General features: G+C 39.1%; 1 protein-coding gene and 1 long non-coding RNA gene across 2 annotated transcripts; both read right to left on the bottom strand.

Moving 5' to 3' along the window:
• Nucleotides 1–20,854: 20,854 nt before the first annotated feature.
• On the bottom strand, nt 20,855–22,518 carry LOC149229997 (uncharacterized). Its single transcript, XR_016247979.1, has 2 exons — nt 21,553–22,518; nt 20,855–21,385 (listed from the first exon to the last, which is right to left on the bottom strand). It is a non-coding gene; the product is annotated as an uncharacterized LOC149229997 (long non-coding RNA).
• Nucleotides 22,519–69,712: 47,194 nt separating this feature from the next.
• TTN5 (ADP-ribosylation factor family protein) lies at nt 69,713–233,235 on the bottom strand. The gene is made up of 5 exons (XM_089375979.1): nt 233,014–233,235; nt 232,781–232,891; nt 190,748–190,910; nt 104,603–104,683; nt 69,713–70,225 (listed from the first exon to the last, which is right to left on the bottom strand). Exons 1-5 carry the CDS (start codon nt 233,199–233,201, stop codon nt 70,088–70,090), a joined length of 681 nt encoding a protein of 226 aa, XP_089232105.1. The 5' UTR covers nt 233,202–233,235; the 3' UTR covers nt 69,713–70,087.
• Nucleotides 233,236–288,358: the final 55,123 nt, after the last annotated feature.

Here is a 288,358-nt window from a genome sequence, read left to right as displayed (position 1 = left end):
ATAGCCTCCTTTGAGGTTGACTTGATCATCTTAAGGCTGACTTGGTGTGGAGACAACAATATTCATATTTGACTCAATACTTAACCTTTTTACATGATTCAAAAGCCCAAGAAGGGTCTCTTTAAAAGTATAATGACTCTATTGACTCAAAACAAATCGTAGAAGTCCTTAATAGGGACTTTGACCTAAAACATGGTGACCCAAGCATGAAACCCATGCTTTAATAAGTCACAATAATAATAATAACAATTATTTTCTTTATTCTTTTGACAAGTACATTACATGATGACTCAAATACAATGAAAGACCGAACCTAGTTACATTTTCCAACACTCCCACTTAACTAGGGAGGTATTCATTATATACAAGTACAAGGAAGATCTCAACTATATGAACCATGAAGAACTTTAGGCACCACAATTCCATCGACTAGATTCCTTACCAGGGAAATCTATTCATTGGTCTCTCAACAATTTAGGCACCGCAATGCCACGGACTAGATTCCTGACCAGGGCAATCTATCTGAGTGGGACTAAGATGGACTCAAGCTTTCAGCCTCTTTAGGTACCATCAAGCTTACTTGCTAACCATCAACCCAAAAACCCAGGTGCGTGTAAGAGCTCAATGACCAATGCCACCTTTCCAACTAAGGGACCTAGACATCAACACAAAGTGTCGGCTAGATGTCCTCCCAGGCAATGTTTCACTCATAAAGCCTCAACACTCCTTGATCCGACAGATCGAGGATGACCAGTCTCTCCCAATCAAACTGATTGGTAACCAACGTGCTATCAAAACCTTCGAGAGATTCACATGTACAAGCACAACCCCAATCAATAATATACTTTCATATATACATAATCAAATACAAACCTCCAGGGTCTTCCAGACAACTTGATGTTGCTTCTCAACTTTTTATAGTAGGACTATCAACCAAATATTTGACAAAAGATTCCTCAATCATACACTTTTCCTTTCCTACTTCTCATGGCAACATATCCTTTGAAATTCATTCTCCAATCAAAACCAAGCTGTGCCCTTCCTCTCAACTAGGGAACATCTCTTTATTCAGACTCCCTCTTAATCCTAGGGAGATCAATTTCTTTACTTTAATATCGGAGAATCTTTTGTGTCTTCCAACCATTTCATCAAAGTTATCATCATCCACATCATGTTTATCACATCAACGAACATCTTCACCATATTGAAGATTGTGTACCTACACAGTGTAGATAGCAAGTACAACCAAATCTATAGAAGCATGAAGCTAGCCATATCAAAATTACAAAAGCATTTCAACTTTATATATATCAAATACCCAAACTTAATTATAACCAAGAGACACATACTCTTCAACATGTTGCTTGGGACTTTGTCATAAACCCTAGACTACTTCATAACAACTTCCATCTAGGGTTTCAATGTTCCTTTCAAAGGTGTGGCATACCCTATTACAACATATAGCAGACCCTACAAACAATTCAAACAAATATAGATCTACAAGGCATCTAACAACTTTCGGGATTCATATGTCAGACTTTCCACTAGGGATTCATACAAATCCTAGATTTCATAGAAAAGAATCAATCAAAACCAATCATAGCTTAGTCATTAACATGACCATCTTCCACTAGGGTTAGTTGCAAACCCTAGATTTTCAATCAAACATCAATCCCAACTAAAACTCAGATTTCAACAATCTTACACAAATCATATTGTCATCATACATCAAAGATTTTTACTACTACTAAGGTTCAACTCCAAAACCCTAGAATTTCACAAATATTATCATCCTAGAAAGACAAACTTTGAATAGGGCTTAGTTCCAAATCCTAGGATTCATGACCACCGACAAATAGGTCAACTCATACATCTAGGGCGTCATCATCATGCATAGGTATTTCATATCATGTGTTAGTCAAACCCATCTTCACAAATATCAACAAACTCAGGTTTGATCAGACAAACACATATATCAAGGAAACCATTTCTAAGACATTATAAGGATCTTTCTTACACATTCCACCAAATCTTAATGAGTTAGGGTTTCAACATAGGAACATAGCAAACCCAAAATTACAAAAACTTCAAAGGTTCGAGATTTTAGACTTTATCGTTCAACCCTAACAACTTAAGGTTTCATGATCACACTAAAATCCCAAACATGACATCATCAACAAGAACTTCAAATAGCATTTCACAATATCCCTAAGCAGACTAGGGTTTCAAACATTCACATTAGCATACCCTTAGGTTAGGGTTTTTCAGAGAACTTGTCTAAGGTTCTATAAAATCAATTAAGAATAGGAGTGGGGTAGATTTATCAAGCGATGAATCACCCAAAATAAGAATCAATATGATTCACTATAACTAGTCACAACAATGTTAGTAATAAATTGCCAAATTAATAAACATTTATTATAAAGAAATCAATGTTTTAAAGCATACCTTTGTTTCTTGACAAACCTTATCTTGGGTGGCTCTCTTCCATACTCCTCGAGGATATAGTATATGTTTTCCTAATTAAGACAATAGAGGGAGAATGATGATTAGTATTTAATATAATCAAAAACTTAAATGAGTTCATGAAACCAAAAAATGAAAGGAAATGAGATACTTATCATTGGGAGTTGTTAGGGGCTCCCTCCAAAGCTTGCGGGATACCTATAAACTTATAAAACAAAAGAGAAAGTCTTTTCCAAAAGCATGTTAAAACCTATAAATTTTTTATATCAAAAATACAAAACATAATGTCTAGGACTAGAAGTAAAGGACTTAATAGTGTAAGTCCCTTATATCAAATTCTTCAAGTTTGACTTTCTTTAGATCTTCTTCTTCAGCAACATTGGCTTGATCTCCTTCTCTCTTCTGGTTTCTTGGATTGTTAGGATAGTCACTCATGTAGTGACCTTCCATATGACATTGATAACATTCTACTTTGGACATGTTTGCTTTCTTCCTTGGTCCTTTCGATTTATTTCCTTTGTATTGAGCAGTGTAAGCATTTGAGACTCCTTCAGGATTAGCAGCGAATGAGATCCTTAATTCTTATTGACTGCAAGTAGTCCATAGTTCTTCAAAAGCGGGAGCTTCCTTCCAACTGTTAAGTCATACAGCAAATGCACCCCAAGTAGGTGGCAATCCTAATAGGGTAGTGATCACAAATAAGGAGGCCATTATATCTTCTTTAGTCATCTTTGTGGTCCTTAGTTCATTCTTCAAGCTTGCCACTTGACAAATGTTCTTAATAGTGAATAACTTTGACAAGGCTTCATACATTTCCTGAGCATGATTGATGTTGGCTATAAATGAGACAAGGTTGTCCTTTATCCCTTCTACAATTAGAGTCATGGCCACCAATTCTAATTCTATGAATTTTACTTTGACAATATCACTGGAGTCATTTGTAGGCTTCTTTACTTTTCCTTTGACCAAGTCAAGTATTTTGTTCTTTTCAAGGATGAGATCAATCCTCTTCTTCCAAGACCTATAGTTTGAGGCTCCTTCAAGTTTGTTCTCTCCCTTGATTTTGTTAGACATCTTCCTTGAATATAATAGACTCCTTCCCTGAGATAATCCTTTTGAATGGTTCCTTGATCAAGTGCTTGAGATTGCCATTTTCTTCTTTCTTCCACCAAAGCTCTGAAACCATGTTAGAAAATCAGAAAGGCAGAAATATTTTCTTATACTTGATAATTACTTGCGATGTTCTTAACTTCTTATTAGGTTTCTTTTATATCTTCTTTCTTTTAGTTCATCAAGCAATTACCAAAACAATAGCACAGAAACAATGGACACCAGATGTAGGCTCACAGCTAGGGCAAAACCCCTCTCGAGGGGAAAACCCAGTTAGTAATTCTTCCTTCAATAGTTTTATGGAGATATTCCAAGACTTTTGACCTTGACACAAATTATCCTCAACACCAAGTCAACCTTCTTCCTTACTTGCAGATTATCCTTCTTGACCTAGCAGCAATAGAAGTAGTGGCAACACTTTCTTCAACCCAACAACTTCAACCTTGCCTTAGAGACTTCAATATTCACTGAAAGACTTCGATCTTTACTTAGAACCTTTGATCTTGGCCCAATACAGTTTCTTGAGGTGGCAGCATCACACGACAACTGGCTACGGCATCAACACGACAACTGGCTATGACATCAACAAGAGAACTTCAATCTTCTAAACTAGGGCATGAGAGAGAGATATAGTAGCACCAAAGATTCGATTTTCCCTTTCTCCTTCTCCTAAACCAAACTCGCACTTCCTTCTCCTCCTCCTCCTATTTCGCACTTCTTCCAGCTTCAAGAGAGATCAAACTTGCTTGTGAAAGAGAGTGCTTCAAATGGAATTCGAATGGCTTCATTTATAGCACTTTGGTAAGGTCGAATAGCCTCCTTTGAGGCCGACTTGATCATCTTAAGGCCGACTTGGTGTGGAGACAACAAAATTCATATTTGACTCAATACTTAACCTTTTTACATGATCCAAAAGCCCAAGAGGGGTCTCTTTAAAAGTACAATGACTCTATTGACTCATAATAAATCTGAGAAGTCCACAATGGGGACTTTGACCTAAAACATGGTGACCTAAGCATGAAACCCATGCTTTAATAAGTCACAATAATAATAATAATAATTCTTTTCTTTATTCTTTTGAAAAGTACATTACATGATTACTCAAATACATCAAATGAAGACCGAACCTAATTACATTTTCCGACAGGGACCCCACTAAAGTTCATTGTTGATAGCGAGAGCTAGAAGAACTTTAACTTAGTTGAGGTCATTAAGGGATTGAAGCTACTAACAATGCCACATTCCAAACCATACACCATTGGTTGGTTGAGCTATGTATGAGACATTTACATTAGCTAACAATGTCTCATATCCTATGACATTAGGATCTTCAAAGATGAGGTACTACATCATATTTCCCCACTCAACATTTGTGATGTTATTTGAGGACAACCTTATATGTGGAAACATCATATTGTTTATGAGTCTTATCACTTTATTGTTATTTTTACTTTAAGGATCAAATATACAAGTTACTAGAGGCAGTTCCAACTACTACAAATTCATTGAACTCAGCAAAATAATGCCAAAAGGTAATCTCTTATATTGCAAAGTTTGTCCTTTTCATGGTTTGGATAGAAGGCAAAAGGAAGGTCACTCCAACCACCATAGCCTTAGCATGGGGCCTCTCTACACAATAGAAGTAGGTGGACAATATTATAGAGGGATATAGAGATATCTTCACTTTACCTATAGGGGTGCCTATACACTACTAGGTCAAAAACTCAATTGACTTGATACATGGTGTTCCTTTGCCTAATGGCCCAATATATAGATCCCCTCTCTTGGAGAGTGAGGAAATAAAATTTCATATTCATGCTCTCATTCAAAAAGTGTGACATTTGGTTGAACTCCTCGCTTTGCGAGAGCCTAATTGTGTTGATGTAGAAGAAGAATGGGACATGGAGACTCTGTGTTGAATATAGATCCCTAAACAAAATCATTTTCAAGAACAAATACCTGATCCCCTTAATTGACAATATTTTTTATCAACTTAAGGGTGCCAAGTTATGTAAATAGATTGATCTAAATTTAGGCTACCACCAAGTTCCAATTGAACAAACAAATGTATGGAAGACAACCTTCAAATCTAAAGAACACATTTTTGAGTGATTTGCCATTCCTTTTGGCTTGACTAATATTAGCTTGAGCAACATTGATGAGGATGATGGATGATATCCTGTGGCTATTCAAAAAATATATTGTGGTTGATATTTGGATGATATTCTCATCTTGAACAAAACTTGGGTAGAACATTTGCAACACATTCAACAAGTCCTGAGAAACCCGCATTAACACAAATTGTATGTCAATCTAGAGATATGCTCATTTGGCATGTAAAAAATCAATATTTGGGATACATCATCAATGAACATGGGGTGCATGTGGGCCTAGCCAATATCGAAGCCATTTGGGATTGGCCAGCTGCGACACAGTTGCGATGACTAACAAATCTCGATAGCTTCTTGGGCCTTGCTAACTTCTACTGAAGTTTTGTGTTGGAGTTCTCTCATATCACTTGGCCCTTAAGTTTAGTCACCAACCATGGAGCTAAAGCAAATTTTTCTTGGTTCGAGTCACAATAATATTTGAGGATTTAAAACACCACTTATACTCCACACCAGTCTTCACCCTACTAGACTTGTAACAACCATTTGAGATTAAGAGAAATGCCTTAGACTATTCCATCAATGCAATCCTCACTCAAGGACATTGGGCGGCCTCTCACAGTGAAACATTCATTGATATTGTTTGGAGATACCCCACATATGACAAGGATCTATACTCCATCACGCAGGAATGTTGATAGTGGAAGCATTATATTCTGGGTGAGGAGACAATCATCCACTCTTCCTAGGAGCACTTGAGAATCCTAGAATCTTCAAAATTCAACCTGCTTAAGTGAAATCCACCTTCCAATGCAACCACCTCAAAACCTCCATAGTACAATGCCCTTTTCCTCCATGTTTAAGCATTGCCCAGAATAGTTAAATCTCAAAATTCAGACGTTTGCTGGCTGGTTTCTCCTCTACTGCTGCGCATATAAAGGGGCTAGATACCTGCAACCCAGTGACCTCAGAAAACTGCTCCAACTGGTTCAAACTGTTACAGTATCTTTGCGCAGGCTGATAACAGTCTGTTTCAGGACCAGCATGGTTGTTCCAATTATCCGGAGATGACAAGACCAGACAGTCACTAAGGGTATGAAAAATAGCATTGTATAACCAGTGTCATGGACATTCAGTATGGCCTGAAGAAAAATGCAGGAAACCATCATCAAGATTTGACCCCCACGCTAGTTTCATTACTCTCTTGATCTTTATTCATACATTGTGCACCGTCATGACCTTTTTTTATATGCAAGTTACGCATGGAATCTGAAATATAGACTTCAAAATTGATCCTCTCCCTGACAAATACAAAGCTGGAAACGAAACTGGGCTTTTCTGACTTGATATAAACATGGATTCTTATTATTGTAGATTTGTTTTCTCGGGTATACCTGTAATCAGTTTTGCCCTTGTGGAGTTCCAAACTTTGAGTGAAACATAATGTGTTACTGTCATCAGGTGCATAGTCATTTCCAGCATCCAAACACTCCTAAAGGTGGGTCTTCAAACTCAAAGCACTGCTCATATTTGGGCTCATGAAGATCACATGCCTTTTCCACAATATGGTAGTTTGTGCTCTCACATTCCCTAAGGTTAATTTCATCTGTCTTGTTCAACTCCTGTCCAAAAATTGGCCCTTTGAACATTATATCCATTGTTGGATTGTATGAGGGCAAAAGTGTCCTTACACTTACTAACAGAGCTGTTGTTTCCCTCAATCTTCAAGCACCGCTTAGAGCTGCCCACAATCCTCTCATAATTCTCAAGGGAGCCAAGGCTATGACCTGGATTTTCCTTTGCTTCAAGAAGTGTCCCATTATCGTGATGCTCATCAGAAAAAACTCGTTGTCCATCAAAACTTGGGGGATAGATTCGACACCTATTATGTGCAAAGAACAAACTCAGATCAATGTGGTCGTCAGGGCTGTTGTTGCATTGTTCTTTTGGTTTGGTGGTAGCCTTTTCGGTGATGTCAACAGGGTTGTCTTCCTCACATTCTGGGCAGTTTTCTTCACTCATAACAGATGTGACATCGTCCCTTTCTTCTTGATCAGCAAATTCATCAATATGGATTTGGTGATTCAAGTGATAAGCTATGATGGTCTTCTTTTATGCTTGGCACATTTTCCTGGTTTTCTTGAATGGATACCCTGCTATTGTTGCCTCCCAAGAATTCCTCATCAAATTTCCAATTTCTAGGTTCATCGATACTGAATTCTGGGTGTGAATTCCAACCTTTAATAGCAGCAAATTCATTATGATTGGTGGGGCTATAAATACCACATTCATTACCCCTTTAATACGTATGCTGAAATAGTGCTGCTTCACCAGAATTTTCTATGCTGGTAGTAATACTGGCCCCTTCGGATTCTGGACCAAAAACTTCCTCTTGAACTGTTGATACCTCATTTTCATCCAATTATTCATAGAAACCATGGGGTTGCCTTGTCTGCAATTCAGTGATATTTTCCTTTGTAAAGAAATTAGAAAACCCTTCTTCCATGGATGCCTCATTTTCATCATCATCAATGCCATCATCTTCAACAGGGCCTATTGCTGCAAAATATAGCAATCCTAGTGCAAAGTCTCACTAGGCAGATCCAGACTTTACAGCAACAAGAGATTGGCTGCCACTGTCACCTCAGCATCCTTCTTCTAGCTATTTAGTGGTATTCAACCACAAGGGAGGCTTCCCTAAAAGGATCACCTAAAGGAATATTCAATAATAATGGGCTCAAGGTAATACGTTGCATCTAAAGATTGGAATACAGAGCCAAGAAGGTTTATCTAAACGTTACCAAAGTTTAGCCACTCTATTCCTAGACCAATTATAGGGCTGTTATAAGTTAGGGTTTTGCAGATTTTCAATATTAAGGCCAGTGATCTAATATAACAGCCAGAAGAAAAGGTATTTCAATGATAAGTCAACAAAGGAATAAAACCTTCAACTAGATATCAAGGATCTAGGGTTGGCAAAGGAGTTTCTATGGCTAAAACATGCATAAAAGAGCAAAAGGATGATTATGTGATCCCTAGAGATAGGGTTCAACATGCAAAGAATGCTAGATTTTTCTTTTGAATAATTACTTAATGCACTTCCTACTTTAAGAGCAATGATACATCAAGCATTGATTCCTTTTTTAGCAATATTTTACATAAAACCCTAACCCTAACCCTAAATATCTAGAGTTTAAGACAAAAGAAGAAGAAATTTATTGAAGAATAAGGTTTGATCAACACCACTATGACTAGTCCCTTGTTTTAAATGGACAAATGGAGTCTCCTAGGGCAAAACCAATGAGAAAGTTTTGTTGAAATAAGTGGGATGACTAGGGTATCCACTTATTAACCCTAGAAGCTTCCTTGTGAGGGTACATTTTAAATTTAAGAGATGCACACTTGGAATTCTCTTAAAAGATTCCAGGAAAAAAAATTCACATATCATAGAGGACTAAGATTTCAAGATAATTTCACAAATTTATGTCATGGCACATATAGAAACCCCACTATATAAATACAACATGCAAAATATAGAAAATATACGGTAAACTTACAAAAAATTCCACAAGAATCAGTTCAATCAATCCCATGAAACCCTCCTCAAGCAAACTACCATATCCAAGAGCAATTCACACCACAAAAGATCGCATTTTGGCCAAGTAGAAAAGACAAGGACTAATGCACACTCCCAAAGAGAGAAGAGTGCGCTGAGTGAACCATGAAAATAAAATGAAATAGGGCCTTCTCTTTTTATATGAGGTCAAGCATGCCTTATTTCCATAATTTTACAAGCAAAGGCCTAAAACAAGTTTGCTCAAGCATTCATCAAAACTAACGTCACAAGCTGACCTCAATATAGCTCAAAAAACATAACAAAAACGTCAAAAATAGCCCACGTGTGTGCAAAATAATGATCCCTACCATGACATCATCCTCCATAAATGCTCAAGGGGCCTCAAGTAAGTGACAAAATGATCATAAGTGCTAATCGCTTCAAGAAAAACTCAAAATGCATGGGTATGTCTCCATAAAGTGCATCCTCAACAATGACATCATCCAAATTATGCCCTAAGTTAGCCTTCTAGGGTTAAGAGGAGTGATTTGGCATCATGATTCATAATATGCAAGCATTTTGGTTCAAAGGTGATGTGCAAGCCCTCCCAAGTCATCTCAATGATAACCAGACATCATCTAGGCTTTCGAACAAACAATGTCCATAAAACAGTGTCAAGGCCAACTTGGGGGCATCTTGGGTCCATTTGGGCACATCATCAAGTAGTCCAATTCCCAACCTCATTGGCTCAACGTTTCAATATCTATCGGTACATATGGGGTCAAGCACCATGTGGAATGATCCCATAACCCAACACTCGTTTCTAGAGGGGCAACGCTACATCATGAAGGTCAAAACTACTCTCATTGTTGATTTTTGTAGCATCGGATGTGCTCTAGACTTGAAACTTTGTAGGAAGGCTAAGACACATTCATTCTCCAAATCCCCAAAATCATTTCTGAAAATTCCACCTAGAGATGATTTAATTAAAATAATTAACTTTTTTAAATGGTTCCCTAAGTCTAAACTTAGGAAATTTGGTTAATTAAAGGGTATTAATTAAATCAGGTGTGAATCTTCTAGAAGAAGACGAGGATCAACTCCAAGTTAATCTTAGCCATCGATTATGTTTTAATCATGGCCGTTGGAGCTCCAACGAGAGATTATAAGGAGTTCGATGTGGTTGGAGAAAGACACTTGAGCAATTTGATTTTGCTAGAGAATTGATTTCTTGAGTAGCAGTAGTGAGTTATCGAAAGTGATTCAGTAAAATCGAAGCAGTGAGAGTGGGGTAGGGATAGTAGACTGGAGGAAGTTTTCCAGATCCGAGGAGTGCAAGGCAGAGAAGGCATCGAGAGGTTCAGAAAGGCAGCGTAGTGCCACGTAGAGGCAACGCAAAGCGTCAGAGGGAGTCTGAGATTCAACTGGGAAGACGAATTCCAGAGCCAGAAGTCGGGGTGTGAGACCGGAGGGCTAGAGCAGCGAAGTTTCAGACAGCAAGAGATTCTGGGAAGGAGGTGACACAGACCCCAAAGAGGCTGACGCAAATCTACGTAGTTTGACGCAGAGGTTGCGCAAAACTAGCGTGGGGCCAATCATCTAGTGCCTGGATCAAATTCAGATCGCCAGACATGAGATTTTTCTCACTATCTCCTTGTCGGGTTTTCTCTGTATCAGATAGCCAGTTTGGGCATCCAACGATTTGTACTCAAAAACTACTGCATAATAATAAAATCCTTAGTTGTTGCACCGGTTTTCCCAAGTTGGGTTTTTCCGGGGACATTGTCCAAAAACAATTTTGTTGATGTGTGTGTTTATTTCTCTCCAGTACAATATTTAGTTTCCGCAATATTTTTTTGTGTGCAGGCTGCAATGTATGTATTTTCGTATTTGTTGTAGAAAACTACAAGTAACTTGTTCAAGTAATTTAACAAGTAGGAGATATATTATCAGTTTGTTGCAGTAGGAATGGGGTAACCGATTTTTCACACGATCTCAGAGCACAAATAGTGAACATGAGAGCTCAGAGCAGAAAAGAAGAGGGAGTTTGAAATTATTGCAGAGGCAGCAATTTGAAACCCCAGAAGGCAGCGCAATCCTTGGGCCAAAGAGGTCGAAGTTTTTAAGTGAGATCGATTTCTCTGAGTAAGTCAACAAAGAAATTCAATTCTCCAGATCAAAGCTTCCCAAACGCAGAAGGGAGCAACGCGGTTTCCTTGTAGAGCAGATCTTCAGCTGGGACACAAATATTTTGCAGCAATTGTTGGCAGAATAGCGTCAGTGGGAGAGAAGAGCACATACTGAGGGAATTTCTTCCTCAGAGGACTTCTAGCCAAGAAGTCTGAATTTTTTCTAGCAGAGCAGCAGTAGCTGTGTGCGAGATTTCTCACTCCAGAAGGGAGTGCGAATAGTTGGCCAACAGTTGCACAGAGAAGAAGAGGAAGCAGTTAGAATTTTTTCAGGAGAAATAACAACAGGAGGATTGAGAGATCAAGATCAGTTGGACGGAGCTTCCAACCATGTGATCTGGAAGGCTAGGATCTCCTGACTTTTAGATGAGCATGATCTCAAGATGTATGCCAATAGTGTGGTAGTTGTGCCCGCCGATGCAGATCCACTCAAGAAGTACAAGGCTAATATGGAAAAGACTAAGAGGATCATTCTCGATGGAGTTCAAGATCATGTAGTATCTCATATAGTCGGCAAGGACACTGCCCGACAGATGTGGGAAGCCTTAGCCACGCTATATGAAGGATCTTCCGAGCAGTGGAAGATTTACTTGGAGGAGAAGTTGAGATGCACGAGGATGCAGAAAGGGGAGAGAATAAAGCCCTTCCTTAAGAGGCTTCATGAAGTCCGAGATTCGCTGGCTTCAGTAGAGTCAAAGCCCCAACCTACAGAGTTTGTTCGATTAGCGTTGAATAGTGTTTCTGAAGATTGACAAGTGTTTATCCAAAGCATCTTGGGTAGAGAACACCTACCAGATTGGGAACGCGTATGGGCTGATCTGCAGCAGGAGGAGATGAGGCGTGACCTGGTGAAGGCTACAATCAGTGGCAGTAGCAGTAGTGGGAAAAAGGTCGTGAAAAAGAGGAGTACATAGCCCTTGCATCAAAAGGGTAGCAGGAGCAGTGCAGGAGGAAGGATGTTTCAAAGATCAAGTGCTTCAGGTGTGGTGAGATGGGCCACTACAACACTCAATGTCCTCTTAGAAAGAGGGGCAAGGAGGAGAAGCAGGATCAGCAAGTTGCATCCGCTGATATTGACAGGCTGTCCTCCAAGCTGGAGGAAGAATTTGCCATGATTGCTAAGATGCCTCTAGGGATGAGGCGGGGTGATCTAGAGTTGTACCCTCAAAGAGCTACAGGATGGGTAGGATCCTTGAGGAGTCCACCTCTTAGATCAAGACCTTGCTACGAGAACCCATAGTCAGTAGTAGCAAGATGAACTAGTGTCAGGTGGTGCAGTCAGATGTCAAAGTGATAGATGCAGTGGTTAGTAGCAGTTAGATACTGAGCAGCGCAGAGCAGAGTTGGCTACAGTGCAATTGGCACAGAGCAGAAGCTTTAGTGACAAGCTACAGCGCAGAGGCTAGCAGCAATCAAAACTCGGGCAACAGATGGATCATACTAAACACAGTTAGTTCAGTATATTGGATGTTTTTCCGTTGCAGATGTTGCAGTTGCAGCAGCAAATGGAGAGAGGGTTGCAGTACAGATGCAGTAGTTGACAACAGTTCAGCAAGGTCAGCAACAGCACAGATGCAGCTCATATCAGAATTGTGCAGTAGTTGGTGGGCAATAGAGCCAAACATCAGCAGCGCAGCAGGAGGTGTTGCAGAGTCAGAGTGATGCTTCAGTGGGTTGCAGCACTAGAGCACATTCCTCGCTAAGAGGGAGTGTTGATTTTTGTAGCATCAGATGTGCTCTAGCCTTGAAACTTTGCAAAGAGGCTAAGACACATGCATTCTCCAAAACCCAGAAATCGTTTCTGGAAATTCCACCTAGAGATGATTTAATTAAAATAATTAACTTTTTTAAATGGTTCCCTAAGTCTAAACTTAGGAAATCTGGTTAATTAAAGGGTATTAATTAAATCAGGTGTGAATCTTCTAGAAGAAGACGAGGATCAACTCCAAGTTAATCTTAGCCATCGATTATGTTTTAATCCTAGTCGTTGGAGCTCCAACAAGAGATTATAAGAAGGAGTTCGATGTGGTTGGAGAAAGACACTTGAGCAGTTCGATTTTGCTAGAGAATCGATTTCCTGAGTAGCAACTGTGAGTTGCTGGAAGTGATTCAATAAAGTCAAAGCAGTGAGAGAGGGGCAGGGATAGTAGACTGAAGGAAGTTTTCCAGATCCGGGAGCGCAAGGCAGAGAAGGCATTGAGAAGTTTAGAGAGGCAGCACAGTGCCACGCAGAGGCAGCACAGAGCTTCAGAGGGAGTCTGAGATTCAGCTAGGAAGTCGAATTCCAAAGCCAGAAGCTGAGGTGTGAGACCGGAGGGCCAAAGGAGCGAAGATTCAGACAGCAGGAGATTCCGAGAAGGAGGTGACGCAGACCCCAGAGAGGTTGATGCAGATCTAAGTAGTTTGACGCAAAGGTTGCGCAGAACCAACGTGGGGCAAGTTATCCAGTGCCTAGATCAGATTCAGATCACTAGACAGTGTGAGATTTTTCTCACTATCTCCTTGTCAGGTTTTCTCTGTATCGGATAGCCAGTTTGGGAATCCAACAATTTGTACTCAGAAACTATTGCATAATAATAAAACCCTCCGCTATTGCACTGGTTTTCCCAAGTTGGGTTTTTCCTAGGACATTGTCCAAAAACAACTATGTTGATGTGTGTGTTTATTTCTCTCTAGTGCAGTATTTAGTTTCCGCAGTATTTTGTTTTTTGTAGGCTGCAGTGTATGTATTTCAATATTTGCCATAGAAAACTGCAAGTAACTTGTTCAAGTAATTTAACAAGTAGTTGAAATATTATCAATTTGTTGCAGTAGGAATCGGGTAACCGATTTTTCACACTCATAATAGGGTACAATGAACTCTAGAGTGTTGTTGAAGGGGATCAAGCCCATCTCTCAAGGAGTCTCTATTGTTGTGACAACACCATCTAACAAAAACCTCTCGGTAGCAAGTGAGATCAATAATCATTAGGGAAAAAAACCATTAAAGCATCGCAATGAACCATATCTAACGCTAGGGGCTCAAGAATACTTCACACAAAACTCACCTTCAAATGTCTAACTATAGTAGGACTTTCAAATAAATTACCTCACTTATATTAGGGATGATTAGGTCAACAACCCTATTAGGTGTTTCTAGCCACCAAAGGGGAGTGATATGTCCCAGGTTAGCCCATTAATCCATGGTATATGTGATAATGATGGTTATAGAGTGGGAAAGACTTCTAGGTAGGTGCCACAACCATGTGACCAGCTAATGGGGTGCAACATCCTAAGATTATAGATGTAAGGAGGCAGCAACCATTGAGGCATGAGTTACCCCTTTCCTCAACTTGCTTTTTCCACCCCTTTGGTGTGCCTTTTGATGATTTTGTCTTTATTTGGTGCATAGCTTAGGAGCCCAACCTTGCTTTTATATCACAACACCCCTTTAAAACATAACAGTTTCTCGCTCATCAAGGTTGGGACTTTCAAGAATTCCTTCCTTAAGATGAAACATCATATGCTTGAGGAACTGGGTGATGGATAATGAGGGGGGTAAAGTTCATGCTAGGCATTTCCCCACGTGCTAAATAATGTCTCCACCATATTTTGCATTTTACATTTTCTTACAATGTGGTTGTATATGCTTTTAACTTTCTTGTAGTTGCATCAACCTCTCCAGCCAAGTTTTGGGCCTTGACTCAAGGTTGTGGATGAAGGGTGCCAATCCCAATGACCAATAACTACTAGCCCAAACTCCATACAAGGTTGCTTGAAATTGGGAGTGGAAGTGTGAAGCAAGAGCGGGGAGTGACAATTTCAGAAGCTTTCAGGTCTGGAGCGATTTTGGGAGCATTTTTTATATAATATATATTTTGATGCATATATGTCAACAAAAGCATGTAGAATGATGAATTAGTTATAAAAAGCATAAAAACATGGATTAAACCATATAACATCAATCATCTAGTAGTTATAATCTTCATCAACCACAAGTCCACAAGTTACAACATCTCGATTCTCATCATGTTGGGTGTGGAGCCTGATTATCTTCCTAATTCAGAGGTCCTGTTTCAGCCGCGTTTGGATCCCTAGAAGGCAATGCTTGGGTTGTATGAGGGAATTGTATTGTGGTTGGGGTATTGTTTTGTATCTATTCCTATCTTTTGCTAGCACTTGATCAACACTGTTGACTCATACAGTCTTATTTTCATCACATGGCATAATCTTGTAAAGATGCTTTCTTACACAAGTATATGAACTAGTGTACATTTTTTTACAATGGGAGCATGTAAAATTTTTTGTTCCAACACTTTTCCTTCTCACTAGCTTTGTCGCATACTTTTACGAGGGTGTTAAACAGTGGAGTGAAAAAAAAATGCAAAGAAAAGAAAGAAATCTACTAGGGAGTGAATTTTTTTTGCGGGAGCGTGCTATCGAAAATCACTCCCAAATGGGAGTGATTTGGCAGCATGCTCCCTGGGTCACTCCCTAAGCACTTCAATTCAAAGCGCGCTTCGGGAGCAAGTGCAGGGGAGGCGAGGGGGCAACCCCACACAACCCTGGAATGGAGATAGAAAACATGGAGAGATGAGGAGTAGTAAGTATGGTTTACCTTGGACATATTACATCAATCAATGCTTCCCTAGTAGTACCCTTCCTAAACCCTTGGGCCCTATACGAGGTCCCATTGGACTAAAATCAAATATTAACCTATCAGATGAAGTGTGGGAACAAGAATACAATCAAGATGGATTAATCATCTAATTGCTCCATGATCCATATTCGTATGCCCATAACATTAAATGAAAACACATGATTGCAAGAATGGTTAACGCACCTGCCAATAGATGACCCACCTTCTTTCAAGAAGAAATTCCATGTAGAAATTGCAAGAAATTTGCTACTACTAATGAAATTGAACTGAAATCAAGAGACAAAAATTTCTTCTACTATTCTGTAGAAAGGAAAACACACGATAGAAACACATGCAACCATCAAAACACAAGGAACACAATGATTTTACAGGGAAACCCAACTGGGAAAAACCCCTCTACTGCTTTGCATTAATTCATATGAGAATATGGATCAATTACAATGTCTTGCTTCAATCTTGAAGCACACCCTGCACTGCAATTCTGATCTCCTGCTCACTGACCTGCTCTAACCAACACTTAGCCAATTCAAGCCTCATCCTTCATCCTATTTCCTTGCGCAATCCTTGAGGAAATTAGCCCCTATAAAATAGGAGAATTCCCAAACGAACTAACTATATAATACCACAGTGATGCCAAACGTTATTGATTGTATAGTAATGCCAAGTGTCACTATGCAAGTGTCAAATAATAAGAGAGTGCCAAACCATAAGAGTGATATCCATAGCCATACGAAGAACAAAGAGCAAGGACCATAGACATACTAAGAACAAAGAGCGAGGTCCATATCCAAACAAAGCAAGAGATGAATTCCTAAGGACCAGAACTGTGATGTGCGATCGTTTGTTTTGAGATGCCAATATATAGTGCATCCAAACTCAACAAACTGAGCCATCCGAAGTCAACAAACTGAGCCATATGAAGTTACCATAATGTGCCATCGAAAGGCAAAAGTGCCATGCCATCCAAGAGAGAGAAAAGCTATGCTTGTGAGAGAAAGAAAAGAGCCAAGCCATGCGAGAAACAAAACCTGAGCCACCTAAGACCCATCCGAGATTTTTCAGATCAAAGTTCGGATGTCCTTTTGAGGATCACCCCTAATGGGTATTTATAGTTATTGGTGTAGATGAAGGGACAAGACCCTTGTAGGAGGCGGACATGAGGCCGACTTTCAAAGTGATTTTTAAATTTCAAATTTAAAAATGATTTCCCTCCAATAATTTAAGCTGACTTGAAGGTCACAAATAATTTATTTTAAGAATATTTTGAAGTCAAGCGAGGGCTAGGGAATTTCTCCCTAGCTGCCAAAATTAACAACTCCTGTACCTTATGTGGACCTGTCAGTCCAAATCCCATCATTATCCTTTGTTTGGTCATCAATGTCAGCTGACTTCCACCACCAAAGGTTAACATATACAGTTGTAGCACCTCTTTCCTCAAAGTGCATTGGAGAAATGGGACTGCAACAGCACAAGGACACCAGATATTATAGATTTTGGGTATGGACAGCTGCACTTTGAATATCATTCATTATCATCATTTGTTTCAACAGCTTGATCAGATAGCAACACCTGGGCTTGAAATTTCTTTGCTGCGATTAGACTCTGCCCAAAATTTGCAAAAAAGTGTCCAGACTCCATACTGATCATTTTAGCAGAAGTGTCCTCAAACACATGATTTTATTAATCAGAAAATAAAATTTACACAAGGGGTGAGAGACATAGCATATATATAACCTCTCTAGCCTTATCTCAACATGCCATGTGTCCTTGATCAACAACTCAAGGATAATCACTATGACAACACTGTGACAGGCCAATCTATCATCTAGGAAATACAACACTTCTAGAATTCACTTTATTGTTCTAGAACTAATACGTCCTAGAATAACTTTATTAATCTAGAAAAAACTAATTAATTAAATAAACTTTAGGATTATGAGGTCAACACATACTCGGATATAATTTCTGTGTTCACAACTGTTTGGGGCATTGATTCTATCATAGGCCACCATTCAACTTTTGTCTGATCTTCCTGAGCACTAACAGCAACATAAGCGACAATTCATCTCCACACTTTTGACACCCCTAGCATTACCCTCTTCATAGATGGGTAACAGGGATCTTCAAGGTTTTATCAGTTGTGATGATCTTCTCCTAAATCTGGGCATATCTCTTTTTCAAGATGACTTTTATTAATATGCATAACTACCTTCTTTAGGTGGTGTCACCTGAGAAGAATGAGCCAAGGAAGATACCTTAAGAGATGTGCAAAACAATTCTATAAAATGTGCTTTGGATATTCTTCATAGATTATGCACTTCCCCTCAGACTGATTCCAATGAAATCGTCTCCTTAAGATAGTCCCTATCTCAATAAAAGTTTGCCTTGAACCTTGACAAACCTCCATAAATACTGGATGTTTTTTTTCTTTTTCTTTTGAACACTTATTAATCTCCTAGAGTGCTGCTCTAACAGATTTTGTCAGTACGCCCCCTTTGATGGGAGATCAAGTTAAGTTCCAACAATCCTCTAGATGACATATGATATGCATATTCAGCTAGGTCCCTTTTTATTTATCAAACTCCTGATTTATCAGCAAATTGATGGCGATTTAAAGAAATATTACAAATTATATTTATCATCCCAGCAAATCTGTTTGAGGGTCCACAATATAACTTAATAGCAATATGGGGAAAAATATTAGATATTATTGGGAAACGTTAAAAAATACAAAACTAATTATTTTTTCAATTTTTTATTAATCCGAAGCAACAACAACATCAAACAAACACATTGCTACACAAATATGCAAACAACACTAATATATAAGATGTATAAGATGTCAAGTGGTACATCACACATGGATAGTGAAATATGATATCTGTCCCAAGCTAAGTCACCTGACACGGGATTCGGGACACGTAGGATTCGGAATTCGTGGTGTCGGATTCGGGACACGCTGACCCCCCGAATAGGACACGTTAGGACACGTTATATATTATTTTATTAAATATATATATATATATATATATAATATATATTTAAATATATATATATATATATATTAAAAATTAGATATTATCATATTTCTTACACAAATTTTAATTAATGATACAAATTTATTGATTTCAAACATCGATCTTCATATATAGCTATTAGCATGCATAATACATACAAAATTCAAATAAATGTCAGTGGTACTGGTCACATATATGATAAATCTATTAAAAATTTAAATCATGATTCATAATTCATAACTGAAAGACAACTTACAACTACAAGATAGTAAGATAAACACACTGACAACTGTAGTTTTCTCATTAAGTCATCAAATCAAAATGTGTTACATAGGTAGTGTTGGTGCAATGCCAATGGCAAATAGAAATAGAAAATATAAAACAACTACAGGTATACAAGCCTCAAGGCATCAATCAGCATCAGAATCAGCATCACTGTCCCCATCATCATGGTCCCCACTGCTCTCCTCTACATCCTCCTCCTCCCTGTATCCATAGTCGCCTTTGCATCTGCTGGTATGGAGGCTGACCCCTCTAAGTCATCAAATCTAACAGGCTCTAGCACTGGATCATTGAGATCCATGTTGGCCAATGCCAACTCAACAATGGTGTCCAGACCCATATCATCAGGAACAGTGTTACTTGGGAGCGGGAGCGAAAATGGGAGCGGGAGCGACATATTTAGAAGCTCTTGGTTTGGTGCTCTTGATTAAATACGAGTTCCATACCCTAATACATGAAAAAATTCAATGGAAACATTGCAATCCCCCAATCCTAAAATCCTGAAAAACTGATAAGTCTGCTGGATTTTGAATGAAATCTAAAATTCTACTTTCTCCATATGAAATCCAATGAGGCCGGAACCACTCTCAAACATCCTGAGTCATTTCATGGTAATGTTAAAAATTTAAGTAAAAGGATGAAAATGAAGATTAAGGAGAATGTCACTTTTACTTTAAGAATTTAACATTACCATGAATAGCATATCAATACTAGGGCCTAGACTTGATTATGAAGCTGCCAAAATGCTCTACTCCTTGCTGCAACAGCACAAATCACTTACCAAATGAAAATATTAATGAGCAAACACGCCCTTTTCATACCCGCGTTGAGCTTAGCAAGTCCTGGAAACCGGACACGTGTCCTAAAATCGCGACACGCCCCTGAAAATCGCGACGTGTCCGAAACGGACACGACGTGTCCGAAACGGACACGACGTGTCCTGTGATTTGGAAACGAATCCAGACCGAATCGTGTCGGATTCGCCGGATTCAGGATTCGCAGGGGGTTTAGGACGAATCCGGTTTCCTAGGTCCCAAGTCATATGTCCTGACAGGATGATACAAAATCACATAAAAAACAAAAACAAATGTATTTCATGAGATCCATCATGGCAAACTCTCTCAAAGCATAAATAGAAGAAGATGAGAGAAGCTCAAACACACATTTTTGTACACGAAGAAGGCTCAAGAGATCAAGAGAGATCAGTTGGAAATATTCAGAGCATGAGGAAGGAGCCGATGTCGAGAAGCGAGACAAAGCAGGCAGATTCTCAGTTGTCCAGCAGGCAATTTCATCTCAGAAAGTGCAGATCTGTTTTTGCGTATATTGTACAGCCATTAGTTTGACAGCTTGTGGCGTTTCATTATAAGTTTGGAATATTTAAATGAAAAGCTGATTTGGAAGTGTAATTATTGTTGTATTTTGTTTATGCTTCCATTGTTCATTTTTAGCTACACTTGTGAATGTATGATTTTCAGAAATAATTATTTCTGTGATTAATAGTTCAGATTTTATTTATTTAATTAAGAGAAACATAGAACATCAGCCATCTAGGGCTTAAAATTTACAAAGGAAAGGTATCAGAACAATTAATTTACAAATATGGCATCAAAGAGACAAATTGGGCTGAAGTTTGGTGGTTTCAAGTAGTACCCTAAACCCTCAATAGATCAAAGAGGGTGTTGGGTATGTTAAATAAGGACTGCAATTCACATACTTGTCAAGCAATTTATTCTTGATTAGAGCAACCAGAGAAGTGAGACAAGAAAGACACTTGTAAGGTTGTACTGCACTCACAGAATTAAACACCTTTTTGTGAGGCTTAATCCTAATACTGGAGGATGTGTCCCATACATTCCCAACAATGTATGGTGGAAGCCCAGCAGTGTGTATCAAGAAAGCCAAGATCTTCTGCATCTTATCCATGAAACTATTGAGTAGTACAGAGCGCTTTCTAATAGGCTTTTTTAACTCATCTTGTGGGAGGCCAAAACTAGCCAAATGCTTCAATTTCAGATCTAAAATTCCAGGAATGCGATAGTTAACAACCATTAGAGAATATGTAAACGTTATCGAGGCCTCCAATATACCATATTTCTCACACAATCAATTTTGAACTTCAATAAGTTTGCACTTTGGCTCAGAATACCGAGGCATCTTTATAATAAGAACAAAAATAACTCACCTTCGACTCCACCAAGTGCCGCAGAAGATCCACGTTGGGTTTCACCCTCCTCTCAATGTCATATATCAGAACCAAGATGCCTGATTAGAGCCATGGTGAGATTAGCCTTTGATGCAAACAGGCTTTGAAGATTGTGGAGCTTGGAATCAGAATTTTCTCTAGACTGTTGGTAAGCAATCTAGATATTGTGCATAATGCATCCCCATAAAGCCCAGTTTGGTTCTCATGATCTCATTCTCGGGGTTCAACTACCGATCGACTTTAATAGATAGAATAGTTGGGTTTCTGATAATGATCTTCCGTGCCTGATCTTAGGTGAATCCCGAGTCTCTGAAGAGTGAACCATTTGTTGTGTTGTTTGGGTGGATCAGCTGAAGAGGGTTACCCGTCTTCTGATTGTTTTCAATAAATCGGACTGAGAAAAGCCAGATTCGTTGACTAAGCCAGATTCCGAACAGGGATTGTGGTGGGCGTATACCTGTTCTGCTTGTGGGGGTTTGTTGGTGGGTGTATCGGTGGGGAAGAATAATAGCTTTAACAAAGTGAAATATCGAAATGGTTGTGATAGTTCCGCAGAAATGGAAGATGTTATGAGAAGAATGTTTTTTGAGGAAGTATATTGATGAACAAACCATTGTCAAGGGAGATCCATCCAAGCAGTTCAGTGCTTCAGATACTCAGATTCACAGAGGATCAAGCAAGATCATTGTAATAGAATCCAGGTACTCTGCATCTTAAAAGTCGATCGTCGATCGGCAGTTGAAACCCAAGATTGAGATGATGAAAATCCGAGTGGATCTTACAGTTCGAGCAGTGGTTAAAACCCAAGATTGAGATGATGAGAATCCAACTCGACCTTATCGGAAAGGACGTGGGGCTAGCCGTCCAATTACAAAACCTTCAAAACCGTGATAATTAAGGGACTAATCCTCAAAAAGCAATCAATGAATCAAGGGATTTTAATGACGTTGACAAGACCAAGTGGTTTAAGGGACTTCGGAGTCCAGTGCATCATAATTTCGCACTTTTTTCTAAGCCTACTCTCTTGTCATGAATTTTGATAAAGAAGTTGATAGTTTTGACAAGCTTCATTTCCTTGAATAACTTGTTTAAACAATCCACGTTCAAATTTTTACACTGATTATGAATATTCTCATAAGTGGGATAATCCATGATGTAGTGCCATTCTGTTTCAACCTCTCTTTTCCTACAAAAGATGCAGATTCTTTCTTCCCACTCTTCTTTTGGAATTGTCCATCTACCTTTTTCACATCTGAGATGATGAGACCCGGTCCTCAACTGTTTAATAAATAATCTAGTTGTTCTTGTGATTTTGGCACCCAAATATATCTTTTCATCATGAGACCATGTTGAGTTGAACTTGACATATAGAGATTTTTTTCGACCATTCTGTTTTTCCCACATGGTAGTCCTAAATTTTTCAAGCACCCATTTTTTAACTTCCTCTTTAGAGTTAGGACAATCCTGCCACTTAATGCCCCACTTACCCAACCACTTGTCATTTTGTTTCCCCCAAATTTTCTTCCTTCTCGTTAACTCCTCTGCAACAACTATTTTAGGCCAGCGATGCTCATCCATGCCTTCAACCTTTTTTAAGTAACTTAACAAGCAAAAAACCGCCTCAGCCTCCATCGGAAATAAACCAGCCTCAGCTAGCAAGATCTCATAAGGAACCGTTGATTTGACTTTAAAATTATTAGTGATTAGGTGCTTTTGAATTCTTTCTAATTGCCTCCACTTGTGGTCTGACATACTACTCCCCCAAACTTCACATCCATAGAGTACAACCGGTGTAACCAACAACCCAAAAAGAGTTTTCTTGGTCTTCCAATCCCATAATTATATTTTTCTGCCTCTATTCTGTAGAAGGTAAAAGGCTCTCCATCCCCCCTGAATCCTTTTAGCTCTACATGTCTCCCAATTGAGCCTGTTGTGAAAAATAATTCCTAGATACTTGTATTCTTCCACAATTTCCAAGGGTTTCCCCTCAAAAATAAAATTAACCTGTTGTTTTTTCCTCTTCAAGGAGAAGATCATGATCTTGGTTTTGCTAACGTTTACTTGCATCCCAACCTCTTCACAAAAGAGCTCTAAGGCCTTCAAATGCTCTCTCAAACCATGAGTCAATTTTGCAATTAGGATAAGGTCATCAGCATACAAGAGAAGTCTCACCACATAACCTGCTAACTGAATACCCTCCCCATTGTTACTGCTTAACCATTCTTCCATCTTATCAATATATAAGTCAAACAACGTGGGGGAAAGAGGGCACCCTTGCTTGACCCCAATGTCACTACCAAAGCATTCAAAAAAGCCTTCCTTAGTTCTGATTTTAGCTCTAACTTTCTCATAGAGCTTATGCACAACTGCCCTATATTCGCTTGGAATTTTGATCTCTTCCATTCTTCTCCAAAGCTTGTCTCTAGGAACCATGTCGAAAGCTTTCTTGAAATCAACAAAGCAAAAAAATGCCTCCTCACCCTATATGTCACATACTTTTTCTATGAAATGCCTAAGAGTGATGTAATGATCAATGGTAGAATGTCGCGACCTAAAACCAACCTGTCCTTTTGCTCTTTCACCTTCCTTTTTTGCCCAACTGCGAATTCTACGCTCCACCATGCTTCCAAATAGCTTTACAAAAAAAGGATTAACCACAATAGTGCAGTAATTGGAGGGAATATTAATGTCTCCACTTTTGTACAAGGGGATAACAACACTAGTTTTCCATTCAGTTGGAAAACTACTTTGTGTGACGTTGTTGAAGATCTTTTTAATAATCGGAGCCAAGGTTTCAATCCCCTACTTTAAAAATTATGCTTGCAATCCATCAATGTCTTGAGCTTTACCATTTGCTAACTTTTTAATACCACGCTTGACATCTTCTAATGTAATAACTTATAGCTAAAGTGTTGATTATGGGAGGGCTACTTCTCTCTTGTTCTCACTTGTATAGAAGCTTCACATACTCTAACCATTGAGTAGCCAAGATATTATTATCCATTTGCTTTTTCTTTTACTGTAATTCCCTCCAAAATCTTTTGGGATTAAGTTTTCCCAAAGAAATTAATTCATTTCTTCTTGAAGTCACATACTTTTTTTTTTCTTTTTATCATATATTTGTACTTTTTCAAGCCTTCATTGTTTACCTCCTCCTCTTTAAGTGATCTTTTTGTAGCCTTACACTCCTCATCAAACTAGGGATTGGTTGGAAAAGTGTTTGAAATTCTCTTCATTGGCCGAGATCTTTTGCACACCTTTAAGGCCTTGTGGATTAAAGGGATCACCATATTGTTGCCAATGTTCTCTATTATTGCATTGTCCTCTTCACTTTCTAAGTTGACTTTTGCCACTTGAAATTGATGTTCCAAAGCAGCAACAAAGAGCTCTTGATTTTCCTGATTCATAATGACTCTACCATTTGCATGAACTTTCTTCTGTCTATGTTGGTTTTGCTCTACCTACATCCCACTTATGTGCATCCCAACTTAATACAGAGATGCATATGATCTAATTTCAACTCAATAAGACAAGCTCCAATATTGAACTCTGATAAATTAGAAATAAAGCTCTGGGAGAAAATCACATAATACACCAAATTTTGACCACTGTAAGTTTTACACGTAATGTCATCGGATCTAGGCCAAGCTTTCATGCCATTGCAAATGACCATGTCATAGAGGCTACATAAATCTAACAATTCAGCACCAAAGTGTGAAACACTCCCTTTTCCATCTTGAGAAGACCTTTCCCACGTGTGATGCTCACTCTCATTTAGCCAAAGACAACTGTTGTCCTTATTCTCATCACTACCTGACTGCATAGACTGATTGTTCGTTGTCCTTGCATTAAAGTCATTGACTAAAACTATATCTCCCAGAGTCTTGAAGGCATAAATGTCTTTTTTTAGAGCAGCATAAGGGTCTTCACTATCTAAGTTTTCCTTCTTGTAGAACTTCAATTTTTTTGGAGCAAAGTAACAAGCAGTCAACCTGATTGTTGCATTGTTCTCTGCCATATTAAGCCATATAAATTACTTATTTGGGTCCTCTTTTTCCACTTTTACAATTCCACTCCAACTTTCTCTTATTAGAACTATGATCCCTCCATGCCCTTTACTTGTTCAAATCTCTTTATTCCATACTGAAATTTTATTGTATTCCTTGAATTCTGAAACCCTGCAACTTTCATGCTCATGATTTTCCATAAGAAAAATGATGTCTTTCCCTTCTGCTATGGGCCCCAAACCCAGTCCTCTCTGGAACAAACAAAGTTTATTCTCCAAGTTAAATACTCCAAAAGACTTGGAATGTGTAGATCTCCATTGAGATACAAGAATATATTTTAAAATGTATGAGTAAGAATGATGTTACAAATGAGAGTGAGGGGTTGTTTATATATTAGGTAGGTGCCTCTTCATGGAAAGCCATGTCCCATTTAGACATGCCCCTTCAACACTAATTACTAATTAACTAATCATTATTGAAATTATCATCATTTAATATATTTTATTCATAACATTGTCTTCCCCTTCAAAAAGCTTTGTCCTCAAAGTTTGCTTGTGAAAAGGCTTGATCTCTTTTTTGTTGTGAATGTCTTCTCGTTTCAGAATTGTCATCTTCGTTGATACAAGTTTATATGATCCTCTAAGTGATAAACAAAAATGTCGCACTCAATAGGGATCAGACCATCCTAAATTAATCTTCTGTGGAATCTTGCATTGACTGGAAACTTGTGTGAATTGTTATCACATGAGTGGATTGCACTGATATTAGTATTCTTCAAAACATCAGTTTGTTGTTTCTATTCTAAATACGTAGCTTGATTGAGTTGCCTACTCTCGTGATTTAGATGTCGATAAGGAATTCTAGTGATTTGATTTTCTCTTATCTTATTTGTGTTATTTTCTTGATTTATTTGAAGGACCTGGTTTCCTTTAGTTATGGAAGTTGAATGGTTAGTTTATGGATCTTCACTTGAATTTTTGTTGTTGGAACTACGACTTCTGAGTACATCTTTACTTCAACTAGTTTGTCCTCTTCTTGAATTGTGTTATTGACTAGATCGATATTTGTTGTCTTTTCGTCAAATTGAATTTCTACATTGATGCTTCCTTCTTGATAAATTGTTGTACCTTGTTTTCTAATGACTTCTTGTTCTTCTTAAGCTTCTTAATTTGCGTCAATAATTTTTCACTATGGTCTTTAAGCCGAAAAACTTCTTCATTTTTGTCAGTGGTGATCTTGTCAATTTCTCTTTGCATATTTTGTAGTACTTTTTTACCTTCTTGAAAAATTATTTTTGAAATATCTTGTATGTCATTTAATTTTACTGAATTTGGCTTCAGTGTAACATCCTGGAGTGTTATTTTCTTCTTCTTGTAGGAAAATGTTAAAAACTTCATTTTCGTATTTAAGATGAAGGATCATAGAGTTTCCATCCAGGGTGAGTCTAAAATAATGTCACCTTGATTGCTCCATAGGGTTTGAACTAAGAATAGCGATATAAATGTATAATCCCCAATGTTTAACTGTAAATTGGTTTTGTCATATTTTTTGTTGCCAAAACAGTCTAATTTTTCGATTATATTTGACTCTAGGATCACTAATTGATTTGTGATTTTGGGTGTTATATAATTTTTATCTTTGGCAGGTGAGATAGAAATAGTGACATCTTTTCCCACAATAAACCATTTAATTATAAATAGCCCTGAAGCATAATTACGTGAAGTTTCCAGAAATCTTCATTCCTTCAATTCTAAATTAAACTCCATTTGTGTTTATCAAGGTGAACTTAGGGTCTTAAAAGTAACCCCTTTAATCCTTCAAAACTTTTGAATTGAGCTTTTAGGGGTTAATTATTCCTTCTACAGCAACACTCCTTTGGACTTATATTTATTTCCTTTGATTTTATAAAAAACCCAACTTTTTTTCTTCAAATATTTGGATGTCCTTTATATATGAACCCTGGACTTTTTATAATACCAACTCCCTTTATTTTATTTTTACTTCATTTTTTTAATTATATATATATATATATATATATATATATATATATATATATATATATCAACTAACTATATATTATAAACTATATTATTAATGAGCTTAAACTGTTAGGTAGTTGGTCAAGTTTGGAGATAGACACATCGAAACATGTGAAATGGTCAGCATTCAGTGGGGAAGCGAATCGGTGTGAGAAAAAAATGATGTGACTGTTGGTGGAAATAGGCAACGGTTGATCTAGATACAGGAAAGTGACAAAACGACGGTGATAGAGGACATGTCGGTCTGCTTTTGTTTGAACATAGCGAGGACAAGACAACACAATATTATAGTTGCATAGTGATTATTTGGAAGGTGGCAACGACAAATGGGGGAGAAGTGTAGGCTAGCGGATAAACGATATTGGTGGGAGCAAGTAGAGCGGAGGCGGTGGTACATGGTAAGTTGGGCGACAACTTAGCATCGATCGTAGCGGTTCGGCTGGAATGGATGACAACAACTATATTCGACAGTGACTGTAATTTTGGCTGGAAGCTCAAGGAGCGAGCATGGAGATGGACAATTGTGGAACCGGTGCACAGCGTCTCTGTGGCAGGTCGTGGTGGGTCAGCAACCACGGGGTCTTTCCATTGGCGATTGGTGCTATGATGGATGAGTGGTTGTGGTGGCGGCAGGGTGCAAGCTCCTGTCCGTTGGTGGAGAGAAACGAGAGTGGAAGGTTGTGATGGTTCATCGTCGGATGTTGTGACAACGACGACTTGTGGATCGTTTTATCGGCTGGAGTTGTGGTTGGTTGTGTGTGTGTGTGTGTGTTTTAATTTTTCTGGTGGATAACGACTGTAGAGATCATCGTGGTAGTTTTAATTTATATATAACTTTTTTTGTATATGTTTTTTAAATATCAGTGATTTGAAATTTTTACTATTATTATTTTTTTTTAATATGTTTTTTTTCTTTTTTTTTATATTATTATTATATTTTTTTTTTTTAATTTTTTTTTTTTTATGGCCAAAGGCCAACTAGCGAATTCGAGACCCTCCAAAAGCTTGTTGTGAAACGCTTCAACGACAACGAAGTTGACAAATTTCGGTGGCCAAAGACCTGGATCAGAGAACGAGCTTTGTGCAGCGGCAACCAGAGGATCGAACTGCTCTGATACGAAATGGAACGAACAAAGTTCGTTCTTCAAGTTAAATACTCAAGAAGATTTGGAATATGTAGATCTCCATTGAGATATAAGAAAATATATATTAAAACGTATGAGTAAGAATGATGTTACAAATGAGAGTGAGGGGTCTGCTTATATACTAGGAAGGTGCCTCTTCATGGAAAGCCATGTCCCATTTAGACATGTCTCTTCAACACTAATTACTAATTAACTAATCAGTGTTACAATTATCATCATTTAATATATTTTATTCATAACACTCTCCTCCATGGTTAACCTCTACAATTCTAACTTACCATGTTTAGATACTCCCAGGGGGGCCCGAATCCCTATTTTTGATTTGTTAAATGCTCGTTGATTTGAGCTTTCCCATTTTTTAGCCGTGCCCATTTTCCTGCCTCCCTTGTTGATTTCACTTTCTCCCATTCTTTCCTTCGCTCTTCTTGTTGTTCAAATGTCAAGTGATCATCCAAGTAAATATGAGTACCTATTGTTAGGATATTCCGACACATAGGATATAGTTAAGTTCAACTTGGTCTAGTATAGAGTTAGGTTAGAGTTAGGTAAAGTGTGTTTCTTTACCGTTGTACATTTTGTAACTTACAATCCGACGGTCACGATATGTAGTGATCCGACGGTTCACTCTCACCTCGGTATTACCGACACTTGATCTGTGGCTTGACACCCGATTGGTCCATGAGTTCTATTTAAAGCACATGGAGGGTCATTGTTCGGGTAATCCGTGCATGAGAGAAGCTTATGTAAATTTTCATTCTTTGATTAATAAATTGCCTGTAGTACCCACGTTGGGACAGGCCGTGGACTGTTTCCCTCCTTGCACTCTGATGGTTTTAACCACGTCAAAAATACTGGTGTATTGATTTGAGATCTGGTTGTGAGCGGTGTCCTTTTGGTATTCTTTCTGTGGAACTTACCCTGTAAATTCCTACATGGTATCAGAGCTATTTGAGGGCCGCGTCCGTTGGTGATCCAAATCTGAAGCCGGTAGAACTGCATGCGGCTGTCGTTTCCTAGATCTGCTGTTTCTGACTGCTTTCGGGTCGAGAGGACTGCTCTGTTGCGTTCGGAGCATCTGTTCCAGTGAGGAACCCCTTTCGTTTCACGCGAAAAGGTTTCCGGTAGCCCTAGCTGCGTCATTTTTCAGATCGGGAGGTATAAAGTGTTTCTTTTGCAGTTTACTGTTATTTTCTCTCTGCTTATTTCGGTCTCAGTTTATTTAGCCTTTTTTTTAACCGGATCTATACCTTTCATTTCTGCGTATGCTCTTTGCCCTGCGACTCTGTGCGATCTGGGCAAATCAGAAACAGAAAGAAAGGATTTTTCTCATGCGTATGCTCTTTTCCCTGCACCTTAGTGTGATCTCGGAAAATCAGAAACATTGAGAAAAATATTTAGTTTTTCGGCTAAAGCTAACTTTGAGATTTTTTTTAAATTTCTAGTTTTTTGGCTAAAGCTAACTTCGAGCTGCAAGGTTCGTTTTTCTTTGCATATTCGTGTTGGGTTTTGTGTTTTGTGTTTTGTAGGGAAAAAGAGCTTTCTCAAGGCAAGCACGCAAACCAAGGCCCCCCCCCCCTCTCTCTCTCTCTCTCTCTCTCTCTCTCTCAAATTTTTTGTATAGATCAATTGGTTCAAAGCTATTTTAAGAGAGTAGAGGTCTTGGGTTCAAGTCTCCATTTTGTGGGGGCGGATTTTTTCATTCCCGCACATTCGCGCACTTTGCCGGCAACGTCAACAATATTTTTTTCAAAAAGCCATAACTTCTTCATCCGGAAGCCTTTTTCAGAACCGTTTTTTTTTAAACCGCGTATTTTTTCGAGATCTATCCATTGGAACACTTACTTTCAGCATCTTCAGCTTCAGTTTTTTTTAAAATGGAAAGTCCATGCCAAGTCATTCTTGACAGCACTAACTACTTCCAATGGGTAGAATACATGGAAGATTTACTTAGAAGTAAAGGTCTCTTCAGAATAGCCACAAACCAAGAGAAGAAACCAAAAGATGAAGACAAGGCGGCAAAATGGGAAAATAGACAAGATCAAGCACGTGGTTTGATACGGATGTCTATTTCTCCTGATCTTAGATTCCACATTGCAGGACTTGAGACTCCTCATGAAGCATTAGAAAAACTTGCTAAAGTTTTTGGGATTAAAAATGAAATTAGAGCCCATCAACTTGAAAATGAGCTGCTTACTTTGGATCCTAATAATTTTTCTTGCATTGAAGATTTCTTGTCCAAATTCAAGACCCTTAGATATCTCTTGGAAGGTGTTAAAGTTAAGAAAGAAGATGGTAACCTTATTTATTCCATCCTTACTAAGTTGGGACCAGCCTACTCTGTATTTGTTTCCACTTTCCATTCTACAAGGGAAGCTTTCATTTGTCAAGGACAAGACTACAAGGCCCCTTCCTTTGACTCCTTTTGTGATTCCTTAATAAGAGAACAAGAAAAACTCTTACACCTTGGTCTTCTTAATCTTGGAAACTCTTCCACGAAAGCGTTAGCCGCCCAGCAGCAACCAAATTCAAAGAATCCTAAGAAGTCATATCCTCAAAAGAATGGTCCTAAATCATCTCAGCCTCAAAATGAAAGATCATTTCAGCAAAATGATAAGACCAATAAAAACAAATGGAAGAAGACTGATAGACATTGTAACTTTTGTAATCGAGATGGCCACTTAGAATCTAAATGCTTTAAGAAGATGGAAGCCTTGGAAGCCGCAATGAAGAAACATAACATCCATGTGGAGCCTACTTCAACTTCAACTTCCGGAATGGCACTTTCTGCATCTCATTGTCAATCATCTCAGTCTGGTTATGCATTAAATGTATCTTCTTCTTCTTCTCATTCTCATGAGTGGCTCATTGATTCTGGAGCCTCTTGTCACATGGCCAAAAACCAAGCCATGTTTTCTTCTTTAAATGATTGTAACACCAAAAATATATATATTGGTGATGATAGATCTCTTAATGTTGTAGGGACTGGAACTGTTCATCTAGACAATGGTCAGTTTAATGATGTATTATGTGTTCCAACCTTATCCTGCAACCTTCTATCTGTCTATCAGATAACTCATTCAGGTGAAGGTAAAATTGTTGAATTTTCACCTCATGATGTTGTAATCAAGGATCTAAAAGATCCTAAACAGATTCTAGCTACTGGTCTTGCTGATGATTCCAAAAGGTTGTATAAGTTTCACAACTTTGGGTCATCCAATCTTCCCTCAGTATTTGTTGCTCATAATGATGAAGTGAGCAAACTTTGGCATGAGCGATTTGGTCACTTAAACTATCGCTCCCTTCAGCATCTATGTAAAGAAAATATGGTGACAGGTCTTCCTATGGTATCTTGCAGAGATGGTGTTTGTTCCGGATGTGTACTCGGAAAACATCATCGGGACAGTTTTGACAAACGTGCCTCTTGGCACGCCTCAGCCCCTTTACAGCTTGTGCACAGTGATTTATGTGGTCCTCTTCCTGTTGCTTCATTCTCTGGCTGCAAGTACTTCTTAACTTTCATTGATGATTTCTCCAGACGCACTTGGGTATACTTCTTAAAACTCAAGAGCGAAGTATTTAACACTTTTTTGGCCTTCAAAGCCTTTGTTGAAAAACAATCTGGACATCAAATTCTTAAGCTAAGAACTGATAATGGTGGAGAATATGTTAAAAACACATTCATCAACTTTTGCACCGAAAATGGAATTCAAATGCAACATACTGTTCCATACACTCCACAACAAAATGGTGTAGCTGAAAGGAAAAATCGCACCTTAAAGGAAATGGCTAATTGTATGCTGCAATCTAAAGGACTCAGTCTTAGTTTTTGGGCCGAAGCAATTAATTGTGCAAATTATATAATCAATCGCACTCCTACTAAGGTTCTAGAGAATATCACTCCAGAAGAAGCTTGGAGTTCCATTAAACCAGATGTAAGTCACTTTCGTGTGTTTGGAAGTGAAGCATGGGCCCATATTCCAGATGAAAAGCATAAAGCTTTAGAACCTAAGAGTGAGAAATGTACTTTTGTTGGATATTCTGAAGATGTAAAAGGTTATAGACTTATTCCATTTAAGTCCAAAAATGTTATCATTAGAAGAGATGTAAAATTTGATGAAAATAAATGGCCTGCGAGCCTAGTCCGGCGGATGTGCCACCTCTTCCTATCTCTTCTACTTTTGAAAACCTTTCTTCTTCAGATGATGAAAGCGAGGATGATAATCCTCCCCCACCTTCTCAGGATCCTCAACTTCCAAGATGGGTCCGTGCTACTCGGGATGCAGCAGGTGATCTTGCCGGTGATCCTACAGATCAGCGACGTACACGTTCTCAGTTTGAAAGAGCCTCTTCTTTACTGGCTCAAGCTCCAGTAAATCATGATCCTGACACTTTTGCAGAAGCTTCAGGCCATCCACATTGGGAAGCAGCTATGAATGAAGAATATCATTCATTAATGACAAATGATACATGGGATCTTGTTCCTCTACCAAAGGGACGCAAACTTGTTAGATGTAAATGGGTTTACAGAACCAAGTATGGACCAGATGGGAAAGTTGATAAACATAAAGCTCGTCTCGTTGCTAAGGGCTTTTCACAGGTTGAAGGCATTGACTACACTGAAACCTTCTCCCCTGTTGCCAAAATGAACTCTATCCGCCTTGTTCTTTCCCTTTCTGCCTCTTTAAAATGGGAAGTCCATCAGATGGATGTTAAATCTGCCTTCTTGCATGGGGACTTGCAGGAAGAAATCTATATGGAACAACCCATTGGCTTCATACAAACAGACTCCAGCCTTGTTTGTTGACTTAAGAAATCCCTTTATGGCCTCAAGCAAGCTCCTCGGGCTTGGTATGCCAAAATGGATAGCTTTCTTTTAGAATCTGGCTTTTCTAGGTGTCATTCTGACAATACTGTCTACACCAAGAAAGTGGGCAACTCTCTTATCATCCTTGTTCTTTATGTTGATGATCTTATTCTTACTGGTAGTGATCCCAACCTTATAAACCATGTGAAGTCCAGCCTTAAAAAGAAATTTGAAATGACAGACTTAGGACATTTACACTATTTTCTCGGTCTTCAAGTCTTGCAATCCCAAGAGGGTATTTTCCTTTCCCAGTCCAAGTATGCTTGTGATATTCTTCGTCATTTTCACATGGAAGACTGTAAGCCAGCCCCTTCTCCCTTTCAGTCTGGAGTCAAACTTTCAGTCTCTTGTACTTCTCCTGAAGTTGATGCTACCTTATACCGTCAACTTGTCGGAAAACTCTTGTATTTAACCCATACTCGTCCTGATCTTTCCTTTGCTGTTGGCCTTGTTTCTCGTTTTATGCAAAACCCCCGTGAAAGTCATTGGAAAGCAGCTAAAAGAATACTTCGTTATGTTCGAGGTACAGTACAGTTTGGGATTCATTACAGTGCCAAAGCAGCTCCTCTGTTAGTTGGTTTCACTGATTCTGATTGGGCTGGTGACCCTGATGATCGGAAGTCTATTGCCAGTTATGTCTTCACTCTTGGTTCAGGACCTATTACATGGGCTTGTAAGAAACAGGCTGCCATTTCTCTTTCGTCAGCAGAAGCAGAGTATCGTGGTGCCGTGGAAGCTAGTAAGGAAGCCTTGTGGCTTCGTCAGATCCTATCAGAGTTTGGCTTTGAGCAGCAGCATCCAACCACACTTTGGTGTGATAATCAAAGTGCCATTCAGCTATGCAAAGATCCAGTCCAGCATCAGCGCAGCAAACACATTGAACTACACATGCACTTCATCAGAAAGCTCATTCATGACCATGTTCTTGAAGTGCAATATTGTCCAACAGATGATCAGGTTGCAGACATCTTCACAAAGGCTCTCACAGAGGCGAAGTTCACTAAACTTCGATATATGCTTGGAGTTCAGGAAGTTGTCACTAAGGGGGGATAGCCTCTAGTGCCTCCTTCCTTCTCCTATTGTGTCATATTTGTAAATCCTTCAATCCTATCCCAAGTTGTTCTTAAGGGGGGATGTTAGGATATTCCGACACATAGGATATAGTTAAGTTCAACTTGGTCTATTATAGAGTTAGGTTAGAGTTAGGTAAAGTGTGTTTCTTTACCGTTGTACATTTTGTAACTTACAATCCGACGGTCACGATATGTAGTGATCCGACGGTTCACTCTCACCTCGGTATTACTGACACTTGATCCGTGGCTTGACACCCGATTGGTCCATGAGTTCTATTTAAAGCGCATGGAGGGTCATTGTTCGGGTAATCCGTGCATGAGAGAAGCTTATGTAAATTTTCATTCTTTGATTAATAAATTGCCTGTAGTACCCACGTTGGGACAGGCCGTGGACTGTTTCCCTCCTTGCACTCTGATGGTTTTAACCACGTCAAAAATACTGGTGTATTGATTTGAGATCTGGTTGTGAGCGGTGTCCTTTTGGTATTCTTTCTGTGGAACTTACCCTGTAAATTCCTACACCTATAAGCATCCCCCTATTCTTTAGAATAGCCATCTTATCCTCTATACTTCTCAAAATAACTCTCACATGTCTGCGACTTCCATTTTCTGTTTTCCTGCCAATCCTGTTTTCCTATTGAATATAGCCTAACCATTTCAACTCTTCCTTGAGAAAGTCCCTAACTAACATATATGTCCTCTCTTTCTCTCCAAAGTCCTTCAAACCTTTGATAATTACATTTGTAGCCTTGACTTGCCTGTCTTTTTCTTCTCTTACTTGCCTCTTGATTTGCTTCTCCATGATTTCCTTTTGCTCGGTTGATGGTTCCTTTACCACTTGTGCCCAAGATTTAGCCTCTTCCATTTGTTGTCTTAGTTTGCTTTCTCTCAACTCCATGCTTGCCAAACTTGATTGAAACTCTTTTCTTTGTTTTGTGCTACCAATGTTCCCTGCCTCCGAGCCTTTTTTTTCAACTACCTTGGTTTACTCTAGTTCTTGTCTCAAAGTGATCAATTGTTGCTACCCTCTTTCCATATTGTTTTGCAAATTTATTATTTGCTCTTTGAGAACCTTGTTTTCCCTTTCAAGTTTCTAGCTGACTACTAACATTTCTTTTATCTTTGAATCTTCATGTTGTTCCTTTGATTCAATAAGCTCAATTCTTCTTTTCATGTTCATGAGCTCGCTTACGTAAAGCTTCGATGACCACAAAAGCGGAGTTGTTGTGGGGTTGTATGTGTTCTTACTACTTTCTTCTTTGTCTGCTGCTAAGTTTTCACTTCTCCTTGCTTTAGCCTATACTCCTCAAGTATAGGAAATTCACAATCAATAAATAGTTTTTATTATAGTGGTACAATTATAGTGGTTGATATGTGTTCGTTGGTATTATTTTGTTATTTGACAATCTAAATAATTTGTTATTTGGTAGATGTAAGGATGCTATTAGTTATTTGATAATTTTCATTGTAATTTTATAATTATATTAGGTAAATGTGAAAAGGTAAATATCGATTTAGAGATATTAAGTAGTTAATATTTGAAATTTCATTCAATGTAGTGAAACTACTAAAACATGCCAATATATTTGATTTATAACCATAAAATAAAGATTTGAATTAAAATGAAGATTAATTTGCCATTGTTCAATAGGAGACACTTATCAACATAATTAAGGACATTATTTTTAATTTTTTAGAATAAAAATAAAGTTATATTGGGAGCCACATTTTATATGTTGTAGTATCAATGTCCAATAAAAGAGAATAAAATTTTACAGATGTTGATGCTATGTCGAGATATTACGAGATAAATATATCCCATTATTATTATATATATGATTATTCTCACACATATGTTATAAAGATGAGGTATGAGATAATTGAATAATAAAGCTTAATCATCTTGCAACCAATTAACTCTTATTTTATTTTAGTAAAGGCGTACTGCCTATTTGGACACCTTTCTTGACATATTAATCATAATATTCAAGCTTATAGGTTAATCCTAGACAAGTGCTCAATGACTTGAAGTAATCACATATATAACGACATTAGCAAAAGGGATGATGCAATGTTTAACAAAATATCAATGATGAAAAATGTCTCTACAAATGTTTAAACAACATGTTAGCATTGAAGTGACGTGAGATGTGATAACATTAACCTAAGGAATTACATTGAAAAGTCAACTTTTAGAATAACAAATTTTCTCGTACATGTAATGTCTTATAAGCCACTTCTATCTTATAATTGTTAAGCGTGTAAATTATTCATAGCATACATAATTAAAAGGACAATATTACCTTAGATGAGCTTGTTCAAGTGTCGTAATCAATGTTGATAGGTTCACACTAGGTACCATTTGTAAAGGTGGTGAAGTGTTTGAGAGTTTTCATATGAGGTTTTCCGTGAAAAAATTAAAAGGAAAATATTATATGAAAAAGTATCAATCATAAATTAATATTATTCCAAAATAAATAAAAATAAAATGTCAAAAGATATTAAGCATATTAATAGCCATAAATGCATTGAGTTAAGTAATTGCCTTATTCAATATTTACAAAGTTATAGAAAAAACAAGAAAGTAAAATTATACTATATTTTCATTTAAATTTAGATCTAGTGAATAGTAGTGGCTTATTTATTTAGTGGCATGGTGTTATTTCTCCCACCAAGATTTAACTCTCCCCACTGACATGCTCATGCTTGTGTGTGCACATGTTTGTGAAAAACAACATGTGGGGCCAAGTGCAAGTTTTTAGTGACTTTGGTATAATGATACCCCCACATATGACATTTTAGACTAAGGGCTCTTTTGTAGGATGGATAGATGTTTTGTCCTTTAAATATATCTAAAAAATAGTAGTTAACATTTGCTCATGTTGAGTGGGGTCACTTAATGAAAAATAAAATAAGATCTAGATGTATGAAGTTTGGTGTGTAATTTAAGTGGCCTTTAATTAACTCGGAGCACAAACTATATCCTTGATATGCTCAAGTATTTGATCTTTTTGGACCAAAGAGTGTAAACAATAGTTAGAACCGTAGTTGAGTTATTTTTTTGCATTTTGCTCGGATGATATAGCAATGAAAGAAAATGTGTTAGGGTGTAGGTGTGATATCCATTTGTGGAATATTTTACATGGATGCCATAGGTATCGAGGTAGTGTGTTGCCTAATAAATTTGATTATATGACTACAAGCAAACTCAAAAAGACTTGTAACACGACCTCTAATAGGTTTGTTGTCATCTCTAATACTCAACCTTCATCACTTATATGACTAGGTTGCATGTCTTCAAAAAGAAAGAAGAGGAACTTTTATGTTTAAGGGTCCACAATGGAGTAGCCTCAACTACATTGTCTCCTACAATGTTGGAAAGATTGAGGATGTTTTAAAGACCAACTTCTCCAACTTCCCCACAAATGGTGTTTTCTATACAACATACATGATCTATTGGATGGTGTCATGTTGAATTCAAATTCCAAGCAATGGACATTAAACATGAATATTGTCAGCATTCACTTTAACTCACAAATTTTTTTCATTGTAAATGTAGCATCCAAAATTATGAAGAAGAGATGAATGTTGATACTTCTAGACAAACAAAACACTAACTACCTATGTTGTATCTGCTACTCTTGAATACAATTGATAATATGTGCAGAGCCATGTAGCAGCATAGTTGTAAAGTGGATTGATTTTTTTGGAGTCATAATGACTCTGGAAAGTGGTTCATGTAAATAAATTTAGGAACAACCTCTCTTAAGGATACAACCACCCTAAATACACACTTTTCACATAATTAATTATTTAAAATTCACTTAATTAAAATATCGAAAGCTTTAACTTACTATTGTATATAATCTAAATGTATTCTTATAGCAAGGTATCAAATTCACAATAGTCAAATTTATTATTGGTTATTATTGTGTAAGGGGGAAAATATATTTATTCTTCTTAATTAAAGGAAAAACAATTGTAAATTGATTCATATATTCTTTATTTTTAAAATTTGGTAATTGACTCCAGGTGGATGTGGGCTTGCAAATTTTTCTATTTTTGTTTAAATCAATGGATATGATTGAAAGCTAAAGGAAAATGCTTCATCTAATAATAAGATGGACGATTGTGATTTCAACCCTCTATCTCCACTTGGGCGTTACTGGAAATTTAAGAATAAATTATTTTCTTTGAAATTGAAACGACAGTGGTTTCCATGCATTTGTGTCACGTGGTTGATGGTGTGTCCCCATTCACTCTCCTTGGGACTACATGAACATGGACCTTATTGTTGTGAAACAAATGTTAAACATCAATATAACAAACATTATGGTAATTGGAATCTTTTTCTTTGTCATTAGTTGTGATCGATCATTAATTGCATTAATAGAAAAAAATTGGTTATGATTTAGATATAAAATTAATTAATGGTCTAGAAAAACATTATCAAAAAGAAGTTATTAAGAGGAAACTTTAATACAATATAGTTCACGCAAATGCGACTTAGAAATATTACTTTTTAGGAAAGAGTTAAAAAAATATAAGAATTAGAAAATTTGACAAGTTTGACGTAATAGTTTTAAATTTTGTTATAAACAATTTTGCTATTTTGTTATTAAATTATTTTGTTATTGATCTATATGCCTATCTACCTATATCAACCACATTTATTAATGCGATTGTGCTAGTAAATAAGTAACCCATTTTAATGTAATTATATGCAATTTAATTAAACCACACAATTATTATGAATAATAAAAATTATCTATGCACATTTCATATAATAGCACTAATGACATGGCAAAATTATAACGAAAATGGCCACACTTTGACCTTACTATGTTGAAACATTTGTGCACAAATGACAAAGTTACATATTGGAATGTGAGGCATTTACTTTTAAATAAGATTCATTTTGGACAAAGTTTGAAAATGTGGAAACCATGGGCGAGTGACTTCATGGAGCTAGTGTTCCATAAGGTAATAATACCATATGTTGTCGTCCATGTTCGATTTGCGAGTGCATTGCATAATTAGCAGTAATCATAACCACATACACTAAAAAATATGAGAACGCCATCAAAATTATCTAATACTTTTGGTGACCAATAAATCACATAATTTATGAATTATGAAGGTTTGTGTATATCACCTTTTTAAATTTAAAATAATTTTAATTTAGTGCCATTTTAATTTAATGGCATAACTAATATAGTTTTAGAATTGAATAAGATAGTAAACTTCTCCACATAGCACTCACTTGTTTGGAAGTGTTAAATGAATTTTTTTTAGTTAATAGAGCCAAAATTGTTTACATTGATGAATACATCATAACACTATAGAGTGTTTATGATTTTTTGTTAACTTGATGGTCATTTATAAATGATGTTCTTAGAAAGTGTTGATGTAAGCAGTTGACCTTCATCAACCATACAAGTTTACCAAGCTTACCTTGAAAAATGATCCAATTAGACATTCTATGTTGAAGTGCCAAGCTTTTTAGATATGCCTCACTTGCCATATGCAAGGCTAGATGTTTTGTTATGCTCTCTAATATATCCAATATGATCTAAACTAATGTGTAAAATGCACATATTTAAATGGAGATGGGGTGAATGAGGGGAATAAAGTATAACAAATGCAATATGAAATATGAAGCTAATTAAACCCTAAGTAAAAGGAAAAGAAACAAAATCTAGAAATGCAACATGTTGACCACTACGTGTCAACGACCCTTAGTAGTACACCCTTTTTTTCACAAAAGGGATAGTCTCTGATCGATGTGTCTGTGCCGTCCAACTATCATTATCATCAAGATCATCATGTTATAATGTAAACCCATTCTGCATGTATATGATGTAAATAATCTCAGCAGATTCGTGTCATGTACATAATTGCCTAGGTAAACCTACTTTTTCGTTGACGATCTATATTCTGGGAGGTTTTTTGTCTCACCGATCCATTCTCGGATGGTCGACAGAGTTTTCCTTCAATCTTACCCCAAAGCCGAAATGGATTTTGTCACTGCGATCTTAAGCGAATCCTAGTGTTCTAGATCAAGCCTATGTAAAAGTGATTTGGAAATAATCCTAACTATTTGGTGTTATTTTATTACAAATTGTTTGTTCTGCTGGATTATATTTGTGTTGCAGAAATGGGTAGTCTTTAAGGGTCTATTACAAATGAGTTTTCCCCCTTATGATGTAAAAATATGAAAATCATGATGTAAAGTGTCTTAAGGGTTAAAAGAACAATTTATCCTGACATAGGTTAATAAAATAAATTTTATGACAAAAAATCAATTAAAATCCTAAGCTAGAAATTTAATTAATTCTAAGTATTAGGTACTTTTAAATTCTCCAACGCAAAATTCGTCAGTCATTAAAAAAATAAATTTTAAGAGGCCCATGGACTAAGGTAAATTAATTATTTTGATAAATTCAAACCTTTGATACCTGGGGTTAAGTCAAAGTCAAAATTTTGAGGAAATTAACTCAAAAATTTAGTTTTTGAATTAATTAAAATGAATTTAATTGAAAAATTCGAATTTCCTCAAGAATTTAATATTTCGATAGGTGAGATTAAAAGAAGTTTTAATACTTATTTAGAGTTGAGATTGCTTTGACGAGGATCACTCGAATTAGCTGTGGGAGGATTTATCTTTAAATAGGAAGTCAATTGTCAGTGAATCTATCTGACCTTTCATTCGTGTGCTTAGCAAGAAACTCTTGTGTAATTTTTTATTCGGATAATAAAGAAAAACTTTGGAGTTAAGTTTTGTTGGTGTTACTCTTCATGGGAACACTGTAAGATGTGTTGTTTTCATACATAAATTTTTTTTAACCATTGATGATAGCTTCTGAAGAGTGATTTGAGTACAGGGATCTTGCTCAGTCATTGAGGTTTGAATAATAATCTAAATTCTGAATGTAATAGCAGGTATTTCTATTTGTCTGAGTTTTATTATTGTTTTCTCGCTCTATTTTTAATTGCTGGGTCGAGTTTTGCAGGGAAATCTTGATGTTAGATCCTCAGGCGTTAGGGGAAGTTTTCAGTTAAACCAACCAACTCTCGATCCGTGTTTTTTGAAGAGCCCAATAAAATTAATCCCGGGCTTACCATAAGATTTTTGTTGGTGATGCACGAAGGGTTTCGAGTTAGCACCTATTTAAAATTAAAAAATTTAAATTTTTTTAGTATAGTATAATGACAGATCTGGCTTATTAGAGCTTGTAGTTTGTAAATTTTGTAATTATTTTTAGTTTTCTGACTTAGGTTTTTCTGGGTTTTAGTTTTTATCATTGTATATATCATTTGAGTGTTTTCTTGTTGTCGTCCAGCTACAGATCTGAGGAAGAAATCTGAGTAGAGTCTAGATCTAGGCCCTAGAGGATAAGATCTGGATCTCTTGAATTTATCAAAATAATCTTCCAAGGACATTATTCAAACATTTTGCAATCCAAGGGTTTAAATTTTTTAAAATTTGGAAAATTTTCACAAGGGGTTCATAAGCTAAATTTGAAGCATAGAAAATATATTGACGTGGAATTCGATTTTTCGGGTTTATTTTGGGTTTCTTGAGGCTACCATTGGCTACTTGGAATGTTGTTTAGGTTTTTCTTCTTGTTGTAAAGAATTTTCGAAAAATTTTGTGAGAGAAACCTGTTGCAACTCCTTGTCCTTACTGCATTCTCTCCATCGTTGCCTGGGATTTTCCATTTCCATCCTCCCTATCTCTCTTTGAATGCATTTTGGTTTGTTGGATGCTAATGTTCATATTTTTTCATTTAAACCCTGATCTGCAACCTGTCATCCCCGCAACTCCATTCCTCCACCTGCATCCAAGCATCCATCTCCAAGCCTTACGCTCCCCCTTGCTTTCCCTTATCTCTCCATCTCTCAGCTCCCTCAAACGCAACTTTCTGTCGCGTTATTCCTCAAATTTATGACCCCTTTGGTTTTTTTTTTCCCTCACTGTTGCAGCGCTCTGTTTTTCTCTATTGTGTTCTCCCAAGCTCCCTCTTCCACTTAATGCAAACCCTCTCCACTAGCAGATCCCATCACCTCTCCTCTCCACAGTTTCTCTTGTCCCATTGCTCCTCCGTCGAGCTGCTAGTCGTCATCGCTGCCCTATCCATTGAGCTGCAAACCCTCCATTTGCCAAATGCTACCTTTCGGTTTGCACTTTTCCCTCGTTGTCTGTTCACATCCGTCTTCCCTTCTCTGTGTTTCCTCAAGCATGTGGTTTCTCCTCGCTCAAACCTACTCCCTCCCTTCTCCGTCGCTTTCCCTTGCAGCTCGAGCACCATTCACCCTCGTGCATCCTCTTCCTTCCTGTTGCTGTCATTTCCTTTCCGCAGTCTCCATTCCATCGTCGAGCTTCACCTGCACACAATAGCAAACAAACTCAACGCATTCGACTTTTCTTTGTTTTTTTTATTTCATTTACATTGCACGAGCATTAGGTTAGTTTAATTTCTCATTTTTTTTTCTAATATATATATATATGTGTGTGTGTGTGTGTGTGTGTGTGTGTGTTACGGGTCAAGGTTTAGTATATTTTTTCTATTTTCATTTGAAATTTGATTTGGTCTTTTTATTTTTTATTTCCTCATTTCGATTTGTTTTAATTGATTTTCGATTTGGTTTTATTAAATTCGATCTTTGTTTTGACTCTTATTTTGATTTTCTTTTTATTTTTAACTTATGATTTTAAATTTTTATTTTTGAAAAAAACATTAAAATTTTGAAAAATCTAAAAAATTTAAAAATTTAAAAAAAATCTTGAAATCTAAAAAATTAGAAAAAATTAAAAAAATCTAAAATATTTATAAAAAAAATTGTGACTTGAAAACTGAAAATTTGCGCTCTTATATTAAAAAAATTTAATGTGAACTATGGCCCATTTAAAATTTTAATTTATTAAAGTCCTTTTGATTTTATTATTTTTTGTCGCATTAAAGTTTAATTATTTCATTTGCTTCATGAGCTTAGCACATTAGAAATTTACCTAAGGGATAGTTAAAACTCTAATCTAAAGTTCTTTGGTGTCTTTTATGCTAGGTTTAAGATTTTAAATTTTGTGGTAGTAATTTCTCTATTGTCAAGAGCGACTAATGTTTTAAAAATTATATTGGCTATAATAGAGTTAATTCTAGGTCTAGCTCATTAATGAAAATTATTTTAAACCTGGAATCTCGTGCATGATAAGGTTTTGGGCGTTTACATTGATCATTCATGATTGTCATTATTTGTCACATATATAAATTGATTTGGATAACTTGTTTTTTTACTTAATCTATGGTTAATTGAATACTAAGGCATTGGTCTATAATCATTTCTATCCTGTGGTTGTGTCTTGTGTTTAACCTATTCATCTTAGTTGACCAAGATTACTTCTAATTTCATCAAGATTGTCCATCTTAATGTCTCCTAGAGCATGTGTTCCACAGGCTATTCTCATTCATTCACCTTAGGGACTACCTCCTTTGACTTGTCTAAGAGTGAGTAAGGATTAGAGTGACAACCCTTACTTTGAGCGTTGTCGCGGTGCCTAGACACTTTGTGCAACAACATTTTATGGTGTCGTTGCCGAGGATAGATTTTTTCTGTCCTTGGTCGTCACGACATCTTTCTAATCATTTCATCTTTTCCGACATTCATTAACCCATCAAGCGGCACAACATTTTTTGGTGCCATTAGCAGGGATATTTTACTCGGTGTTTCATCGACATTTCCTCATCTTTCTTCTCATTTCTCATCTCTCATTTGAGCCGACAAAGCCAACACTTCTTGGCATTACCACCAAGGACCAATTTATTGGACCTTGGCTTTACAACATTTCATCTCATTTTTCTGACATCATTTCGTCTCTCCATCCTAACTCTCGTCATCTCTCATATAATTCTTTCATCTTCACTTTCTGCGCCTAGACATTCTAGTTGGTTTCCTCTTTGGGTGGCAACTCCACTTATTCATACATGTAATCCCAAACAAGGAGCCCTCCCTAGATATCCATCTGCCTCCATCCACTAACTTTTTCGATTTCACCTTTAGTCTCTTTGTGAGAGATTCATGCTCAAGTGGTGACTCCACTTCTTCCATTTCTTACAAGAATTTCTGCTAGAAGCTCACTTCTTCTAGATGTTTTGATTTTCTTGAGTAGGGATCTCTCTCTGTGATATCCATTTGGCCCATCTTTTTCCCGTCATCATGGAATATGACTTGTTTGCTCCTTGTGATTTTACTAATATTCAAGGAGCTTTGCATGGTTGTCCTTCCTTTTTTGGTGAAGCCATCGATGAATTTCCTCCTTTTCAAGGTAACAATGCTTTTACTGTTGAAGATCACCTTCAAAATGTCAACCTATGTATAAACAAGTGTCTCCCATATTCTAAATATGAAGATGTGAAGATGAAGATTTTTATTCTTACCTTATCTGGAGATGTTTTTGATTGGTATGTTAATTTCTCTAATAACACTTTTGATTCTCTACAATCAATCATTGATGCCTTTGAGGATAAATATGGAGATAAAGACAAAGTCAAAGAGAAAGCTGAAGTAAAGAAAACTATAGAAATTGAAAATGATTTCAAGGAGTTAATTCAAATGGTTAAAGACATACAATTAAATCAGGCTTAAGTGAGCAAGAATGTAGAAGTTAATCAGGCTCAACTTATTAAAGAAATGGAACTTAATCAAGCAACATTAACAAATGATCATGTTCTATGCAAAGCAAGTTATTAGCTTTAGAGGAAAAGATAACAATCATAGAATTCAATCATTCAAATCAAGTAACTGCCATGAAAGCAAGTTATCAAGAAGAAGTAAGTTCGATTTAGAACAAATTGACTACTATGGAAGAAGAAATGACCATCATGAGATTCGATTATAATAATCAGTTAGCTACCATGCAAGCAAATCATAAAAAAGAGATAAACTATATGCAAAACTGTTTCACGGGCATGAAAGCAAAGAATGATAAAATTATAAAGGACATGGAAGCTGGTCAGATATGTCTTCAGAATAGGTTATTGACCATGGAGGAAAACCATGCCAAGGAAATCAGTGCTATGAAGGTTGAACGCTCTAACCAAATGGATGCCATAACAATACAAGTACAAAAATTTCAGCATCAATCAGAGGATGAAAGAAACAAGGAAACGTCAACAGATCATAACCCTCCTTGTCTGTTGCACCAAGCTCCATCTTATTATGAAGAGGTCATTTGTTCCATTGAAAAGTGGCTAATTGAAGGCAACCTAGATAAAATGGAAATTGATAAGAATCAGGTTGATGCTTACATGTTTGATCCACCAGTGATAATAGATTGGGTTCATAAAGAAGCGCAGGTCACAGAAGTCTTAAACATTCTAAATTTTCCATACGAGCGTTTTTCAGATCAAGAAGGAAGTTGTACGTTGACCACATCATCAATATCACAACCTGCCACAAAGAAAAAACGCAAGAGAAAGAGAATGAGAAAGCGGTTTGATCCATCTGATGGCTGCGAGCAGCATGATTTTCGGATAGGAAGAAGTCCTACCGTGTGCAGGATTGGACATGGCACATCTAAAAAACATCCAACAGATTTGCCTGAAAGCAGACAAATGCTCAACATACACTACATTGAACACATATGATGCCATGGGGCATCCTTTGTATTGTATTTCTAACCTTACACCCTTTTTATTTCAATATTTTAAGTAGATGTTTTTCATGTTATTATGATAGTTAATAAACGAAGAGCTTATATCTTTCCTGTGCTTAACATTATATGATGATTTTTGGATCGACACTACTTATGTTATATTGTGTGTTGCATGGATGCAGATTCTGGATTCTCACATCCCTAAAGTGCATCCCCAAGTAGAGTCAGATGTTGACCACTACGTGTCAATGACCCATAGTATTACACCCCCTTTTTTCGCAAAAGGGATAGCACCTGATCGATGTGTTCGTGTCGTCCAGCTATCATCATCAGTGAAATCATCATGTTATAATGTAAACCCATTCTGCATGTATATAATTTAAATAATCTCAGCAGTTTCGTGTCATGTATGTAATTGCCTAGGTAAACTTACTTTTCTAGAGACGATCTACATTCCGGGAGGCTTTTTGTTTCATTGATCCATTTTCAGATGGTCGACAAAGTTTTCCTTCAATCTTACCCCAAAGCTAGAATGGATTTTATCACTGGGATCTTAGGCGAGTCCTAGTGTTCTAGATCGAGTCTATGAAAAACTGATTTGGGAATAATCCTAACTATTTGGTTAGGTTATTTTATTACAAATTGTTTGGTCTACTGAATTATATTTGTGTCACAGAAATGGATAGTTTGTGAGGGTCTATTACAAATGGGTTTTCCCCCTTATGATGTAAAAAATATAAAAATCATGGTGTAAAGTCTCTTGAGGGTTGGAAGAATAATTTATCCCCTCGTAGGTTAATTAATTAAATTTTCTGACCAACAATCAATTAAAATCATAAGCTAGAAGTTTAATTAATTTTAGGTCCTAGGTAATTTTAAATTCTCCAAAAGCAAAATTCGTCGATCCTGAAAAAATTAAATTTTAAGAGACCCATGGACTAAGGTAAATTAATTATTTTGATAAATTTTAAACATTTGATCCCTAGGGTTAAGTCAAAGTCAAAATTTTGAGGAAATTAACTCAAAATTTTAGTTTTTGAATTAATTAAAATACATTTAATTGAAAATTTTGAATTTCTTCAAGAATTTAATATTTCGATGGATGAGATTAAAATAAATTTTAATCATCATCAACGGTTGAGATTGTTTTGACAAGGATCACTCGAACTAGCCGTTGTAAGATTTATCTTTAAATAGGAAGTCATTTGTCAGTGAATCTATTCGACCTTCGAGTCGTGTGCTTAGCAAGAAGCTCTTGTGTAATCTTTTATTCGAATAATAAAGAAAGACTTTGGGGTTAAGTTTTGTTGGTGTTACTCTTCATGGGAATACTGTAAGATGTGTTGTTTTCATGCATAAATTTTTTTTAAGCCATTGATGATAGCTTTTGAAGAGTGATTTGAGAAAAGGTATCTTGCTCAGTCGCTGGGGTTTGAATAATAGTCTAAATTCTGAATGTAATAGCAGGTATCTCTAATTATCCGAGTTTTAGTATTGTTTTATCGCTCTATTTTTAATGGTTGGATTGAGTTTTGCAAACAAATCTTGATGTTAGATCCTCAGGCGTTAGGGGAAGTTTTCAGTTGGACCAGTGAAATCCCAAACTGTGTTTTCTGAAGAGCCCAGTAAAATTAATCATGGGCTTATCATAAAAATTTTGTTGGTGATGCAGGAAGGGTTTCGAGTTAACACCTCCTTAAAAAAATTTTATCTTTTTTTAGTACAGTATAATGACAGATTTGGCTTATTAGAGCCCACAATTTATAAATTTTGTAATTATTTTTGGTTTTTTGACTTGGGGGTTTTTTTGGGTTTTAGTTTTTACAATTGTATATATCGTTTGGGTGTTTTGTTGTTGTTGTGCAGCTAAAGATCTGAGAAAGAAATATGAGTCGAGTCCAGATCTAGGCCCTAGAGGGTAAGATCTAGATCTCTCGAGTTTATCAAAATAATCTTCCAATGACATTATTCAGACATTTTGCAGTCCAAGGGTTTAAATTTTTTAAAATTTGGAAAAATGTCACAAGGGTTTCACTGGCTAAATCTAAAGCATAGAAACTCTATTGACATGGAATTTGATTTTCTGGGTTTATTTTGGGTTTCTTGAAGCTACCATTGGCTGCCTGGAACTGTTGTCTGGATTTTTCTTCTTGTTGTAAAGAATTTTTGAAAATTTTTGTGAGAGAATCCTGCTGCAACTCCTTGTCCTTACTGCATTCTCGCCATCGTTGGCTGGGATTTTCCATTTCCATCCTCCCTATCTCTCTTTGCATGCATTTTGATTTGTTTAATGCTAATGTTCATATTTTTTCATTTAAACCCTGATCTGCAACCTGTCAACCCTGCAACTCCATTCCTCCACCTGCGTCTTTCTCAACCTACGTCCAAGCATCCATCTCCAAGCCTTACGCTCCCCCTTGCTTTCCCTTATCTCTCCATCTCTCAGCTCCCTCAAACGCAACTTTCTACTGTGTTATTCCTCAAATCCATGACCCCTTTGGTTTGTTTTTTCCCTCGCTGATGCAACCCACCGTTTTCTCTGTTGTGTTCTCCTAAGCTCCCTCTTCCACTTAATGCAAACCCTCTCCACCAGCGGATCCCATCACCTATCCTCTCCGCGGTTTCTCCTTTCACATTGCTCCTTCATCGAGCTGCTAGTCGTCGTCGCTGCCCTATCCATTACGCTGCAAACCCTCCATTTGTCAAACACTATCTTTCGGTCTGCTCTTTTCCCTCGTTGTTTGTCCACATCCATCTTCCCTTCTCCACGTTTCCTTAAGCCTACGGTTTCTCCTCGCTCAAACATGCTCCTTCCCTTCCCCGTGGCTTTCCCTTGCATCTCGAGCACCATTCACCCTCGCGCATCCTCTTCCTTCCTGCCGTCGTCATTTCCTTTGCACTGTCATCAAGCTTCCCCTGCACACAACAACAAACAAACTCAACGCATTCGAATTTTATTTGTTTTTTTATTTCATTTACATTGCACATGCATTAGGTTAGTTTAATTTCTTATTCCTTTTTTTTAATATGTATATGCGTTAGGGGTCAGGGTTTAGTAAAAAAAAATTATTTTCATTTGAAATTCAATTTGGTTTTTTTATTTTTTATTTCCTCATTTTGATTTGTTTTAATCGATTTTCGATTTGGTTTTATTAAAGTCGATCTTTGACTTTTATTTATTTCAATTTTTTAACTTATGATTTTAAACTTTTATTTTTGAAAAAAAACGTTAAAAAATATAAAAAAATCTAAAAAATTAAAAAAATTAAAAAATTAAAAAATCTAAAAAATCTAAAAATTTACAAAATCTAAAATATTTATAAAAAAAAAAAAAATGTGACTTGAAAATTGACGATTTACATTAAAAAAAATTAATTTGGCCTATTGCCCATTTAAAATTTTAATTTATTAAAGTCCTTTTGATTTTATTATTTTTGGTCACATTAAAGTTTAATTATTTCATTTGCCACATTAAAATTGCCTCATGAGCTTAGCACATTAGAAATTTACCTAAGGGATAATTAAAACTCTAATCTAAAGTTCCTTGGTGTCTTTTGTGTTAGGTTTAAGATTTTAAATTTTGTGGTAGTAATTTCTCTATTGTCAAGTGCAATTAATGTTTTAAATATTATATTGGCTATACAAGAAAGTTAATTCTAGATCTGGGTCATTAATGAAATTTATTTTAAACTTGGAATCTCTTGCATGATAAGGTTTTGGGAATTTATATTGATCATTCATGATTGTCACTATTCGTCACATATATAAATTGCTTTGGATAACTTGTTTTTTTACTTAATTTATGGTTAATCGAATACTAAGGCACTGGTCTATATTCATTTCTATCATGTAGTTGTGTCTTGTGTTTAACCTATTCATCTCAATTGACCAAGATTACTTCTAATTTCATCAAGGTTGTCTGTCTTCAGGTCTCCTAGATCCTGTGTTCCACAGGGTAGTCTCATTCATTCACCTTAGGGACTACCCCCCTTGACTTGTCTAGGAGAGAGTCTAAACAGAGTGAGTAAGGATTAGAGTGACGACCCTTACTCTAAGCGTTGTCACGGTGCCTAGACACTTTGTGCGACAACACAACCAATAACAAACAGGAATAGTCCACCACTATTATAAGAAATTAACCTAAATCAAGGTGTCCCAACTCCCTCTTGAAGTGAAATGATCCAATTTCTAAGAACACTTATTGTCACAAAATCAATTGGTAACCAAGCTAAAATCAAACATGATTAAATGTACGATATAGCAATATGGAGAATAGTCCACCAACTAAAGCACAAACATAATCAAAGATTCTAAGAAACCGAGAATAATCCCCAAGTTATTAAGAAGCTCTTGTGTCATATCAAACGTTAGCAAGCATAATAAAATAGTACAAATATCCTTAAACTAGAATAGTCCATGAGTTCCAATACTCATGCCCACAAGCACCAAGATAACAACTGAGGGAGAGAATATTCCCAAGACCAAACACAACATTGTAAGAATATGAACACATTAACTAAAAATAATGTCATAATTAACATAGGAAGATAGAAGACAATGTCAAAAAGAGAACCTTTTGCTTAAAGAAAACGGCTCTATTTTTAAGTTTAGTTTGTGACTCTTAGCCTTCCAAATTGCTAACTCTTGAGCTACCCTAGATGACTATTCACTACAAGTTTCATCTTATTCTCACTTAGACTATGACACTGATTTGTAAGAATAAACCTCAAAAAATTAAGAAATTTAATAATTCGCTTGTGTGAGATTATAAAAATAACACTAATCCAAGAGAATCACTCCCATAACTTAGATTTCCACTTTTTCACTCTTTCTTACATACTTCCAACACATTGATTCTCCTACCTACCTTGGTTTTCATTTGGCTAGAAATTGTGATATCTTTGCATTTGTTACTCAACTAGGAATATGGCTTTTCATCCTCTTTTCTACATTCCTATTTGGGCACAATGGAGCTTGTTTAAAATATGGTTCTTCCTTTTATGTTGGCAAAGACTCTTTTCATCCCTACTTGTTCTATTGGTTTGGGAATGCCATCTTGCTCCTTACACTCGAAAAGAAGTTACCTCAATGCTTTGATCTTGTATCATTTCTCCTCCATTCCCTCACACATGTTGGGCAACACACACTCTTGGAAGGGCATTGAGTTCAAAGATGATCATGCTTTTACAACACATCACCTTGTAGTTTTTAAAACCTTAGTATAACACTTGTCATTCGTGTATTGTATAACACTCCGTGTGGAGTTTCCTTATTGGTTACTTGTATGGACCTAATTCCATGTTTTATATTGGTCTCCCTCACCAATTCTATATAAAAAGAGGAGATAGCCTTTTCTATTATTCGTTATCATGTTACACTTTCTTCTACCTTTGTAATTGTCGTGGAGAAGTCTTGTAGGGAACAAAGCTCTGGGTTTGTAATGCAAAACCCTAGGAGAAGGAATGAAGAAGAGAGTCTTGGATGTTCTTAGAGAGATTGATCTTGTGAGATGCTATAGGATGCTAACATTTGTGTTATGCAACAATCCCTAGAGGAGAACATAACACAAGAGAAGTTAATGAATTGTCTCGTGTAGATTGTGGCTCTTGCTGTGACACAATAGGAGTTAACCCTAAGATTTCAACCTTGTTGAAGACATGAAGAAGAGAGTCAGTGCCCTAAGTGATATCGCAACATTGTTCTTGTGTGATGCATTGACCCTACAGTAAGATAATGGAGAGTCTAGCTCAATGAGTCTTGAGCTTGGTATAATACCTTATTTGGAAAAGAGCTTATTTCTTATACTTTTGATGTTCCATGAAGATCTTGGTGCTTGTATTTATGGAAAAATTGAATACCTAGGGTTTGAGAATTCAAACCATATAATGGACATGTAGACTTGGAGGCTAGCACTAGAGTTGTCTTGTTAGGTGAAGTGAAAACTTCTTGACAAACAGAAATATATATATATATATATATATATATATATATTATTATTATTAAAAAAAGAATAGACATATGATGATTGTTTACATTGGGGTTCCTGGCTTGTATATTGCCATGGACACCCTTTGGGGAAAGGGCATGATCTTATGAACGTGCCCTTTTGTCTAATTTAACCTAAAATTAAATAAAAAACCTAAAACTAATTAATTTTTCACATAACATTGCCTTCCTCTCGAAAGAATGCTTTGTCCTCAAAGCATACGTAACGGCGGATGTTGTTAACAAAATGTTTTATTCTCCCAAGAAGCATCTTCTTTGGGTAAGTCCTTCCACTTGATCAGATATTCCAAAATGATCAAAGTCCCACACTTTAAAAGGTCTTGGATTAATCTCTCAATTTTCGTTTTTTGGTGATGTGGATATCGGTATGGCTTGATGTTGACGGGGTCTGACCCTGCCTTGACTTCTATTGTATGCTCAATTTCCTTATTAGGCGGTATCTTCATAGGTAGGTCTTGAAATACTTTCTCTTCCTTCCGAATTAGATCTTGTATCTCCGGGGATTCTTCACTGGTCATATTTGCAGATAACATTTCTAATTGGTGACATTGCACTGCATAAATGGGTGCTCCTTTTCAACTCAGCTTCATCATCTGAGATGATGATACAACTTGATTTTCTAGTGCTTGGAATCAGTGTAGTTTTTACTTCTGACCTCCCCATTTGAATTTTATAACTTGTACTTGATGGTTGGCGGCATAAGTACCTAAAGTTCGTAGCCATTGGATACCTAAGACTACATCTACTCCTCCTAACGGTACCGTGAAGAACGGAGACTCTAGACTGAAGTCTTGAATCTGCAATTTAACCTTATGGCATTTCCCCACCTTTTCAATCTTCTTACCGTTAGCTACCATCACTTTCATGTTTGGCTAGGGAAATGAAAAAATATTGAGTCTCTTTGCCATGGTTGCATCTAAAAAATTGTGTGTGCTACCAGAGTCGATGAGAACCACTACGTTCTTCTTTATGTGTCCTTTTAACTTTAGGGTCTGAGGTTGTGATATACCTGTCATAGCTGATAATGACACTTGCGGAATACTTCCGTCATCTAACTCAGGTGAGAATTCTGGGGCATCTTCTATTTCTTCTATGTCAGAATCTTCACTGTTTGAATCTTTGGTTGCTTCACAATTATATAGGTTCTTTGGTTCTTTTCCTTTAAAACCTCTATGTTTAGGGTCCCACTTTTCACCACAGCGTTCGCATTTACCCTCTTTTATCCTTCGCATTTCCACATTAGATTTTTCATCTTCATGACGATGTGGTGGAACATATCTCGTATTATTTGAGTCCACATTCTGGGGTATTCTTTGTCTTGAATATGTTTTTTCCGCTTTTGACCAAAATATTGGTTCGAATTTCTTTTCGGTTGTTTTTGCTTTTCGTCTTGCTACTTCTATTGATGTAATGTCATGCATCTCAAGTTCTACTTGTAAATGGGTTTTGAGTCCCAAGACGTATGATTGAATTAGATGAGATTCTGATAACCCAGGTACTTGTGTTACTAAAGTCTCCCATTCTTGAGTGTATTCGTCCACACTTCCTTTTTGTCGTAACTTGATGAGTTTTGAAAAGAACTCTTCTTCCTTTACACCTTGGAATCTTTTAAAGAATGCATCCTTAAATTTTCTCAAGCTAATGACGTGTGTTGTCTTTTTCCACCACATATATCAATTATATGCTTCCCCTTCCATTTTCATGGATGCGTGCCTGAGCTTTTCGTCATCGTCATTCATGTCATATATCTCAAAGTATTCTTCTGCTTTATTTATCTATGCAACATTGTTTTTTTCGTTTCCATCGAATTTAGGCATCTCGACTTTTGCCCTTCGCTGGTATGTCGCTAATGGTTGAGTGAAGAAAGGGTGTTGATTGGTAAAGGTATCCCAGAGTTGCTTGTTTGTAAGAGTCACATTACTCACTTCTTGGTGGGGTGTCGCTGATTTTTTTGGGGATTCAGTTTTTTCATGAAAGTCTGTTGACTTTGTTGAATCTGATGAGTTGTGCTCTTGATTCTCTTCATTCTCTCGTAGGAGTTGTGCGGGTGTACAATCCATCTTTTTACACAGAAGTTTCAGCAATTTTAAGGACTCTCTGAAATCTGCTTCTGTTTGGATATGGTTATTTTCCATCTTTATTTCTATTCGATCTGTCGTATCTTGAAGTTTTCTGATATTGTCAACCTGCCCCTTAAGCTTCATATCGAAATCATCTAATCTTGTATTGACCTCGTCGTGATTGTTATTTATCTTATGCTCCGCATCCAACAATTTTTTTTGGAAATCTACCATTGTCATTGTCGACATTGAGCGAGTTTGTGGTGGCGTGTATTTATCTGCCAACTTAATTTTTTTTTTAAATAATTAAATTAAATTAATTAATTTAATTATATAACAAGTTTTTTTTTTAAATATTTAAATAATTAAATTATATAACATATAGTTTTCAACTATATACTATATGTATATATAAATAAATTATATATAATATATAATTATTTAATATAATTTAGGTATATATATTATAAATATATATAACAGAAACTCAATATCGAATTTAAATCAGAATGGAATGGCACGATGGTTTGACCGATCACAAAAAACACCTTCGAGCGGATATCACCACAGCCCACCGCAATGGAACAGGGAGCACGAGTTGCGGCCTATGTCAGCGGAGGGATGGGACATCAGAATGCGGTGTGGCAAGCGGAGAGCAGGGGCAGCGGCACGACAGCGGACAGCAGTAGGCAGCGGACGGAGCCGAGAATACGCACAAGTTGCGGTTGTACGCGCAGTGGATAGGTAGCAACAGTCGGAACAGGTAGTAACCGTAGGCAATACAGTGCAAAACAGGGAATACAGCGGAGGTCTTGTTGGCAGTGGGGATGCGACTAGTAGAATAGGGCGACAGAAGTGGGAAAACACGATATAAGGAATCAAAACAGAAGGAAATGGGAGCGTGTGGGATGGTTGAGCAACGAAATGTTGATGTGGAGCGGAGACAACGTGGTGATGACAACGGAAATGATGGAGGGTGTTCAATTGCAACCGAACAAGTATGAATACGTTTGTACGATCAGCGACAGCAGCGTAGTGGTGCCTCTGATACCAATGAAGTGAAAACTTCTTGACAAACAGAAATATATATATATATATATATCTCTATATATATATATATATATATATATATTATTAATAAATGAATAGACAGATGATGATTGTTTACATTGGGGTTCCTGGCTTGTATATTGCCATGGACACCCTTTGGGGAAACGGCATGATCTTATGATCGTGCCCTTTTGTCTAATTTAACCTAAAATTAAATAAAAAACCTAAAACTAATTAATTTTCACATAACATTGCCTTCCTCTCGAAAGAATGCTTTGTCCTCAAAGGATACGTAACGACGGATGTTGTTAACAAAATGCTTTATTCTCCCAAGAAGCGTCTTCTTTGGGTAAGTCCTTCCACTTGATCAGATATTCCAAAATGATCAAAGTCCCACACTTTAAAAGGTCTTGGATTAATCTCTCAATTTTCATTTTTTGGTGATGTGGATATCGGTATGGCTTGATGTTGACGGGGTCTGACCCTGCCTTGACTTCTATTGTATGCTCAATTTCCTTATTAGGCGGTATCTTCATAGGTAGGTCTTGAAATACTTTTTCTTCCTTCCGAATTAGATCTTGTATCTCCGGTGACTCTTCACTGATCATATTTGCAGATAACATTTCTAATTGGTGACATTGTACTGCATAAGCGGGTGCTCCTTTTCGACTGAGCTTCATCATCTGAGATGATGATACAACTTGATTTTCTAGTGCTTGGAATCCGTGTACTTTGTACTTCTGACCTCCCCATTTGAATTTTATAAATTGTACTTGATGGTTGGTGGCATAAGTACCTAAAGTTCATAGCCATTGGATATCTAAGACTACATCTACTCCTCCTAACGGTACCGTGAAGAACGGAGACTCTAGACTGAAGTCATGAATCTGCAATTTAACCTTATGGCATTTCCCCACCTTTTCAATCTTCTTACCGTTAGCTACCATCACTTTCATGTTTGGAAAGGGAAATGAAAAAATATTGAGTCTCTTTGCCATGGTTGCATCTAAAAAATTGTGTGTGCTACCAGAGTCGATGAGAACCACTACGTTGTTTTTCTTTATGTGTCCTTTTAACTTTAGGGTCTGAGGTTGTGATATACCTGTCATAGCTGATAATGACACTTGCTGAATACTTCCGTCATCTAACTCTGGTGAGAATTCTGGGGCATCTTCTATTTCTTTTATGTCAGAATCTTCACTGTTTGAATCTTTGGTTGCTTCACAATTATATAGGTTCTTTGGTTCTTTTCCTTTAAAACATCTATGTTTGGGGTCCCACTTTTCACCACAGCGTTTGTATTTACCCTCTTTTATCCTTTGCATTTCCAAAAGATTTTTCATCTTCACGACGATGTGGTGGAACATATCTCGTATTATTTGAGTCCACATTCTGGGGTATTCTTCGTCTTGAATATGTTTTTTCTGCTTTTGACCAAAATATTGGTTCGAATTTCTTTTCGGATGTTTTTGCTTTTCGTCTTGCTACTTCTATTGATGTAATGTCATGCATCTCAAGTTCTACTTGTAAATGGGTTTTGAGTCCCGAGACGTATGATTGAATTAGATGAGATTCCGATAACCCAGGTACTTGTGTTACTAAAGTCTCTCATTCTTGAGTGTATTCGTCCACACTTCCTTTTTGTCGTCACTTGATGAGTTTTGAAAAGAACTCTTCTTCCTTTACACCTTGGAATCTTTTAAAGAATGCATCCTTAAATTTTCTCAAGCTAATGACGTGTGTTGTCTTTTTCCACCACATATACCAATTATATGCTTCCCCTTCCATTTTCATGGATGCGTGCCTGAGCTTTTCGTCATTGTCATTGATGTCATATATCTCAAAGTATTCTTTTGCTTTATTTATCTATGCAACATTGTTTTTTTCGTTTCCATTGTTGAAATTTGGTACCGGAGGACAGGTGGTTCCCTAAGGCTTTGATCTTTGGCTTAGGGAAAAGTGTCCAAAAGAATTTAATTTTTCTCCTAAAGTGACTTTATAATTTTTATAAAATCAAATCTAATTTGAAAGTGACTTTAAGTGATAAAGTTACTAAAGTCTAATTTTAAAGTGACTTTAATAAAGTCAATGTAAAATTAGAAAAGAAAAGTGACTTTGGAAATAAATGACTAAGTGGGTCTTTATTAAAGCGGGATGAATTAAAAAATAGAAAGTGAGATTTAAATGAGCATTTAATCTCAGCCCTAGATCTCAATCTATTTCAGCCATTGGATTTAGGGGTAGGGTTAGATTAAAGGAGGAAAAGGTCATTAATTCTTTCATGCGCAGATTGAGAGAAGGAGAGCAAGAGAGCCAGGGAGATTTCTGGATAGTGAGGAGAAGGAGGCTACAAGTCCGTACAGTAGAGTTTCAGCAACGGAGTGTCAGCAGGGCGGAGTTTCAGCAAGGCTGAGTTTCAGCAAGTCTGTACAGCGGAGTTTCAACAGGGCGGAGTTTCAGCAAGGCTGAGTTTCAGTAAGTCTGTACAGTGGAGTTTCAGCAGGGGCGGAGTTTCAGCAAGGCTGAGTTTCAGCAAGTCTATACAGCAGAGTTTCAGCAAGGTTGAGTTTTAGCAAGTCTGTACAGCGGAGTTTCAGCAGGGCTGAGTTTCAGCAAGGCGGAGTTTCAGCAAGGCTGAGATAAGTTGTAAAAGTTTGCTTGTTGATTTTGCTGAATATTTCTCTTACTGTAAAAAGAATTTTCCAGAAATAAAAGAAGCTTTCGAACTGGTTTTCCCCAAGAGTTGTAGGGGGTTTTTCCAGGGTCACCTTGACCAAAAATCACTGTGTTTAAATGTGTTGAATCGTTATTTTTATGTGCTAATTTTTATATTTCTGCATTTTCCAGCGTTCTGTAAAATTTCCAGAATTTGTGTTTTCAGCAAAATTTATTTTCCAGTTGTTGAATGTATGGATATGGGAAAGGGCATTTAACTATTTTGAAGAAATAAGGTGAAACTGAAAACCGGGGTGGGGATGAGAAATTTCTACATGGTATCAGAGCTTGAGTGCTGAAGTGCAGTTTGGGACAGCAAGGAGGAAAATTACAGCCTGCTGATTTTTCACTCAGAAAATTCCAACAAGCTGATTTTTCACAAACAGCAGTTTTATCTTTACTACAGCAGTGCTATTTTTCAGTTTTAGGACAACAGGATGTCATTCGGATTGAGGGTGGAGGATAGGTTGGATGGGCATAGCAATTACAGCGTTTGGAAGGAGAGAATGCAGAGTATCTTTGAGGAGGCAGAAGTATGGGACATCATGGTGCATACCACACAGAACCCTATTGTTGTGCCTACTGATGCTACTCAGTTGGTTGCTTATAATAGAAAGAAGGGTAAGTGACTGATTCTAGACGGAGTCAAATACCATTGCATTCCTCATGCGAGAGGAAAGAGAAATGCCCATGAGATGTGGACAGCATTGTCCAATCTCTACCAGAGTACCAATGAGAACCGGAAAATGGTCCTGAAGGAGAAGCTGAAGACTATTAAGATGGGTAATGATAGTGCAGCTGGATATCTCACAAAGATTACTAATGTGAGAGATGAGTTGGCAGCAATTGGAGAGGACATTCCATCCACTGAGTTGGTGCGGATTGCAGTGAATGGCCTCCCCCGTTCATGGATGAACTTTGCTGATGGAGTTTGTGCACGTGAGACCCTTCCCACATGGGAGAGGTTTTGGGACGATTGCATTCAGACAGAGATCAGGAAAGGTCAGCTTGGGGCAGCCAAGCCAGTTGAGCAGGATGAGGATGTAGCATTGTCGGCAGGAGGCAAGAAAGGCAAAGGGAAAAAACAGGCTTCCACAAGCAATGGTGGGGGCAAAGGCAAAGGTAAAGGTAAACAGGGTAACACACAGAATGACTATTCCAAGGTGAAGTGTTGGAATTGTCAAAATATGGGACACTATGCAGTTGTGTGTCCGGAGAAGAAGAAGAAGAAGAGGAAGAACCAAAGCGTGGCAGCTTCAGCAGAGGTTGAGGACTTTGCAGTTCGTTTTGACCGGGAGTTTGGGTTCACTGCGTGTGAGTTCTCTAGTGCAGGATCACCTGCCACAGGTTCAGAGGGAGCATGCTTTTCCCTCGATTAGCGGAGCATTTTCGGGTATATGGTATGTGGACAGTGGGGCTTCACGTCACATGACAAGAGCCCATGAGTACTTCTCAGAGCTTTCAGAGAGTGGCACTGATATAGAGGTAGTACTCGGTGATGACAGAGTTGTTAGAGCAGTGGGTGTGGGGACTTTGACATTTCAGAGGGAGTCCAAACCTCCCTTGAAGGTGTCAGATGTTCTTTATGTGCCAGGGATGAGGAAGAACCTCATATCCATCTCAGCCTTGGAGGACAGAGGATATGAGATATTGTTCAGGGGAGGACAGGTGTTGATGTATCCCAGGGGCACTCCAGCTGATTAAGCTAGAGTGATAGGTGTATGCCATGCAAAGGTGTACAAGTTTGCATTCCAGTCCCTTTTGGCATTGAGCAATAGTATCGACAACAGAGCTAGCAGTTCTGAGCTGTGTGAGATTTGGCACCGCAGGATGGGACATATGTATCATGGAGCCTTGAGGACCTTGCGGGAGATCACTACAGGTGTGCCAGATTTCAGTATTGATCACTTTGATACTTGTAGAGGATGTGCGATGGGCAAGTTTGCCAAATCCCCTTTTCCCAGCAGTGACAGCAGAGCGACTGGGATTCTTGATTTGATTCATTCTGATGTGAGCGATCGGATGTCTCATGTTTCCTTAAGTGGATATGAGTACTATGTTTTATTCATTGATGATCACTCCAAGAGGACCTGGATTTATTTCTTGAAGACCAAGAGTGAGGTCTTCAAGCAGTTTCAGGAGTTTAGAGCTCTTGTGGAGACACAGATAGGTCGGAAGATCAAGTCCCTGAGGTCGGACAATGGGGGAGAGTACACCCTTGGAGAGTTTGTTGACTATTGTGCGGAGGCAGGCATTAGGAGGGAGTTCACTGTTCCTTACAACCCCCCGCAGAACGGGGTTGCGGAGAGGAAGAACAGATCCATCGTAGGGGCTGCCAAAGCCATGTTACATGATCAGGGGTTGCCATTGTTCTTGTGGGCAGAAGCCCGCAACACAGCTGTTTATTTGCAGAAAAGGAGTCTGCATCGTGCCTTGGGGCACATGACTCCGGAGGAGGCTTTTTCTGGGAAGAAGCCTGATATTGGTCATCTTCATATCTTTGGGTGCATTACATACTCCTACATACCCAAGGAGAAGAGGACCAAACTAGAGCCCACCGCACAGAAGGGTATCTTTGTAGGCTACAGTGAGACCTCAAAGGCATTTAGGATTTACATTCCTGCATAGAGGAAAGTTGTTATTAGGCGGGATGTGAAGTTTGAGGAGGACAGGGCCTTTAGGAGATCACGGGATTTAGAGTATCTAGATCAGCGAGACCCTCAGCAGCAGTTGAGTCAGTCGCAAGGATCCAATGGGCAGGGATCAGGAGGATCCGGAGGTACATCTATGACGATGCCAGGTTCGTCAGTGAGCAGTGGCTCGACGAGCCAGAGGGGTGGAGCTCCAGGCAGTATGTAGAGCAGTTCACAGAGCAGTTCACTAGGGAGTCCACTGATGGACAATTCACACGGTACCTCAGCTTCTACAGGTTCAGGTGCAGGCAGGAGGACAGCAGACAGGCAGTCAGGAGTTCAGGCTACTGATGGTGATGAGGAGGAGGAGTTTCATTCTCCTATGGGAGAAGCATGCTCAGGGAAGAGGAAGCCCAAGTGGCTTCAGGACACCTTGAGAGATGCCACATTTGTTGCTGAGCCTAAAAGGCCGGTCAGAGAGAGCAGACCACCTGAGAAGTTTTGTAGCTATATGGCAATGGCTACCAGCATCCTTGACTCTGAGCCTTCTAGCTATGAGGAGGCAGTGAGCCAGCAGGTCTGGAGAGAGGCCATGCAGGAGGAGTATTCTTCTATCATGAATAATGATGTTTGGGAGGTGGTGCCGAGGCCTGAGGAAAAATCTGTGGTTACTTCCAGATGGCTTTACAAGGTAAAGCATGCTACAGATGGCAGCATTGAGAAATTCAAAACGAGGTTTGTGGCTAGAGGGTTCTCCCAGGTAGAGGGAGTTGATTATGAGGAGACCTTTGCTCCCGTGGCTCGATATACTTCGATCCGCTCCATTATATCGATAGCAGCAGAGATGGGTTGGAAGATCCACCAGATGGATGTGAAGACTGCATTTCTCAATGGCTTCGTACAGGAGGAGGTGTACATTGAGCAGCCACAGGGCTTTGAGGTGCATGGGAAAGAGTCCCATGTGTGCAGACTGAAGAAGGCCCTTTATGGCCTGAAGCAAGCTCCCAGAGCTTGGTACTCCAGGATAGATACATACTTGCAGGGGATGGGTTTCACAAAGAGTGAGGCAAATTCTGAACCTTTACTATATTGTGATAGGTGAGGAGCCTCTCATTCTGGTGCTGTATGTGGATGACTTGGTCATTACAGGTGCAGAGAGACTCATAGAGCACTACAAGAGAGATCTTGCGGCGAAGTTTGAGATGAAGGACATCGGCTTGATGCATTACTTTTTGGGTTTGGAGGTGTGGCAGGAGGAGGGGCATTTCTTCCTGGGGCAGGGAAAGTATATTGTGGACATCCTTGGCAGATTCCACATGGAGGATTGTAAACCCATGTCGACACCGATTGTCACCAACTGGAAGAAGCTTCATGCTTCGGATTCCGAGTTGGTGGATCCCACATTGTACAGGCAACTGATTGGTTCCTTGATGTATTTGGTCAACACTGGACCAGATATTTGTTTTGCAGTCAACACGATGAGTCAGTTTATGTGTGAGCCTAGGAAGGTTCACTAGGTGGCTGCAAAACACATTTTGTGGTACTTGCAGGGGACAGTGGATTATGGTCTGGACTACAGGCAAGGGGATGGAGTGAGATTGGCAGGTTATATTGATTCTGATTGGGCAGGTTGTGCTTCTGATAGGAAGAGCACTTCAGGGTGCTGTTTTGGGTTGGGTTCGGTAGTAGTGTCATGGTTCAGCCGGAAGCAGCAGTCAGTAGCATTGAGTTCAGCGGAAGCAGAGTATATGGCAGCCAGTCTAGCTAGTTGTGAGGCCATCTGGCTTCGCAAGATGTTGTTTGGTTTATTTGGTAAGCCGTTGAGACCTTCAGTGATTTACTGTGATAATCAGAGTTGCATTAAACTCATGGAGAATCAGTATTTCATGACAGGTCAAAGCATATCGGGATCAAATATCATTTCATCAGAGACTATGTTCAGAAGGGAGCTGTGAAGCTTGAGTATATTCCCACTGATGAGCAGGTTGCAAATATTCTGACCAAAGCCTTACCACGGGGCAAGCATGACTACTTCAGAGACAAGATGGGTGTGGTGAGGAACACCTTCCTCGGTAAGAGGGAGTGTTGAAATTTGGTACCGGAGGACAGGTGGTTCCCTAAGGCTTTGAACTTTGGCCTAGGGAAAAGTGTCCAAAAGAATTTAATTTTTCTCCTAAAGTGACTTTATAATTTTTATAAAGTAAAATCTAATTTAAAAGTGACTTTAAGTGATAAAGTTACTAAAGTCTAATTTTAAAGTGACTTTAATTAAGTCAATGTAAAATTAGAAAGGAAAAGTGACTTTGGAAATAAATAACTAAGTGGGTCTTTATTAAAGTGGGGTGAATTAGAAAATAGAAAGTGAGATTTAAATTAGCATTTAATCTCAGCTCTAGATCTCAATCTATTTCAGCCATTGGATTTAGGGGTTCCCCAAAAGTCACTTAGGGTTAGATTAAAGGAGGAAAAAGTCATTAATTCTTTCATGAGCAGATTGAGAGAAGGAGAACAAGAGAGCCAGGGAGATTTTTGGACAATGAGGAGAAGGAGGCTGCAAGTCCGCACAGCAGAGTATCAACAGTGAAGTTTCAGCAGGGCGGAGTTTCAGCAAGGCTGAGTTTCAGCAAGTCTGTACAGCAGAGTTTCAGCAGGGCGGAGTTTCAGCAAGGCTGAGTTTCAGCAAGTCTGTACAGCGGAGTTTCAACAAGGCTGAGTTTTAGCAAGTCTGTACAGCGGAGTTTCAGCAGGGCGGAGTTTCAGCAAGGCGGAGTTTCAGCAAGGCTGAGTTTCAACAAGGCTGAGATAAGTTGTAAAAGTTTGCTTGCTGATTTTTGTTGAATATTTCTCTTACTGTAAAACGCATTTTCCAGAAATAAAAGAAGCTTTCGAACTGGTTCTCTCCAAGAGTTGTAGGGGGTTTTCCCAGGGTCACCTTGACCAAAAATCACTGTGTTTAAATGTGTTGAATGGTTGTTTGTATGTGCTGATTTTTGTATTTCTGCATTTTCCAGCATTCTGTAAAATTTCCAGAATTTGTGTTTTCAGCAAAATTTATTTTCTAGTTGTTGAATGTATGGATATGGGAAAGGACATTTAACTATTTTGGAGAAATAAGGTGAAACTGAAAACCGGGGTGGGAAATGAGAAATTTTTACATCCATCGAATTTAGGCATCTCGACTTTTGCCCTTCGCTGGTATGTCGCTAATGGTTGAGCGAAGAAGGGGTGTTGATTGGTAAAGGTATCCCAGAGTTGCTTGTTTGTAAGAATCGCATTACTCACTTCTTGGTGGGGTGTCGCTGATTTTTTTGGGGATTCAGCTTTTTCATGAGAGTCTGTTGACTTTGTTGAATCTGATGAGTTGTGCTCTTGATTCTCTTCATTCTCTCGTAGGAGCTGTGCGGGTGTACAATCCATCTTTTTACACAGAGGTTTCAGCAATTTTAAGGACTCTCTGAAATCTGCTTCTGTTTGGATACGGTTATTTTCCATCTTTATTCCTATTTGATTTGTCGTATCTTGAAGTTTTTTGATATTGTCAGCCTGCCCCTTAAGCTTGATATCGAAATCATCTAATCTTTTATTGACCTCGTCGTGATTGTTATTTATCTTATGCTCCGCGTCCAACAATTTTTTTTGGAAATCCGCCATTGTCATTGTCGACATTGAGCGAGTTTGTGGCGGCGTGTATTTATCTGCCAGCATAATTTTTTTTTAAATAATTATATTAAATTAATTAATTTAATTATATAATAAGTTTTTTTTAAATATTTAAATAATTAAATTATATAACATATAGTTTTCAACTATATACTATATGTATATATAAATAAATTATATATAATATATAATTATTTAATATAATTTAGGTATATATATTATAAATATATATAACAAAAACTCAATATCGAATTTAAATCAGAATGGAACGGCACGACGTTTGACCGATCATAAAAAACACCTTCGAGCGGATATCACCACATCCCACCGCAATGGAACAGGAAGCACGAGTTGCGGCCTATGTCAGCGGAGGGATGGGACAGCAGTACGCGGTGTGGCAAGCGAAGAGCAGGGGCAGCGGCATGACAGCGGACGAAGCCGAGAATACGCACAGGTTGCGGCTGTACGTGCAGTGGATAGGTAGCAACAGTCGAAACAGGTAGTAACCGCAGGTAATACAGCGAAGGTCTTGTTGGCAGTGGGGATGCGACTAGTGGAATAGGGCGACAAAAGGGGGAAAACACGATATAAGGAATCAAAACAGAAGGAAATGGGAGCGCGTGGGATGGTTGAGCAACGAAATGTTGATGTGGAGCGGAGACAATGTGGTGGTGACAACAGAAATGATGGAGGGTGTTTAATTGCAACGGAGCAAGCATGGATACGTTTGTACGATCAACAACAACAGCGTAGTGGTGGCTCTGATACCAATGAAGTGAAAACTTCTTGACAAACAGAAATATATATATATATATATATATATATTAATAACTGAATAGACAGATGATGATTGTTTACATTGGGGTTCCTGGCTTGTATATTGCCATGGACACCCTTTGGGGAAAGGGCATGATCTTATGATCGTGCCCTTTCGTCTAATTTAACCTAAAATTAAATAAAAAACCTAAAACCAATTAATTTTTCACATAACATTGCCTTCCTCTCGAAAGAATGCTTTGTCCTCAAAGCATACGTAACGACGGTTGTTGTTAACAAAATGCTTTATTCTCCCAAGAAGCGTCTTCTTTGGGTAAGTCCTTCCACTTGATCAGATATTCCAAAATGATCAAAGTCCCACACTTTAAAAGGTCTTGGATTAATCTCTCAATTTTCATTTTTTGGTGATGTGGATATCGGTATGGCTTGATGTTGACAGGGTCTGACCCTGCCTTGACTTCTATTGTATGCTCAATTTCCTTATTAGGCGGCATCTTCATAGGTAGGTCTTGAAATACTTTTCTTCCTTCCGAATTAGATCTTGTATCTCTGGTGACTCTTCACTGATCATATTTGCAGATAACATTTCTAATTGGTGACATTGTACTGCATAAGCGGGTGCTCCTTTTCGACTCAACTTCATCATCTGAGATGATGATACAACTTGATTTTCTAGTGCTTGGAATCCGTGTAGTTTGTACTTCTGACCTCCCCATTTGAATTTTATAAATTGTACTTGATGGTTGGCGGCATAAGTACCTAAAGTTCGTAGCCATTGGATATCTAAGACTACATCTACTCCTCCTAACGGTACCGTGAAGAACGGAGACTCTAGACTGAAGTCTTGAATCTGCAATTTAACCTTATGGCATTTCCCCACCTTTTCAATCTTCTTACCGTTAGCTACCATCACTTTCATGTTTGGTAAGGGAAATGAAAAAATATTGAGTCTCTTTGCCATGGTTGCATCTAAAAAATTGTGTGTGCTACCAGAGTCGATAAGAACCACTACGATGTTCTTCTTTATGTGTCCTTTTAACTTTAGGGTCTGAGGTTGTGATATACCTGTCATAGCTGATAATGACACTTGCGGAATACTTCCGTCATCTAACTCTGGTGAGAATTCTGGGGCATCTTCTATTTCTTCTATGTCAGAATCTTCACTGTTTGAATCTTTGGTTGCTTCACAATTATATAGGTTCTTTGGTTCTTTTCCTTTAAAACATCTATGTTTGGGGTCCCACTTTTCACCACAGCATTTGCATTTAGCCTCTTTTATCCTTTGCATTTCCAAATTAGATTTTTCATCTTCACGACGATGTGGTGAAACATATCTCGTATTATTTGAGTCCACATTCTGGGGTATTCTTCGTCTTGAATATGTTTTTTCCGCTTTTGACCAAAATATTGGTTCGAATTTCTTTTCGGCTGTTTTTGCTTTTTGTCTTGCTACTTCTATTGATGTAATGTCATGCATCTCAAGTTCTACTTGTAAATGGATTTTGAGTCCCGAGACGTATGATTGAATTAGATGAGATTCCGATAACCCAGGTACTTGTGTTACTAAAGTCTCCCATTCTTGAGTGTATTCGTCCACACTTCCTTTTTGTCGTAACTTGATGAGTTTTGAAAAAAACTCTTCTTCCTTTACACCTTGGAATCTTTTAAAGAATGCATCCTTAAATTTTCTCCAGCTAATGACGTGTGTTGTCTTTTTCCACCACATATACCAATTATATGCTTCCCCTTCCATTTTCATGGATGCGTGCCGGAGCTTTTCGTCATCGTCATTGATGTCATATATCTCAAAGTATTCTTCTGCTTTATTTATCTATGCAACATTGTTTTTTTCGTTTCCATCGAATTTAGGCATCTCGACTTTTGCCCTTCGTTGGTATGTCGCTAATGGTTGAGCGAAGAAAGGGTGTTGATTGGTAAAGGTATCCAAGAGTTGCTTGTTTGTAAGAGTCATATTACTCACTTCTTGGTGGGGTGTCGCTGATTTTTTTGCGGATTCAGCTTTTTCATGAGTCTGTTGACTTTGTTGAATCTGATGAGTTGTGCTCTTGATTCTCTTCATTCTCTCGTAGGAGTTGTGCGGGTGTACAATCCATCTTTTTACACAGAAGTTTCAGCAATTTTAAGGACTCTCTGAAATCTGCTTCTGTTTGGATACGGTTATTTTCCATCTTTATTTCTATTCGATCTGTCGTATCTTGAAGTTTTTTGATATTGTCAGCCTGCCCCTTAAGCTTGATATGGAAATCATCTAATCTTGTATTGACCTCGTCGTGATTGTTATTTATCTTATGCTCCGCGTCCAACAATTTTTTTTGAAAATCTGCCATTGTCATTGTCGACATTGAGCGAGTTTGTGGCGGCGTGTATTTATCTGCCAGCTTAATTTTTTTTTAAATAATTAAATTAAATTAATTAATTTAATTATATAACAAGTTTTTTTTAAATATTTAAATAATTAAATTATATAACATATAGTTTTCAACTATATACTATATGTATATATAAATAAATTATATATAATATATAATTATTTAATATAATTTAGGTATATATATTATAAATATATATAACATAAACTCAATATCGAATTTAAATAAGAATGGAACGGCACGACGGTTTGACCGATCACAAAAAACACCTTCGAGCGGATATCACCACAACCCACCGCAATGGAACAGGAAGCACGAGTTGTGGCCTATGTCAGCAGAGGGACGAGACATGAGGACGCGGTGTGGCAAGCGGAGAGCAGTTGCAGCGGCGTGACAGCGGACAGCAGTAGGCAGCGGACGGAGCCGAGAATACGCACAAGTTGCGGCTATACGTGCAATGGATAGGTAGCAACGGTCGAAACAGGTAGTAACCGCAAAACAGTTGTAATACAGCGGAGGTCTTGTTGGCAGTGGGGATGTGACTAGTGGAATAGGGTGACAGAAGTGGGAAAACACGATATAAGGAATCAAAACAGAAGGAAATGGGAGCACGTGGGATGGTTGAGCAACGAAATGTTGATGTGGAGCGGAGACAACGTGGTGGTGACAACGGAAATGATGGAGGGTGTTTAATTGCAACGGAACAAGTATGGATACATTTGTACGACCAGCAACAGCAGTGTAGTGGTGGCTCTGATACCATGAAGTGAAAACTTCTTGACAAACAGAAAGATATATATATATCCCTTTGGGGAAAGGGCATGATCTTATGATCGTGCCCTTTCGTCTAATTTAACCTAAAATTAAATAAAAAACCTAAAACTAATTAATTTTTCACATAACATTAGGCATATACTTGTGTCATACAAGTTGGCTAGGGTTCGTAAACCCTACGGAAAACAAAAGTTCTAGTGTGGAAAGCTTGAATAAAGGGTAGACTTCTTGGTGTTGATGCTAGCTTGTTGTTGAGCCTTTGGTTGACTAGATAGTTTGGTGGGATACCTTGCTATGCCTATTACTAGTTCATGTTTTTTATTGATGTTGAATGCCCTGGCTAGGGTTTGGAGGCATTGGAGAGCCCTAGCTTGTGATAAGCTTGAAGAACTCTCTTGTACCAGAGTGAAAAGTTGTTGGTATGTACCTCCAATTTCATTTATTGTGTATATGAAGAAAAATTCTTTGTCCAAACTTAGTTGCTGATCTGAGTTTCAACTTATAATCTCATGGTGAAAAAATAGTTTCTAGGGTTGTTTGGTTTGCGGATTTATCATGAACAGCCTGCTGATTTTGTTAATTGATTTGACAAACTTATAGAAGCTAAAGACACAGATTTACTACTGCAAACAAATGTTGTAACAAGTGTTTTCAAATTTGTTATATGCTTGAAAAAGTGTGGCCTAAGGGCTAAAACATAGCTGCACTGAAGTAAACTTGTTTGGGATTTATTTTCTTGGGCTGCCTGGTGAATTGGGTTGGACATAAATGAAAATATGCTTATATAATTTATATTTCAGATTCAACCATAAGGCTGAATGTTCACAAAAAATACATCCAGACAACCTCAAGGTTGAGATGAAACTTTGTGAATTCACAACAGTAGTTGGATTTGCAAAATTTCTACAGCAGGACATCAAAACAGATCATAAATATTAATAAAACAGATTGTTTCCTTTTCAGGTAATCCGTTTCAAATCCACTTAAATACTTTTTTAGCTATCTCAGTTCATCTAAGCCAGGGGTAGAATTGCACAGACAAGAATTGACAGAATTCAGATGTGCAAACATCAATTATAGCAAACTGAATACGATAACAAGGAGGCTGTCAATTCAATCCAGCCTTCTGGCGATAAAGATAGTTATGAAATTGACAAAATACCAAACAGAACTTGGATAATGGCAAGCACAGTGTAAGCATTTTCCACAGAAGATAGGCCCTCTCATGATAGTGTCATATCAAAACAATTAATAGCTAAGCTTGCCATTGAACAGTCTGACAGACCACCAAGATAAAGACAATAAGAAATTCAAATTAGCACCAGGTCCATTTGCATAATTCTCGTCCAGGATACAGTCCCAATCTTCTACCCACCATCAAGAAATCCACTTTAATGAAATTAAAGGAAACCCCAACTAAGAACCCTTATGCCTCCAAAGAAGCAGGAAATCATATAAATATGTACAGTATTTTGCAATTTGAACCTAATCCACAAATAATGACTGACATCTTAAGAATCAAGCAAGAACAGAAAAGAAGGTATTCTTCTTTTCACTGACTTAAACAAGAAAGATGGATTGCAGTACAAATTAAATATTTACATATATCATCTTATCTTCAGGGATCCAAAAATTATTTGAATTATAACTCCATAAAAATACAATACATTACTCAAGGAGATATATGCGTGAAGCTATGTCACCAACAAGCCAATCAAAACCTGCTAGCAATCCTTCACCAGTGTAAGCACTGCACCCTACTATTTGCCAGTGTCTGCTGTTGTCCATAGCCTCCAGATTTAGAACCTGAATTGATATAAAATTAACTTTTAGGCAAAAAAAAATTATTGATCACAGCAGCATATACATACATATATCAACCCCATTATGACATCATATGTCATGTTCATTCCCAATTTCATTGGATTTACATCACCGATTTTGCACATTATCAGTAACTGCTGTGCTTTGATTGCTCAGGCACAAGCTTGGGATTCCATCTGTTTCTGAATTCACTGTGTAACCTTTGCCAGGTGGGTAGCATGAGCCTAAAAAGGTGTGGTGGAGATAGGATCAAGGACGATTTTTCAATAAGACAAATAAAATGTACATTACCATGTAATATTAAATTTCTCAGCACAGAATGCACATAAAAAGAGTAATTTCCATTCAATCTCTGAATAGAAATGGCAATTTTTTCATTGGACAAAAAAGGGGGCATGTTGAGATGTAATATTTACTTGGTCAAATATTGGATGCTTATTTGTCGACACCATTAGTAAATGAGATGTGATCTCAGGGGTTGTCTTATTTTACCACCTTTTCTTCTGTGTCCAAAATTCAAGCTTAAGGAGGGATGATAGTTTTATGCTGAGCTAATTTTGTCTTCATGACATGGCACTTTAAGGGGAGCCTTGTGGTCCCACTAGGTTATGATTATAAACCCTTAGTGAACCACCTATGGTCACACAGGAAGTGATTGGGAGTCCCTAGTGGTCTCACAGCCTGGGTTAGGAGCTGTCTTGACTCTATGTTATCCAAACGCCTATAAGAGGTATCTAAACCTCATTTATAAAATTCCAAGACATCAATAGATCATTGTCTGCATTGATCTCGAAGTGTGTTGCAATAATTCAAAGAGAAGTCGACTTCCCTCTATTTATATGAGGGCAACCAAGTAGATTTTCTCTTGATTTAGACTAAAACCCCTAAAAATAATATTGTCATTACAATTTGGATGGGTCACACACTGCTCCCAAACATAGCTAATTCAATGAATTAAAAAAATAAACAAACCAGAATTTGCCCACACAGGTGAGTCGAAATCCCTCCAAGGGTGACAACATCCTATAGAATGTGTGTTTCTCTGTCAAAGGTGCAATGGATGGTCCCAAGGGAGCCATCTCATCTCAAAGGTCACATCTCCTCATCAAATGGAATCCAATTAAGCAATGGCTCCCTCATCAAGTCATTCTCAAACAAGCCCACATCATCAATGTATCCCTCATGAAGGGCACATCATGTAGCTAGCATATGATATCATCATGCAGAGCAATTTGCCATCCCCTCCAGAGGGGTCACAAGTCATCATCATCATCAAACCTCCTCAAAAAGAGGGCAACATCCATCAAGTATGTGCAATGCCAGCCTTGGGGCATCTGTCAACTCTAGGGTACCTCAACTCTCTAAGATACACATTGCCTCTGTGTCATGTCCCTTCCAAAATTATTTTGGAGCAGTATTAATTTCTCCATTTTTGGGCCAATTTTGGAAGTGATTGGGACCCATTCGATTTTATTAGGAGGCTAGACTTAGGAGAAGTTATTTCAATGTGGTTAAGTATAAGTGGGGGCCACCCATAGTAGGGGAATACGCATTCCCTAGTTCGATTTGCATGGAGGGGAAATCGATGGTTAGGTGAGGGACCCACGATGGAGGGAAAAGTGCTCCACAAAATCTATATAAGGCAGCTCTCCTCATTTGGACATCTTATCTTTTGACATATTGAACTCAATCTTAGTTGCTCAAGCTGCTTAGCCGGGTTACTGTGTTGTTTAGCACATGAGTGTCTCCGAATGGAGATCTCAACCCTTGCTTCAGTGGACTTCGAGTGCCAGCCCTAGGAGGGAGTTCTTCTTCATCTCAGTTTGTAGCAGCAATAGGGAGACGAGTTCCAACAGTTGTAAGTCGAGTACTAGTAGCAGGGGTGAGTTACAGCGTGAGGTACTCTGAGAAGTTGGGGATATAGGAGCATCCTTTCATCATTTTCAGGAGTATAGAGGGCAGCTATATACAAGAGGGTCATCCTACACGCAGCTCTAATTTCGTCACACACAGGACTGCGTCATCTCCTCATGACTGCGCAGTCATCAGAGTGAGACTCTTTGGGGCAACACCATTCGAGGGAGTTTGGAGCTAGGGTGTTGGGAGATCATTTGGAGGGCCATTTGAGGAGGATTTCTGGAGTTGTGAGAGCATAGATTGATAGGATCAGTCGCAACAACGAATTTGAAATTGGAGGAGGGCCAAGCTGTGAAGGGTCAATTTTTTAAGGTTGGAACCAAGGGAAACCCTTTCTGGGTTTTTCCGGGTTTTGTGCAAGGATCACACTCCTAATTTTATAAAATTTTCTGAGCAGATCTGAGGGGTCCAATGTTACTTGGGAGCAGGAGCAAAAGTGGGGAGCGGGAGCGAAAACGGGAGCGGGAGCGACATTTTCAGAAGCTCCCGGTTTGGGAGCAAATCCCGGAGCAATTTTTAGAAAAAAAAAAAATATATATATATATATATATATATTATTTTTTAATTTTTGATACATATATGTCAACAAAAACATGTAGAATGATGAATTAGATATAAAAAACATAAAAAAACATAAATTGATCATTGAACCATATCACATCAATCATCTAGAAGTTATAATCTTCATCAACCATGTCCACAAGTTAGTAAAATACATATTACAACTGCAACATGTTGAGTCTCGTGAATCATGATTCATCAAATTCAATCTTAAAGTTTCAACTTCAAGCTTTCAAACTTGAAAATTCAATATATAACATTTATCATCATTGATCACCAAAGTTGTACTTGTAAGCTAAGTTTAAACTTTAACCATTACAAGAAATAATATCTTAGATATTTCTAAGTCCTAACTTCTAACTGTTAACATGAAATGAAATGTTATAAAATGAAACATGAATAATGAAATGAAATGAAACAACTTTAGTCTTTCACGAAGCATCATATTCATAATTCACAATCATTACCAATGAGTTATAATTGCCAACTTCAAACTTCAAATTTTCATTGTCACAGTCATATATTGTTTACAAAAAATATCATTATGATATGAAAGAGTCAAGAGTCAAGAGTCAAGGACTCAAGACTCAACAGTTATGAAAACTAATAGAAACTAGAAAAGACAACTACAACTGTAAATCTACATGTGGCCCTTGCCACGAGAGTCTCCAGGAGTATAAGCAGGTCGTGGTGGTCTTCTAGGAGTCTCCCGCACAAACCGACGACCAGAACTAGAAGGCACATGCCCTCCACGTGAGGGTGTAGATGGAGGTGGCGACAGCAAAGGAACAAGACTCGGACCTCGAGCACTGCTACTGGATGGTGGAGGTGGAGGGGCATGGCTGCTGCAGCGGCAGCTGCTTCATCTTCATCCCTTATAAGTTCCTCTTCCAGTTCTTCAAGATGCACTATACCATCCTCCAAATTGTCATCCTCTGGGTGATTGTCCCAAATTTTATATGTGGGATCCTCATAAGCCCAATCACAGTAATGAGTCAACAACCTCAAGTTGTAGTGCACATAAACCAAGCTTTCTGCTCGGTTTTCATTGAGTTTGTTTCTTTTCACATTATGTATGAAGCTGTAGGTGCTCCAACACCTCTCTGCAAAAGAAGTATGTACAACCTGTGATAAAACTTTTTTGCCAATTTTGGCAAAAGTCCATGGCCGCCATATGTTTCCCACCATGTGAGAGCATCAAATCTGTCTCTGTCTTCCATTGCATGGAAGGTACCAAACAAACCAATGCCACTGAGGTATTTGTCTATTTCAAGGCACACAGCTGCACATTCCTCCCCGTCAGGTATCAACTTTTCTAATGCTTGCAAATATCCACTAGTTACCTCTGCATCTAAATGGGGTTTGGTCCTAATCCCACCCCCTAGTGCAGCTTGGCCCAACCAATATGTAGAGTAGTATTTTGGCATAAGGATATACGCCAAGCAATGTAGTGGAAGATTAAGTCTATTCCACCGTTCACACAAACAATCGTGAATCAGTTTGTACAAGTCGGGATCTTTGTTATGAACAATATCTTTTATTTGCCCCAACATGGTATCCATCTGCTCATACACCTCGCCAATCACTGGTTTATCTGTATCTGCAAACCGAATCATGTGATAAATGGGCTTGGTGAAATCCAATACTTGCCTCACACTTGTCCAAAACTGACCATCAAGAGCGGCCTCCACCAATTCAAAACCTCGCCTGTCAGCTGCATTTCTAGCCCTTTCCTTTAATACTTGCCAATGTGGACTTGATACCATGCTAGCCAATGACTCTTTTACCTTCAAAAGGCGCCTGAAGGTGAGGTAATAGCTACCAAATCTGGTCTTCGCAATCTTCAACAACTCCAATCTCGAGTGATTGCGGAAAAGGCCATGGGTATTGCTATGGTTTGTAATAAATTTTATCATTTGTTTGCCTTTCTTGTACAAATCACCAATCCATTTGTATTGTGCATTTTTGTTCTTGACAACATCATGCATCAGAAGGTTCAATGTGTGAACCAAACATCCAGACCAAAATATGTTGGGGTATTTATCCTCAATAATTGCTCCTGCTGCCTTACAATTAGGAGCATTATCAGTGATGACTTGGATGACATTGTATGGCCCAATACGGTCAATTGTTTCAAGTAATGCTTCTACAATGTTGATGGTGGTCCTGAACTTGTCTGAGTAATCATGTGCAGTTAGAAAGATGGCACCACTAACAGACACAGCAAGAACACTTATCAATGGCTTGCCTTTTACATTTGTCCATCCATCAGATACAATAGACACCCCATGGTCAGTCCAAGAACTTGTCATTCTATTCAAAGAATGTGATATTTTTGCTTTTTCATGATGAAATCCAACGGTTGTTGCCTTGTCATACCCAGGGCTCTTGTATCCTTTAGGGGCATCATTTATGGCAGAAACCATTTCATGCCAATAAGGTGAGCGAAGAACATTGAATGGTATCCCACATGCATAGAGAAACTTGTAAACCTTTGAATCCACATCATTCCTACACCCCTCATCAAGGAAATCTGATATGGTTCTATGCCTTAAAGCTAATGACCCTGTGCCTCCATATCCAATGCCCTGGGAGGATGCTGAAGGAGTTCTTTGTGCTTGTGATTGTGAGGTTGGTTCAAAGAAACCCCTTGATTTTTTTGATTTGTATTGGGCTTCCTCCTCTTCCCTTATGTATTTGGCTCTATCCGTTGTTGACACCGCTGGACAAGTTTTGATTCCTATTTGTTTGTCTCCATCCCATGGCCTTTTCCTGCAGAGGTGTTTTCTGGCACGAGTGTATGAACTTGTGTAATCATTGTTGCAATGGGGGCAATGAAATTTAGTGGTTCCACCCCCTCTCCCTGCTTCAGGCCTGTTAACATAGTTTCACAATGGGGTTTGGTCTTGTTTAGTTTTTTGAGAGTCATGTTCACCCTCCTCCAGCTCCTCCTCACCGGGGTTTTCATCAAATCCACTTTCTCCAGCTTCTTCATTTTGGCCCCTCCGTTTCCTACTCTCCAGCACCATAATAACCATAAAAGGGACCAAGAAGAGGAAAATGCCAAGAAATATAGCCAAGTCCGTGATGTTTGATATTTGTAGGCTTTTGAATCTGCAAATTAATTTGATTTATTTAGAATTTTAGATTAATTAATTTAATTTAGATTCATGATTTTTAACTAAATAAAGTTAATAAACTAAATTAAACTAACTAAATTACTACCTAACTAAATTAAACTAACTAAACTAACTAAATTACTAAGTTACTAACCTCTTTGCAGGCTTGCTCCTTGCTCCTCGGCGCGTGCTCCTCGCTTCTCCTCGCTCCTTTGCTCTTGCTCTCCAACTTCTACTCAACTCATTCAAGTGATAATAAAAAATTTTTTGCCCCATTGTGTTTTTAAAACATAATTTTTTTAAAAAAATTGATTTTTTTCGCGTCCGCGATTTTTTTCCGCCCGGATCGCTCCCGGTGTTGGTCGAATCGCTCCCGGAGCGAAAATTTAACGCTCGGGAGCGATCACCCCCTGATTGCTCCCGAGCTGTAATTTTCGCTCCGGGAGCGACGCTCCCGATATCGCTCCCGATTTTGGCAGGGAGCGCAAATTTTTTTATCGGGATCGCGGATTGGGAGCAGGTTCGAAGGGGGGGGAGCGCTCCCCTGCAACTCTGGAGGGGTCAAATAGGGGTCCCAACTCAACCAGCAGCTAGAGGAGATAAGGGAAATTTGGGCCAAAATTTCCAGGTCAACATTTAGCCAATTCCTTCGTGGGTTATTTTGGGTTTCTTGCATAGAGGTTGGGATTCATTTCCCATAATTTTTTAGCAATAGGGAAGGCTCTAACAGCAAATCATTTCAGGGAGCAACACCTTTCTAGGTAGTGACAATGCAGCTCTTGCGCCAGATTACCAGCAGATTTGAGGATGGTGTTCCATTATTCATTTTGGGCTTTTGCTAGCTTGCCTAAAGCAAGCCCAGGTGCACACATTCCAGCACCTTGTTGTACACCTCTTCCCATTTAGTAAAATGAGTAGACAGCACAGTTTGGTTGCCAATTTTTTGGTCTGATGGTCTAATTTAATTTTATGGTGTTATTTTTATTGTCCGCTTTGCATAGCACTATTTTCCCTAGTTTGGAACATTACACTCTGGAGGAAGAGTGTCATCAACTATGTTGATGGCATCCAAGCTCAATGCTTCTCAATAAGTGGCCAGTGTTCTAGGCCAAAGTGCCCAATGGAGTCATCAAGGGGGGTTGGATTTCCTCTTTGAAGTGTTGGAGAAGCATCACACAATCCCTCAAGGGATGGAAGTTGTACTTGAGAGAAAGATCCAGCAAAACTCATAGAATAAAGTGAGTTCAACATCATAGGTCCACAAACCATAAGAGTATCAATATGGGCCAAATAAGGCATCAATGTAATTTACACAAGCATTATCTTCAAATGTCTTTCTAGCTTATGACTTGTAAACAACTTACCTTGCTTAGATATGGTAGGATCATTACAAGGCTATGTTACCCTTCTTTCTGTTGATTTTCTAGGGAAAACAAGCTAGAACAATTTTCTTCAACAAATAATTACTTCCAATGATTAATATGCATTAATAATATCCATATAGCATTCAATATCATTAAATAGTTATACAAAAGAAAATTTCAACCATTAAACATAAAAGAGCAGTAAAGATACGCATGAGACAAGAGATACAATTAATTTAGACCTGAGGCCAAGGCAAAACCCACAAGGGAAAAACCCAGAAATCTTTCCTTATGGGGGAGAGAGAGAGACAGTTTAAAGTTCATCAATACATCCAAAAACAAGACATCAAGATAACATCCAACCAGAAACAAGAGCTGCCAAGCCTCTCGAACTCTGTTTCTTCTTCTTCCTTTGTTGGAACAGAGATAATCAAGACCCAAGTCGATGTGTCTAATGCGGAGGAGAGGTCTCCTTTATATAGTCTTTGAAGGGGGTCAAATGGGTTCCTCCAAGGGGCCCAACTGACTTGAACAATAGGAGGTTGACTTGAGCAATTTAGGAGGAATAAAATTAATTCAAATTTTCTATTTCTTCACATGATGAAAATACCAACCATGGCTACCATATTTTCAACACTCCCTCTTAGCCAGGGAGGTACTTTTCATTCTCTCTCAAGATCAATCTCCCTGACCAAACCATAGGTCTCCCAGTAAACACCTAAGGGAGAGATTAGAGGCAATGTAGAAAAAGTTGAAGTTGGGATTAAATCGGCAAGGGTCCATAAATTGAAGAAGTCGTTAAAGTAGGGAGGTTCTTGAAAAAGTCGGCAGAAAGTCAGCCAAATTAAAAAATACAAAGATATTCATTTAAAATATATATATATATATATATATATATATATATATATATCGTTAAAGACACTACCTCACTCGCGATTTTTTGGAAAAAACTCCCGATTTTATTCAGAATTTTTTGATAAAATCAAGATTTTTTCAAAAAAGAAATTTAAAAGCCGTTAAAGAAACTACCTCACTCGTGATTTTTTGGACAAACTCAATTTATCCCGACTTTTTCAGTAAAATCCCGATTTTTTCATTTTCCAAAAAGTGGCCAAAAAATCCGCTGATAAAATCAGCTAGCTCAAAAAATTGGACTTCATCGATTTTATCGCGGCATTTTCCACACTGATTAGAGGTACAAGTCTCTCCCTCTATCAAGACCAATATCCCCAACCAATCCATAAGTCTCTTAGCAACTACCCAAGGAGAGATTAGAAGTCTCATCATAAGGAAAGATAAATAGCATCCAACACATTCCATAAGCCGAAAACCCAATGGCATCTAGGTTAGTGCCCAATTGACAAATGGGATCAATCAATGAGGCCCAACCAATCATATGCATAAGGTACATCTCCCTGGCCACAAACAAGGTCTTGTTGGAAAATCAATGTGTTTGTAGATTAGAATTGATTCTCCTTAGTTGATAATTACTTGTGATATTTGTTGTTTTTTTTTTATTATTTAGTTTTTCTTCTTCATCAAGCAATTACCAAAACATGAAGATCACAAAGAACATCAAATATAGGTTTCAAGCCAAGGCAAAATCCCACAATTGGAGAAAACCCGAACAATCATCTTCTTATAGAATCAGATCAAAATGAGATATCCAACCCAAGACCAAAGACTTTCTCCAAGTCAGCCCTCCTCCCAAGTCAAAGTCAAATATAGTCAAGCTTCTTCAAACTTCGATCCAGCTGCAAAATTCAAACCTTGGCCCTGTTATCAACTTCAGAGAACTTTCGGTCCTGTCACAGATTGCAAAATGTCTCAGATTTTCGGCTCTATCACAGAATCGCAGAGATCTTGCATGTGTGAAAGATATGCTTCAGAATATGGTCTTCCTTCTTTTGTTTGACTTCTATCTTTTCTCGACTTTGGTCTTGTCATTTTTCTCTTTCTCAATCACAGAACTTGCACTTGGTTATTAGATCTTCTCTTGCTTGGAGGTCGAAGTTACTTCTTTATATAGCTATCTAGGATGGTGAAAAGATGCCACAGAGGCCAAATTTACAAAGATAGGGTCGACTTGGAGGTTTGACTAACAAATTTTACAAGAATAAAATTCCTTTCTTTCTTTACAAATGTCAAATTTGACATGACTCTTTTACAAATTTCTTTGACTCTTTGACTTCTAAAGCATGAAGAACATGCTTAATCAACAAAAGAAAATAATGATAAACAAATTAATAATAATTTTCCATTATGAAGACAGACACTAGTTACTTTTCCAACGCTCCCTCTTAACTAGGGAGGTATTCATAAGGACTCAACAGGTCTATCTCAAGTAGAAATATTTTCATAAGAAGGGATCCAAATTGATAAGCATTAATGATGATAGTATCATCATAGCCAACATTGTCACATTATGAAGGCCTTGACAAGTACACTCTATCTCTCCACTAGATCAAGCACAATGCTGGGAAGCATTTCATGAGACACCACACCACCTCATTAAGGTACATACTCCACCTAGGATACCTGGTGTATGTCCTCCACTAGACCATTCTTTATCCAAGTCTCTGTAATTGACTTAGGATTTCCATCCTAATCCATCACAGTACATGACTCAAGAATGTTTCACCAAGACGCTTATCCAATCCACCATTCTCCTTATCCATGTCCATGTACTTGACTTAGGATATCAATGCTGATCCGTCACAGTACTTGACACAAGGAGAGCCATGGTTATTCAATCCATCATTCTCCTAATCTGTGATGCATGCACTAGACTTGCGATGATTAGTCCTGGCCTAATACATGACACAAGGAGAACGAGTGTTCAACCTTACTCCCTCTCAACCTGAGAGGAGAAATCCATGCTCACTTCCTCTCAAAACAAGGAGAGTTCATCAACAAGCCTCAGCTTGTGTCAGAAGTACTAATACTTCCCTTACATCAGCTACCTACAATTGTTGTAGCTTCCTCAATCATCCCTCCTATCACTAAGTTTGCTCATCTTGCAACTTCTTGAATTAGGGTCCAAATCTGCCTCCTAACAGTCTATGATCTTGTACTTGAGGTCTTCACCATCTGTATCCTTCACTATGACCAGCACTATTTCCTACACTAAATTGCTTCCTGCACTGAAGATAGCCCTGTTGTTGCCAAAATGTACACCTAAGGCACAATGCTCAGAGTAGGGGTTGTCACTTATTCCCTACTCACTTCGTTTATGCTCACTCCTAGACAAGCTATGGGGGGTAGTCCCTAAAGATGGATGAAAGAGGAAAACTTGTTGGAACAAGTTCTAGGAGACTAAGAACAAGGCAATGACTCCTCTAGGCAACTTGATTAAAGTTAATTGGCAAGTAAACTTATTATTATTGAGCAATATAAGTTATTACAGATAGAGTTGATTAAATTGATACGACACTTAACAAGATAAACAGTGATGAGACTAGTGCCTTAATGACAATGCTCAAATACAAATTAAAGTACTTGCACAAAATAACTATATTTCAAATTACAAGAGAAGTAATGTTGCAAGACAAAGTTAGAATGAGAGATCAAAAGATTACAATAACTGGATATATGAGCAATAAGAAATAGACTTGTAGATGTAAATAAAATGTGTACTTCAAGTAAAATGATATTCAATAAGCCTTTAAAATGACAAGCACAACAGTGGAAGATTCACAAGTAATCAAATTGAGCTTGTGATTCTAATTATAGATAATCAATTGAAATGCAAAATGAAGATGCAAGATCTTAGTTGATTTTAATTATATGCCTATTCTAAGGTGAAAGCCTTTTCCTCAATTATTTGGAAACAAGCCTTGGAACAAAGTTTTAGAAAGAAGTGTCGGGGAAGGAGGCTAAGGCCTCATTAACGATACCTACCCAAGACTTCTAACAACCCAAGTGCCTCCATTCCTACAAGGGATTGCCCACAAGAGAACTGCAAGGTCACCTGTTTGAACCGTTGCCTAAGGGTCAAGTTTTTCAGATTGGAAATGAAGAAAGTTGTCCCATCTCCCTATCAACCAAGCTTATTCTTGGAGGTAAATTTTAAAATGCAAATTAGATCTAGGATGCAAATGCAAATGTTCCAATGAGATTTAATTACAATGATGCTTCAATAGAAAAGAGAGCCAATTCACTTATAACCAAGATTCACTTATGAGCACAAGTTGATTAGCTTACAACAATGATGATCAATGAAACAAGTTACTCAATGAAACAATAGAGATGCAATTAGATTAGAGAATTAGAGCAATATCTCACAATGCCTTTGACAAACAATATTGCTTAAGATGACTTTACTTATATTAGACAATGGAAAAAGTAATGTTTTACAATGAAAGCATATGTGAATGATGGCAAATGAGATTGCTAACAAGATTAGAAAGAGACTACTTAAAATCTTTAACTTGCAAATGAAACCAAAGACAAGAACAATTCCAAATGCAATAGATCAAGTAGCTAATGAATGTAACTATGAGATGAGATCTAAACTAACAATGCAAGAAAAACAAGTCTGTAATATAGATCTGAGTGAAAAGAGAAAGATGAGGCCTCCCTCAAACAAGGAGGTGGGATACCATGGGATAGAGATCCCAAGCTCCCTTAAGAACAAGATTTTATTATTATTATGATAAAAGAGAGAAGTCCTCGAGACAAAGGGAAATGACTCTCCAAACTCAAAGATGCTTAAAATGATGAATCACCTTAAAAACAACCTCCTCAAGCTACAAAAGTGAATCAGACCAATCACCAAAGATGATTGCAAATGCCTCAAATAACCGGTCCAAACCCTCAAGGGCTCTAGGACTTCAATAAATGGAACCACCAGTCATCAAATAAGCTCACACCTTGAGGAGGAAGGCCTCTAAACCTCTTGGCCAACCCAAAAAATGATCATAAAATTTATTTAAATTTTATTAAAATTATTATGGTGATTTTCTTAAGATCAAGGCTCAAATTTTCTTCAAAATATTTTTAGCTCCTTCAATACTATGAAACCCTTGCTTCAGTCAAGGAAAAGAGTCATTGGCCTAGAGGAAATAGGCCAAAAAATGTATGTGGCTTCCTCAAAAAAATTGAAAAGTAATTCAAGCCTTTGAAATCGATTTTTATGCCACAAATCTATGAAGAAACCATCTTCAAAATTTGTTAAGAGACCTACAAAAGACACAAGGGTTAGCATAAAAATTAAATTAAAAATAAATAAATTAAAAGCCTTAAGGCTTGCAGCCTAGAGAAAAAAGGTCTATGATGCCTATAGCCTACAAGAAAGAGCCTTTAAAAAATTTATGAGCCACAAAATTGATACCCAAACCCCTCTAGGCTAGCGGCTAGCCAAAAAAATCAGATATGAAGCAAATAGAAAGCAAAAACCCCAAGGGAAGCCCTTAAAAAATTTGCAAAAAAATTGAAGAGGCAAAATCCCTTGAGAAATTCGGTCTTGAGGCAAAAGAAGCCCTCAAAACCCTTGCGGCCTTCCAGAAAAGGCTAGACATCCCTTAAAAATAAATTGTTGACCTCCAAAGCCCTAGTTATCTAGGCTAAGAGGCTAATCCTAGCTTCCGAAATTGATATTCTTCAAAATCTTGATGGGATCAAGCCTGCAAACAATATATATAAATAGATCCAAGCCCAAATTGATGCCTTCCTTCAGATCTGCAATCGAAACTCAAGAAAAACCCAACAAGAATATATACAAATAGATGGAAATATATACACAAGATCTATTCACAAATTTAATAATACAAGCTCTTTAAGTAGCAAATCTATTCATCAAAGCTCTAAAATAATTTTGAAAAAGAATTTGAGAATATTTTAAATTTAGATCTAGAGCAAATGGTAAGGAAAACCCCTTCTCTTATTCAAATGATAAGTCTTCAAGTGACCCACTATGGGTTCTTCAGCTTCTATGCTTGAATAGTTGGTTAATTCAACCGAGAATGTCCCCAAGTATCCAAGATTTGATCAACAAAAATAATTTCTACACACTTGAAAGATAATTGTTAGATCCACAGAGATTTGGATAGCACAGTGATAGAGGAGTCTAAGGGTTTAACCGAAAACCAATAGATCTGCTCCACCTAGTGTGTTTCTCCAAATCTAAACAATGATGCAAGGTAACTATACACCAATGAATCTTCAAGAGCTAATGGAAATAACAATATGAAGCACTAGTAGAACATTAAACACAAGAGATCAAAGAGATTATACCATATCACTGAAGAATAACACCATAATTTTGCCCCAAAGACTTTTATTATATGCTCAGAAAAATATTACAATGATAGCAGAGCTTCACTTGACCAAGAGCTCAAGATTACATGATATGATATAATGAGGAGCTTAGATTCCTTATATAGAAAAATGAGAGCATGAGAGCCTCCAAGTGGAAAAAACAACTAGTTGGACTTGATCCATGGCTTGATCCTTGTCAAAAAAAATTGAACCCTAGATCACTGTTGCACAAATCTCTAGAAAAAAATAAAAAATAAATAAATAATAAAAAGTAAAAATTTGACTTGCTTGATTGATGTACTAGATGGACCAATCTTTGACTTCTAGGTGGTTTTGGACCATTGGAAAATCTTCAAAAATAATTTTCTTGGAATTCCCTCATTCAAAATAACCACTTGACCAAAAAATTTGATTTCCCTTGAGAAAATATTTTCCTTCTGGCCCAACAAATTTTTTGTGGGTCTTTTCTACCTTGGAAATGAGACCTTTCTCATCTTTCATTTTGATCCCATTTTTGGAAAGTGCACATTCCCCTTTTAATTATTTTTCCATTTGGAGAAAATTTTATTTTCTCTCATTTTTATTTTTTGACTAATTTCGCCATTTTTGGCTAGAAAAATAATAATAATGACTCTAGAGGGGATTAGACATACTTTTCCACCCTCAAAGTGTGTCTAGATAGAAAGTTTAGGAGTTGAGGTATAAAATTAAGTACTTATAGCCCCCTAGAACTCCTATCAACAACACTTTTACATCTTTACATCAAATATTACATAGAAAATCCCATACAAAAGGGGAAATTTGACAATAAAAACATGACTTCTAGACTGAACCAAATTCTGCGACACTTTACAAATGATCTAGTATGACAAATTACATAGACTCAATAGACTAGGACTCACCTCAGACCTTACCTTCAAGACCCACTCTAGCTTTGGGGCATTGCTTGGGGAAAAACTCTACCAATTATAAATGTTTAAAAACACAGATAATTGGTGTAGAAAAAAAAACCCTAGAGTGAAACTCTTTGGTAAAAATCTTAGGCTTACCTAGATGTTTTACATGGTTTTATAAACATAATAGAATCATTTTTACATCAAGGCCCACATGGCAGCAGAATTTGGATTACATAAATTTGATAGATTGCTGAAGAATGATGATGATTGTTGGACTTTAACTGATTTGAGCTTGAAAAAATGTATACTGCCTATAGGGTAGTTGACAAGTCCATCACACAGTCTTTCAACTAACTGATTATTACAGTACTAGGTTAGCCAATCTATAGTTCAGTGAACCTTGAACAAAATTTGGCTGACCAATCTAATCTGCATTTATTTAATCAAGCATGACCTTGAACAAATGGTCTACAGGCATTTTCGATCCACTTGGAGACCCATGAGGATGTCCTTGTGCCCCCACACCCACTTGGGAGCACCACAGGTTCTTTCTTGGAAAGCAAAGGGCGAACCTCTTGTCTACTATGTTGGGAGCCCATTTTCACATCATGGCACCCCTTGGATTTCATTAGGCCTCTTCAAAGGCCCAACGATTCATTATGTTGATCATTATGCCCTCTTGAGAGACTTATCTTTATGTTATTGAGCTATTTAGTGGGCTTGTCACCAAAAGTATTGTTATTATGCACATTATTTTATTTTGGGGGCATTATTAGTCCAAATTAGGCCATTCGAATTCATTAGAGATTGTATAAATACAAGTGCAGTGATTCATTTTCATCATCATCACTTGGATTGGGTTATTAGCTCTTGTGAGATTTTCTCTATCCCTTTAGGAGGACGAGTTTTAAGGATATGGATTAATTTTTGATGTTTGGATCCATCTCTCTTATCTTGGAGCTTCATTATTGGCATAATATGATGATTGGATATACTCTTTTGTACATGTAAGTGCTCTTTTCATGCTTATTTTTGTTATTTACTTTCTCACATGAATGTTGTTGGGATCTTCGCTATACAAGTAGGGAATTTACTGCTTTCTTATATGAATGGGTGGAAATTTTGATATTTTATAGTGTTGCATCATGTCATGGGCCATGTATGAATGGGTGAATGTTTCTAGAGATAATTTATGCTAAATACATCTCGATAAGTCATAAATTATTGCAAATCAAAGTATAAAGTCCTTGAAGTAGTTGTTCTCATGCCCTAATGCCATGCGAAGTTGCTTGAAGACCTCCTTGATTGGGTGAATTCTTTCTGAACAATAAAGTCTCCTTGTCTCCATCTCTCCCAAAGGACAAGGCACTAATCCACCAAAGGCGATCATTTTCTGTTGGAAAAAGTAACTATGTTCAATCTTCAATAATGTACTTGAGTCATTATGTAATGTACTTGTCAAAAGAATAAAGAAAAGAATTTTTATTATTATTATTATGACTTATTAAAGCATGGGTTTCATGCTTGGGTCACCATGTTTTAGGTCAAAGTCCCCATTGAGGACTTCTAGGATTTATTCTGAGTCTATAGAATTATTGTACATTTAAAGAGACCCTTCTTGGGCTTTTGAATCATGTAAAACGGTTTAGTATTGAGTAAAATATGAATTATGGAACCTCCACACCATGTCGGCCTAAGAGAAGATCAAGTTGGCCTAAGGACCCATTCTACCCCACAAGAAGCCTATAAAAGGAAGGACTACGAATTCATTTGGAGCATCACTTCTCATCTTCTCATCTACTGGGCAGAAGTGCGAAAATCCTGTTGTTGGGCAGAAGTGCGAAGTGGATAGCTGGGAAGTTTGTTGTCGGGAAGCCAAAGTGAATGCGAGTTTGGGGGAGTCTAAGGAGAAGAGAAAAATCGAAATTTTGGTGGTGGTCTCACTCTGTTTCGTGCTTTGGATTGGGAGAATGAAGTCTTCCAAGTTGGACTGTTGTCGGAAGCTGCTGGCTGTTGCAAGTTGCTGCATAGTCGAAGTTGTTGGGAAGAGGTCAATCTTCTGGAGGCTGACTTGGTGTGGAGGGAAGGTTTGGTCAAGGTCTAGGGTGAAGAGTCTCAAAGAATACTATTGAAAGGAAGAATTACTTTGACTGGGTTTTCCCCTCGAGGGGGGTTTTGCTCTGGCATGTGCCTACATCTTGTGTTCATTGTTTTATGTGTCGCTGCTTTTGGTAATTGCTTGATGAACTAAAGAAACAAGTTATAAAGAATTGTAATAATAAGAAACATCACAAGTAATTATCAAGATCGAGAAAATCTTTATTACCTATCTGATTTTCCAACACTTTCAAAGCTTTTTTCTCTCACCTCTCCTTTTTCTAGGCCTAGCATCCATAGGTCATCTAGTGCATCAATTATCTCACGCTCTAGCCATCAAAAGACTTCGATCTCTTACCAGTTGTTGCATTGGGGTTTCCTCTAGAGGCCTTCCAAATTTCACGAAATTCCAACAGAGGGATCTCGAGATATTGGAAGCCCTAGCTCAAGGTTTGTTTCTTGCCCTAGGTTTCCCTTGGCTAGTGACCTCACTTGGATCATTGCATTTTATTCCAAAAATATTTGTCCATTGATCCTCTTCTCTTCCAAAATTAGGTCAAGCCCCTTCTTAAGTGATCAATTCCACTTCCTTGACCTAATTTTGGGTCCACTTGGTCTTGTGTGGTCCCGCAACCTAAAAATTTCAATCCCACAAAGATCATACGAAGACAAATTCTCCATAAGGATTTCTAGGCCTAGGAATCATCTTCACAAGATATACTCCCAAACCCTTGCCTCGAGATTCCTTTTAGCCCTTCCTAGAGAGCCCATCACTTTGCTTCCCAAGCAAGAAAACCAGACAATTGAGTCTCTCTTGTGAATAGGCCTTAGGAATCACTCATCCTCTCATTTACTTACTCATCTAGTAATTCATCTTTATATCGGGTCTCCTACCATTGGTGAAAATACGTAAAGAGCAAGGAGCCTTAGTTGAGGTGACAGTGGGCTATAGCTCCATTGTTGCCCTTGACCTAGTAGTTGCCCTTTAGGATCCACTCCTAGGACCCTTACTAGTTTGAGTGGTAACATTTTGATGTCGTTGTCAGGGAGGAAGCAAGTCTGCCTCCCTAGTGAATCATTGAGGAATTGATCCATAGACGACATTTCAATTATTCCTCTAGCGACTCCACAGCATCCTTCTTAGAATGGAGAACCCCGAAACGGTGACCTGTCATCGAAGAAAGGATGAAGAACCCCACACTCCATTCTTTGACAAGAGGATCAATAAAATGAAGCAAAAACATGAATTTTTCGCTCCTTTGAACCTTTCCATTATGAATGAGGCCCTTTTTAGTTCCCTTCCTAAAGATCCTGATAGGCCGAAATTCACTAGGAAGGAGGATCCCCAAGACCATCTCTTAAATTTTGAATATCAAACATGTGGTGAGACATACAATGAATTCAACCGAATGATCTCCTTTGCCATGACCTTAGTGGGGGATGCCCGAGTATGGTATTTATCATTACCCCCATCCTCCATCTCTTCCTGGGGATTTTCTTAAGACATTTGAAAAGAGTTGGTTCCATAAAAGAGATGTAGTCGAATTATACAAAGGTCTCATGTCTAGCAAAAAAGGTGATAATGAATCCATTACCGAGTTTAACCAAAGGTTTAACATGATAATCCATTCTATTCCCCAAGAGCTAACCCCCCAAAGGACGTGACCTTCGTTGCATATTTCAATGCTTTCACAAGGAAGTTGGCCTTCGATGTTAGAAACAAGAACCCTACTAATCTCCTCCAAGCTCAAGACATCACCTTTGACCTCGACCAAGCCATGAAGCAAGCCTCCATTAACATAGTGCAAGATGATGATCCTGACACTCCCACAAGTAGAGAGGAGCCATCTCTTCATGAAAACAAGACGTTGCCTGAGACCAATAAGAAAAGAAGGAAAGGCTACAAAGGCAAGCCTCCTAACTTAGCTACATTGAACCTTCCCCTAACATTGACTTTGAACATGGATGACCCTTTCTATATTGCCTTAGGGATCAATGGCCACACCTTAAGAAATTGCATTTTGAATTCTAGAAGCCCAATTCACATCATGTCTTTGAGTGTAATGAGGAGGCTTGGACTCAAGATTTCTAGGGAATGCACCAATAGACTGATCTTCAACTATGACGAGTTCAAGGTGCATGGGATGGTAGTAGGAGAAAAAGTTTTCTTTCATACTTATCCTGAAAAGGAATTTACCATGAACATAGTCATAGTAGAGATGAATCCTACATGGGGGGTGACTGTCAACAAACAATTAGTCGAGGAGTTGAACATGTCCATTAGTGAGGATAAATCCACCATATACCTCCTGTTGAGTAAAAACTCATGCATCCATTCCTAGGCATGAATTTTTTTCCCCCATGATAGCTTCTTCACAAAACCACGATGAAAACCTAAAGGAAGAAAACAATGAGCTTGGGGAATGGAGGATTTTGAAGAACGAACATGTTAAAACTTTACCCAAACAAGGAATTTGGGTCATGCATTTCGATGGAGCTTGTTCTAAAGTAGGGATTGGGATTGGTATTGTCACTCTCTCCCCTTCTGAGGAATATTGGATGTTTTCCCTGAGACTCCAATTTGTATGTACCAACAACGTAGCTGAATACGAAGCTTTGTTATCAGGTCTTGAAGTTTTCCAAGCAAAGAAGATCCAATGACTACTAATCATAGGTGACTCTGACTTGGTTGTTTCACAAATAAGAGGGACCTTTAACACCAACCATCAAAGTCTCACACCATATAGGGAAAGGGTTGTTCACATGATAAAGGGTTTTGAAGAAGTTTCCTTCCTAGTTGTTGACCGATGCTTGAACGAGCTGGCTGATACCCTACTTGTGGCAGCATCTACCTCTTCCATACTTGACAATGACACTTTAAAACTAGGGAGATGTATGGTCGATACCATCTATAGACCTTTGATTCCTAATTATGAAGACCATTGGCCCGTTTTTTAATATGACAAGACATAGATAACTTCCTTTAAATCATGAAGAACCCCTCAAGAGAAAAAAGACAACCAATGAACAACACTTTAATAGGGATGATCATAGCATAACGAAGCATGATAGTCATGATTCACCTGATACAGTGGACCTAAACCTTGGATCCAAATCTTCTCTTCAAATAATGAAGATTGGAAAATTTTGTCTAGAGAAGAAAGGGATGAGCTCGAGGAATTGCTTAGAGAGTTCAAGGATGTGTTCACTTGGCCCTATGATGATCTCAAGGCCTATAGCCCCGAGGTTATTCAACATACCATCCCTCTCAAGGAGGGGGTAAAACCCGTTAAGCAAAAGTTGAGACGAATAAACCCCAAGCTTGCCCCCTTAGTTAAGGAAGAGCTCCAGAAAATGGTTGATGCTAGAATTATAACTCCTATATGACATTTGCCCTAGATTTCCAACCTTGTGATCACTCGCAAAAAGACTAGGAACATTAGAATGTGCATTGATTTTAGGAATCTTAACCAAGGGTGCCTAAAAGATAATTACCCGTTACCCAACATGGAAAATCTATTGCAAAGGATAACCAGGTCACAAATGATGTAATTTTTGGACGGGTTTTCTAGATACAATCAAGTCATTATAAAAGAGGAAGATCGTATGAAAACCGCCTTCACCACACCATGGGGAACTTACATGTACCTTAGGATACGTTTCGGTTTACTCAATGTTGGGTCTACTTTTCAAAGGGCCATGGAATTTGCTTTTAGGGACCTCATTGGGAAAATCATGGAGATATACGAAGATGATCCCACTGTTGCTTCCAAAGAAAGAAAAGACCATTGCAAACACTTGAGTAAGGTATTTGAGAAATGTAGACAATACAACATATCCCTCAATCCAAAAAAATCTATCTTTCATGTCGACAAAGGTAAATTGCTTGGGCATGTGGTGTCTAAGGACGGGATTAGCATCGACCCTGAACGAATCCAAGTAATCAAAGATATCCCTCCCCCAAAGGACCAAGTTGCCCTTAGATCTTTCTTCGGAAAAATCAATTCTGTAAGAAGATTCATACCCAACTTCGCTGAGATCGTGAAACCCATGAATGACCTCTTAAAAAAGGCACTCCCTACATATGGGATCATGCGAAGAATAGTGCATTCGAAGAAATTAAAGAAAGAATCGCCTCTTCCCCTATCCTTGCCAGTCCTGATTATGCCAAGGATTTCATTATTTATTCATTCACCTCTGAAGACACTATTGCTGGCATACTCATGCAAAAGGATGATGAAGGGAGAGAAAGACCCATGGCATTTATGAGTAAACCACTTCAAGATGCTGAGACAAGATACACAATCCCTGAAAAACAATCTTATGCCCTTGCCAAGTCTCTAAAGTATTTTAGAGCATATGTGGGATACAAGAAGTTATGTGCATATGTCCCTTACCCTGTTGTAAGAGATGTGTTATTACAAACTAACTACCTTAGGTCTAGAGGGAAATGGGTGACCAAAATCCAAGAATATGACCTTGGTATTCATCCCAAGAAAATCATCAAAGGTCAAGGCTTGGCTGAGATGTTGATAATAACAAAGCCATTAAAGAAGGGGAAACAGAGCACGTATGTGCCACTTCCTTTGAACTTGAAGGTGAAGATTGGTATAGGGACATCATTTACTACTTGCGCAATCTGTCGGCCCCCCGTCACCTTACTGATCACAAAAGGAGAGCTCTAAGATTCAAGACATATAAGTTATGTTTGACCCAAGATGGCCTTGGTTGGATGAGCCTTGATGGAGTAATCCTCCGATGTGTTAGTAGGGAAGAATCTGAAAAACTAATAAAAGAATTCCGCGTTGGGTTTTGTGGAGGACATTACGCCGCTAAAACCACTACTCACAAGATCATATGGATTGGCTACTATTGGCCGACCATTTTTGCTAACACATTGAACTTTGTAAAAAGATGTCAACCATGCCAATTGTTCGCTAGAAAACAACAACTCGCTACCATGCCTTTAAGAAATGTTGTTATGGATGCACCCTTCCAGAAATGGGGCTTGGATTTTATTTATGAATTCAAGGATAACTCGAGCCATTGGTATAAGTGGATTTTCACGGTTATTGACTATTTCACCAAATGGGTTGAGGCTATACCAACTAAGAAAGCCACTGATCAGGTAGTTATGGACTTCCTTGAGGACAAAATTATTACCAAGTTTGGTGTTCCCACCAAGATTGTTACTAACAATGCTAAGGCATTTGACTCCATGCCTTTAACATCCCTATGTAATAAATATTGTATAATATTGTTGCATTCGTCTAACTATTATCCTCAAGGAAATGGCCAAGTTGAGTCGAGCAATAAGAACCTCATAAAGATAATCAGGCGAACTATTAGGGAACACAAAAGGGTTTGGGATAGCAAGATTAAGTACACTCTATGGTCTAACCGAATAACTGTGAAGGTATCAACCGTGTTTAGTCCATTTCAATTGGTCTATAGTTCTGAAGCCAAATTCCCTGTCCACCTCCAATTGTGTAATGTTCCTTTTTCTGGTGTTCCTCGTGGCATGGTTAGGATGGACTTTTAGGGTTAGGCAGACAGGTCACAAGTGTAGGTTTACTTCATCAGCAGACCCAGGGGCTTCAAGAGGTGTTTCATGGGGGTTTGAGGAGTTTTTATGAGGTCTGATGGCATCTACCTAGAATATTCCATCATCCACATAGTTTTCCTTTCGTTCCGTTGCATTCTGACAACTTTCAAAAAACTGAGTTATTAATGGGCCTGACTCATTCACGCATAGATATTCCCGATCAACCTCCACTCAAGCAAACAGAAGGCACTGGAACCACGCACACACAAGTAGTCCTGATGATGAACAATTGTTGCCCCTCTGATATGCGGCTCCAGAATGCCTCAACTAACTATATTTCCATGAAGTTTAATTCGCCCCAGCAATCTTGGCAGTGCTCTCCGCAATAAAAACCCGACCACATGAATCCAAAAATCTCGATTGGCTCAGCCTTCTATCACGACAATCAGTGTAGTGGCAATTTGGGCCCCACGACAACTTCACATAGCCGCTTAAAATGTTTGTCCTTCATGCAAGACTTTGGCTAGGATAAGAAGTTTATCAACAAAATAGTCTTTCATGGACAGGGCTTGCAGCACAAGTTGGCCACTTGTGCCCATTACAGGGAGAGAGGCAGGGTTTTCTCAATGGATATTGTTGACTGACCAAGCAGAGTTGCATGAGTGGGGCATAATGCAGCATAGGGGACTTATCACATATATAGGCGCATGTGCATCTGATCCTTCCCACGGGATGGGTTGGCAAGAGATCATGAGTTGGTATCCTATTGATGCTGTGATATCCTTAGTCAAGGGCGCAGTAAAGCAGAGACCCCCCGACTTGTCAAAGAATACATGCTCCAGTTGGCAATGGGATATAGGTCGACAGCTCTTCAACATTCCATCCCAGCATCAAGAGAGTAGGATTAGCATTGGATTAAGTCAAGGGTTGGACTGGAGAGATGATGAGTTGGTACACAGTTGGTGGGGCAGCATTCATGGTTAGAGCTATAACACTGCAAGGGTTGTGGAGCATTGATGCTTGTTCTTGGTGGCATTGGGATCCAAGAGGATTTGTTGATGACAAGTTCAGTCAGATATTGGTCTGAGATCCGAGCATTGAGGGGTCTATTCATGGTGGGTTGACACAGAGGCAGAGCATCACCCAGTGGTTCGTATGGGATCTGGGCATTGGGTCTCAATTGCGTTGGGCCACTAGATTGGCGCACAGGTTTGGATTGCTTGAGGGCAAGCAATCTTGGGGCGAGAGGACTTGTAATGTTCCTTTTTCTGGTGTTCCTCGTGGCATGGTTAGGATGGACTTTTAGGGCTGGGGTAAACAGGTCATAGGTGTAGGTTTACTTTATCAGTAGGCCCCAGGGCTTCAAGAGGTGTTTCATGGGGTTTTGAGGAGTTTTTATGAGGTCTGATGGCATCCTCCTGGTATATTCCATCATCCGCATAGTTTTCCTTTTGTTCCGTTGCATTCTGACAACTTTCAAAAAACCGAGTTATTAATGGGCCTGACTCCATTAATTACGCTTAAGGTGGCATTTCGGGAGGAATACTTGGTAGAACACCTTAGTGTAATAGCTCGTTGGAACCGGAACGAGAAGACCTACAGGATGGGATGGCTAGAAGTGATTTTCAATGGCTTGAGGAAGCATGGTGGCCAATTTACCATTTTCCCACATTAAAAAGAATATTTTAATTAAGGGAAATGTGCTCAATGATTAAAATAATAATAAAATAGGAGCTTCTAGAGGGGTCCATCAGATCTATAAAAGAGGGGGAGGAGGCCATTTGAGGACAACTTGGATTTGATATTTCTTCTTGTATGAGAGGTTGAGAACCCGGTTCTCTACTCCAACAGCAGCCCCAGGACGAAACCCTCGGGTGATTCAGTGAGATTGGGCGAGTACCCATCTCCCTTTGGTGAATTCATCCAGAATTCACAGGAGAGCTCAACAACGATATTTCAGTTCAGTTTTGGAGGGCTAGCACAGTATGGGAGCAGTCTTGAGGCCAGTTTTCCATCTCAGCTATTTTATTGTATCAGCATGTAAACCCCAGTTTATATTATAATAAAGCTGAGATCATTTTCTGCCTATTGTTTTATGGAATTGCATGCACTTTATCTATTATATTTTACATGGCAATCTTTTGTTAAATGAATGATAATTTAATGGTGAAATTTGGGTTGAGTTCATTTTCTGCAAATTTAGAAAAAATATCTCATTTGGGACATTACAAGTTGTCAACCCTAGAATGCCTAAAAGCTCTCCCCAACAAACAAGATGTCATACAAACACCCGGTTTTGAGGGAACTTGGCATTGTTTCCCTCCAAAAACAAGCCCTCCAAGAAAAGCATGCCTCTCCTCTAATTTGACTCACACATCTTAACCTTACCAATGCTGGCAATCAATGGTAATGTTAAATTTTTAAAGTAAAAGTGATATTTCCTTTATCTTTCATTTTCAACCTTTTACTTAAATTTTTAATGTACCATGAAATGACTTGGGATGTTTGAGAGTGGTTTCGACCTCATTGGATTTCATATGGAGAAACTAGAATTTTAGATTTCACTCAAAATTCAACACACTTGATGGTTTTCAGGATTTCATGGTTTGGGGGTTTCCAATGTTTCCATTTCATTTTGTCATGCGTGAGGGTATGAGATTGGCATTTGATCAAGAGCATCAAGCCCTTTAAGTACCTTGATGTTGGTGGCATTGATTGTCGAACTTTGCTGATGTTGGTGATATTGATCATTGAGCTCCTCTACCATGGCCTTAACAAAAATGTACCCCTCACTCAAAGGAATATAATTGGTTAGGCATGCTAAGCTTTTTCTACCACATTATAAGGTTGAGGAGATGAACCCTTCACTCAAACCAAAATCATTGGTTAGGCATGTTCAACTTTTTCAATTTCTATCATATTATAAGGTTGAGAAATCCAAGTCTGAAGACTTTCGCTGGATGATGTTTATATATCTCTTGTTGATGATCCCATTTCTAGTAGAGCATTGACTCAATGATGAATTTCATGAGTGATCATGTTGATCAGTGATTTGTAGTTTTGATGTCTAGTTTTGCTGCTACTACTACCACTACTATTGAGGTTGCATAAAAGTCTTAGGAGCCCTCAAACTCTGAGCAGGATTACTTATGTAGCTCATGTTGATGATCCCATGTCTAGTAGTGGTGATGAGTTTGATCATGTTGATCACTGATATGTAGACTTGCAGTAGGCTAGTGGCCCCATAACTTGTAGCATTTTTTTTGGACTCTAGAGGCCATTTAGAGCCTCATTGGTTATGTATTTGTTGTTGATATGTATTGCACTCGATGCCATTTTGATATATTCACCTTTACATGATATATAGATGAGCAAACTTTGCATATTTTGTCTCTATTGGTTTGAAACCATAGTTTTAAATCTTAAAAATAGCTTTTTTCACTAAAATTTAATTATTTCATGTATTTTCTTAAAAAACAGTTCATTGAGATCTGACCAGTCCCGGATTGACCAGTTCCAGTTTGAAACCCAGTTTGATAGGTGGATCGGTCCAATCATTCATTCCAGTTTTGAATACTATGCTATGGAATATGGTAAATATTGAAGGAAAGTGACAGAAAAGAGGGTGAAAAGGATGACATTTTGGAGACGCAACACTCCCTATGTGATATAGAAATGACCTCCCATCATGATCTTATCTTGTGAAGTAACAAAATCTTATTGCAAGGTTTTGGGAATGATTAAGATTCTTTAGATCTGAATCATCTGAAGACTAAAGTATGAAACCTGATCTAGAATCATTGATGCCATCTATTACAACCTGGAATATTGATGACAAGAATGGGAAAACCCCTAGCAAGAGTTTGGGTGAGTAAAATCCTAGGCTTTATGAAACCCTAGGACTGATGTTGTCATACATGATAAAATTGTACACTGAAGTGCAAAATATGTTGAAGGAGGGTCTACTTGGATTGAGGGACCAAATCATTCATAAATATAGAGAAGTATTTAATGATGAAGGCACTTTTGATATCCTCCTTTGTTATTTGAGCACTTGTATGTGAAAAGAAAAACTTACAAATGTCAAGGGTAGAAAGATTGGACACTTTTGCTGATAGAAGAAATCCTAGAAGAAATAACACGATGATGATGATGTGGACAAGGACATTGTGGACTCCTTCACGATGATGATGATGATGATGATGATGTGGACAAGGTCGATTTCTTGTTGACGATGTGGATTCTTTGATAATGTGAATTCCTTGATGTTGTGGACTCCTTGATGATGATTAACTCCTTGACTAGACCCAAGCAAACTAAGGTCAAGAGGGAGTTGACACATTCTCAAGGGATAAGTACTTTATATTTCTTGATTATTTATATTATTGTTCTTTTAATTATTAGTCTCTTGTCTTTGTATATCTTGCTTGGATGGATTTGTTCTTCCATTCCCGCCTAGTGAGGATTGCAAGTGTTCTAATACTTGATCATTGAGGATCAAGTTGGGTGACGGTTAGTTAGTGGACATAGGGTGTGTGTGATCTTTACCAAGGTCATTTATGACTGCCATGGACTTGGTTGTGGTAAATCGATCTCCCCTATTGTCGTGTGGATCATTCTTCTTCTTCTTCTATGGATTGAGTCATCATTGTTCAGTTGAGATGAGATGATGGTGCAGCTATCAACTTCCATTATGTTGAGACATGTACATCTCAAATGAGATCTATGATATACTCCTTTAGGTCATGGAGCTTGATCTGGAGTCCAGTAGGGTGTGTGTGATCTTTACCAAGGTCAAATGTGACTATCATGGACTTGATTATGGTAAATCGATCTCTGCTATCATCAGTTGTGGACCGACTCCGACCGAGACATCATTGTTCAGCCAAGATGAGAACTATGGTGCAGCCAGAAATTCCTCCCTCGCTGAGAGGGAGTGTTAAAATTGGCAGCTTCGGGATGAATTTCCCCCAGAAGAAGCCCAACTTCCTTAAGGAAAATCCACTTTCCCCAAAGAGAATTTGAATCTGATAAAAAGAAATTATTATTTGGCTTGGCACTCTCATTATTGTTTGATGTAACATAATCTATTTGGGCAAGCAACTATGTCAGCATCAATATCAAGGCGTTTATGAGCAAATTAAAAGGGTCTTCCTCAAGTTGGCCTCTCTAAATGAAGGGGCACATTGGCACAAAGGCACCCTTTGGCTCCTCCAACGATTAGGATAAATAAGAGGTTTTGGAGCTCATTCAAAGAAACACATCACAAATATGAAATATTTCTCTTTTGGTATGCTGCCATAATAGTCTGAAATTGTCAATGAAGGAGAAAGGAAGAAATTTGTCTTGGGTAAAGGTCTTATGGCTCCATCTTGCTACCCCTTGAGGCCGATTTTGTCTTAGATATCTTCAGCTGTGAAGACCGAGTTTTCTCTAAGGATGTTTGGAACGGGATCACATCTTTTGGTGGCTGTTACAGTGCTGTAACTCTTTTGATCTAGGGCTGACCTTACATCAGTCCATCCTTCTTCTTTTGATGATCCAAGACTTGGGTTTGTTGCACTAGAGGAGGCCGAATTTGCTTGAGGAGGACCGAGCTCATTCTTATGGTTATTTGTTGATGTATGGAAGATCGTTAGCTGCTGTCATCTAATGTACCTATGTTGCTACTTCAGATCTGAATTTCTCTATTGGGTTGGTCCCTTGATCCAGACTTGGCATCCTTAGTTTTTGGGCATTTATTCTATAATCTTGTATATTGTATCTGAGCTGGACATTTGATGAATATCTAAGAAGAAGAACAATGATTTGGGTTTCCCCCTTGTGGGTTTTGGCCTCGTCTTTGACCAAAAATCTGCATGTCTCACTGTGCATGGCTATCTTCTTTTGTGCATTGCTGTTTATTGTTCCCTCTATATTTGCTTAACTTGTATGGTGTGAATGAAATTGAATGGAACATTGTCTTAAGTAATTATTACAGCAAAGAACTTGTGAAAAATTAACAAGCAAGGCAAGAACAAGGCAGCGAGGTATTGTAGAGAGCTATCTTAGCATCTCTTGAAGCATTAGGAGTGTAATCATTTGTCAAGTCAGACAGTAGTATAGGACAGCAAGGACTGATAATAAGAGTAGAAGCTTAAACTACAGGGTACATTGGATTTATGAAATGGTTTCATTACATCAGTTAGTGGTGAAATAAAATACTTGTGTGTGTTTGATACTGTCACTATTATGAATGTTGAGCAACCAAGACAACCGGTGTAAATGAAAACTAACATGAACTATTGATGTGTTGTACTACTGCCTGGTTGCATTGTTATATACTTTATATCATCTCTGTTTAGAACTGAAGGAATATTGTAAAATTTATCCTTTGATTTTATAACCCTAAGGGAAAAATTCCCCTTGGGACACAACTATTAATGCTATAGTTTCTACTTTGGCTGGGGCATCCCGAATGCGCAGGTCCTCCCAATGAGCAAGATTTTCCGGTGAGCAAGTTCAAGGCTAAGAGAGTAGGATAGTTTCACTCCCAACTTCTCACTCTTTAGTCTCAAAATGGAGGAATCAACAAAAAAAGGTTGCGATCATAAATTTACAAACTGGTGAGGTGTAGAAAATATTTGTTGATATGAATAAATAATTGTTATTGAATATACGAATTGAATACATATTTTACAATATCACTCGGATGGTGTGCTATATTGCATTGATTGGTAACGAGTGAGGGGTTATGAATATGCACCCTTTACTAATTAATAATTTATTAATTATTACTATTATTTTATTTGTAACATTACCTTTTTGTTAAGAATTGCTTTGTCCTAAAAACAAGTAATGAAGGGTATTGTTGACAAAAATGTTTTGCTTCCCATGATGAATCTTCTTCTTGAAGGTTTTTCTATTTGACAAGGTATTCTTTGATGTTTATGGAACGTAACACTTTTTCCTTCACTGCAAGAAAACTTTATGTTTCTAGAATAATTCTTCCTTCATCATCAAACTCAGGAATCTCTATTTGAACAAGTTGGGTTTGTCCCAACATCTTCTTGAGGCATGACACATGGAAGGCATTATGGATGCGACAGTTGTCCGATAGTTTCAGCCCATAGGCTACTTCGCTAAATTTTTTGTTGATTTGAAAAAGCCCACAAAATTTTGGAGGCAATTTGTTTTTTCCTTGTTGTTTAAGGGATAGTTGTTTGTAAGGCTGGAGTCTTACAAATACCCAATCGCCTTCTTCCAACTTTCTTTCTAAACTATGTTGGTTTGCTTGTTGTTTCATTCTATTACGAGCTATAGCTAAATCTTCTTTTAATATTTGATCATGTTTTGTTCTCCATCAAGTTTATTCTTCATTGCTTGGACCTTAGTGTCAATTAGTGCAAATTCCTTCCATTTTGGTGGTTCCCAACCATATAAGGCTTGGAAGGGAGTCATTTTGGAAGATGTGGGGTAAGTAGAATTATACCACCATTCAGTTAAATTCAACACTCGCTTTGCTTATTTGTCATGAAACAACGGATGTAAGTTTCCAAGCATTTATTTACAATTTTTGTTTGGCCAGCTGTTTGTGGATGGTAAGTTGAACTCATATTAAGGAATATTCCAATTTGTTTGCAAAATTCTCTCCAACAGTTCCCTTTAAATTTTGGATCCTTGTCGCTCACAATGACCTTCAGAAAACCATGCAATTTATACATATTTTTGTAGAATACATCAGCAATCTGTTTTGTTGAATTCGTCTTTCTGATTTCCATATAACGTGCATATTTAGTTAATATGTCCACTACGACAAAAAATTTATCTTTCCCGTCAGATATGGGTAATCCTTCAATGAAGTTGTAATGACCCCCAGCCATTTTGCAAAATATGTAGATATTGTGCTATGGTCCCAGTATTGGTACATTTATGTATATAATGTAAATATTAACCTGGCCACTTTGCATTTGTAGGGTCATCGTAAGTACTTCCTTAGTTGCCTGTGTACACATGATGAAGATAATAAATATATCTATGCATAGATGTGTATGTAAACATGATTTAAATATGTAATTGTTATTTGGGAATAATGTAAATATTAAAATATATAAAGTCATGTATATGGTTTTGTAAACCCTATATGGTTAATTTCAAGAAGATGTATGTACTTGGTTATTGAAGACCCTATTTGGCTATTGTGACACATAATCATATTTCAAAAGATTAATTAATCTAGGCCTATTGATATAGCCCAGGTGGTTTGAAAAGAAAGGTCTCTAACTAAGGTTGAATTGCTCTACCTTAACTTAAATAGAAGAATATAATTAATAAGCAGAAGTGGGTAAAGCATAAAAAGGTCAAAGTATATAAAACAAGGGCACATTTTCTTACTTCCTTTGGCTAAGCCGTGTAGCTATGAAACTTAGAACACACACATACACCTACTGGCACATGGTTGAGCAAACTTTTTCTTCTCACACTCTGTTGGTTCTAGAATGAGTATTGGAAGAACAAGATGTGATTTATTCCCTATTGTTGCCCCAGCATCATCCTACCCATGTAGTCTGGGACACATGGGAAGTACCTCTCATATGGCCAATGAGTTGGGAAAAATGGTTAGGGATCATAACACTACCGATGGACACATCGTGTATTGTCGTACTCCCTATGACTAAGATGCATGGTGTTCAACAACTTGATTTGGGATCAAATCCGATTAGGGTTCTACCCCTAGACTAATTTTTGCTAGTGGAGAGTGGCAAGGTTTTGTGACTCACTCTTGATCAATTCTTCTTCATTGTTACATCAGTGTTCAGCAGAGTAGAGATGAGATGCGGCGATGGTTTACGATGACCGAATGGCATGATGATGGATGGATTGGCAGGTGGAATTCTCCCTAGTTGAGAGGGTGTTAAAATTGGCAGCTAGGGCCAAATTCCACTTTGGACAGCTCATTTGATAGAGATGATTATTGCATTGAATTCCTCTTTTCGAGAGGACCAAAATTGACCTAAAGATCATCAAATTTGGATAAGCAGAAATGTGTTTTTGAATTTATGCCCTCACATGTGCAAATTGTCAAGGTCGGCCACATCATCATGTAGGCTCATGAAGCCCAAGAGACATGTCACTTCACCCTCAACGATTTGTATAAATAAGAGAGACCTCCAACCTCATTTGGCACTTCACTCACTCACACAATCATCTCTCTCCTTCTCTGATTGGTTCATACAGCTTATTGGGCATATCTTTTCCTCACACGTGTGACAGGAAAAGGACAAATTACGAGGCCGAAATTTCAGAGACTATTACAGGTTTCACCAGCGTTGACCAGGGGTGGTTTAACATCGTTTGACCGTGGTTTTTGTGCCAGAATTTCGTTTTTAGCAAGCCACATCTATTGGCATAGGAACTAAGGCATTTTGTGGACTTTGACCGCAGACCAATCGCAAGGTTGATTGCAAACTTGACCGCAGAGTTTGACCAAGTTTGACCATTGTTTTCATGATTGTTTTGGGTTCTCTTTGACCACTTTTGAAGGCCGAGTTTGACTGGGTATGACCGAGCTGCATTGAGAACAGTTTCCAACTACTTTAACCTATTGTGGACTTTCTGATTAGGGCAATTTTTTGCTGTTTTTGACTGCAGATTTTATAGGGTTGTTTTGACTTCGATTTAGCAAGTCAATTTTGACTTTTGTATTCCTCTCTCTCTGCTGAACATTTTGATATAATAATAAGAATAATTGATCAAAGGGTTTTCCCCATCTTGGGGTTTTTCCCTAGCATTCGCCAAATCTGGTGTCCTCTTGTCTTGGCTTGTCTTCTACATTTATCGTTTATGTTCTTTCTTCAGTTACTGACAATATAACGATGATTTATGTGATCGCTAATGAAATGAAATGGATTGATAAATGGGCTATATGAAATGCTGAAGTAATTGTCCTAACCAAAGAACATGTTAACTCAAAATTAACAGGAATTCATAGCTTCCTTGTAGGAATTTACAGGGTAAGTTCCTTAGATAGAACACCAAAGGACACCGCTCACAAACAAATCGTAGATCAGTACACCAGTATTCTTGACATGGTTAAAACCCTCAAAGAGGGAAACAATCCACAGCCTGAGCCAACGCGGCCACTTTAGGTAATTTATTAATTTAAAAGAAAGAAAATTTACATAAGCTTCTCTCATGAACGGTCACCTTACAAATGACCCTCCATGCTCTTTAAATAGAGATCATGGACCAATTGGGTGTTAAGCCACGGATCAACTGTCAGTAATACCGAGGAGAGAATGAACCATCGGATCACTTCATGTCTAGAACATATCGTGACCGTCAGATTGTAAGTTACAAAAGTACATAGTAGAGAAACACATTTTACCTAATTCTACATTAGACCAAGTTATACTTAACTCTTTCCTATGTGTCGGAATATCCTAACATCCCCCTTTAAGAACAACTTGGGATAGGATTCAAGAATGTACAAATATGACACAATAGGAGAAGGAAAGAGGCATTAGAGCCTATCCCCCCTTAGTGACAACTTCCTAAACTCCAACCATAAATCGAAGTTTAGTAAACTTCGCCTCTGTGAGAGCCTTTGTAAAGATGTCTGCAACTTGATCATCGGTTGAACAATATTGCACTTCAAGAACATGGTCATGAATGAGCTTTCCGATGAAGTGCATGTGTAGTTCAATGTGTTTGTTGCGCTGATGTTGCACTGGATCTTTGCATCGTTGAATGGCACTTTGATTATCACACCAAAGTGTAGTTGGATGTTGCTGCTGAAAGCCAAACTCTGACAGGATCTAATGAAACCACAGGGCTTCTTTACTAGCTTCTACGATGCCATGATACTCTGCTTCTGCTAAAGAAAGAAAAATGGCACTTTGTTTCTTGCAAGCCCATGTAATAGGTCCAGAACCAAGAGTGAAGACATAACCTACAGTAGACTTCCGATCATTAGGGTCACCAGGCCAATCAGAATCAATGAAACCAACCAATAGAGGAGATGTTTCTGCACTGTAATGAATCCCAAACTGAACTGTACCTCGAACATAACGAAGTATTCTTTTAGCTGCTTTCCAATAACTTTCATGTGGGTTTTGCATAAACCGAGCAATAAGGCCAACAACAAAGGAAAGGTCAGGACGGGTATGGGTCATATATAAAAGTTTTCCTACAAGGTGACGGTATAAGGTAGCATCAACTTTAGGGGAAGTACAAGTGACTGAAAGTTTGGCTCCAAACTGAAAGGGAGAAGGGGATGGCTTACAGTCTTCCATGTAAAAGTGGTGTAGAAGATCACAGGCATACTTGGACTAGGAAAGGGAAATACCTTCCTTGAATTGCAAGACTTGAAGACCAAGAAAATAATGCAAGTGTCCTAAGTCTGTCATTTCAAACTACTTTTTAAGGCTAGACTTCACATGGTTTATAAGGTTGGGATCACTACTAGTAAGGATAAGATCATCAACATAAAGAACAAGAATGATAAGAGACTTACCCACTTTCTTGGTGTAGACAGTATTGTCAGAATGACACCTAGAAAAGTCAGTATCTAAAAGAAAGCTATCCATTTTGGCATACCAAGCCCGAGGGGTTTGCTTGAGACCATAAAGGGATTTCTTAAGCCGACATACAAGGCTGGAGTCTGTTTGTATAAAATATAAATCCAGGAGGTTGTTCCATATAGATTTCTTCAGGCAAGTCCCTATGCAAGAAGGCAGATTTAACAACCATTTGATGGACTTCCCATTTGAAAGAGGCAGCAAGGGAAAGAACAAGGCGGATAGAGTTCATTTTGGCAACAGGGGAGAAGGTTTCAGTATAGTCAATGCCTTCAACTTGTGAGAAACCCTTAGCAACAAGACGAGCTTTATGTTTATCAACTTTTCCATCTGGTCCAAACTTGGTTCTGTAAACCCATTTGCATCTAACAAATTTTCGTCCATTCGGAAGAGGAACAAGATCCCATGTATCATATGTTATCTGTGTAGTATAAGGGCTGATAGCTTGAATAACAAAAATTTTAGAGAATTTACACAGTTATTTTGAGGGTGGAGAAGCTTAGAAGACCATACTTTCGAAATAGACCACTCTAAGTAGATTAGTTTCTCTACTGTGAATCATTAATATGCTAGGTAGTCAAATGAGTTATGCAATAATGAGAAAAGTAGTTGACGTAGCATCCTATAATTATAAAAAAGCTTCACGGTTCAAAGATCTAGTCAACATATATACATTTAGATATTACACTATTTATATTTAAGAATCAGAAAATAGATTTTGTAAAAGAAAATTAAACAATTATAACTAATTAACATAAAGATTTATTTTCACCCATGGGGCATAGAACAGTCAGCGATAGTGTACTGTTAAGGTACTCCTTGTGTGAAGATTGTGAGTTCAAAACCTGTGGGTCTAGCTAACAAAAAATAAAAACATAAAGATTTCTTTGCAAAAACCAAATGCCTAATTTACCATTAAATTTGCTTCCATGGTGGCTTCTTACATACAACAAATATTTTGTAATCATTTCAATTTCCAAATGCATGTAGCAATCCAATCATTAAACAAGAAAAATCTGGCAATTACATTTACATAAGTTATACCTTGGCAATGTCTGCTGGTCTAAGAGCACCCTGAATATCTTGTTTGTTTGCTAGTATCAACAAGGAAGACCCTGACAATCTCTGTCAAATAATAATAATCATATGGCTAATATTAATAATGGTACAAATTGATGAATCGGAATTACATTATGATGAAAAGTCATCTGTCTGTATTCATTTACAATGCCTAATAAAATAACATCAAAAAATGTTAGAGACATTTAAAAATGCAGACTTTAAGTTTCTTTTACACAGTTACTAAGATCATAATATCTATACCAAATAATGATTCTAAAAGCATCAGAAAAAGTGCAGATGCTATGTTTGCTCTTTCAAAAGCCACCTTTCACACAGATTTATGAAAACATATACAATCAGTGAACACAAAACCTTGCAGAAGAAGATATATTTATATATTTCATGATTCATGAATGTCTATATACATCTTGATTTGGGGTGAAAGTCTGTGTTAAACATTAAACTGAATGGAGCTAGTTCAAAAGATACACCGATTGATATGCACACTCTATTCTTAGTTCCATCAAGTGCAAATTGAAATTTCAGCCAACCAAACTGAGTCAATATGCCATGTCCCTTCCCAAATCTATTTGTAACAGGTTTTGGTCTCCCCACAATTTTTCATAAATTTTGGTGAATAAAAGAACCCAATCATTTTTGACTTAGGGACATAGGAGAAAAAGAGGCTGAATTAGATCGCTAGTGGAAGGGGGGGGGCCACCCACATGAAAAAACGCACTTGGGCACTTGGGCAATTCGAATTGCCTTGGAGGGGAATCGAATGGCTTGGAGAGGGGCCCACATGGAGGAAAGAAGGCCCACGAAGATATAAGGAGGAGCTCCCCAACTCAAGGCATCATTTGCACATCGAACTCATTTGTGTTGCTCGAGCTGCTTAGCCGAGTTACTAGGTTGTTTAGCATCGAGTTTCCTAGGCAGGAGACTCAACCTTTCTTCAAGGGACTTCGAGTGCCACCCTAGGAAGGCATTTCACACCACCTTGGAGGAGAACCAGAGGAGATTGGCAGCCACATCACTTGTCCTTCGATTCAGCAGTACTTATTCCTAGAGCACGTAGGAGGGGAACACGGAGGGGTGATTTGGGGGTTCATCCGGGCAGCACTTGTCGGGAAAGTTTGGGAGTTGGAGTCACAGCAGAGGATCAGCCTTTGGGAGGAGTTTTGGACTGGGATATTGCTGCATTTGGGCAGCTTGACTTACAGCCATTGAGGACTGCGGAGAGGGCCATTTCTGGGCTCATGTGGGAATTGGGTGAAGAGCTATAGAGCTGGAGTTAGCCGGGAGAAGAGAGGAAATCCATCGGTGGCAGCATCTTAGCATTTGGGGGTGATTTGGAGAGCCCTTTCAGCCATTTCCAGTCAGGCCGTGATTCCCAACGTGAGGAGGAGGACGTGGTGCTTGGGGGTCGATTTTCGGGGGTCTGAACTAGGCCAAACCCTTTCTAGGTTTTGGTGGGTTTTTGTTGAGGAGTCGGGAGCTGAAGTTGCAGCATTTTCTGAGCACGGGAAGTGGAGTTACCAGCATATCCTTTCCAACAGGTATCGCAGTTTCTGGGCAGCGTAAATCATCTTTGGAGCAGCAATTGTGCAACACTAGAGCCATCATTTGCTCACCTGGGTGTTGTCACGCTTGTCCCTTGAGACAAGCCCAAGGGCACCATTTCATCACTATTGTACTTGCTCCAGAAAGAATTAATAAAATGGCTCAGATGAACTTTATTTGCAGTGCTTTTATGGGTATTTCTTGATTTTGTCACATTGTTGGATGTTGCTTTGTTTATTTGCTTTGTATATCATTGAATTTCCTAGTTAGGACCATTACACAATTTTGGTAGGGAATCTAGACAGCATCCACTCATTTGAAAAGGGAATAAAATATAGGAAGGCAAGGTAGATTTAGATGAATAGACTCATAAGGTGTGAAATTGCTTTAGTATTTCCATGATTAAGATCGCTACTGAGAGTGTTAATTTTGTTGCTCTTAAAGTGTACCCCTTTACTTTCCTAGGAGGGTCAGTTGATCATGAATAAGAGGTTGTGATAGACAAACCTGGCTCGCGGGTTAGAGTATCCAAAATAATTGGAAAGCAATAAGGAAATCCATTTAGGAAAAATATTTAATATATAAATGTATGAGAGAATTGATCTTGATTGTACAATGAGGGCCTTGTATAGATACTTAGGCAAGGTTCTTATTGCCCACCAAAAGTGGGTACACCTAGGAGAGCTTTGCTCGTATTCATTTTCTTCAGTTGGCAGCCAACAAGCCCTGAGATCCACCTCGTAGCCGATGTGATGTGTCGTTTTATCTCCGCTCCCTGCATCAGTTGTATGTTTCCTCGCCCTTCTGTCGGGACTCGAGAGCATATGTTAGAAGGCGGGCAATCTGATCCAAAAGGTATGTTTTTCATTGTGCAATCAAGTGCTTATGCTTGTTTTTCATTTGGTTACTTTGGGTATGGATTATCAGGTGACTTGGAAGAAGGAAGAGCTTTGACTATGGCTTTGTTCCCTCACCTTAAATGGGGGGTTAATCCCCAATCTTAATCCCGTGGGACCTCCCATATTCACCCATGGCTTTAGGAAGGGTACTACTGTTAGAAAATGTAAAGTGGCCGCGATTATAACTTATTTTCTTTAACCTTGATACTTGTGAAACTTACTTATCTTCTTTATGTTGTTTACTTAGATCTCTTCATCAAACAATATCAAGAAACAAAAATAAAAGAGGACACAGATATAGGCTCTCAGCCAGGGCAAAACCCCTCTAAGGGGAAAACCCAAAAACTTTTCTCTTCTTAGAATCTACTTCAAACGAGATACAAGGACCCAATCCCTAGTCCAAGTCCTTCTCCCAGCACTAGGTCAGCCCTTCCTCAAATCCTTTCTTCTTGTTCCATGCAACTTCATTATGCCAGCAATTATCCAGCTACTTGACCCAACAACTTCATCCTCCAACAACTGTTGCAGAAACCCTAGTCTATCTTCATTTTGAGACCTTCTTGGAGCGAAACAATTCTCACCAAGGTCAAGAGAAGGATTTTGTGCTATCCAGCAACTTGTTCCTGCAATTCTACTCCTCAGCAACAACTTCGCTCCCCAACAATTTGGACCTGCAACTTCGGCCTCTTTCTGGCTGCAGAAACCCTAGCTTCTTCGCACGTGTGAGAGAGATAGAGCCCAAAGACAAGATATTTCGGCCTCCCAGCTTCTTCTAGAACTTCACTCTCCTTTTCCCAACTTCCCAACTACAGATCAAACTCTTTCCTTGATAGATCGAACTTGTGAGTGAGTGTGTTCAAATGAGGTTGAATTGCTTCCTTTTATAGCCTTCTTAAGGGGTCGAATTCCCTCCTTTAGGCCGACTTGTACTCTTGGAGATTCCAGGACTTTCTAAACTCAAAAATAATTCTTTTTACAATTACAAATTGCCCGGAAGGGTCTTATAAACATGATGTTGACTCCTTTGACTCATGCCAATAAATCCTAAGACCTAACAAACCCTAGAAGAACAAGGAACGTGCTTTTACCTAAAAGAAAATCATAATGAGCATGAAACCCATGTTTTGATAATAATAATTTTTCTTTTCTTTTTTTTGTTTGTTACATAAGAAACATATTGAAATGAGTACAACAATTATGAAGACCGAAACTAGTTACATTTCTCAACAACTACTTGGGAAATCCCAATTTTGGTAGCACGGTCCCATTGTCAAGTTATACATTTTTCACTCCCCTCCACACATTATAAGCCCTATTTCATCATTTTCCTTCACTGGGTCCACATGACCACTGGGTCCACGAGGCACTGGCACAACCCCCTCCCCTTGTCTACATATCTGGGTCAAGCCTAGAAATGTTTCCCCAGAGGTTGATGCAACTAAAAGAAAATTAAAATCACATCACTGCCACAAGAAAGAAACAAAAGAAAAAGAAAATCATAAAATGCAAATGATGGTTGAGAAATCTAATATAGCATGTGGCTTGTTACCCACACCTATGGGTAGTGTATATGGGAGAAAAAATTCTCCTAGATGGTCCTCGGTCGACAACCAGCAGCCTCTTACAGCCCCCAGATAGCTCGATGTGCCATTTTCTCCGCCACCTGAGCCAGCCATGTGGTCCCTCACCCATCTGTTATGAATGTATGTTTGAAGGTGGGCCTCCCGACCCCAAAGGTATGGCTTTTCATTAGTATAGTTGAGTAGTTTTCCTTACTTGTCATGGGCACTTTTGGGCATGAATTGGTGGGGGGATTCGGCGGAAAGAGTGGGTTAGGTTTGTATTCTTGTCTCCATTGCCCGATTTCGTGGTTACCTTTGTATCTTAGTCCCATGGGATCTCCTTTACTGGCCATTAGCTTTAGGGTTGGCACTACATGGGAAATCTCGATTTTGGTTGTGTGGTCCTGCTTCCTGACACCACCTACATTACTCCCTTTCCACTCATTTGAGCCCCATTCATCTCTTTTCCCATCTAGGTCCACATGTGTCCACTAGGTCCACATAGGGTTAGCCTCCCCTTCCCCTTGTCCACACCTTGGGTCAAGCCTGAAACGATGCCCCGAAGGTTGATGCAGCTAAAAAGAAAGTAAAAAGCATAATTTGGCCACTCTCAATAGGAAATGTACCACAAAATGCAAAAGATGGTCGGGACATACAAATTTAGCACGTGGGCAAAAGTCGAACATGAGCTCTACCCCTTATTCATGGCCATCACCCTGGTTCCTATGGGCCCTAGATGAGCCCCCTCCATCATTAAGGAACCCATGATTGTCCCAACCCCTGGTGGGCAATGAATTGCCCCACCTCAAAGGGGGTATCCACTGCTACATATTACACATCATGCTCTCCATCCCCTGGAGCCCCGAGCAGTTATGAAGAAAAATCAATCAAAGGCAAAAGGCATATGAAGAAGGGTGGAAAAACAAAGGTTGGGGTAACTCATGTACCACAATTTGCTCCCTCCTACACTCATATACCCAGGTGTGGGCTTCCCTTGTTATAGCTACCCAATGTACCTTGACATGTGGTCTGGATGATTCCCCTGATCCCCACTCCATTCCATCATTATATCATTTGCCACCTACCTCTTAAAGGATGTACTATGGACATACCACTCCCTTTAGAGGTTGAAACCACTTAATAGGGTCCTTGGTTAACCCCCTTTTGAGCTTGGAGACACTTATACTTGCCAAAGCCCACTATGGAAGGGCATGCCACCATACAGTGCCCCATTGATCCCATAACTTGTAAGCATTATAACTTGATTATTCTAATGATTTGTTGTATTGGAGGGCAAGGGGGCACGTTGGATCTTATGCAGGATTGCATGTGGGTCTTCATTTAGGGCTTGGTCTCCCTATACGGGGTCCTAGCTCTCCAAAGGGCCACATTGGCACTTGTAGGGTGAGCATTGAGAGCCATGGGTCTCCACCATAGAAAATATTACTTCACAAGTCCCCAGCAATGTTCATTGATGGCTCATGTTCCACCTTTTGGATGAGGATGATGCACCTCGTCCACCATGCCCTGTCGACTTCACAGTTGCACCATACACTTGGCAGATGCTCTAGGATGCCTCTCGCTACAAATGGAGGATTTATGACATATGTCATCACTCCAGCCGTTACAAATGGTTTATAGGCCTATTTGATCCATTTGAAAACCCATGAAGTTGTCCTTGTGCCCCCACATCCACTTGGGAGCACCACAAGTTCTTGATTGGATAACAAGGAGCCAACCCCTTGTCCACTATGTTTGGAGTCATTTTCTTCATCATGGCACCCATTGGACTTCATGAGGCCTTCTCAAAGGCCCAACGATTCACTTTGTTGATCATTCGACCCTCTTGAGAGGTTTATCTTTACATTATTGAGCTATTTGGTGGGCTTGTCACCAAAAGTTTGCTATTGTGCACATTATTTTATTTTAGGGGCTAAATTAGGCCTAATTAGCTAAATCAAATTCATTAAGATGTGTATAAATAGAAGTGTGATGGAAATTGGAATCATTTGATCATCACTACTTGGATTGGATCACTATCTTGGAGATTTTCGCTATTCTTTTTGGAGGATGAAATTGGATGGGTGGATGAATTTTGATGTTTGGATCTCTTCATTTTTGTCTTGGCGCTTCTATATTGGCATATGATGATGATTGGATATACTTGTTCTCACATGTAAGTGCTCTTTTAATGCTATTTTATCATTTTTCTCATGTCACATGCATGTTGTTGGGGAATTTCACTATACTAGGCTGAAATTTGTTGCTTTTCTTATGTGAAATGGTGGAAATTTGTCTTTTATTAGCATTGCATCATGTCATGGGCCATGTTTGAATAAGTGAATGTTCCTAGAGATATTTTGTTGAAATTTTATCTTGATAAGTCATCACATATTGCATATCGAAGTATAAAGACCTTGAAGCAATTGTCCCATGCCCTAATTGCCATGCGAAATTGTTCTAGAGGCCTCCTTGACCAAGTGAAATCATCCCAAGCATTGGAATCTCCTTGAATCCATTTCTCCCAAAGGATTAGGCATTGGTCCTCCATAGGTGATCACCAAAAAGCATATTCTTTATCACCTCTCCCTCTTTCTTCTAGGCCTAGCCTCCATAGGGGACCTAGGGCATCACATTTCTCACAAGTTACCCATCAATAAAATTTGATATACTAGCCTCTACTGCATTGTTGTGTCTCCTAGGAGCCCTCCAAATTTGAAGCCATTTCGACTGTGGGATCTCAAGATATTTCAAGCCCTAGCTCCGAGATTGTTTCTTCCCCTTTGATTCCCTTGGCTAGTGACCTCATTGGGATTATTGTATGAAGATTGTTGAAAATTCTTCCTTTGCTCCCCTTCTTGCCCTCAATTAAGTCAAGTATACCCTCGATTGATCAACTCCACCCCCTTGACCTATCTTTGGGTCCACTTGGTCTCGTCTGCTCCTGTGACCTCTTGAAGATAGTTTCACAAAGACCACTTGGAAACCAAGATTTCTTAGACTAGGCCCCTCCTTTACAAGTCTTATTTGCAAACCCTAGCCCTAGGAATCCCCTTGACCCTTCTTAGAGAGCCTTACACCTTGCCTCTCAAGCAAGCAAACCACAAAATTGAGTCTCCCTTGTGAATAGACCTTAGGAATCACTCTTTCTCCCTTCATTGACTCATTCATCTAGTGATTCCTTTCATACTGGGTCTCCTCCCATCGGTGAAAGTTTGTAAAGAGGAGGGAGCTTTATCTGAGGTGACAGTGGGTTATTGCTCCATTGTTGCCTTGACCTAGAAGTTGTCCCTTTAGGATCCCCTTCTAGGACCCCGGCTAGTTTGAGCGGTAACATGGCCAAAAGCCAAACATGAGCTCTACCCTTATCAATATGGCCATCACCCCGGTTCCTAGGGCCCATGAGTGCCCCCACATCATTAAGGAACCATGCACATCCCAACCCCTGGTGGGCGATGAATTGCCCCACCTTAAAGGGGTAATAACTACTATATACCATCCACAACATGCTCTTATTTCCTGGAGCCCCAAGCAATAATACAAAGAAAAATCAAGAGAAGGCAAAAGGCAAATAAAGAGGGGTGGAAAAACAAAGGTTGGGGTAATTCATGTATCCATGATTTCTCCCTCATACAGTTGTATGCCCAATACGTGGACATCCCATATCATTGCTATCCTTGTACCCATGGCATTTGTCCTCCAGACCCCTTCGCCCCCATTTTGTTCAATCATCATACACATGCCACTTATCAATTGAAGGATGTACCAAGGACATGTCTTTCCCCTTAGGGGCTACGAACACCTAATAGGATTGTTTATTAGCCACTCCTACCTAGGGAGGTAACACTACTTCGAGATCAAAGCCCCAAATTTGGAAGAGAAGCCCCATATGAAGTCTCAATTTTCCCTTGACTAACAAGCTTGGTTCACTTAGATGCACAAATGATTAATGTTTCCTAATGGTGAAGATGCAGCACTGGACATTATGTGTGATTGGCAAGTGGTTTCATCATGTGTTGGGCAACTTAATTGGGGCGTAAGTCCACTAGAGGAGCATATGACACCCTAAAGGTGAAGCGTTGAGAATCATGGGACTCTTGTTACTTACAAAGCATCATCATTCCACACCATGGGCACCTACAGTACAACAACAGTCTATGCTTTGCCCCACATTGTTCTTGAGAAGATGCACTTGGACTAGTATGCCCCCAGCCGGCTTAGCAGTGCTAACACAGTGTGGCAGCTGATCTGAGGCCTAGATGAGGTTTGTCTCGTCCCTTGAGACATGGGAGGGCTAGCACCATTCTCTGAGTCCTCAACGATGGAGTAAATCCAAACTATTTGATCACCAAGAGACCCATGAGACCTATTTTATGCCCCAAACGCAAAATTGGGATCCACATGATGATTTTCATTGTTGTCTAGGGGCCAACCCCTAGAGGATGATTTTTGGAGCCCTCTTCCTTCATTTTGGCACCAAGAGAACTCAATGCATGCCTCCAAGAGGCCCACGCAGTGATGACATTAGCATTTCAGCCCTCTTGGGCATTTATCTTTATGATTTTACATTAGCTATGTGGTTGGCTTGTAACCACACTTAGTTTTACCCTCTATTTGACAACTAAGAGGCTTTAGGCTAATATTAGACTTGATTCGACACGTATAAATAGATAAGAACTCATTTGAGTCTCATCATCATCAAACTTGGAATTGGACTTCTTGAGAAGAACTCGCATTTGTTTTTTTTGGGCATTGGAGATCTTTTAGATGCACTTCGATATTTGGAAGCTATTTTATTGTCTTTGGAACTACTTCTTTGGATAAAGGATGGATATACTACATGTTGTCTTGTAAGTGCTTATTGTTGAAGATTTTCTAGCTTGAAATTGTCTAATGTATGGAATTGTTGCTTCTAGGTTATGCTATTTTGTTACCTAATTGTTGAAAATTAATTTTAAAAGGCTATCTAGTTGAGTATTGCATATGTTATTCATTATACAATGTGTAATCAATGTTCCTAGTGGAGGAAGTCTTTAATCTCTCCATCAAAATACATTTTCTTTTGAAGTGGGTAAATGCTAAAAGTTGGTACCTAGGGCATCAATTTTTAGCCCCCTTATAAAGGATCTAGCTTATATTTTTCATCCTTGACTCCATATGCCTAAAGGACAATAAACTAGTCCAAGTCATTGGTGATCAATCCATAATTTTCTCTCCTAAAACCAGTCCTTTTAAGGCTAGGGCGAAAATCTAGGGCTTGCGGCGAAATTTTAGGGAGGAGGCTTTTTGGTGACTTCAAAGCCTAAACATCAAGCTTAGGGTCTAAGCTTCCTATTCTCCAAGTTTAGTGGGCATCCACTCAAATTTCATCCATAAAATCTCTTGCCCTAGGTGTTGCTCCAAGAGGGAAACCCTAGTTCTTTTTCCCTCAACTTGAGGACTTCCTTGAAGGTTGTATGAGCTTAGTACTTGTTGAAGTAGATCATAAGAAGCCTTTCTCCCGGGCCTTGACTCTATGAATACCTATCACCATCGAAAATATAAAAACCCTAGGTCTTGAGATTTTTTTCTAGGGCTTTTCTTTGAGAGCGTTTTGCTTCTTTAAAAGCCTTAAAGCATTATTGAGTCTCTTTCTTGAATGAGCTCTAGCTGAATCACTTTGTGCTTTATACCAAGCATATCTATTTTAAGTGATCTCCTTCCTTCTGGGACTCCTCCCATCGGTGAAAGTCCATAAAGAGCAGGGGCCCTTGGTTGTGGTGACAATGGGCCATTATCCCATGTTTAGCACTTAGTCTAGCTTCTTGTCTTGTAGGGTTTCCCTCTCCAAGACCTGCTAGATTTTGTGGTAACAGCTCCCTTTCATGAGTGGTAATGTCTTTTAGGACATGTCCTTTCAATATGTTGATTATCATTAATTATAATTAATTGTGTAGATAGGCATGTCTATTTCAAAGTAGGCCTTCTAGAATTTTAATTTAATTATCAATAATTATTAGGTGGATGGTAGAGATTTAACCTCCATGGATTATGTCGAAATATTCATAGCAGTATTCACAAATCAAGGGTTAAAATTTATCTCCAAGTTAGTTATGTTCTTTTAATTAATTCATCCAAAATTAATTAATTAAAGAAAATGTCATATCAACATGTGTCATATTTGGTATGTGGTATTGATATGCCATGGTATTATCAAGAAAAAATATTAAAGAGTTAAGAATTTTGATGGTAAAGTGGGGGTGAATCTCCATGGTTAAAAATGTTGCTTAACTCTTATATCAATTCTTTTATAATTAATAATAATAATAAAATAATTTAAAATAAATTTATTAGTTAATTTTAATAAAAAAAATAGTCTAGGCAATGTGAGATGTATGCATAGTTTTAAAACTGGAACCGGGCATCAAACCGGCCGCCTATAATGGTGATTCGAACCGGAACTAGATCAAACCAGATTCAATAAACCGGAATTGAAAAAAATACATAAAATAATTATTTTTTAATGAAAAACTTATTTTTAAGATTACAAACTATGATTCCAAACCATTAAAGACAAAATATGGAAAGTCTTCTCATTTATATACCATGTAAGGGTACATATATCAAAATGGCGCCGAGTGCAATACATATCAATAATATCATCAACAAAATGTATAACCAATAAGGCTCTAAATGGCCTCTAGAGTCCAAAAACAATGCTAAAACCCAAGCTACCAAGCCACTAGCCCACTACAAATCATTAATCAACGTGATCACTCATCACCACTACTAGACATGGGATCATCGGCAGGAGCTACATAAACATCATCTCACTCAGAGTCTGAGGAATCCTCGCACTCCTCTCTAGCCTCAATAGCAATACTAAGCCTAGCAGAACTAGAAGGACGAGTTGGCCGAGTTGCACAATTACTGCTCCCCTCACCAACACCATGTGCCATGCTTGGTCTTGGTGGTTCGCTTCCTCTAGCTACCAGTTCAACTACCATATATGCATTGGGATCAACACCCCTCATCGCCATGGCATCAATATTAAAATCAGCATCAAACACAACTGGTTGAGTCTCCTCTAGCCATTCTAAAGTTGGATCAATATCATCCAACACAATCGGATTTGTATCAAGTCTTTTGTTGAACAACTGGTTGTGCCTTAGTCGAAGCTTGTATTGCACAAAGACGAGATCATTTAATTGTTTTTGTTCCAAATGATTTCTCTTCTTTGTGTGAATCCATTCAAAAACAAACCAATTCTACTCACACCCAGAAGCACTTTAAGTTTGGTTGAGAAATCTAACTGCAAACTTTCGCAGTTGAGAACATTGGCTTCCAAACTACTCCCACCAATGTGGTACAAAGACAAATACTAGAGTTAGTTCTTTGTTCAACAATTTAGATGGTAAGTTTGAACAATTTACAAATTACAACTTGAATTTTAAACAATTGAACTTTATAGGAAAAATAAATAAATAAAATATAAAAAAAAAAAAAAAAAATTTGGAATTGCTTACCTCGTTGATCCACATCTCTTGCAATCTTCGCTAGATTTTTTCCAAATGTGCTTGTGGCCCTGTTACCGACCACCAGTTGGTGATCCCTCCAGCAGAAATTTCTCCTGGACTTGTCTCCAATCGGTAGCTTGCAGCCCCCTGATAGCTCAATGTGCTACTATTCTCCGCCACCTCAGCGAGCCATTGTGTGCCTTCGCTTATCTATTATGATCGTATGTTTGAAGGTGGGCCATCCAACCCCGAAGGTATGATTTTTCATTATGTAATTGGGTGTTTAAACTTTATGCTTGCTTTTCTTGGGCACATTTGGGCATGGATTAGTAGGGGAAATCGGTGGAAAGAACAGACTTTGACTGTACTCTTGTTCCCTTACCTCAGCTTCGGGTTAATTTGGTATCCTAGTCCCGTGAGATCTTCTTTACTGGTTATTAGCTTTAGAAGTGGCACTACATGGGAAACCCTGATTTTGGTTGCGTGGTCCCGCTTTCGGATACCATATATCTCACTCCCCTCCACTCATTATATGCCCTTTTCACATTTTCCCCATCTGGGTCCACATTTATCAATTCGATCCACAAGGTGTTAACCTCCCCTTCCCCTTGTCCACGCCTTGGGTCAGGCCCGGAATGATGCCCCGGAGGTTAATGCAGCTAAAAAGAAAGATAAAAGCATAATATGGCCACAAACAACAGGAAATATACCACAAAATGCAAAAGATGGTCGGAACAATAAAATTTAGTGTGTGGGCAAAAGCCAAACATCAGCTCTACTCCCTATCATTATGGCCATCACCCTGGTACCTAGGGCCCCCATGAATGCCCCCTGCATCATTAAGGAACCCATGATTGTCCCATCCCCTGGTGGGCAATGAACTACCCCATTTTAAAGGGGTATTCACTGCTACATCTTACGCATCATGTTTTCATCCCCTTGAGCCCCGAGCAGTAAAAAATAAGAAAAATCAGTAAAAGGGAAAAGGCATATGAAGAAGGATGGAAAAACAAGGGTTGAAGTAACTCATATACCATGAATGCTCCCTCCTACATTCATACACCCAAGATGTGGGCCTCCATCATAGCTACCCTTGTACCATGGCATGTGGTTTAGAGCCTTCCCTCTTGCCCCCGCTCCATTCCATCATTATTTCACACGACACCAGCCATTTGATGGATGTACTATGCACGTGTCACTCCCTTATAGTTTGAAACCAACTAATAGGGTCCTTTATTAACCTCTCTTGTCAAGGAAGGTAACACATGTACATGTTCAAAGCCCATATGGAAGGGCATGTCACCATAAAGTGTCCATTTCTACCCCTGACTAGAAAGCTTATTTACACAACTCCACTAATGATTAATTGTATTGGAAGGTGAGGAGACGCATTGGATCTTATACAAGATTGTAGGTGGGTCTTCCTCTTGGACTTGGTCTCCCTATATGGCGTCTGTTACCCACCATTTTGTGAGTGATATCCCTAGGAGAAAAAATTTCTCCAAGATGGTCCTCAACCGACAGCCAATAGCCCCTTGCAGCCATCAACTAGCTCGTTGTGCCATTTCTCTTCCACTTGAGCCAGCCATGTGGTCCCTCACCAATCTGTTATGATCGTATGTTTGAAGGTGGGCCTCTAGAACATAAAGGTATGCCTTATCATTTGGTAATTGAGTATCGTAGTTTGCTTATCACGGACACTTATGGGCATGGATTAATGGGGGGATTCAGTAGAAAGAGTGGGCTAGGTCTGTGTTCTTGTCCCCTAGACCTCATTTGGATGTTAACCTTGGACCCTAGTCTCGTGGGATTTCTTTTACAGACCCTTGGGCTTTAGGGATGGTACTAAATGGGAAACCCTGATTTTGGTTGCGTGGTCCCGCTCCTTCATCCAAATATATTACTCCCCTTCCAATCATTATAACCCCATTCATCATTTCTCCCACTTGGGTCCACATTCCTCCACTGAGTCCACATAGGGTTAGCCTTCCCCTTCCCCTTGCCCCCACCTTGGGTCAAGCCTGGAATGATGCCCCATAGGTTGATGCAACTGAAAACAAAAGTAAAAGCATAATTGGCCACATTCTCCAGGAAAATGTACCACAAAATGCAAAAGATAGTCGGGACAAACACATTTAGCACATGGTCTAAAGCCAATACATGAACTCTACCCCATCATCATGGCCATCACCCTGGTTCCTACAGGCCCTAGATGAGCCTTCTTTATCATTCAGGAACCCATGATTGTCCCAACCCCTGGTGGGAAATGAATCACCCTACCTTAAAGGGGGTATCCACTGCTATATCTCGCACATCATGCTCTTACCCCTTGAGCCCCGAGGAATCAATTAAATAAAAATCATAAAATGAAAAAGGCATATAAAGAAGGGTGCAAATATCAAGGTCGGGGCACCTCATGTACCACGATTGCTCCATCCTATACTTTATATACCCAAGTGTGGGCTTTCCTTTTATTAGCTACCCTTGTACCCCAGCATGTGGCCTAGGGCTGCCCATTTTCATCCCCTACTCCATTCATCTCACTATCACATGCCACCACCCTTTAAAGGATGTACCTTGGACATATTATCCCCTTTAGAAGTAGAAACCACCTAATAAGATACTTGGTTAACCCCATTTCGAGTTTGGAGACATTAGCACATGCCAAAGCCAACTATGGAAGGGCATGCCATGATGAAGTCCCCACCAGTTGTCCATGGTGTGTAAGCTATTTTACTTGATTTCATTGATGACTTGTTGTACTAGAAGGCTAGGGGACACATTGGATCTTATGCATGATTGCAGGTGGTCTCCATTTTGGGTTTGGTCTCCCTACATGGGGTCCTAACCCTCCAAAGGGCTAAATTGGCACATGTAGGGTGTGTGTTGAGAGCCATGGGCCTCTACAGCTAGTAGACAGCACTCCATGGATCCCCAGAGATGTTCAGAGATTGCTCGAGATTCACCTATTGGGCAAGGAACATGCACCTGGTTCACCTTTGCCCAGCCAACCCCACAACTGTACCATGCACTTGGTAGATGACCCAGGACTTGTATGTTGATGTGGCATCACTTACACCATCATTTGAGCACTTACAGATGGTCTGCAGCAATCTTCAACTTACTTGGAGACCCATGAGGTCACTTGTGTGCCCTCACATCCATTGGGAGCACCATAAGTTTATTATGTGGAGAACAAGGGGCCAACCCCTTGTCCATTACTTTTGGAAGTCCTATTCATCATTATGGCACTTATGGACTTCATCAGGGTTCTTAGAAGGCCCAACGACATGTATTATTGATCATTCGACCTCTTGAGAGGCTTGTTATTTTGTTTATGAGCTAGTTTGGTGGGCTTGTCACCAAAAGTTAGTTATTTGCACATTATTTTTATTTTAGGGGCTAATGTAGGCTCAAGTAGCTAAATCAAACTCATTAGGAGTGTATAAATACAAATGATGAGAGTTCATTTCTCGTCATCACTTGGTTTGGACTTGTATCTCTCTTGAGATTTTCGCTAGCTTGTCACCAAAAGTTAGTTACTTGCACATTATTTTTATTTTAGGGGCTAATGTAGGCTCAAGTAGCTAAATCAAACTCATTAGGAGTGTATAAATACAAATGATGAGAGTTCATTTCTCATCATCACTTGGTTTGGACTTGTATCTCTCTTGAGATTTTCACTATTCCTTCTTGGTGGACGAAATTTTGGAGCATGGATGAATTTTGATGTATGGATTGTCTTTTCTTATCTTGGAGCTTCTTGATTGGCAAGTTTATTGGTGGTTGGATATATTCTCTTACATGTAAGTACAAATTTAATGCTATTTATTCTTTTACTTTGTCACAGATATTGATAATGAGATTTTTGCCATATTAGGGCTAGTTGTTGCATGCATTTACTGTGAAATTGTGGAATTATGTTTTATATAGCATATCACTATGTATGGGCCATGTATGTTGAACAAATTCTCCTAGGGATAATTCTATGGTTGAATTATCTTCATAAGCCACTTCACCTTGCAAAACGAAGTATAAAAGCTTTTGAGGTCACTCTCCTTTGCCCTAATGACAAGCGAAGTTGATCTTAGAGCCTCCTTGACCTAGAAATGAAGTCTATCTTCATATTCTTCCTAACTCTAATCTCCCCAAAGGATTAGGCACTGGTCTACCATGAGGTAATCACTTAAAAAAACATTTTTCTTCATCTCTCCTTTATTCTAGGTCTACCCACATTAGGGATCCTAGGGCATCATTTTCCCGAAAAACCGCCCATAGAAAAACTTCGATCTCTTGGCCTCAACTGCGCTAGTATCTCTCCTAGGCCTCCTCCAAATTTGAGGAAATTTCGATGATGGGGTTGTGAGATATCCCAAGCCCTAGCCTCGAGATTGGTTTTTGCCCTAAGTTTCCCTAGCTTAGTTCCTCATAGGAATCATTTTGCACCTTCAACTGAAAATCAATTCTTTGATCCCCTTCTCTTCCTTGTTTAGGTCAATTCTACAATTGGTTGTTGAACTACTTCCTCTTGACCTAACCTGGGTCCACTTGGTCCCATGTGGTCCCATACCTTTGGAAAATCAACTCTTCAAAAACCACTTGGGAAACCAAGTTCAACAAGGATTTTAGGGTTTTGGAAGCTCTTTTACAATTGACACTCCTTAAACCAAGCACTTAAATCCTCGTCCCCTTTTCCTAGAAAATTTTGTACCTTGCTTAAGAAGCAATCAAGTCTCGTTCTTGAGTCTCCTAGGAAAGGGTCCCCGAGATCACTTCACATCCATCTTAGTGAATCTATCCTTCATAAGTGATTCTCTATATATCGGGTCTCCTCCCATCGGTGAACGTCCATAAAGAGTAGGAAGCTTTAGCTATGGAGACAGTGGGCTTTAGCTTCATTGTTGCTCGACCTAGCAAGTGCTCCTCTAGGACACTGTTAGTTTGAGTGGTAACATTTTGGCGTCATTGTTGAGGACACGAAACGTGTTTTATTCCCCATACGACATATTGACATAACATTATTGGCAACTCCATTGGAAGAACGAAACCTTGGTTCTTCATTGAACTTTAAGGTTGATGCTTGTAGGGTGAAGCAAGCATTTTTCTAGGCATCTTTAAATTCACCCTGGCGACTCCATATTTTTCATGTATATCTCAAATAGGTTGTCTTTCATTGATAAATTTCCCGCTTTGGACATTGCTAGCATCCTTGGGCATCCTAATCATGTTGCGGGAAGGATGGTACGTGGGATGCTCTGTTTGATGGTGACCCACTCTCCGCAACTGACCACGTAAAAAGATTTAATGCACATGCTTCAAGAGAGAAGGTTGTTCACCAAGATGTCCTAATCTTATTGTTCATGGGATCTCTCGGTGGTCATAACTCATGGTTGCATGATCATGAACCTAGGAGCATCTCATCTATTGAAGAGTTCGTTGATGGCTTTCTTAGACATTTTCAAGTACACCCTACATTAAGCATCCAAGAGGAAGCCTTCATCGAGCATCATCAAGACATTGAGAATCTAAGTAATGAGCAGTAAGACGAGTCCTCCTTGGGTCCACATGATGAAAAGGATGATTTTGAGGACACGTGTTGGGAAGAATGAGTCTATGGAAAGTGAAGTTGAGACTAACCTTACCTTTCTCAAGGATAGTACTCCCGATGATTCTCCTTTTGAGAACCTTGAGGAAGGTGATCCCATTAGCCCCTTAAAAGATGACATTGGAGATTATTTCCATATTGAAAAAGAGAAATGGGAAGCTGTTGACCCTCAATTTGACTGTGCTCCCATTTATGACACCGACAAGGAGGATGAGGTTGACAGTGGTCCTCCCTTTCTCTCAGGCATTATTTATAATTACATATCCATCGGTACCCTTGGGAAGGAAAATTATTATTTTCCCTTGCATGAAGAGGGTAGTTCGAAGAAATCGATTCTCTTTTAGGGAAAACCCAATCTTTGATGCTAATAATGAGGAAATCGATAAGACTCCTACCTAGCTTCCTTACGATTCTATATTCAAATCACTTGAAGAAGAAAGACCTGTTGAATCTGACACTTCACCCTCCCTTTGCCTTTTCCTCTTGTTCATCATCTTGACTCATCCTCAAGTGATTCCCTCACTTCTTGTTATATGATCCCAAGTAACCATGAGTATAGTGTCAAGGACGAGCCCCTTATTGATTACACTTTAACTCCTTCGACAGACCCTCAGGATTTTGATCACTCCATGACCTCCCCTCTCCAATGTAACCATCACCTTGAGCAAACTATTTGTTGCACCCTTTCCTTCCCTCGCCCTTCGTCCCCCTTTCATCATGACCATGTGGCATCTGCAAAGCATAATATTGCAAACAATGATTGTGATAGAGAGTTCTTGATATTGATCTTTCATTCTACCATTATGTACTTAGAGGGAAATCCCAACACTTGTAGATTGCCTTATTTTCCTTCTCCTAGGGCTTCCTTTTACCTCGAACAAAGAGCATATTTTCCCACCTCCTACCCACTTCATCCTCCATGTAATTATATCCGCATTCGCTTTGGGATTGGTTGCATGAGTAATCATAATAGTAGGCATATGTATATTGATATGATGATATGTGTTGGTTGCACTGGCTTTATGATTACACTTGATATTGACACTGCTAAATGCATGATAAGGTAGGATGCAATGCACGCTGATTTTGGATTAGAACTAATGTCATATGATATTTCTAATGATAGATTAGTTGCATTTATATTTAAAAACTGCATTTGAAGAATTACTTCTATGAGTCGATTTTATGGGTCTAATCTAAGCATGTACGTTCATGAAACACCACGAAAACATGTTGCCCCATGTTTTTCATCTGTTATATGTGTAGGTAACAGGTTTACGGTAACCAAGAGATTGTTGGAGTTCTCATGACCTCCTGCTCGAGTAGATTCGTACACTTTTTTGGGAGATCGCGTCCCAGTTGGAGCCAGATGTTACCCACCATTTTGTGGGTGATATCCCTAGGAGAAAATATTTCTCCAAGACGGTCCTCAGCCGACAGCCAGTAGCCCCTTGCAGCCACCAACTAGCTTGTTGTGCCATTTCTCCGCCACCTGAGCCGGCGATGTGGTCCCTCACCCATCTGTCATGATCGTATGTTTGAAGGTAGGCCTCCCAAACCTAAAGGTATGCCTTGTCATTTGGTGATTAAGTCTTGTATTTTTCTTATCACGAACACTTATGGGCATGGATTAATGGGGGGATTCGGCGAAAAGAGTGGGCTAGGTATGTGCTCATCCCCTAGACCTCTTTTGGATGTTAACCTTGGACCCTAGTCTCGTGGGATCTCTTTTACTGACCCTTGGGCTTTAGGGATAGTACTACATGGAAAACCTTGATTTTGGTTGTGTGGTCCCGCTCCCTCATCCATATATATTACTTCCCTTCCACTCATTATAAGCCCATTCATCATTTCTCCCACCTGGGTCCACATTCCTCCACTGAGTCCACATAAGGTTAGCCTTCCCCTTCCACATGCCCCCACCTAGGTCCACTTAGTCTCGTGTGGTCCCATACCTCTGAAAAATCAACTCTTCAAAAACCACTTGGGAAACCAAGTTCAGCAAGGATTTTAGGGTTTTGGAAGCTCCTTTACAATTCACACTCCTTAAACCAAGCCCTTAAATCCTCATCCCCTTTTCCTAGAAAACTTTGTACCTTGCTTAAGAAGCAAGCAAGTCCCATTCTTAAGTCTCCCCTAGGAAAGGGTCCCTGAGATCACTTCACATCCATCTTAGTTGATCTATCCTTCATAAGTGATTCTCTATATATCGGGTCTCTTCCCATTGGTGAAAGTCCGTAAAGAGTTGGAAGCTTTAGTTGTGGTGACAGTGGGCTTCAGCTTCATTGTTGCTCTTGACCTAGCAAGTGCCCCTCTAGGCACCCCCTGCTAGTTTGAGCGGTAATAGGGTCCAAACCCTTCAGAGGGTCATAATGGCACTTGTAGGGTGGTCATTAAGAGTTATGGGCCTCCGACCATGCAGAGTATTGATTGTCGCACCATGGGTTTCTTCAGCACCACCACATTGCTTGTTCATGCCACAGTTATACAAAGATGATGATGTACTTGGACCACATTGCCCAGTTGGCTACACATCGCACCCGACACTTGGCAATTGATCCAGGGCCCATAGGAGATTTTTTCTCGCCCAGAGAGACATGGGAGGGCATGTGTCATCCTCTAGCCCTCACTAATGGAGCATTGACTTGATCTTGAGCCATTTGGAGACCCATGAGACCCATTTGGAGCCCACAGAGCCCAAATTGGGGCTTGGAGATGTTTTGCAACATTTAGAGGGCATGCCCCTCTTACCCATCATTTTTTAGGCCCTCTCTCATCTTGAACACATGAGGCCTCCACGTTGTCCTACTAGGCCTCCACGTCATCCTAGCGTGGCCCAAGAAAGGCTAATTCAACTTGTTTATTGAGCTATCATGGTTGGCTTGTAACCATGGGTGGGTTACTAGACATTTTAGGCATCAGAGGGGCTTCTTCTTTTATTTTTGAACTCATATGACATGTATAAAAAAAGAGAGAACCTCATTCTCTCAACTCATCACACTTGGGACCTTCGACTTCTCTAGAAGAGAATTCGGAGCTGCAGTAGAGGACGAAATTTGGATGTATTTGATGAATTATGATGTTTGGATAATTTCGCTAGCATTCCTCGAGCTTCTTTTTGGCAATTTGTGGATGTATATACTCTTATTTGTCTTGTAAGTGTTATATGATGTTATATTTTTGTTTTGATAAATGTCTAATGCATCGAAACTTTTCTCATGGTGATTAAATGTGCCCTAATTAATGTGAATTGCTTGAACGATTGAAAACTATTAGAATTTTGCATATGCTACTCATTGGACAAAGAATGAATGAATGTTACTAGAGGATTGATTAAATTTGCATCCTTGAAACTCCACAAAAGTGTCATCGAAGTATAAAAATCTAGAAGTCGTTTTGTTGTTGCTTCAATCTAGGGTAGCAAAAGTCCTTCTAGTTCTCCTTGAAGAGCGAGTTACCATTTCATGATTCATCTTGACTTCATTTCTCCCAACAGGTAGCCACTGGGTCTGGGATCCTCGGTGATCACATTCTACTTGAAAAAACATTCTTTCTTCACGTCTCTCTCTTTTCCTCGTCCCTTTAAGGCAATGTTCCACCAAGACTCTGGGACGGGGAAACGCGGGTGCGGGGAGATGCACAAGGGGGACGTGTGGGAGTACCCTCAAATTTTAGGGAAATTTAGGGGGGACGGGGGACGTCGAGGTATATAATTTTTTTAATATATATATATTTCAAATTCATATTCAATAATGAAAGCATAAATACAATGATACATACATAATTGAATTAAGTAATGAAATACATTGATCCATACTCATCATCCTTACTAATACATAAATGATTCATCCGTAGACCACGAGATTCAATAATGAAATACTCTGATACATATTCATCATTCAGTATTCACCATTCTAGAATCTACATTGATTTAAAAATTAAATTCATCATTCATCATTCTAGATTCTAGATTCTAAATTGATTTAAAATTAAAATTTATCATTCATCATTCTAGAATCTAATTAGTACTAAGCAAAATAGACTATAATAGATACTGAAATCTAAAGACTGGAATAGTATTTTGATATAACTAAACTCAAAAACAATGGAGTGATGAGTCTAAAAGCCACTCTAAAGTACACAGAGGGCTTGGTGCTTTTGATTAAATACTATTCCATACCCTTGTACATGACAAGATGCAATGGAAACATTGCAATCCATCGAATCCTGAATTCCTGAAAAACTGTTAAGTCTGCTAGATTTTGAGTGAGATCTAAAATTCTACTTTCTGCATATGAAATCCAAAGAGGTCGGAACCACTCTCAAACATCCTGAGTCATTTCATGGTAATGTTAAAAATTTAAGTAAAAGGATGAAAATGAAAGATAAAGGAGAATGTCACTTTTACTTTAAAAATTTAAAATTACCATGAATTGCATAGCATTAGTAGGGCAATATGATCAAATACTAGGTTTCCCCTATCATAAATCATTGTTTACAAGAAAATTTAAGGGGAACGCGTAGCCCATTTTGAGGGAAGTCGCGTCCCCCACATTGGGGAAACATCCCCCCTTGCGTCTCCCCACATCTCCCCAAAAGGGAGACGTGGGGAAATGTTTCCCCAGACGTCCCTCCGTCCCGGGTGCGTGGGGTGTGAGGGGTGCGCGCACCCAACCCTGGGGGACGCATCCCCGTGGAACATTGCTTTAAGGCTAAGGGAGCCTCTCTAGGGCTTGATGCGAAATTCTCTAGAGCATTGTGTTTTGAATTATGATTGGATAGACCTCTTCTATAGTGTCTCCTCTAGGCATCTGCAAATTTTGAACAAATTTCAATGGTGGAATCTCAAGAAAATTGATGCCCTAGCTATCTCACCAAGTGGGAACCCTTGAAGTTGCCCTTCAACTTATGGACTTCTTGAACGTTTGTGCTTTAATAGTATATCATTCAAAACATTTTCTCTTAACTATCTTGACCTGGGATGAACTCTTATCTAGTCATATATCTCAACCCTAGGTATCGTATAGTATTTCTTTCAAGGGGTTTTTCATGGAAAGTCTTACTAGCTTCTCCCAAAGCTCATACTTTAATCGAACCTTTTCCATTGAATGAGCCAGCTTGCCTCACTTTAAACCAAGCTTTGAACATCTATCACAAGTGAGGGATATTGGGCCTCCTCCCATCGGTAAAAATCCGAGAAGAGAAGGGGACATAGGTTGTGGTGACATTGGGCCTCTGTCCCAAGGTATTGTTGCGCCCTCTAGCTTTCGCCTCTTCACAAGGCCTGCTAGTTTGTGCAGCAGCAAGGCCTAGAGAAAGCACTCGTACAACCCATCTCTGACCTCCCCAATATGATCTTCTCCTATCTTAACTTTGTAATGATACATTGGGTTCATGAAATACCCAGTTGCATGTATAGGAGGATGGAGTTGATTATTCCATCTGTTATCAATGACTTTGTCCCTGTAAGTTGCCCATATCTGCTCCTTTGCCTAATCCATAGCCTCATAGATGTAGCCCATGGCCATTTTTTCCTCATCCACCAACTGTAACACCTTAACAAGGGGCTCACCAATTTTCACAAGCTCTCTTGCTTTTTTCCAAAAACTGTTGTCAAAAACTTTCCTTTTGGTGTCTTTTCCATCTGCTCTGCAAGCCCACCGAGCTGAATTCCAATCACTACAGGAAAACATTTTCTGCAAGTTTTGTTGTTGGGAAGTGAGAAACTGCAATGTGAAGAAGTGAGTTGCAAATCTCAAGATGGCAGGCCCCTTGCCCCAGTGTTTTTTCATCATTAGGCTCAATACCCATGGGTGGTTGTAGATGTATTTTGTGATACTCTTGGCATGCTCTACATTGTTCTTTATCCACTCCACTTCTCCTATGTCCTCAAGCATAATCTTTATGCAATGTGCAGCACATGGGGTCCAAAATATGGTCCTATATTTGGCCTCTAGCATCTTTCCAGCAAGAACATAGTTTGAGGCATTATCAGTGATGACCTGAACAACATTTTATTCCCCTATGACAATCTCATCCAAAAGCTCAAATAGGTTGGCATCTTTAACCCTATCAAATGCATCAACTAATCTTCAAAACATGGTTCCTTGAGGGAAAGAGACAAAGAAATTTATGATAGTGTGTTTTTTTCCATCAATCCTCCATCTGACATGATGGAACAACCTGTTTTGGTCCATGGCTCTTTAAATTCAATCAAGTATTCTCCAACGGACGCAATCTCTCTTTGCAAAAGAGTTCCCCTCAAGCCATGCATAATAGCGCCTTTGAAGCCCTTTCTCGCAGTGATAGCAACATCCCACATAGCTTGGTAATAAGGTGAGCGAGCAACATTAAAGGGGATATCTGCATCATAACACCATCTAGTAATGTATTCAAAAGCAACATCTTTGCATTGCTTTTTCCTCTGAAAATTCGCTTGAAATGCAGCGACTGGAAATTATTCTTCTAACTAGTTAATTACTAAGCAGTTTATTTGCTACGGTAAACAATGAATAATTCACACTGCAATTTCTTCACAAATAAAACGTTGCGGAAAATAAACTGGAAACTAAGAAATAATATGCACACACACAATAAATTTGACAGTTATTTTTGGACAATTGTCCCCGAAAAAAACCCAATGTGGGAAAAGCGGTGCAGCAGCTGAGGGTTTTAATATTATGCAGCAGTGAAATTTTGAGTACAATAAAATGGATGCCAAACTGGCAATCGCCTTTGAGAGAAATACCGACAAAAATATCTGAGGGAAATTACGCTCCTCCACAAGCAATCTCGACACAAGTTGACAACTCGAACCCAGCGATCCAATCCCCCTATGCAGGCTTTTGCGTTGCCTCTACATAGCCTGTAACTCGCATTGCCTGGACCTTTTGTTGTTCAAGTCGTTTTGCTTATTGTTGACTCAAGAAGTGTCTCTCCTACCCTTTGGGAAATCTTCCCGACCTCTGGAATCTGAAACGACTCCCTCTCCAGCCAAATCAAACTTCTTTGTTGAAGCTATTGCGCAACTTCCTAGAGAAATAGCTTGGCCTCCTCTCACTGACTCACTAAAACTGAAAATATTCCTCTGGCCTCACTATCTCTACCCCTCACTGTGTTTGCGTCTCCTCTATAGCTCGAACTTCTCTTTACTGAATCACCGCAGCTGGGAAACTCGATCTCTGCCAAGGAACTTGACCTCAAGTGTGTTCTTCTCCAACCCCATTGAACTCCTCTTATAATCTCCAATTGCATCACCAATGGCCACGATTAAATCCTCATTGATAGCTGAGATCATCTCCAAGTTGATCCATGTGAGTTTCTAGAGAATTTTCACCTTTCTCAGTTAATTCCTATTAATTAATCAGTTTCCCTAAGTTAAACTTAGGCATTTTTAAATTATCGATCAATTAATTTAATTGAGCAGTCTTTAGGCGGAATTTCAAGAAACAATTTCTGTGTTTTGGAGATCTCATGTGTTTTAGCTTCTCCACAAAGTTTGAAACTAGAACACCATCTGATGCTGCAAAAACTAACATTTCCACTGAGCATCCAAGGTGGGTTCACTTAGACTTGATTGGGAGGCAGTGGCACTAACAATAGTAGAGGCAAAGATGGAGGAAGGTGTGAAATAGCTCTTAATGTTCATCCTTTTTTTACCTTTGGCTTGGCCTTGAAATTGAGAATGAAACCTGTTGACCACTCTGTGTCAACAACCCTATAGCAGTACACCCATTTTTTTGCAAAAGGGATTTCATCATTCAGATCATCCAGGATTCATCATCAGTCTTCAGTTTGTTAAAGTTGTAAACCCATTCTGCATGTTTATGATGTAGATGATCTTAGTGAGACCATTATGTATCTAACAACATAGGTAAGCCTATTATTTTGGTGATGATTTCTATCCTATGAAATTTTTCGTCTCACTGATTCATCTGTGTTTTTAGAAACAAATGATTGACAGAGTTTTTCCCTCTAACTTCACCCCAAAGCTAGGGTGGATTTTGTCGTCAAAATCTTAGGTAAGTACTAGTGTTTTAGTCAAGTCTTCTGTAAAAGTAAATTAGGAATAATTTTAGCTAATTGGCTAAATTATTTTATTACAAATCACTTGGTCTACTAGATCATATTGAGTCGCAGAATTGAGTAAACAATTGAGGGTCTATAATGAATGGATTTCCCCCTAAATTATTTTATTACAATTCACTTGGTCTATTATATCATATTGAGGCGTAGAATTGGGTAAAAAATTGAGAGTCTATAATGAATGGGTTTTCTCCCTTTGAGGGTTGAAAAGTAAGTATCTTATATAAATAATATTTTAGCCATGATGCTAAAATATTAGAGAGTTGGAAAAAATTATTAATCCCCTCATGTGTCAATTAATTAAATTTTCTGGCAGAAATAAATTAAAAAATTATAAGCCAGAAATTTAATTAATTAGAGTCAACTTTAAGTCTTGGGAAGAAAAAATTCTCCAAAATAAAAAAATAAAAAATTGTGGGTTCTAGAGAAATTAATTTTTGGAGGTCCTCTATGAAAGGAATATTGAAAATTTCAAGAAATTTTGGACCCTTGGGCCTTGGTGGTTAAGTCAAAGTCAATTTTTTCAAAAAGTTGGTACAAAATAATTAATTTTGAGCTAATTAAAAATGAACTAAAAGATAAATTCAGAAATTCCTCAAAAAATAAATATTTCGACGGTGGAGATTAAAAGATAATTAAATCTTTATCAACGGTCGAGATTACTTTGACAGGGATCAAGCCAATTAGTCGTTTGGAGAATTTATCTATAAATTAGAGATCATGTCTCACAAAAGATCTAATCATCGAGTCGTGTACTAGCTCTTGAAACTCTCTTGTAATCTTTTTTGGAATAATAATAACGCAAAGCCTTTGGGGTTTTTCTTTTGTTTTTCGCGTGCAGGTGTAGATCTGAAATTTTTCAAAGAAAATTTGGAGTTTTGAGATAGATCTAGGCCCTAGAGGGCAAGATCTTGTCTCAAATATTGTTTGCAGGGATAAAACCACAAGATCATTCAGTGAAAGTTTCAAATCTGAGATTTCATAAACTTCTGAGATCAATTTTGCAGAAAAATGCACAAATTTGGAAGTGAAGTTTAAATATTGGGCGAGGATTTGTGTTTAAAATCTTTTTTAGGGCACGAACAGCCCCAAACCCTCTCGGCTCCTCTCCAGTGGCCCTGCCATAGCTCCTGATCTCATTTTGTTGCCTTATCCTCCTCGGCATCCTTCCTTTTTCTTCCTCGACACCCTGTCCAAGCCTCTGATGCCTTCTTTCTTGCTGCCGTGTCCTCCTCTCCCTTTCGCTCAGCCTCAACTCCTTATTCCTCCGCTTCCCCATCTCTTCTTCCCTCACGCTGCCTCTTTTTCTCCTTCTCGACACCCTCCGAAACCTTAATGTTGCTCATAGCAGCCTCTTCTCCTTCCCTTCCAGCCCTCCTCCTGCACAGCGTTCCCCTATTTGACTGTCGCAGCCCTCCAAGGCAGCCTCCAGGCCTCCCTTCAGCCTGCCACAAGCCCTCACCCTCTTCCTTTCAGCCTACGGCTCCCATTTACCCTCCAACGCACCCTTCATCCCCCTCGTTGTCTTAACGCGGCCCTTTAAGGTTGCCAGCTCCTGCTCCTTCCCTTGACTGTGCTGCCCTATTAGCTTTCAACGCAGCCTTTCAACCTCAACATTGTCCTGCTAATCTCTGTCACAAAATCTGAAGCCACTGTCATAAAAATTTCCTCACTGTGATACAAAACTTCAAAAAAAATCTGAGTTAAAAAAAAAAATTTGGCATTCAGATCTGAGTTGTGGGAGGGAAGTAGTTTTCTGAGTGGGTGCATCAACGAAATTAGCAGTAAATTTGGGTCAAGGTTTGTGTTTCAGATTGCTCATCACTGGAAGAATTTGGGAAAATTGCTTCAAGGCCTAGGGCCTCAAGTTTGTTTCCTAAGCCCTTACTACCTTCACTGTCTAATGAATCAAGCTAATCACATCTAAAAGCAGTCACATTAAAATCATATTTTACTGAATTTCTTAGGCATTTATCTAATTAATTTCATCACAAATTTTAAGTGATTGTCATAATAGTTTTCAGAGGGCTGATATATCTGATTGTAGTAGGCATTCTATTTGTTGTCGTCATAAGTTTACTTGTTGCCCTTACAAATTCTGGAATATAATCTTTGAAGCCTAAACATAACAGTGGTATAATTGTCTTTTCATTTGCATTTCAAGTTGCTTTTGAAGAAATTGAATATTTTTAGGCTTGTTAAAGGCATTTGGCATAGAGGTATTTCACTGTTAACTTCACTGTTGTCACAAGAGAATTTACTATTGTCCTGAAAACAATCTCTGAAATTTGTATGTTTTCAGTTCATTTCAGCAAGATTTTTTATTGCCATTAAGTTTGAAAATTGGTTATCACACACATAAGCTCACTGCCTAAAGAAAATTTGTCTCACATATTTCGTCAAAAAAGATAGTTGTGAGGAGTTATTGGCATTTAACTTTCTGTTTGCTCATAATTTCTTGTTCCTTTTAATTGTGAATGGTAGTTGTGCTTAAATCTAATTCTCTTTGAGCCAAGGAATTTACTCTAAGTGGCATCTTGATTTGGATCTAATCGAATACTTGGGCTATTTGAAAATCTCTTAGATAAATAGTTTTGGAATTTCAAGCAATTGTCATTAGCATTTTACACTGAGATATCTATTGTGAATTGGAGGCAAATTGTTTATTTAAGTTATCTATTTTACTTTGTTGGCACTTTCTGAAATTGGCATTTATCTTTGTGGTTGGAATTGTCTATTGGATCTCCTAAATAAGTACTTAGTGTATAACTCAGATTAAATCGTAAACTAAGTACTTCGAAGATTTAACAATCTCACTTCATTAATCATCCCCTAAGTTAGTCTTGCATTTGCATCCTAAGTTAGTCTTACATCTAATAACTGACCTCCAAGCATAAGCTTGGTTGATAGAAAGCTAGGAACACATTTGCGTCTTCTTTTGAGAAGTCTACCTTTTTTAGTATCTAAAACAGTGACCTTGCAGTCGTCAGAGCCACGGCCTCTGCAACACTGGACGCACCGAGTACATTAGATTTCAAGGAGAGGGATCGTTAATCACACCCTCGTGTACTTCACCTTGACTTCTCTTTGCCATTTGCTATAAAGTTTAGGCTCAATACAGACAAAGATCAAAGGATATATTTAGAATAGGCATTTACATAAAATCAGCAAAGATTCTTGCATTTCACATAAGTCTTAGGAATTGCATTTCATATAGGATAGTTACTCATCAAAGCGGCAATTGTCCATCCTATACTTGGTCTTAAAATTTGTAAAGCAAGAGTATTGACTCCATAAGGCAATCGTTTCAAATCTTTTAATCTAATCAAATCCTTAATATCTTGCTATATCTAAACAAGTACTTGGTCAATCAACTGTGTCTCCCAAATTAGTTGGTTCCCTACTAGTTCTTCATCTCATTTCCATAGGGTCTACCACCCATAGTTTGTTGTTGGGAGATAGCTTAAATGGAAAGGTTGGGGATCAGAGTCACAGCTACCGACCTGAGTCGTTGTCGCAGTGCCTATACATTTTGAGCGACAAAATTTTTTGGTGTCGTTATCGGGAGACCAATTTTTTGGACCTTGGCTTTGCGACATTCGTCTTAATCTTTTCCATGTCCTCATTTCTCATCATTTCATCTCTCACCAAGATAAGTTCCTTGCCCTTGGTTTCTTTTACTAATTTCATACCTAGCATCTTGGGTTTATCAAAGTTAGATTTCTATTCGGGTGGCGACTCCATTTCTTTTATCTTCTACAGGAGTGTGTACTAGAAGACATCTAAGTAGCTTAGTTAGTCCTACTTCGGATCCTGAAAGGGATCTCAGAGGACAACTACACAAGCTCTCTTCCCATACACTTCTTGTTAATCTCGGACAAGAAGCCCTCTCTAATATCCATTTGCTTTTCCCTGACCCAGCTGAGCACGACATCATGGACTTGTTCGCTCTTTGTAACTTTGCTAACATTCAAGGTTATCCTAATGACCTTCCGAAGAATGGGATTAACAAATTGCCCTCCTTTCAAGGCAATAATGCAATTAGTGTTGATGCTCATATAAAAGCTTTTGGTTCTTGGGTAGGTAAGTATGCGAGAGTTGCTGATTATAATCACGAAGATGTAAAGATGAGCCTCTTTGTTCTTACCTTGGAAGAAGATGCTTTGGATTGGTTTATGGAAAAGCCTGATAATTCATTTGACTCATTGCAATCGATTGTCAATGCCTTTAAGGACAAGTATGGAGATAAGAAAGAAGAAAGGCATCTATTTAAGGCTATCAGTGTCATAAAGAAGAAGGAATATGAAACTGTAGAAGAGTTTAATAGGAGATTGAATGGTATCATTAAAGAATTACCTCAAGATTATAATCCTCTTAATATATCTCTTTTGGATTTTTACGTTGATGTTTTTAATGTTGATACTTCTTATGAATTGAGACGTGCTAAAAGTCGTGACTATAAAGTTGCTCAGACTTTAGCTGAAGAGCTTGAAAAGGATAAGAAAGCATCTAGGAAGTCTGAAATCCTAGGTTTTGATAGGGCTTCAACCAAATTGAAAGAGCCTAAAGGAAAAGAGGTTAAAGAATTTGATGTTGATCCTATGCAAAAGTTGATGCAAAAACTTGAAAGCATGGAGCTAAACCAAGCAAAGTTAATATCTAATCATGCTAAGGAAATAAGTGTCTTGCAGTCTAGGTCAGTCCAAATGGAAAGATCTCAAGCCCAGAACTTCCAACATAGAAACAATAATAATAATCGGAATAATAATGCTTAGCAGAAGAAAGGCCCATTGAATGAGCATAGAACGCCAAATCCTTTTGAATCTACCAATCTTGTGGATGAAACTCTTCCTTATTGTAGGGTCTATCATGCTCTTCATGAAGAGGCTACTTGCCCCACTGTAAACAAAATCATGGATAGTGGAATGTTTGGAACAAGTAATCAAATAAAGGTGGTTGGTAAGGAATATTCTTTATCTATGGAAGATTGGATGGAAGATAAGGAAAATAGCCTTCTACATCTTCCTTTAGTATAAAATTTAAATAACTTTGATCACGAAAAGGATTTGATGGTTGAATTATTTGGTGAAAAGTCGTCTCCAGAGCAAGTCTTGGAGATTGCAAAAGATAAAGGGTTAACTTATCAAAGAAGAAATAAGGGTTAAAATGATAATCAAATTCCCTGTCGAAGTTTTAACCCTGGTTCAAGCTCTGGTTTGGATATTGATTTGGGAAATTGGTTTAATAATGCAAAAATTTGGGTTCCTGTCACCGAGATACTGAATATTCCTTCCCAAAAGGCTAAGTTATTAAATGCCATTGAAGCTCATCGTGTTAGTTTTTCTCAACAGAAGGCTCCTGAGACAGTGTAACAGGATGCCCCCTATATTTACAAAGTATGGATTGAGATAACAAAGATCATCAACCATTTTTTATTACTTTACTAGTTAATGGTTATATATTGTATAACTGTGTGTTGGATTCCAGTGCCTTGGCTTGTGTTAAGACCAAGAGGGTCATGGAGCAGCTCAATTTGAGAATTTCTAGGCCTTACTACAACATATGTGCCATGGATTCTAAGACGATTGAGGTTCATGGGTTGATCAAGGATTTATAATGTGGCTTTTGTGGTTATGCCAAAACAAAATTGATCCCATATTTGCTTGTGCAAAGTGGAGGGTTAAGCACACCTTCATTTAATTGAAGAACGAACAAAAAGAATCTTCATGTGTGTGGTATGAAGGAATGAGCATGCCACTATCCAACTAAAAACAAGCTATCGAGATGCCCACAACCTAATCTCCTTGAATTTTCGATCAATGGTGGATCATTCCACTTGATGTATGAAAACTCAATTGGGGAAAAAATGCTTTGATGATCAACCTCAACCAAATGAAGCCCTTTCATGCTTCAAATCCTGTTATCAAACTTTGGAGTTTTATCCCTCAACCTAAAGGTAGGAAGTAAATAATCTTAAAAGCAACAATGGTCTTTAGGAAATTATAGGTTAGTGATGAAACATTGAGTCACAACGAATTATGTAGATATTGCATAATATATACAACGGTCTTGTTGACCACTCAAATTGCATTTGAAGACTTGTTAGAGGTTCCATGGGCGAGGCACATTCAGAAACATTTCATCATCAACAAATCATGTCAAAATGCCAGAATTCCAGACTTTCAAAATTCCTAAATTTCATTTGCTTCCTATCTTCAGTCTATGTATTTCAAATTCTGCAACCCCGTGGGGATTATGAAAAGATGAATCTAGTATGATGAAAATGAGTCATGTAAAAGACCTAAGTAGCTTAGGACTATACTAACAAGTTAGTTCACTCTAGGGAGTTTTTTTTCTTCACCTCATTTTTTGTGTTTTTCAACACTTATAATCAGTTGAGTTTTTCTCCCATATATACCCCAAAGCTAGAGTGTGGCTTGATGGTAAAGTCTTCACTGAGTCCTAGTGTCTAGATTCAATGTATATTACCATACTAGATCATCTCTAAAGTTTCATAGAATTTGGTTGAGTCTAAGTGTCATATTTTAATTATTAAAAAATTTCCCACTAGTTAGGATTTTTAATAATTATTTGATGTAAAATGTAATAAGTGTTATCTATAGAAGTTGTAGGGGGTATGTTATCTATAGAAGTTGTAGGGGGTACGAGTAATCAAAATTCGACCTCAACACCTCAACTTTCTATTTAGACACACTTTGAGGGTGGAAAAATATGTATTTACCCCTCCAAACCCAATTTTTATAATTTTTGGCAAAAAAATGACATATAATTAGCCAAAAATTACCCAGAAAAATAAAATGAGAAAAACAAAAATTCTCTCCAAGTGAAAATGATAAAAAATAAGATGGAAATTCCCAAATACTAAAATCAAATAAAAAATTGATGGGAATTCCATTTACCAAGAAAAGATGGCCCAAGGAAAAAATCGATGGTCCAAAAAAGGAGACCATGTCCCAACAAAATCGATTTTTTTAAGAGGATAGTCCATGATGGTTAAATTGAGTGACAGTTTTTCGAGAAAAGAAGGATAGAAATATTTTTAGTGGTCCAAACCACTCCGGATCAAATATTTTCTCCTAAGAACAAGTAATTCGGCCCTCTTAAGAACAACAATTCGACCCCTCTGAAATTGGCAAATTGGTGGGGTTAGAAATTTGGCCCTCCAAAAAGAATGAATTCGGCCTCCTTTTAGGATAAGCAATGCGGCCCTCCTACAAATACAACTCACCCCACCACCCTTCTGAAATAGGCAATGCAAATTTGACCCTCTACCGAAATAGGCAATTCGGCCTCAGCAAAAATAAATTCGGGCTTCAACAAATATTCTCGACCTCCAAAAATGAACTCAGCCTCAACAAATAATTTGGCCGCAATAAAGTAATTCAGCCTCTCCAGCAAATGAACTGGATCTCCGACAAATGAACTTGGCAAATGAACCCAATGTCGAAAATATTGAGAGGCGGGTGAATCAATATTTCACTTCAATTAGTTTATTTTTAATCTTCAAAGCATTAAATAACAATAGCATTAGATCAAAACATAAATTAGCAACACCATTCAACAATGCACAACATCAAAGACAGTACACGAGATTTTTAGGTGGAAACCCTTCCGAGAGAAAAACCATTGAGCGCTTTTAATATAGGTCTCTAAAAATTACATCTACTGGAAACTTCAACTTCCAAGATTCTCCAGCAACTACTAGAAAGAGGTTCCAACCCCTTGATTTATCAGCCCTAACTAGAAGGATGCTCCAGCACCCTGGTTTACCAGCTCAAACCAAAAGGACGCTCCAACGCCCTAGTTTTATCAACTCCAACTGAAACGATACTCCAACACCTTATTTTCCCAGCTCTAACTAGAAGGACGCCCCAACGCCCTACAAGCTCCAACTTGCCCTAGCTCCACCCTGCCACCTTGAAGTCTTCTCAGGCTACAACTTGAAGGAGACTCCACTCTCCATCTTGGACCACCCTGCCACCCTACTCACTGTTGAGAAATCTAGGGAATGAATAGTTAAAAGATTTATTTGCTTGATAATTGCTTGTGATATACTTTTACTTCTTAGCTTATAGTCTTTTCTTCGTTATGTTATTATTGTGTTCTTTTCATCAAGGCAATTACCAATATGCACAATAAAAGACAAGTGTCATAGTATGTAGGCTTGTTAGCCAGGGCCAAAACCTCTCATCTCTTGAGAGGAAAACCTGATCAAAATTCTTCTTCTAGATCTTTAATTGACGAGTACCATGACATAAACCCTTGACTCTAGTATCCTTCCAAGAACCTTGTCACTAACCTTGATGTTTTGCCTCTTCCCTGTCTCGACTTTCGTCTTTATCTCGAACTGCTGCCCTTGGCTCCTTCAACAGAAACTCGATCTCTATTCTTCACACTGCTCCTTCTCAGCGTCCTCTAGAGAATCCTGGTCTCTAGGCTTTCACTGATCTTATCTAGAGAAACTCGGTCTCTAGATCTCTATCTCGGCCACCCTGAAGAATCCTTCCTTCGTTGCCCCAAAAGAAACCCTTCATTCGCTTGCCCAGAAGAAACCTCTCCTTCGCTTGCCCAAAAGAAGCCTCTTCTTCGTTTTCCCATAAGAAATATTTCCTCTTCGCTGCCCTAGAAGAATCTCTTTCGCTACGCTCAAAAGAATCTCTTTTGCTACCCCAGAAGAAACCCTTTTGCTCACTTCTTCGCACTTCTCTTTGTAGCCTTCTTCTTTCGCACTTCTTAACCTCTTATTCGCACTTTTGTTTGATCAAATGCAAGTCGAGTTGCTTGCCTCTAAGTGAGGCAGAGTGTGGCTATATATACACCTCCACAAATGTCCTTTAGGCCGACATGATCCCTAGAGGTTAGGCCGACTTCTTCCAGCATGTTCTTTCATCATTGTAGGTCGACTTGAAGAGGATATTTTTACATAGATAATATTGACCTTTTACAAAGTGTAACATGACTTCATTACATGACAGTGACTCTATCATTTTATGACTAGATAAAAAATAATTCCTAAAGACTCTCAATGGGAGTCTTGACTCAAAAACAAAATCTCTTGCTCATGAAACCCATGAAGCAAATCTATATAATCATTTTATTTTTCTTCTTTACATCTCAATACATAAAATCATAATTACATGTCATTATGAATAGTGAACCTAGTTACACTTTTCAACACTCGCCAAGCCACCACTTTCCCTGAAAGCTCCGACCTTCAATTCACCACAGTGGACCACGCTTAATATTAATATAAACTTAAACAACCTACTAGCTCTGTCAATCTGCAATACTAGCACAAGGACGTCAGCGGCACACCAACTCTCCTTGCACAAGGATCAAACCCTAGATGGTCAATCCAATAGTACTCAACAATTTAACAGCAACGCAACAACTTTGTCCTTATCATCAATGAGAGAACCCTAGCATCTTTGCTCTAATTTTGTTTAAAAGATCAAACCCTAGTAGCATAAAATTTATCAAGTCCACTATCATAACAACTTTGCTCAAGTTACATCAACCTATCAACTCACATCAGCAACCTTTGATTCACAAGCATATTCAGAACCCCTTGGCAATATCTCAACAACACGAGACCTCTACTCATTATATGTATATCAAACCCTAGGCAACAAGCTTTGACTCAATGCACAGCTATACTGTCAATCATAGCAGTCATACTCTCACCATATACCAAAACATATGCAACCTCTCACTGCTCAACAAAATACAACATTATACTCTAGACAAAACAACACATACCTCAGCCCTCTAATATCAACCTGCAATACAAACTCTACTTGACAATCAAATCTTCTTTTTCTCAACATGTACACAACAGCAAACCATATCTCAATAGCTCTACTCAAGATACATATGCCTTTCTCTAGCAATATTATGATCAGTTCAAGATGCTCTTAACAGTGCATCTAACCCTAACTGGTCAATTCTCATTCAATGATATGTCATCATGCAAACTCAGCAAGAGATCAGTCGCAAATGGGCACTTGTGGTAGTACTTACTACTAACACAATCAATGTTTTGGCAATGTTCAAAACTTTTCTGCCCTAGATATATGAAACTGTTGTATGTCAGATATACAATAGTGAAATGTTAACAACCCTTTCTGCCAATATATATTCAAGATACTATAAAAATTTGGATGCCCAAATTTCTACTGTAGCAACTGATTATGTTTCTTCTATTTGATTAATTACTGAACAAAATTATTCATTGTTTCCTACAGTAAATGCCGAAACTAATACACTACAGCCTTCACCATTTAAATAAAATGCGGAAACAAGAACTGAACAAGAAAGAAATACACAACACATCTACACAGTTATTTTTGGATGAATGTCCCCGGAAAAACCCAATGTGGGAAAACCTGTGCAGCAATTGAGGGTTTTATTATTATGTAGTAGTAATTTCTGAATACAATCTTTGGATGCCCTCCTGGCTATCCAGTACAGACAATATCACTGACAAAAAGATGAGTGAGATTACCTCACGCTATCACTGGAAATCCTAGTTGATCCAGCCATTGAATGACTAACCCCTGGCTGCCTCTACGTCAGCCCAGGGTCACATTGTCTAGGGTCTGCGTCACTCCTCCCGGCTGATCGATTTGCTTGTGAGATTCTGACTTTTGCTCTCCCAGTCTCACACCCCGGCTTCCAACTACAGAAATCGATCTCCCCAGCAAATTTTCAGACTTCCTCAAGGCTCTGTGCTACCTCTGCATGGCCCTGCGCCAACCTCTCTGGCTCTGTAGTGCCTCTGTTGGATCTCTCTCTGCCTTCTCTCTTGAGTATTCCCGAATCAGGAGAAATCTCCAACCGGAACTATCCTTGCCCGTTACTGCAAAAGCTCACTTCAAATTTCTCATCGGCAACTGCTCTGTTCAGGAATTCAATCTTCTGAACTCTTCTCGATGTGTTCTCCAAGTGCCCCTCAAGCCTCTTCTTATATCTTTCTGTTGGACAACCAACGGCCCAGACTAACTTCTAATCAAAGGCTCAGATCATTTTGGCTTGATCCTCGTCTTTTTCTAGAAGTTTCACCCACAGTTTAGATTAATACCCATTAATTATTTTAATTTCCTAAGTTTAGACTTAGGGACCCATTAAAAATAATTAATTATTTTAATAAAATCCGAGTGGATTTTCCCAAAACGATTTCTGGGTATTGGAGAATGCATGTGTCTAAGCCTCCCTGCAAATTTTGAGACTTAGAGCACATCTAATACTAACAGAAATCAACAGATACATGATGGTGTGCCAAGTCTACATCAATTGCCAAACTTCAGAACTAATCCTTATATACTACTTTAGGGCTCCTAACAAATTCTTGCCTCAACAATGACTTGAACATAACATGTCTCCTACCTCAAGTTTGCTTTGATATGAAGAGTGCTTTTACTTCCATTGAAAACTTCTGTCAGGTGTTCTTCTATCAAGAATATGTCTTCTCAGTCAACACTTGCTTCAGAATTACCTAAGAGATTAGCTCATGAGATGCCTTATCCATGTTGCAAAATGTTCAGTAGGAAACCTCTTGCAACTTCCTCGGATTACACTGTCAACTAGCCCTTCAAAACAGGTCAAGATTTGATTGCACAAATAAAACTCAAGACTGCTTCTTGCAATAACTGTTCCCTCAAGTAATTTTGTCTACCCTTGAATTAAGCCCTTGATCAAACCTTAATAACTTGGATGCAACCTTTAGACACACTCCAATTTTCCTCCACCATGGGTTTCGTTCAACAGGAGATGTTGCAAGAAAAGAAGAGTCGCCTCATTCAATAATTTACCTCAAAGAAAGCGAAGAGAATAGGCCTTGAGAGAGCTTCAAAAATCAAGCTTTAATAACTCGAAACCAGTCTCAAGATGGTTTCTTGAACATGCCCTTTAATCAACCTTCAAATAGTGCAAACAAAAACTCAAACCATGTCTTAGAAATGTAACAAATCTGAACTTCGGGTGGATCCAAAACTAGGGCACAAAATAGGTCTCTAGAATCAGCCTCATATTAGTGCAAAGACGCCACAGAGATTCGTCTCAAGCTCATCAATAATCAACCACAAAGATAAGCAGTTAAGCCCAGATCTGTTGATTTGGGGTAGCATCGAATGTGCTCTAGCAATGAAAATTGGTGGAGAGACTAAAGCACATGAGATCTCCAAGACCCAGAAATGGTTTGGGGAAATTCCACCCGATTAGAGAGATATTAAAATAATTAATATTTTTAATGGGGTTCCTAAGTCTAAACTTAGGAAAATTAAAATAGTAACAGGTATTAATATAAAATTAGGTGAGAATGTTCTAAATGACATGGATCAAGCCAAATCTAATCTTAGCCGTTGATTAGAGATTTAATCTCGACCGTTGAAGACTCAACAAAAAAAGTATAAGAGGAGGCTTGAGGGTCAGTTGGAGACACACCAAGATTGATCAGTGAGTTCGATTTTCTGGAGCAGGGTTTGCTGAGAAAATTCGAACAAGTGATCTGACTTGCAGCGAGGTGTAGTGAGTGCATAGCAGAGAGGCAGAGATAGTGTCAAAGGACCAGCGCAGAGATTGAGGAGGCTACACAGAGTCAGCAGGAGCCACGCTGAGGGCCAAAGTGACTGCGCAAAGGCTAACAAGTCCTGTATGGGTGAAGCAGAAGGCCAGAGAGTCAGCGCAGAGCAGCAGAAGGCTGACGCAGGGGATTTCAGAGTGACGCAGAGGCCAGGAGGGCTGACGCAGAGCCTTAAAGAAGCATTGGAGAGATTTTCGTGGAGCAGACTTGCTGAATATCTGCTTCCGAAGAGAGGTATTACTACCAGATAGATATTTCTGTTGGGTGAGCCAGTTTGGCACCATAGTTGTACTCAAGAAAGTTGCTTAATAATAAAACCCTCAGAATTGTTGCACCGATTTTCCCAAGTTGGGTTTTTCAGAGGACGATTGGCCAAAAATAACGGTGTCCCTTGTGTGTTTGTCTGTTAATTCAGTTGATGATCTGTAGATGGTTGAGACTTCATTTGTGTTTATTTTCAGTATTTATATGGTTAAATAACTTGTTAAGTAATAAACAAGTAGGTGAAATAAACCAGATAATGCAAGAAGAATTTCTAACGTGTTAGACTTAGAAATTTCAACATGGTACCAGAGCGTTGCAGATCACAAGAGAGTGAAAGCACCAGCTAAATCAGAAAATTTGCAGCAAAAACAACTGTCCCGAGAAACAGAAGTTGTTCCTAAACAGAAAGCAGCAGAGAAGGAGTAACGCAGATGGCCTGCGTCATCATTTCAAGCCAGAGAGAGGGCCAGCGTAAAGGCAGAGGAAGGCTCACGAAGAGCCACGTCATCCTACTCAGTCAGGTAGGCTTGACGCAGTTGGCCAGAGGAGCGATTCAGCCTTGCCGGGATTGTGCAAAGCTAAGAGGCTCAGTTTCTTCAGCTGTTGGGGCCTAGGGAGTTATGGGCAGATTGTGGATTAGGAAGCTGGTGGGGTGTTGTTGCTGTCGAAACAGAAGAATACCTAACGGGACAGAACCAAGGTAGAGGGAGCCGCTACCTTGAGGAATTTCTAGCCAAGAAATCCAGATCTGAGTTTTGCAGTTGCAAAGAGGATCAAAGAGGAGCAGTTCGATAGTTGGCAAGAGGATTTCCAGAAGGGAAATTGAGACTCAAAGGGAGTCTAGAAGAGAACTTCCAGGAGGAAAGTCGAGACTCAAAGGGAGTCCAGGAGGAGTGGAGATGGCAATGAACGGAGTGAGGGATCAGGACAGGTTGGATAGGGCGTCCAACTTTGTCATCTGGAAGGCCAGGATCCTGTCTGTTCTGGATAGACATCGCATCAAGGGCTTCGCCTTGAGAACCGTGGCTATCCCAGTCAACCCAGCTGATAATGAAAGGTATGAGGATGCAATGGCGAAGGCAAAGTGCATAATCCTTGATGGGGTCAAGGATCATGTAGTTCAGCATATTGCCAAGAAGAATACGGCAAAGGAGATGTGGGACACTTTGACGACATTGTATCAGGGCACTTCCGTGCAAAGGAAGATGCTACTGGAGAATCAGTTGCAGTTGTATCAGATGCAGAAGGGGGAGTAAATAGATCTATACCTCAGCAGGTTGCAGGAGATTCGGGACCAACTTACATCCATAGGGGCCACGCCAGATCAGGAGTTCGTGGTGAGGACCACCCTGAATGCAGTCTCTGAGGATTGGGAGACATTTGTCCAAAGCATTTTGGGTAGAGCTGATCTTCCAGGATGGGAAGAGATGTGCGCAGCTCTTCGCCAAGAAGAGATCAGACGGATGACCAAGGCGAGAAGTAGCAGCAAAGGAGGTCGAATCAAAAAAGAGGAGGAGGAGGATGCGGCTCTGACATCTGCAAGACAGCAGGGGAAGAGAAAGAAGAAGGGCATCTCCAAGATAAAGAGCTTCCATTGTGGGGAGTTGGGTTGTTGTGCAACCCAGCGTCTCAGGAAGAAGAATAAGGGAGAGGCGTCTGACTCCAAGGCAGCTTCGGCTAAGGCGGAGAAAGAAGTCGAGACGGATGACGACTGTGCCATGAGTGCTCATGCACCTCTAGAAAAGAGGTGGGGTGACATCGAGCTGTAGTCAAGAGGACTAAAGAAGATGAGGGGCAGGATCCTTGACGTACCCAAACTCTTGGACCATATTCAGCTACAGGAGCCCCGAGAGAGTAGCAAGATGACGGATGTCAGTAGAAGCAAGATGCGGATGAAGCGACAAGGCAGTGCTAGAGTGCAGTGTTCTCTGGCAGCACAGTGAGGGTTGCAGTAGTGCAAGAAGCACAGAGATGGTTGCAGCAGTGCAGAAAGGCACAGAGGTGGTTGCAACAATGCGAGAGGCACAGAGATGGTTGCAGCAATGCGAGAGGCACAAAGGTGTTGCAGCAGCGCAGAGGCAACAGAGGGAGCACAGGATAGCAACAGAGGTAGCTTCAACATCAGGGGGCTTCTAGCCTGACAAGGATGTCAGTAGTTGGGTAGATCAGTTACTTACTTCTCAGTAACTGAGTTGCAGTGCAACAATTAGCAGTGGTAGTGCTATGGGCAGCATGATGAGAGAGAACTGCAGTGCAAATGCAGTGTTGGGAGGAAGGACCAGCAGCAGCACAAATGCAGAGGGAGCTACAGTACAGATGTAGCAGTGGCAATGGCAGAGCCATGGGCAGCAGTACAGGAGGCAGCAGTGCAGAGGATGTTGGGCAACAGGCCAAGCATCAACACAGGTACCAGTGTTGGATGATCAGAGTGATGTTCAATGATGGAGCATTACTAGAGCACATTCCTCGCTAAGAGGGAGTGTTGATTTGGGGTAGCATCGGATGTGCTCCAGCCATGAAAATTGGTGGAGAGTCTAAAGCACATGAGATCTCCAAGACCCAGAAATGGTTTGGGGAAATTCCACCCAGTTAGAGAAATATTAAAATAATTAATATTTTTAATAAGGTTCCTAAGTCTAAACTTAGGAAAATTAAAATATTAATGGGTATTAATATAAAACTGGGTGAGAATGTTCTAAATGACATGGATCAAGCCAAATCTAATCTTAGTCGCTGATTATAGATTTAATCTCGGTCATTGAAGACTCAACAGAAAAAGTATAAGAGGAAGCTTGAGGGTCAGTTGGAGACACACCAAGATTGATCAGTCAGTTCGATTTTCTGGAGTGGGGTTTGGTGAGAAAATTCGAACAAGTGATCTAAGTTGCAGCAAGGGGTAGTGAGCGCATAGCAGAGAGGCAGAGATAGTGTCAAAGGACCAGCGCAAAGATTGAGGAGGCTACGCAAAGCCAGCAAGATCCACGCAGAGGGCCAGCGTGACTGCGCAGAGGCTAACAGGGCCTGCGTGGGTGACGTAGAAGGCCATAGAGCCAGCGCAGAGCAGCATAAGGCTGATGCAGGGGGTTTCAGAGTGACTACGCAGAGGCTAACAAGGCCTGCATGGGTGACATAGAAGGCCATAGAGCCAGCGCAAAGCAGCATAAGGCTGACGCAGGGGGTTTCAGAGTGACGGAGAGCCTCAGAGAAGCGTTGGAGAGATTTTCGTGGAGCAGACTTGTTGAATATCTGCTTCCGAAGAGATGTATTACTGCCAGATAGATATCTTTGTTGGGTGAGCCAGTTTGGCACCCTAGTTGTACTCAATAAAGTTGTTTAATAATAAAACCCTCAGAACTGCTGCACCGGTTTTCCCAAGTAGGGTTTTTCCGGGGACGATTGTCCAAAAATAACGGTGTCCCTTGTGTGTTTCTCTGTTATTTCAATTGATGATTTGTAGATGGTTAAGACTGCATTTGTGTTTATTTTCAGTATTTATATAGTTAAATAACTTGTTAAGTAATAAACAAGTAGGTGAAATAAACCAGATAATGTAGGAAGAATTGCTAATGTGTTAGACTTAGAAATTTCAACAAGATCAAGAGCAAGAAATAGATCATTGAATAGTCCTCAGCAACGCAATTGTTCTGCCACAGAGATAGCCTCAAACTGGTGTGGAATTCCCCACAGAGGTAGATGCCAAGATTCTGCCACAGGATGCCCAAGACAGACTTCAAGAGGCCTTGTAACAGTACTGAAATAAGCTTCAAATTCAATGTGGATTAAGCCATAGAAATTCGACTCAAACAGCTCGGATTATGGCTCAGAATAACCCACAAAAGTTGCCTCAGAAAAACCAACAAAAGTTGCCATAAAAGGTATAGGTCAGAGCCTTGAACAACCACCAAATATAGCTCTTGTAGAGTGCAAAGGTACCTCTGTTTCAGGACGAATTTAGTCCTCGGAGACTTCACCCGTCTCAGAGATATGGCGTCAGCGGGGGCCAAAGCTCAGCCTCTGAGGTCTTCCAAAATACTACAGATCCAGCTTGGATTGTGCCTCAGAGTTGCTCAGATAGGCCTGAAAGGGGTCTGAAATAATCACAAGGAACAATTCTCAAAAAACCAATGAAGAGACTACAGCAAATGTACCCTTGATCTGCCTTGGAAGGATGCCTTTAGCACATCGAATATCCCACAGAAAAGAAAAAGATTTGTCCGGAAATACCCCTGAAAGCTCGGCCTTCCACAGATGATATTCGCTCTGCCCTAGCCTCAAATAGATGCCTAATGAAGATAGATGAATGCCCAATAAATACTAGATGAAGCAGCATGAATAGGGGTGGGCCAACATGTGCTTTAATGCCACAGCCGACCTTAAAGTACATTTAAATTTGAATTTTCAAATTAAAATTTTGGAGCAAAACTTAATCTTCATTAATCATAACGAGGATTTTCTTTACTAAGGGAGGGCCGATTAGGGCAACTCAAAGCCCATAAAAATTATCAAAAATAATTTAATATTAATGCCATCTTTAAATCCAAAATTGACCAATCATCAAGCTGCCATTAGCATAACAGTTTGGGGTTCCTTGACCACATACCGGGACTCCAACTTTGACGAGGCATATCTCCTCAATTGTGAGGAGTGATGGGGCGTGCCACCTACTGTTGGAATCAATGCGTCGAGGACAATCAAATGTTGTTGGCCTTGCCTGCAAAGACATTGATCTCCCTTGTCATTTACTCCATCAAAGTACAGGCTTCATGACCACACTGCAGGGGCTTGCTTCCTTCTTTTCCTTTCCTGACATTTGGAGCTTACAATCAATGCAATCCATAGACGAATATTAAGAGCGTTCAAAGACCGATGTTGGCATCAATGACAACACCATTCAACACTCAGCCTTCAATAGAAAATTCAACCCTCTGAAAATGATGGCAAATGGAACTCGGCCCTGCAACAATAATAAACTCAGCCCTGCAGATAAAGATCTCCAGCAAATACACTCGACCCCAGCTAATAAAGATCTTTGGCAAATAAACTCAACCCCGGCAAATAGAAGATCTCCGACAAATAGAAACTTGGCCTCAGTAAATGAAAACTCAGACTCCAGTAAATTTGACCTCCACAATATATTTTGAACCTGCAATGATAGTAACCAAAACTTAGAAAATTAACCCTTCAGCCAAGGGTTGAAATTTGGCAACTTCGGGATGAATTTACTGTATGGGAAACCCTAAGTCTTCAAAGCAATCCCTTGAAGATACTCACATGGTATGGCACTCGTTGTGTATGGTATACGGACTCACATATGCACATTGGGTATATTGTCAGTATTCGATGGTTATGAGGACAGTAGTGAAAGCTACAATGTATGGCTGATCTCAACCCTTTATATATTCTCAATAGTCATTGTATGGTCTCAGCACGACAGTATGAGATGAGCCAATGTTGATATGTCTCATTGTATTGATTTGACATATGTATATATATGCATGCACAGTAGTATGGTTGGGCACAAGGATATGGCATAGTATGTCTAGTTGGTATCATTGGTATACAAGAAGTATGTATGGCAAGGCAATATGTCCCAGCATGATTGGTCTTAGCATTATATCTTATACTACAAGAGTGGGGTTGGATGACTCATTCATAATTGTAGGGGCATAGGCTCCACAAATATATGCAGGTCATTATCTTCACTTAAATATGTATAGTTGCAGGTCATTGTCTTCATTGATAAATGTATAGCATAATTGGATTTTAGAGCATTGGTGGTATTTGATAACAGTATGACAGAGCAGCATTGGTTTGTTATTAATGTCAACAATTGTATTATCAATGTAACTTGTTCACAAACGAAGTTGTGAACAAGTCATGTATAGGCCTTTGGGTAGCCTGATGTGAAGGATTATGTTCATGATATTGTACTTTGTATCTCATCTGAGCCATTGATGAAATCTAGTAGAAGAAGAATTGAATTTCGGGTTTTCCCCCTTGTGGGGTTTTTCCCTGGGCTTCAACCAATCCTGGTGTCTCTATGTGTGCTTGCTTTTCTTTTGTTCTTCCATTTACTATTCCGCTACATTACTGATGATGTAGTTCTTTCTACATAATTGCATATGAAGTAATAATGTTATAATGTTGTGGCGTGAATTCAATGTGTAAATGACGTAATGCAATTATCAAAGCATAGAACAATATAGCCCTATGAAAAATTAACAAGGTTTCTCCTTTGAAAAACCTGCTCCAAACACCTGCAAAATTTCTTGTCTGCACAAGTGGAAGATCTGAAGTACTCTCCCCAAAGAGCCAACTAGGGTGGCACTTGAAATCCATTTAAATCCGCTGAAGAGTTCCACCTGAAACCCTTGCACCAAACTCGCTTGAGCCAAATCAATTATCTAGAAATGTTACACAAAAATAGAATGATGGAAAAGTGACCCCCTCTCCCTTTTTAAAGATTTACTGCATCTTTCTCCAACCTTCTAGAAGCAGCTTATTATTTTTATTTTTAATTGATAAAGTCATTGAGTTTTTCTTATTTCTCCAAGTGACTCTTGCCCCGAAAAATGCTTAATTCGCCACCATGATTACACTAGCCACCCAAAGCCCCTTTTCATCATTCTGCCTTGTAGATCTTTTCGTCCTAATTCCAATGAGCTATTATACTAAGGTGTTCCTCCAAATAATCAGCCTAAAATAGCACCTCAAGTGTAAATAATTAAAATATCCCTGATAATAACCCCGTTTTACGAGTATCGTCAAAATGCAATGGAACCAAGATTGAACTGTGCGGAACTGGTCCTGATGATGAAATATGGAAAGTGATCCCAGTCAGACCCCATAAAACTCCTCCAAACCCTTTGGGTCCACCAATGTTGTAATCACGCTCCTATGACCTAGCGGACACAAGCTCTAGAAATTTCCCATAACCGCATCACAAGGTAATTGGAGACAATATAGTCCTCCCTCCTGTTGTGGCCACAACCACCACCCTATTAAAACCTGCTCTGGTGGCAAATTTGAATGGGTCCCCTAGATGTTTGGTCTTTCGTTTCTAACTAGAGTTGTCACATGGAATTATGTTTTCAATTCTTAATGGTCAAGACCCCCTTGAATAAATCTCTGCGGAATGATTTATTTATAACCCAGTCCAACCCTTCATTCATATCCTTTCATCGGGACTTACTCAACCCACAAAACCTTCTATCACGTCTTTATTTCTATTATAACGCTCTTATAATAGAAATACTCTACAAGCATGCATAACTTACCTTTTTCACGCTTCCTCGGTCTTTACACATTTCTCGAAGCTTGCCTTTATCGCTATCGCAATCCTGCAATCTCCGTAGTCACACTACGCATTCCTCTTTTGCATCCAATGTGCGATGACCTCCCTGACTTCAAATGCAATTAACCACGTCCATATCCTATCGGGTCCGTCATTACATCGCTCCATCGCATATCGCATTTTACATTGGTTAAGGGCTAAGGTCTACCTCCCATGAATAATTGCGATCCGATCAGGCCTCCGATCGCATCGCACATCGCAATCACGCTTCATTAAAACCCAAGGTCCATTCACTCGCCATTGAAACATTGCGATGCGATGTTCATTTAAGCTTCTCCATCGTTGATCAGAGAATATGATCCAACTGTTAGCCATAATGTTGCTTATCGCAAATCACAATCGGTGGAACTAGGGGTGATGTTGCATGTCACTGCCCGCTGCGGTGTGCGATTGTGACTTGATCGCATCGCAACCTTCGCTGAACCAGCTAATGTTAGCTAATGTTAATTATTTCTGCAGGCGAGAATCAAGGGAAGGCAAGCGAGGTCGAAGAGCAAATGCGTAAGCATCAGGAATGGCTGCGGGTAAAAGACGCATGAGCAGATCCGAAGAGTTTATATATGCCGGTGTATTCTATTGAAGATCCGGCCTTAGGCGCTCACGGTCGGGTTTCCATGTGTTGCCTGTGTATTCTGAAAGTTATGTTGTCCCGGGTTTTATCATGAAGAGATGACACGCAGTCATGCTCCTTTCCATCGGCATCCATTCATTTCCCCAGGAAATAAAACGCTCCAGCAAATGTGGCCTCAACGTGTCAACGGTTTCACCAGCAGTTCTACGTCTGTATATTTTAATTTGTATATCGAAAAGGGCAGGAAAGGGAAAAATCAGGGGAAGACGGAGGGTCAGTTTCTTTCTGCATAAGTATTACCTCCGGAGATCAAAAGGGGACTTTTTTTTGGGCAGAACAGGGTTTGATTTATTTTGCTAATAAAGAAGACTGTTTGGGTCAAGAAGAAGCCTTTTTTCAGATTCGTTTTCCTTTTCTTTTATGTTTGGAATCAGGGTGTTGTGGCTGGCATGAGGATATATATATATATATATATATATATATATATATATATATATATGTCTTGTTTTGTGCATAGTGATAACAGACAGCTTATGACTAGTCTTGGTTATTTGAATATAATTCGTTATCATGGTTAACTCCTGAGCGGTCTCCGATTCGAAGCTATATTAAACATTAGTTGCAATTTTTATTTGTAGGAACAGGAATGTGTATTCTTGTATGAATAATTAGATTGCTATTAAGCTTAAATACAGTATTGTTCGTCGGTGAATTCAGTAATTGATTCATTTGGACTGGAATCTATATATGATGTTTAATCTCTTTTATTACGCTCCTGCAGGATAGATTAGAATAGTTAGGACTAGCAAAAGTGGGTAGAATCAGTTTAGATAGGACTCGACACATATAGGTTAGTTGTTTCTTGTGTTGATTTAATGGAAGTCTTCCTCTAGGGAGTAATCTTTCAACCCCTATAACAGTTTACAGGATCCTTTAAAACCCGTCGGAACTAGCCATTCCAAACGAAAGCAGATCTAATCGGGGTCTACGATCGGGTTGGTTCCCCTTTGTTGGCACACGAAAATTCGTCGTGTCAACAAATTTGGCGCTAGAAGGAGGGCCTGAACTGCCATCCACAACTTTCAAGATTTCATCTATAAATGTCACGCATGGATTCGAAAAGATTAATGTATGGATCGTAAAGGTCGAAAAGATCCTTCCGCCCATTTGGAAGAGCCTCATTTCGAAGAAGCAGAGGTCCCTCTAAGTCCCGTGTTTGGGTCACCCAAGGAAGAGAGACTGTGGGAGTATCCTGTCACTCAGGAACAACCAGTCAAAGTACTTACTTGTGCTTACGCTCGTTCCCTATCTCAGCTCCCCATCTTTCATTCTTTACCTCTGACAGCTAAAAGAAAGCCAAGGATCTGTCCCATAAACAAAGAGACATCTACAGCCCCTTCTCTTGAAGATATTGTGCTAGAGTCCTTGCAAAGTATCGACACTCCTTGGGAAGAAATTCCTGAGGATCCCCTCTCTAAAGGTAATCCCTGGCTCGATTTGGGAAATCCTAACAAAGAACACCCGGGGGAAACCTTCAACCAGAACCTCCCCAACCATAATATGGCTAACGTTCCTCCTCCAGGTGGGAATCAACCTCCACCGCCTCCTCCAGGTGGGAATCAACCCCCACCTCCTCCGGGAGCACTCCCTCCCTAGCTTGCACAGGATGTCATAGTGGTGCCTGGGCAGCAGCATGCCTTACCCAAGAACGCAGAAAGAGTATTGCCTAAATTCGACCCTGATCGGGGAGACACTGTTGATAACCATATTCACTCTTTCTTCCTAACTGTGCACATGTTGGGGGTGGCCGATGAAGATGTGGTATGTCGCTTGTTCTTTTTTACTCTGATTGGTACGGCTTCCACTTGTACTTTAGCTTGAGAATAGGATCGATCACCTCATGGGGTGCCTTTCAGCATGCCTTCTTAGACAAGTTTAGCGATGACAAAACACCTGCGGCCTTAGTTTTAGAACTATCCCGTTTAAAAATGGAAACCAAAGAAAAGGTCAAGGATTTTAACATCTGGTTCAACACTTTCTTCAACAAAATCCCGGCTAACGCTAGACCTACTGATGAGGTGCTCATGGAATTCTACATCACTGCTCTCCCTATCCCTACTGCGATGTGGGTTAAAAGGGGTAACGCACAAACCTTACAAGGTGTTATCGATGAAGCAGTAAAAGTCGAGAACAAAATGATCAGTCTCACAACATGTCATCATACGACCGAAGGAAAGAAAGCCTCTCAGTCATCCAAGAAGAATAATGGGAGTGATAACAAAGTGGCTGAGATCAAAGAAAAGGACACCATAGATGTGGAAGGTTTGCATCGGATCATTAAGAAATTGATGAACACAGTCATTGATATGAAAAGGAATTCTAGAGAGAGTACAAGTGGGAATGGAGGAGATTATAACAACAGAAAATCCTTCAAACCTTTCTATCGTAAGAAGATAGAAGGTGGTCATGGTCAACTTGCATTACCTGCTCCACCCAACGAAGGGAATTTAAATATGGAAGAGTCGGCTCTTATCAGATCGCTTCTTACCAAAGAAGAACCTATAGTAGAGCTGGAGCCAGAACAAGAAGATGAGGAAGAGTACCAAGTAGAAGAGCCCTTGGACGAGGCATCTCAAGTCAATGTACTATGGGATTTCTATACAAATGGGAACGATGACGACGAAGAAGATAGTACAGCAGAAATCCACACTAATGAAATCCACACACGAAGTAAAGGGCCACTTGTGGGCGTGATGAAGCCTGTAGACCAGACAAAGAAAGATGTTCGCCCTTCGAAGGCATCCGCTCCCAAGTTTCCTGTTGAGAAGAATAAACCTAGTGGTGATTCCAAGAGCATTCTAGTCGTGAACTATCCAGAGAAAGATAATACATCTCCAAATGCAACAAAGGCAACTCAAAATGGTAAACTTCCACCTAAGAACGACAAAACCGGTATGTTTACTCTGCCCTACCCTGTTTATAACATTGATTACAATATTGTAGATGATCTTAAGAAATCTCGAGCTAATATCACATACTTCGATTTGTTAAAGTTAACGCAACAAAGAGATATGCTTTTGAAAGCTATGAATGAACGGAATTGCAAATCTCCCACCAATCTGAGTAGCCAAACCAAGAAGTCAACGTCCAAACCTGTTAGAACCCCCAGTACAGCCCAAACGCCATCAGCCATGGAAGCCACTCTATCAAAAATGAATCAAACGCCTCAAGATGTCAGTGCAGCCATGATAGGAAGGAAATCAAAATCCATGACTCCACCTTTCCTTATCACATTTGAAATCTTCAACATGAACGTATACAATTGCCTGGTAGATTCTGGTGCCTCGTCCACTGTTATGCCTTACGCTGTTGCTAAAAGACTTCATGCAATGCCCGAGAAAACTGGAACTCGAATTATGCAACTGGACAGAACGAATGTGAAAGTAATTGGAGAATTGAAAGATGTGTTGATTCGGATGGCTGCCAAACCACAATACACACAAGTCATTGACATAGTGGTAGTCGACATACCCGAGGCATATGGAATGCTACTTAGTAGGGACTGGTCAGCAAATCTGAATGGGTATTTCTCAACTGATTGGTCCCATCTCTTGTTGCCTCAGAAGGGAAAAGGTGATATGCTGAGAGTTGATTGAGAAAGATACATGAAGTATGTAGTGACAGAACTAAACGACCCCAATGAACCTGTAATGTTTACCAACTCTATCCTTGGGAATTATAGTTTCGACGTTTGTGCCACGGAAGTTGAAGAAACTGCAATAAACACACAGTTGGAAGCTCTCCCCCATAGTCCGACTGATGAGCTACCCTGTAATATGGTAGATGATAGGGCCAATTTCGTAGAAGGCAGTTCATTTGATATAACATCAGATTCTATGTTTTGGACACTCTATTTTGATGGCTCTAACTGCCTAGAAGGTGCAGGTGCTGGGAGCATTCTCATTGACCCGCAAGGGAACCAACATTTGATGGCCAGCCGGTTGGAGTTCACGTGCACCAACAACATGACAGAATACGAAGGCTTGCTACAGGGCTTGAAGAAAGCCATTGATATGAAGGTGAGAAATCTTAAAGTTTTTGGTGACTCACAGATAATTGTGGACCAGGTAAGGAAAAGGATACATTGCAATTCACCACACCTAGTAAGATACCAACATGAGGTATGGAGCTTAATTGACAGTTTTGATTCTTTTAATATCACACACATACCTCGATGGCAAAACCAAGATGCCAATCTGATGGCTGGTATGGCTGCAAAACTTTTGCCTGATCTTAGATTAAACAAGAATAAATATTATGTTGAATTGATTTTCAGACCATCCGTACCTGATAACATCTCAAATTGGCAGGTGTTCGAAGGTGATGAGCAAATCCTTGAGTTCCTGCATTGCAAAAAGACATTCAAAAATGCATTCATTGATGAAAAAGAGCATGACAAGCTTATGAATGGGAGCGAGGATGAGGAAAAAGATCAGCCCAATATAATTCCCAAGTCAGTTGTCAAGATGGAGCACTTTTATGACCTGCATGATAAATTTAAGAAGCCGTCTAATTGCAAAACGCATAGCTCGTCCATGAAGTATGAGTCGATCAACCTTGGAACCGAAGAAGACCCAAAAAATGTTAATTTGGGCTTGGGATGCTCACCATAAGAAAAGGCTACATTTGTTAAGCTGTTTAAAGAGTACAGGGACGTCTTTGCATGTTCATATGGCGACTTAAAAACCTTCGATACCGGCGTTATTCAACATGTAATTCCTTTGGAAAAGGATGTCAAGCCCTACCAACAAAAGCTTCGTAAGATGCATCCAAGCCTGGAACCGTTGGTGAAGAAAGAATTAAACAAAATGTTGGACGCTAAAATAATTTTTCCTGTCAGGCACACCCATTAGGTAGCCAATCTCGTGCCAGTAAGAAAGAAAAATAGAGACATCAAGTTATGTATCGATTTCAGAAACCTGAACAAAGCATCGCAGAAAGATAACTATCTTGTCCCTTCTATGGAACACATTCTTCAATGCGTTTCTGGGTCCGAGATGTTGTCCCTATTGGACGGGTTTTCGAGATATAATCAAGTGTTGGTGTCGAATGGAGATCAACTTAAGACAACATTCAACACTAAATGGGGCACTTACGCATATCGTAAAATGCCGTTTGGACTTATTAATGCGGGTGCCACATTTCAGAGAGCTATGGACATAGCTTTCCGAGGATTGATTAACAGATCAGTAGTGGTTTACATGGATGACATTACTATGTATTCGTATCGCAAAAGGGATCATATTTATCACCTGAAACAGATCTTCGAAAGATGCCGAAGGTACGGAATATCGTTGAATCCCAAGAAGAGCGTTTTCGCAGTTACAGAAGGGAAACTACTGGGTCATATCCTCTCTAAAGAAGGGATTATTATTGATCCAGACAGAGTAGAGACCATCATGAGAATACAACCCCCTACAAATAAAAGGGCAATGCAATCTTTTTTCAGGAAAATTAATTTCGTTAGGAAATTTGTTTCAGGTTTCACAGAAATAGTGCGTCCCATTCAACTAATGATGAAGAAAGATGCTGTGTATAGGTGGAGCGATGAAGCTAAGAAATCGTTTCAGCGAATTAAGGAGGCCATCGCAGAAGCTCCTGTGTTGGTCAGCCCCAATTTTGACAAGGAATTCCTTTTCTACACTTTCGCTTCTGATGTTTCATATGCCGCAATCCTCACCCAGAAAAATGATGACGACAACGAAGTCCCTATTTCTTATATGAGCTCTAATCTTCAAGGAGCAAAACTGAACTACCCAGACATGGAAAAACAAGGTTTTGCGGTTTTTAAAGCCATGAAACATTTCTGCCCTTATTTATTAAAGGCCAGAACTAAAATAATCGTTCCCCACCCTGCTATAAGAACCCTCTTCGTGCAAAAGGAAATGGGGGAACAGAGAGGGAATTGGATAACCGCTCTTCAAGAATACAACCTCGAGATTAAGCTGGCAAAGATAGTTCGAGGGCAGGGATTGTGTAAGCTTGCGACAGAAGCTTTGGCAGATAGAGAAGGGGCATCGGAAGAACCAGAAGCGCAAAACACGCGGGTCGCGCAAGTAGAATTCAGGGAGGAGCCCGGATGGATTAACGAAATGCTGATGTGTGAGTGCGAAACGTTGGAAGTCCCTTTGGACCCTGAGTCGTGGTATTACGACATACGCTTTTATCTAACACGGGGATCATGTCCTGAGCACATGGATGCATCACGAAGGAGAGCACTCAGATTAAAATCTAATCAGTATCACTTGGCCAATGACACATTATACAGAAAAAATTATGATGGAATTTGGCTAAGGTGTTTGGAAAAGGATGACACTGATCATGTCTTGAAAGAAATGCACGACGGCCTAGCAGGTGGTCACTATGGTGGAGAGACCACTGCTCACAAAATATTAAGAGCTGGGTATTATTGGCCTACAGTGTTCAGAGACTCGCATGCCTACGCTCAGAAGTGCAAGGTGTGTCAAACTGCCGCAAGGCGAGAAAGAAAGCCAGTCGTTCCCCTCAAGCCCGTTATGATTTATCGCCCGTTCCAATAATGGGGCCTAGTTGTCATAGGTGAGATCACTCCGAACTCTTCACAGCAGCATAACTATATACTCACAGCAACCGACTACTTCACCAAATGGATCGAAGCCATCCCGCTTCAGAAGGTTAACGAAGACGAGGTAATATCTTTTATTCAGAAATTTATTATCAACAGGTTTGGCATCCCTAATGCTCTCATATTTGATAATGCTTCTTATTTTTCATCACTAAAATTCACTGAATTTGCTATCGATAAATCAATTCGCATAAGGTATGCATCAAACTATTACCCCCAGGGAAATGGAGTTGCAGAGTCCTCAAATAAAAACCTCATCCGCATAATCCGTAAATCTGTCGTCGACAACTAGAGGAATTGGCACAACACTCTAACAAATTCCCTTTGGGCCGATAAGGTCACCCCAAAAGTAGCATTAGGAAACTCCCCATACTTCCTTGTTTATGGACAGGAAGCCATCTTGCCTCCCAACGTTACCCTTCCCTCTTTACAGCTCTCCCAAGCCTCGAGAGGGACCCCTTCAGCCTTACTTCAAAAAAGGATCAACCAACTGGTGAGGTTGGAGGAATTGAGAGATAATGCCAGAAACAAGTTCAGGAATCACCAAATGATTGTGAAGAGATGGTTTGATCGCCATCTGGCAGGAGATAAAGATTACCAAGTCGGAGAGCTTGTCCTGAAATGGGACAAGTTGAGTGAGCCAAAAGGTAAGCACACGAAATTCCAACACTTATGGCTGGGCCTGTTCCAAGTTGAGGAAAAAATTGGTCAGGGAACCTACAGATTGAAAACTTTACAGGGAGAAACCGAAAAACTCCCTGTTAATGGCCAACATCTTAAGAGATACTTCCAATAGCCACCACATGGTGGTTACCTCCTGAGTAGGTTAGGATTCACTTTGTTTTGCTGATAGCTTAGTTATACATTCATTTTTTTCTTCGTTCTTTTTTTTCCCACAAAGTTTATCTTCCTTCTATTTTGAATTTCAATCCTTTTCAGCCAATTAACTTTGGTCTTTCAGTCTCGTTTTCACCTTTTATAAGTCTCTTCCGATCGCCCTCATTCGCTACCTTCAGCGTTTGCTTCCCTCATTAACCCACTGATGAGTCTACAGATCCTAAATTCATTATTACCTTGCAAGTTGAACGAACCTTCGATGAGCCCATGAGAACTAGAAAATCAGCGATAAAATTCAAATCGAAGCCACTCATTGGCATCTGTTGGGAACTAGGTAGGCTCTATTGATAATCTGGATACCTAAAGCATGTAGGGACATCTTTATAAAACGAAAAATGTGTAACCACGGTTGGACTGGCATGGCGGAACGCTGCATTTTTTTTTTAAATCCCACCTAGACCTAGCCTATACTTGCCTATGAGATTTGCAGTCATTCTCCATTGGTTCCGTCCACCACACTAAAATTTCCAATATCTGTCATCTACAAGTAAACCTCCTTTCATGGGCTAAGCTCACTATCGTATATCCTGTGGCAAATTTAATTGTGCTCTAGTCCTTGTGCCCAAAACTGGAAGGACTTATTTAAAAGAAAATGAAATGTCGAGTCCTTGTGCCAATCTGGAAGGACAGGTTGTTTGGGAAGCTGGTTGGAGTAGGGACTATTGCTGGACTCGAAGTACCAATTGACACAGCAAGCCCAACCTTGCTTAAGCGGTTTAAAAATATGGCATGATCCATGACTGCGCCCCATTCAATCATATGAAAGTATAGCACTAAAAATTCTTACATAAAGTGCGGATAAACATATCTACATATATTCGTCAAGCTTGATGCGCAATAAAGAGCTGAGGTACACACCTAAACAGGTATTGACAAACCAGTGATGGCCTCGAAAGGATTTTGAAAGTAGAAAACAAGTAAAGGAGGGTCAATAAATCCCATAATACGACCATTGGAGAATGCCTATTAGAACCCTATCAGTAAGTAGAAGCTATTTGTCTTTATCCCGCCTAAAGCAATTAATGCTGAAGTGGAACCCATGCCTATCCGTCTATACAGTTTGCATTTCGATTTTATCTTAACACACTAATGTTCTACGGATCAAAGTTTATATGATAACAGAGATAACTCGTTCGCCCAGCGGTTCGCCATTTTGTTGTGGCCACAACCACCACCCTATTAAATCCTGTTCTGGTGGCAAATTTGAATGGGTCCCCTAGACATTTGGTCTTTCGTTTCTAACTAGAGTTGTCATATGGAATTATGTTTTCAATTCTTAATGGTCAAGACCCCCTTGAATAAATCTCTGCGGAATGATTTATTTATAACCGAATCCAACCCTTCATTCATATCCTTTCATCGGGACTTACTCAACCCACAACCTTCTATCATGTCTTTATTTCTATTATAACGCTCTTATAATAGAAATACTCTACAAGCATGCACAACTTACCTTTTTTGCGCTTCCTTGGTCTTTACACGTTTCTTGAAGCTTGCCTTTATCGCTATCGCAATCCCGCAATCTCTGCGGTCACACTACTTATTCCTCTTTTGCATCTGATGTGCGATGACCTCCTTGACTTCAAATGCAATTAACCACGTCCATATCCTATCAGGGCCGTCGTTAAATTGCTCCATCGCATATCACATTTTACATTGGTTAAGGGCTAAGGTCTACCTCCCATGAATAATTGCAATCCAATCAAGCCTCCGATCGCATTGCACATCGCAATCGCGCTTCATTAAAACCCAAGGTCCATTCACTCGCCATTGAAACATTGCGATGCGATGTTCATTTAAGCTTCTCCACCGTTGATCAAAGAATATGATCCAACGGTCAGCCATAATGTCGCTTATCGCAAATTGCAATCGGCGGAACCTAGGGTAATGTTGCATGTGACTACCTGTTACGGTGTGCGATTGCGACTTGATCGCATTGCAACCTTGGCTGAACCAGGGGCCGATTCTTTCACCATAGTCCATCTCTTTATAAAAGTTTTAATGAGGGCAAGATTTGTTTTTTGGGCATTTATAGCATATTTTTCATAATCTTAGCTAATGTTAATTATTTCTGCAGGCGAGAATCAAGGGAAGGCAAGCGAGGTCGAAGAGTGGATGTGTAAGCATCAGGAATGGCTGCAGGTAAAAGATGCATGAGTGGATCCGAAGAGTTTATATATGTCGGTGTATTCTATTGAAGATCCGACCTTAAGCGCTCACGGTCGGTTTCCATGTGTTGCCTATGTATTTCGAAAGTTATGTTGTCCCGGGTTTTATCGTGAAGAGATGACACGCAGTCATGCTCCTTTCCATCGACATCCATTCATTTCCCCAGGAAATAAAACACTCCAGCAAATGTGGCCTCGACGTGTCAGCGGTTTCACCGACCGTTCTACGTCTGTATATTTTAATTTGTATATCGAAAAGGGTAGGAAGGGGAAAAGTCAGGGGAAGACGGAGGGTCAGTTTCTTTCTGCATAAGTATTACCTCCGGAGATCAAAAGGGGACTTTTTTTTGGGCAGAACAGGGTTTGATTTATTTTTCTAATAAAGAACACTGTTTGGGTCAAGAAGAAGCCTTTTTTCAAATTCGTTTTCCTTTTCTTTTATGTTTGGAATCATGGTGTTGAGGTTGGTGTTGAGTTACGAAATGGGTATGTATTTACTCTTAATTCCATCACCTTTTTCCTCTTTTCTTGTCTCTTTCATATCTTGATACGCTAACGTATTGATGGATTATGATAAGAAATGGATGAACTACTCTCAGTTAAGATTTAGCCATCGTAACTAACTTTTACTCCTCTTTATGCAGAAAACGACGAAAGGAACAGTTGTTGTTCCCTAGCGACGAAATAGCATAAACCAACAAAGGAAGAATGGAGCACGTCGGTTGCGGTCAGGTCGGAGGACGAATCAAGAGGATCAACGCTAAATATAAAGGGTGTCAGAAGATAGCATTCAGTTGCGAATCCCTCAGGATCGAGAGATCTTGAGGGATCGCATTTATCTTTTACCTCTTTCTGACTATAAAAGCAAAGATTGTAGGAGAAAAGGAAAATCTGGTGGCAGACTTCCTCTCACGTGTGCTGAGAACAGACGACGCAGTGGCAGTAGAAGCCCAGTTCCCCGATGAGCACCTATTTGTTGTGACCGTGAAAACACCGTGGTACGCAGATGCCGTGAATTACCTAACGGTGGGAAAATTACCCAAACACCTGAAACGCAGAGAAAGAAAATTAATAGTGCAACGCAGCACTCAGTTCTCCTAGATCGGAGGATACCTCTTTCACACAGGAGCTGATATGCATATCCGCAGGTGTGTCAAGGAAGACGAAATCTACGATATCCTAAAAGCCTACCACGATGGACCTTGCGGTGGACACTTTGTAGACCACAGGACTGGACATAAAGTCTTACAGATGGGCTATTATTGGCCCACCATTTTTAAGGACGCCAAGAAATTTGTCCAGGCATGCGACAGCTGCCAAAGAATGGGCCACCCTAGCCAGTCTGACGAGATGCCCCTACATCCACAGTTAGTCATCGAACCTTTTGAACGCTGGGCGTTAGATTTCATTGGCCCAATAAATCCATCATCTAATCAAAAGTCATATATATTGGTTGCAATGGAATATGTGACTAAATGGGTGGATGAAAAAGCATTACCAAGGGCAACAGATGACACAGTAATCCACTTTCTTTTCCAAATTTCCGTGCAGTATGCCTTTCCCAAAGAAATAATTACGGGTGGAGGGACACAATTTGTAGGCCATAAGATTGTTGCTATGCTAAAAAATCATCACATTCTGCACATAATCACATCTCCATACCACCCGTAGGCAAACGGCCAGGTGAGTTTATCTTATTTGTTATTTACCGCTTTCCTATATTGAAGTAGTACATTTTCTTTACATGTTTTATAGCACTGTCATTTGATTCTATTTACGCTTATTGTAGATTAAATTATTTAGCTGTTAAGACAGTGAATCTTATTGATTTAATCAGTTGTAAGAGTTTGGTTATCGCTATTGAACTCTCAGTTGACATCATTTCCATTTGGATTGCTTAATTGGGATTGAGTGTGATTTAGATTGAATCAGCTAAGAAGAGATTGGTTATTGCTACTATGCTCTCGGCTGATGCTATTGTTAATTGAATTGCTTGTGTGAGATTTGATTACGATTTCAGCAGAGGATTAAGTCTTGATGCCTAGATGTAATATTTCCTTTAACAGTTGCAATTTGAGTTTTATAAATGCATCCGTTTACTCTTGTATCAAAGGTTTATACTTCATTTTAAGAAACATTACTCTCTGGATTCATAGCATGCACATATTGTGTACACTCTTGGAATAAAAGGACTTGCCCGAGTTGATGATTAATGTGGGGTAATTAGGAGTTTTAAAAGACACCTTTTATCAACCAACAGCTAGCATGAGGATATATATATGTCTTGTTTTGTGCACAATGATAACAGACAACTTATGACCAGTCTTGGTTATTCGAATATAATTCGTTATCATGGTTAACTCATGAGCGGTCTCCGATTTGAAGCTATATTAAACATAAGTTGCAATTTTTATTTGTAGGAACAGGATGTGTATTCTTGTATGAATAATTAGATTGCAATTAAGCTTAAATACAATCTTGTTCATCGGTGAATTCAGTGATTGTTTATTTGGACTGGAATCTATATATGATGTTTAATCTCTTTTATTACGCTCCTGCAGGATAGATTAGAATAGTTAGGACTAGCAAAAGTGGGTAGAATCAGTATAGATAGGACTTGATACATATAGGTTAGCTGTTTCTTGTGTTGATTTAATGGAAGTCTTCCTCTAGGGAGCAATCTTTCAACCCCTATAATAGTTTACGGGATCCTTTAAAACCCGTCGGAACTAGCCATTCCAAACAAAAGAAGATCTAATCGGGGTCTGCGATCGGGATGGTTCCCCTTTGTTGGTACATGAAAATTCGTCGTGTCAACACCTCCCAAAATTGTTTGTCCTCAAGTAATGCCATCACAAGTTGCCACTCCACAAGTTGAGCCAAACTGAAACTAATACCCGGGGCCCAAACATGCCACTGAGTTACTCCATGCCACTGTACTAACTGAACATGAATGAATACTTCGATACTGAGGTCCCAAACCATCCTGATCAACATGAAGCATTCCTCACTCCACTCACTGTCCAACAAGGTATAGGCACTAGAGGCCCTTTGCATACCGCCAATAAGTAGAGCATCTCGATAATGCAAAACCTTAATCAACTCCTCAAGAAGCTACCCTACTAGGGAATCAATCACGTGTACCTCAAGAGTGAACCCCTGAAGATATAATCCATCCCCTGTAGAAGTGGATCCTCGTCCACATGATCTAACCACAATCTCCTCCTACTAATCATACTGCCATACTAGTGAGGTGCCCCATAACATCAACGAATAACTGAGAAATGAAACATTCTCTGTAAAACTGAGGCCCAATGGAAGATCTGAGTAATCTTCCCCTATAAAGGCCAACTCATCCCTAACAGTAGTTGAATTGCCAAGCCCTGTAACCCCAGGGACCGACACAAGTCTCCAAGAGAAACCACCATGCAGACATTGTGTTACTTTGATCATAACTACCTACCTATTGTGCCCATACTAAATCCGCACCTCCTGTAACTCTCGGCCACAATACTGGTAATGACCAAAGCCACGCCCATGGAGCCCATCCTGCCAAGGCAACTTAGTGATGTCAAAGTCTACCAATCCATGGCTAGTCTCATCCCTGAGCAACAATAGGGGAAACCTGCCTCGCCATATGGTGAAGGCCTCCCACGCCTCAACCCACGAATGAACTAGATTGTCATAATCTTGCTCATCAAGAAGTGGAGTGATCAATCAATCAACTGGATCCTTGGATCCCATAAGCCAAATCGGAAGCTCACAACTCCCAACCCCTACTAACTGCTACTATATAGTACCAATAGTTGTTGGAACCCATCCATGTCTCATCTCTAACCCTTGTATGCAATCAATAGATGGACACCGGACATCAAGAATCAGCCTAGTGCATGCTAAACTGTTGTGCTCTTGCCAAATCACACAGCGAAATCTGTTATCCTGTCTCATGATGATGTACCCAGATACTACCTGGAGCATAAATACCCTCCTGTAAAGAGGTCCACCATCCACTGTGTTCAAGAATCTTAGGGCATGCATGTTAAGGTGATTCTTCTTTGACATGATAACAATTTGTGAAACATTTATACATTTTTATCTTAGCTTGGTGTTACTTCATTATTAACATATGTGAGTTAGCTTCATCAAACTGCTATTAAAACAAAAGAGACAAGAACAAAATTGTTTGGCTCTCTATCACAGCCAAAACCCTCCCTCTTGGAGAGGAAAACCCATGCGTAAATTCTTCTTATAGAAATTCCATTGACGAATACCAAGACCACAACCCGTGACACACTCCGCCTCTCCAAGACCAAGAAATCAATCCTCCTTTCTTTCGTTGTTGAGATCATCCTCATTGTTGCACCATTGTTTTACTGAGATCTTCATTATTGCTTCTTTATAGCATCTGCACCATGACTGCTCCTAGAGATGGCTATCGAGGTGATCTCTATACATTCTTTGATATCATGAACTTTAAGAATAAGATCAAGAATTGTGTAACATCATGATCTGAGCCTTATCAATCTCATTGAGATTGTAACTATCATGACTATTGCTTCTGCCGAAAAGGTGTATTGTACTGATATATATATATATATATATATATATATATATATATATATATATATATATCTATATTCTGTTTGAGATCACAGATCTGAATACTATGCTTACTCAAGTATGCCGAGAATCACCATCATCATGGAACCCTATGACATTAACATGGTTCTACTAAGATAGCCTTCCAAGAGAGGAGATCCACCTAACCACTGTTGTTCATAATATCGAGGCTGCTACAGGCTTCCTTCAGGATCACCATCAAATCGAGACTAGGATTGTAGGATGCCAATGATGTTCCTTCGAAAAGAGTAGAGACATCTTTTATGCCACGACTGTCCATCCATCCACGGTTCTTTCCATTCCATCTATCCAAGACATAGGTTGATTGCACCTTATACCCATTTGAGGTGCAGTCAAACCCTTAGACCCCAAGGTGCCCTAATACAATTGTGGATCTGCTTCTTATATATGCGAAAATTTCAAAGAGATGATGTAAGGTTTGTTCCTTCTTAATTGTGGATCCCTGCACCTATACTCCACAAAAAATTCAGAGATAAAAACACGAGATTTATTCCGCCCATTATGCGAGATTTGTCCCTCCTATATAGTGTACTCCTCCACCTAACATTCATGCAGAATTTCAGAGAGGAATGCGAAGTTCTTCTTGGTGTAATTGCGTTGACCCTTCATGGGTATTTATAGTAGTGAGCCATCTATATAAGCCGACGTATGTTTATGAACCGACATGTCTATTTTTCCAAGCCGACATGACTTGTATTTATTTACTTAATTCATTTTTGAGTCGACATGAAGATCCTTTAATGTTTTGCTTGCAGACTTTGGAAGGCTTGCTTTTGAGGCATTGATCTTGGTCTTGGAGGGCTATTGAAGACTTGTACATATTTACATGAACTCATGAGGAGTTTTTATATACATGACATGACTCTTTGACATATAAATAAATCCCAAAGACATCAAGAAGAAGTCTTTTACCTAGTGACACTTCTTGCTCATGAAACCCATGTAGCAAGATTACAAAAATAATTTATTCTCTTTTATTACATCAAATATAAAGATCATGTCATTATGAAGACCAAACCTAGTTACACTTTCTTCAACACTCCCTCTTAACTAGGGAGGTGTTCATAATGGTACTTGGTCATTCTCAATCTGAAGAATTTCTCATAAGAAGAATCGGATTTGCAATCCATCTGTTATGGCATCATTTCAACCAACATTGTTTCCATTTAGTAAGGGCTTGACTAACAACTCTATCTCTCACTTAGATCAGAGCACACATCGTTGGCGAGACCAATGACTGATACACACGCATCATCATTGTCTCTCTTAGGGTCATACCCACCCGGGTGTTCTCCGAGTATGCCCTACTAGGACTATTCTCATCTTGGGTTCCCAGCCCTCAAGAATATTGGTCCTCTTGCCAACTGTTGTCTTCGATGCCCTACCACATCCTCAAAGAGTGTCAGATGCCAGATGATTACACAATCCTCCATTCTTTCTTCCAAACTGAAGACAAGAATCTTATGTCTAACTCTCCCTCTTAACCAGGGATGAGTTCCAAGTTTCTCTTTACTTAGAAACTTGCTCGAGTTCCTTTGCTCATAGGAACTCCCCATAGCTCCCTCTTACCCAGGGACTCTATCATCAGTGCTTTATAGGGTCCTCTAGTTGACTGATGATTCAAGACTTCAATGTCATCAATTTCTTCACATATAGGGTCAGCCATCCATTACTTTCCTTCGTCATGTCATTCCTTCTTTTCTGAAAAGTATCCTCCTTGGCTACATATCTAGGGCTTCCTTCATAAGCTCATCTGTCTTCACTTTCCTTCAACAGTGATTGCTCTGGATCACAAGGTACATAGTTGTGACATCCTTCACAACTCTTCTTTCCTTGATCCTGCACACATACCCAGACTTTTCCAAGAGGTCAGACACCAAAAACAAATCACATATTACCTTTTGGTGATGGCCTTCTTCCAGTGACATCTTCTTGTAGGCATCATTCATCCTGCATACATGTTGACACATCTCCCAATGATTTCTATTGTCAAGGGTCCTCATCCTTTCAGACTTCCATCAGAGTCTTCACATCATTTCGAGAGGTTTCCTCGTCAAGTCTTCCTGATCCTCTGGATGTTGACTACCCTCATCATGGTTGCATGTTTTACAATCTCTTTCATCCTCATGTCTTTCATTTCCAGGAGCTCTCAGAGTTCTTCAATTGTACTCAACTACCTCATACTTCATATGAGGACATATTATGTTGATTTCATCTAGTTGGACTTATGTCTTTCTGCATCCTTTCAGAGGAGGAGATCCTTTCCCTTTTGATCATGCTCGATCCATTTTATCTGCAACCATATACCATGACATTACAATATCAAATGCAAATACAAATACAATCATACATACCTTATTTTTCTTTAGGTATCTTTCAGCAGCTTCCTTGATTGAACGGTTCTTCAATCCCTTGATCTGCTTCATTCTTCATGTCATTGAACCACCATCTCATGAGATCCAAGAGTTGGAATTTCTGCTAAAACATTTTCTGCCTTTCCGGACTCGGAGATCCTCCGCTGAAATCTCTATCAGAGATCCTTTAGTATATCCCCATCTGGCAAATGTTTCCTTTGACCTGGATGAACTCTTCCTCTCCTGCAATGTACAACGAGATTCCCAAGAGCTATGTTCTTCATGATTTCATACGAGCTCTTACTTCCATGATGCCATGATGCATCTTCTTACTATGTTCATATCTGCAAGGACTTCTAATAGGATGCCTTTTGAGAGGGATACTATCTCATTCATAATGGAGATCTATTACTCCCTCTTTCCCTGATCCTTTCTTCAGCTTCCTCCATCCTTCCAGCAATGTGAGTTTTTCTTCCATATTACTGTTTTGTCTTATCAACCTTACCTTTACTTATCTACATTTATATGTGACTCATCATTTCGCCTTTCTCTATCTGACATAGAGACCATAGGCTGTTGATTGAGGTAACCCTCTTTGTTCATGGACATTTGTTACCTTGCTTATCAATATCTATATCAATGATGATTATTTTCTCACCATTTTTCCTAGATCTCGTAACTGAGAGACCTCATCAAGATATTTCTTCATTCTTTGGCACCTTTTGTACTTCATTTCAAAGAGTATATCCTCCAGCATTTCATGTAACCTTCTTATGTCTCCTTTCTTACTTTATAGAACCTTAAGAGTTCTCATGTCTTCAAAGGAGACCTTGATGTATTGACTTCACTACTTCATAAGGATTTTTGTCAATCCTACTGCAAGACCTTTTGATGACCTATCTAACCCATAGATCTTCTTGCAATGATGAAGTCATTAAACCAAACTTGATTATAAAATAAAAGATACTTACTTGATACGTGAAGATGAGATCTTCACCTTGATTAAGGTAGATGCATTGATGCTTGGATAGGATCCTTGCTGAAGCTTATCTTCAAACCTTCAAAATGATTGACCTGAATATCTGATCCTTGCAGCATCGACTAGAGGTTGCTCACCATGATGTAACTAGATAGTGCAGCATCTGATTTGAGTATTGTCCATATGCTCTCGAATCAATTTGAAAGGTATTTAGACTGAGATAGTAACTATCACTGAGATGTTGAAGGTGTAGCTGTGAGATCTGAAAACTATTGTTATTCAACAACCCTTACCGTTGTAGATTTGATGATATAGATTGCTTCTTGAATCTAGGTCTCATCCTTTGATTGTAGATCCTTCAGCTAGATTGATGCCTTGACCTCTGAATGTCTATTTTCTGCCACTTTCCTTGACTGCTGAACCAAATCCCTCTGATACCATGTTGAAGAATCTTAGGGCATGCATGTTAAGGTGATTCTTCTTTGACATGATAACAATTTGTGAAACATTTATACATTTTTATCTTAGCTTGATGTTACTTCATTATTAACATATGTGAGTTAGCTTCATCAAACTGCTATCAAAACAAAAGAGACAAGAACACAATTGTTTGGCTCTCTGCTAGGGCCAAAACCTCTCCCTCTTGGTGAGGAAAACCAATGCGTAAATTCTTCTTATAGAAATTTCATTGACGAATACCAAGACCATGACCCTTGACACACTCTGCCTCTCCAAGACCAAGAAATCAATCCTCCTTTCTTTCGCTGCTGAGATCATCCTCATTGTTGCACCACTACTTTACTGAGATCTTCAGTATTGCTTGTTTATAGCATCTGCACCATGACTGCTCCTAGAGATGGCTATCGAGGTGATCTCTATACATTCTTTGATATCATGAACTTTAAGAACAAGATCAAGCCTTGTGTAACATCATGATCTGAGCCTTATCAATCTCATTGAGATTGTAACTATCATGACTATCGCTTCTACCAAAAAGGTGTACTGTACTGATATATATATATATATATATTCAGTTTGAGATCACTAATCTGAATACTGTGCTTACTCAGGTATGCCGAGAATCACCATCATCATGGAACCCTATGACATTAACATGGTTCTATTGACATAGCCATCCGAGAGAGTAGATCCACCTAACCATTGTTGTTCATAATATCGAGGCTGCTACAGGGATGCTTCCTTCAGGATCACCATCAAACTGAGACTGAGATTGTAGGATGCCAATGTTGTTCCTTCGAAAAGAGTAGAGACATATTTTATGCCACGACTACCCATCCATCCACGGTTCTTTCCATTCCATCTATCCGAGACATAGGTTGATTGCACCTTATACCAATTTGAGGTGCAGTCAAACCCTTAGACCCCAAGGTGCCCTAATACAATTGTGGATCTGCTTCTTATATATGCGAAAATTTCAGAGAGATGATGTAAGGTCTGTTCCTTCTTAATTGTGGACCCCTGCACCTATACTCCACGAAAAATTCAGAGATAAAAACATGAGATCTGTTCCTCCCTTTATGCAAGATCTGTCCCTCCTGTATGGCGTACTCCTACACCTAACATTCATGCGGAATTTCAGAGAGGAATGTGAAGTTCTTCTTGGTGTAATTGCGCTGACCCTTCATGGGTATTTATAGTAGTGAGCCATCCATATAAGCCGACGTATGTTTATGAACCGACATGTCTATTTTGCCAAGCCGACATGACTTGTATTTATTTACTTAATTCATTTTTGAGCCGACATGAAGATCCTTTAATGGTTTGCTTGCAGACTTTGGAAGGCTTGCTTTTGAGGCATTGATCTTGGTCTTGGAGGGTTGTTGAAGACTTGTACATATTTACATGAACTCATGAGGAGTTTCTATATACATGACATGACTCTTTGACATATAAATAAATCCTAAAAACATCAAGAAGTCGTCTTTTACCTAGTGACACTTCTTGCTCATGAAACCCATGCAACAAGATTACAAAAATAATTTATTCTCTTTTATTACATCAAATATAAAGATCATGTCATTATGAAGACCGAACCTAGTTACACTTTCTTCAACACTGTACCTCATGCTCATATACTGCTCTAGAATGTCCTGTTGAAGGTGTATCATACATCTCTCTCGTGCTCATCTCCCTAAGTGTGAACTCACGGGCGGAACATATGCTACCATTGCAATAGATTGCATCATCCCTAAGCCTGTACCCATCAACTCGCTTACGAAATATATGCCTCAACCGGAAGTCTCTCTCTTGTCCACGATGCACTATGTCTCATCGAACTGTCTCAAGTGAGCCTCCCATGTCCTACGACGCGTGATAAGAGCATAAAGGGGCAACAACCAATCCTTCTGCGATTGTAAGCAATACTGGAAAGCGATAGGTGTGTGGGTCCCCAAGGTTATGATCAACTTAGATCAAGAGTCCATATGGATACCCAAGGGTTGTCCTGTGAATGTCCCTCTCTTCGCCTTTGATCTGTTGATATCTCAATCAAAGACCACTCTTCGATGAACACGATACTCCCAGATGCTCATTCATCCCCTCACTGATCATGAGTAAGCCAAACCCAATGGTATGCCCGACATCCCTGTCAAGAGGTCTCCTCGAAGGCTACGCTCCAAGATCCTGTTGTGCAGCACCATACACCACTACATACAACCATGTATCCTTGTACTCCTTTGCATACCACTATACACTGCGGCATATCTCTGTACACCACTGGATACCACCGCTTACTACTATACCACCCTGTATCGTCTGGTATCCCACATGTGCCAATGTATCCATCACTCCACTAGTGAATCCACTGTGATACGAATCCCCCTCCTAATTTGCCCTGGTGAATCTAGGCAGCATAGCTCCTCACATGCCAATGGGGGTGTCACTGTTGCGTTGATCCTCAATGGTCCCTGTGCTAGTACATCAATCGAAGAACATCGTCTCCATACAATGCCCTGACTAGTGGCATATCAATTCCATCCCATTTAAATAACTCCTACCAGGACATGCTAACCACTCTGCAACCCCATACACGGACAATGTGCCAGGACATCTCCCAGAGTCTACATATTCCTATGAAGGAATGTGTACGCTCGGTCACTGGGTCAACCACCCCGTCAATGTTATAGTCGTATTACACTTCTAATATATGATGGGAAGCCTCACCTGGATCCCAATGCCAACCTGGGCCTCCAATATCCCCTATGTTTGAAAGCTCTTGTTGAGTTGTACCCCAGACAATAACTATCTCCACAAGTCTAACCCACTCCACTGGGTACCAACTCAAGGTCTCTTGCCATCCAACCCCGTGAGAGGGATCGAACGCACGAACACATGTACACAGAACAGACCCTCCACGCTGACATTGCGCCATGCTCTGCTCACGTCACTCCATCTTGCTAACCTGGTCAACCCATAAAATTTGCCTAGGAAACTCTGCCTCTCTCTTTCAAATGCACAGAGGTGGGCTAATAGTGTTGTAAGCCTTGTCAATGTACTTCTGAAGAGGGTTGTGCTGAAACTCCAACATATGCTCTCGTTAGGGACTTTAGATTTTCCCCAACACTAGACAGCTTGGTCGCTAACTCCTCACATACCACTCCAAGGTCCTCAAGCTCACTTATCTATTGCAATATGGTTCCTTGAAGTGTTTGGGTCTTCTTCTTCATTGCTCGAACACCTTCCGTCAAATGCTTAAACTCTCTCTCGTGACTCTCATCTAAAAGCCTTGTGGCCCTACTAGATGCCACTGCATCTACTCGCACCTCATTAACGGTTGGCCCTAAAGATGGATGCTCAACTATCTCAATCACCTCTCCAACTTGAGCCTTTAATGGGCTCTCCAACAGAGATGACTCATAAATCTCACAAGGCATATCTAAGTGCCCCTCACACCCACGGGTGTTATTAGCCTCAGATGATAGCTCTAATGGTGTATCATAGGTTGTCTTAGGTCCTACTTCAATCTTTACTTCCTAGCCTTTAACTGTTTCTCCATCTTCAAATTTGTAGCTTCCTTTTTTCTTTGTTGTCATTAATGATACCCATGCTCCAACCTATTATATCACCCTAGTGAAATTTCTATTATAATCTTCAAATTTTCTAAAGTGTTCTACAAAATCTTGAGATGGTTTTCCTTGTTGCAATTGTCTCAGAAGCATTTTTCAATTAACCCTTTGGGCTAGCAAGAAAACCAGCTTTGATACCATTGTAATGTTCCTGGCTAAAATATGCTAGCACAACTTGCATAAAAATATTAAATTTCTATTTTAAGAATTTTGACAAACACTTTGTGTGCAAGCTTTTCTTCGAACACTTGGTATGCAAAACAAGTAAACGCTTACAACAGAGATATTTTAAGGCAAACCTAGACCTTTATTAACTTGAGCAAGACATTTACATGGAGAATATCAATTTGAGAATGTGTAATACAACTCCAGCAAATAAATCAATCAATTCGTCCCCCCTGTAGTCAGCAACTCAGACCTCCTAGACTGATGAATTCAGCCTCCACCAGAACAAGCAATTCGGCCCTTCTGAAATTGGCAAATCAGCCCGTCCTGAGGTTAGAAATTTGAGCCTCCAAAGAGAATAAATGCAGCCTTCTTCTAGGATAAGCAATGTGGCCCCTCTTACAAATACAACTCCCCACCCCCCCACTTCTGAAATAGGCAATATAAATTCAACCAAATATTCTTGACCTCTAGCCAATCAACCCGACCTCAGCAAATAACTCGGCCCCAATAAAATAATTCGGCCTCTCCAGCAAATGATGAACTTGATCTCCGACAAATGAACTTGGCAAATGAGCTTAGCCTTAAATAGCAATTTTGCCCCTCTGAAAATGATGGCAAATGGAACTTGACCCTGCAACAATAATAAACTCAACCATACAAATAAAATATCTTCTGCAAATACACTTGGTCCCAACGAATAAAGATCTTCAACAAAAAACTCAACCCCAGCGAAAAGAAGATCTCCGGCAGATAGAAACTCAGCCTCAGTAAATGAAAACTCAAACTCCAGTAAATTCAGCCTCCACAATATACTTCGAACCTGCAATGATAATAACCAAAGCTCAGAAAATTAACCCTTCAGCCAAGGGTTTCTGCTCTAGACAATCCACTCCAAACACCTTCAAAGTCTCTTGTTTGCACAAGTGGAAGATCTAAAGTAATCTCCCCAAAGTTCCTACTAGGGTGGCACTCAAATTCCAACAAAATCAGTCGAAGTGTTATGCCTGAAGTGTTCCGCAAATGATGAACTTGATCTCCAACAAATGAACTTGGCAAATGAACTTAGCCTTCCATAGCAAATTTGTACCTCTGAAAATGATGGCAAATGGAACTCGGCCCTGCAACAATAATAAACTCGGCCCTATAAATAAAAGATCTTCTACAAATACACTTGGCCCCAGCTAATAAAGATCTTCAGCAAAAGACTCAACCCCAGCAAAAAGAAGATCTCCGGCAAATAGAAACTCAGCCTCAGTAAATGAAAACTCAAACTCCAGTAAATTCAGCGTCCACAATATACTTCGAACCTGCAATGATAATAACCAAAGCTCAGAAAATTAACCCTTTAGCCAAGGGTTTCTCCTCTAGACAATCCACTCCAAACACCTTCAAAATCTCTTGTTTGCACAAGTGGAAGATCTAAAGTAATCTCCCCAAAGATCCAACTAGGGTGGCACTCAAATTCCACCAAAATCAGAGGAAGTGTTCAGCCTGAAACCCTTGCACCAAACTCGCTTGAGCCAAATCAATTCTCCAAATATGTTAGATAAATATAGAATGATTGAGAAGTGATCCCCTCTCCCTTTTTAAATATCTGTTGGATCTTTCTCCAACCTTCTAGAAGAACCTTATTATTATTATTTTAATTGATAAAGTCACAGAGTGAGTTTTTCTTATTTTGTCCAAGTGACTTTTGCCCATTTTATCCTTTTGTCCAATTAAATAATAAAAAGTCTTTTCCCATCTTTTATTTAATAAAGTGACTTTTTATTAACTAATTGAAGTCACTTTTTACCTCGGAAAATGCTTAATTCGCCATCATGATCACATCAGCCACTGAAAGGCCATTTTATCATCGTGCCTCATAGACCCTTTTGTCCCAATTCCAACGAGCTATTACACTAAGGTGTTCCTCCAAATAATTAGCCCAAAATAACACCTTAAGCATAAATATTTAAAATATGCCTCATAATAACCCATTTTTAAATTGTGTGAAACTTATCCTAATGATGAAATATTGCAAACGATCCCAATTAGACCCCATAAAACTCCTCCAAACCATTTGGGCCCACCATTGGTGTAATCCTACCCCTATGACCCGGTGGACACGAGCTCCAGAAATCTCCCGTAACCACATCACAAGGTAATCCAAAAAGTTGGGGCATTACATTGTCACTCACTCTCTCTGCCTCTCCCCCCTCCATCCATATGATTGAGAATTGTCAATCTGTGTAATCAATAATATATGTAAGGTCTAATACTATGTCACACGAAACTTCAAGGAACTCGACATTTCGGGCCATACCCATACCCGAAACTCCGAAACATGGCCGAAACTCAGCCAAAACTCGACCATCATGTAATCATCTATTGGAGTTACTACAGACTTGTTTTTCCTTCTAAATTGTCATCTATGGGTCTTATTCCTTTTTTTCTTGCAAGATAATGTGTTATTCACTTATTTATATATATATATATATATATATATATATATATATATATGATGTTTCAGCTTATGTTTCGGCCGACATTTCTATTTTTGGGAGGTGACATTTCTAAACGTACCCGTTTCAGAAACTTCGAAACGTTTCGGCGTTTCGTGCAACTTAGGTCTAATATAATAATACTTATAATGCAAATGATTATTATTATAATATATTGGAATAATAATGCTCAATATTATTTATTATTATACCAATAATAATATATAAAGAAATAACATGTTAAAGAAACAATAGTATGTTAACTTTAAATTATAGACAAACCAATTTCTTCTAATCAAATTGGTAGCTTTGTGCCTTATATTTTACATTTTTCATTTTGCATTTTACATTTTACAATTTATGTTACATAATATTACATTTTACATTTTACATTTATATATCTTTCAATTTGAATCACTTAAAACATACGAAACCAACACACAGACACTCACACATATATTTCCCAACATTTAAAATGTTGACATACTTACATTAAACCTACACATCTCCCCTATACTAGGAGGGAAGATGTTGACATACTTATTGTAATGCCCCAAATTGAATTTTACAGCTAATAACAAACACAAACTAGGCTATAACAAATGGAATCACAAATATACATGCACCATCAAAAACATCAAGAAACTGGGCAAACAAGTTGAGCCATTTTATTAAATTATGAGTTGTAAGGAGTACATATAGCAAGGAACAAGTGAACCTGGGCTTGCATAAGCAAGTTGGAGCAACCCAGGTGGAAGAGATGACCCCAAGAGTTAGGAAACTTCGGCCCAATATCCTTCTGCACAACCCAGAAAGAGGCAACTCTTGTTGCACTGGAAATGCTGAGAATGACCCTCTGTGGTGCTAGAAATCGCCTAAAAGTGCAGTTGTAGCTTCTCCAAAAAATACCCAACCAAACCCAAAAAGGAATTTTCCCCAAACCAACCACCCGGAAAACCCACAAAATGGTGCAATCACCCGCTGAATAATAAAAACATATTGCTAAACCAAAAGGGGATTTCTGGCCTGAATACCGCCCGGAAAATTCTGCTAATTTAAACCCATACTCCTCTCAACAAACCCACAAAAACCCAAAGGTACGACCTGCCTGTAACTCCAGGAAGATCCCTCCAAAACACTCCAAAATAAGTGAGATAATCTTCCCCGAACTACCCCTTATCTCTCCCAGCCAATACTCGCTCCACGAACTGACCCACAAATTACCACGTGTGCCCAGTGAGAAGCTTTTGCTCTAGCCCTGGGTGTTGCAACTCACACTGCTTTCAACTAGCAAGCTCCTACTCCCAAAATCCACCCAAAAGACTAGTGTCTCCCTGTACTTCCTTCACCAAAAATTCCTCCGGCAATTGCACCCCGAAAGACCCCTGAAAAAGCTCTTGTGTGTTCCTCTACTGCGTCCTCCTGAAGTACGCACTGGCTGAGTGACAGTTAAAATTAATGCCCTAAATATGCTCCAGTACTCCTCTGGAATGGTAGAATGGAACCTCACTAGGGTGGCACTCGTAGTCCACCGAAGAGAGGGTGAGTTCTCCGCTTGGAGAGCTCGTTGCTAAACAGCAAGTGACTCAGCTAAACAACTCGAGCAACTAAGATTGAGTTCAATAGGCAAAAGATACCAAATGAGGCTGGGCCTCCTCTATTTATAACTCGTGAGCCTCTTTTCCCATGTGGGCCCCCTCCAACTAGCAATTCGACCCTCTCTCTCTAGCCATTCGAACTTCCCTCTAAAGTGGTGCGTATTTCCTCATGTGGGTGGCCCCCACGCTTGGCCAACAAGACATTTTGGCCCCCATTTTCCTTCGTGGGTCTCTCTCCAAAATTCCCATGGGTCCCATGCTTCCAAAATTGTCAAAATGGTAGAGTGGATAAACCTGTAACAATTTAATTTAGGAAGGGACATTACACTTACATTATGCCCACACATCTCCCCTATACTGGGTTGTAGTTAGAAAATGGATTTTACATAATTTACACAACATACACCTCTCTCCTCTATATTATGGCATTACATCATGAATAAAATCAACAAAACACATTTTCTCTATCTTATTTTGTTGTGTATATCTGCTCAGATATCTGCCCAGGGGTGGAACATATGCTACCTCGACAATCAACTACACCATCCCTAAGCCTGTATCCGTCAGCTCGTGCACCCACCAAGTGTCTCAACTGGAGAGTCTCCTCCCAGCCCATGACACATAGTGTCTCATCCAACTACCTAAGGTGAGCCTCCCATGCCCTGTTGCTCGAATGGAGAGTGTCAAGGGGCAACAACCAAACACTCTGCGACTGTAAGCAACACTGGAGGATGATGGGTGGGTATGTCCCAAAGGGTATGATCAAGAATATGCCGGAATACTCAAGAGTAATCCTGTGGATGACCCTCTCTCCACCTCAGATCTGTTGATAACCCCCTCGAAGCCCTGTCTCCACTAAACATGGTGTCCCCAGATGCTCAACAATGTCCTCATCGATCCTAGGTGAGTTGCATCCAATGGTATACCTAATGCCCCTATCCATAGGCCTCCTTGGAGGTAACGCTCCAAGAGCCTGTTGCGTCGCACCATGTGTCACTGCATACCACCAAGCAACACCACACTCCTCGACATGCCATTGTTTGCTACAACCTGTCCCTGTACACCACTAGATACCCCTGACTACAGCGATACCATCCTGTACCGTCTTGTGTCCCACCTGTGTCACTGCACTTGTCACTCCCCACATGTATTCAATGCGATGTGAGGCACTCCCACTCCACAACGCATTCCAACATACTACAACACGCCCCCATGCGTCTCCATGCCCAATCTACAGACCACTGCTCCACGCTAGATGCTCTACCTATCCCTAAATGTGATGGCCTAAAGCTGTGTCCATATGCATTGGCCTACATCCAACCTGTATCATCACCTCCACCATTGCATCACCATGCTCTTCAATGAGGGGACCTCCCCTCCAAATCCTCCCTCAGGTGCCCAAGAAGTGAATCTCTCTAGGTAGTAGTAGTGATGCCATCACTGCTCTTCTCCTATGTGTCCTTCGTGCCCTACACAAGTGTGAGGAATCCTGAGCTCCATACAAGGCACTGTCTGGTGGCCTGCGAATGCCACCTCCTCCGACAAACTCCTGCCATAGTATGTTGATCATCCTATGATCCCATGCACAATCGTCATACCAAGACAACCCAAGGAGTTTGCACATAAGCTGCTTGGCCACTAGTGTTGATCAAAACTCCCCTAGTGAATGCGTGCTCAACTGCTAGATCAACTACACCATCTGAGTTGTAGTCAACCGGTATACCTGGTAAATGATAGGTGGTCCCTCTCAGATCCCAATGCCAGTCCGGGCTTCCGGCATCCCTAGTGCTTGGAAACTCGCGTTGAGCTCCACCTGGGTCCACTACCATCTCCATAGCCCAATCCAGTGGGTACCAACTCAGAATGTCTTGCCATCCAACCTCAAGAGAAGGATCGATTGCAAGAACTCCCACAAATAGAACAACACCAGCATGCAGATGGTGCACCTTGTGCAACTCAGGCCGTCTCATCTCGCTATCCTGGTCAACACATGAAATCTGACTAGGTGGCTTTGTCTCTCTCTCTCTCTCTAATTGGCAAAGGAAATCTAACAGTGTTGCCAGCCCCGTCTATGTATGCCTGAAGAGGGTTGCTCTGACTCTCCAACGTGCACTCTAGCCACACTAGTAGGGAATCCAACCGCTCCCCAACGTGAGTCAATTTGGTTGTGGACTCGACACAAACCGCTCTCATGCCCTCCAGCTCCTCGTTCCGCTGCAAAATAGCCTCTCGTACTGACGCGGCCTTCCTTTTTAATGCTATAAGGTAGGCCTAAAATTGATGGAACTATCGTGGGCATCTATCATCTATAAACTTGGTCACAACGCTTGATACCTCAGCAACTTTCAGCATCTCGTCCATGGGAGGCACCTCCTCAATAGATAACTCTATGGGTGTGGGCTCTCTCCTCTCCACCAAGGTGTCAACTGGGGCTATCAAAGAGGTCTCTAATAACGGTGACTCATGTGCCCCACCGGGTATAGCAATGTGCTCCTCACCATCTTGTGAGCCCTCAACATCATGCTCAACCTCCTCCTCGAGCTCCTATTATCTAAAGCCAGGTCTCCAACAGCGAATTCGCCTCCTGGTCTCACCCTCTAACTGTTCTTGGCCTGTCTGCTCCTCTTGAGGAGATTTGGTGTCCCAAGTCTGTCGACTTACCCCACATGGTGTAGATGGTTGCACCCCCACGGTTTGTGTACCTCTAGTGTCTCTGCTGAATGGATGAAGATGGGTCTGGCCTATCACCCTCCTCAACTGGGTCAACCTCTCATCGTTCCAACAAATTCCACCCCAGAATTCTTGCATACTGAATTTCCCTAGAGCCATGGGTTTGTCTATGGTTTCACCAATCACTATGCCTACATACCCGAATCCTCCATGATCTTACTAGTTTCCCACAGCTGGGCCAAGATCATGCTTTGATACCACTGTAATGTTCCAAATTGAATTTTACAACTAATAACAGACACATGAACTAGGCTACAACAAATGGAATCACAAATATGCATGCACCATCAAAAACATCAAGAAACTAGGCAAATAAGTTGAGCCATTTTATTAAATTATGAGTTGTAAGGAGTACATATAGCAAGGAACAAGTGAACCTAGGCTTGCATAAGCAAGCTGGAGCAACCCATGTGGAAGAGATGACCCCCAAGAGTTAGGAAACTTCGATCCAATATCCTTCTGCACAAATCCAGAAAGTGGCAACTGTTGTTGCACTGGAAATGCTAAGAATGACCCTCTGTGGTGCCCGGAATCGCCTAAAAGTGCAGTTGTAGCTTCTCCCAAAAATACCCAGCTAAACCCAGAAAGAAATGTGCCTAAAAACCAACCACCTGGAAAACCCACAAAATGGTGCAATCACCAGCTGAATAATAAAATGTATTGTTGAACCTGTTACCCACCATTTTGTGGATATTATCCCTAGAAGAAAAAAATTCTCCAAGATGGTCCTCAACCACAGCCAACAGCCCCTTACAGCAATCAACTAGCTCATTGTGCCATTTCTCTACCACCAGAGCCAGCCATGTGGTCCCTCGCCCATCTACCATGATCGTATGTTTGAAGGTGGGCCTCCCGAAGCTAAAGGTATGCTTTGTCATTTTAAAATTGAGTCTTGTAGTTTGCTTGTCATGGGGGGCTAGGTATGTGCTTCTGTCCCCTAGACCCCTTTTAGGACTTAACCTTGGATTCTAGTCCCGTGGGATCTCTTTTACTAACCACTTGGTTTTAGGGATGGTATTTCATGGGAACCCTGAGTTTAGTTACGTGGTCCCACTCCCTTATCTGCTTACATCACCCCCTTTCCATTCATTATTACCCCATCCATCACTTCTCCCACCTGGATCCACATTCCTCCATTGGGTCAACATAGGGTCAGCTCACCCCTTCCCCTTGACCACACCTTGGGGCTTGGAATGAAGCTCGGAGGTTGATGCAGCTAAAAAGTGAGTCAAAAGCATATATGGCCACATTCAACAGGAAAAGTACCACAAAATGCAAAAGATGCTTAGGAAAAAAACATTTAGCACATAGGCAAAAGCCATTACATGAAGCTCTACCCCATCATCATGGCCATCACCCGGGTTCAAGCAGGTTCTACGAACCTCCCTCATCATATAGGAACCCATGAGTGTCCCAACACCTGGTGGGCGATGAACCGCCCCACCTTAAACAAGGGAATTCATTGCTATAAATTATACATCATGCTCTAACCCCTTAAGCCTCGAGCAGTTAATCAAAGAAAATCATAAAAAGGCGAAAGGCATATAAAGAAGGATGGAAAAACCAAGGTCGGGGCACCTCATGTACTACGATTGCTCCCTCTTATACCTTATAAACCCAAGTACCCTTATGCCTTAGCATGTGAACCAGGGGTGCCCCCTCTCATTCCCTACCTCATTCACCTATCTGCCACATGCCACCACCTTTTGACGGATGTACCTTGACTATATTATCCCCTTTAGAAGCAGAAACCACCTAATAGGGTACTTGGTTAAAACCCATTGGGAGTTTAGGAGACATTAGCACACCCAAAGACCATTATGGAAGGGCAGGCCATTATGAAGTCGTTAAGTAAGCTCATTCACTCGATTTCTCTAATGACTTGTTGTATTGGAAGCCTAGGGGCCACATTGGATCTTATGCAGGATTGCAGATGGTTACCATTTGGGGTTTGGTCTCCCTATACAGGGTCCTAATCCTTTAGAGGGATACATTGGCACATAGAGGGTGAGCGTTGAGAGCCATGGGCCTCCATAGCAACAGATTACACTTCGTGGATCCCCACATCCATTCAGAGATCACTCGTGGTTTACATATTGGATGAGGAGGATGCACCTAATCCATCATGCCCAGCTGACCCCAGATCTACACCACACACTTGGCAGATGATCCAAGACTTCTACGATGATGTGGCATCTCCTACATTATCATCCTAGCCCTTGAGGGCAAACGACAGGCATCTTCAATTTGTTTGGAGACCCATGAGGACACTTGTGTGCCCCCACAGTCATTTGGAGCACTACAGATTATTACAAGGTGCCAACCCCTTGTCCACTGCTTTTGAGGGTCCTATTCTTCATTATGGCACCCGTGGACCTCATTAGGCCTCTTAGAGGGCTCTACGACATGCATAGATTATTATTTGTCCTCCTCAAAGGCTTATCTCTTCATTTGTGAGCTAGTTTGGTGGGCTTGTCACCAAAGTTATGTCATTTGCACATTATTTTATTTTTAGGGGCTAATGTAGGCTCATTAGCTAAATCGAACTCCTAATTGGTGTATAAATAGGAGTTAGTTGGATTCATTTGTATCATCACTTGACTTGGGATCTCTCTATCTTTAGAGAATTTCGCACTTTTTCCTTGGAGGACTATTTTGGATGGTGGATGAAGTTTGATGTATGGATTTGGGCTATTTCTATCTTGGAGCTTCTTATTGTGCAAATGTGATTCTGGTTGGATATACTCTCTAACATTGTAAGTGCAAATTTAACGTTATTTTCTTGTTGCTGCATACATTTGAATTTTGCTACAATTACGACTAATTGCTGCATATAAGAAATGTGGAATTATGTGTCTATTTAGCTTATTCTTTGTATGGACCATTGTTAGATGAATGAAATCTCCTAGATATCATGTTATCTTGATAAGCTTGCACCATTTGTATGAAGTATAAATGCTTGAAAGTCATTTTTCTTCTCTTCCCTCTAACATTGGACGAAGTTGACTTTTGGAGCGTCCTTGAACAAGAAACTAAATCTTACTTCATTATTATCCTTGACTCCATATCCCCAAGTGAATTAGACACTGGTCCCTCAAAAAGGGTGATCATTTTAACCCTCTTTTTACCCCTTTTTCGTTTCTACCTAGGTCTAGCCTCATTAGGTAATCTAGGGCATCAATTTCTCGAGAAACTGGCCACAAGAAAACTTTGATCTCCTAGATACAACTGCATTGGTGGGTCCCCTTGCTCTCCTCCAAATTTGAAGCAATTATGGCAATGGAATCTCTGGATACCTCAAGCCCTAGCTCTAGGATCAAGTTTTGCCTAGGTGTTCCCAAGGCTAGAACCTAGTAGGATCAATTTGACATCTTTGGAAGAAAATCCTTGTTTGATCCTTTCCCCTCACCTTGGCCAGGTTAAGAACATCATTGGTTGCCTATTATCCATCCCTTAACCTGGGTTGGGTCCACTTGGCCTCGTGTGGTCCCATTCTTCACCAAAGCCTATTTATCAAGAGACTACTCGAGAATCCAAGTTCTCAAAAGGATTTTAGGGATTTGAGAACCTTCTTCATAGGTCTTATCCTTTACCTCAACCCTTCAATCCTCATCCCCTTTCCCTAGAAGATCAAGTCCCTTGCTTGAAGAGCAAGCAAGCCCTATCCTTCAAACTCTTCTGGAAAGGGAATCATTTGAGTCACTCCACCCCTTCATTGATCTATAATTTATAAGTGATCTCCCAACTACCGAGCCTCCTCCCATCGGTGAAAGTCCATAGAGAGTAGGGAGCCTTAGCTATGGTGATAGTGGCTAAGATTCTATAGTTACCCTTGACCTAGCAGTTGTCCCCGTAGGAACCCCCTTTAGGTCCCCTGCTAGTTTGTGCAGTAACATTTTGGCGTCGTTGTCGGGAAGGAAGTAGGTCTACCTACCTAGTGAATCATTGATGAATTGATTCATCAACAACATTTATAACTATTCCTCTAGAGACTCCACTCATTGTCCAATCCCCTAGTTTACTTGAAAGCAACAACATTCCTCCTTTGACTAGGGCTGTTGCAAAAAGGGGAAAGAGATCTCCATTGCCTGTTGGAACCTCCCTTTTCCCTGAATTCGAGAGAGTCCGTGATCAATCTCCAAAAATGGCATCTACTTCAAGCACTAATTCCGAAAGGGATCAATCCAAGATGACCAAAAGTGAAAGAGACTTAGTTAGTGTCTTTGCCCCTTTGAAATTAAGCAACGATCCCAAGCCATTACCTAGAAAATTTAACCGATGGTTGCCCAAATTCAAAGGGGATGCCACTTGGACTGCCCATGGTTTTATTGAAGAATTCTACTGGCATTTGTCCCCTAGATTGATATTTGATGAAGATAGAATCATGATGCTTTTTGCCTTATCACTTGAGGGACAAGCAAGGGAGTGGTATCTTAGCCTTCCCCCTGGGTGCATCAAGGACTCCGATGAATTTGAGGAACTATTCATGAAAAGGTGGTCATGTAATGCCCAAGGGACCTTCAATATTGAAAAGTTCTACCAAATAACCAAGGGAAGGGAAGACGTGTGAGAATTCATTCAAAAGTTTGATAGGGTAGTCAAAGATATACCTAATTGATTGAGGCCATCTGACGCTAATATCCTTGACAAATTCAAAAAGGTCGTGGGTGGCCACCTCACCTATGTGTTAAGGGATAAGAAACCATCCACCTTGGTCGAGGCTAAAGAAATGGCAATGGAAGTTGAAGAAAACCTGCGAATATCAAAGGTTGACATCAATGACCACCCTAGAACTAAATTTGAAACCAAGGAGAAACCCAAAGATCAACACGAAGAAGTTCTCCTCGCTATTCTCAAAAAGATGGATAAATTCACCGAAGAAGCCAATGTACGTGACAGGCTTGTTATGAATAAAATCACCGCCTAGGAAAGGGCCCAAAAATTGAGCTATATCCCTAAAGGAAAGCCTTTTCCCAAGAAGCAAAATGAAGAAGATAGGCCTAGCTCTTCTCAAATCCCAAACACATTGGCCCCAACTAATGTTGTTGAGCCAAACTCTTCATCAGATGATGAGGTAAGTGACAAGGATGAGAATGAGGATGAGCAAACAAATGAGCAAGCCAATCTCGTGGAAGTTGATGTCTTCAACATTTTGTTAGGAGGATCATACATGCATCCTCCCATTAGTGAGGTCACCCCAAAGAAGAAAAGGAAGAACTTATTCTTAATGTTGATAGCCAGGGAAGGTTAAAGGTTAAAAGGGGTCCAATATTCCCGAAAGGAAACGGGAAAAGACTTGTCACCTCCTAAAGGATCACCTAAGGAAGACCCCTTACCTAAGCAAGCCCCTCCTAAAGAATTTGTCCCCAAAATCCCTCCCAAGAAGAATCCTCCAACAAAGGTAAATCAAAAAAAGGATCCTCCCGGGAAAGAATACAGGAAGAAGGAAAAGGGGGAGGAAGTTAAACTTGACATAGACATAGGGGCTACCATAGGAAAGATGACTATACCCGCTCCCTTGAAAGAAATTGTCAAGCTTCCCGAGCAACAACAACAACTTAAGACATCCCTTGGGATTCAACACGAGGGAATTCTTGAAGAATTGCAAAACATTAACATTCTCGATCGAAACCCAGGGCATAAACCCTTCTTGCTCACTTTGGCTATTGATGACCTCTTTCTACACAAATGTATGTTAGATTCCGATGCTTCGGCCAATATCATGCCTTTGACTATTATGAAGTAATTGGGTCTCAACATCACTCGACCACATAAAAAGGTGTGTGATTTTAATTCCAAACTTGTGGAAGTGGAAGGCATCATCAAAGATCTTAAAATCTCTTTAGCTAGGAATCTCGATATATCCCTCCTCATGTTTGTTATTGTCATTGATATACCTGATGTGTGGGGGATGTTGTTATCCCGGAAATCGGGAGCAACCGTTGGGGGGCATGTTCAAATGGACTTAACATACGCAACCATTCCCAAATCCGATGGTACCCCTTTTATCCTTTACAGGGAACCTGCTTATTCACCGCAGGTGATCAAACCTGGACCATACTATGAGACATGTGAAAGCGAGAGACCTGCCCATATTCTCCCAACCCAGGAAATTTGAATCCTCAAGCGACCAATCTCTCAAACAAGCAGGAAATGCAAGCCTAAGAAAGAATATAAGGTTGGGGAATTAGTCTTGGTAGATAAGGATCTCGTACCCATCAGGATTCATGGAAAGGTTGGAGATGATTATTACTACATTGCTAAACTTAAAGATGAACTTTGGCCTGAACCGGTCAAATTGAGTCGTATCACCTCCTTCCTTGAGACCTAACATTGTATTATACGCAGGGTAGGGTAGGATGCATTCAATGCTGACTTTTGCATTAGAAACAACATCATATGATATTGCTCATGGTAGATTAGTTGCACTTAGATTAAAATCTGCATATATTTAATTCTGTCGATTTTATGGCCTAACGTATTAGCATGTGCGATCATGAGACATCGTGAAAGCATGTTGCCCCTTGTTTTATCCATCTGTTATATGTGCAGGTGACAGGTCTGTGGTAACCGAGAGACCATTGGAGTTCCCATGACCTCCCGTTCGAGTAGCTTCGCCCACTTCAAGAGAGACCACATCCCAGTTGGAGCCAAATGTTACCCACCATTTTGTGGATAATATCTCTAGGAGAAAAAAATTCACCAAGATGGTCCTCAGCCGGCAGCGAACAGCCATCAACTAATTCATTGTGCCATTTCTCCGCCACCCAAGCCAGCCATGTGGTCCCTCGCCCCTCTGCCATGATCGTATGTTTGAAGGTGGGCCTCCCGAAGCTAAAGGTATGCCTTGTCATTTTGAAATTGAGTCTTGTAGTTTGCTTGTCATGGACACTTATGGGTATGCATTAATGGGGGGATTCGGTGGAAAGAATGGGCTAGGTTTGTTCTTCTAACCCCTAGACCCCTTTTAGGACTTAACCTTGGATTATAGTCCCGTGGGATCTCTTTTACTGACCACTTGGTTCCAGGGATGGTATTTCATGGGAAACCTCAATTTGGTTGAATGCTCCCGCTCCCTTATCCGCTTACATCACCCCCTTTCCATTCATTATTACCCCATCCATCACTTCTCCCACCTGGGTCCACATTCCTCCATCAGGTCCACATAAGGTCAGGTCACCTCTTCCCCTTGCCCACACCTTGGTCATGGCTTGGAATGAAGCCTGAAGGTTGATGCAGCTAAAAAGAACGTCAAAAGCATATATGGTCGCATTCAACAGGAAAAGTACAACAAAATGCAAAAGATGGTCGGGACAAAAACATTTAGCACGTGGGCAAAAGCCTTTACATGAAGCTCGACCCCATCATCATGGCCATCACCCTGGTTCCAACAGGTTCTATGAACCTCCCTCATCATATAAGAACCCATGATTGTCCCAACCCCTAGTGAGTGATGAACTACCCCACCTTAAATGGGGGGAATTCACTGCTATATATTATACATCATGCTCTAACCCCTTGAGCCCCGAGCAATTAATCAAGGAAAATCATAAAAAGGAAAAAGTCATATAAAGAAGCGTGGAAAAACCAAGGCCGGGGCACCTCATGTACCACGATTTCTCCCTCTTATACCTTATAAACCCAAGCATGGGCTTCCCTCTTATTAGCTACCCCTATGCCCCAGCATGTGACCCAGGGCTACCCCCTCTCATTCCCTACCTCATTCACCTATCTGCCACATGCCACCACCTATCGACGAATGTACCTTGACTGTATTATCCCCTTTAGAAGCAAAAACCACCTAATAGAGTACTTGGTTAACCACATCGGGAGTTTAGGAAACACTGGCACACCCAAAGCCCATTATGGAAGGGCAGGCCATTTTGAAGTCCCCACCTGTGGTCCATGATTAGGTAAGCTCATTCACTCGATTTCTCTAATGACTTGTTGTATTGGAAGTCTAGGGGCGCATTGGATGTTATGCAAGATTGCAGATGGTTTGTATTTGGGGTTTGGTCTCCCTATACGGGGTCCTAATCCTCCAGAGGGCTACATTGGCACATATAGGGTGAGCGTTGAGAGCCATGGGCCTACATAGCAGCAGATCGCACTTCGTGGATCCCCACAGCCATTCAGAGATCGTTCATGGTTTACTTAGTGGATGAGGAGGATGCACATAATCCATCATTCCCAGCTGACCCCAGATCTACAATACACACTTGGCAGATAATACAAGACTTCTACGATGATGTGGCATCTCCTACATTGTCATCATAGCCCTTGAAGGCAACCTACAGGCATCTTTGATTTGTTTGGAGACCCATGAAGACACTTGTGTGCCCCCACAGTCATTTGGAGCACCACAAGTTATTACAAGGGGCCAACCCCTTGTCCACTGCTTTTGTGGGTCCTATTCTTCATTATGGTACCCATGGACCACATCAGGCCTCTTAGAGGACTCTACGACATGCATAGATTATTATTTGTCCTCTTGAGAGGCTTATCTCTTCATTTGTGAGCTAGTTTGGTGGGCTTGTCACCAAAGTTATGTCATTTGCACATTATTTTATTTTTAGGGGCTAATGTAGGCTCATTAGCTAAATCGAACTCCTAATTGGTGTATAAATAGGAGTTAGTTGGATTCATTTGTATCATCACTTGACTTGGATCTCTCTATCTTTAGAGAATTTCGTGCTTTTTCCTTAGAGGACTATTTTGGATGATGAATGAATTTTGATGTATGGATTTGGGCTATTTCTATCTTGGAGCTTTTGATTGTGCAAATGTGATGTTGGTTGGATATACTCTCCAACATTGTAAGTGCAAATTTAACGTTATTTTCTTATTGCTACATACATTTGAATTTCGCTATAATTAGGGCTAATTGCTACATGTATGAAATGTGTAATTATGTGTCTATTTAGCTTATTCTTTGTATGGGCCATAGTTAGATGAATGAAATCTTCTAGAGATCATGTTATCTTGATAAGCTTGCACCATTTGTATGAAGTATAAATGCTTGAAAGTCATTTTTCATCTCTTCCCTCTAACATTGGACGAAGTTGACTTTTGGAGCGTCCTTGAACAAGAAACTAAATCTTACTTCATTATTATCCTTGACTCCATATCCCCAAGTGAATTAGGCATTGGTCCCTCAAAAAGGGTGATCATTTTAACCCCCTTTTTACCCCTTTTCCTTTTCTGCCTAGGCATAGCTTCATTGGGTCATCTAGGGCATCAATTTCACGGGAAACTGACCACAAGAAAACTTCAATCTCCTAGATACAATTGCGTTGGTGGGTCCCCTTGCTCTCCTCCAAATTTGAAGCAATTCTGACAGTGGAATCTCTGGATACCTCAAGCCCGAGCTCTAGGATGAAGTTTTGCCTAGGTGTTCCCAAGACTAGAACCTAGTAGGATCAATTTGACATCTTTGGAAGAAAATCCTTGTTTGATCCTTTCCCCTCACCTTGGTCAAGTTAAGAACATCATTGTTTGCCTATTATCCATCATAGGCATAATAGGCAAACAATGATATGCTCCAACACTCCTCTGGAATGGTACAACATAACCTCACTAGGGTGGCACTCGTAGTCCACTGAAGAGAGGGTGAGTTCTCCACTTGGAGAACTCGTTGCTAAACAACAAGTGACTCAACTAAACAGCTCAAGCAAATAAGATTGAGTTCAATAGGCAAAAGATACCAAATGAGGTTGGGCCACCTCTATTTATAACTCATGAGCCTCCTTTCCCATGTGGGCTCCCTCCAACTAGCAATTCGACCCTCTCTCTCTAGCCATTCGAACTTCCCTCTAAAGTCCTCATGTGGGTGACCCCCACGCTTGGCCAACAAGACAAATTCGGCCCCCATTTTCCTACGTGGGTCTCTCTCCAAAAATTCCCATGGGTCCCATGCTTCCAAATTGTCAAAATGGTAGAATGCATAAACCTATAACAATTTAATTTAGGAAGGGACATTGCACTTGCATTATGCCCACACATCTCCCATATACTGGGCTGTAGTTAGCAAATGGGTTTTACATCATTTACACAACATATACCTCTCTCCTCTGTATTATGGCATTACATCATGAATAAAATCAACAAAACACATTTTCTATATCTTATCTTGTTGTGTATATCTGCTCGGATATTTTATATGTTTCTCTTGCGCATAAGCCATCTCAATCCTCAAGAGATGAAAATATATTTTCTCCAGATAGATCATTTTTAAAACCTGTATTCAAAACCCACCAGAGTGGGTGTAGATGAGGCCAACTGCAAGTCCTAGATGAGTTTGACGGCATAGAAACACTCATTAAGGCTCATAGTGTGGCTACATAACCAAAGGACAATTATAAGTTACTATAAGCAGCATTTCCAAGAAAAAAGACATCAAGAATGGCAAGAGTTAGAAACACCATAATTATTTTAAAAAATTATATATATATATAGGTAGATAGATGGATAGATTGCTTGATTTTTTATTGTATAGCAACATCTTTTGGTTCTGTAGGCTCTCATGGTCTTGTACAATGTTGCAAATATTGTTTTGGGGAGTATGTCATTGAGGGTTTCATAAGAAACTTATCAGACGTAACGAGGAAAAAACGGAAAATATCAGCAAGAAAAAACTTTAAAAAAATCTAACTAATTAGACAAATAGGAAACCTATAAAACTTGGGAAAAGTCAGAAATAATTAGAAAAATCAGAGATATTTGCAACACAAGTCCTGTAGATGTTAAAATATTCTATTCTTCCACTCTACCTTGAGGAGATGAGGAAGGAGAGAAATAGAAGCAAATCGGTTGAGGAAATAATAAGGGGAGCTCACTCCAAATGAACTTCAAAAAAAGAACCAGTTTTCTCCAACAAGAAACTTGCCATTTGTGGATCTTTGAACTTCAAAGACAGTTGGCACTCAGTGCAAAGCTTTTGTGCACAGTAGGCTTAAACTGATAACCTTTTTCATGAAATCAAACTCTACAAAACATTCTCAAACCAACAGTGTGAGAATTCAAAGTTATAAACTGAAACGAATGGGAATATATGCCTGCAAAATTTGTCATGTCCACTATCTTCTCCCTACTGCATGGAAATAATAGGTCATTGCAATTTGAATCTATGTGTAACGTAGCATGCCAACATTAATATTGAGGTCAAAAAACAAAGTAGCAATGGATCAATGACTATCATCCAAAACTATCAGACAGTTTTTTATATGCCGGACTTCTAAAATAGACAACTCCAGAGGAATTTTCAGTCCCGATTAATGAACACAGATCAAAATGCTTAATCCTTCACCATATTGCAAATTTCAGAACACATGTAATTTAAATGTAGAGTTTAGAAGTAAGACCTCTTCCTTCAACAAATTATGGAGCTCTTCTTTGCAATCATCTAACCGCCGAAGATCTGAGCTATCTACTACCCACACCAACCCATCTGTCTGTTCAAAATAATTCCTCCAGTATGATCGTATAGTTTTTTGCCCACCAACATCCCAAATATTGAGTCGGTAGCTGCTCTATTACAAGGAAATTGAACATGAATGAGTTTTTAAGTCATAGTTATATATTTTAATGTTTAATGAAGCGAACATGCTCAAGAACAAATTATGCTTAGAAAAGTTTTGTATTCACACTAGAACTATAATCCATAGCCTTTACAATAGAAGAAATTTAAAACTAAAGAGGAAAGGATAATTAACAAGGCCACATAGCTAGCATTCCCTGCCGCTTAGTTTAATAAAATATTTTAATGTCATAATGTGTTGTATGTACTCCAAACAATAAAAAAAATTGTAAAATGAGTTATATGAATATTTGTTTAACCTTTTTTTATTAATTTTTTTAATATAATTAAACAGTTTTTTGGTAGATAAAGGTTATATATATATATATATATATATAATTGACATTGAAGAGAATGATAATAAGTTAATAATTATTTATTTAATATTTAACGATGGCAATTTTTTTATATAATGCTCATATTATAGTACACATGTCATGTCATTAGAGTATAGATTGAGATAATGAGAGTTGTAAAAATTGTACACATGTTATTTTTACATATTTTTTCAAATTTATATTTTTTTTAACTATTTTTTGTAGATTATAAAATAAAAACCATAAAAATTGCCTACTCAATACTTTAGACCAATGATAAAATGGAATTTTTGAATTTAATTACAAACTATTTGTGTTTATGGTACATAGTAATTAATATATAATGTTATTTTTCAAATTATTTATATTTATTGTACATAGTAATTAGTGACATGGTACATCGTAATTAATAATATAGTACACAAAAGTCAATTCTTGTCATCATTACACAATAAGACAGGAGACATTTCAACCAATCATATTTGAGATAAATAGAAATAAATGTTCTTTAAAAATAATAAATTTAATTTCATAATGTTAAACTTTGGATAGATTTTAAATTTTTTTAGTCGAAGAAAAACTAATACCAAGTCGATGAAAAACATAATAATACCAATTAATAAACATAAATAACTGGTTTATTTATAGCTTGCTTCTAAAAAATCAGTTTGACAAACCAGGACCAAGTAAAAGCAAGCATACTGACTTCTTCAACAATCTATACTAGAAACATGGTTTGCTACTAAATATAACGCAATATCCTATGCCATGATCATCATAAGAAAATAGAATTCAAAGTCATTGCTGGATATGCAAATTGTTACCTCCTAGACCTACACTCAGAGATATTCAAGTCCTTGAACAAAGTGCAACCCTAGAGGCACTTAGAAAGGTTTCCTAACGTCACCACAACAAATATTCCTCACTTTAAGCCAAATTTCCTACTATGCAAGGGGGTAACCCTAGAAACAAATGTTTATAACATTCTTAGAATTTAAGGGAAAGTGGATTGCCAAGACCAATGCCTATTCAATGGGCAACGGAGTCAAGATCAACAATCAAGAGGGTTCAAACAATATGGAAGGCAGTGTAGTTAGCTTGCTAAGTAACCTGATTCGTCCTCCCCCATGTCCTGAATCCCACGTGTCGAGCACGATTCTCGAGGGACACGTGTCTGATTCGTGGGTCGAGAATGTCTGGACACGTGGGATTGGCTTGGCCTGCAAATCTGATATGCCTGGCAGTGTGTCCCGATTTTGGGACATGTGTCCCTCTAGAAATGTATGTCATGGTTTCTTAAAACACTGGTTTGGGTTCCTTTCTCTTCATTGTTGTGTCTCTCTCTCTTGTTGTCGGTGTGTGGGAGCAAGTAGAAAAGGGTTTAGGAGCGTTTTGGAGGTGATTCAAGCAACCAATAAGTGCATTTTGCTTCCATCTTTTTCCATTTTTGCTACAGTAGTTTGTTTGTCCATCTTGTTTACATGATAGTGCATCTTTTTTTATTTTTTGCAGCATTCATGGCTCAATCAAGGGCAGCAGGGAAGGGGCAAAAGAAGGGGAAGAATGTCCCCATTGGTAATGCCCCTCCTATTCCAATTTCATCAGAGTCTATCGATGCTCCCTCTATTGGAAGAACTGCAACAACAACTTCAAATGTTGAGGGAAGAATAAATTTAGAAAGACAACAAGCTCAAGAAAGTAAATATCCCTTGTGAAAGCATGTCACAACAAATCAAGGGTCAAGCAGCAAGTTAAAGGGAGGAGGCAATGTTCTTTGGACATGTAGCTATTACAACAGTCAATTCAAGAGCACTTATTTCCATGTGAAAGTGCATTTGTTGGGCTTACCAGGTTGTGGAATTGGAGGATGTGCAAATGTGTCTATAGCTAAGAGGAAAGAAATGGAAAAACAGGGCAATGCTGGTGTGGTAAGGGTGGGTGCAACATCTAAAAAAACAAGAATGGGGATCCCCTTCCATTCTTGAGGAAAAGAAGTAGTAGCAAATTTCTGTTTGAGAATTTTGGTGGGGGTGTAGGTAAAAAGAAAGGCAGTGGCACTTGGTCCAATGGACAAGATATTTCAACGAGAGAGACAAGAAGAGCTTGATATCACCATTGCTTTATTTTTCTATTTGAGCTTCATATTATTTAATGTTGCACGATCACCTTTGTTTATTGAGATGTGTCGAGCTCTAACTCAAGGGGATCCATCAGGGTATGTGTTGAAGTTTCTAAGTCTAACAGTTAGAAACCCTCCATGTACTTTCTGATTTATTCCTTCCTACTTGTTCTAATTAATTAACAAGTTATTTACCATGTAAATACTGAAAATAAACACAAGTACATGCTCAACACATTACAGATCATCAACTAAAGGAATTAGAAACAAGCACACAAATGACACGGTTATTTTTGGACTAATGTCCCCGGAAAAACCCAATGCGAGAAAACCGATGCAGCAATCTGAGGGTTTGACTTATTAAGCAGTTTCAGAATACAATCTGGGTGCCAAATCCGACTCACCCAACAGAGAAAAATCTCGGTAGTAGTACCTCTCCTTCGGAGACAAATGCTTTGGCTGAAACCCCAGATAAACACTCCGACAGCTCCTCAGCTCCAATCTGCCCCACGAAAAACCCCAGCGTCAGCCTTTAGGGATTGTGTCAGCATCTTCTGGCCTCTGCATCAGCTTTCCTGGTAGTTCCGGCTTCTACCCTCTGCGTCAGCTTTCCCGGCAATTTCGGCTTCTACCCTCTGCGTCAGCTTTCCCAGCTACTGCGCTAATCCTCCCAGCACTATCTATGCCCCTCAACTGCAACTCCAGATCACTCTCTCAATTTTCTTAGCAAACCCAGCCCCAGAAAGTCGAAATCTTGATCTCTTGGTGTGTTCTCCAAGTGACCCTCAAACCTCCTCTTATACTTTTCTCGTTGACAGATCAACGGCCGAGATCAAGTCCTTAATCAACAGCTACGATTAGATCTGGCTTGATCCATGACTTTTGGACCATTCTAACACAGTTTTATATTAATTCACATTAATATTTTAATTTCCCAAAGTTTAGACTTAGGGACTCCATTAAAAATATTAATTATTTTAATATCTCCCAAACTGTTTAAAATCTGCCAAAACCCTTTCTGGGTATTGGAGATCTCATGTGCCTTAGCCTCTCCACCAAATTTTGTGGCTAAAGCACATCCGATGCTACCCCAAATCAACAGTATGTGCCTCCTAGGTCAAAGACGCTTAGAACGACATTGTTGAATGAGGCAAAGAAAGAGGTGGATAAAATGCTTGAGCCTATTAAATCAGCATGGCCAACATCTGGGGTTAGTATTGTTTTTGATGGATGGACAGATCCATCATGCCACCCACTCATCAACTTCATGCTGTCTTCCTTGAATGGGCCAGTTTCTTGAAATCAATGGATGCACTTGGAAAATACAAGGATGCAATATATGGGTGAGTTGTTCATTAAAGTTATTGAAGATGTAAGTGTTGATTCTTGTGTGCAAATCATTACAGACAATGCACCTGTTTGCAAGGTTGTTGGCGTGATTGTGGAAGCTAAATATCCAAAAGTATTTTGGACATATTCAATTGTCCATTCCTTGAATTTAACACTTAAAACTATTGCTTCTGATGTGCCTTGGATTGGAAGTGTTATTGAGGATGTGTAGGATATCCGCAACTTTGTACAAAATCATACCAATGCCCTCACAATTTACAAAGAGTACACATGTCTATCATTCTTGAAGATAGCAGATAAATGGTTTTCCTTTGCATTCATCATGCTGAAGACGTTGAGGGAGGTCAAGACCGCTCATGGGGCCATGGTTATTTCAAAGTTTTGGTCTTTTTGGAGAAAGACAGATCAAGTAGCCTCCAAAAGAGTCAAGAACACAGTGTTAGATGATGATTGGTGGGAGAGGGTAGATCTCACTATTAAGATCATGGACCCTATCATTGCTTTGCTACGATTTACAGATACATACCAACCCATCCTAGGAGAGGTTTATGATGGATGGGATTCCATGATTGAGTCCGTGAGGACCATTATTTTACAGAGTGAGTTCCCTGAGTATGAGACATCATTGGAGGCCTTCTTCACCACCATACAGAGTATTCATGTCAGCAAGTGGGACAAGAATTGCACACCTTTGCATTGTTTGGCTCACTCATTGAATCCAAAATACTACAGCCATGAGTGCCTAAATGGTGGACCTTCCCATAGATTCCCTCCTCACACGGATGGTGAAATTTCATAGGAAATGAAGGATGCATTGAGGCGGATATTACAAGCTGTAGCATCCCTTGATGAGGTGGACGATGCCTTTGCAGATTTTTCCACTGGCACTGGGCGATTTGCGGGATATGATGTGATTAGAGACATGGGGGATAAGAAGCCCTATTCTTGGTGGGCAACTCATGGGGCAAAATGCCCTCATCAATAGCAATTAGCCATGAGGCTCCTCTCTCAGGTTACTTCATCCTCTTGTTGCGAGAGGAATTGGAGCACATATGGGAATTTGTATAGTTTGGAGAAGAGCAAGCTTGAGCAGTCCAAGGCAGAGACAATGGTGTACATACACACCAACCTTCGTCTTATTTACAAGTAGAGGGAGGAGTGGTCGAAGGGAAAGACAAAGATGTGGGATGTGTTTCTTAATGATATGGGTTTGGACAACAATGTTGAGTTTGCATTGGCCAAATCGGATCTTAATGAGCCAATGCTAGAACCTATCACTTTTGATGATGGTGATACTCTTGAGGGGTCATCCTCCACACTAGTAGATGTAGAGATTAGATTGGATATAGACGAGGATGCAAAGGAAAGCAATGGTGACCATGACAGTGATGTCGATTTTGATGATGATGATTGACGAGCTACCTACAAACTTGTAGTTGTTTTGTATTTGCTATTTCTATTTGCCATCAGCATTGCTAGTCAGGAGTCCTCAGGACTCGGTACTTATGTAACACATTTTGATTTTGATGACTTAATGAGAAAATTGTAGTTTCTTGTCTTTCTCGTATTGGACCATTGATGAATCTATCACAATTGTATTTGTATGCATAATGTTACAAATTCACAATGTAGGATCTAGATGTATGTCTGAATTCATATCATCATGAGAATTTCTGCAATATGAAATCACTGAATTATCTATTTAGTATTAAATATATATATATATATATATATATATATACATATAACGCAACCTACATGTCTTGTTCCAAGGGGTCTATGTGCACCATGTCGAACACTTGAATTTGTGTGTCTTGCATGTCCCGTGTCCCTGTGTCTAGTGACTTTGTTAGCTTGTTACAGTTAGTTTCCCCGTAGACCTACACTCAAATATATTCAAGTCCCTTGACATAATGCAACCCTAGAGGCACTTAGGAAGTTTGCCCATTATCACCACAACAAATCTTCCTCTCAATTTAGGTCAACTCTCCTCCGACACAAGGGGTAATCCTAGAAAATATGTTTATGAATTTCATTGATTTTAAAAAATGGTGGATTGCCAAGACCAATGCCTATTCAATGCCAGATGGAGTTAGGTTTAACAATCAGGAAGATTTGAAAAGTGTGGAAGAAGATGTAGTTAAGCTATTACAAACATGCTCTAAGTAAACATATTGATCTACTTCAATATGCAGAAAATTAAGGCAAGGCCATTCCAAAGATGCTCGGAGCTCCTCACAACAAAGGAAAAGCCAGCCAAATAATAATGTGCAACCATAAATAATTAAAGAACAGCCACATATGAAACCATTAAAAAAGTAGACAAGAGTCGGAAACCTTCTATAGAATAAACAGCCAACAAAACATCATTCTTCAAGTATGATTTCACCCAAAAGTCATCACAACCTTAAACATGCCACACTTAACCTTCAACCATAGCTAGGGTAGCCCTCAGAACGAAGTGAACATCTCTAACCAAAACATTACAGCAACAAAAAAGCTTAAATAAACACAATGATTACAGCAACACAAAGGGAGAGTTTCACCTCAACCCTAACATCCTTTTGTTGGAGCCAAAACTGCGCTTCTACAACGATTAGTCCAGCAGATCTGTACTAGTAACTTCCAACAACCAAATCAATCCAAGAAAACAAAGGAAAATGAAGAAATTCACATTGAAATGCCCCTTAACTCTTCCTGCCAATAGATCTTCAACTAATCTTGGAGGGTAGCTTCCACATAACTGATCATGCCTTTTACGAATGAATCTCTACTCTATTATACCCTCTAAATCAAGCCCCAATGAAGAAAATCATAATAAGAAATAGCTATCAACCCCATAATTAATTAGGGCACTCCTGACAGGATTCTCTTAGGGTTTGCTTTAACCATAAAATGGCATGTGCCATCTTCTACTTTGAGGTAACTCCTCCAAATATCTGTTAGTACACCTTGAACCATGTGAAATACCTCATAAACCTCCCTTAACATGCTTTGAATCCCCTTTTAAGGAGGATACTCCTCTTTGAAGAGTTGGTTCATGATCAAGCAAGCCAAAATATAACTCCTCTCACTTTTGTAATGGAACACTCCTTGACAGACCTTGAACATTCAAACACTTTTACCTCCATGTGGCACCACCTTGAGCTAGAGCATTCCTCCTCTAACCCTTTTTTTGTCGTGTGTCATGTTCTGGGTTTCCTTCATGTGGCACGATTTGCTCCTTTTTCCTTTGAATGCTTTGCAAAGGGTTGATAATGCCACTTGGCACGGTGCACCTCTTCATTCCAAGAGTTTGCATCCAAATATGTAGAAAAAGCCTCAAATAATGTATCCTCACCCCCAAATATATCAAAAGATTCCAAATGGGTGGAAACTCCTACGTTAAGGTTTCTTCTTATCTTTGACATGCTTTAACCAGCTCTTTGAAGGGTACATTCAACATTTGATGCTCAATAATGCCTTTCTTTGACTCATGTCATGCTCTAGAGGCCGAATAAGGTCAGGCATTCTTGTTCCAGGGCTCCTTCCCTATTCATATCATCCATCAATATGATCTTGGAAAAGCCTCCATCAAGTTGTAACTGCTACAAAACTCCAAGGGTCTTTTGCTATGCATGGTGAGAGAAGAAAGGCCCATGAAAATGCAAAATGAAATGTGCATTTCAAGGGGTGACACAAATCAGCCCTTCTAACATCAAAATGTCCTTATGTAATAGCTAGGCACGAAATCAGATTTCTGATATACAAAATCAGACCCAAGTAACTTAAGATCAGTCCCACAAACTCAAACAAACCCTTTCAAGTCTGAAATTGGGTACCTTTGGCACACCAAAACTCCAAATCATACCTCTGCAACTGTAAACCAGACCTTTGTAGTACAAAATCAGACCCTTGCACCTTCAAACCAGATGTGATATCCCATGTTTAATATTCTCTCTTGTAATTAATTGTAATTATTTTAAAGGGCTGAGAGAGGGCCATGCATTCCATTGCTTGAGGCAAGAGATTGCTCGAGGGAATTGTTGTTTTAAATATCAGTCCTAGTTGGTTGAGTGGGCTGACTGTGCCATAAATTAACTAACAGAAAAAGGGAAAGGTGCAGTTGTCCTTTGACTCCCATAGCAAGCAAAACAGGAAAAAAAAAACATTAAGGCAGCATGGGCTGCGCTATCCAGAGTGGGGTGGGGCAAGTTAATCATGGGGAAGGAGAGAGATTATTGAACCAGGGATACATGCGCTATGGAGGGGATCAAAGATCTCACCCCCACGCAGAATACGCAGAGGGAGAAATCCTCCTGGCACGCAGAAGCTGCAGAAGAGACAGAGATAGTGGCGTTTAGAAGTTGTAGAAGAGGCAGAACAGGTAGCAGCTCAAGTTGCGTTGCTGGGCACTGAAGAGGGCTATAAACCAGCGGATGAACCCTATTGAAAACTTGTTGTGCATAAGCATTACAAAGAGAGCAAGGGCTTGCCTTGGGGATGAAGGCAGTGTGGCCTAATGGTATTCTGGTTCAGTTGTGCGTTCGTTGAAGGCTTCCCTCTGAAAGCACTCCACCTCAAGCTTTGGAATCTAGCTCGAGGGTGACAGCTAGATGTAATAGTGTATGCAGCTTGTCAACGATTGGGTGGAGAGTTGAAGTCCCACTCTCAGTTGGAACACTTCTGCACTATTTAAGATAAGTGTTCTCATGCTCTTTATTCACAATAAAATATGTCTACATTCCTAGTTGAGATGGTGTTAATAGTGCATGAGGTATGTATGTGTTATGATTATTTACAGGAGTGACTAATGTGCTATGTTAATGTTTGAAGGCGTTGAGGACAGCGTGCAAGAATATTGGTTATGTCATAGCAATATTTAGTATGGGAACTCTTTCTTATTGCAGCATGGTGATTACGTTGATTACAAGTTAGCATTGCTTATGTTGCAAAATGGTGATATTGGGGATTTCCTCCTCTTTTATCCTTATTGACCTGTAACTTTGTATGGTGATTTCCTCCATGTCTTTAGTAATGTATACCCTAGTTCTGGGTTTCTGGTTCTGGGTTTATATTTCCATGCTAACAAGAGCTCAAGCTAGAGTGAACCTTGTGTTTGGTGTTGCAGATAGCATTGCTTCATGGGCTTGAATGATTTGACTTACATTCTTGCACTTCACGCATGTTGCATTTTTGCTATGCACATGACGATGTTGAATTCCTCAATGTTGGGTGTTATATTCTATATGTTGTCTCGGTGCTGGAACAATGTGACAAATCCCTGTTTGAATGGCTAGTATAGTCATGGTGTTCAATTGGATTCGTACTCTATTAGTGTGAATATATATATATATATATATATGGGTTATTCTATGATAGTAGCATGTATGGAAGCTCCTTCATGAATGGTAGAACATGAACTTGTTTTTGATAATAAGCTCGCTTCATCACTACATGCAGTCTAGGGTAGCGTATTGGAGATCCCTCTCTCCTCGCTGGCTTGCTAGCTTGTTCATTTTGTATGAATGTTGCTTTGAGCTTTCCCATAATGCAAACCCAGGTTTTGAGTCGGTATTTTTATTTTCTCCACGCTTAGGGCCGAGAAGGCCTTATTCTCCTTGTTGTGTAGGATATCTCTTCAAAAGAGCCTCATGACTTAGGTTTATGCTGTCTGGTTTGACATGGGTCTGGTTTGACATGGTTCAGTCTCTATGCCATGAGCATGATTGAGATTTGTTCCTTATGGACTTGTATACCTTTGCATGATTTTGATCACGCATCTAGGTTTTGGTCTGTTGATTTGATCATCAGGGAGATCATAGACTTATGCAAATCTTGTTGGACAAGTACCAGACCTGGATGAACAACTCCTTGTTTTGTGTCTTGTATTTTGTCCATCGAGAACCCGAACAAGGTAACCTGGTTGTAGGTCCGGAGGGATAGCCCCAATGCGTGCTTCACATAGCATTAATAGTGATGTTTGAGTTATGGCATGAGTCTAAACATTTGCAGATCCACCATGGCAGAGCCATGGTCATAAACCTTCGCAAATGGCTCAGGCAAAAAAGCCTTATCCTTAGCCCCTTTAAACTCATCCATGATCATGCCAAGATTTATTGGGCTACGTGAAGGTTAGCTTGAAGGCCAAGTCACTAGCCCATATGACCGCAACACATAACCGAGTGTGAGGCCAATAATGGAAGGTCAAGATTAAGTGGGGCAATCAACGACTGGGCAAGGGCCTTGGATGACGTAAGCCCGAAAATTGCACCCCGGAAGCCACAAAAAGTCGCACACAAAGGAGAATGCCCGGGAGGAGTTAGCGATGGAAGGTGTAGTCATGAGCAAAGGTTCAGAGCGGGAAGTCCCCACGGGACAGCTCATCCCAAGAGACTCTCCCTAAAGGAAATCCAAAGGAGTGCTTGAGGTGATGCCCAAAATGATGTAGGATCAAGCTGGTGTGGCAAGAGTGGGACCATCGAAGCCACTAGGAGACATAGAGAGCAAAGGAGCAATCAGAAGCATTGTTAGCACAGAGGTGTGGACCCGTCAAGGCACGTAAGCCCGGAGGTCGTTCCCTGGGAGTGCAAGAGAGATACAAGTTTGAGCAAACACGGGATGACGTCAGCCTAGATTGAGTTGGCACACACGCAAGCTCGACAACCCGTTCATTTGAGCATGAAGTATGTGCAAACCCACAAACGAGTCAACCCCGGAGAAAATATTAAGCATGTAATTGCAATGGGATGGGTAACAAAGCTCGGGTAACGGGAAGATTGGCGGCAGATAACGGCCCACCATATGGTTGGTAATATATATATATATATACACACACACACACAAAAGCATATGATTTGCATTTTAATGCATAGCGTGGGGTTGCAAAACCTAAACCCATGAATGGATCGACAACAAATAAACAATTGTCCAATGTTGTTGTAATATTCCTAGAGGAAATATTAAGTGATAACAAAGCAATAATTGAACATGCAACCAGACAATTAACACACACAAGTAGAATTATCAGCTATGCCAAGAAATTGTACCAAATGCTGAGCCATTTTATTAATTTCATGGAAATGGAGTACAATAGATAGGGGTAGATAAACCCGGGAATGCTACAGCAAGCAAAGCCAAACCCAAGTGAGAATAATGTTACCCAAACGCTGAGTTAAGCTCCCAACCATGAACTGTGCTAACCCAAAATTCACTCTTGTTGTTGCTGGATATGAAATGGTATTTCTGACCTCTGGAGGGCTCAGAAAATTCTAAAATTTCTATTGTAGCACTTGATCTGTCAGACCAACGAAACCCAGAAAGGATTTGCCACCAATCCAGCTCCCAGAAAAACCCACCAAAAGCATGAATTGCCCAATATGCCCTCCTATACGAACTGCTGAGAAGAGCTACTGAATGTTGAAGTTTCTAAGTTTACTTAGTTAGAAACCCTTCATGCACTTTTTGGATTTATTCCTACCTACTTGTTACTTTTAAGTTATTTACAAAGTAAATACTGAAAATAAACACCAGTGCATGCTCAACATATTACAGATCAGCAACTAAAAAAACAAGAACAAACACACCACATGACACCATTATTTTTGGACTAATATTCCCAAAAAAACCCAATGTGGGAAAACTGGCGAAGCTATCTGAGGGTTTTCTTATTAAGCAATATCAGAGTACAATCTGGGTGTTGAAACTAGCCTACCCAACAGAGAATTTCCTTAGCAGTAATACCTCTCGATTTCTGACAAATCTAGGAGCTGAAACCCCGGATAATCCTTCCGGCAGCTACTCAGCACCAATCTGCCCCAAAAACCCGAGCGTCTGCCCAATCTGGACTGTGTCAACCTCTCCTAGCCCAACGCTGGCACTGCGTTAGCCTATCTTGGCCTGCGTCAGCCCCAGGAGACCTTGCGTCAGCTCTCTGAGCCTCTGCGTCAGCTACGTTAGCCCCTCTGGTGCTCTGCGCAGCACTTAGTGGCCTCTGCGTGGCCTTGCGTGAGCAGTTGCTGCTCCTGCGTCCCTCTCTCTGGCTGCTTTGCTACTATCCCGGCACTATCTCTGCCTCTCTGTCTCTCTATACTCAATGCCCCTCAGTTGTTCTCCCGACCACTGATTCTGTCTCTCTTAGCAAACCCCGCTCTAGAGAATAGAATAACTGATCACTTTGGTGTATTCTCCAAGTGACCCTCAAGCCTTCTCTTATACTTTCCCTGTTGACATATCAACGGCTAAGATTAAGTCCCTAATCAACGGCTAAGATTAGATCTGGCTTGATCCTTGTCTTTTGGACCGTTCTAACATAGATTCATATTAATACACATTAATATTTTATTTTCCCTAAGTTTAGACTTAAGGACTCCATTAAAAATATTAATTATTTTAATATCTACTGATCTGTTTAGAATCTGCCCAAACCCTTTCTGGGTATTGGAGATCTCATGTGCTCCAACGTCTCCACCAAATTTCGTGGCTAAAGCACACATCTGATGCTACCCCAAATCAACACTCCCTCTTAGCGAGGATTGTGCTCTAGCAATACCCCTCACTAGGTATTACTCTGATCATCTGGCATCGGTACCTGTGCTAATGCTAGGCCTTCCTGCCCAATATCCTAGGGATTGTTGTATCCTGTACTACTGCCCATGGTTCTGCCACTGCCACTGTTGCATCTGTACGACAGCTCCCTCTGCATCTGTGTTGTTGCTGGTCCTTCCTCCTAGCACTGCATCCGCACTACACCTCTCATCATGCTGCATCGTGCTGCCCACTGCTACACTGTAACTCAGTTACTGAGAAGTAAGTAACTGATCTCCCAACTGACCTCCCTGCTGGGCTAGAGACACCCACTGATGTTGAAGCTCCCTCTATCGCTAAAAAGTGCTCCCTCTCTGACCTCTGTGCTGCTGCAACAACTCCCTGCATCTCGCACTATTGCACACCTCGGTGCCTTCCTGCACTGGTGCAACACTCCTATGCCTCTCGCACTACTACAGCCTGCTAGCCTCGAGCTGTCTCGAGACTCCTACATTGTAGCTCTCTCTGTCGCTCCATCTGCATCCGTCTCTACCTGACTCAACCAGTCCTGCTACTCCTCTTCGGGGCTCCCGTAGCAAGGTCTAATCCAAGAGGCTGGGTACCTCGAGGATCCTGCCCCTCATCGCCTGTAGTCCACCTAACTACAGTTCGATGTCTCCCCACTTCCGCTCAAGTGGTGCGTGTGCACTCATGGCACAATCATCGTCTGTCAAAACTTCCTTCTCTGCCCATGCTAGCGCTGCCTTAGTCTTAGAAGACTCTCCCTTAATCTTCTTCCTTGGACACTGGGTCGCATAATGACCCAGCTCCCCATAGTGGAAGCACTTGATCTTGGAGAGATCTTTTCTTCTTCCGCTTTTCCTGCTTTCCCTCAGATGCTAGGGCCACATCCTCCTCTTCCTGCTTGACCTTGATCCCTTTGCTGCTACTACCTGTCTTTGACTGTCGTCTGATCTCTTCCTGGCGAAGGGCTGCCCACATCTTGTCCCAAGGTGGGAGAGTCCCTCTGCCCAGGATACTCTGGACAAATACTTCCCGATCTTCTGAGACAGCATTCAGGGCTATCCTCACCATAAGCTCCTGATCCAGTGTCGCTCCTATAGCAGTCAACTGGTCTCGGATCTCATTCAGTCCTCCGAGGAAGGTGTCAATCGATTGACCCTTCTTCATCCGATACGACCTCATCTAGTTCTCGAGCAACATTCTTCTATGCACAAAAGTATGCTAGTACAACTTCTTGAGAGCCTCCCACATCTCAAATGTCGTTTCCTTCTCGGCTATATGTGGTACCACATGATCCTTGACCCCGTCAAGGATAATGCACTTGGCCCTCGCCATCGCCTCTTCATACCTATCATTATCATTGGGGTCGACTAGGACAGTTATTACCTTTAAGGCGAAGTTCTTGACACGATTCCTGTCAAGCACTGATAAGATTTTGGCCTTCCAGACTGCGAAGTTTGATGCTCCGTCTAGTCTATCCTGGTCTCTTACCCCGTGTAGTGCCATGATGCTCCTATACTTCCCTCCTGGAAGATCATTGTTCAACTCCTCTGAGTCTCTACTTCCCGTCTGGAAGTTCTTTTCTGGACTCCCTCTGAGTCCTGATTTCCCTCCTCCTGGAAATCCTTCTGTCGCTTGTCGAGATGCCCCCCTACTCTGATCGACTTGTGCAGCTGCACTTCTGATCTGGGTTCCTCGATAACAACTCCTCTGGCCCTGCTCTGTCAGGTACTGTTCTGACTACAGTACCTAACCAGCTCCACTCTGCAATATTCCTGCAGCCTTCTAGACCCCAGCAACTGCCTCTCTGTGAACTGCATCAGCCTCTCACTGGCTCTGCGTCAGCCCTGGGATGCCCTGCGTCAGCCCTCTGGCCCTCTGCGTCAGCAACGCTGGCTTTTCTGGGGCTCTGCGCAGCTCCCGACTTCCTCTGCGTGGCCCTGGCTGGCTCTGCGTCTCACTCCTTGGCTTCTGCGTTGCTAGAAACAGCTTCTGTCACCTCGGGACAATTGTTTTCTGTTGCTATTGCTTCGCTCAACTGATGTCTTTTAGTCCTGTGATTTGCAATCACCCTCTGGTACCATGTTGAAGTTTCTAAGTTTACAAAGTTAGAAACCCTTCATGCACTTTTTGGATTTATTCCTACCTAATTGTTATTTTTCGTTAACAAGTTATTTACAAAGTAAATACTGAAAATAAACTCCAGTGCATGCTCAACAGATTACAGATCAGCAACTAAAAGAAACAAGAACAAACACACCACATGACACCATTATTTTTGGACTAATGTCCTCGGAAAAACCCAATGTGGGAAAATCAATGCAGTTATCTAAGGGTTTTCTTATTAAGCAATATCATAATACAATCTGGGTGCCAAAACTAGCCTACCCAACAGAGAATTTCCTTAGCAGTAATACCTCTCGGTTTCTGACAAATCTACTGGCTGAAACCCCAGATAATCCTTCTGGCAGCTACTCAGCACCAATCTGCCCCAGAAACCCTAGCGTTTGCCCAATCTGGACTGCGTCAACCTCTCCTAGCCCAGCGCTGGCACTGCGTCAACCTCTCCTAGCCCAGCGCTGGCACTACGTCAACCTCTCCTAGCCCAGCGCTGGCGCTGCGTCAGCCTGTCTTGGCCTGTGTCAGCCCCAAGGGACCCTGCATCAGCTCTCTAAGCCTCTGCGTCAGCTACGCTGGCCCCTCTATTGCTCTACGCAGCACTTAGCTGCCTCTGTGTGGCCCTACGTGAACACTTGTTGCTCCTGCTTCTCTCTATCTGGCTACTTTGCTGTTATCCCGACACTATCTCTGCCTCTCTGTCTCTCTGTACTCAATGCCCCTCAGCTACTCTCCCGATCACTAATTCTATCTCTCTTAGCAAACCCTACTCTAGAGAATAGAATGACTAATCACTCTGGTGTATTCTCCAAGTGACCCTCAAGCCTCCTCTTATACTTTTTCTGTTGACATATCAACGGTCGAGATTAAGTCCCTAATCAACGGCTAAGATTAGATCTGGCTTGATCCTTGTCTTTTGGACCATTCTAACACAGATTCATATTAATACACATTATTATTTTATTTTCCCTAAGTTTAGACTTAGGGACTCCATTAAAAATATTAATTATTTTAATATCTCTTGATCTGTTTAGAATCTGCCCAAACCTTTCTAGGTATTGGAGATCTCATGTGCTCCAACCTCTCCACCAAATTTCGTGGCTAGAGCACATCCGATGCTACCCCAAATCAACATTGAACTCCACTGAAATACCTTTTCAAACCCCTGCAAAATTTCTCCTCAACTGCCCTTGTTCCTTTGACACTTCCTCAACTCAATTCTTCCTTTCCCTTAACCCCCCTGCGCATGCCCAGAAAAGCTTTTGCACTGGCCCCAAAAGCTCATAATTTGTTCTGGAGTTTCCCCATGGATTTGGCCTGCAATCCTCCACAAATCTATAGCAAATAACCAAAGGAAATTTCTCTAAAATTCCCGGAGGTTGTTATGCCTTGGAACTAATTTCCCAAGTGTGTGTTCCCTTTTGCACCCAGTCTGCTCCCTGAAATGGTTGATTTCTCTTGCAATTACTCCCTGAACAGTGTGCAATGGTAAAATGGGTGCGCTCCTAGAGTGACACTCAAAGTCCACTAAAGGTAGAGGTGAGATTCCCGCCCGGAAATCTCATGTGCTAAACAGCACGAGTTGACTTGGATGTTCAGCACAAGCAAACTATGTTTCAAATATGAAATTGGCAAAAGTCCCAAAAAATGGAGGTATCTTCTCCTATTTATAGTTGTTGTTTCTCTTCTCTCCTTGTGGGCTCCACAATTCGACCTCCTTTCCTATCCCCCTCTTCCCTGCAATTCGACTTCCTCAAGGAGTGTGAATTTCCTCATGGTGTGGTCCCCACATCCCACTATGTGATTAATCTTCCCTTTATCTAATGTTTGGGGCCCTTCTACCACACAAAACTAAATTAACGGACTCACCCATTTTTCCTAAGTTTGTACCCAAAATTGTTCGCCATCCAAAATTTGCAAAATTGAGAAATGCACTTGGCAGATTTTAATTGGAAGGGATATTACAGGTGTCGGGAGGCTAGCCAGGTGGGTATAGCCACGTGGTTGCCACTTGGCCAAGTTGATGATGTGGCGTTTTCTAATGCGTTAGAAATTCAAATGGTCACATCTTTTGATCCGGAGTTCAAATTGACGTAAAATTTTATATCACCAAAATCGTCTTGACAAGATGAACACAATGGTGATGTCAAACTAAGGTTTTTAAGTAATTTGATGAGATCAAAATTTTAAGACCCCATTTCCATAACGCAACTTGGATCTTGGGTCAGCATTGTAACCACCTCCTCTTAACCGATGTTATGGTGAGGATTGGGAGGGGGTGTATTACAGAGTGGTATCAGAGCATCTAGTTTCAACACTTGGACTGAATGGGCTCAATCATGAACAATTGATGGCAGGGTTCCTACAAAGGGGTTCATTCAAATTTTCTGAAAATTAACTAAACTAGTGTTTAGGTGTTAAAAGTTGGTCTGTGACTAACTGATTGTATGCATGATTGACATGATTACCGTGTGATTATGTAGCATGGTACTAATGCATGATCCCCTGGATTTAGGGAGGAGCTCATTTATGAGAGTAATAACTGAACGCAAGCATGATGGTATCTTACTCATAGCACTTGATCTGTATTGCACACCAACTGCAATCTTACTCATAGCATTTGATATATATTGCACACCAACTACAATGATGTTCAGTCTGTTGTTGTGATAAGTGTCTTGGCAATGCATGCTCTTGCTATTGGGCATCTTGAAGGTTGGACAACCGGTGATTGTGGCCTTGGAAGTTGTCCTCTCTTTAATTTTGCAGAACTGCCTGTAGGGCAATGAGTTACTTGTAGCATATACCATCACCATTAGTTGGGTGATGTGATCTTGCATGCTTGGGACAATTATGTCCATGGGGTCTGAAGGACTTGGGTAAGAATTGCTACGTGATGTGTATTTAGTACAATACTACTCGATTCAATGAATGGTAGGCATATGTATTATGTGTTGGTTGGAATGTGGAAATCTCATGGTATGTATGTTGTAGGAGGCTATGAACCTTAGTAAAGGTTGATTGTTTCCTATGTGTTGATGTTACAATCCACCTTATAAATGCTTGTTCTTCGGGAATACTTGCCTGGTTTTACAATATGTGTGTGTGTGTGTGTGGAGATAATTATGTCCTGGAATGGATTTTGAGACATGCGATTAATATGTAAATTGAGACATGTATGCAGTTGCAGGGCAGCGTGCTTGGCACAACAAGGCAAGGCAACTGGTATATATTGCTTATATTTATTAATGCACTAACAATTGAGAATGGGTGGCAACACATAGCAAGGCTCAGTAGCAGCGAAAGGAAACATGTATCATGGCATGGCGCAATAGGATATGGACCAAGTCCATCAAGAACAAGAAAGCGGGACATCCCTATTGAAATTTGTAACTAGGTTCAGTCGTCACAAATGTATTTGAGATGTAAATATCAAAATAATGAAGAAATTATTATTATTATTATTATTATTATGACTTATTAAAGCATGGGTTTCATGCTTGGGTCATCATGTTTTAGGTCAACGTCCCCATTAAGGACTTCTAGGATTTATTATGAGCCATTAGCAATGTGGAAAAAGTTGAAGTCGGGATTAATTCGGCAACGGTCCAAAAGTTGAAAAACTCGTCAAAGTCAGGAGTTTTTTGAAAAAGTCGGCAAAATTAAAAAACACACACAAAATTATTCATTTTTTATTTTATTTTTTTAACATCTAGAGTCTCCACAACATCAAATAAATGCATTTCCACATAAACATGTAAAGAAATCTAATATATAATATGTATATGAAGTCTAGTGCTACATCACACATCAAAATAGTGAATCAACTCCTAAATTTTGAGTCCTGTCTAAGTCTCAACTCTCAAGAGTCAAAATATCAACAAAAAATATAATAAATGTATATCATGGATTCATGAGTCATCTAAAAGTCATCAAGTAATCAGTCACTGAGATCCTCTTCCCCTTTTACGGGAATAGGGAACGGCTTTGCCTTTTCCTCTAGAGGAAGAAGGCCCTGCCCCTGGGGATACAAATGGACTCAATCGTCCTCTAGAAGTCGATGGAAGAGGTGGCCTCTGCTGCTGCTGCCCATCCTAGATGGTGTCACCTCCTCCTCATCATCCTCAACCAGCTCTACCCCCTGACCCTGATGTTGCTCCTCCTCCTCTACCTCTGGCTCTCCCTCCCCTGCAACTGCTACATCCTCTAGATCCACACCTAACCAATCCGGGATCGAGTCCATGATCAGCCTCTCAGTCTCGACTCTCCATGCAGAGGTGGTATCAATATTGTCCAATGAGATGGCTTCCACATCAGTAGGTGTCTGAAGCTGTCTCACCCATAATCAAAGATTGTAGTAGACGTAGACCATGTCATTGAGGCATTGGGACTCCAATCTGTATTAGGGTCATAGATTGTAAATTAGTACTTAGAAAATTTAAATATTAAAAATAATCAAATGAATTCAAAAAATTTAATTTGAAATTTTTTTATCTGTTGCGCTTTTCGCTGTGTATTTTGTCAAATACACTCCAGTTGCGCTCACACCCAAAGGAACTGCATGTTTGGCTGAGCACTCGAATGGCAAGCTTTTGGAGATGGGGTACTCTGGCACCATAGCTTGTCCACCAAGCATCTACAAGTTAAAAGAAAAATGAGAAACATAAAAAAAAAACATTGAAATTCTAAACTTGAAAGTTTGAAACAAATTGAAGCTTACCTGGCATTTTGGTCGTCCTATTCTTAATAGCCATGTTAAAACCAAATGTGCCACCTCCCATCCTATAGACCTCCATTTCTTTAGAAATATCTTCACGTTCTTGCTCAGATGACACCATCTTCTCGACACAAGTGAAGAATCCATCCATCACCTCAACATCAAATTTGAAACCACAAGCGTAAGAAAATGCAGGGTTGAGGTAGATACCTGCAGCATGAATGGGGCGATGGAGGGTATTGTTCCATCGCTCATCAATCACTCTCCATATGACCTGTTGTTTCTCTAACCCCTCGTCTCCCTTATCTTCATAATAAGCACGAATGGCTTCTTTGGCCCTATCCATGGCCTCATACAAGTAGCCCATTGTGGGCTTGTCTCCATCAACCAACTGAAGAACCCTTACCAAAGGTTCTGAAATGGCACACACCTCCTCTACTCCTGCCCAAAAGCTCTGATCATATGAAACTAGTCTGCATATGCCCTCTCCCTCTGGTTTGCAGCTAATAGATAAAGAACGCCAATCCACTGAAAGAAACATGCTCTTCACATCCCACATAGAATTCAACAGAGACTGAAGAGATATGAAAGTAGTGGCAAATCGTGTAATGGCAGGACGCACCAACTCTTTGTTTTTGGTGTATTTTCTCATCAAGCTAAGCACAGATGCATAATTATATATAAATTTTGTTATGCTCCTGGATGATTCAACAATATCCCTCACAATAGGAATCTTACCTATATCCTCCAACATCAAGTCAATGCAATGAGCAGCACAAGGTGTCCAAAACAAGTTAGGATACCTCTCCATAAGCAACTTGCCAGCTGCAACATAATTTGCAACGTTGTCCGTTATGACTTGGACAACATTGCTTGGGCCTACTTCCTGAATGAAGATGTCCAACAACTCACATAATGTACGTGCATCTTTAATGTGTGCAGATGTATCAACAGATTTCATAAACATTGTCCCCTTGGGACAACTAACCAAGAAGTTAAGAAGGGTCCTACCCTTCTAGTCAGTCCTACATCTAACATGACTGTGCATCCAGTTTGTTCCCATGATGCCCTAAACTCCTCCAATCTAGAAGTGCAATCAGTCTTTTCATCTTGAAGAAGAGGCCCTCTCAATTCTACAAAGGTGGGGGCTTTGTACCCCGGGCCAATGACAGCAACAACATCAAACATAGGCTGGTAGAATGGGTTTGTCTTGGCAATGTTAAAGGAACATCACTCCATAGAAGACACTTACTAACCAACCTATCAGCTTTTGCCTTTTCCTTTTTTTTAATTGCTGATTTGATGCCAGGTTGTGCACCAGTTGTGGTTCTAGGAACAAAAAAATATGAGATAGATGAGGGGTTGGGACCTATGGGTGAGGAAGGTGATGCTGAAGAAGCACTGCCACTCTCAATTCCCCCCACTCTTGAGGCCCCTACAAGTTGGATTTTTAGTGCTGCCCTGGTGTCTTTTCCGTCCTCTTTATCCATCAATGATTGAATGGCCCGTCGAATGATTTCTGGAGTTGTATTTGGGCAAAGGTCAACATTTTGCCCCATATGGAATTTTAATCTGTTGATACCTCCTAACATATGATCCCCCCAGATTCGTGTATAGTATCAGGTTCACCATATTCCCACATAGCGTCCAAAAGCCTTGGCATTTTGTTTTAAACTTTGAACTTGAATTTAAACCTAGGCACACAAAAAAATTGAAACAAATTAAAAATTTCCCATCACATAAAAAGCAAACACAAATGCAATAGTTGATTTTAGATTTTAAATGCCTCTTCTCATTCACTTGAAAACACTCAAATTCAGTAAACAAGGGTTTGAAAATTGAATTTTTGTCATTTTAATCTTGAAGGTTGAAGTTTTGCTTCAATCTAGAATCTAGATTCTAGACAAAAATAAGACATAAACAAACTAATAGAATTTTAGAGAAGTATACAAAGATTTAAGAAATCATGTGTAAAAAAACTATGAGAGAAATTAAAATACATACCTGGCACTGGGCAGTAGCAATTCGGCACTTTGAAGTTTGAATCTCCCACAATGAGCAGTGGAAAAATCTCCAAATCTCCACCTCAAAACTCACAAATATTCTCCTCTAAGGCAATGGTAAACCCCTACGAATCTCCACAGTGCCGAATGGGAGAGAAAACAGTGAAAAATAAGACAATTTTCACCTTTGCAACCTCTTTATCCGTGGCCTAGGAAGGGAGGCCGACTTTTTGGGTCGACTCCTAATTAAATCGGGAGTATAACGAAAAAATCGTGATTTTTTCCTTTGTGAAAAAGTCGCCAAAAAGTCGGGGGATTAAATCGTTTAGTTCAAAAATTGCATTTTTAGGATTAAATCGCGATTTTTTGCAAACTTTTTCCACACTATTCATTAGAGTCATTGTACATTTAAAGAGACCCTTCTTGGGCTTCCAGACCATGTAGAAAGAATTATTTTTTAGTCAAAAATGAATTTGTTCTCCTCCACACCAAGTCGACCTCAAGAAGATCAAGTCAGCCTCATGACAAGTAATTCAACCTCCACAGAAGGCTATAAATACAAGGAACTTGAATTCATTTGGAGCATCTCATTCTCTCTCGCATAGTTCGATCTTTGAAGTTGGAAGCTGGAGAAGTGCGAAATTGTCTAAGGTCTAGAAAAGAAGTTGGAAAGAAGTGTGAGTTTCTAAAGCAAGATAGAAGGGCTCAAAACCAAAATTTTGGGACAAGTCTCACTCCATTCTGAGGTGTATCAAGGGAGATTGAATTTCTCTAAGTCTGGTCAAAGTTGTTGTTACTACACCTGATGGGTCGAAGCTGGTGTTGATGCTGCTAGGTCGAAGTTGCTTTGGAAGAGTTGTCATTTGCAAGAAGGATTGAGGGTTGACTTGGTGTGGAGGGAATCTTTGTCTGGGTCTAGAGTCTTGGATTATCTCGAGAAACTACTGAAGGAAGAATTGTTGACTGGCTTTTCCCCTAGATAGGGGGCTTTTCCCTGGCTATCCGCCTATATACGTTGTCCTTGTGTTACTATTTTGGTAATTACTTGATGAACTAAAAGATAAAGAAGAATATAAAGATAAAAGAATCACAAGTAATTATCTATATAAGAAAATCTTTCTACCTTTCTGATTTTCTAACATGGAATCAGAGCTAAGGTGAAGAAGGGAAAAGGCATTCTTGAGTATCTTCTGAGAAGGGATCTAAAGGATTCATCTAGGGATCATATAAGGAGATCTTATAAGAGAAGAGACTCTCTATCTTCAAAGACAATGTCTAACACATTAAAGAGTGAGAACAAGTTGGAAGGAGCATCAAATTACAGGTCTTGGAAGAAGAGCACTGACCTCATTCTTGAAAAGAATAACGTCTTGGATGATGCACACAGGGTGAAGTATAGGGAATTGGAAATATTGGCTATGACTCTGATGGTAGAAAGCATTAAAGACAATCTTGTCTCATACATTTCCAATATAGACCATGCTCAAGAAATGTATGAAGCATTGACAAAATTATTCACTATCAAGAACATAGGTCAAGTAGCAAGCTTGAAGAATGAGTTGAGGACTGCAAAGATGACTAAAGATGATACTGTGGCTTCCTTCTTTGTAAGGATATCAAGGATCAGAGATGAACTTCAAGCCATAGATGAAATAGTGCCAGAGAAGGAGCTAGTAATCATTGCACTGTTGGGACTACCACCTACTTGGAGCTCTTTTGCTTCAGGTCTCAATAGTTGGAAAGAAGCTCCCACCTTTGAACAACTGTGGAATGCCTGCACCCAAGAAGAAATGAGGATTTCATTAGTATCCAACAACGGAGAAGGAATTGTGTCAAATGCTTACTCTACCTCTCACAAGAAAGGACACTCCAAGAAGTCAAGAGGGCCAAGGAAGAAGGTTGATATGTCCAAGATAGAATGCTACCAATGCCACAAGATGGGTCACTATAGAAGTGACTACCCCAACAATCCGAAGAACAAGAAGAGAAGTAGGGATCAAGCCAATGTAGTTGAAGAAGGATCTCCAAAGAAGACTAAGCCCGAAGAATTGGATTTAAGGGACTTACACTACTAAAGTCTTTTGATCTAAGCTTTTGTTATTTCTTTTTGATTTCTAGTTTTTGTAGGTTTAACATTTTGGAAAAACATTTTATTTGTTCTTAAGGTTATAAGTATCACTCAAGCTTGGAGGGAGCCCTCATCAACCTCAAAAGGTAAGTATCCTATTACCATTCTCATTTTGAGTTTTCCTTACTTATATGTTTTTGTTTGCATAAAATACTAATCACATTTCTCCTCTTATTTTCCTTGTTTAGGAAAACTTGTTGAAGTCTCGAGGAGGAAGGTCTCACAAAACAAAGCATTGAAAGTACAAAGTTTGTTAAGAAACAAGAGGTATGTCTTGAATTATAAGTTTTTGCTTTCTCCATTCTTCATAAGCTATTACTAACATTCTTATGTCTAGCTTCCCTGAATCTTAAAAGATTCTTGATTGGGTGATTCAACATTAAGATTAATCTACCCTCCTCATATCTTTGATTGCTCTTGTGGAACCCTAGGAAGGTTCATTATGAAAACCCTAACTTAAGAGTATGTCGATGATTATGTGTAAACCCTAATCTACTTAGGGTTATTGTTGAAAGAATATTAGGACCAAACCCAAATTAAACCACTAATTTCTACAGAATTTACCAGTTACAATTTAGGCATAATTTATCAATTTAATTCACATATACATACCTAGTTTTTGAATTTGATATCGATTCCGCATTGATGTAGCCCCAATTTCTCCCGATACCAAATGACCAAATCCTCCCAGCCAAACTAAGCACAACCTTGGTACCCAACTCCAATATACTTCACAATTGGAGTATTTTGCCCCCCGTACCCAAAAGCTTCAAGAACAATTGCTCAAATCTCAAGTTTTGATTCGAATCTCCAGCTCTGATTCAGATCTCCCGTTCTCCTTCCAGTCTTTCTTACCTCAAAAACCCCCTTCCTAGTGTCTCTACGTACTTCGGATAAATACCCTTCCTAGGCGGTCACCACCCTCATCAGATTTTATTTGACAGTCATAAGCTTTACATGTAACTAGGACGTCAGGGTACGTATATATATATATATATATATATATATATATATATATATATATATATATATATATATATTGATATCTTTGTCATGTTTAAACTTAATAATTTTAACTTTTATAAATTTTAATTATAATATAAAAAAATGAATAGTTATACATAAATATCAAATGTTTGTTATATTAATTTAGTAATTGTAACTCTTATATATATATATCAACAATAATTAACTTATAATTTTAACGCTATAGTGATCCATATTTACATTAGAAGGACTGGAATTGTAAATTTTATTTAACAACCTTATAAGTACGAAGTATTTAATATGTATATTTTGAGTGTCGAATTTTAGGTAATATTTCCCTTCTCAATAATTTAGGTATTTAGCCCATTTTTCATTCAAACATTTTTCCTAACTATTAAATATGTATGCTAGTGCAGGGCATGTGATGTATGCATATGTAACTATCATAAACATACATCGTATGCATGCTAATACCCTTTTGCTCATAGATCGAAATGGGTCATTGCAAAGAAAATGTTTGATATTTTGATGAAGTCTAAAGTAACTGACCAATGCTTTGATGATGTCTTGTTTGGGGTTTTGGTATGATTATGGAAACCCTAACTTGGTAGGGTTGAATGGTAATGTCTAAAATCCTGAACCTTTGAAGTATTAATAAATTAGGGTTTGTTATATTTTGTATTGAAACCCTAAATCATTAGGGTTTGGTAGAATGTATAAGCAAGACCCTCATAATGTCTTAGAAATGATTTCCTTGGGATGTGTGTGTTTGTCCGATCAAACCCTGGTCTGATCAAATCTGTTATATGTCTAACTCTTATTGATATTTGTGTAGTTGGGTTTGACTAACACATGTTGTGATATGCTTGTGCATGATGATGGAATCCTGGATATATGAGTTGACCTAATTGTTGATGGTCATGAGTCCTAGGGTTTGGAACTAAGCCCTTGTCAAAGTTTGTTTTCTCTAGGATGATAGTATTTGTGAAATCTAGGGTTTTGGAGTTAAACCTTAGTAGAAGTGAAAACCTCTGATGAATGATGACAATTTGATAATTTGAGATTTGTGTACGATGGTTGAATTCTAAGTTTCAATTGTGATTGATGCTTAATTGAGAAAATATAGGGTTTGCAACAAACCCTAATGGAAGCTAGTCATGTTATTGATTGAATTGTGATTGATCTTGATTGTTAAATCTCATGTATGAAATATAGGTTTTGTATGAAACCCTAATGGGAAGTCTAACATATGATTTCTGAAAGTTGTTAGATACTTTGTAGATCTATTTTTGTTTGAATTGTTTCTAGGGTTGCAATATGTTGTAGCAGGGTATGTCATACCTTTGGAAGAAACATTGAAACCCTAGATGTAATGAAAGTTGTTATGAAATGCCTGAAGCCTTGATGAAGTAGTCTAGGGTTTATGACAAAATCGCTAGCAAGCAGTTGAAGAGTATGTGTCTCTTGTTTGTAATTAAATTTGAGTATCTGATATATAAAGTTGAATGTTTCCATGATTTTGATATAGTTAGCTTCATGCTTTTATAGATTTGGTTGTACTTGCTATCTAAGTTGTGCAGGTGCGTGATCTTCAAGATAGTGAAGATGTTCGTAAAGAAAAGTTGATGTGACAAGTATGATGTGAATAACTCTGATAAGAAGGATGGAAGCCTTGAAAGATTCTCCAATGTCATAAAGAAGAAGTATAACTCCCTAAGTTAAGAGGGAGCCTGGATGAAATCTCCCTAGGTTAAGAGGGAGCTTGACTGAAAAAATCTCCCTAGATTAAGAGGGAGCTTGGATGAATGAAATATCCCTAGATTGAGAGGGAGCTCGGATGAAAGGAATCTCCCTAGTTGAGAGGGAGGTCATATCATAGTCATGACGGACACCTTGATAGAAGAAGTTGGAGAATGAATTTTTGAAGGAAAATTGAAATAAGAAAAAGCCAAATCAATATATTGTTGCATGAGAAGTAGGAAAGGAAGCTGCATGGTTGAGGAATCTTTTGTCAAGATTCATTGAAAAAGCTCGAATTGCTACTGTGAAAGTTGAGAAGCAATATCAAGTTGTCTGGAAAACCCAAGAGGTTTGCATATGTTTATGTACATTTGAAAATTGTTACTGATTGGGGTTGTGTTCGTACAAGTAAATCTCTCAGAAGTTTGATAGCATGTTTTCACATGCTTAAGTGTTGTCGATCATTTAGGGAGAGATTTGTTGTCGCTTTGTTCGATCGGCAAGGATTTATTACCGATCGGGAAGTTGAGGCTTTGTAAGACATTGCCTGGGAAAACATTTGGCCGACACTTTGTGTTGATGTCCAGTTTCCCAAAGTAGGGAGGGTGGCGTTGGTCATGGATCTCTAACCTCGGATAAGCACCTAGATCCCTGGGTTGATGGTTAGTAAGTAAGCATGATGGTACCTAGAGAGGCTGAAAGCTTTAGTCCATCTTGGTCCCACCTGGATAGATTGCCCTGGTCAGGAATCTAGTCCATGGCATTGCAGTGCCTAAATTGTTGAGATACCTTGGATAGATTGCCCAGGTCAGGAATCTAGTCCATGGCATTGTGGTGCCTAAAGTTCTTCATGGTTCATGTGTTATGAGATCTTATTTGTACTTGTACTGATAAATACCTCCCTAGTTAAGAGGGAGTGTTGAAATTTGTAACTAGGTTCAGTCTTCATAAATGTACTTGAGATGTAATTATCAAAATAATGAAGAAAATATTTTTTTTTATTATTATTATGACTTATTAAAGCATGGGTTTCATGCTTGGGGATATTAAAACTAAGTGCTTTTTGGGGTGGTGAGAGGGGCAGGGATATTATCAAATCCCAATGAAACAGTAAAAATCCACTATGCATGGGGATTGGGAAAGAAAACTAACAACCAGGCTTAAATGTATGGCCTGTATCAAGGACTAAGAATAGCCAAAAGATCAAGGAGTTAAAGACATCATAATTTTGGGGGACTCATCGATCACAATTCAGTACCTCAATAGGCAGGGTAGCCCTAAGGAGAACTTCCTCTCCCAAATCCTTTACAGAATTCAATCTTTGATATATTCTTCCCAATCCAGAGAATGCTACCATGTTCTTAGAAGCAATAATGTGGAGGCAGATTTGGAAGCTAACAAGCCCTATGCATTAGATGAGGCTATGTTAGAAATTAATGGGAACAACACTATCTGTTCTATCCCCTAACATCCAATGAAGTGTGTCTCTAGATCTCTGCTTGACTTTATCTCAGTTATTGCTAATAAGTGTGAAATAAAGGGTTCCTGCTCTTCTTCCCCTATCTTCCCTCAGCACTTATGTCTCTCTCCCCTCTCCTTATATCCCCCTTTCCCCCCGCCCTCTATCCTAACCCTGTCCCTAATCCTCCCTCCTTTGGCTCCTCCTCCCACCCCCTAACATACACCCCTACCCTCCAACCCTCCACATTCATCCCCCCTTCTACCTTCTCTCGGATTCTCTCTTGTCACTTTTGTCCAGCTGTCATTATGGCGATTAGTCATGCTGTCCTCGTTTCGCATGCTCGCATCTACGAAATCTCAAAGCTTAATTCTTGGAATGCCCCTCAGACAAGGTCTGTGAACAGTATGGTGCATGGATGCCCCAGCAAACTTAATGAGGATATGACGGAATTCGTGTGGCAATTTAGGCAATTTGATGATAAATTCGCTGCCAACTTGGCTCTGAATTCATTTAGACCCTCAGCAGCTCTGTTCATGTGTCCTTCAGACTTGCAGTTGAAGAATTGGAACAATTTTGGGTCCTGGGAGGTAATTGTAGCATCCATAAGAGCTTTTTTCAATCTACTCTGTGAAGAGCACCCAGTCTGTACCCTGTCTCTTCAATTGATTACTCGGCATCCCGTTGTGCGTCATTTTTGTGGCAACAAGAATATTCCAATTTAATTTGTCCTTGAATTAAATTGTGAATTAAAATCAAATTTAGTCTTAATAGCTGTTGAAATTTGGTACCGGAGGACAGGTGGTTCCCTAAGGCTTTGATCTTTGACCTAGGGAAAAGTGTCCAAAAGAATTTAATTTTTCTCCTAAAGTAACTTTATAATTTTTATAAAGTTAAATCTAATTTGAAAGTGACTTTAAGTGATAAAGTTACTAAGTCTAATTTTAAAGTGACTTTATAAAGTCAATGAAAAATTAGAAAGGAAAAGTGACTTTGGAAATAAATGACTAAGTGGGTCTTTATTAAAGTGGGGTGAATTAAAAAATAGAAAGTGAGATTTAAATGAGCATTTAATCTCAGCCATTGATCTAAATCTATTTCAGCCATTGGATTTAGGGATCACCCAAAAGTCATTTAGGGTTGGGTTAAGGGAGGAAAAGGAGGAAAAGATCATTCATTCTTTCATGAGCAGATTGGGAGAAGGAGAGCAAGAGAGCAAGGGAGATTTCTGGACAAGGAGGAGAAAGAGGCAGCAGTTTGGCACACACACCAAGGCAGCATTTCAGCAAATCTGAACAGCATAAAGAACAAGCAGAAAAAGGCAGATTTAGTGAGCAAAACAGTGAAAAAATTGATTTTCAGCACGAATATCGAGGAGGCGATTTTCTGCACGAATTTCGAGGTCTGTCCGTACAAGTCCGTACGGCCGTCCGTACAGTCCGTACAGTCCGTACGGTCCGTACATCCGTACGGTCCGTACAGTCCGTACAGCCATTTTCAGACTGTCTGTTAGCTGAAAAAACAGATAAGTTTGCTTGCTGGAAAATTTCTGTTTTTGCTGATTTTTGCTGAAAAATATTTTCTCTGTAAAAGGCATTTTCCAGAAATAAAGAAGAGCTCTCAAACTGGTTTTCCCCAAGAGTTGTAGGGGGTTTTTCCAGGGTCAAGTTGACCAAAAATCACTGAGTTTAAATGTGTTTTTATGGCTGTTTTAATTGCTGATTTTTTATTTCTGCAATTTCCAGCACTCTGAAAAATTTCCAGAATTTGTGTTTTCAGCAATATTTATTTTTTCAGTCTGTTAAATGTATGGCTATGGGAATGGGCATTTAACTATATGGGAGAAATAAGGTGAAACTGAAAACCGGGGTGGGAAACAGAAAACATCTACATGGTATCGGAGCTTGAGTGCTGAAGGGCAGTTTGGGACAGCAAAAGAGAAAAAATACAGCTGCTGATTTTTCACTCAGAAAATTCCAGCAAGCTGATTTTTCATAAACAGCAGGTTTATCTTTACCACAGCAGTGCTATTTTTCAGTTTTAGGACAGCAAGATGTCATTGGGATTGAGGGTGGAGGATAGGTTGGATGGGCATACAAATTACAGCGTTTGGAAGGAGAGAATGCAGAGTATCTTTGAGGAGGCAGAAGTCTGGGATATCATGGTGCATACAGCACAGCACCCTGTTGTTGTGCCTACTGATGCTACTCAGTTGACAGCTTATAATAGAAAGAACAACAAGGGTAAGAGGCTGATTCTAGACGGAATCAAAGACCATTGCATTCCTCATGTGAGAGGAAAGAGCAATGCCCATGAGATGTGGACAGCATTGTCCAATCTCTACCAGAGTACCAATGAGAACCGGAAGATGGTCCTGAAGGAGAAGCTGAAGAACATTAAGATGGGGAATGATAGTGCAGCTGGATATCTCACAAAGATTACCAATGTGAGAGATGAGTTGGCAGCGATTGGAGAGGCCATTCCATCCACTGAGTTGGTGCGTATTGCAGTGAATGGCCTCCCCCGTTCATGGTTGAACTTTGCTGATGGGGTTTGTGCACGTGAGACCCTTCCCACATGGGAGAGGTTTTGGGATGATTGTATACAGACAGAGATCAGGAAAGGACAGCTTGGGGCAGCCAAGCCAGTTGAGCAGGGTGAGGACGTAGCACTGGTGGCAGGAGGCAAGAAAGGCAAAGGGAAGAAGCAGGCTTCCACAAGCGGTGGTGGAGGCAAAGGCAAAGGTAAAGGTAAACAGGGTAACTCACAAAAGGACTATTCCAAAGTGAAGTGTTGGAATTGTCAGAAGATGGGACACTATGCAGTTGTGTGTCCGGAGAAGAAGAAGAAGAAGGGGAAGACCCAGGATGTGGCAGCGTCAGCTGAGATTGAGGACTTTGCAGGTCGTTTTGACCGGGAGTTTGCGTTCACTACATGTGAGTCCTCTAGTGCAGGATCACCTGCCACACAGGTTCAGAGGGAGCATGCTTTTCCCTCGATTAGCGGAGCATCTACAGGTATCTGGTATGTGGACAGTGGGGCTTCACGTCACATGACAGGAGTCCGGGAGTACTTCTCAGAGCTTTCAGAGAGTGGCACTGATATTGAGGTAGTACTCGGTGATGACAGAGTTGTTAGAGCAGTCGGGGTGGGGACAGTGACATTTCAGAGGGAGTCCAAACCTCCCTTGAAGGTGTCAGAGGTTCTTTATGTGCCAGGGATGAGGAAGAACCTCATATCCGTCTCAGCGTTGGAGGACAGAGGATATGAGGTACTGTTCAGGGAAGGACAGGTGTTGATGTATCCCAGGGGCTCTCCAGCTGATTCAGCTAGAGTGATAGGTGTACGCCATGCAAAGGTGTACAAGTTTGCATTCCAGCCCCCTTTGGCATTGAGCTGTAGTACCGACAGCAGAGCTAGCAGTTCTGAGCTATGTGAGATTTGGCACCGCAGGATGGGGCACATGTCTCATGGAGCCTTGAGGACATTGCGGGAGATCACTACAGGTGTGCCAGATTTCAGTACTGATCACCATGATACTTGCAGAGGTTGTGCGATGGGCAAGTTTGCCAAATCCCCTTTTCCCAGCAGTGACAGCAGAGCGACGGGGATACTTGATTTGATTCATTCCGATGTGAGCGGTCGGATGTCTCATGTTTCCTTGAGTGGATATGAGTACTATGTCTTATTCATTGATGATCACTCCAGGAGGACCTGGATTTATTTCTTGAAGACCAAGAGTGAGGTCTTCAAGCGGTTTCAGGAGTTCAGAGCTCTTGTGGAGACTCAGACAGGTCGAAAGATCAAGTCCCTGAGGTCGGACAATGGAGGAGAGTACACCCTTGGAGAGTTTGTTGACTATTGTGCAGAGGCAGGCATTAGGAGGGAGTTCACTGTTCCTTACAACCCCCAGCAGAACGGGGTTGCGGAGAGGAAGAACAGATCCATCATAGGGGCTGCCAAAGCCATGTTATATGATCAGGGGTTGCCATTGTTCTTGTGGGCAGAGGCCTGCAACACAGCTGTTTACTTGCAGAACAGGAGTCCGCATCGTGCCTTGGGGCACATGACTCCGGAGGAGGCTTTCTTTGGGAAGAAGCCTGATCTTGGTCATCTTCATATCCTTGGATGCATTACATACTCCTATATACCCAAGGAGGAGAGGACCAAACTAGAGCCCACCGCAGAGAAGGGTATCTTTGTGGGCTACAGTGAGACCTCAAAGGCCTTTCGGATTTACATTCCTGCACAGAGGAAAGTTGTTGTCAGACGGGATGTGAAGTTCGAGGAGGACAGGGCCTTTAGGAGGTCACGGGAGTTAGAGTATCTGGATCAGCCAGACCCTCAGCAGCAGTTGAGTCAGTCGCAGGGATCCAGTGGGCAGGGATCAGGAGGATCCGGAGGTACATCTATGAGGATGTCAGGTCCATCAGTGAGCAGTGGCTCGCCGAGCCAGAGGGGTGGTGCTCCGGGCAGCATACAGAGCAGTTCACAGAGCAGTTCACTAGGGAGTCCACTGATGGACAGTTCACACGGTACCTCAGCTTCTACAGGTTCAGGTGCAGGCAGGAGGACAGCAGACAGACAGTCAGGAGTTCAGGCTACTGATGGGGATGAGGAGGAGGAGTTTCATTCTCCTATGGGAGAAGCATGCTCAGGGAAGAGGAAGCCCAAGTGGCTTCAGGACACCTTGAGAGATGCCACATCTGTTGCTGAGCCGAAGAGGCCGGTCAGAGAGAGTAGACCACCTGAGAGATTTTGTAGCTATATGGCGATGGTTACCAGCATCCTTGACTCTGAGCCTTCTAGCTATGAGGAGGCAGCTAGCCAGCAGGTCTGGAGAGAGGCCATGCAGGAGGAGTATTCTTCTATCATGAAGAATGATGTTTGGGAGGTGGTGCCGAGGCCTGAGGGCAAATCCGTGGTTACTTCCAGATGGCTTTACAAGGTAAAGCATGCTGCAGATGGCAGCATTGAGAAATTCAAAGCAAGGTTTGTGGCTAGAGGGTTCTCACAGGTAGAGGGAGTTGATTATGAGGAGACCTTCGCTCCCGTGGCTCGATATACTTCGATCCGCTCCATTATATCGATAGCAGCAGAGATGGGTTGGAAGATCCACCAGATGGATGTGAAGACCGCATTTCTCAATGGCTTCATACAGGAGGAGGTGTACATTGAGCAGCCACAGGGCTTTGAGGTGCATGGGAAGGAGTCCCATGTGTGCAGATTGAAGAAGGCCCTTTATGGCCTGAAGCAAGCTCCCAGAGCTTGGTACTCCAGGATAGATGCATACTTGCAGGGGATGGGTTTCACAAAGAGTGAGGCAGATCCGAACCTTTACTTTATTGTGATTGGTGAGGAGCCTCTCATTCTGGTGCTGTATGTGGATGACTTGATCATTACAGGTGCAGAGAGACTCATAGAGCACTGCAAGAGAGATCTTGCAGCGGAGTTTGAGATGAAGGACATCGGCTTGATGCATTACTTTTTGGGTTTGGAGGTGTGGCAGGAGGAGGGGCATTTCTTCCTGGGGCAGGGGAAGTATATTGTGGACATCCTTAGCAGATTCCACATGGAGGATTGTAGACCCATGTCGACACCGATGATCACCAACTGGAAGAAGCTTCATGCTTCGGATTCCGAGTTGGTGGATCCCACATTGTACAGGCAGCTGATTGGTTCCTTGATGTATTTGGTCAACACCAGACCAGATATCTGTTTTGCAGTCAACACGATGAGTCAGTTTATGTGTGAGCCTAGGAAGGTTCACTGGGTGGCTGCAAAACACATTTTGCGGTACTTGCAGGGGACAGTGGATTATGGTCTGGACTACAGGCAGGGAGATGGAGTGAGATTGGCAGGATACACTGATTCTGATTGGGCAGGTTGTGCTTCTGATAGGAAGAGCACTTCAGGGTGTTGTTTTGGGTTGGGTTCAGCAGTAGTGTCATGGTTCAGCCGGAAGCAGCAGTTAGTAGCACTGAGTTCAGCGGAAGCAGAGTATATGGCAGCCAGTCTAGCTAGTTGTGAGGCCATCTGGCTTCGCAAGATGTTGTTTGGCTTATTTGGTCAGCCGTTGAGACCTTCAGTGATTTACTGTGATAATCAGAGTTGCATTAAACTCACGGAGAATCCAGTATTTCATGACAGGTCAAAGCATATCGGGATCAGATATCATTTCATCAGAGACCATGTTCAGAAGGGAGCTGTAAAGCTTGAGTATATTTCCACTGATGAGCAGGTTGCAGATATTCTTACCAAAGCCTTACCACGGGGCAAGCATGTCTACTTCAGAGACAAGATGGGTGTGGTGAGGAACACCTTCCTCGGTAAGAGGGAGTGTTGAAATTTGGTACCGGAGGACAGGTGGTTCCCTAAGGCTTTGATCTTTGGCCTAGGGAAAAGTGTCCAAAAGAATTTAATTTTTCTCCTAAAGTAACTTTATAATTTTTATAAAGTTAAATCTAATTTGAAAGTGACTTTAAGTGATAAAGTTACTAAGTCTAATTTTAAAGTGACTTTATAAAGTCAATGAAAAATTAGAAAGGAAAAGTGACTTTGGAAATAAATGACTAAGTGGGTCTTTATTAAAGTGGGGTGAATTAAAAAATAGAAAGTGAGATTTAAATGAGCATTTAATCTCAGCCATTGATCTAAATCTATTTCAGCCATTGGATTTAGGGATCACCCAAAAGTCATTTAGGGTTGGGTTAAGGGAGGAAAAAGAGGAAAAGATCATTCATTCTTTCATGAGCAGATTGGGAGAAGGAGAGCAAGAGAGCAAGGGAGATTTCTGGACAAGGAGGAGAAAGAGGCAGCAGTTTGGCACACACACCAAGGCAGCATTTCAGCAAATCTGAACAGCATAAAGAACAAGCAGAAAAAGGCAGATTTAGTGAGCAAAACAGTGAAAAAATTGATTTTCAGCACGAATATCGAGGAGGCGATTTTCTGCACGAATTTCGAGGTCTGTCCGTACAAGTCCGTACGGCCGTCCGTACAGTCCGTACAGTCCGTACGGTCCGTACATCCGTACGTCCGTACAGTCCGTACATCCGTACGGTCCGTACAGTCCGTACAGCCATTTTCAGACTGTCTGTTAGCTGAAAAAACAGATAAGTTTGCTTGCTGGAAAATTTCTGTTTTTGCTGATTTTTGCTGAAAAATATTTTCTCTGTAAAAGGCATTTTCCAGAAATAAAGAAGAGCTCTCAAACTGGTTTTCCCCAAGAGTTGTAGGGGGTTTTTCCAGGGTCAAGTTGACCAAAAATCACTGAGTTTAAATGTGTTTTTATGGCTGTTTTAATTGCTGATTTTTTATTTCTGCAATTTCCAGCACTCTGAAAAATTTCCAGAATTTGTGTTTTCAGCAATATTTATTTTTTCAGTCTGTTAAATGTATGGCTATGGGAATGGGCATTTAACTATATGGGAGAAATAAGGTGAAACTGAAAACCGGGGTGGGAAACAGAAAACATCTACAATAGCTACTTGGAAATAATTAATTTATTTATTTTAAATTAATTAGTTGGAAAAATTCAAGTTAGAAGTCTTTCTGAAGTCATGCAAAAGTTATCCCTTAAATTAAGAAGATAAGATTGAGTTATATTTGAGTTGAATTAGTTAACTCAGTTTACTGAGTTAAGTCCAATTAAATTAGTTCCAAACTGTTTGAAGAACTAATAGTGAGTTAACAGTCAATTGATGCATTAATGCACTCAACTAGTGCTACTCCAGTTAACTGAAGATTCCCTCATCAGAAACTCATGCATGTCTATTCTGAGAAAGACCCAATTGAGATAAATGTTCAAGGACAGTGTACTATCAGTTGCATGTGTTATCTCAAGGAGAAAACTCATGCATGTAGTCAAGGATTTATCCTTGAGGATTGCACAGTTTTGGAGGATTGGTTTTCCACTTGGTAAGAGAGAATCATCCACAAGGAACAGCGCAAGGAAATAGGAGCTTGGAGGGCAAAAAGGAAGGCTGGAGAGAAGCCAAGATTGCCTGTGAGCATCTGTGAGGATTGTACTGAGAGCTGGCTAGCTGTGAGAGCTAAGGCTTTGTATAATTCCTATGTATTTCCACCGTGTATGATAATACAATAGTGTGGAGTTTTTAGCTGAGGCTTTCCCCAAAGTATTTTCATGTGTATTGTGCCATTGATTCTTCTTCTTCTGGTTATATTGTTCAACTCAATCTTTAAGCTTCCGCAAATTGATAGTAGAAGTAGGTTATAGTATTCTGCTTTGATTTATATTGCATTATCGGGTTAACCTACACAGATTTTCTACATGGTATCAGAGCTGGATTTGTAGAGATTTACTACATGGTATTGGAGCTGTTAACAGTGTATTGAGAAGAGAATTCGAAGTTTGAAGTTCGGGGTGGCAAGTGCAAATCGAATTCATATCATACTTCACGGTTAGCCAGTGGCGTTCTTTGCTTGAGACTCGAGTATGCCTTGGAAGGTAGCTCGAATTACATAGCATGGAAAGATAGAATGGACGCTGTATTAGAAGACAATGGCTTGAAAGAATTCATTGATCGAGAAATCCCAAAGCCAGCTTCAACTAATGTACAAGAGTTGGCTGAGTGGAAGAAGTGTGTGGCGAAGGCGAGACGGATCATCCTTGAGGGAATCCGAGACCATATTGTCTTGAGTCTTCATGGAAAGGATACTCTATTTTCAATGTGGAAGACATTGAAGGACCTCTACCAGAACAGTAGCGACCGGAGGAAATTGGCGCTCAAGGACAAGCTTCGAAGAATCAAGATGGAGAAGGGCGATACTATTTCCACATATCTGAGCAAGCTCACCACCTGCAGAGATGAGCTTGGCAGTGTGGGAATAACTACTGCCAATGATGATATGGTGAGCCTTGCTTTCCTTGGCCTTCCAAAGAGTTGGAATAGCTACCAGGACTCTGTGAATGGAAGGGAGAAACTGCCGGATTGGGAACGACTGTCGTCGAGTCTTATGCAGGAGGAGATCAGGGGGAGCACACGAGATGGTTCTTCATCCAAGAATGATGATGAAGAAAATATGGCCTTAGCAAGTAAGGCAAGGAAAGGGAAGGGGAAGGCTTCCCATTTCAAATCGAATTCTTCTCATGGAGGGAAGAAGGGTGACATGTCTAAAGTAAGATGCTTTAATTGTCACAAGATGGGACATTATGCGACTAATTACCCATCGAAGAAGTCCAAGAAGGGATCCTCGGAAGGATCGGAAAATGAGGCATTAGCCTCTCAGTTCGAAATGGACTTTACCCTCATCACATGCATGGTGTCATCGATGATGGGTTGTGTCTGGTATCTTGACAGTGGAGCCTCATTCCACATGACCAGTGATAAAAATTTATTCAGCGCCTTGGAGGAGAAAGACCTCAAGATGCACATAGAAATGGATGACGACAAAAGGTATAATGTTTCAGGAGTGGGCACAGTTGCTTTTCAGAGGGAGCATGGAGCTCCTCTCACCTTCACAGATGTGATGTATGTGCCTGGATTCAAGAAGAACTTGGTATCGGTCGCAATGTTGGAGGACAAAGGCTACGATGTTGTCTTCTGTAAAGGAAAGGCGTTCCTAAGACACATAGCCATGGGTCAGACCAAGAGGATAGGGATTCAGGTGAAGAATCTCTATAAACTAGAGGTAGATGATTGTGTAGCATTGAGTACGAAAGTAGAATGGGTGCAAAGCCAAGACATTGGCGAGTTGTGGCACAAGCGGTTGGGCCATTTACATCATGGGGCTTTGAAGATAATGCAGCAGATATCTACAAAACTTCCCAAAGGTAAACTTGAGCAAGTTGACACATGCAAAGGTTGTAACTTGGGAAAGTACACCAATTCTTCCTTTCATGATCGAGACAATCGAGCAGAAGCTATCTTAGAGCGAGTTCATACTGATTTGTGTGGACCATTCTCGACGGCATCTACAGCGAAGCAAAGGTATTATGTGATTTTCATTAATGACTATTCTCGTAAATGCTGGATTTATTTCATGCAGAAGAAGGACCAAACTTTCACAAAGTTTTGTGAGTTCAAAGCTTTGGTCGAGAAAGAGTCAGGGAAGAAGATCAAGGCCTTGAGAAGCAACAATGGTGGAGAATATGTCTCTCAAGAGTTTAAGGACTTCTGTGCAGCGGAAGGAATTAAACGAGAGTTGACGGCACCTCATAACCCACAACAGAATGGGGTGGCTGAGAGGAAGAACAAAACTATTGTAGGGGCAACACGGGCAATGTTGCATGACCAAGGCCTACCACTTCACTTGTGGGCTGAGGCATGCAACACAGCGGTCTATTTGCAGAATAGAAGACCGCATCGCATACTTGGGATCAAGACACCAGAGGAAGTTTTCTCTGGTAAGAGACCAGATGTGGGTCACTTCGGGATCTTTGGCTCATCTGTATATTGCCATGTAACAAAGGATGCACGGAAGAAGCTTGAGCCGACAACAGAGTTGAGGATATTTGTGGGGTACACTGATACACCTCACAACTATCAGGTGTACTTGCTTACCAGTCAGAGGACAATGGTTCGCACAGATCTCGAGTATGATGAGCAGAAGGCCATGCGAGTTTCCCTTGAGAGGAAGCTCCAACTACAAGCTATGGAGGAACTATTGGTTCCTAAGGAGGAGGAGCCTCAGACTAATGTAGAGCAGCCGCATGCAGAGGTTCCAGGAGTGGAGACATCCACTCGAGCAGAGTCTTCCAGAGATGGACAGAAGCGCACAAGAGAAGCTGAAGGATTGTTGGAGGATGCGAGAGAGAATGTGGGAGCACCATCTTCTCAGCACAGACAGAGAAGGTCACCTGAGAGGTACACTGGATACATGGCCCTTGCTGGGGAATGTGTTGAGACCGAGCCATCTTCCTTTGAGGAAGCAGTGCAGCAACCGATTTGGGTTGATGTTATGGTGGAGGAGTATGACTCCATAGTTCGTAACAGTGTTTGGAACGTGGTTCTGAGACCAGAACAAGTCAGTTGTGAGTTCCCGTTGGCTTTACAAGGTAAAGCAAGCTACTGATGGTAGTTTGGAGAAGCATAAGGCAAGATTTGTTGCCCGTGGCTTTTTACAGATCATGTTGCTGCAGTATATTTCGACAGAGGAGCAAGATGTTGACATTTTGACCAAGGCATTGTCAAAGTGTAAATTCGAGTTCCATAGAGACAGGATCAGGGTGGCAGATAATCCCTTTCTTGTTAAGAGGGAGTGTTGAAATATGGCAACAAGAATATTCCAATTTAATTTGTTCTTGAATTAAATTGTGAATTAAAATCAAATTTAGTCTTAACAGCTACTTGGAAATAGTTAATTAATTTATTTTAAATTAATTAGTTGGAAAAATTCATGTTAGAAGTCTTTCTGAAGTCATGCAAGAGTTATCCCTTAAATTAAGGAGATAAGATTGAGTTATATTTGAGTTGTAATTAGTTAACTCAGTTTATTGAGTTAAGTCTAGTTAAATTAGTTCCAAACTGTTTGAGAAACTAATAGTGAGTTAACAGTCAGTTGATGCATTAATGCACTCAACTAGTGCTACTCCAATTAACTAAAGATTCCCTCATCAGAAACTCATGCATGTCTATTCTGAGAAAGACCCAATTGAGATAAATGTTCAAGAACAGTGTACTATAAGTTGCATGTGTTTTCTCATGCAGAAAACTCATGCATGCAATCAAGGATTTATCCTTGAGGATTGCGCAGTTTTGGAGGATTGGTTTTCCACTTGGTAAGAGAGAATCATCCAAAAGGAACAGCGCAAGGAAATAGGAGCTTGGAGGGCAGAGAGGAAGGCTGGAGAGAAGCCAAGATTGCCTGTGAGCATCTGTGAGGACTGTACTAAGAGCTGGCTCGCTGTGAGAGCTAAGGCTTTGTATAATTCCTATGTATTTCCACCATGTATGATAATACAATAGTGTGGGGTTTTAAGCTGAGGCTTTCCCCAAAGTATTTTCATGTGTATTGTGCCATTGATTCTTCTTCTTCTAGTTATATTGTTCAGCTCGATCTTTAAGCTTCCGCAAACTGATAGCAGAAGTAGGTTATAGTATTCTGCTTTGATTTATATTGCATTATCGAGTTAACCTACACAGATTTTCTACAATTTTTGTTCGTGGGTTATCTGGCGTAGTGGCCTCTCCGGCTCACAATGGGCTATTGAACCTGGACCCGTGATCATTTGGGAATTTTGGGCAGTGCTGGTTGCCTGTTTCAGAGGTAACTTTGTGATGACAGTAACTGGTTTGGAAATTTCCCTGATTCAAAATTGGTTTAGCAGTTTCAGTATCTATGGTTCTACTTTCTCTGCGTGGTTTTATTCTCTGTTCCAGCCTCCACTGACAGGCCAAAGGATGTTGTTGGCCCTGGGAAAGTCCTAATTGACATTGCTGAGCCTGAAAGGAACTGGGCTCTTGATAATTCATCGGGATGTGAGCTTCAGGGGGTTTGGAGATATCTGTAGGAGCCTGAATTGTAAAATTTCCTTGCCACTCTCTGCAAACTCGATTCAGAGTGGCCTATTCTGGCAAGGTAGCCTCTTCTTCACAATGTAGTCTAGCTCTAACTCCGATTCTGTCTCTGACTCTCATCCCTGCTCTCAATTCCTCTCAGACATTGAAGCTCTGAAGAGAGCTGACTATGATCTTCAAGTGAAGCTCTGACAGATGCACCACAAGCAGATTGATCAAGCAGAGTACATCCTGGCACTAAAGCAGCAGCTTTCAAAATTAGAAGATGAGGTTGACGCTCTCAAGGGGATCATTTCAGAGCTCAATCTAAGCAGAACTCTTCCAGCTCTTCAGGACCAATCTCAGGCCCCTGTAGCTATGCCAGATATTGATCCCAACAAGCCAACTATAGATCTGGATGATTTTCATGGCACTTGAAAAGGTTTCTGGTCCTGGACTAGTAATGGGGTTCTGGTTCTGATGTTATGCTACTGATTTTGGATAAATTTTGAATTGTTTCTCACGGTCTATATGTAATGAGCCTCTGTAGAGGCCGCCATGCTGTCTTCTTTGCAAAGGACGTTAGGAAGTTTACTAGGTGAATAGTAATTATGTACTGATGTAGTTCTGAAATTGCAAGATGTACTTCCCAAGTACTGGCTGCGACCGGGCGCAGATTTTCTCTTAATAATAGTCATTTTTGTTTTAAAAAAAAAAAAAACTGAGTGCTTTTTGCCCTGATGTGCCAAATACTGGTTCAGCAGCTGCTCTTTTGCAGCAAGGCAGAACTAGTGTTTTGAGAAAACCAGCTCATGAGAAGAAAATATCATCTATATTTGCATGGAGATCTTCACCATGTCATCATAGCCGCGTCCATTAAATATTGAAAATGCATTTGGAGCGGGAAATTTAAAATTTCTCAATCCAGCAGCTTAATCCTACTAAGCTTGCATGCCTTTACAGCGAGCTTCTGAACAAAGGATATGCCACTTTGTTCTTTAAGTAATCTTGCAAATAAGAAGGCATCACAGATACAATAATCACAACGAAATGGCCACACAAAACACATATGCCCCTTCAAACTTTGTTTTCTGGCAAATAAGAAGGCATCACAAATACAACAATCATAGACCCATAAAACATATAGGCAACTTAGGTTTTTTAAGTATGCTTGCAAGTAAGAAGGCATCACAAATAAAACAAACATAAAGAAAGGGACTCAGAACACATACACAGACACCTGCAAGCAATATTAGTACAGGAGTAAGAGACGTTGCTATCACATTTTCAATATGTCGCATGTAGCGCTTCATAAACCCAGCCTTATCTCACAGTTTTGCCAATGTGAAAAAAATACAGTATGTCTCCACTTACCATACTAGCATCGTCCCTTCTCATTCATAACAGCTTCTCACACACATCTTATCAGTTCTGAAATAGATTGGATTTGACCATGTTTTAAAAAATCTTCAGCAGGGGAAGAAGACAAGTATTAATGTGGAGGGATATGCCAGTGTAGCAAGATAGTCTGTAATAGCACATGTAAGGGAGGATGTCATCACATGAACGCAGGGTCCAGGGACTTGCATCCCAACTACAGCAGGTTCCAGATTGGTAAAGGTTTTGGTGCAGGTAATGTCTTATAAACAAACTCAATTTCAAAATTATATAAGTATAATTATTCACAACACACATCCAACCCAACAGCAATGTTAACTTTCATTATTTAAAGAGGAACATTGATTTAGAACAAAATCCTAACACAGGATGTGCCACTGTACCAATTAGATCTTACATAGATAACAACCACAAACAAAAACAACCCACTAGACATAAATTATCAATATTATTGAAAATACCCTCCGAAATTTTAACTCTGAGACTGGGTACCTCTTATATTCAATTGTTTTAATGTTGAAGCCAAGAGTAGGACTGATATTACTAGTGTCCTCGCCATTGATTCGCATCACGATAGTAGTCTTACCTGCATTGTCAAGACCCCTGAAATGGTGGATCAATTTTTTGAATGGATGAATTACAACCCAATAGCATTTTCTATCATCAAAACAGCTTACGCCGAATATCCACAAACAGATGATGAGAAACATTCTAATGAAACTTACACCATGAGAATCCGCATCTCTTTTTCCTTCTTCTTGACCTTTCTGATTATGCTGAGAAGGCCCATTGCTACTACTATTGGTTTGCTTGTTCGGCGGGAGGAGATACAGGTTCTGAATGCAAAGTATGTTTTTGAAGACGGGAAACGAATGAATTTTTCAATGCCAATGATTCGAAGGGGACCCAGCATCAACCCCTCGTTAAACAATGCGCTGGAAAATGTTAAGAGGAAAGAGTATCTATTTTTTTTTATTTCTTTGTTCTTTCGGAAAAGGGGAAATATCAAAGCATTTTATCTTAAAATATTAGGTTTTCAAAGACATCTTAAAGTTATAAGTGAAAGTTATGCAAATACTCTAGCAGCTAGCACTTCTTAAAGTTATAAGTGAAAGTTATGCAAATACTCTAGCAGCTAGCACTTGGATTCTCGAGATACTCTATTTAGCAAGGGGTTTGTAAAGAACTATAAGCGTTTTATTGTGACGAAGAAGCATTTTTAGCTTTGTGGACGTCTTATTTTTTTATATGAGAAAGTATGGAAATTTTGTTAAAAAATGACAACAAAATGAGAAAAATATTGTTGTGTAATTAAATTTTTAAGTATACCCCAATGTAATGTAATATTTTAATGAGCTTGTAATTAAATGAAGTTCGGGTATTGGGTATTAAAAAAAAAATATTTAATTACAGTGATGTGTAATTTATTGGAGTGATTTATGCTATGTTTAAGATTAAATTTATTATTACATTATATTCGAGGAATATAATTGGGTATTGATCATAGTTGTGTGGGAATAGTTTCTAATATTTTAGAAATTGATCCTAGTTGTATGGGAACTTTTTGTCACTATACGGAGCATGGGAGCTGAAATAAAATGTTCCAAATTATGGTTGTGCGATTTTGAGAATTTGGAAATGGTTTTGAAGTGGTTAGCTTAAGAAAGCATACGCTAGTGGATGAGTTTCCAAAAATGGGAGCTTGTATGGGCATAAAAACATTGGTTTTTTCTTATTTTTGGCCTACTCATAGCGACCAAAGCCCTTCTCTCTGTTGGATATTGGACTCAATGCTCCTCGTGTGTTTCGCGACATGGATTAACCACTTCTCATGGATCCTAATGTTGGCGATTGTAGCAGAGACTGATCCCTATAGGGTTTGGTTTAATGGCAATCATGAACCCAAAAAGTGGTATCAGAGTGACATGTCTTGAGTTCGAAACTCACTCCACTGAAACTAGGGGGAGATTATTGGACATTGGGTTCAATGCTCCCCATGTGTTTCACAACATGGACTAACCACCTCTCATGGATCTTAACTCTGGCAATTGTAGCAGGACTAATGCCTGTAGTTTTTGTTTTAACAAAAATAGTGAATCCAACGCTTTCATCCTTCAAAGGCCAACGTAAAGGTAAACTACTTACATTTTAAATCAAAGTTACTATTGACCTCTTAGTTAAGCTATTTAAGGTTTAGTGCATTATGGACTAAGGAGTTGTGTTTTTTTTTTTTAATTACTTATATGTCAACAGATGTTATTACTATATCAAGACTGATTACATATTTTTTTGGGGATTTAGTCGTCAAAGACCCTCTATCCATACTAGAGTATAGAATTCTTAATGGGAAATCAAGGTGAACAACATAGTATAATGGTTGGTCTAGACCTAAGCTCAAAAGAATGAATCCAAGAGAAATGTTTTCATTAAGGAACCAAGTTTTGAAACTAATGAATTACGCTAATGGTGTTGTATTGTTTTGACACAAGCTCACTAAGTGAACATATAAGATGTGTGAATGGTGTTAGTGTCTTCAAATAACTATATTAAATGTGACTTAAGGTAATATGCTCAAGTTTATGGGGTTGGTTTTCATCACTCCGTTGTGGAACAAGGCACTGGAAAAAGGCTAAAAGAAGTGCAGAAGGAAAGAGTATGTATTTTTTGTTCTTCCCGAAAAGTGGAAATAGAAAAGAATTTCATTTTAGAATGTTAGGTTTTCAAAGACATCAGTGAAAGTTATGCAGATACTCTGGCAGCGAGCTGTTGGGGTAATCTATATAGCAAGGGGCTTGTCGAGAAGCTAGGAGCATTTTATTGTGAGGCTTCACAAGAAAAGGGTCAAATACATCAACCAGATGAAGAAGCAATCTTTAGCCTCATGGACATCTTTCTTTCTTTATGATGAATTTTTTTTTTATATGAGAAAGTATGGAAAATTTGTTTAAAAATGACAACAAAGATGCGAAGAATATTGTTGTGTAATTAAATTTTTAAATATACCCCAAAGTAATGTAATATTTTAATGAGCTTGTAATTAAATGAAGTGCGGGTATTAGGTATTAAATCTTTTTAATTTAATTATGGTAATGTGTAATTTATTGGAGTGATTTATACTATGTTTAAGATTAAATTTATTATTACATTATATTCCAGGAATATAATTGGGTATTGATAATAGTTGTATGGGAATGGCTTCTAATCTTTTAGAAATTGATCCTAGTTGCATGGGAACTTTTTGTCACTATATGGAGCATGGGAGCTGAAATAAAATGTTCCAAATTATGGTTGTGCGATTCTGAGAATTTGGAAATGGTTTTGAAGTGGTTAGCTTAAGAAAGCATATGCTAGTGGATGAGTTTCCAAAAATGGGAGCTTGTATGGGCATAAAAACATTGGTTTTTTCTTATATTTTGCCTGCTTTACCATTCATAGCGACCAAAGCCCTTCTTTCTATTGGATATTGGACTCAGTGCTCCTCGTGTGTTTCGTGACATGGATTAATCACTTCTCATGGATCCTAATGTTGGCGATTGTAGCGGAAATTGATCCCTACAGGTTTTGGTTTAATGGCAATCATGAATCCAAAAACTAGTATCAGAGTGACATGTCTTGAGTTCGAAACTCACTCCACTGAAACTAGGGGGGTTATTGGACATTGGGTTCAGCGCTCCCCATGTGTTTCATGACATGGACTAACCACCTCTCGTGGATCTTAACTCTAGCAATTGTAGCGGAGAGTAATGCATGTAATTTTTGTTTTAATGGCAACTGTGAATCCAACTCTTTCATCCTTCAAAGGCCAACATAAAGGTAAACTGCTTACATTTTAAATCAAAGTTACTATTGACCTCTTAGTTAAGTTATTTAAGGTTTAGTGCATTATGAACTAAGGAGTTGTGTTTTTTTTTACATTACTTATATGCCAACAGATGTCATTACTATATCAAGAATGATTACATATTTTTTGGGGGATTTAGTCATCAAATAACCTCTATCCATACTAGAGTATAGAATTCTTAATGGGAAATCAAGGTGAACAACATAGTATAATGGTTGGTCTAGACCTAACCTCAAAAGAATGAATCCAAGAGAAATGTTCTCATTGAGGAACCAAGTTTTGAAACTAATGACTTATGCTAATGGTGTTGTATTATTTTGACACAAGCTCACTAAGTGAACATATAAGATGTGTGAATGGTGCTAATGTCATCAAAGAACTATATTAAATGTGACTTAAGGTAATATGCTCAAGTTTATGGGGTTGGTTTTCATCACGAGATTGATTTTCATGGTTACAAATGTGTTGAATTTGTGATGGTCATAAGCAATGCACTTGTATGTGTATCATTTTTTTTAGCTTCTACCCTGCAACGATGTTAGTAGCAGACACTTAAGAATCGCATAACATCTCTCCTTTCCATTGGCCTTTTTGTCTTGTCTTAGACATCACCAATGATAATACTACAATTTGGTAGTATCAATTGTTTTCCTTGCCAACATTGCTCAAACGATTTGTAACTTACTACTCAACTTTAAATGCCATGGAGGCATACTTGAAAATTAAGTAGCATCAACCTATTTATTCACCCACATTCTTGTCAATGGGTATTTCGTTCATCCTTGTGGTTTCCAACCCATTGTCAAATTTTGAAGATCATGGAAGCTTACTAGTTGCCTGGTAATTTAACTATTGCTCAGTCTGTAATAAACATATAAAGCTTATATTTGTTTTCTTAATCATTGACACATGATTTATTTTTAATCATTTTCGTAGTATCTATTTATGTTTGTAAACTTTGTTTACACAAGAAGGAAGAGTGTATATGCATGATAAATTGTGTTGGTTACTAGTGAATTAATCAAAATTATTTGCCTAATTGCCTAAACAATTAAAAAATGAAAATGGTTAAAATCCATATATCCATGTTCAATAGCTACCTAAAAAATTTTCAATAGATTCACCTAACCATGTTAATTTTTAATATACAATTACTTAAAAATACTGTAAATTAGGAAAAATACTCCATTTCATTCATTGACTAGTAATATAAAGAGAGCCTAATTTTGACTATAAATGTGTTGTTATAAAAAAAATGATAAAGTAACTAAATTTTTAAATCTATATTATTGTCATTCCCAACTTGATATTTCTTACAAATTTGGGAGAAGCTTCCAACTGTATTGGATGCTCATACTATATTCTCAACATCCCCCCATTCTCAAAACACGTACAACACAGTGAAAAAGAAAACAATTACTTATTTAAAAGTTTATATTAGCAAATTGTAATTTTTTTCTATAGTTTTGTATATTGATTTCTTTGTCATACCATTGGTGGATGAGTTTTAACTCTTACTTTGGAGGCAATGACATTGGTATTTAGAAAATAACTCATTGTTTAATCCCTCCATTCAATTTCCTCTTTATTGTCTTCCTCACAAACCCCCGTAGGTATCTCAATATCCTTTATCTTCATTTTCAATGATTGCCACAATTAAGAATGTAGCATTTCTAGTGCTTATGGTAATTCAGCGCTCATTTCTAACCTACCATGGCGTGATAGTAACATTCACCTCCTCTAACATGATCCTTTACAACTCACATTCTAAGTTTCAAACTTGCAATTGCATCAAGTGTTATTGCTATGTGCACTTATTGAAATTATGATGCAACAAGGAAGGGATAATTAGTATAATAATAGATACTTTGTGGATGATGATGATTATTGTCCACTGAGACCAGTTTTGGCATATCAAAGCTAATAAACTTAAATTAGTTGTTTTGATTATCAAGTTGTTTTCGTGATTGAATAACTAAGAAATGAAATTTCTTAGTTCCCTTTGATTTTTGTGACTTAATAAGTTATGGGGTTTCGTTTTATTACAAATGTTTTCCACATTGGATTTCTTGTCCTTATAGGATGAGCATCTCAAAGAAAGTATTTTTCATCGTCTACATTAATTGTTTATAAAATTTTACAAACTCTTTCATGCCATGGTGTTTAACATATTATTCAACACCATATTTCCTCGAAGGTTTATTTCTTTTTGTAAAGTATGTATATATTTTTAAAGAGGAAATTATCTTTTTTTAAGTGTAAATATTTTTAATTAATTAGTGAAAATACTAATTTTAGCATAGTGTGAGAGAGATTTGAACATTATACCTCTCTAATGCAATCCTCAAATGTTGAAATGAGCTTCCATTCCAATTGTGTAACATGATTTTCAACTGCCTCACTTTCCTAAAATGTGTACTTCTACATTATATTTATGTGTATGCAATAAAAAGATATGATGCATTTAACCCTTATACCCTACCTCTGTTAGTTAATGGGTCATAACAACATGTTTATGTTATTATCCCTCCTTAATATAAAATCTTAACAACCTTTACAAAGAAAAATAATCATAGACTCAATTAAATGCTACTAGCTCAAACTATATCTGGTGTATATTCTCCCTTGATGGATATAGAAATAGCCATCAAGTTACAATCACCTCCACATATTGTCATGTTTAAGGTAGGATCCACCTTAGTAACTATCCATATTCCATGTAGTTTCTATCACCTTCATATTAAAGGTAAAATCCAAACACGAAGAACATTAACTCACTTAAGTAACCATCCATTTAAGCATCAATCCACCTAATCCCCCAAATAATAGACTTCACCTTTTATATTATATTCAAGAAAAGTCAAAATGTGAATGGTTCATTAACAAAAGCATTCCCTTCTTCTCGTGAATAAGAATATGGCTTTCACCTTTGTTCTTTGTTGCCTTAACTAAATCTTATGATTTAGGCAACATAACCCACTTTTCACAGTGTTTGCATGCCTTCCTTTTATTTGTGCATGTAACCCTATTTTTTGGGTAACCCTTTGGATTTAAAAGAAAAATAATGCATTCATAGAGGAAACTGCTAATTCGTAACAATTTGCAAATGCTTCATCCTTACCCACTTCATGTAATCCAATAATGGGTTTTAAGCTCAATGGAGGTTGTAATCAAGAACTGCAAGAACCGAGCAATATGGTAATTCAAGACTGAATAGTTGGCTTTGCAACTGACATTGATGGTTTGTTTGGGTTTGACATCATTGTGCCTATTATCTAGCTTTTAGCTTCATGGTTTAGTTTGTCCTTGCATAGACTATTCTCTATTTTAAATTCAATGAATGTTGAACAATGATCCCCTTTAATTAATTGGAATATCCCAGTCAGATGATTAAAATTCTTCTTAGTAATGGTGATTAAAATATTAGTGAAGTTTAATTTTTAATGGAGTTTGAGCCCCATGTTGGATCAAAGAAGCTAAACCTTATAATGATACCATATGGTTATGGTTACCTTGGTACTCTGACTACCACAATAGCCAAATTGTCCTTGTCTAAAAACTTTAAGTATTGGTGTGACTTTCTAGTAAACCAATTGAGTCCATCTTGTTGGACCATCTCAAGGTTGTATGCTTGGTTACTTGGTACCACAATAGATTGATATCTTGTTTGTTTAACTAACTAATCAAATTCCACCATGTGGACCAATGAAATTGTGCCTTGTGCCCACTAAATTTGAAGGCACATAAGCCACAAGGGAACGAGACATCAACAAGGTTTATCAATTGAATGAATAAGTGGAACAATGTTAGTAGGATACATGTACCAATCACTAAGTGTCTCACGTAATCTCTACCAAATATGTAAGATCATAGAGCCAATCATCATTGAGGTACATAAATAATGGAAAGGTTAGTGGAGATATGCCAATAGGTCGATAAGCCTATGGTTGAGAAATGAGGATTACTCTTAGTGTTGGCCTGACAATCAAGTCAAAGACTTGGGTCAACCAAGAATGGTGATATCTTAACATAGAGAATTGTGATGCTTTATGGTCTAACAAGCCCATGCATTGATTAATGGCAATGAGATGAGCCACCTATGAATATAGAGGACCAATGAAAGTTTTCCATGTCACCGTACCAAATTGTACCATGTGGCAAGGAAATGAAGCATTGTAATATGGTGACAAAAAGGAAATATAATCTTATTAGAAAATACATAGTTAATTCAACGGTATAAGGTCAAATAGGAGCATGATTATCATTAAAGAGATAATCCCCAATGATCGATAGCCTGGTGAGTGAACACTTAGAAATAAATTCTAAGTGTCAGGGTCATAAACAATATTATACCCCTTTGTACCTAAGAGTGTGCTAAGAGGTGATGCATGTTAAACATATGCCAATTACAATGTGACATGTGTCATGGTAAATTAAATGAGTATATGCTACGTGGGTATGGAGATGAAGATAAAATAAGAGTGATGTTTTTGTGATATGGTTTGATATCGTGTGTACCAATTATCAGTAACCACATGTCAAATTAACTACATTGGAAAATCGTAATCTTGACCACCTACATGAGAAAAATTATCCACCAAATTCCATGTGTTAGTTTTACCATCCTAGTAAGAACAAGTCATTGTAACATGTTAGTAGAATGTGTAGACCAACCAAGATTTACCATATGGCCGATGAAGCAATAACCAATATTGTTGAAGGGCTAGATTAATTTTGAGATTATATATGTCTTATAATTAAGTGGTGGTGGTATCTTAAAACCCTTATTGGTTCAGGTGAACTAAAAATAACCTCAAACGAAGTACCATGAGCATCATCAACATAAGTGGTCCAAGAGAGGTGCTTAATCACACCATCACTCCTGTCAACAACTTCCATGTCATACTTCTTCAAAATAATCATCAATTTATCGACTTCAAGCTTAATACCCTATTTACAACCCTACAATCCCCGAATAGTCTTATTTTTCTAATCTATCTAAAGCAACAAAATATCCTAATATTTCCTAAAACGTTGGTACTTATCTAACAATCAAACATTATTTGCCTAAAGGGGAGAAACTTCCTAAGAAAGCTCATAAATTGATACCTATAACAAAGAAGCCTCATTTTCTAACTAGGCATTGGCTTTCTCCAACATGTTAATCCTCTTCTTAAGACCTCTATTTTGTGTCCACAATTGATAAATAGTAATATGCAATGCAACAACTTCTTCACGAAGTTGATTATGATATCCCCCCAATTTCTTCGAAATCAAATCAAATATGCCCATACTTCAACTTCTTCAAATCTACACTCAATAGATTTTGAATAAGTCCATTGTCTCTATCTACTTATTGATTCTCAGTGATGTCAAAAAAAAAAATCACTTAACATTCGATCAATGCACTTATCCAACATCAATATTCCAGCACACTACAAGGAGAACACCTTGCAGCGAAATTTTTTTATGGAACCTCCAAAAAAACTTATCCCTTCTTTATTTGTAATAGAGGTTGCTAGTGGAGGTAGGCAAAGGTTTTTATAGAGGTTTTCTACAACATTGTTCCTAAATTGTCTAAACACATTAGTGCACTCTTTAAATTAATGCATAGGTGCTAAAATAATATGGTGCCCCATAACCATTATTGTTATAAAATATTAAAATATCATTTTATTTATTTAAAATAAAATAAAAGGCATTGTTATCACCCCAAGAAACTCTCCTAGGTTGTAGCTCGGAGATGCTCGGGAACATTACAAATTCAACTTATTGTTGCAAATGGATGAATGGAAGGAATGATGCTTGTCCAAGCTAGATAACCACTTCTACTATGCTTAACTCCAGACATGCGTGAACACCCCTGGCTACAAGGCTTTAGACCACCAATTACTCACAGTTCAGAGATTGGGTGAATATGGAGAATACTAACCACACTAGCAGATGCACAAGACCTTGTGATGGCCGACTGCAACCAGTAAAGAGATTTGCAAATCTAATTCCCTAATATACAGACAGGATGACAGCTCTCTGTCACTAAGTGAAAAGAAACCTGAATAACACATTCACTGATACATGCAAGATTTTAACACAGAGGTAGGATGATAGCTCCTCTAATGCTAAACATCAAGAGTTCAGGAAAACTGCATATCAGGCACAGCCTAGAACAGAATAGAAATGGAAAGTGAGCAATTAATAGCAAAAGAAGCTTGTATTAGCTGAAAATGAAGACGAGACGCTGCAAGTATCAAAGTAGTTACAGTCTCCAGAAGTTGAACCTTGCATCAAAACAACAACCATCAACCCTGATTACATCTTGTTTCTGGGTATATATAGAGTTTCATTACAAAGGCACTCGACCATTCTAAGTATGGAGGGGTCATAATTAACCACCAACCGCTTTAATTGCCTGATGGAGTCTAAGTGCGATTGCTTGCTGTAGTGGATGAATTTGATCTTCTCGGGTGCTCTACTGTCCTCTCAGGTGGCTGGAGTGTCGTATGGGATGAAGTCCCATAACTGTTAAATGCATTTTCCTGTTCGTGCTCTGTCCTTTTCCTTCTTGGCCATACTGTCTGTTGAATGCGGTTGTTGAGGAGGAAATGCACCTAGTACTAGTAGACTGGTCACCTTCGTCCTTCGGGAGCATAGAACAGTTAAGAGATGCGAACTGCACAGTAGGTGGACGAGTAGGAGGAAGGAGAAGGGTCGATCGTTGGATCAGGAGGATAGATGGTGGAGATGACTTGGTGAGGGATATCGGAAGAAGCGAGAGCGGAATGAGTGTGGGCCATTGGATCTTGGCGGAGCTGATCAGACGGCGGAGGGATGATCGGGCGAGTCACTTTATCAGGCGCGACGGGAGTCGTCGAATCGGGTTTTTGGATCTTGGGCCTTTACGTATGGCGACGTGCGATTGCGATCGAATCGCATCGCAATATCGCATCGGCGGAAGCTGAGGGGCTCAGCCTTTATACATACCCGGATGCGATTTGCGATCAGATCGCATCGCAATATCGCATCGGCAGAAGCCAAGGGGCGCAGCCTTGATACATACACGGATGCGATTTGCGATAGCGATTAAACTGAACCTGATAAAGGAATTAATCATTTTTGGGACTGATGAAGGGAGAATGAGCGATGCAAGGGAAGGAGAAGATGACCATTGTGAACTTCTTTTCAGCGGAACCAAGCGGACCAAGATCATCTCTGACCTTCAAAAACCGAAGCTATGTAGCGGCGCTAACATGCATATTGATCTTCCACACTAGATTAAGGGCATGAGTGCACATGTGAAGAATGCACCACACCAGGTTATAATGGTTGATTGTTCATTAAAAATTAAAAATTTATAATAAAAATACAAAAATTTTATCGATGCCTTTAAAAATTATAACCACCTTGGTGCATATACAATATTGGCACAACAAACAACATTAACGACACACATAATAATACTATAACATCAAGTTTTTGAAACATTTAACCACACATCCAATTAGTGTGTTACAAATATTATGACATGCCAATGCATGATGATATATATGATGCACCACATACCCAAGTCTTTCGCTTAAAAAATATAATTTTCTATACTTCAAAAAACAAAATAATGTATCAATGCATTTTGTTACTACCTAATGTACATGTGCACCTTAATGCCGGGAACAATGTGATAGGGTAAAAACAAATGTTAGATTGAATTTCATTATCATGTTTCCTTTTGCGTTTCCAACCACTTGCACAAGCACCAGTGCTCAACCTCCTTTCATGATAGCCTTGCTTGCAGTGCTCACCCTCCTTTTATGGTAGCCTTGCTTGCAGTGCTCAACAGAGTTGTTTTCTCTGTTTGATAGCTTCATCAGTCAATTCAATTCATTTTCAAATTTTGAAAAGTAGTGCATATTTTTTTTTTTCTCCAAGGGCCAACCATTCCTACTTGGGAAAGAAGAGATTAGGAAAATTGTTTATTACTTCCTTATTTTCATTTTCAATAGATTAAAATTTCCAACTAGGCTTAAGTTTGGCCATTTTCTACCCTTTTTAAAAGGAATTTTGTGTGGTGTGCTTCATGGGTTCATCTCACACCAGGATGGTTGGTGCATCCAATGAATCTACAGGAAGCACCAATAGCAATGCATCTATAGCGATACCCCATTATTGGTGTGTTATAAAACACAACACATCAAAAATCTCGGTTAGCATTAAAAATGTGTCTCACCTTAAAAGAGGCACCAATGTGTATATGTTGTGTTTCATGAATAACTATGCACTAATGCATTTCATGATTACATGCACACTGATGCATATGGTGTGAAATCCCACCAATGGTGCATTGTAATATAACACATCGAAATGGTTGGTTTGCATTAATGGTGTATTTCACCGTAGGAGAGGTATCAATGTGCATATTAGTGTTATGACTACATGAGCACTGGTGTAAGTCTTGCACTACTCTTATGTGAATAGTTGTGTGAATGTTGCATGATTAAAGGTCCAAAATTGCGCAAAACTCCTATTGTATTTTTTCAGCTATGTATTGATTGAACCTTGTTTGTTATCTTTACATGTTTGCATGCAAATGAGTAGCTATGCCTCTCTGTTGACAAGAGTAAGACTATGAGGATTTGCACATCAAAGTGTGTGAATCCTACTGCATGCTAGAAAGTTTTTGGTTGCTCAAATACTCTGAGTTTGTTGCATTGAACTCAAATGAAACAATACTAACCAAGATTGTGTTGGTGAGGAGGCCATAGGAGGATTGATTTACCCTATAGTGGTAGTTGATACGAAGGAGTGCCTTGAATGATATTTATTTCTTGACAAGTCTCTTGATTCATGGGGAGAGAGCTAACCTTCATCCAAGGTTAGACTCAGGTAGATCAATGGGTCAACGAATTACCTAATATTGTACAATTCTAAAGGGTGAGGAGGGAGGCTCCATGTATATCACAATAATTCATGATTTGGTGATACAAATTGTGGCTACCATGGTAGCGATAATTTATGGCTCACTAAGAGGTCATTGGATCATAGGGGGTCAGATGTATATTGTTGAGCAAGTGCTATGTGGTTATTTATTTGCATGAACATTTCTTATGAGAGAGGCCATAACATTACAATTGACTTAATGCTTTATCTAATATGGAGGTGATTTTGCATTTGGGTTTGTCTTGTGTTTTTTATTCTATGAGCAAGTGGCCTCTTACGACCTCACCTAAATGTTCATTTTGGAGGCTTATGAGGGTTGAAGATGCATTGGTGGGGTGACGTTCTTGTGTTAGTTGGGGCAAGATCTATTTTTAGTTGAGAGTCTTTGGTGCAATGGTGGAGGACACTAATAGAGGTGCTCCATTGTTCATATGTCGAGATAGAATTATATGTGGATCTTGATATGGTCCTCCCTCGAGTTCACTTGGTGAGTCATGTAATTTCTATTTATCTTGAGTTGATTTATGTATTACATAATGGTGTTTGATTGGTGTGCTTATTATGGTGAGATGCAAATACTAAGCCTTGGGGTTAGGAGTTGTTTGGGAGGGATTCTATGATAATGTTGAGGACTTTGTTAGTGTCATAGTCGATGCACATGGAGATTGATTTGTTAGGTCAATTTGTGGTATCTTATGACTAGAAGACAGGGACTTCTATTGTGATATCTATGGAGGTTGACCCTTTAGTGGAGGTAGAATGGACAATCATAGACCTTCAAATATAGTTGGTGAGTTTGTGTTAATGGGTTAATGTGGCCTTGCTTGGACTATTTGATGCAGGGAAGATAGGCTTAGCATATGAGATGAGGAGGATTACAACAGTGTCATCTATCTAATGGTGACCACTTTTGCAGTGGTGTAGTATCAGTAGGGGTAATAATAAGAGGTTAACAAGTAGAGAATGGAGGATTTGTTTTCCTACAAGGGGATCTCAACCTTCCACCACACTAGATATGGATATATATAATCATGTGCAGGTTAGACTAGTTTGCATATAATGATGTATTACATATTGTATACAACCTAGCCCAACCTTTCGTATATGTGCAGGCCCCAAATTTTGTACATGATTCACTGATTTTTTGGCATGATCGTAGTGAGGGCCAATCAAATGTACCATTTTTTTAAATATTTGATTTAATATGTATATATGACATGTTTATTGATTTTGATGAGTTGCATATTTGACTTGTATATTAGTCCCAAATTTTGTGCTTGATTCATTGATTTTTTGGCATAGCATTAGTGAGGGCCAAGTAGATGTACCATTGACATGTATATTATGTGTTTTCATATCATGTTGTTGTTGTTCGATTTAAAAACAATGTATTGTGAGTATGCTAGTGATTAACATTATTAATGATTTATTTGTTTTTAAAATAAATTTGAGATGTATCAATTGTTTAAATTTATAATTGCTATATAGTGTTTAATTTTAGTTTTATGAGTTCATCGAATTTGGATTGTGATTACAAAAAGTTATAACCATTATTGCCATATAATATTGTTGATCGTTGGGATTAGCCAAATCTCAAGAAAACATTTATTGGCAATCATACTCGGGACCAAACAAAAGGTTGGTTTTGTAGACCCGAGAAAATATTTTATGATGCAATGAAATCCAATACAACCTTAGTTACTAAACATACATTAAGATCAAAGAAGTATAATTCATCAATTATATGGTTTAGTATTACAAACTGTAAAAAATCACCCAGAGCTTGAACAATCCTGGGAAATTATTGTTCAATAAGAAAGAATCGCAAGTTTCCAGAGATAGAGTTTGGGAGAGATCCAAAGAAAAAGAAATTTGTGTTGAACCTGGAGTCTCACAAGGAAATTAACAGACCACTAACTAGAAGTAGAAAAATACTTCTCAAATATTTTTAAGAGCATCATTTTTATTCTCTCTTAGGAAACTTTGTTAGAAAAAAAGAAAAGATAATGACATAAAGAGAAGATCAAGAACAACCACAAAATGAAGGTAATGATAGAAGGAATCAACAGAGAAGACAAAGGTCTAGTCCTTTTTATCTCACAGGACAACTTCATCCTTTTATTGTCCTCCCATTGGAATCCTTCTTGTTTTCAGCGAAGATGGTCTAATGGATCCGAAGAAGCATATGGACCAATTCCTTACTATATGTGATATTCATTTGATTCATCGTGATGACGTTATGATCATGGTTTTTCTATAAACCCTCATTGCACTAGCATATGATTGGTATCTTCCTTTTCCTCCTAGAACAAATTATTCTTTTGATCTTATGGAGCAAATATTTATGACAAGGTTTGTGCAACTTGTGGCATGTCATACTCTCCTAATGAAATTCACCCAAATTCATTTTGAAAAAATTGAAAGGATTAGATATTTTAATCTCCGCTTATTTCAAATATCACAATAAATTCTTTTGGCTCAAATACCTAATGATCCAGTAATCTTCGAATGTTATCTCAACCTTGTGTCATCAAATGTAAAGTAAGCCATTAAGTTGTCCCATACCCAACAATTGGAATACATGGTAAGGAAAACTACTGAGATGGAAGCAGATACGATGAAAGTAATGTTGATCCAAATATCATCCCTATACAAGTTCAAAGACCAACATCCAGGTCGAAAATATCGTCACAACCTTCCTCCTCATAAGGCGTCCACAAGATCCAACAATTGAACAAATAGTCTCAGAAGATTAAGGGAATCAAAGAAGCATATTTAAGGACCAACGAATATGAAAGGGAATATCTCAAGGATAACTTCCAAATATAAGGAATGTCCCACACAAATTTTGAAGAACTAGGCAAGAAGCAGAGATCATCCAACTCAACCAAACTCATAGACAAATGAAACATGAGATCACTTGCCTTAAGAGAAATTTCAATCCTGCTTCATGAAAAATAGAAAGAGTAATGATCCCTGATCCCAGGCCACAAAATGAAAGGAATCAAATACTAGAATATCACATACCAAGGGAACCTCAAGTGCTTAATTTGAATGCAGTTATTTTGGAAGAAGATGATATCTTTGAAGGAACTCTAGATTATTTTGACCTTGTAAGTGATGATAGAATTCAAGAATCAAATGTATTAGATAGATGCAATCAGGGAAAAATAGAAAACTCTTGTTCGATACAATATTGATGAACAAGAAAATCTTAAAGAAGATCAAGAGAATTTGATCCAAACAAGGGCTCTAGTGAGTAGATTCAAGCCCAATAATTAAGTAGATAAAGGAAAATTTCTTGATAATATTCCTCAATCAACCTCTCATCAAAATGAGCAAAGAAAAAAGAATGAACAAGCTAATATGATGATAAAGATGACTTATAATACAATGAATTACTTGTCAAGCTAAATATCCCATTAAAGGGAGAATTTACTCAGAGCGTTGGAAAATACAAATCCATCAAACTCAAGGATAGAAGTAGTTATGATTGGCCATCAACAAAGGCCCAAGTATTGTCCATCTAAAGTCAGAGGAACGGTACCTCCATTGTACCTTTCTCTTGGAAATCATGATATTATTTTACATAATTGCGTGTTTTTTTTGTTGTAAGCTTGGTAGTACTTTCTCTATTAATATTAACTAACCATAATCAAGTTTTTCCAATAGTATCAGGTGGCCTCAACTTGCCCGTAGGAAACCAGGTTGGCCACCTGTCAGCATTAAAAGTTGTCCAAAATTTGAATAAGTCTTTTTCTATCATCCTTGCAACATTAGCTATTCTATCTATACTGAACAACAACTTTGGAAAGTAAAAGCTACTCGGCATAAAAACAAAATTTTATCTGGAACTCTATTTTACTCATCGTCCGAGGACTCCACCGGGGCTGGGGCTTTAGTGCTGGATCCCGACATCTCACTTCTCCTCATGTCCTGCAGGCTTTGCTCGATCCTACTCAGTGCCAGGTTGTTTCGGTAGGCTTGAATCTGAATTGCTGCTATCTCCCTGAGGAGATCCGCTCTGCTGGGTTCCTTCATTTTGGTTTCCTCCTGTGCCTCCTGTCCTTTGTTTACTGCCTGTTCTTTGTTGAGTGTCATAGCTCGGGCCACTACATTCTTCATAACCCAGTATTGCTGGATTGTTTGTCTGAATAGAGTATGGCGGCCACGGGTGTTCCCCGGGTCTTGTACCATGTCTTCCCATTCTTTTGTGGGAATATCCTAGTTGGTGATGTTGTCATTTAGTTCCCTCTCCCATCTCGCTATTTGCGCTCTTACCTCGGGTGGATTACCAGCCATGTACGCATCGATAAGGGTCTTCATATGCTCCTGTCCCGTCTTCCTGCCTCACTTGCGTTGGTCTCTGCTGGAGGTTCCCACCCCCTCGGTGGTTCGTTTCCCTACTTTGCCTGCTCCTCTGTTGCTCTTTTTAGCCACCTCTTTTCCTTCTCTCGCCATTCTTGCTTTGTCCCGGTTGCAGTTTTCTTCGCCCAATTCTCTCTCCTCTGTATGCTTGCTTGCCTCCAAACTGTGTTGTATGCAGATTATAATTATACCTAAAACAATACCATAAGAAGTATTAGTAATCTGAAAGTATACTTCCCATTCTGTCTTATATTTAAGTGTTCCGGGTTTGGTCTCTCGCTCAAGTCCTGGTAGCTTGAGTTTGCCTCCCTTCTCCCTCAGATTTCCCCCTGACAGTTCTTGGGTTAGCATTCTGCGGCCTCTCAAATCTTCTTCTCTTAGTTTCATCTCTCCCTGGCTACCCTCACTCAGATGGTTTACCTTAGAAGACCTACCGGGGAGTCTACAAAGGGAGACCTTGTCCCTGTTCTATTTTGCACGAGGTTTCTTCTTTCCATTCTCGCTCCTCTCTATTGTCTTCACTCGAATTGAGCCCTTGATTATCCTCTCAGTCTTATTCTGGATATTCCAGTTAGGTTTCTCAGCAGCCCAGTTATCCCTTATCTTAGCTACTGTGGCCTCCAGGATAATTTCCCCTCTATACCAGTTACCTAAATTATCCCTCCATGCCTCAGGAGCCACCTAACCGGAGCTATATTATTTCTGCCTTCTCTCTTACCAGGTTCTCTCTTCTCTCCCCAACCTCCCTCCTTCCCTCTCTGTGCTTTTTTCAAAGGTGTTTCTTTATCTTTTACTTCTCTCTCCCTTTCATCTTCGTTCCTGACCCAGTTAGTGTTCCAAGAAACCCTGGTTCCGACTCTTTCTGAGTCCTGACTTTCCCAAGTCTCTTTCCCCAGTACCTCTGAAATTGGCATTACTGTAATTCTAATGTTAAGGATATTGAGGAATACATACCATCGACTTGAGTTGATGCGGCTGCATCCACCGGCCTGCGTCCACCACCTTTCTTTGATCTTGCCCTCGCTCTCTCCTTCTACATGCAACCATCCTCTTTCTCACTTACCTTTTGTTTTAACCGTTGTCCCTGCTATCTTTCGTCACACCTCCCACCTGTCCTCCTAATTCTCCTGCCGCCCTTTCCCTCATTCCTACTCCTCGGAATGATGACCCTCTGGCGCTTCCAGCTCTGTCCCTCATTAACTCCCTTATGCCTCCAGCTGCTCCTGTCATGGGTTCTTCTCTGTACTCCTGCCACTTGCTGGCTTTGATCTGCTCGCTCACTTGCTAGCCCCCAGGCCTTCCTCTCTTCCTTCCATTCTCAACCACACCTGTCTTCTTTCTGAGCTTTCCTCCTCCCTGCCCTATCCTTCTTCCTGCCCTTCCTGTTGTCCTCTTCCCCCACATCCCAATGTGCTCTCTGTCCTTGCACCTGATTGAATGATCCCTAACATCTCCACCTCCCATCGCCTCTAGCCCACCTCCTCTTCTCTATCACACCCCGATCGGGCGAATTTCATGGTTGATAATGATGCTAGGAACAATATAATGCCACTCTCTATTATGGAATATTTGGGATTAGAATGTACTAAGTACTATGAAGATGGAGAAAGAATATATGCTATTGACTCAAGAAAAGTTACCACTTGTGGTGAAATTAAAGATTTCTATGCATAGATAAGGTTTGCTCCTCATATAAATATAGCCTTCACCGTAATTGTAGTTGATATACTGACTGCTTATGGAGTTGTTCTTGGTCAAGATTAGTGATTTATGATTGATAGATATATACGAATGATGGAACTTGCATGATGCTACCTAATAAATAGGGATCTCTCATTACAATTCTAAGAGAGAAAAGAATACCTGTCCCCTTTGAGAAGAAAGAATTAGATCTTGCACATAATTACATAGATCCAAGTTCTCAACACATAATATACAAATCAAAGTCAAGATAACATTGTTCAAGGACCTTGGAAAATATAGTTTGATGGTGCTTGTTCCAGTGCTAGAGTTGGGGTGGGGATAATATTTAAAAGTCCTAATTCTCAAATCTATCCTCTAGCTTTCATATTATAGTTTCCTTGCACGAATAATGAAGGATAATACAAAGAATTAGTTCAAGGATTAGTCTTGGCCACCCAAATGCATATCAAAGTTTTGATTGTTAAAGGAGATTCCAAATAGTTAATAAATCAAATCAAGAAAAAAGTAAAATAAAAAAGGAGTGAATAAAAGCATATGCTAAAAGAGTTTGCGACATTCTTGAAAATTTTTAATTCTTTTAATATGATCTTCATTCCATAAGAAGAGAATCAAGAAGTTGATTCCTTCGATCCAAGAGACCATGCATCTCAAAGCTCACTTCATGTGGAAGTGATATGTCATCCTTTTGTACTTGATAATGAGGACTATTGACAAATATTTGAAAATAACGAACATGTTAAGGAATTATTTTTGATGAAGGAAAGTTATCATCGGACCAACCAAGTCCAGATGATTCCAGAAAAATGTCAAGGAACAAAGTATAAGTTTCAAAATGAATTTCTCTTCCTAAAAAATATGTTACATTCGAATCCTTATTCACAAAAAATGATCAGCCATTGAGTTGGAATTTGAAAGAAGAATCTTCATTAAGAAAAGTCTAGGATGCACACAAAATTAATTTTGGCATGACAAACAATCCTAACTGCTTCAATTTGGGAATAAATTGTATTGAAGAAGAAGCACAATAGTATCTTAAGTTATTCAAGGAGTTTTAATATGTCTCCACTTGGACATATTATGATCTAAGAGAGTATGATAAATATATTTTCGAACGTACTATACCACTCAAAGAAGTCACTGAACCCTTCAAACCAAAGGCCAAAATATTAAATCCAAAGTTGAAACCTTTGAACAAACTTGAAGTTGAAAAGATTAAAAAGGATAATATCATTGTTCTAATAAGATATTCTAAATGGATATTCAATTTGGTAGTAGTCACGAATAAAAATGGTGAAATCCATCTTTGTGTAGATTTTCATGATCTCAACAAAGCATTTATAAAAGACAATAATCCACTACCAAATATGGAATTTCTTCTTCAACAAGTGTTAGTTAATAAATGTGATTAATATAAGACTGAATTTGTGGCACCATGGAGGATGCTTGCATATGCAAGGATGAAATTTGGATTAAAAAATGTCGAAATGACATTTCAAATAGCTATGGATTACACATTTAAAGATATGATAGGAAAGTTCATGGCAGATTATCAAGATGTTGTGACTGTTCATCTAAAATTAAGAGAGTGACATGTTAGACATCTCTAACAAGTGTTATAGCCTTGTAGATCATATGGTATATCCCTTAATCCTAGGAAATGTCTATTTGCGATCTTGGAGAGAAAACATTTGGGTCATATAGTAAGCAAAGAAGGAATATGCATAAACTCAGATAGACAAAACCTATAAATGGCTTACAACCTCCAACTTTAAAAACATGAGTGCAATCATTCTTCAGAAATATTAATTTTGTATGAATATTTATACCATACTATGCTTCAATAGTAAACTCAATCAATAGGTTATTAAAAATTGATCATATCTTTGAGTGGACATCGAAAATGTCGATCGATTTCACAAATATTATGTAGGCTATTACTACAACCCCAATCTTGTTAAGTCCATATTTTGAGTGAGATTACATACTCTATTATTTTTCTTTTGATGAAACTATTGCTTCCGTTCTTACTCAAAAAAATACAAAAGGGGAAGGGTTTCCTATTTCATTCATGAGCATAAGTTTACATGAATATGACTGAAAGTATTCAGATTTGGAAAAATAGACTCTCTTAGTCAAAGTAGTCACCCATTTTAGAAATTATATCATTTCAACTCATGTTATTTCCTATGTACCAAACCCTGTTGTTAATACCATGCTTAGCCATCAATTTAACGAAGGAAAATGGATGAATCGGCTTGAAAAATTAGAAGAATATGAATTAAAAGTTAAGCTTATAAAGGCAACAAAGGGACAATGATTGTGCAAGTTAATCATTGTTATTGAAGTTGTGAATATCATTATTGTTGATGATCAAGATGATCCTGCTATTTTAAGATGTGACTGGTATAAAGATATTATTTTCTATTTAAAATATAGACAAGTCTTGGTGAGAATGACTTCAAAGGGGAGAGGAGCCTCAAAAATGAAAAGCAACAATTATGTTTTGATCTTTGGTATTTTATTTATAAGTAATTTTGATGGAATGTTACTCTCATGCCCAAATCCCCAAAGGTATTAGAAACTTCTTCATAAATTCACGAGGGAATTTCTGGTGGACACTTCACTCATCTAGTCATGCTCATAAAGTAATCAAAGCTAGTAATTATTGGCCAACCTTATCTAAATATGCTTACATAATAATTAGAAAATGTGTTCCATGTCAAAAATTCTCACAGACAGTGAAAAGAAGGGCTATGTTGTTGAAACCAATCACATCTGAAATTCCATTATCATAGTGGGAGATAGATGTTATTGGACCAATAAATTTGAAAATATAGCAAGGGGCATTCATATATCTTTACTACCACTAACTATTCCATAAAATGGCCAGAAGTTGATTGATACATATTTTGAAGGAAAATATTCTATCATGATTTGGTATCCCAAAATAGTTTATAACAAACAATGGATCCATATTTATTGGATTGAAGTTTATACAACTATGTGAATAAAATGGAATTTTTTTTAACTGGCGGAATTGGTAATGCTTTGGCTCGTGTACTCGCATGACACGGGGCCGATCCCCGATGACTACCAGTATAACCTCCAGGTGCAACTGCACTACCCCAAAGCACAACACATGTGTAAGATGAGGTTTGAACATGTGACCTACACAACAGCAAGAATGCCTTAGCAGTATGTTCGCTAACCAACGAACCGCACCCATGGGGGCGTGGATAATATGGAATATTGATGGGATAATCATTAAACTCTTTTTTGCAAGAAAAAATTTTAGCCGAATAAAAAAAATCATTAATCCAAATTCTAAGAAAATAATTTCTTCAAATCAAGGAAATTTACATAAGAATCTATGGGATGTGCTTTGGGAAAGCATACTTATCCTAAAGAAAAGTATAAGGTATTCATTTGGTGAAAATTTTCTGAAGAGGTTACAGTGACTGTGAATAGATGCATACAAGTGTTTCGGTTTTAGTCAGAGGTTGGGCCCAATGGGCACCTGAATTCACTAGTCTTGGCATAAAAGTGGAGTTTATCAACTATTCAGAGGACTCTTACAAGGCCCTCCAAATTTGGACTATTCCATGTAAGCCTATTTCTATGCCTCCTCTGACACCTCGAGAGCTTTCTCTGACATCCAAGGGCTCCCCTCTTGGTACGAAGCCCTATTCCACCTCCACGTTGCTTGCTATTTTCCTAAAGGATCCCTCTTGTTCTCTTGATCAACCCCCTTCTCCTTCACCTCTTTCTCCATTAGAACACCCCCACCTAAGCTTCATAGCTCTCGATTCAACTTCTCTTGATCCCTTCACTAAAACTAGTTTCTATGTACAAGCCTTTATCATCTCTATCTCCAATTGTTTTCTCTTTGAAGGATCTGACTATCCTTTCCACCTTTTTACCAATTATTGATCCCTATCTCCTGGCTGCCTCTTTCAGTTTCCCTTGCAACCTACTTACCTTGGAAATTGTTAGTGGGGGTATCACTTGAAATAGTCGATCACCTTCCCTTTAGGTGGCGAGGAAGGATGCCCCAAAACCAAGAAAAAATGGTGTGAAAGGGAAAGTTGAGGAGCCAAATCTGGTCCTGGGTGTCGACATCAAGTTGAATGATATCTAGAAATTGGAAGAAGCTTCAATTATCACTTGTTTCACTAGTAAAAGGATGGACATGGCAGTTATGCGAAACTAGACGGCGAAGCACTTTTCTCATGTGCTAGGATATTTTCCTCACTGTATCATTCTAGCCAAGGGTTGGATGGGTTGGATTACATATTCTAAGGAGGATGTAAACACATTGCTTCAACACCGATGGCAATGGAATTAGGATTTATATATGAAGAATTGGAATGTAGATTTTGATGCCCAATTTGAATGACTCTAAGTGGTTCTCGTATGGGTCTGGATTCCAGCCCTTCCTTTGCAATTTTAGTCAGAGGAAGGTTTTAGGGAAATTGGAAGCATATCATGGTTCTTTTGTGAAGTTGATTCCTCCTACAAAAAGAGAGGCTACATGGTGATGGATAGAATACTTGTGGGATTAAACTTGGCATCACACCTTCCATATTCTATCGCCATTCAACTTAGGACAAAGACCCATAACCGAGCCTTAGATTGTGAAGTAATTTTGTATACTTGTGCAAGTCGCCATTCCTATGACCATTTGGGAGAGGATTTCTCTATTGGGTAGATCAAGAAAAAATGGATTCAAAAGTCACCAAAGGGTTTGGACTCATGAAGTGTCCCTTCAGGAAGTTAGGATATTGTTGATTAAAGTTCCAAGAAAAATGACTTTGCACCCACTTATGGTTTGGATGGTCTAGGTTCGACTGCTGTGGAGACTATTCAAGGCACCCTTGTTGCATCAAAGATATTGTATCTCCCTTAGTAGTCACCGTGATTTTCTCAACAATTATGTCTTCTTCCTTAAAATCTCTTTTTTTTTAGTATCCCAAAAGAACCCAACAAATCAACAATTACGTCTTCTTTCGTAGAATCTCTTTTTTTTTGGTATCCTTAAAAAACCCAACAACAACTCGCTTGACACATAACTAACCCAACAAGTCACTAACCGAACTATATTATTAATTATAGTATTGCAACAAAGTGAGACTTTAAACTCACAACATAACACATTACAAAACCTACGTAGTACTAAGTCTAGACTATCAGTGCCCGATGCAAAGGTAATAAAGAATATTAAGAGCGATTATTCAAGAAAGAAAGAAATAAATTATTTTAACGTCCACGAGGCTAAAGATAGCCTATGGGACAGATTGCTTCTTCATCTGCTTGATGTATTCAACCATTTTTCTGTGAAGCTTCATAATAAATGCTCCCAGCGTCTCGACAAACCCGTCGCTAAATAGATTATCACAAGAGCTAGCTGCCAACATATCTGCATAACTTTCCCTGTTGTCTTTGAAGGCCTCACATTCTAAAATGAAATGTTTTTATGTTTCCACCTTTCCGGAAGAACAAAAAATGCATACCCTTTCCTCCCACACTTTCTTTGGCCTTTTTTAGCGTCTTATTTCACAACGAAGTTGATGAGAATTAATCCTTAATTAAGCAATAAGAATATTGGCTCTCTAAGAGATATTGGCCTCTATGTATGCTTTTGGTTAATGGTTATGAGTGGGATTAAACACTTCAATATAGTAATTTTTCTTTCTCCCTAGCTCCTTATCCCAAGTACGTTTGTGGAACTTTTCCATAACAAAAGCTTTTATCTCTTTATTGTTTATGGGACACGCGTTCAAGAAAATACCCCATTTACTAAACCATTTGTTATTTTGCTACATCCAAGTTTTTTTGCTCTTGCACAATCTATCATTAAAGACAACCTTAGGCCATCTATCGTCTTCCATTTGCTCAATTTTTTTTAAATACCTTATGACTGGCACCATAGCAATTGCTTCAATAGGAGCCGTCCCTGTTTCACTTAACAAGATATCATAAGGAACTACACTTTTAATCTTAAATTTGTATGTAATCAAACACTTCTGAATTTTCTCAATTTGTCTCCACTGGTCGGAGGTACTGCTAGCCCACAGTGCACAACCATAGAGAATCACCGGAATCACTAGAAGCCCAAAAAGAGTTTGAGTGGTCTTCCAGTCCCATAACTCTGCCTCTCTACACCTATTTTGAAAAACATAAAATGTTTTTCAGCCCCCAAAAGTTCTTTTCTTTTTACAACCATTTTAACTTCGATTTTTGTTGAAGTCAATATCCAATAAATGCCAAAGCCTTGTGAATGACACATTGCATGTGGCACAAATTAAAACATATAACTATGTGAGATATTACAGATACAATAGAAGCCTACTGAGTGGACAACACAGGTTATAACGAGTACGATATTTGGTAGGTCATAATATTTTTTTGATGTTCACAACATATATGAATTTGTTGGTACACACGTGATGGTTGTCAACTTAGTGAATTAATAGACGGAACGTGCTTCAGAAACATAACTGAGCCAAATGGTAGCTGGCAATATTCGCTTTAATATGGTAGCGAGAATCAATTTAGCATGGTTTGGTATGAGCTTGGAGCGCTTGCAAAAACCTTTGCTGGCGAAATCAAGAAGTTTGAGAACAACCCGTAATTGCACCTCCTCACCGTTTAAGTGCTGGATTGAGGTATGTTCATGGAATTAAGTGCTGGATTGAGGTATGTTCATGGAATTTCATGCTTGTGCACGACGAATTATATTTCGGTCTCATATATTTATTGTTCTCGTTGTGGGTTAAGACCATTGTCAACATTCTTCCCATGATTTTCATACCTTGTGTGTTGTTTTATTTGAGCTCTCATGAAAACGAAAATATATTTCCGAGTTGCATTGCTATTGATTTTTGTTGCTGAAGTGAACGTGACAATGTCCGGTTAATGAATATGTTCCTTCTTGTGTTTTAAAATTCCTTTTGCCCCCTTTTTTTAAGATTCAGAGTTTCAAGCCTTAAAGTCTATCAAGCTAAATGACCCTTATGCCATTGGGCCATGACTTGCAACTAGAAGGAAAATACTACCTGTTCTTTGCTCCCATGAGTAAAATTCATTCTCTTTTCACTCATTTTGTTCTTATCGGATAGACTATTTTTCGCTATGTGCATGATGAACGTTATTTATTTCCCTCGTTCTTATCTTTGACACAAGGGCACACAAATATATGAGCTCACACTATACTCATGGTCACTATTTTTTGTTACACTCAAACACTAGCTTACACTTGTAGGGTATGAATTCAAAACCCGCTTCAACATGTTAGGTCTTCTATTCATTTATGTGACCACCCTCGAGTGAGCAGTCGACCCAAGTCTCATGCCATGGAAAGCCCCTCACACACCATTTTTTGCATAAAAGCCGAGTTAAGGTCCTGATTTCAACAATGGAAAATTTCCTTGTGCCCTCTCAGGACTAGTGGAAGCTTGAGAAGTTTTGTCTTATATATATGTTACATCCTTGGGTTAAAGATTGTGTAATAAAGGTTAATAAAGGAAAAATAAGATCTAGGTCATGGGACACATATTCCAAACTGAATGGTGGGCAAAACATTATAGTGGGTAATACTTTCGGTTATTAATGGCTAAGGAAATTGATAAAAACACTGGCAAAGGGAAAAGAGACATTAATTGACATTTTATTTATGAAATGAAGGAAAATAGGAGAAAAAGAAGGTGAAGAGACACAAATTTGCATGAGAGGGAAATTGAAGGAAACTAAAGAAAATAGAGGCCTCAATGATAAAAAGGCTTCTGAGGATCAGTTCACAATCTTTTGCCATTTCAGTTTTGGAGCTCTTTTTTATTCTCTCATACTCTTGAACACTTAGAGAATTCTCAGAGCGCTTGGGAATTCACTTGGATTGGAGAAAGAAGGCAAAGGACAAGCAAGGAAAGCAAGGAGAAGGTTGGATCAACAACTTCACTAGGAGAATTTTGCAGGTAATAGGTAGCATGTGTGATTTCCTAGCTAAGGTGTGAATGCATGGTACATGCATTTATTTATTTCGTTCATTTGTTGTCATTGGCATGGATTTTGCCTGGTTAGACAATGGTTTCAACTTTGCCTTGCCATTTCCTGGATAGTTATGGTGTGATGGGATTGATTTCTTGGTTGAGCTTTGGATTGCCGGAAGATTTTGGAACTAGGTGAGGTGGTCTCAAGAAAATTCCCAAGGGTTGGGGGTGGATATGGTTTTCTACGGGAACCCTCGATAGATGGGTGGAGATAAGCAAATTCCTCAAGGGATGGTGAAGGAATTTTAAGGAATCCAAGCCTGTTATGGTTTTGTGATATCTTGACCAGTTTTGGCGAGATGGTGGTAGTTTGAGGGTGGAGGTGGTTTAACCTATGGTTTCCCTTGGTTGTTTATGTCTTGGTATATCCCATGATATCCCACATTCATGCCTGGAATATGTTATAGGGTGATTGGCTAAAAGAAAATTTTGGCTCAACCCAATCTATGGTTGGGTGGTACGTGGAAGTCCCTGAATTGGTTAGATTTTGCATAAGTTAATAAGAGTTACTTTTCTATTATACTCTATGAACATTTATACTTGTTATTATGTGTCTTTGATAAATGCTCTTTCATGGTTAATATTCTAGTTATATGCTAGTTATAAGCATGGTTCTATAATATGTTCTAGTTATGGCTCTTGTTATACATGATAAGTTGATGAATGCATGGACTAACTAGCGTAATTGCAACTACTTGAGAGGGCATTAAACCTTCTCGGTGATTCATAACTAAAGAACAAAGATTTATACTTAGATATGCATTCATGAATTGTAGCTTACATGTTTACCATGTGTTTAGCGGAATGCCTAGTATGTGTTGGTCTGTCTAGGTCAATTTTCTAACTCAAGTTTTTATGTTTATCCTTTTCATTATGTCATTTATCTTTATGACAAGTCTCAGGCAGTTCTAGGTAGTGGTCTGGAGGTTGACCTAGAATTGTGGCTTAGATCTTGAGATCGCACCCTCTGAACTAGGCAAGTTGGGTCACAACCGCATGGAGGAAGTGTTGTGCATGCAGTTGGAGGCTTTCAACCACACCCAAGCGTTGTCATGCATGCACTTGGGAGTCTAGGTCAATGAAAAGGAGCCCCAACTCAGGTTTTGGACACTTGGGGTGGTTATTTGGCCCCTGAGTCTCCTGGAGCCTTGAGGGATGTTGTGAGTTATCATTCGGTGGTCATTTTGTCGGCCCCACTTCCTTAACTAGAGCTTGGAGGTCAGGTCATGTCATAGTGGCACTTCGCTTCACATTTACTTGGAGGGCTTGTAAAAATGGGTAAATGTGGGGAGGGGGGTGTTACAATATATATATATATATATATATATATATATATATATATATATATATATATATAGAAAGACAAGTATGTCTACTCATACCGGTGAGGATTGGATTTTCATTTCCCTCTTAGTTAGTCATGAAAAATAGACCCTACCTCCTATGCTTTAAATTCATGCACATCACATGAAAGGCTTGGACACATCTTAGTAAAAGGTTCCTCTGTATATTAACACACTCTAGTATCAATCTTCTCCGATCTAGAACGTATCAAAATATTCATTGTCCTCTTGATTTCCAAACAACCTTATCTACATGGTTCATACAACTCTGTGTTGCATTGCACATAATTTTTGTGCTATCTCATTTACTAAGCTTATAATAAAGTTTTTCTTTTTGAACTTTTACCATGCTCTATGGTTTACCTAAAGGGTTTTTTTGTTTAAGAAGAAAAGCTAAAAATATTTGGCAAGAAAGAATGTCCGTCTTATAAATCAAACCCAACCCTTTATTTTGAGTTAGATAATTGAATAGATTATGTGTCCTTGAACACATATTCTTAGCTTACTCCCTCACGAGTGATGAGCCAATTGTTTCTTTCAAGTCAAAGTAAGTTCATATTTTGAAATATGCACACTTAGTTTTACAAATAAATTATATAAAGAAAGAAGCCTGCATGTCCGTCATATAGACACTTTCTACCTTCTTGTGTCTGTGTGGTGGTCCCTACATTGCATGAAAAGTTCCTATAGCGCACAACAAGGACTGGAAAAATATCCATAACACTGAGGCATGATGGTCTGTAATTTCATATATGTAAACTTCCATTTTTAGTAACACAAAATATTTCATCACATATATCAATGTGTTATTTTTTATATTTCTAGTATAATGAATGATATTTCTTCCATTACTACACCTTTAAAGTCAACTCAAAGGCCATGCTTTTTTTGGGTGGGTGTGTAGTTTTGAAATAAAGTTTCGACACATTCATTTGGATATTTATATTACCACTATGAAACATTATATATGTTAGATTGTTTCACATAATCACAAAAGGGGGCATGGAATACGTGGAAATGTGTTGTGGAGGGAACCCTTGAACAAAAGAATTTAATTTTCTATCCATTTTGACGCTAACTCTTAGGAGTTTAATCAACTCACTTAAGATAGGCCATCTTTACCTAGGAGGCTTACCACCCCATCAACCCACTCCACAGTCTTCTAAAAACATGCCACTACCACACCCTAGTATTGTTGAGATTCCATAGCAGGAGTCCCTAGAGCAACAACAACCACCTCTATTTGATGGATGGAACCCAAACTCCAATCCATAGCCTTTTGGACATGCATGATAACCATCCATATATCATCATACAATGCCTCATTTTACCTCCACTCACTGAATGCCCTCAATTGCTTCACAAGTTATGACTCAACACCATAACTAGCCTTTGCAGTAGCCCCCTTTCATAGTTGTGGCTGAGCTTCCTCCTTTTATATCCCCTGCACTCTCTTGATCAGAGCCTACCTCTTTACATTCCCACACCTTTGCTTCTGGGATGCGTGATAGGAGAGAGATTTTCGTTGAGGATATGTTTTCACAGATACATGCTTAGGATAAAAAAGAAGACAATAAAGCCAAAAAGTTAGATGATAGATATACTAAAGATCCTAAGCATCCTAGGAATATGTAATCCACAAATTTACTTTATTGTTTAGATTTCATGCATATTTCTATTTTCAGGATATATTCTAAAATACACTTTGCAACTTTCTTCCTTTCACATGGACTTCTGTTTTTGGCACATTCTACAACACATTTTCACTGTAGTTTATTTTAAGACAACACTCTATTTTTGGGGCATTTATATATTTGATTACATACTATTTTAGGAGTTACAAGTAGATATTTCATGTTAATATAGTATATTTATGTGTTGATTTTTTGATGGTTATATGTATGCATGTTTACATGGGGAGGCACAACAGATATTTTTCATATTACATTATATGAATGATGTGGCACTTTATTTCATTCAAATTATTGTTTTATGTTTTACTCTTATATATGGGAGTCACAATGGTGTGTTTATGTTCATAAGTCACATGAGGGGGGCCCCACCTACCAAGACATATTTCAAAACAAATGTTCATTAATAATTCCTTTAGAACCCTTCTCATCGAATAATAAAAAAGAATCAAATAATTTAAGTAAAAGAGAAACTAATCCTTAAAATAATTGGGCTCCCTAACTATTTCAAGAGGCTACAAAAAGGGAAGAAGGCTATGAAGGAAGGGATCAAAACCAATGAGGAGAGGTATGCACCAGATCTGAAGGTTGTCTTTTTTTATTTCTTTCTGATTCTTTAATTTCTTGAGTACAAGAGGCTTACCTATTTGGTGGCAACATAATTTTTCTAAGGAGAGACAAGTAGAAGAGCTTAATCATCACTTCTTGATCCAAGAAATTTTTGTGAGTGCTTTCAAACAAAAATATCCTTTATACAGGACCTTTTACTGACACATATTTGCATGTGAAATCATGAGCAATGCATATTCTAAACAACACTTCAACAAACCATCAACAAGAAGCACACATACCACAGGATATGATAACGAAGTTTGTTCAGTGTGGACTACGTCTTTGAGCCAAGGGTCGAGAGTGGGGAGGCCACTTCATTAGTCTTTACAAGAAGATGATGAGTACAAGATGCAATCTTTGTCAATACAAGGATGAACCCCTTATCTAGAGTGGCATGTCTCTCCCAAGAGACGTTCTCCTATAAGAGAAAACTCAGTCACAAGTCGTTCTCCTCCAACATGAAAAAGGAACAATCTCTCACATAAGTGGCATACAATGATCCTTTTACACAAGATGGCATAAATACACCTCTCCCATACAATGATATAAAAATGGACCTCTTGAATCTGTTGATCAAATTCATATCATAGTCTCAACAAAAATCGAATGAACACATAATAAAAATACACCTTATACCTCCAAGTTTGATGACGACCTGAAAATTGGCTACTTGGATGAAGAAACAACTTGCGCCATCGTGTTCCTTTGTGAAAAATTGTGAAATCTAGGTATAAACATGACCCCTTTCTGTCATGGTCAAATATGGGCTCCCCGTGAAAGATTCCTCACAAGATTCTCTTCTAGACACAAGCAAAAAATCTGATGCTCAGATGAAGAAATGGACTGCACTGTTAGACTACTGGTGAAAAACTGGTTCATATGAGTACTAACTCAACATATTTTTGACACAGTCAAAATTTTGCCCCCAAGGAATCTCCAAGATTCTTCATAGATTTTGCATGAGGAATATTTTGTGGAATATTCTATGGAATATTTCAGGGAATGTTCCTTTGGAATATTCTCTCCTTGAAAATTGTGGTCCACGTGGGTGTGTTTCCCCTCCACTCGTGGTTTTTCTCTCCTTCTTGGCCTCCATTCATTCTCTCCATTGGGCGAATGAAAATCTCAGTTTATATATTATGTGGGTGGAAGACTATACAAAGTTCGACCACCTGGATTCATGGTTGGTTGACAACAAATTTGGAAATTGGTTGGAGGAGGTCTTGGGATCAAACATGTGGGCCTCCCGCTTATTATTTTATTTGGCGTTTATTTTTAAGTGTTTCTTGGGATGTTGTTTGAATATGTGATATGTGGGGCTGCCCGTTGGGTAGTATGGTTGGTTCGGCCTGGTGGGTTCGATCCCTGCTGGCCCCAGTTATAACATGTTTGTGTAACGGTCGTGGCCCAATGTGTTATATATGAATGTCGTTGTAACGGCCGGAGGAGGGGTCCCAGGTCAGAGCCGTGGGCCCCGACCCTCATACAACATATGTTTTTCTAATATAATATGACATGTGGGGTGGCTAGGTTGGAGGCTCGCCACCCTATATATATATATATATATATATATATTTTTTTTTTTTTAAACAATCAAGTCAAACCATCTTGCCAGATTTTACAGGTCACCGACAAAATTAAGTAGGTGACAATTTCATCATTTCCGTTCGCCGAAAAGTGTCAAAATGTCGCTTAGTTAACTGCCACCAAATTTAGCAGATTCTGCGAAATTTAATCGGTCTGCCAGATTTAGTGAGCCTCCAACTTTAGCTAGTGACAGAAGTACTAGTCCTTTTGACATGAACTTTTACTGCGAATAACTTGCACATACGAAGTTAGATTTGAGTGACGTCTGCGTCGTTGAAATCATGATGACGAGATCTACATTCTAGTTTTGGTTTCGACGAAATCTGAATACTTTGAATTTTGAGCCATTCGTGAGCCACCTGGATCACTTCCTTTTGTGATTTTCTTAGGTTGTCTTTATTTCATGTATTTTTCATGCTAATAGAAGGTTTTCTTTTCTTTAAATCAATGCTAATAGCAAATATTTTTCCAGAGAACTTGCTGAGTTTGACATATCAGAGAAGTTTCATAAGTATTTTTAATGTCGTTTAAATTTATCCTTGTTATCCAAGTGTCTTTGTGTGAGTCTTTTATGTCATGGATACTTTTGAACTAAGTTTTGGCCAACATTTCTCGTAGAAACTAGCCAAATAGCAACTTGTACTCACATTTTATTAATAAAATCAATCATTTTCAACCATCTTTATTCTGCATACTTTTTCTGTTTACTTACTTTTAGGAATAGTTTATGATTAAGTTTATTTTAATGTTTATGAATTTTATATCTAAATCTATTACATGTCTACATAGACATTTGGCCGACGGGGCACTTTCTTAAGTCTGCTCCTAAAATTATATTTTATTTTAGTATAATGCTGCTCATATCTTTCTTTTATTTGTTGTTACATATTGTTCACACTGCACATCCTTGCATTTTTTTGAAATATGTATTATACTGTTTATATTCTCCTTGTTGTAAATAATTGTTTTAAATAAATAACAAATCACAAAACCAAGGGTGTTAAGCATTGGGCCTACTCTCGTTATCTCACACACTAGTGAGATTTGATGGTCTATCAGTGAAGTGTTAAAACTTCCTCCATCAACATCTTTTAGCAACTCCATTGGGGATATTAATCCACATATCCTTGGTATATCAATCTCTCTAGCTATATGACCATTCAATCCCCTAATCAACCAAGTCCTCCAATCCAATTGAATGATCAGTGGAATATTGCACTTTCTTTATTTGATTACACCCTTAATAATTCAAATTATTTCGTTGAACTTGCACAATATTGGGTTGTTATAACATGGGACATTGACTCACAAGAGCACAAAGAAGCCTTAAAAAGGCATCTCTAGGAGCATCCTGAGGAAAGATAACTAGCTTTTGACCAACAAATCTTGATTCTCCAGGAGAATTCGTGAAGGAAGTCCCAAGAATAATCCTATCGACGAGTTCCAAAGACGAAAATTTGTTCTTGTTGTAGAATCCCATCGCCAGTTCTTTCAAAACCTTACTATTTCTTCAATAACTACTTCTCAAGTGCGCATAGCCATGTATGGAAAACAAGTGTCCACTCAATCTTCTTCTTCTTCTTCTTCTTCATCGCAATCTACATCTACTACATCATCTTCCATATCAATTGACAACTCATATTCCGCTTACAATCCTATTCAATCTACTACTAAACCTAGCAAGATAATAAAAAAATATGGATTATTTCAATTTGAAGAAGGTTTAGTCATGACCCCATGGCATGTTCCATCATGATTAAATATTACACCTGTGAATACCCCTCTTCCTAAATTTAAATATCATCTTCCAAGTTTTTTAGCTGACGGTACTATTATCACTAATGAACACTTGATTGCCTTCTCAAATGGTTTTCATAACATAGGCACCAATGATAATGAAACCTATATGCACCTCTTTGTTATATTTTTATGAGGGAAAGCAACAACTGATTTTTTTAAGTTGCCTAAAAGGTTTTCTTGACCTGGGAAGAGTTGTGCTATTGGTTCAAATCCACCTACAATCAACCATGAAGCCCCTTTTATCTCTTAAAATAATACAACAAGGCCACCTTTACAAAGGGTGAATCAATCAAATATTTCAATCAATGTTTCGCTAAATTGTACAATCAAATACCTGAGATCATCAGGCCATAAAATAAATACTATGATGCATTATTATAGAAACTTATCTCCTCCCTATCATCACCGATTGGAAGAAAGAACGTCGATAATTTGGGGTACGCCCTTCAAATTTGTTTGAAATATGAAGAACAATAACTACATATTGGTCTCCCATTGGAAGACTCTTCGAAACAATCTGAGATGTCCTTGATCCTTCAACTCATGCAAGACATGAGTAATTGGATGATTTATTTCGAAAGAAGAATCTCAACACAACCTCATGCTGAGGCTTCATATTCAACACTTATGGGAAATCATACCCAAATCTATCAACCAAATGCTCTCTTCTCCCGGCCACTATGTAACTTTTGTGAGGAGTACCACCACGAAAAGACTTGTAAAATTAAGAAAAATGCGTGAGAGAGAATTTTTTGGCAAAAGGGTTGATTCTATGGTTGCAACTTTAGATTGGGTGAATGATGATGAAGTAATGGCCATCGAAACTAGGAGTTCTTTTAGAGGTTGAAACATTAAAAGTCAACCTTTAAAACAGGTTGAAAATCAGAATAATCCCAACCCCTATTTTTTATGCTTGAACATAAATAACTCATCCTCATCTCTATATGTAAATTCCAAACCCTCCTCTTCCTATTCAAGCTTTAGCTTGATTCGATATTCTTAAGTAGATGGCCAACATCAAGGTTGACACTTCTCTGCTCGATATGGCCACTATATCTGAGCAACAACGACAACTAAAAAATTCCTTAAAGGAAGAGTGCCTGCTCCTGTACATACCCTCAAGATACAATATGAATAGGAATCTCTCAAATATACATTCTTCGCTGTACATAATCCTCAAAGCTTCGCAAAGAATCCTTCTTTTTATGTTACGTTGAAAGTTCATGATAAAATCACATATTTCTGCCTAGTTGATGGCAGATCAGGACCTAATGTAATTCCAAGGCTTATTATGTAAGAATTGGGCCTTAAATGTTGAAAATAAATTCCAAGGAAAGTTTTAGCCTTCAAAAATTCTCTTTAAGAAACCATTGGTGAGGTCAAAGATGTCACATTAGTTCTATGTGCACATCCTTAGATAAGGACCACCTGCAATAACCAATCATGGATATGTCAGTGAGGAACTATTCAATCATTCTCGATAGGGATTGGAAAATGAAAATGGATGGGTATTTGTCTTTAAATGGTAACCATATGAGTCTTCCTAAGAATGGAAAAAACATAATTGTCTTAAGAGAAGGGAGGATTTCACCCTACAGTAAAGGTTTACCTCAACCTCATGCAAATTATAATAAGGATGATATTGGCATTTACTCTCTCTTTACTGAAGAATATTTACCTACTCCACTTGAAGTCCATCAAGATGACCAAGTTTGGAACCTACACTTTGACAGAGCATCTTCCAATGAAGGGAATGATGCAAATATTGTGCTTTATTCCCCTCATGGTAAAAGGCATCAATATGCATTTAGAATTGATTTTGATTGCACAAGCAATATGGCGGGATTCAAAGCCTTATTTTTGGGAATCGAACAAGCTCTTAGCTTGGGTTGCAAGTATCTCACAACATTTGGTGATTCATAACTTATTGCAAATTTAACCATAAAAGTTTATTCTCCATCTAACAAAATTACTAAATGATACATGTAGGTTGCTTGGTAAAAAATATCCGAACTCCTTGATTTCAATATCACTCATGTACAAAGAAAGTTAAATGCCCTGGTTGATCGCTTGGTTGTATATGCTGCCAGTCATTCAAGACAAATCCTATCCGAAAGGCGTGATTGTATCCTTCAATATTTATATAGGCCTCATCTTCCAAAAACAGAAGAAGATCTACAAGTATTTTCTGATGATGAGAGCATTTGTGTTTCATTCAAAATCATTCCAATAAGAAGGAGATAATTTCATTAAAAGACAATAAGTACCCAACTAGGGTTTCTCCTTTTGAAAATTCTTTTTCTCCCAATGATGTGCTAAACACTAAGAAAATACTTAAGGAGGAATCCAAACGAAAAATCGGTGAAACAATATTAGTTAACATTGAGATGCCCGAGGAATCCAAGATTCTACAAATGGGGGTCCAACGCTTTGAATATTAGAATAATGGGTTAATTGACCATTTTAAATAATTTAATTATGTCTTTTCTTGGACCTATAAGGATCTTCGTGGTTTTTATCCTAGCATCATTCAACACGTTATGCCAATTTAAGAAGATGCCAAGCTCATTCGACAAATGCAGGGAATTGTAAACCTCACCTTTGAAGCCACTATTAGGAAGGAACTCGAGAAGATACGTGCTGCCCACATTATCTTTCCCATTAAATATTCAGAATGGGTAGCTAATTTAGTCTCAATTAGAAAAAAAACTAGAGAAATTTGGTTATGTGTGGATTATCGAGCCTTGAACAAGTCAAGTGTTAAAGATAACTTCCCCCTTCCTAACATGGATAAAATCCTACAACAGGTTATAGGTTCACAAATGGTGTCCCTTCTCGATGGATTTTCTAGTTACAACTAGATTCACCTCAAGAAAGCAAATAAATATATAACCACTTTACTATGCGTTGGGGCACCTTCGCTTATGAACACATGTTTTGGGCTAATAAATGCAGGGGTTACCTTCCAAAGTGATATGAAAATAGCCTTTGAAAACCTGATCGAGAAGATTATTCAAATCTGTCTCGATGACTTGACTATCTGTTCTAAGTGCCGCTCTAATCACTTTGATCACCTTGGGAAAATATTTATGAGATGCAGGAAATATGGGATATCTCTGAATCCCAAAATTTTTGTCTTTTGTGTAACTGCAGGTAAAATCCTTGGGAATATTATTTTTGAATCCATAATCACTATTGACCTTAAGAGAATTATAGCAATAAAAAATATCCTAGCCCTGAATTCTAAAAAGAAAATTTAATCTTTCATGGGCAAATTTAACTTTTTTCAAAGTTTTATCTGCAATTTTCCTAGAATTTTTAAACCAATCCATAATATTTTGAAGCAAGATTTAAATTTTCAATGGGATGATGCTTCTTAGTGTTGATCAATGATTGTCATTGATGTCAACCCAAGCAACACCAGGGGCTACCCAGATCTTGCATGGGAATTTTGACTTGAAAACTTACTCTAGTATGAGTCAAGGATCTTCTAGATGGATTCTACTCTTTGAGATGTTTCCATTGATATATGGCATGCCAAGTCATTCTTCACGGTTTGAGATATATTCGTGTTTGAAGTTAGTAACCCTAGTCAGAGGGCTAAAACCCTATGGAGTTGTGGCATGGCACTCATAATTGGTTTTGGTCATTGAATATAAAATAATTAATAATGTTTTTTTTTTCTCCTAAAATCCCTCCAATGTTCACTTGTTGAGGACCCTCTCAACTCAAGACATTCATATAAATAGTGACCCTCATATCCTCCTCTTGTAGGGATTTTGTGGCTTCAAACAAGTCATCATGGTATTTTCGCTATACCTTTTTTTCTACAAAGCTTCAGAAGCTGAAATTAAAACCCATTTGAGCCGATATCCCAGTGAACCTTGTGACCGAATTCAAATCTTGGTTTGCTATATGTTTGGAAATATGATCTGAGGAATTTAGGGTTTGTGCAGGCTCTCGAATTCCATGTCAAACATGTGACGTTGGGAAAATCATCATAACTTTCTCTCTGAGAATTGGATTCAAATTTCGTAAATAGTCAAAGAAAGAGGACAAATTGTAGTTTGTTGAGTAGCATTTTCAGGGCCGAAGGTCCCAACAGTGACACGTGGCACTTTGTACAAGTTCTCTCTACTGAACCAATCTATAATTAGATTATCGTGGGAGATTGGGCATAACTATTTCTTGAAGAATCCAATATTGATTTGACCTTTGGGGTTGGAAAGAGGGCTCAAAGGGCTACCACAAGACGAAATTTCAGACCCTGGGGATCCGAAATTACATAGATACAACAGATTCAATATCGAGCTCCTAGAAGGCAAGAAAAATCATGCATTCAAGGATCACTGCAATAAGGACCACACAACAATAGTCAAGGGTAAGTCTCCTATAGCAAGGTACGTATGATTAGTGTTTAAATTTGAAATATGAGTATCATCTCTGACATATGTTTTTGCAGGAGAATGTAAGTATATATAGGGTCTCGGTTATATCTCAACGTCTCTATATGTCACAATTAGTTTTGATACCACATTTCGGATGTCCTATTCTTGATACTACACATTTGATGGTACATATTCTTGATGCTACATCAAGTCTGCTAAATCTTTATGATGTTGTAAGTTCATGTTACTTGTCTTTTCATAGTTTATAGAATGGTCTCTGTTGTTGTACTTAGAACTTGGTCCACCACAAGTCTACAGTCTGTCATCGATTTTTATTGTATATATCTTTAGGTCAGTTTTGGATATAGTCTTGCATAGAGTCCAAGCCTCTATCAAGAGTGGGAGTCTTTGTCTACTGCTACAACAAGTTAACAACAAAAGTGACAAGCACACTTCAGGTACACATTGTAATTTTAATTTGTATTTATTCATTATTATGCACTTACATTTGTTTTGCAGGCATAGGTAAGTTGAAGGGTATTTTTTTTTGTTTTGGGATTGGTTTCACTGGGATAATTTTGCATGCAGGTAGAAGAAGATTCAAATACAACTTCAAGCAAGAATTCAAGAGCAGAAGTATCAAATCAAAGGAAGCATTGTAGCGGGACATCCTTTGAAGACATGACAACCATATGTATATTGTGAAGAAGTGTCAAGGCCAAGAGTAATCATTGTAAAGTTGTAAAAGAGTCATTCGTAAAAGTGTCATCATTGGAAGAGTCATTATTATAAAAGAGTCAATCTACCTAGAGTCGAAAAAGCATTATTGGGAGGTATAGGAGTCTCTGTTGGGATGATGTCATGGTTGGGTTGCAGGTCATAGTGTGATTGTGTGTTCGGTCAAAATCATTGTAAATCATATTGTATCGTGGATCATTGTCCCTGGTACGGGAGTCCACACTTTTGTATTTAATTTTTGTCTCTATCGGGTGCTAGGTAGGTGAATGAAGTCACCTACAGGTTGAGGCCTGTAAACACTTCAGGGTGGTAGGGTGGTGCTAGGGCGAGTTGTGGCTTTCTAGGGTGTTGGGGCATCCATTCAGTTGACTACCGAAGAAACCAGGGCGTTGGGGCATCCTTCCAGTGGGAGTTGGAGAAGAATGCTTTTCTAGAATTCTAGGAAGTTGTTGCTTTCATTTCAATTGGGGCTGAAGATTAAAGAATTTATTAGAAAAACGTTCAGTGGTTTTTGACCCGGAGGAGGTTTTCCACCTAAATTTCTTGTGTCTATTGTGTTCTTTTATTTATTGTTATTACTGCATAAACATTAATAATAATTGAAGATTAACTAATGCTCTGAAAATTTTTAAAAGTGCTAATTTCTAAGGAATACTGATTCAACTCCCCTCTTAGTTTTTCCAACACTTAGAGATAGTTCTTAACTATTAAAGAAGCCATAACCTCCACACCTGTCCTAGGAAATCTTGACTTTGTTAAATAATTCATTATATACACTAATGTGACAAAGGGATCCATTTTTGGAATCCTCATGCAGAAGGATGATATGATTGAGGAGCACCTTATAGCTTATAAGATTCAAAGTCCATCAGGTGATGAATTCAAGTACTCATTGATTGAGAAACATAAGTATGCCTTGGTTAAGGCTATAAAAAAATTCTGTCACTACATTTTGGGTAAGCACACTGAGGTAAGGGTCCTATTGCCCATTGTTAAGTTTATGCTCTCCCAAAACTTACTATCTGGGAAGCTAGCACACTGGTGTTGAGCCTTCAAATTTATCCTCTTCTTTACAATTTATCTTTCCTTTTTCACTTATTTTGTCACCTATTCCCATTCTATTTAATCTTCTCCATTGGTTAAGAGTCATTTGGGCCATTCAAATACATTAATGAGGTAAATGTCCTTTATCAAATCAAGTCTATATGTTTTACTTTGTGAAATTGGTTTAACTAGACAATAGCTACCAAATTATGCATACTTTGATGTTGTTCTGACATTCTGCAGCTGAATTGAAGGTTCCATAGGTTTGCATGTGTTAAAAATTGGCCAAAACATATGGGAAGCTGCCAAATTTTGCCAAGATGGAGATCCACCTATTGGCCACATGTGGAAGAGCATAGGTTCAACACAAATCTTAAGTCAAACCTACGATCAAAGTAGCCATGGCACACCTATAACACGCAAAATATCCAATGAATCAGTGCTATAATCAAGCGAGTGAGATTTGAAGATAAGATTGAAGATTAATGCTGTGTAATGGTGTGCCTTCTCACAATTCACTCCTTCAATAGTGAATTGTGAGAAGAAAGACTCCTATTTTAATTTAGAGACTGAGATGTCAATCTTGATTCTAGTTCTTAGGCAACAAACTCTCAAGTTGTTTATTTTTGAAACTTTATATAAATGCTTCATTTGTAACCGAGGGATAGTTCATAAGCTAATATTATTTTTGAGACTTCTTGTTGTGGGAAAGACTATGTTTACGCATTACAATTAATACAAAATTCTATTATGGCATTGTTATAATTGTTTCTGGTAGTTTCATTTTCATGATCTAAGGTTTCTTTCACCTCGTACATCTCAAGAGGGCCCCTGCAGAAGTGTGAGTTCAATTGTATACATGCTTTTCATTTGATTTACTTAAGCTTTGTTTTTCATTGCACTTAGATTAATGCTTTTTCCTAAACAAAATTAGATTAGATGCTCTGTTTTTATAACTTAGATTTTATCTTGCCATTTTACTCATTTGTTTTGCTTTTCCACAAGTTAAGCGCTTGAGGAAAAAAAAACTAAAAACATTTATTTGATTATTATTTTATCACTTAGTCTCAGATTTATAGTTGATAGTCATGATTAGCTCTTGTTTAATACCCACACAGCAATAGTTTGCTAGGCTTCACGCAGTTTAATTCCTGTCATTCACTTTTCATTTCAGTGTAAAATTTCAGCTGTTTCATGGTTATTTATTTTTATAATAGGTTTACTTTCAAAGTGTCATAGATTAGATTTGCTTTCAATTCATAGATCATACTTGCTTTCAAGTAGAATAGATTATAATTGTCTTTGAATTCAATAGAATAGATTTGTTTCAAGAAGAACAATATAATACATTTCCTTTCAAAGCTCAATAGAATAAGTTTCATTTCTTGTCCAATAAAATAGAATTTCAAAGATTTCATAGTATAGAATTAGAATATATTTGTTTTGAATTCCTTTACTTCCTAAGCTCCGAATTCGATTATTTATTTGATATAGTCTTTGAGAAAGAATGTGTGTGTGTGCTCACTTAGAACTTTTCATGAGTAGGTTTCATTTGAACCTTGCAATCCTTTCCATAAGTTAATTTCCTTTTTAATTGAAAGTTCATAGCCTAGCATATATAGTACAAGTATAATGTTGGGCCTAAGAATTATCCTTAAACCGCATCCACTTTCACTCCATTCAACATCCACTTTCACTCCATTCACACATTTTCTCACCTCTATTCCACCACCATGTCACCTCATCAGCTTCACTTTCATCATTAAATGGGTTACCATTGTGTTTTCCAAAACATTATTAATTCTTAGTATTTTTAAGTGAATTTGTGGTTAAACTTTAGTAAATAATATCCATATACTTGTACCTAACAATTAGAATGAGTTTGTTGACATGTGTAGGTACAAAGGAAGCTTCCAAGACATTCTTATGTGGCACTCTATGTTCAAATTCGAATTTGAGGAGATCATGGACCTCATGGAGAATATCATGGAGGATAGGGTTATGTGTCACCATTGGTTGAGAGATATGTGGATTTGAAGAGGGAATACTGGATCATCATTATGAGTTTTTTTTATCTCATCTCGTTGTATAAATAGGAGTGTTATCTCCTTCATTTGTAATCTTAATTTTTAGAATTTTAGAACCTAGTCCTTCATTTGTAATTTAGAATCTTAGTATCTTATAGGTTGGTAATAAGAAGTTAGATTTGGAGAATCATTGTAATGGTTGTAATTGCAATTTGCAATTGATGATGAATAAAACAGAGCTTCTTTGATCCTCTACATTTGAATTCTCTTTTGGCGTGCTTGTGAATCATTGGAAGGATCCCCATTGCCTAGCAAGTACACTTTTATTTTGGTAGGTTTTTATTTTATGTTTGTTTGTGAATTTCATTAGATTAAATTATTAGGTTCATATGTTTGAAATATTAACGAATGACCTTTCGTAAGAAAGTATTAATGTTTCCTTCAATGAATTTGATTTGTTATTTAATGTTTGATTTCATTAGTTTAAGTTTCTAATTTATATGCTTGAGATATACATGAATAGTCTCTTGTAAGAGAGCTTTAATATTTCATGCAATCAATCATAATTAGGTTTTGTTGATTAAGATGATTATAAATATTAATGAGCAGTCTCCTCTAAGGGAGCTTTAATATTTCTTACACTTATCATAATGTCTTTTAATTTTTAGATTTCATTTTTTTAAATGACTAAATGGATTTTGGATATCCCAATGAAAAACCTCCTGTAAGGGAGCTTTGGCATTTCTTCACCTAGCTTAGTCTAGTTTGTCTCTAATTCCACATACGGTGGATGTTCCTCGAAGTTTTACTTACCTGGGTTGATAGTATATGAAACTCTAATTTGCATCCACATTTTAGAACCAACATATACTTTGCATGAATATGAACCCTGGATTGATAATTTAATGCAAGTAATTTAACTAACAATTAAATTACCCAACATTTTTGGCGCCATTGTCGGCGAAGTATACATAGGTGTTCACTTTTAATTTAGAATGCCTTTTTATATTCAAAAAACTGTTTAGGAAGGGAGGTAAGACGAGAGGTAAGAACCTGTGCATCATGATTGTCGGGTTCAGAGTTGTTACAAGTACATTTCATGGTAGTTGCATTCATTCTTAGATGCATAGTTAACATTCATATTAAAATCATTTAGGATGCATGTATAGAGAACAAGATTCTAGAGGTAGATTTTTTAGAGGATGTAGTTCAATTCCAACATCACCAACCACCCCCGCTATACTGCTTAGCCGCACACCATCTTCTAGTACACACATTCCATCATTTGCAAGTAGATCAAGACTCTCTAAGGTACACAAAACGAAAATTCTACCTATAGAATCACCAACCTCATCTACAAAAGAAGTGGTAGAAGAACCTACATCCCCAACTGAAGGAGTCATATTCCTTTATTCAATAGGTGAACAACTCATTGGACAAGATTTAGAAGTACCTAGTGAGGAAGGATAAGAAGAAGAAGAGGAATTTTTTTCTTGAAAACCATTGATAAAGGAACCAAAGGAAGAGGAACTAGTTGAAAACAATCCTATTGAGGAACCCTACATAATCTGTGAGGAATCTACAATGGCAGACAGAGAAGGAGGGGTACATAATGGATAGGAAAGACCATGAATTGGTGGAGGTATAATACCACAAGGAGGTGGTAGAGGTGGTCGAGGTGGAGGAGGAAGCAGACGAGATGATGAAGGTTTTCCTGAAGAGGAGGATCCTTTTGGATTCCCTATTTGAGATACTAATAATACTGCGACTATTAATAATATTTCTCCATCAATTCTTCCTAACTTCCATGGAATTAGAACTGAGGATCCAAAAACATTTCTTTTTGAGTTTGAGGTATTGTGCAGATCCTAAGATTATTTACTTGATACTCAAAAACTAAAATTGTTTCCTGCTACATTAAAAGATGTGGCACTTAAATGGTTCACGAGTCCATGAACTAATTCTATAAGCACATGGGATGACATGAAAAGAATATTCTTAGAAAAATAGAAATATTATTGCATACATCATGACCTTAGCGAATAAATTTTAAAAATGACTCAGAAAGAAGATGAGAGCTGTGAAGACTAAGTGGAGAGATTTACATACAATGTCAAAAGAGTTAAATTGCATGATTTAGGATTAAACACATTAAAACCTCTCTTACTAAAAGATATAAGGGATGAATGGATTGATCTTCTTAACCCGATGGGTAAAGGAGATGCGTGTCAGTTATTTTTTCAAGAGATTTGTGAATTGTGCAAACACATTTCAAGAGGAAAGTCAAAATATGGTAGGAGTCCAAGAGATCCAGTAATTTCAAGAGTAAAAAAATATGCATCGAGAACAATAAGTAGAGTAGAACTAGGTAATTGGCTTGATAACTTTAAAATTGATGTTCTTGGAAATCTTTGTGAACAACTATATATGCCAATAGTACAAAACAAGCAAAAATATGGAAATGTTTCCTTGTTTATTTTTTGTCCTAGGTGTAGAAAGAAACATGCATTACAAGAATGCCCTCTTGACAATATTGAAATTTGTGTTATATGTGCAGAGACTCATGCTACAAAGGATTTTCATTCTATACTTGGATTAAAAGTTGTTTACCAAGAGGAAGCTGAGACAAGTCAAGAAAAAAAACTTTGTTGTGTTGCTCCTAGAGGGCCTTGGCAGCCTCGTCAAACAAGTATGGCACAAGATCCTAATGCACAATTTCAATCTTATGCACAACCACAAAGTAATTGGAACACATCTCTACCATGGAAAACTTGGACACCTCAACCACAAAACTCATCTTGGTCACAAGGATGACGAGGTTCTTATGGTAGAAATCCCCAGTATCCTCAAAATTTTCAACAATATCCCCAATATTAACCTCAGTACTATTCTCCACCTCAACCTCCACAACTTGTCCAAAAACAATTTCAACCTCAATTGACTTCAAGTCAACCCCTTCCATTACCATCCCTTCATTTCCTCAAAAATCAAATCAATTACCTACACAACCACTCACTAATCCCAATAATAAATAGCCTCAACAACCTATTTATAATGTTGAAGCAGAAAATTTCCAACTTATATGATAACTCCTATAATTTAAATGATGTCCAACTTAGATTTGGTCAAGTTTTACAAAAGAACACACCCCCAATTGTCATCCAATAATGTAAAGAGGAGAAAAATCCTGAAAAGGATACATCTCTTGAATAAGAAAAGACTCTTCCAAAGGAAGATATTCGTATACAATTAGATGAAAAAAATAAAATCAACTCCTACAATTCCAATAGCTGAAAAACCCTCTATTTCCTTACAAAATCCTCCCTTTCTTGAGAGAATTCAAATTGATAAAGGTATAGAGAGGCAAATAATTTTACCTGATTATAACATGCTAGATGAATTGAAAAATATTTGCATCAAGATTCCATTGCTTCAAGCTATAAATGAAATACCTATCTTTGCAAAAAAAATAAAGGATTCGTGTACCTAAAAACATAGAAGAAAAAGAAAAGACATTAAAAAGATACAATTGGTAGGAAAAATTGTAGATATTATGATGGGAAAACCAATAATTGAAAAATATTTAGATCTAGGTAGTCCCATTGTAAAGATTCATATCAATGGTATTGAAATTCCAAACACTTTGATTGAATTAAGTGCAACTATAAATATCATGACCAAGAATACTATGGATAAATTAAGATTGACCAATCTTCAATATACTCCCACTTTATTGCAATTAGCAGATAAATCTGTTATTAAACCTGAGGGTATATTGGAAGATGTGTCAGTACCCCTAGATTCTTGGGACTGTCTTATTGATTTTATGATATTAGCTCTTATAAATCATCTAGGAGGACATCCATTGATTCTTGGTAGGCCATGGTTAGCTACAACTGGTGCATTCATAAATTGTAGATCTCGTGATATGTTCATTTATGATGGAAATTCTACTAAAAAGTCCACATTATATCCACTTGCAAGAGCAATAACTGAGATAGAAAATGAAGTATGGATTGAAGATGATGATGAAGACTTCCAAGATATTTAGTCAATTTTAACTACTTAACAAAATGGTGAAGAAGATCAATTAATGAATTTAATGAATAATCATGATTTTTCTTCATATTGTGAGAAAAAATATTGTGTGTACGTGCTAGATCAAAGTTTTCAAGAAGATTATGGAATTGAATATTTCTCATCTCGACAATCCAAGATATCATTAAACTCTATGGAAAAGTTTGGCAATTCTTTAGTAGAAATCTAACTAGGAAAACATTAAATATTAATAATAACTTGGAAGAATTTCAAAAGAAACAATTAATAAAGATGTTACAAAAACATTCCTCTGCATTTGCATGGGAATATACTAACATGAAAGGAATCAATCCAAATACATGTATGCATCATATTTATATACAAGAGAATTCCAAACTAGTAAGACAACCTTAGAGAAGGATGAATCCTAATATGAGGGAAATTGTTAAAGAAGAGTTACAAACATTGCTCAATGCAAATTTTATTTACCCAATCTCAGCTAGCCAATGGGTTTTACCCTTGGTTATTGTGCCTAAGAAAAATGGAAAGTGGAGAGTTTGCATAGATTATCGATAATTAAACAAAACAACTCTAAAAGATCATTTCCCACTACCTTTTATTGATCAAGTATTAGATACACTAGTAGGGAAGAAATATTTCTATTTTCTTGATGGTTTCAACGGATACAATCAGATTCAACTTGCACTTGAAGACCAAGATAAGACAACTTTTACATGTCCATTGTGTAGGTATGCCTACAAGGTACTTCCTTTTTGTTTATGTTATGCACGTGCTGCATTTTGAAGAGTATTATTAGGTAACTTTTCTAACTTGATCCATGATTGTGTAGAAGTTTATATGGATGACTTTACTATTTATGGGAACACTTTTGAAGAAGCTATGGAAAAATTAGAAAAAGTCCTTGTTAGATGTAAAGAAGCTAATCTTTAATTGAGTCATGATGATCAAGTGCTCAGAATTATGCTAAAAAATAAAAGTGTCAGAATCTTGTCAAACTCAGCTTCAGATTGAAGAGCTCGTCATTCTGAATCCAACAGTGTGGACGACACTCAAATCCGAGTTTGTATGCAGAAGTTAGAGCAAGTCAAAGTTCAAGTTTGACTTGTCTTTGTGGTAGGATTGGAAGACATGGCAAGGGTCCCAACAAATGGGGAAACGCCAAGTGGCAGGTTGCCACTGGGTCCCACATATTTCATATCGGGGAAAAACAAAGGATGTAGGAGAAGAATCGGCCCTCGACAGGTTGGGTTGCGATTTGTGATAATCGCATATTGTACCCAAAACCCTGCTGTTATTTGTTACCATTGATAAAGTTCTGATTGCGATGAGCGATGGGTTCTGGATGTGGGAATTTTATATGAGACCGTTTAATACCCCGGCGGGTACGCAATACCACAATCGTAGTGTTCCTCCGCTTAGCAAAACCTTTCGTTGTTGAACTTTTCCGATTGCGATTTGCGATATGGATGATAAGATATAGCCCGCCAAATGGCGAATTTCTCGCTTCGTTAGTAGATTTTGGAGCAGAAATGGGGTTTTTGGTCGGTTTTGGAGCATTTTGTGGAACACATAGTGGAAGAATTGGGAGAAGTCATGAATTATTTAGTTCTTATCCAAATTGGATGCAAAAAGAGGCTAGATAGCTATTTTTGAGTATTCTGAACTCAAAGAGACAAGTTTCAGAGGCATCTGAACATTATAAACACACTTTTGTTGTAATTTGAGAATAATAGAGAGGCCCAAGCCATTGGAAGCTGGACCAAGGAGATGTAGCCCAGGAGGGGTGAACTCTTTTATCATGTGCTTGTTGTGTGTTGTATTTTGATGTTCTTTGCTATTATATTGCTACTGTTCATCATATATTTTTATGTTAAATTGTTCATAATATTTACATAAGAAACTCTCATGGGAACCAGTTAATTAAGCAAAAGTATTGAATCCTTAAGCACTTGATAAGCAAATGATAAGTATCTTGGGCTTTATTCTGAATGGGGAATTATCACAACATTACTAATCTACACCATTTCAGATCACATGAAAAATGTTTTATGATGTTTAATAAAGGAATTGTTTTGGGCAATTTTATTTCAGGTGCTGGAATCAAAGTGGATTCATCAAAAGTTGAAGTTATCTCCAAAATTTTAATACCAACATGCCAAAGAGATGTTATATTTTTTCTCGGTTTCATAGGTTACTATAGAAGGTTTATAGAAAACTTCACAAAGATAGCTTGACCACTTTCAATTACTCACTAAGGATTGTAAATTTCATTGGAATTCCGACTATAATTTTTTTTCTTGAATTGTTAAAATAGAAATTTTTTGAAGTACCAATTTTAAGAGGACCAAATTGGTCCCTTTCATTTCATATTTCTATTGATGCTTCAGATACAACTTTAGGAGTTGTGTTGGGACAAAAAGATTTAACTCCTTATGCTATATACTATACAAGTACAAATTTTACTCCTACAAAGTTAAATTATACTGTTATAGAAAATGAGTTTTTATTTGTTGTTCATTCCATTGATAATTTAGATATTACACTACTGGTTATGAGACTTCTATCCATACAGATCATTCTATTATTAGGTATCTTATGAACAAATCAATTAATAATGGCATAATTACTAGATCGATTTTATTATTGCAGGAATTGAACATTATCATTTTAGATAGGCCACGAAAAGAAAACATAGTTGTTGATCTCCTTTCCATGATGCAAATTGATAATAATGATACTCCTGTAGTAGATACTTTTCCTAATGAATATAATTTTTCAATATCTATTAAAACTCCTTGGTTTGGAGATATTGCTAACTATTTAGCTATATGGAAATTTTCTCCATAATTATCAACCAAATAAAGACATAAATTCATCAAATCCAATGTGCCTTATTCTTAGATACAAGAAGAATTGTACCGAACAAGACCTAATTTGATCATTCGAAGATGTGTTTGAGAAGATGAAGTACTTGACATATTGAAAGCATGTCAGGATGAACCATCTAGAGGACACTTTGCTGACAAAAGAACCACATATAGAGTAATTCATTTGGGATATTATTGGACTTCCCTTTTCAAGGATGCTAAGCAGATGATATGCCTCTACAACCACAGGTACTAGTAAATCCTTTTGAAAAATGGGCTCTAGATTTTGTTGGACCCGTCAATCCTCCATCGAAGCAAAAGAGATATATACTTTTTTGCACTGATTATGTTACCAAGTGGGTAGAAGCTAGGCCACTAACTTTTGCTATTGAAAATGTTGTTACATTTCTTTTTGAGGATATTTTTACTTGGTTTGGTGTTCCAAGAGAAATTGTAACAAATCAGGGTGCACAACTTACATCCAAGTTGGTGCAAAATATTATGGAGCAGTACAAGATCAGGTATCATAAATCCACTTCATATCATCCACAAGCTAATGGACAAGTAGATTCCACAAACAAAGTTCTCGAAGCTATACTGACCAAGATTGTACATCTACATAGAAGGGACTGGGTAGACAGGCTTCCAGAAGCACTCTAGGCATACTGGACCACATGGAGAAATACTATGGGACATACTCCTTATGAGCTTGTCTATGGGAAGCAAGTTTTGCTTCCTATCGAATTATAAGTGGAAACCTATAAGACAACGACAAAATTGGGGCTAGATCTCTTTGAAGTCTAGAAACAAAGACTGGAAAAATTGAATGAATTAGATGAGATCCGACAAGATGCCATATAAAGGAAAAGCATATTCCAATATTAGAGGACAAGGTGGCATGATAAATTCATCAAAGTCAAAAAGTTTAAGCCAGGTGATTGGGCCCTTCTCTTTGATTCCAAGTTTAAATATTTTCAAGGGAAATTTCAAACATAATGGCTTGGTCCCTATGAGATAGAAATTGTTTTTGACAATGAAGCAGTTAGAATTAAGACCATTGTTGAAGAAGGGATCACTTTTCTTGTGAGTGGGCATAGGTTAAATTTATATCATAAGCCATTGACAAGAGAAGACATTATTCAAAATTTGCAAGGAATTTTTTTTTTTTTGTAAGCTAAGGTAGAGCCTCATTTTCTATTTATATAGAAGCAAACTGAAACCACATACAATTAATAGGTGGCCTCAACTTGCCCATTGGGAAACCAAGTCTGTTGGCCACCTATGCATATTGTAAGCCATCCAAAAATGGTAAGTTATCAGTCTTTCTACCCAAGCAATATATACATAACTATTTAAAAACCAGTCTGTAGTCTTAGATCCCATAAGCATGCATGTAAAAGAAAGCTAACCGCTAAAAAACAAAATCCTGAGGTCATTGAACTCATCTATTCTTTGAGGTCTTCCGGTTCTGACTCCACTGTCGTTGGATCTTCAGCTGAATCTCCAGGTGCTGGTGTCATTTCAATAATACATGGAATGTGTCACTGTATATGGTCCAGTCTTATGTCCTGCTTGCAGAGTTGGAACTGGATTGTTTGCAGGTCCTTTTTATAGTCTGGCATGTCTCTGACGATCAACGCCATCCCCATGGACACTTGCTCCATTGCTTTTCCTACCAGTCTTTTCATGAGCCAGTACAGATGCAGGGTTTGTTTGAATTGGGATAGTCTCCCTCTGGTGTTCCCAGGATCTGGGATGTGGCCTTTCCATTCCTCCATTTCATCTTCAGAGTCCTCTTCCAGAATTCTATCCTCCATTTCTTCTATAATTTTTCGGATCCCAGCATTCGTTCCTTCCTTATATGCTTTTGCTGCCTCCCTAACAGTCTTGTCCATGGGTCTTCTTCCTTTCTTATGTTCCAAGGTTCCTAGGTCCTTTAGACGAGGACCAGATTTACCTCGTCCTCCGCGACCTCTTCCTCTGGCTAGATGTGCCATGTCACCGGTGTTTTTTACCTGTTCACAGTGATCACAATTCAATGCCAGGATAAAACTGCCATTACCCATCCAAATACCAATTGCTTCGTGGGGTTTCTGTTCTCCGATACTGCCACCTTTCTGCCTACAGTCTGTTGCTCCCAGGCATTCAAGTGAACCAGGAGTGGTCTTCACCTCCTCCTTGCTCACCCTGACCTACCTCTCTGTCAGACCCATAGTCTCTATCTCTCCTCCTCTGTCCCTTCCTCTCGCGTTGAAGTCCCTCACTCCATGTGCGACCCTGTGAAAGCTAATGAAGGGAGTTTCGCATTGGGACTCTCCTCCCTCCCCCTACCTTGCTTGCCATCGCCACTCCCTCCCCTTACAGCGCTACCTCCTCTGCATGTCACCCATTCCTTGCTTAGCTTCCTGCCCAGCTTCCCTTCCCAGGCTTGCTCTTCTCTGCTACCATAACTCCCCCTATCTACCCAGAAATTTGGCCCGAGGAACTTCTCTGGACCCTCAGTCCTCCATTCCACCCAGATAAACTCCTTGCTAGTCTCGCAAGCCTTAGCCCTGAGCAAAATGTGCCACTCCCTATTAACTTCTATACCCTCAACCCTAGCCAGTATCAACGAAAAGCTACAAGGCCACTCTTCCTCACTTCTCTTGCTCTCTCTACACAACATAACCTCTCCCCGAGGAATTTCCTTCCCAACCTGGCACAAGTTCCTTCCCCCTCCCGACATACTGAACTTTCCTTCACGAATTACAGCAAGAAAACGATTAACGTACCCGTGGTTACTATGCCTGCTTGCTGAATGCGAGTATGGCCGGTCCTCCGCTCTCGTTCTCCCGCTACTCTGCAATCTAGCCAACCTCTCTTCCTTGTGCTCCCTCTCATATTCTACCTTACCTACCTGTCGTCCCATCCACCGTACACCGCCGTCCTTACCGCCACTTCTCCCTTCTGACGTTGCTGCATACATGTAGGACTCCACCACGCCCTGCGGTATAATCGTGTGGGTTGTGGTGGGTAGTCCTTTCACCTCCTGGCCTCTGACAACCATAATTAGTTTGATTACCCACTCTGTCACCCCGATCGGGGGTGTGTTATGCTCATTATCATTGCGTCTGGTCATGATAGTCATCTTGGGCTAATATTTCTCTTAGCGGGTCCATTCTTGTATCCCTTGGTTGTATAGGCCATGTTCTTTCCATGTGTCCTACTTGTTGGTTACACCCCCAGTTGGCCAGGAAATCTACCGCTTTATTCCCTTCTCTTTTTACGTGCTTGATTATCATATAATCAAACCGTTTCATTATTTCTCCCAATTCTTGGATGAGACTTTCTATTCTCCAACTTTGGCTCAGTTTGTCCCATGCCTTTCCGTTGTAGAGTTTCCGCATCATGTTGATTACCATTAATGAATCCCCTTCAACTTCCAGTTGTTTATACCCGAGCTTGACAACTATTCTCATTCCTTGTCGTACTGCCACGAGTTCTGCTTCATTGTTACTCATCATGCCGCAATGTGCTGAATACAACAGTCTAACCCTGCCTTGGCAATCTCTAAAGATGCCTCCTATCCCTGCAATACCCGGGTTCCCTTTGGAGGCTCCATCAAAGTTCAATTTAATGAATCCTTCTGCTGGTCTAGTGAAATTCTGGGATAATTCCCTGCTCTTCCTTGTTGCTTTCCATGTATGCGCTCCCACCATTTCTTTGGCTAGGTTGAGCTTTTTTAAAATTCTTGCTTCCTGTGGTGAGGTCTCCCAGTCCTCTTGGCGCCATTCTTCTGCTAGGATGGTTTCCCTGATATGTTCTATTACTCCCTTCCATACCTGCTCTGGAGTGGATTCCTTGTTTTTGAAGATCCTCCGGTTCTTTTCCTTCCATATCATCCAAAGATTAAATCCTATTGCTAGCCCCCAAGCTCTATTAAGAACCGGGTTGGTAAAGTGGCCTCGTCCCCATTGTTGGATTGTCTCTCTTATGCTCTGTTGATTCCTATCTGTCCTTCTGAAGACCCCATAGATGGCTTCCCACTATTGTTGAGCAAATTGGCATGAATTCGTTAAGCGTTCTATATTTTCATTGTCTTGCTTTCATAGACCACATAGGGACGGTCCTTGCATCCCTCTTTTCTGAAGTTGGCCCCATGTCAAAATTCGGCCTTTGCATGTTAGCCAGAGGAAGTGAGTGACTTTCAACCACCATTTTCTACGCCATATTTGTTTCCATAAATGTTGGAGTCCTTCCTGTTCCTGCTCAGATTTTAAATCATATGCTTCTTTGACAGTGAAAGTCCCTTTCATGGAGTGTCCCCATCTCAAGATATTAGGTCCTGTTCTAATAGATATCTTTCTTGTTCCCATTTCTTTTACATAGAGCTCTCTCTGTTCTTCTTCTATATTTTGACCCCATTCTTCTGGGTTTTTCCAAACTCTCCAATCCTCCTCATTGTGGTCTTCTTTCCAGAACTCATCTACTCGATTTAGGCCTACATCTTTTGAGAATTGTAGAAGATTTCTGAATTCTTGTTTTACATTTAATTTTTCTCATTGTTGCCAAGCCTCATCCCAGAACTTTGCTGTTTTTCCATTTCGTATTTCCCAGAAAGCATGGTTTGTGATTATGTCCCTGTTCTGGCTTGCCAGGTTCCAAATGGTAGATCCTCTTGGTGGTTCTGCATACCTTAATATATCTTCTGCTCTCCCTGGCATATTATACTTCCTCGTCCATATTCGTTTCCAGAGGTCTCCTCCTCCTGCCATCCATCTCCACCACAACTTGGCTCCCATAATTTGGTTGATGAGGTATGGATCCCTTAGCCCTAGGCCCCCTTCTTCCTTTTTCCTAGTCAATCCTTGCTAGGAAATCAAAGCCCATTTTTTGTTGTTGTTGAGGCCCTCCCCATATGAATTTCTTGAATATTTCCACCATTTTGAAGCATGCCCCTTTCGGGGCTTCCATCCCAGATAGTTGGTAAATCAGAATTGATTGCAGGACTGCTTTAACCAGGACTATTCTTCCTGCAAGGTTTAGGGATCTGAAAGACCAGTTGGCTAGCCTTCCTAAGATATTCTATATAATCTATTGCCAGTTTTCTATCTTAAGGGAATTTATTACCAAGGGTATTTCTAGATACTTTGTGGGTAACTTTCCTACCCTGAATCCCAAAATTCTTGCAAGGTAAGTTTTTACGTTACCAGTTGTGTTGAAGAATTAAGCACATGATTTCTCCTTGTTAATTTGAGTGCCCGAGGCTTCCGTGAAGAGATCAAGGATTTCTTTCATCCTTTTGGCTTCCCTGAGAGATACCGCACAGAATAACATGATATCATCCACGAACTTCTAGTGGGTTAACGGGAGATCATTTCCCCAAACCCTTATCCCTTTGATTTTGTCCTCTTGCTTCCTTTTTGTTATACCTTCCTAGCCCCTCTGCAACAATAATGAAAATGAATGGGGATAAGGGATCCCCTTGCCTAAGACCTCTGGTGGCTTTGAAGGTGGATGACGGGGTTCCATTTAAGAGGATTGAGAAGATCGGGGTGGATATCATCGCCGAGATCCAATCTATCCATCTGTTACAGAAACCAAAGGCCTCCTTAGGTATTCCCAATTTAATCTATCATAGGCTTTGGATAGATCCAATTTAATCATCATCCCAACCATCTTTTTTGATTTTAGCAAGTGCACCACTTCTTGGGAGGCAATCAATCCATTTAAGATCTGTCTGCCCTCCACAAACCTTGTTTGTTATGGGGATATAATACTAGGAAAAATTAGTTTCAGTCTTTTAACTATCAGAGTGGAGATAATTTTATAAATAACATTGCAAAGGGCAATAGGTCTAAAGCCCTACGGGTCCTCTGACTTGGAGGTTTTAGGGATGAGAGAGAGGAGAGTGGCATTTAAACCCAGCCATACCTTTTGATTTCTTCTAGATTCTTCCACCACCTCCAGGATGTCATTTCCTATGAACTTCCATGCAGCTTGATAGAATTCCGCCGTAAAGCCATCCGGTCCCGGGGCCTTATTTTTCTTCAGTCCTTTCACCACTTCCTCGACCTCCTCTATCGTAGCTGCTCTCATTAAAGCAAGGTTTTGATCTCTGGTAATCATATTGGGGATTTGGCTGCATATTCTATGAGCTGCTTCTTGCCTTTCCTCCTGTGGTTCCGTTAGAAGATCTTTGAAATGTCTAACCAGGGTTTCCTCCATATCCTCATGCTGAGTTTGTCGGAATCCTTCTTCATTTTTCAGGGAAAAGATTATGTTTCTCTGTCTGTACTGTACCATCGCTTTGTGGAAAAATTTGGTGTTCCTTTCTCCCTCCCTTAACCAGTTCACTCTTGACTTTTGCCTCCATAAGATTTCTTCCTGTTTCCTTCTTTCCTCTATTTGGCTAACCAATCTGCCTTCTTCTACTGCTAATTCTTCACTACGCCCTTCCCTTATCATTTCTTGTTGTATTTCCATCATCCTTTGATTTAACTGTTGTTGGTCCTGTATTATGTTTCCAAATTCCTCTTGGTTCCATTTCTTGATTTTTTGCTTCATTTCCTTCAGCTTAAGCTGGAACGTTTGCATTCTGTTTCTTCCCCTTTGTTCACTTTGCTTCCACCATTCCTCTACTTTGTTTATAAACTTAGGGTCTCTGAGCTAGAAAGCCTCAAATCTGAATGGTCGATTTTTAGGACTGGCTTTGAGATCTATCTCTAATCTAACTGGCCAGTGGTCTGACCCCATCCTAGGTAATATCATCACTTCCACAAAAATGTCTCTACTCATAATCTGCTCAGATATTAGGAATCTATCTAATCTTGAGGTAATCTGATGCTTCCCTCCTCTTCTGTTATTCCAGGTGTGTATCCCATTATTAGTTAGGATATCCACTAGCCTCTGGTCATTTATGGTATCCGCAAACAATTCCATATCTCCATCTATTCTTCTTACACCTCCTCTTTTTTCATTCAAGGATGTAATCATGTTGAAATCCCCTCCTATAATCCATGGTGTATCTTGATGCAGACTTTGCA

The sequence above is a fragment of the Pinus tabuliformis genome, chromosome J (assembly GCF_031772625.1).
Source record: "Pinus tabuliformis cultivar Carrire ecotype Pingquan chromosome J, CPIR1, whole genome shotgun sequence".
Classification (NCBI taxonomy): Eukaryota; Viridiplantae; Streptophyta; class Pinopsida; order Pinales; family Pinaceae; genus Pinus; species Pinus tabuliformis.
The sequence above is the reverse complement of the archived record's forward strand: the minus strand, read 5'-3'. Positions and strand labels throughout refer to the sequence as shown.

Coding starts and splice junctions, on each gene's coding strand:
- TTN5 (XM_089375979.1), bottom strand. CDS start 233,201: ATGCTGGGTCCCCTTCGAATCATTGGCATTGAAAAATTCATTCGTTTC. Junction 232,892..233,013: donor GAGATGCGGATTCTCATGGT/GTAAGTTTCATT, acceptor CCACCATTTCAG/GGGTCTTGACAATGCAGGTA. Junction 70,226..104,602: donor GACCAGCAGACATTGCCAAG/GTATAACTTATG, acceptor ATATCAATTCAG/GTTCTAAATCTGGAGGCTAT.